Source organism: Tiliqua scincoides, chromosome 2 (genome assembly GCF_035046505.1).
Source record: "Tiliqua scincoides isolate rTilSci1 chromosome 2, rTilSci1.hap2, whole genome shotgun sequence".
Taxonomy (NCBI): Eukaryota; Metazoa; Chordata; class Lepidosauria; order Squamata; family Scincidae; genus Tiliqua; species Tiliqua scincoides.
Genome location: NC_089822.1, coordinates 89,475,348 through 89,763,705, shown reverse-complemented (window position 1 = coordinate 89,763,705; position 288,358 = coordinate 89,475,348). Strand labels below are relative to the sequence as shown.

At 44.6% G+C, this 288,358-nt stretch overlaps 6 protein-coding genes and 4 pseudogenes across 7 annotated transcripts; 7 read left to right on the top strand and 3 right to left on the bottom strand.

Annotated features, from left to right (window-relative positions):
• Positions 1-5,630: 5,630 nt before the first annotated feature.
• PGAP4 (post-GPI attachment to proteins GalNAc transferase 4) lies at positions 5,631-6,821 on the top strand. The gene has a single exon (XM_066612622.1). It carries the CDS (start codon positions 5,631-5,633, stop codon positions 6,819-6,821), a length of 1,191 nt encoding a protein of 396 aa, XP_066468719.1.
• Positions 6,822-21,245: 14,424 nt separating this feature from the next.
• Positions 21,246-22,694, top strand: LOC136638582 (adenylate kinase 8-like). The gene has a single exon (XM_066612621.1). The coding sequence runs from the start codon at positions 21,246-21,248 to the stop codon at positions 22,692-22,694; it is 1,449 nt and encodes a 482-aa protein (XP_066468718.1).
• A 1,821-nt stretch (positions 22,695-24,515) lies between these two features.
• LOC136643061 (5S ribosomal RNA) lies at positions 24,516-24,632 on the top strand (annotated as a pseudogene).
• Positions 24,633-43,571: 18,939 nt separating this feature from the next.
• ALDOB (aldolase, fructose-bisphosphate B) lies at positions 43,572-50,197 on the top strand. The gene is made up of 8 exons (XM_066614044.1): positions 43,572-43,683; positions 44,318-44,529; positions 46,000-46,054; positions 46,819-46,979; positions 47,162-47,245; positions 48,088-48,262; positions 48,782-48,981; positions 50,102-50,197. Exons 1-8 carry the CDS (start codon positions 43,572-43,574, stop codon positions 50,195-50,197), a joined length of 1,095 nt encoding a protein of 364 aa, XP_066470141.1.
• A 5,237-nt stretch (positions 50,198-55,434) lies between these two features.
• On the bottom strand, positions 55,435-55,552 carry LOC136642419 (5S ribosomal RNA; annotated as a pseudogene).
• Positions 55,553-57,001: 1,449 nt separating this feature from the next.
• Positions 57,002-60,083, top strand: MRPL50 (mitochondrial ribosomal protein L50). The gene is made up of 2 exons (XM_066614045.1): positions 57,002-57,129; positions 59,432-60,083. The coding sequence occupies exons 1-2, from the start codon at positions 57,041-57,043 to the stop codon at positions 59,820-59,822; spliced, it is 480 nt and encodes a 159-aa protein (XP_066470142.1). The 5' UTR covers positions 57,002-57,040; the 3' UTR covers positions 59,823-60,083.
• Positions 60,084-64,714: 4,631 nt separating this feature from the next.
• Positions 64,715-71,263, top strand: BAAT (bile acid-CoA:amino acid N-acyltransferase). The gene is made up of 4 exons (XM_066614040.1): positions 64,715-64,859; positions 66,122-66,603; positions 68,821-69,023; positions 70,265-71,263. The coding sequence occupies exons 2-4, from the start codon at positions 66,141-66,143 to the stop codon at positions 70,859-70,861; spliced, it is 1,263 nt and encodes a 420-aa protein (XP_066470137.1). The 5' UTR covers positions 64,715-64,859; positions 66,122-66,140; the 3' UTR covers positions 70,862-71,263.
• Positions 71,264-74,738: 3,475 nt separating this feature from the next.
• Positions 74,739-215,774, bottom strand: PLPPR1 (phospholipid phosphatase related 1). Of its 2 annotated transcripts, none has more exons than XM_066614042.1 (8): positions 215,212-215,774; positions 135,784-135,892; positions 98,065-98,253; positions 90,651-90,783; positions 82,582-82,832; positions 76,467-76,643; positions 75,672-75,803; positions 74,739-75,159 (listed from the first exon to the last, which is right to left on the bottom strand). In XM_066614042.1, the coding sequence occupies exons 2-8, from the start codon at positions 135,844-135,846 to the stop codon at positions 75,127-75,129; spliced, it is 978 nt and encodes a 325-aa protein (XP_066470139.1). In that variant the 5' UTR covers positions 135,847-135,892; positions 215,212-215,774; the 3' UTR covers positions 74,739-75,126. The 2 variants fall into 2 exon arrangements, with proteins under 2 accessions (XP_066470139.1, XP_066470140.1); XM_066614043.1 differs by lacking the exon at positions 215,212-215,774 and adding an exon at positions 214,061-214,115.
• Positions 168,016-168,135, bottom strand: LOC136642632 (5S ribosomal RNA; annotated as a pseudogene).
• A 59,579-nt stretch (positions 215,775-275,353) lies between the features above and the next one.
• LOC136642703 (5S ribosomal RNA) lies at positions 275,354-275,472 on the top strand (annotated as a pseudogene).
• The last annotated feature ends 12,886 nt before the right edge of the window (positions 275,473-288,358 follow it).

The window sequence follows — 288,358 nt, the reverse complement described above, 5'->3', positions numbered from 1 at the left end:
GATTCTACGGTGGAGTCGGACCCACCTTCAATCTCTACTTTGCTAGATTCTATCCCTTCCTTAACATAAAGGATTACTCATGAACTAAGGAACTTCTTCCCAGCACTTTTTTTTTGCTTTATTGACTTCAAATGTGCAAGTTTGTTATGCCTCGCCCTTGAGATTGTTTATCGTCAGTTTGAAGTTATCTGGCCGCCATTTCCTTGTGCAGAGCTCAACTGTTTGTATAACTACGGTTAACTAATCTTTCCAAATGAGGCGTAAAAGAGCTTTGTCTCAGTCAAGTCCTGACCTTGAGCCATCATTACCTTCTTTGAAACAAACTAAATTAGAGAAGTTTATGTCCTCCTACAACCCTGTTTCTAAAGAACTCTCCTTGAGCCAGCCGCCTCTGCAAGAGTTTTTCCAGCCTGTGTCTCCCCTTTCGAAATAACAACCTTTGCTGGAAACTTTGGAAACTCAGCAGCCAGCTCAGTCTGAGGGGAGTACACAAATGATTGATGGAAAGCCTTGTGAATTATTTAAGAAGCTTAAGGAATATTCCCAATTGACGGCCCAAACGGTATCTTCTATATTTTCTAAGACTTCCCATATATTGAGTCTCTTAAAGGAGCAACACCAAATGATTTCTCAGTTATCAAACTTTTTTGTTAATAATCTTCCTCAATCTGCATTGGAGACGAGATGCTCTGCTTTATCCTCAACATCTCATCCTAAGTTCGTCTCTGCAATTTCGATGGAACATTCAAGCCAACTTGTCTATCAAGCTTCTTCTGCTGTGCTACCTTTCAATCAACTGGCACCCAGGAGACACCCAGTCTGGTCAACAATTTATTTGGCCAGAAGACATCTAGCCACCCTGCTGAACATTCCTGTTTTTAAGGTTGATTTACGGAATCTAGTTCATTTACCTTCGTTTTGTCGTCCTCTTCGTCTCCTCCTGGAATTTCGTTCTTCATATATTCCGAGACTCTTATTTGCTTCCACTAGATCTCTCCAGGAAGTAGGCATATCTGCTCATCGTTATTTTCGTGACGCCACCATAACCAAACTGGTTCCATCTAAAACTTCTCTTCAGGGAGGAAATATGGACGTTCCTGCATCAGTACAGTCTCCCTGCTCGCCAAAGAACTGTTCCTTTTCTATTCCTCTTTTGGATTGTTCTCTGTCTGCTTCCAAAGTATTTCCCCTTCCTTGCCCTTTGGAGGCTGCTAAACCAGAAATTGTATGTTCTAGGAAAAAATTGTTGTCCAATTCTTCTGTAGGGTCGAATGATCCTTGCTCCAGTCAGCCTTCTCTAATGCCTATTATGTCGAATTTAGAAATCCCTACTGATGCTTTGATTTTATATGATGTTTTATCTCCTCCAGTTGCCTCCCCTAATCCTAATCTTTTACCCCTTTCACATACATCCCTTTTTCCTACTTGTATTATTAAGAAAAGTTCTTTAACTGACTCTTTTCGTTTAATTGATGTAACTTCCCAATATCCCCCACCTCTAAATTTTGATTTTATTGGTTCTAGTATGTTAAATAATACTGTAAGTAACAATTTTACATCTGGACTTCCTTTAGATACCCAGAACACCTCCCCTATTCCAACTATAACTCAGCTAGAGGTTTCTTATGATCCTCAAGTTTCTCCTAAAAGTTATACTGCTCCTTCCTCTCCTTTTTGACTAACTAATTGTTGTTGTTCTTCCTTGCATAATGTTATGACTATTACTTTAATCTCATGGAACATTTCGGGGTGGTCCAGAAAAGCTTCAGATAAAGATTTCATCTGTTATCTGAAAACTTTTGATGTAATTTTATTTCAAGAGACATGGTCTTTGTCTTCTCCGACCATCCCTGGTTATGTTCCCTATCATTTACCTGCTTTCAAAACCAATATCTTGGGACGTCCACGTGTTGGACTCTGTTGTTTTGTAAAGTTATCATTACCTTTCTCCTTTTCTCATATTCTAATTCAATCTGTGTACTTTCAAATCTTTCTTTTACAGATTAATTTTTTAAAGATTTTGTTGTTTAATGTGTATATCCCCCCTGCTGCTATTACTCTTTCCAATCTATGGGAATCTCTTGAAAGAGGATAATTTAAAAGCTTTTCCTTCTGCTCTGTTGATAATAATAGGGGACCTTAATACTAGAATAGGCCCCAGTAATACTGCGCTCGCTCAACATATGAATTGGTTCTCGGATGACCAAATCCCTCCTTGGTTTCATTTTCCAAGGGCTTCCAAAGATTTATCCTTTAATAGTTATGCTGCTTCCTTTATTGATCTATGTGCTTCTGCTAATGTAGTTATATTAGATGGCTCTAGAGGTAATGATTCCTCAGGAGAGTTTACCCATTTTTCAGTGAGAGACCCGAGCGTTATTGATTATGCCCTTGTTTCCCCTGATCTCTTACCTTTTCTCTCTGACTTCTCAGTGGGCCATTGTTCTGAGGGAGATCATCTTCCACTTTTATTAACATTTTCTTTTCCCCATGATGTCCCTCATTCTTCTTCACTTTCTGTTAACCCCAGTCGATCTTATAAATGGTCTTCTATTTCACAACAAGCTTTCTCTCAGTGGACTTGTCTCCCGGAGATTACTGTTCTTATTAGTAATCTTTTTTTCCTTTCTTCCCCATCCTCAGCTATAAGAGATTATAATGTTTTAATTGATTCTCTAGTTAATTTTCTTAGTTCCTCTAGTCCCTCTCAGCCATCCAGGGCTCGTTTTAACCATAATTCTTGGTTTGATGCTGATTGTTGGCAATTAAAGAAACAAATACGCTCCCTTTTTTTTCATTCGCTCTCATCCAATCCCATCATTTTTAAGAGATTACTTTTATTTACGCAGATCATGCTATGATTTATTTGATGAGAAAAGACATCAGTATGCCCTGCGTAAGTGGGATCAATTATATTCTGCAATTATTTCTCATAACCATAAGGCCTTTTGGTCTTTAGTCTCCAGATCAACCCGCTCAGTCTCAAATTTGTTTCCATCTATTTCTGCAGCTACTTGGGTTGACTTTTTAAAAAAAAAATTCTCATCTCTGACTCCAATTTATTCCTCCAATAATGTTTCATAGGATCTTTTGGAATGGCCTCCAATTTCCCCTGATGAAATACATGAGTTAATTCTTTCTTTAAAACCCGGTAAAGCTCCTGGGCCCGATAACATTTTGAATGAGACTTTGACTAATAATCCCAAATGGTGGGCTGAACCACTTGCATCTTTTTTTACTTTGGTTAATACCACCGGTCGTTTTCCCAATGCCTGGTTGTCATCCATTCTTATTCCAGTTTATAAAAAAGGTGACCCTTCATTACCTTCAAATTATCGCCCAATAAGTTTATTATCTAATATTGGGAAATTGTATTCAAAGTACCTTTTAACAAAACTTTCTCCCTGGGCAATTTCTAAAAACCTCCCTGGAAAGGAACAGATTGGTTTTCGGGCAGGAGCTTCTACCCTTGATCATATTTTTACATTGACTCATTTAGCCGAGAAGTATTTCATTTATAATAAAGTTAACCTTTTTGTTGCTTTTGTTGATCTCCAAGGTGCTTTTGATTCTGTGAACAGAGACCTTTTGTAGTCCAAACTACTCAAATGGGGAATAGATCTGCGCTTATTATTCTTGTTATGCCAATTACATTCCCAGAATTTTTGTCAGGTTCGGATTCCAAATTCTAATACTCTCACTGACAGATTCCCTATTCACAATGGTGTTCGTCAGGGTTGTATTCTTGCTCCTTTATTATTTAATTTATTTTTATCCAATTTACCTTCTTTTCTTTCTTCTTCTACTCATTCTATTCCGGTTTTAAATGGGGTCCCTGTCTTTACTCTTTTATATGCAGATGGTGCAGTATTATTATCCTTAACTAAATCGGGACTACGCTGCATCTTGGCTACATTTCGGGAGTACTGTACACTTAATGACCTAACAATTAATTCGAACAAAACTCAAATTATGGTGTTTTCCCGCTCTTGGTCCCCTATAACATGGACGATAGGTCCAAACATATATAAACAAGTCCAGTCTTATAAATATTTAGGTCTTACTTTTCATTATAAACTTTCTTGGTCTCTTCATAAGAAAGCTATCATTTCGTCTCTTTCCCCCCAACTTAAAGCAATATTAAAAATTTTTTACAATGAAGGTAATCAGTATGTTCCCGCTGCTATCCAGATTTTTCAGTCCAAAATTCTTTCTCATTTGTTCTATGGTGCCCCAATTTGGATTAAAGCAATTAATAAGGATATTGACCAGACTGCAGCATCTTTTTTTCGCAGAATTCTAGGGATCCCAAATTTAATTCATGTCTCCACAATTATCCTAGAATTAGGTATTCATTTACCAACAACTACAGCCTGGTTACTCACCTTTAAATATTGGCTTAAAAAGGAACCTGAATGAGTGTTTAAAAACAATTTATTTGATTTGTTAAGAGATTCTTATTCTTCTCCTTGGTTTCGGTTGATAGAAAATAAACTTGTTTCTCTTGATCTCTCATTAGAATCCTTGGCAGGTATGAGTCTTACAAGAGCATATTCGTTGATAAAAGACAAGCTCTTAGCATTTGAATTCAATTATCTAAGTATTAACTTAACCCTATTTGTTCCCCTCTTTCTTTTGGCTTGGCCCCATCTTTTAATCATGCATCAAATTATTTTTATACATTAACCAACCCGTTACATAGGCGAGCCTTTATGTTAGCTTGTTTTAACATTTTCCCCTCGGCAGTTCATTCTGGCCGTTTTTTTTAACATTCCACGGGAGAAAAGGCTCTGTCTCCTTTGTCATGAGTCGCTTGATTTTTTGTTTCATATACTCTTTCTTTGTCCAGTACACCTTGACATTCATAATCATTACCTAAATTCTTGGATTTCCTCTGACTTAACCCTTTCTGATATTACTCTCTCCAGGTTCATGAGTGATGTTTGTGACTCTTTAACTGCAGCTGTTGCTGGTTATTTATCCGAGATTCTTAAAATAACGTTGTCAGAATTTAAATAATTCTGGTATTTTGTTTTAAATTGTTGGGTTGTTATGCAAATTGTTATGACAATTGTAAAGTATAAGTGTTAATTGTGTTATGTTGATATGCCAATAAAGGTTTCAGAAAGAAAGAACTCCCCTTCTTCTAAACTGGCTAGAAATAACATCTAAAATTTATCCTGAACATCTGACCCCTTATCTCACCAGAAGGATAGCACATCTAACCAGGTAAAGGCCGAAAAGGATGGTATCCTTTGATGTCATCTTGGATGAGCTGTTGCCCATGACAAGTCCAATGTAAATCTAACCACCACCACCACCACCCCTGAAAAAAGGCTTTGCAGAACACCCAGTAGCAAGTGACTAGGCTTCTTTTTATTTATTTATTTATTTATTTATTTATTTATTTATTTATAAATTCATGCTGTTTTTCCACTATGAAGACTCTGAAAGCAGCCACTTGCTGCTTGTGGTGTGTGAGGCTTATCAATCTCTATTAACAGTTTTCTCTTTCTTTCTTGACAGGTTTGGAGCTAGTGATCAGCTCAGATTTACCAGAAGAAGCAATGGGCTGAGTGAATGGCTTGAGGCATGAACTCGGAACATCCAGTCCCTGAATGTGGCCAGCCATGTTCCCATGGAGACCACAGCCTTGGACAAGGCTTTGTCGTTGGTCTAGCCCGTTTGTTCAGTTCCTGGCTTTGACTGTTATAACGTTTGGTGTGCTGGCTCCATTGACTTGCCAACAGCTCCTCCACTCCTATTTCTTTGTGCGCCCCTGGTACCTGAATCCAATGAGTCAAGACTTCCTGAAACAAAACCAAGAGGAGGGCCTGAGTGCCCTCCATTACTTCGAGAGCCTGCAGCAGCCAAATTCATCTGAGAAGATGTCCAGCCAAGCCAATCAACCTTGGGTGCTGATTACCATCATCACAGTGCAGAGGCGTCCTGAATTCCACTATGTCCTTCAGGTAGCATCCCGCTTCCACCGCCTCCTCCAGGATTGTGGCCCTCCTTGCCAGCAGCATTATCAGATCTTGCTCTGTAATGTGGAAGCAGATCCCAGTAGCCACTGGGATGCCAGGCTGCTCGCCAAGTTCTTTGCTGTGGTGGACCACTATGGTGACCACCACCATTTGGACTTCTCACTAAACCAGTTTGAGAAAGAGAAGCGGGATTACGCCTACTGCCTTGAGAAGTCACTTGAGGCCTATAATCCACAGTATGTGCTGCTGGTGGAAGACGATGCCGTCCCGGAGGAGGAGATCTTTCCAGTACTGCATCACCTGTTGCAGATGAGGTTCTCAAAGCCCCACCTCCAAGATGCCCTTTATGTGAAGCTCTACCACCCTGAGAGACTACAGCATTATATCAACCCGGAGCCCATGAGGATCTTAGAGTGGATTGGGATCGGCATGTTTCTGGGGTCCCTGCTGGGCTCTGCATATGCCTGGGCATCCAGCCGCTCTGCCCTCAGTTGGTCTATTATTGGTTTTTTTGCCCTGTATAGCATGCTGCTGGTAGAACTGGTGGGGCGCCATTATCTCTTGGAGCTTCGCCGCTTGGCCCCTCCACTCTACAATGTCGTGCCCGTGACTGAGTGCTGCACTCCTGCCATGCTCTTCTCGGCCCCTTCTGCGCAACGTGTCTTGGGTTACCTGAAGGAACTGCGCTGTCGCCCAGGCTTTGCCAAAGATACGGCCCTTTACTCACTATTGCGTACAAAGGGCGAGAGGGCTTTTGTGGTGGAGCCCAACCTGGTCAGGCATGTGGGGATGTTCTCTAGTCTCAGGATGAATGGCCACCCAAAACTGCTTTGATTCTTCAAGGCTGATTAAGAGCTGAAACAGATGAGCAGAAGCCCCATGTAATGTCTCCAGTGCTGGTCCGTATCATTTTAAAAGATAGGTTGGGGGTTGGGTTTAAATGCTTCTTCACACACATTACACTCCAAGCACACAAAAGTGGCATATGGTTTTAGATTAGTCTCTTTTGGACATGCTAGCTTTCTATGGATTTGTAATGCATAGGGCATGCGTGGGATAAAAAAAAAATCAGTATCACGCTCTCTATATGAAATGGCATAGTCAAGCAAAGGGTGTGTCTTGTGGGGCTTTTATTCATCTGTTGTTGCTCTATCTTGTGGAGATAAGCAACAAGAATTCATGAAGCACTGTGGCTGGCCAGAGAGATCACAAGTGGTGCTTTACAGTTAGACCTGGCCCAAGTTGAACAGGCCGTCTAAGTGGCACCAAATTCTGCCACTCCGTCGTGTGTGTGTGTCCCCCCCCCCCACAACTGTGCAATACTGTAGCCCATCACTACTGTGTACCCTTTGGGCACCTAATGCCACCACTGCCTTCCTTGTCCTCTCTGATTTGGAAAACCCAGAAAGCGGGCTGAAAAAGAAGGGTATGGTGGGGAGAGCAGATGCTAGTTAAAAGCATCTTTCTGGAGATATTCTCAGCTATTGCCTCCCTTCCCCTGAATAACATCCTGCAGGAAGAGGAGGGAAAGAAAGTAGAGGGTGAACTTGGACGTTCTCTCTCTCTCTCTTTTAACTGATTGGGTCCTATTGAAGAGAGAGGGTGAGTGCCCAGCATGAAGGCAGTGATGACAGCACAATTCTGTTTCTATTGGAACAGGATCATAGAAGCCTCCTGCCTTCTCCTCCAGCTCTGTTCTCACAATTCCTTGGTCATGGTAGCGAGGTGGGAGTAAGTGTCACTGCTGAACCTATCCTCTTTCTTGCTTGCTCTTAGAAGAGGATTGGAGCATTTAGTGAAGAACTGGGTGAGCAGCAGGTTAATGGAGGTGACAGGCACAAATGGGAGAGTCTAGCCACATTTCTGCCTTCCTAACCTGCTGCTCAACCAACCATCTCCCCAGCTTCATGGCTGGGCTGGCCCTGTTTACAACCTTTTAAAAATAGTTGGTTTAAAAGGAGTATGTGTGGTGCATGAGTATTTTAAAGAGTGACTTTCCTGTCATTGAGAGGAGCTAGTTGTCTAGTAGACAAAACTAGTTGTCTAGACTAGTTGACTAGCAGAGGAACTAGTAGACAAAATATTTTACAAATGCCTTATATATCAAAGACAAATAGCCCTTTTCAGCAAAGAGGGACACTCTATCATTGTCCTTTCTGCATGAATCACACCCAATAGAAGACTCAGCATTGCTTTCGGTCAAAGCCAATTTGTAAATTTGCTCACATGTGCACTCCTTTCACAGGAATGCACCATTTGAAAGGGAGAGGCCACAATGTGAATGTAAAAATGTCTTGCACACTGGGAAGCAGGCCAGATTGCCACAGTGGCTCTAAGATCTGAATAGGTCTGTTTATCTTTGTATTCTTGTTCTATCCCCTCCCATCTTTCTCACACACTCTGCACTGTGATACACTTTTCTCGTGAGACGTGAAATCTTAGGTATATTTCTCTCCAAATGCCCACCACCCCCATCAATCACTTGGTTTTTGGAAGATGTCAACCACCAACCATTAATACTGACAGGAAGGTGAGTACCTTTGGAAATATAGCAAAAATAAGAATTCTTACTTTTTCTCACATACCTTCTTAATTTGCCATCCCCTGCACTAGGTGCTAGTCTACATGACCTCCATCTTACTTGTCCTCAGTCACTGTCTTCTGAACAAGCACAAGTGCCTTCTACATACACAGCTTTTGAGAAGAGCTTCAGGCTTCTTTTGCCCCCTGAGAATCTCTGTGAATAGCAAGCTTTTTTTCCCCTCTCTTGTACTGCTTTCTTGACGATGAGCTGTGGGAGCTCGTATGTCATTAAAGAATGTTTTTTGTTGTTGTTTAAATCCTCCTTCCCTGTATGGGACTGGGATTAGCCGATTTGCACTCATACTGTTTTTACTGCAGACTTCTTAATTTAGAAAAGGTAGAGCTTAACCTCCCAGCTACAGAGAGCTTTAGTTAGAAACGCATGTGGCATCATAGTATATCACTAAGAAATGTTAGGGACAATATTTGAAGGTGGAGGGGGGGGGGAAACAACACAATTTAGAGTGGGGTGGAGTGTTGTCCCCTCCTTAGTCTCATTCTGTGGTTGTTCCAAACTGGAAGTGTGAAGCAGATCAGAGCTGATAGCTGATCACAGTCCAATTATAGACAGCCACTCCTAAACTGCTCAGGAGTGGATGGGCAGCCACTCCTAAACTGCCTAGAGGAGTAGTGACTCCAAACTGGCTACCAATGCATCCTATGGGCTTTGGGTAGTGCCAGCATCTCCTCGTGGGAAGAGGACATTCGTCCCCTTCCCCTGGGGAAAGGCTCAAGTCCCGCAATGGGGCTACTCAAGTCTGCACCAGCTAGTTTGCCAGTGCAGAGTTGAGAGGCTCCCTGTTGGGCTGGGAGGCCCAACGAGGATGCTGGATCCGATGGAGCAGAGCTCCATCAGTCCTGCCTCCCCCCACCCTGACCAACCTCTCCACTGCCTACAGCTCGTCCCTTGCTCTGGACAGTGAACGGTCGGCTGATGCTGGCTCAGCGCAGACTGGTGCTGAGTTAACGCTGAATGTCACGGGTGTGCCTTATGGCACGTTTGTGACACTCAGCAGCAGCTGGTGCTGAGAGTTCAGGATCGGGCCCTGATTTGCCAGTGGACAACTGGTAGTACAAAATGAGAAGAGTTTCATGGTGCTACCAGCACTGCCTCTATGATGTTTCTCAGGTCACCATATGTTCTCTGGCAGAGGATGAAAGGGATTAGCTCATCCTTCTCTTCCTCCCTTTGGGCCTAAGGGAGGACGTGAAAGACGAGAGAATCTGCTAGTTAGCCTGTGGAGAAAATTTTGCTGAAGGACGATGGGTTTCTAGGCTGGGGGAAAAAATGTAGGCTGCACCTGCCTGCCTGATCCTGGGAATGAAATGGGGGGGGGGGAGAGAAGTGGGAACCCAGAAGCAAGGAAGGGTTAGCAGGAAACCCCTGTGACAATTCCAAAGGGAGGGGTTTAAGGGGGACCGGCTGTTGTGCCTATTGTGGAGAGCCTCCCTGAAAGGAAGATGAACCAGAGTCAGAGATTAAAACACCAGCCTTATCCTCCTGTGATTATGTAAAGGGTTCAGGGAGCTATCTTTTTTGTTCGCACTTCCCTGGAAAGCAGCCTACACGTGGATGGTGGTTTGTAATCATAATGAAAAAGTGATGGTGCGCTCTCTCTCTCTCTCTCTCTCTCTCTCTCTCTCTCTCTCTCTCTCTCTCTCTCTCCTTGTTTCTCACCCAGCAGCTTCCAACATAATCTGTGGATCCATTTGAATGGGTGTGAAATGCTGCAAAAACAATATGTTACTTTCTGGCAGAGCTGTTCGGCACCCTAGCCGAGAGTGTCTGCGGAAAACATGTCACCACACATTAGCGCCCAGCATGTGGCAAAATGTTCTGTACCAGTTGGCAGGAAGATACAGGCACCCAATTTATCAGTGCCTGAGAGAGCATAGCCCCATGGTAGTGTAGGCAACTACATGGACTCCCCAAGAATCCTAAATGCACAGAAGTAAGAGAATCAAAGGGCCAAGTAACATAGCTGGCTAGAATGGCAGGGGGCTGATTTAAGCATTGCAGCCTCCTGCAGAGGCTGTCAGATGTCAGCTCTATGTGGCAGCCATACTTGTTTTTCTGACTGCTCAGTCTTTTTCCTTGTCATGCTGAAGCATGGAGGCACGTGTTGCGGGAGTACAGCGGGACTCCATCCGGAGGCCAGCTTGAGGTAGTAGGCCCTCTGATGGCCTGTGGGTCTCCTTAGCCCTGTGGCAGCTATTTAGCTGGCATAGGTCCAAGGAGACCCAGGGGCAAACCAGGCTGGTCAGGAATATGGGGATAAGATCCATATTCCACTGAGACCCGCTCCCTCCTGCCCATTCCCTGCCCCTGCCCTCCTCTATCTATGCAGAAACTCCCCCTGCCCACAGAATGCCCCTCACCAAGTTACCTGCCCTTGTGAGGACTGCACCAATACAGTTCTGATGCTGCTACCGCTTTCTGGTGGCGGCTCGGACTGACCCAGCAGTAGCGCACTCCGTAAACGGTCGCAGACCCTTTTACAACAGCAGGATGTGTGTCCTGCTGTCACAACTCACAGATAAGATTCAGTCATAAACCATCCCACCTCATGTGCCAGCCCATTGCCATAGAGAACCTCCACAGCAGCAGCCACCAGACACATGCAGCAATTGAGTGGAAGTGTTCCATGCTCTCTCGTGCTCTTGCAATATGCTGGCAGAGTACAAGCCTGGAAGTCCTTGCTTCAGATTTTCCTTCCGTCACCAATGAGCAAGTGTGCAGTAGGCAAAGTGCTCTTCTTCAACCCTTTGAGGCAAGTTGCTTTTTCTCCTCTGAGCTTCAGCCCCTTCCTTCTGACCTATCTTGCAGGGCTATTGTAAGAATGATGAAGATAATGTATGTGGAGTACGTTATACACTTGAAATGTGCTAAGTAAATGCTAAGGGTAATAATTGTTGTTCTGACACCTGTATTAAGAGGGTTACAGGCAGTTTACCCTCCACAACAAACACAGCACTGCCATGTGAATGTGGTTTTCAGCAGCATGAAAACCACCCCCATGGGATTCATCCCCATGGGATGCAACTATGGTTGCAAAATAAAAGTTCATCTGATCAAGGAGATCTGATGCAATTGGCAGTTCCTGCCCCGATCCTTTTGCCCACATCCCCTACCTGCAGTAGCAAGTTTTTGCCATAGGGAGAGGAAGGGCGGGAGCGACTGCAGCTACTTCCTCAATGGAGTGATCAGTGCAGCTGAGACAAACCTTTAGTCTGGGGGGTTGTCATTTAGTTTTCATGTATGGCTGAAAACATACAGTTTTCAGCCATATGAACTGACTGAATGAATGTGAAATGGAATGGACTTCGTTAGCCTTTGAACTAAGCCCTTAGTGAGCCTTGCCTGCTTTCAGCTGATAGAGAATGAGTTCTTGCTTTGTACATAAATTGTTTCCCATGTTTTATATTTTCAGGACTTTAGGCCCAGCAGCAGGAAAAAAAAATTAAAAATATTATTTTACTTATCTGAACCCATATCAAAACAGGCTTATTGAATGCTGTTGACTTGCAACCAAAGATATTATTTTACAGACCCTGCTGTTTGTCCCCTGGAATCTGTTTGTTGCCACATGAGAAATGCATCACTGACCACAAGGGGTTGCTGTAATATAGAAGCATGTCAGCTCAAAGGCTGCAGCAATTTAAATTCTAAATAAAATGAGATTATTTTGCATAATGATTATTGTCTGAAGGAGGTAGATGTACCTGGCCAGTTCAAAGTCCCTCATTTGCAAGTTCAGAGAGAATGCAACCTCAAAGATGATATTTGAGACAGGCCCCCCCTTCATAATACTTTGACAGTGATCTCACATATTCCATGTAGCATCTTTTACAAGACAAATGCATCCCATTTTGAAGTCTACCAGCATTGGTGGTTGGCTACTCCTAGGGTGATCTGATGCAATGTAGTCTGAACTTTTGTGGGTTTTTAAAGAGTTGGTGTTTTGTAATGTAATGATTTCAGATTTTTATTATAAAGTGGTTTGATAGCAAATTGTGTCAGTGTTCTTCTTCATAGGATTATTTAAAATATTTATACCCCACCCTTTAGTGCCAATTCTCCCAGGGTGGCTAACAGAAATTGGATGAAAACAAGGCCGGTTCAGACACTATGTCCAGCTGCAGCAGACTGCCCAAACTAGCCCTAGAAGTGGTTCCAACGCTACTTCATATGGGATGGTTTGGATGTTCCCAGCCCCCATAAATATGCTGTGTTCAGTTGTGCCTGTTGGGAGGTTTCCTGATCGGTCATGTTATTATTGGAAATGAAAGTGAAGTTGTCTAAAAGTTGAAATGAGTGTGCTGGATTGAAATGCATCCAGCACTTCAATGGATTGGAAGTGCATCTTGACTTGCCATGTGAAACAGTTGTATAAATACATTGAAAGGTGGAGTGGTGGGACTGGCAGAGGCCTCCTTCACCAGATCCTACCCTCTGTGTCTGGCTGAAAAGCCCAACACAGAGTTTCTCAAGTGCCAGCAAAATAACCTGGGATGGGGCCTTAGCAATGCAAAATAGCATTGTGGGGCCTGGGGCTTTCCTCAGGGGGAGGAGATAAAAGTTCCCTTCCTCCAAGGAGACCTCCAGTGGTTTCCCAGCACCCATGGGATACAGTGGTCCCCATTTTGGAGCCGCTGTTCCTCTGGGCTCCAGGAAGAATAGGATTGGGCTGTTAAGTCCTGGGCCCTTCATGCTCAGCCCCAGATATTACAGCTGCAAAATTTTGTATCCAAAGGCTGGTGCACCAGGAGATCTTGTGCTTCTCAGCATAGAGCCCCATCCTCTCACACCTGGTGTCTACTCTGGACTACTTCTGAAGCAGAACTCTCAGTCAACAAAACCTTTATTAGGCATAAACATTTGATGGGTGAAGACTGTACAGAAACCGTAGAGAGAATAGAAAAAGAACTCTCATAAGTGGCACCAAGCTTTGAGAAGTAGACCCATTCTAATAAGAAGTATTAAAGGACTAAGAATTAAATGCCCAGTCAGGTGGATTTTCAAGCTGGGATCGAGACTGTAGAGAAGAGAAGAGAAGAGAAGAGAAGAGAAGAGTTTTTATAAAACCCTTTTGGAGTTTATTATTTTGGAGTTTTTTTTTTCTTATAAAACTCTACTGTGTGTGGGACAGAAGAAAGACAGTCTCGTTTTTTGTTGTGTTGAAAAAGCTTTTTTCTCCTTTCCCTGAGCATATCAGTTGTGTTTACCATCTCTTTTGGGAAGTGAGAAGTTTGTTATGGTTACAATACTTTGTTTAAGTTACCAACATTAATAATAGAATTAAACTAAAAGGTTGCTTGTTGAGCTTTTTGCATAAAGGAGTATACAGATATCTGGTGGCAAATTAAGATAACTACTTGTGAAGTGTTACAGATTGGAACACCTGTGGAAATTTAAGATCATTACCTGAGGATTGTGAAAGATTGAGATTTTTAAAGGGAAAATGTCCACCAGGAGACGTAATACGTTGGAACAGATACATAAAGAGAAATCCCCACCAAGATCATCAGGGAAAGAGTTGAATCTGGAAACTATTCAAGACTTACTAATGAAGATGGAAAATCGTTTGCAGAAAAAAATAGAAGGGATGGATGGGAGATTCGAAACATTACATCAAAAAATGCAGGAGATTAATTTACAGATGCAAACAAACATGTCACGTTGGGATAAAATGTGGGAAGAAACAGAGATAAAGATAAAAGGGATAAATGATACAATGAAAGTTCATGAGACAAAATTTGAGGATTTAGATGATAGGAATCAGGATATGTTGGCATTGATGGAACAGGCGCAAAAAGAAAATATTTTAAGATTCAGAGCTATACCAGAACAGGAAGGAGAGGAGATAAGAGCCAGAATGAGAGAAATCTTGGCAATTTGCTTGAAAAGTGATCCTAATGAGATGGAGTTGGAGATAGAGTCTACAGAGTAAATACAAGGATTGTAAGGTTGAGAAAGCTTCCAAGAGATATATTAGTGCATTTCATAAGAAAAAGGACAAGAGATAGGGTTTTACAGCAACATGCAAAGATGAAGCTTACAGTAGAAGGAGTACAGATTATTGTGATGAAGGAGGTTCCACTTAGAATTCTAAAGAAAAGGAAAGAATATGGCTTTCTGGTAGATGTTTTGAAACAAGAAAATTATCTTTAGATGGCGTGAATTGGAAGGAGTTATCTTTAGATTTCAGAGTAGAATGTATAGAATAGATACAGTTCAGAAAGCTAAAGATTTTATGAAGGAATTCGAAGGAGGAGGAGAAAGAAGAGAACAGGAAAATCTAAAGGATATGCAACAAACCCAAATAGACTTTCAAATAATTAGTTCAGAAGATTAGCTATGGAGTATAAGTTTTTATCTTGGAACATTAATGGAGCTAATGCTCCAAATAAGAGGAAAAAAATATTTTATTATTTGAAGAAACTTAAAAAAGACGTGATTTGCCTTTTAGAGATGCATATTAAAAAAGGTCATACAAACTACTTAATACAGAGAAAGTTAGGACAAGAATTTTTTTCAACAAATTCAAAGAAGAAAAATGGAGTGGTTATGTATGTTAAAGATTATTTAAAACCAAAATTTGTGTTTGCAGATGAAAAAGGCAGGTGGTTGGCTGTGGAAGTTATAATTTCGGGAGTAAGAACTTTACTTTTGGGTTTGTATGCTCCAAATCAAGAAAGAGAAGTTTTTTTAAGGCAATTATTGGATGTACTCTTAAATTACTCATATTCAAGTTATTGTTTGATGGGAGATTGGAATGCAGTTGTGTCACCACAAAGGGATAAAAAATCTGAGAAGGAGATTAAGATTTCTCAAGGGAAATTACCAAAAACTTTTTTTGATTTGGTAGAAGCTTTAGGGGTTGTAGATATTTGGCGACAAATGAATGGAAATATAAAAGAGTTTACCTATTATTCAGAAAGACACAGATCATTTTCAAGAACAGATATGTTCTGGGTGACGAAGGATATTGCAATAAAAACTTCTAAAACAGAAATTCTATCAAAGACTCTTTCAGATCATAATCCAATAACTATGACTATTAAGAAGAAACCTACAACATAAAGATGGAGATTTAATGAATTGTTACAAAACAATTGGAGATTGTTACAAAAAGAGGTTATAATAAAGGATGCTAAGCAGAAATTAAGGGAATGTTTTAATTTGAATTTAAATAAGGGAACAGAAATGAGGATAGTTTGGGACGCTAGTAAAGCCTTTATGAGAGGATACTTTATTCAGAAAAGTATAGAATGGAAAAAAGAGAGACAAATTAAGTTTCAGAAAATTGAGAAGGAAATTAAAAAGAAGGAATATGAGTTAATAGAAGTCCCAGGAGAATAAAAAATAGTACAACAAATAAAAGATTTACAGCATCATAAGAACATAAGAACAGCCCCACTGGATCAGGCCATAGGCCCATCTAGTCCAGCTTCCTGTATCTCACAGCGGCCCACCAAATGCCCCAGGGAGCACACCAGATAACAAGAGAACTCATCCTGGTGCCCTCCCCTAAATTATCTTTCTTTGATCATTATCATCATCATTATCTTTGATGATGGTGAATCAAATGGAAATTAAATTAAAGTTTGTGAAGCAAAGATATTTTGAGCATGCCAATAAACCAGGGAAATGGTTGGCCTACAAATTGAGGAAGCAGAGAGAGAAGAGAGTAATTTTAAAATTGCAGGAGGCGGGAAAAATGTATACTGATCAGGAGGATATAAAAAAAATAATTACAAATTATTATGCTAATTTATACAAAAGTCAAAATATAGATCAAGTAGAAGTAAAGAACTACTTGGATAAACAAAATTTACCAAAAGTGTCTGAAGAACAAAGGGAAATTTTAAATAATAGAATAACTCTGTGTGAAGTTGTAGAGGCAATAAAGAAGATTAATATAGATAAAAGCTCCGGGTCCAGATGGTTTAACAGGTAGATTCTATAAATGTTTAGAAGAAGAAGTAAGTTTACCATTGCTTAACACGATGAATGATATTTTGCAGACTGGGAAAATGCCAGATTCATGGAAGGCAGCAAATATAACTTTGATTCCTAAAGAAGGACAGGATTTGATGGATATAAAAAATTACAGACCTATTTCCTTGTTGAATAATAATACTGTAAAATATTTACAGCAATTTTAGCAAACAGAATGAAGAAGATATTACAAAATCTTATACATGAAGATCAATGTGGTTTTTTACCGAAAAGACACATGAGTGATAATATTAGAATAGTATTGGATTTGCTGGAATATTATGATAAAAGGATATATATATATTTTGTATTGGCAACCTTCAGTCTCGAAAGACTATGGTATCGCGCTCTGAAAGGTGGTTCTGGCACAGCGTCTAGTGTGGCTGAAAAGGCCAATCCGGGAGTGACAATCCCTTCCACACCGGGAGCAAGTGCAGTCTGTCCCTGGTCTGTCTCCCTGGCTATGGGCCTTCCTTCTTTGCCTCTTAGCCTCAGACTGTTGGCAAAGTGTCTCTTCAAACTGGGAAAGGCCATGCTGCACAGCCTGCCTCCAAGCGGGCCGCTCAGAGGCCAGGGTTTCCCACTTGTTGAGGTCCATCCCTAAGGCCTTCAGATCCCTCTTGCAGATGTCCTTGTATCGCAGCTGTGGTCTACCTGTAGGGCGCTTTCCTTGCACGAGTTCTCCATAGAGGAGATCCTTTGGGATCCGGCCATCATCCATTCTCACGACATGACCAAGCCAACGCAGGCGTCTCTGTTTCAGCAGTGAATACATGCTAGGGATTCCAGCACGTTCCAGGACTGTGTTGTTTGGAACTTTGTCCTGCCAGGTGATGCCGAGGATGCGTCGGAGGCAGCGCATGTGGAAAGCGCTCAGTTTCCTCTCCTGTTGTGAGCGAAGAGTCCATGACTCGCTGCAGTACAGAAGTGTACTCAGGACGCAAGCTCTGTAGACCTGGATCTTGGTATGTTCCGTCAGCTTCTTGTTGGACCAGACTCTCTTTGTGAGTCTGGAAAACGTGGTAGCTGCTTTACCGATGCGCTTGTTTAGCTCGGTATCGAGAGAATGTGTGTCGGAGATCGTTGAGCCAAGGTACACAAAGTCATGGACAACCTCCAGTTCATGCTCAGAGATTGTAATGCAGGGAGGTGAGTCCACATCCTGAACCATGACCTGTGTTTTCTTCAGGCTGATTGTCAGACCAAAATCTTGGCAGGCCTTGCTAAAACGATCCATGAGCTGCTGGAGATCTTTGGCAGAGTGGGTAGTGACAGCTGCATCGTCGGCAAAGAGGAAGTCACGCAGACATTTCAGCTGGACTTTGGATTTTGCTCTCAGTCTGGAGAGGTTGAAGAGCTTTCCGTCTGATCTGGTCCGGAGATAGATGCCTTCTGTTGCAGTTCCAAAGGCCTGCTTCAGCAGGACAGCGAAGAAAATCCCAAACAAAGTTGGTGCAAGAACACAGCCCTGCTTCACTCCGCTTCGGATGTCAAAGGGGTCTGATGTGGAGCCATCGAAGACAACAGTGCCCTTCATGTCCTTGTGGAAAGATCTGATGATGCTGAGGAGCCTGGGTGGACATCCAATCTTGGGGAGAATCTTGAAGAGGCCGTCTCTGCTGACCAGGTCGAAAGCCTTTGTGAGATCTATGAAGGCTATAAAGAGTGGCTGTCGTTGTTCCCTGCATTTCTCCTGCAGTTGTCTAAGGGAGAATACCATATCAGTGGTGGACCTGTTGGCTCGGAATCCACACTGCGATTCTGGATAGACGCTCTCTGCAAGTACCTGGAGCCTCTTTAGTACAACTCGGGCAAACAGCTTTCCTACAACGCTAAGGAGAGAGATGCCGCGGTAGTTGTTGCAGTCACCCCTGTCACCTTTGTTCTTGTACAGCGTGATGATGTTTGCATCCCTCATGTCTTGAGGTACTCCACCTTCTCTCCAGCAGAGACAGAGGATTTCATGCAGCTCAGTGACTATGATCTCTTTGCAGCATTTTAGGACTTCAGCAGGGATGCTGTCTTTTCTAGGTGCCTTGCCAAAGGCAAGGGAGTCCAGGGCCACGTGAAGTTCTTCTAGGGTTGGTTCCACAAGGACATGAAGGGCACTGTTGTCTTCGATGGCTCCACATCAGACCCTTTTGCCATCCGAAGCGGTAGTACAGGTCCACTGCTGATATGGTATTCTCCCTTAGACAACTGCAGGAGAAATGCAGGGAACAACGACAGCCACTCTTTATAGCCTTCATAGATCTCACAAAGGCTTTCGACCTGGTCAGCAGGGACGGCCTCTTCAAGATTCTCCCCAAGATTGGATGTCCACCCAGGCTCCTCAGCATCATCAGATAAAAGGATAGAGAAACAATTAGCATTGATTTTTTTAGACTTTGAGAAGGCGTTTGACAATTTGAGTTGTTCTTGATTGCTGTCTTAGAGAAGATGAACTTTGGAGAGAACTTTATTCAATGGATAAAGTCAATTTATACATCACAAACTGCAGGTAGTGGTAAATGGAGAATTATCAACAATGTTTGAGATTCAAAAGGGAACACGACAAGGATGTCCATTGTCGCCACTTTTATTTATACTTGCCTTAGAAGTGTTATGTAGAGATATTAGACAAGATGAAAGACTACATGGTGCAAAGATTAAAAATGAATGTTTTAAATTAAGAGCATTTGCAGATGATATGGTTTTGATCTTAGAAAAACCTTTAAAAGACATAGAGTTGATGGTTAAGTTGAAGAAGTTTGAATCATTAGCAGGATTTAAGATAAACAGAAAACTAAAATTTTATCTAAAAATATGAACGAACAAGACCAATCGAAGTTGATGAATAAGACTGGGTTCAAAGTGGAGAAGAAGATTAAGTATTTAGGTATTATTTTGACAAACATGAATTGTATGTTATTTCAAAATAATTATGTTAAAGTTTGGGGTGAAATCAAAAAAGAATTTTGCAAGATGGGAAAGGTTGAAATTATCTTTTTTAGGAAGAATATCTGTAATTAAAATGAATGTACTACCAAAAATGCTTTTTCTTTTCCAGAATATACCAATATTACTTTCTGATAAACCTTTTAAAGAGTGGCAGAAAGATGTGACAGGTTTTATATGGCAAGGGAAAAAACCAAGAGTGAAATTTAAGATTTTGCAAGATGCAAAAGAAAGAGGAGGTTTAGGACTGCCTGATCTGAAGACTTATTATGCATCATGTTGTTTTCTGTGGCTTAAAGAATGGATATTGTTGCAAAACAAAAAATTGTTGAAGTTAGAAGGATATGATTTAAGATTTGGTTGGCATGGATATCTTTGGTATGATAAGTTGAAAGTGAATATGGAATTCAAGAATCATTATGTTAGACATGCATTGTGGAAGATATGGAATCATTATAAGAAAAGGTTTTACAACAAAATTCCACTCTTAGCTTCACCACAAGAAGCACATTTTGGTTTGGGAACTGTACCAGGAGATAAATGGTTATTGTATAAGAACTTATTGAAATGTAATCAAGGTCAATGTATTTTGAAGTCTAGAGAGGAATTGATTGTAGAGAGTTTTGACTGCCAATGGTTTATGTATTTACAATTATTAGAAAGATTTAAAATTGATAAAAAATTATATGGTTTTGGAGGGAGAGACAATATTGGAGAAACAATTAAGATCAGATGAGCAGGTAATATCTAAAATATATAAATTGCTTTTGAAGTTTGAAACAGAAGATGAACAGGTTAAGGAATGCATGATCCAGTGGGCAAAAAATGTGGGCTATGAACTTTCAATGGACAGATGGGAGAAATTATGGATAAAACAGACAAAATTTACTTTGAATGTTAACATTAAGGAAAATATATATAAGATGATTTATCGTTGGTATGTGACACCAAGTAAATTAGCCAAAATGTATGAAACTATGTCCAATAGTTGTTGGAAATGTAAGAAACAAGAGGGAACATTTTACCACATGTGGTGGACGTGTTCAAAAGTTAAAAAATATTGGTCACAAATTCATGCACAGATACAGTTGATCTTAAAAACAAATATACAATTGAAGCCAGAAGTATTTTTATTAGGTATGACAGATGAGTATGTGGAAAGAAAAAATGAAGTTTTATTTTTGTATATGATAAGCGCTGCCAGAATACTTTATGCTCAAAATTGGAAGACTATGAATATACCTTCGGTGGAGGAATGGTGGATAAGACTTATGGATTATGCGGAGATGGATAAATTAACAATTTTGCTTAGGGAGAATTCAACAGAAAACTTTTTGAAGAATTGGAGTCCAGTTATTGATTTTTTGAATCAGAGAGAGGATGGGGATTTGAGGTATTTGGATTTGAAGATTGATTTTGAAGTATTAGTGGTATAGATTAATATTTGTTAATGTTTGGACTGTATGTATTTGGATTATAAGTATGGGAATGTTTTGGCTTCGCTCGTGCTGCTTTATTAGAATTTTGTTTATGTATGTATTTGTTTTTCTATTTTATGTTTATTATAGTTAAATAAATAAATAAACACACACACACAAAAAGTGAAGTAGACCCATTCTACTTAGTACATTCCGTGTGCTGCTTTATGCATGATGACATCACTATACGTTGCTAGGAAACCTTGGAATGCAAGTTCTGTTTCAGAATTAGACCTGAGTAGACATCAGGTGTGAGAGATGGATGCTACAAGCAAGCCCCACAATATCCCTCCAGCGATGGGGCTCTATGCCGAGAAGAACAAGATCTTCCAACTCATGCAGAATCTAATGGAAGCTCTCCTGGTGCACCAGCCTTCAGATCCCATTGACTTCATGATCAGCCACCTGAAGAAAGATAACAATGAGGTTCCCAGTATTTTAATAGTGGGGCCACCTGCCTCAGGTAAGACAACCATCTCCCACTGGCTCTGCAAGCACCTTGGTGCCAGTTACCTTTGCCTCCGGGATCTCCTGTATAACAACTCACTCAAGAAGTCCAAGGAAGCCCTGGCTTACATAGCACAGAAGGAAAAGGTCCCTGATGAGCTTTGGGTTGCCCTTTTGGAAGAACGGCTGAACAGTGAAGACTGTGTCAATTTTGGTTGGGTGTTGGATGGATTTCCTAAGACCAGGAAGCAGGTCCTACTGCTCCAGTCCATAGGCATCAGTCCCCAGCATGTTGTGGTGCTCTATGCTCCTGACACAGTGCTGATGGAGAGGAACCTTGGCAAGTTGCTAGACCCATTGACCCAGGAAGTGTACCATAGTACTTTTGACTGGCCAATAGACGTCACTGTGCAGAAGCGCTTGGTGGTGCCAGAAGGCATCTCAGAGCAATCCACAACCAGGAAACTTCTGAAAAGCCAACGCAACATCCCTGGCATACTTCAAGCTTACCAGGAGAACCACAAGCGCATCAATGCTGATCAGCCCTGCGCAGATGTCTTTGCACAAGCCTTAAATTATGTGCAGAGCCGCCCGCGCACAAATGCCCCCTTTGTCCCCAGAATCATACTCCTGGGCCTGCCTGGCAGTGGTAAAAGCTTGCAGGCTGCTCTCTTAGCCCAGAAATACGACATGGTCAATATCTGCTTTGGGGATCTGCTGCGGGAAAAGGTGGCTGCCTACACAGCAGTGGGTGAGCTCATCAGGCCCTACCTTGAGAGTGGTTACCCAGTGATCGACAGCGTTGTCTTGCGGGTCCTCAAGGAGCGTCTCTCCCAGCATGACTGCCAGACCTTTGGCTGGGTGCTCCATGGCTTCCCTCGTGATGTGGACCAAGCTGATCTCATCAGTCACTGTCACCATGAACCCAACCGGACCTTTTTCCTCAACTTACCCGCCGAGGTGGCAATGCAACGCATCTGCCAACGTACCACAGACCCTGTCACAGGGGAGAGGTACCACAGTATCTTCAAGCCCCCCACTGAAGAAGAGGTGCACCAGCGTCTATGTCGCAACCCCAAGGATTCTCCTGAACACGTGGAATTGAAAATCGATTTCTACAACCGGCAAGTCGCAGATCTCGAAGATTATTACGAAGATGCCATTTTCATTAATGCTGACCAGGACCCCTACACCGTCTTTGAGTACATTGAGAGCTGCCTGGTGAACCCACTCCCCGTCAAGAACACATACCCTATATAGGGATGGAAAGTGGGCAGTGTAGCTAGCCCTTCTAAATAAATAGTGCTAAAAAGAATTCAGAGTAGGAGTGGATGCAGAAGAGTGGGGTATATAAAGAATAAAAATATTTTGGTTTAAGTATGACATCTGTTCCTGCTTTCTTTAAATGCGCTGCAATGTTTTTCTGCAGCTCTGGGGTTTCTTGTGTAGTAAGTAACTTCTTAACAGAAAGACATTTCTTTCCAGCTGTCTGGAAACTACATCCCCTGATTGGAAGATCTCGAGCGGTACATCTGAGTAGATGCAGACTGGCTGGGATTACTGGGTAGTGAGTCCATGCTTAGAGATGCCCTCTCTGTGAAGGATGATTTCCTTTTCTGTCTTGCAGAGGCCCCACCATACAAGCAGTGCTGCTGCTGCTGCTGGGTACACTTCACTCACCAGAGCTGAGTGACACCCCTGAATAGCCAGGTCAGCACCAGGTCAGCACCTTCCACCTAACACTTGGGCTTTCCCCATCCCAGACAGCTGCCTGACTGGTCATCCCAGGACCTTCCCTCTGTAGCCCAAAATGCATAGTAGTGGTATTGCCGGACCTTTCCCCCAAGGGCAGGTGCCTCACCCACCACTTCACAACACCCCCCCCTTACTGTGCTGAACAGGCCCACAGGTTCTTGGTGTGCAGGCACAATGCGCAACACCCGGAAGTGGTTTGGCAGTGACACAATGATGTCATTGCACCACTGCCACTTCCTTCCAGAGGACCATGATTTGCAGCCATTCAGAAGCAAGGGCAGGTGGGAGGGCTCATCTGCTGCCGTGGCACAGGGCTCCTCTTCAGGGGGATAGGGCAGTGCATCCATCACCCCCATGGCCTGGGGTGTGGCACCTGGGGTGGTCTGCCCCAGCTGTTCCCCCCCTTTGAAATGCTACTGATGCTTAAAATCATCATAGAGACTACCAATCAGAGAGGGAGTGGATCTCAGCAGCAACAATATGTGCTAGATCTTATTCCCTCTTTCCCAGGCTGCACTTTCTGTCCTCAGATTTATGCCTCCAAAATGGTGGCATTTGTCCAAAGAGACCAATAGTTAGAGGTGTGATTTTTCAGTGATAACAACATAAAAACATGCTTTCTGCATTTCTTGTTTTTGCAAAAATAAAACCCCCAAATCTGCAAAAATAAATAAATAAAGCCATTTTCTAATACTTCTACATATTGGTCACTATAGGTTGGTTGGACTGAACTGGCGGGTGTGCAGGGATAATGACTGCATCTGCCACACTATACCGCCTGTATCACCTACCTAGTACACTTTTCAAGCAATTGTAATTTATAATTATTATTTATTCAATATGTGCCCTTGGCGTAAAAACACATAACACCACTTTCTGCACTTCTCATTTTTGTAAAAATAAAATAAAAATAAATTTAAAAAACCAAAATCTGTGAAAAAATAAAACTGAAAAATCACACCTCTACCCACAGGCAACTAGGCAGCTTACCAGGGTGGGGAGTAAAAAAATATTTTTACTTACCTCCTGCTGGCTGTCTGATCACCCACCCCCACTCCACACACACACACACACACACACACACACCCCATTGGATGCAGTGCGTGCTCCTCCAGTGCAGCTGCATCATTGCCAATGGTGGGGGATAGGATTGGGCAGCAGGTCTATTAATTGCAGAATTGTGCATTTGCAGAATGCATTCAAGGCAGAAACTGAGGCAGTTGCCTTGGGCAGCAGATCAGCATGGATCAGCAGGGGATCATCTCCACCACCTCCTGCTCCTACCACTCCCTTCGAGAAGGAAGAAGAGAGCTAAGGAAGGGAGAAGCCCTCAACTGCTACCCTGCACATGCCTGATCTCATCTGATCTCAGAAGCTAAGCAGGATCAGGCCTGGTTAGTACTTGGATGGGAGTCCACCTGGGAATACCGGGTGCTGTAGGCTTCTACCAGAGTCTTTCGAGGCTGAAGGTTGCCAATCATGGAATCTACTCTCATCTCATCTCCCACACATATCCTCATCTGCTCTGCCTGCTCTTTCTGAATCCAGGGAGTGGAAAGAGGATAGGGAGGAGTCTGGTGCACCAGGGGCTCTGAGAGGAATTTTATCAGGGGGTACAAAGTTCCTTTTGAGCACTGTTTGTGATACAAAGTTTCTTTTGGGCCTCTTCCCTTCTCAATTGGTTTATAATTTCTATGAATTACGATATATAAAACTATGTAGGCTTACACAAAATGTGAGTGCAACAGATGCAAACATTTTCTGAGAACCCAGGAAATTTCCAGCCCCCCTCCTTCGGCTCCTGGGCCCCCTTTTTGACCCCAGGCCCAAGTACTTTCTACCCTCTCCACCCCCCTCTCATGGTTCCCTGGTGAGATCGGAAAATGTAAGATCTCAGGAAATGCTTGGCCACCCTTCTTTGGCTCCTGGGCTCCCTTTTTGACCCTGGGCCTGGGCACAATTTACCCCCTGTACCCCCCCTCTCATGGGCACTGTGGAGCACCATTGAGAAAGGGTAGGAGAGATGCATTGGGTGCAGTGCCTCAAGTGCCAGGAGATCTCAGGCCAGCCCTGAATACAGTAGGTGGGACTAATGAATGAAACCGTTTTCCAACAGTTTGCTGTTACTGGAATTGGCCACATTCCGGCTGCACTTCTAATCCTCTGTCAAAGGCTTTCAAAACGGAATTGCAGTTTGGAATGAGGCAGGAAGCCTGCCCTGCTTTAACAAAGAATGATCCTCCTAATTAATTACTGATTAATAACGCGGGCAAATAGCTTTGAAATAGCTAGTGGACTTTGAAATAGCTCTGCAAGAGGCAACAGGTGATTGGGAAGAGCCAACACATGAGAAGGCAGAGGACAAGCAGAGACGTTTAGATTAATAGTAAACTGGATCAGAGTAGATGTCAACGCTTGCACACTAGACACATGCCATCTGTACCCAGCGAACATTCTGTTTTCACGTGCACGCACATACACACAGACATGCACAATCCCTTTCTTTCTTTCTGTTACAATGGTCCTTTCAGTGAACCACAGGCTATTGCTAGGGGAAATATAAGCCCTTCTAGATTCAGCCATTGCACATATTACATCCCAATCCTACCTAACTCCCCATGCACTGATGCACCCATGCCAATGGGACAATGCTGCATCCTGTGGGGGATGTTCAAGCCGCAAAGGCCTCATCAAGGAAAGGGAACAATTGTTCCCTTGCCCCTGGGTAAGCCCTTGCAGCCTCATTGAATCTGCTCAGACCTGTGCCAGTTATATAGCCACCTCAAGCCACCTTTTGTTCCTCCACAGGGTTTGGGCTGCTCTGATTCTGTTTCTCTACTATCTGTCAGGGAGAGAAAGGAGAACTGCATGAGGTTTTTAACCTTCTATACCTGCTTCATGGACATGTTTGAATTCCTTTCCACTGTTTGAGGAGATCGCTGCAGAGACTGGCAGATTTAGGGAGGAGCGTCATGGTTGTTAATCCTGATGGCTGGAAGCTAACTATCTTTGAATGCAGAGGCAGCCTTGGCTGGGAGCAGGGTTGGGAGAGGAGCTGTGCCTCTCTACACTGAAACTAATGGCAGCGCAGTGAATGTTCATCTGGATACTGGTGCCCAGGACACAATGTGATAATGTGATACCTGAAAGTGTGGTTACTGAGTTACAGAGAAAACCCAGCTATTGGTCATAAGAGAAATGAAAGTAAGGGCATATGGGAAAAAAGTAAGAGTAGCAACAGTTACCCATGAATGAGAAGGCAATGTTCAAAATGCTTTGTTTTTCATTGTACATGATGACAGCAAGCCACTTATATAAGGGCTTAAAACTTGTGAAGCACTGGGACTAATCTAAACAAATGCAGGCTCTTGAGGTGTTATAAAGGAGTAATGTAGGACAGCGTTTCTTAAACTGTGGGTTGTGCACTAGGTGGGTCATGAGCCACTTTCAGGTGGGTCCCCATTCATTTCAATATTTTATTTTTAATATATTCGACTTGATGTATATGCTTAACAATGATTATCAGTGGGACTTACTCCTGGGTAAGGGTGGGTAGGATTGCAGCCTAGGATTGTTAAAAATCTCCCTGCTTAATGATGTCACTTCTGGTTATGACATCACTTCAGTGGGTTCTGACACTCATTCTAAAAAATGGGTCCCGGTGCTAAAAGTGTGAGAACCACTGATGTAGAGAACCACTGATGTTCTTAAAGGAATAGGTAAACTAAATATGGAATATAATACAGAGCAGATTACACCAAATTGCTCAATTATTCATGCTTCCAGAAATGTTCCTGTAGTATAATGAAAAAAAGAAAAGGAAAAGGAAAAAAAATAGAACACTGAACTGGATAAATGGATTGACTTACAAATTATAGAAAAGGTTTACTAATTACAATTGTTAGTGACTGTAGTAAGAAAAGGCTGGCTTGCTCCACCTTGGTCTAAACCAGGGGTGCCCAAACTCCGGCCCAGGGGCCACTTGCGGCCCTCAGGGACTCACAATCCAGCCCGCAGGGAGCCCCCAGTCTCCAATGAGCATCTGGCCCTCCAGGGACTTGCTGGAGCCCATGCTGGCCTGACGCAACTACTCTCAGTGTGAAGATGACTGTTTGACCTCTCGCATGAGCTGTGGGACAAGGGTTCCCTCCACTGCTTGCTGTTTCACGTCTGTGATGCAGCAGTGGCAGTGAAGGAAAGGCTAGTCTTGCCTTGTGCAAGGACTTTTATAGGCCTTGAGCTATTGCAAGACCTTCATTCATTCATACAAGTTCCATCTCTAATATATTCATTTATGTAAATTTATTCAAATTTGAAATGTAAATGAATTTGGCCCGCGACACGGTGGCAGAGAGATGATGTGGCCCTCCTGCTAAAAAGTTTGGACACTCCTGGTCTAAACCCTAAACCAGCAATTTTCAACCATTGTTCCATGGCACATTGGTGCGCCATGAATGGTCTTAAGATGTGCCATGGGAGTTTGGGGGAGGATCATTTACTAGTAAGGGCCATTGGGGGATGTGAGCCCCACCCCCCATGTTAGCCTTGTCAGTTGTTCAAAAGCCAGTGTCAATTGTTCAAAAACTGACAATTTTAGTGCCTTGTCATTGTGCCATGAGATGAAAAAGATTGAAAATCACTGCCCTAAACAATTAAATGTATATGGATAAACATATGTATATATTATATGTACATTAAATGTATACGTAAAGGAGGAATATTTTCCACTTCCCTTGAGGAAAAAAATGGCAGGGGCAAAATGTTTCACTATTCTGGCAATGTGAATTTTGGCAGGTGATTCTCACAAAACGCAGTGCATGATTATGCATGTTTAACACACCACTTGGAACTGACTGTTTTTAAGACTTCCATTTGGCTTCAAATTGTCTTCTGGGGTATTTCATAGAAAAAGGCATCAAATGTTTGAGTGTACAAGAATGTAAAGTGGATGGTATTATCAAACAGTCCCACAATCTTGCAGCGCAGTCCTATGCATGTCTACTCAGATGTAAGTCCCTTTGAGTTTAATAGAACATACTCCCCAATAAGTGTGAGTAGGATTGCAGATGAGCAGCTCAATTTTAGCCAGGGCTTACATTGACAGATCTTGCAATCTGTCATTGTAGGTTCTAGAACAATGGCACAAATGTTGCTCTGTTGTTCTGTAGGCTGAGGCTGCCGGGGCAAAAGGCTGGAAAATGCATGCAGGTAACTGTGACCTGCTGAACTTCCTCCATCCAGTGCTGCCACCTGTAAGTCAGTAGGGGGATGGAACAAGGGAGAATTGTGGGCAGTTCAGGGTAGGGAGCAGGCCCAATTGGCAGCATGAGGAAGAGGAGCTCTGTGGCAGCAGCACAGGACAAGATCCTATCCCTTTTTCCCCAACCTGAAATGCCCTGACACTCCTTGGACTTGAACCAGCTAAATAACTGGTGTAGGCCTGAGGAGACCCATTGGAGCCCAGGCAGTAAGATTTTTACTTATCTCTCTTGGGTTATCTGGTCATGTCGTCCCCCCCCTCAGCATGCAGAGCACACTCATAGCAGCGCTGCATGCTTTGAACTTGTGGGGGTTAGGATTGGGCCCTTGGTTGCATAATAAGCAACTGCACAGAGCACTAAAAAGTGCTCAGACACAAGACTTTACAATGAACAAGCAGAAATACAACTTCCAATTGTGGGACATATTGCGGGAAAGGATGACAGTTCAAGTAGACGTTTCACGTAAATAGCAATTACAAACATGCCTACACCCACAAAGTTGGAGTCAAAAGTTTCCAGGAATGATCAGTTTTGTGGGGCAATTTCCCCCCAAAGCTAAATGATTATACCATGTATTTAAAATGATGTTTGCTGCAAAATGCACAATGGTCATGGGGGTGCCATCATCAGGTCTGAAAAGCTAAAAGCATTGGTAGAAAAGGCCCCAGTGCTTTGTTACTATCATAGCCCACATCAGACCAGTCCACAGATGTATCTAAAGAGGGCATTGAGGCAGCTCTAATGCAAAAAAATATGGTGAGCATTGGAGACCAATAGCACATTCATCTCTGACCTAGGCAAAATGTAATTATGCATAGACAGAAAAAGAGTCTTGTGTTTTGATTGCAAAGAACAGTGTGTCTGACACTCCTCACACGTTGCAGAAGTTGTTCTTTCAGTTACAGTTGTATGATCTCAGCTTTCTGTACAAACCAAGAAAATACCTTGTTGTGGCTGATATTCTTGCATAGAACAGTGTTTCTCAAACAGTGGTTTGGGACCCGTTAGGTGGGTCACGAGCCAATTTCAGGTGGGTCCCCATTCGTTTCAATATTTTATTTTTAATATATTAGACTTGATGCTCCCTTGGTATGTGACTGCATCTGGGGAAAGTCACAGTTCTGTACTTTTAACAGGCTACTATGCATATGCTTTTAACAATGATAATAGGACTTATTCCTGGGTAAGTGTGGGTAGGATTGCAGCCTAAGATTGTTAAAAATTTTCCTGCTTGATGATGCCACTTCTGGTCATGACATCACTTCTGGCAAGTCCTGACAGATTCTCATTCTAAAAAGTGGGTCCCAGTGCTAAAAGGTTGAAAACAACTGGCCTAGGACATATGACAGAATAGTTAACAGGCAAGATATAAAAATGGAGATGATTCATGTAAATTTGATAAGGAAACTGTTTCAGGTCTAATTTGGATTCAGTGACAGAAGCCATAGCACCTGATAGGATAATGCAGAAAGCTATCAGTCCTAGGTCAGCTGATTGGCCTGGTCATCATATACCAGTATCATTTAACTGCTTCAAAGAGGACAGGAAAACAGTTCCCCAGAGCAAGCAAAGGGATATTCCAGAAAGATTGCACAAAGGGCACATAGGCATTGAAAAGCACAAAGGGCCAGCAATGTTTTGTTCTGGCCTCAAATTAACCATGATGTAGAAACACTTGTATGAGACTGCTCTGTTTGTCAGAAACACGGGTCCTGTTATTCCCCAATAAACTAGGATGGTGATTAGGGGGCTTGTTTATCTGCATGGACAAAAGCAAGGATAGATCTGTTTGCATGTGCTGGGAGGCAGTTGTCATTGATGGTCAAGAATCTAGGCCCAGTCAGAGAGAGTCAAGTTTGATGGTAAAATTACTTACCTGAAAAGGTCAGGCTATTAACTCCCTTGCTTCTGTTTTGCTTGCAGCTAGACTTCAAAACAATTTATTGTGTCTCACAGGTGGCTCTGCTTGTCTGGACTGACACCCACACCAACTCTGAGCCTTGGATGTCACAGACACACAATTATGACCCCTGTGTGACTCTTCAGCATCCAAGCCAAAGGTGGTCATCCTTGCTGATGCCCTTATGCTGGGGAGAAGTGGAAAGTCCCTAAATTCCCATTCTCTATATCAGTGGTTCCCAAATTTTTTGGCACCAGGACCCACTTTTTAAAACAACACTCTATTGGGACCCACCTAGGTTGATCAGACTTTAAAAAAGGAAACCAAGGGCATTGTTCAGCAAGGGTTGTGGCCAAGCCTTCCAGAACCAGCTAAGAAAACATAGTGGAAGTTTCTAAGTAATGAAATCCTCAAGTTAAGACATTACAATCAAGAATTTGTCATTGATGTGAAACAGATTTGCATTATTAAATAACACAGAAAACAACACAGTCCTTGGCTTTATGTTTACATGTGTGCTATTTTGGTCAGAGGTTTAAATGAAATACAAGCAATATAAACAATGGGAATTTTTAAAAAATGATTTAGTATAGCATTGTTGCCAAAGACTGTTAAATAGTTGCAATACTAATAATGTAAGATGACAGCTTTGTGGCAAGGATTCAGTTTAATTAAAATCCATGAAGAGCCTCCCTGACAAACAACCCTGGCTCTTTCAGCATCAAAGCATGTAGCTGAAAATCCAGTGGTTGATCACATGATTACCTAAAAAGCCTGCACCTTCTCTTGAATGGGGATAGGAGAGAACAACTGTGGCCTAACAAACATTGCGTCTCGCACTGACGGCAAGGTCTAATGTCCGAGGCCACTCAGTGTTTGTGCTGGGTCTGCAAACATGCTGGCTTTACAAAATCCCAGTTCACCAGCTGGCTAGTTACCTACAAGACATTAGTGAAAGATTTTCCTCTGAGCACAGGAAAGTGCTGGAGAAAACAAAAGACTTTTCTTTGTTCAATTAATGCCTGGTTGTTATGTGGCTGCAATGAGAGAATCCAAATGTCTTTCCTCCTCAGTGCATCTCCTGTGGGGGAATCGGAATTTTCCAGTATATGCATGTATTTTAATGTGTGCAAACGCACTGAAACATTCTAATTAAATAAGCCGTGCAATACACACATGTGTGATCATCACAATAGGATTGAGAATGCCTGTTTTTAAAACCATTTCACATGCTTTCACATGTACACTTTCACATGTACAAAGTGCAATTTTCCAGTGAATGGAACTAACTTTAAAAAAATAGAAAAAAGGATAGAGTGTTCCTGACAATGCCCAGATTGCCTGTTATATCTGTGAATGCACATGGCATTGAGAAACAACGTTTGAAACATCACAATCACTGATGGAGGTTTGAATAACATAAGCCCTCCAAACTTGCTCAATGTGTTCCAGACCTTGCAAATGGCAAACAGCAAGACATCCCTTATGAAACACTGTCCACTTCTCATATCGACTTCCTTTAACCTCTTTGTTTTATGCAGAAGGACAGATGACAGACACGTTCTAACTAATGGGAAACTTGTCCTGTACAATACAGGTTAAAGGGGCTGGGCTGTCTCATGACACTTTAATGCAGCCATTTTTAACCACTGTGCCATGGCACATTGGTGTGCGGCGAGTGGTCCACAGGTGGGTCACAGGAATTTGGGGGAAGGTCATTTATTAATAGGGCCAATGGGAGATGTGAGCCCCCCACTGGCAGCATGGTGTGCCTTGTCAATCATCAAAAACCTGGTGGTGTGCCTTGACTATTTTAGTGCCTTGTCAGTGTGCTGTGACATGAAAAAAGTTGAAAATTACTGCTTTAATGCATGATGACACCACACACATCTGTTCATTGTAGCCAAAAAACAAAAACCAACCAACAAACAAAAACAGCTTTAATGGAAATGGTTCTGCCTGTGCATTTTCTAATTCTGGCAATCAGCCCCACAGTAAAATATATGTGGAGACTGGAAAAATTGGCAACAGTTCCTGACAATCTGCACATAGGCTGTACTCTAATTTCTACAGCAGATCTTTGTATAATATGTGAAAAGATCCATTCATAAGTCTGTGGGTTGAATGGGATTTAGAAACCTTTGCATTTGTTGCTTATGCCTGAACATTACACCATATTGCACATATCAATATATAGGAGAGGCTCTGCTTGCATATGAGAGAGAGAGAGAGAGAGAGAGAGAGGCACATCTGATTGGCTAAGCAGGGTAACTCAGAAGTAACCAATCAGGGTTGCTGAGTACACACACCCCTCCAACCAGCTTAAAGAGGAGGAAGAGTAGAAGGGAAAAAAAAGTAAGGGAAAAGTTAACTAGTAACATGAAAAGGTATAAAGTGTTGCTAAGTTGCTGTATTTGACCTGTTTGCCTGAAGTCAGATCACCAGCAGGAACATCTACCAGAGACAATCTACCCAAACGGTGGGTGCCATTGAATGTATGCAGGCTCTGCATAGATTAGAGGAGGGGTGTGTGTGTGAGCTTCTGTGTATTAGTACTGAATGCTTACATGTTTATGTTTCTCTTCCACCCCACTGCCAGCAAGCCCTTTAGATTGGATTTTGGTACTTGAAGTCATGGTGAAGAAAATCTATAGGTTTTGGTGCCTGTCTCTTGCATTTGAACAAAGGAGGCATTTTTTGCAGAGAAACTCTCAGAAATATTGATATAGTCTCTCTCCGTCATTAAATAAGTGTCCAGACCAATTCTTTCCATTATTAGCATGAAGGACATCCAGACTAGAATCAATAAAACGCTCTTATGATCTGGTCTAGATATTGTAGTGATCAGAATTCCTCCCCCCCCCCCATTAGCTGGATTAGTCATGTGTCCCTATGTAGACATCCTCTGTGCTTAAAAGAGGAGGTGGGGAAGAGTAGGGCTGGTTTCAGGTGTGAACCAGGTGGCCCACCTGACCCACATGATCCCTGAATCCTCAGTCCTGATGGCAGTGCTCACTGTGAAATAAAGGAGTAGCTGGGGGAAGTTGGGAGTCCAGTGCAGGGCTTTGCCCCAGGGCTCCCAGCAACGTGGCACTGCTGCTAGGGAGGAGTCCTAAGAAAGAGGCCCCTTAACTGCAGAAAAACAGAGGGAGGATTTCACGGGAGGGAGAACTGGGCCGCTGGGGCAAACAGCAGGCATGACTGAGAATGATCAGAACCACAGGGGCACAAACTGCCTCTCTCCCTTGCTGTGATCTCAGTATGCTATTGAGATTAGCCTATGGCTTTCATTTATGAAAAAAGATGTGCACACAAGCAGCAATAATGTTCTTTGGTTAACCTCCAGCTTGATCCTAAGGCCATGCTTCCTCCTTGCAACCATCCCCCCTATCTTGGTATGCTTAAACTGCAGGAAACTGGGGCCCCCTTTAGAGGAACCAGTTTCTGAAGTGCTCATGCAAGTTATTATCTTTCATTCCAGAAATGCAAAAGACGTGGATAGTACTACTGTCTTAAGAAATCAGGTTTGTTGGCTGTTAGCAGCAGCCCATTATCTGAACACACCCATCCCTCTGTTCTTTTGGCTACCAAATGACTTAACTAACACACTACCTTTATTAACGATTTCATCTTCCTGAAAAGGAACTTTACTGTCACCAAAGCTAGCTCAAAAGTTGTTTTTTAAGCTGCAGAGAGAAAGGGGTGTGTGCGTGTCCCACTCACACTGAGGGTGCAACCCCTCTGTGCAAACAATTACGGGAAGCACCATCAAGGCCAAGCACTGTAGTGCTATTCAGGCCCTAATACACTCGATTTTTAAATATCTCCTTCTGCTACATCTCCCTTATATGTAGCGCAGCAATACCACACAGGGGATACTTTACTGGAAGGTCAAGTGCTATGTGAAACAGCACCAAAGGAGGCATAATTAGAGATAAGGCAGGAAACTGGCACTGATTGGCCCCATGCTTCCCAGAATGTACTGCTCCCCTTGTCTGTAAATCATGCCAGGAGAAAGAGTGATGTAAGAAATCAGCACTAAAGGAAGCAGCATTATGGGAGGTATTAGTGCAGTGGTTCCCAACCTGGGGTACGTGTACCCTTAGGAGTACTTGCCAAGACCTTTAGGGATGTAATTGAAAAAGAATTGAATAATGGTGGGAAAAGGCAGGACTATTAAAATGCCTTGCCTGGCTTGCATTAGAATGCCTTGCGGGTCTAATATGAGGGGTACAATTTATGGAAATGGGCTGCCAAGGGGTACACAAGTGAGAAAATGTTGGGAACCACTGTATTAGTGCAATATTCTAGCAGGCTGCTTTTCTTATCTGTGGTGCTTTGGAGGACAACTGACACACGTATTATTTAGGAAGGGCAGGGGGATGTATATGGAGCAATTATTGTTGTAAGCACTTAGACAGGTATACATGACTTGCTAGTACATAAATCAGAGGCACACATGTTTCTTCTTCAAAATGAATTGCGGTGTTAAAGCTTTGATCTGTGTTGGTAACATTGCTAGAGCTATATGATACTAAAAAAAAGTTTGCAACAAATGCTCCTATATTACACTACTTTTTAAACAATTTAATCTGGATTATATTCAGGAGTGAGGCCTTGTAAACATAGCAAGAATCTTTCCTGCATGTATATGCACTGAAATGTTGAATGCCCCTGCTATTTGAGTTTGTACACAATTTTAGGGTTTTCTGAAGAAAGAAGATGTAAAGGAATTGGAGCAGAGGGAGATGGAGAAGGAAGGAAATATAACAATGTGCTCTTGGCCCATTTATCACACAGTGGCCAAGCCTTTCCATTCTAAGCTGTCAAGCTACAAGAAAAAAAAAGCCATCAAATGAAAATAATAGGATGTTTGGAACAAGTTTAAGCCTACCCCCTTTCCCCTGACATGATAGCTTTCTATAGGCAGGGAGTTTTGTCTGCAGGACAGCAACCTGCACCCATTTATAGCACTGCCGCCCAGGAACAAACTTTACTCTGCGAACTGTATATTCTGGCCCTTAATGATTATGTTAGAGAATCCAATGACGGGATATGGTGATCCATTTTAAATAATAGTCTTTATCTTCCTTGTCACTAATTACTACCAACTTTGCAATTTCACCTGTGAAATGAAAAACACTTGGCTGCAAGCTGCATAATAGAGTGGCCAACCACTGTGCTTTACACCAGCGGTTCTCAACCTGTGGCACTTATACCACTGGTGGTACTTGAGGTGGTGTCTGGTGGCAGGGCCTCTGAGAGGAATTTTATCAGAGGGTACAAAGTTTCTTTGGGGCTCCTTTGCAAAGGGGGAGGGGTGAAACAGAGTGAGGAAGGGTGATGACGGATGAGCAGAATGGGGGCAGAGAGGGGCAAAACAGGGTGGGGGGAGGTGGAGACAGCTGGAAAAGTCTTTGGAGCCGAGGTCTATCCACCCATGTGGCATTGGCAGCTAGATACAAAAAACCAAACACACTCCTAAATCCCTCTAAAATCTTTTAAATATAGAAAATCATGCAGAAAATTAGCATCATCATATTTAGGCTTACACTAGAATGGAAAGTATCCTGTGCATACCAAAACTTGCTTCTGCAGCAGCTGTAGTCCCACAGCTGTGTCCCTGAGCTCCTAGATACTCCTTCATGGCAAGTGGATCCACAAGCCAAAGAGCTACTGTAGCAGCCAGTTTCCTTCCAGATTTGACACTGTGTTCAGGAGTGTCATGTATGCATTCCTCGGCCAAGTGTATATGGCTTGCCTGTAGCTGCAGCCACATGCTCCTGGTAGTGTCCCCAACATCCCATTCAGGCAATAAATCTGAGTAGATAGGAAAATGTAAGATCCTAGGAAATTTCTGGGCCCCCTTTCTGACCCTGGGCCCATGTACAAATTACCCCCTTTACCCCCCTCTCCTAGGCCCTGTCTGGTGGTACATGCAAGACCCCGCCACCTGGCAGTGAGACCAGCAATACAACACAACAAGCAGCAGTAAGAGGCTGCTTGGCAGGCAGAGCTCCAGTGTGCATTTTTTGCATGCTCAAAAAAGCCTTCCTGTCCACCCCGAGCTCCTTACAGGTGTTTGTTGCATTGCATCTGCTCTCCCAATCTGGATGTAACTGGTGTTGACATTATTGCCAGTTACTTCTAGTGGTCCTTCCAATAGGTGGGCCATGCAAAGTAGTACAGCGCAACACAAATGTAGAGAAATGCTGCTTTAAACAGAACACAACCCACATGTGGAGATCATGCTGAATGTAGGCAGCTGACAAAGCTCAGGAAGAGGCTTCTAGTTTGCCAGTACTATTGCTGTTCACTGCAGAGGCAGCTGTTTGAGCATCGCTCCCTGTTCATATTGTAAATTGGCCAAGAATCCACCTGATTGAGAGAGCCCATGGTCAGCTTCATGATGTAGCTCGTGCAATCACAGCACAACTGGGCAGTCATCACAGGGCTAGACTCATTCCAGAAATATCAGAAAATAATAAAAGCATCAGCATGTGATCTGATCGCCCTTTTGCGCCTTGTTTAGTGGTTTTGTGTCCCTCGGGCATGCATATGCTATGAATGAAATATGTTCTTTGTTCATTTTTGCCTTTGTCTCATGCTCTTTCTCACTCACACATGCTCACTACCCCTGGCCACTCAGCTGTGGGGGGGTTGGAGCCGGAAGTAAGGTAACGTCTTTGGCAAGTCATGCAGCTGAGCCATAGAGCTCTCCCCATCCTGCCCTTGAAACATAAGAACATAAGATCAGCCCCACTGGATCAGGCCATAGGCCCATCTAGTCCAGCTTCCTGTATCTCACAGTGGCCCACCAAATGCCCCAGGTGTCAAAAAATGTCAAAAATCTCTTTGACACTACACCATGAGACAATCTCTTTCCTCACTACACAGTTTCTCAGCCACAAAGGTGAACCAACACTAGAGGGGTGGAGCAGCTGCAACCGTCTACATAGGCTCCTAAACAAAGTTGAATTATCAGTACAGTATTAAGAACATTTATATAATCTGCTTTTTGATGATGATGCTGATGATGATGATGATGATGATGATGATGATAAAGTTCACAAAGCAGCTTACATCGCTAAATAAATATCTCCTGGCCCCCACAAAATCTCACAATCTAAATTAAAGGGGGAATGCAAAAGAAATACTATCAAAGAGCCACTGGGAAAGATGCTCTGCTGTGGTGAAGAGGGACACCTGTGTCTGAAATATCAGAGAAGCAACAGCAGGATGCATACAGTACACACACACACAAATATAGATAAGAAAAGGCATTTTTTTTGAGAAGTGCATTATTTCCTTTAGTTTTCCCCTCAGTATTATGGATTTTGGGGTCTCCCTGAAGGAAGGAGTTGTCAAAAATGTTTAAATATTTCTGTGCTATGTTTGTTTCAAAGACAGTCCAGTTAGTTATTGCTTGGCCTTTCCTTCACTGTGGTACCACAGAGAATCCATGCTTGCCCAGTGACAGATGGAAGGGGCCCCTCTGCTGCCGGTATTGCACAGTTTCTGTAAGCATGAAAGATTAATTCCTATTGCTAACCATGGAAACAAGCAACACTTGGCCTCCTTTTCCTCAAAGCTGTTTTTGCCTGTCAGCTACCTTCCTTCTGTTTGATTTGTATGTCTATTCCTCCTCACTAATGTACCATTTGCAGACAGGCATTCATTCTAAATAATTTACTTTTAGAGCTACTTAAATCTTGCATTTTACATTTTGAGGTGCAGACCTAAAAGTGTGGATGTAACAAAGAGATGTTTGAAAATGTGTACATTGTATAGGTACAGCTGTAAGGCAGCTGTGAGTGGCTCTCGCTCCCTTTTGAGCATATGTACACTTGTGGTAAATCTGGGTGTGCCTTTACATACTGGTAATGAAAGCGTCCCCATTTTCCTTGGAAGAAAGTTTCGTCCACTCTTGCTTAGTAGGTAAAGAGGATTCCCCCCCCCCAGTTAGTAGATTAAAGCCATGAGGTCCATCAGTCAGTCATTTGTGACATTCTGAGTGACACCCTTGAATCAGTTACCATATAACAATCTAAAATATATGTGTGTCATGTAGGAACTTGCATGACCTGAAGTGGAAAAAATGGGAAGGTGTTTTTTTTTTACATAGAAATCAAATGTGAGGAATTCCTATATCAAGAAATAAAGCAAATTCTGCTTCACTGCATCTTCTGGGGCTCTCTAAGCTTGAATAACTAGTTGTGACTGCCAAAATCTCCCCTCCACAGTGCACAAACTCAAGATAATTTAATACAGGTTACTTAACAGTTAGGGCAAAATTAGATGATATGCAGATTGTATATTTGGGGCTTTCATGTTTGGTTTTTGTAAATTAAATAGCAGCAGCACAGGGCCTGAATCCAAATCAGGACTGGGGGGGGGGGGGGCTTTAGCCCTTTGTCCCAGTCATGGTCCCAGTCTGGATTGTCCCACATGGTTGCTGTTTGGCCCTGGAGGAAAGCTCCCTCAGACTCATTCAGAAAGGTGGTAGCCATGCCTTCAGCACATCCCTCAGGAGGAAAGGTTGAAGATTTTATTTCACAATAGTATTGTTGCTGGTATGCGGTAACAGTTTGCCCAGCTCTGTATCTCTTAATCTAGAATAGCCGATTTTTTTAGATCCGTCTCACAGCATGATGAATGGCTTTAGAGTGAAGGTTTAGTTGACTGTTTTCTAGGAAACATGGAAGCCCTGTCAGTTGTGACCTAGAAAATCCAGGGAAAAGTTACAGAACTGTAGTATGCTCTTGCCCCAGCTGGTACCCTAGTCACACACATCATCACTGCATACTATGGCTAATGTGATTAAGGCCCAAATCCCAACCAACTTTCCAGCACCAGCATAGCTTTGCCAATGGCACGTGTGCTGCACCCTACAGTTGGGGGCATTCATGGAGGCCTCCTCAAAGTAAGGAAATGTTTGTTTCCTTACCCAGGAGCTGCATTTCCTTTATGTCGGTGCAGGAAAGTGGGTTCGGATTGTGCCCTAAGAAGATGACCATATATGACCAGTGTGCCAATGATGTTGAAATCTCTCCTCTCCCTTAGCCTCAGACCCCTGCACTTTGGTCCACAGTCTGTTGTAAAATTAACCAAAGGCAACCTTTGCGCTGATGTCAGTGGAGATTTCTTCCTGCTTCTCTTGCTCCCTCCAGCACAGGGACAAAAGGTGGTTAAATTCCAGCACTGTTGACAATTCATGTCCTATTGAACCCCTGCCAGGGACAGAATTTGGCAAACAGTCTTGTTTGCTTAGAATGCTATTGACATCTCTTTGGAAAACTCTGCAAAAACTATGGTAATAATAGTGCCCTTTCTAGCTTTGAACGTTTTGTTTTATGTTTGGAGAGTATTGTTCATTTTGAAAGTGGACATAATCAGCAGTTATTAAGGGGAAAAAAGTATTGGGAAGACAAATCTTTTTCACTGCAACAAAAGGTTGATCTTGTATTTTGTACAGTACTGTTAGAAATGTGGGAAGACGATGGGTCAAACTGTCTGTTGTGTTAACATACATGTAATTGGGGCTGATGCCTGTGATTTTTATGAGAGGAGGGCTTTAACCTTTGCCCCTCAGTCCTGATTCAGATCGGAGGCTCTGTTTAAACGGTAAAGTTGAAGCACGTCAGCTTAACGTAATCTGTAGTTTGGCCTGCGTCACTGGGTGCCCTCACAGTGTTCTGCAAACCTGGAGGTCCTCCATGCTTACGGAATATCTGAAAAGGGCTTGAATCAATTATATCCAGCTCAAAGGCTGCCTTAGCCAATCTCAGGAGGCTCTTGGTTCTCACTTGATCAGATCCACATTACAGTCCTATGCATATCTACTCATAACTGGCCCACCTCACCCCAGCAGTGTCTTTTCTAGTGGCTGTCTGCTGGGGTTCTTTTGCATCTTTTTAGATTTTGAGCCCTTTTGGAACAGGGAGCCATTAGTTATTTGATTTTTCTCTGTAAACCGCTTTGTGAACTTTTTGTTGAAAAGCGGTATATAAATACTGTTAATAATAATAATACTCAGAAGTAAATCCCACTGAATTTACATCCAAGTGATTAACTGACCTGATACCTTGAAGGGAATGTTTAATCAAAGATGAGAAATGGAAGAGGAAAACGGGCCTTACAACACCTGATATAGACTCTTGTCTTTTACATTGAGATCTAAGGATAGCTTTCATTGTTGTACACACTGGATTGTCATTCCCACATTAATATAATTTCAGAACTACAATACACTATCTCAGACCCCACTCTAGTTCCTTTTGCCTTTTTAAAAAATTTCCTCTCTCAGAAACAGTTCTACCTATTTTGCCCCACATACTACATTTTTATGGATTATGATCCACATAGAGTGTACTTGTATCTTTAATAACATGAGATGGAGCCCTGACTTACGTCAGGGGACTGAAGAGAAAAGGAGGATGCATATTTGGCTAGGGAACATAAAAATACCAAGCACGTGAATGTACAGAAATTGTTTTTTGCTTTAAACGTTTTAAACCAGCCTAGAGTAGTGTAACTAGAGCGCGTGCAAAGCACTAAGTTTTACATGGCGCTTCACCATAGTGTGCGAGTGGCCCCTCCCCTTTGGAGCCATTCCAGGCTGCTAGAGCAGAAGAGAGGTATCTCTCAAGGAACCCTAAGTGGCATAGCATTAAAACAAATCAATTCGTAAAATCAGCTTAACTAATTAAAAAGTGGTAATCAAACCATAATCCATAACCAACAAAGCAACCAACACCCCCTTCCCAATAGTATTGCTCAGCTGCCACCAACTACAGCCAGATTTCATCTCCCTCCAAATGCAAAATGAAAATGCCAGACTTTTACACATCTGATGGAGTACAAGGTAGGGGAGAGTTAAAAGGATACACAGAGACGCATTGCCAAACATTGCAAAAGCAGGCCAGGCGAAAGTGGTGGAGTTGTTGGCACAGAGGCAGAGAGTATGGATTAGATTGTTCTTGTTCAGATGCAGCCATTCTGATAGATGGCCATGGAGAACTTTGCTGAACCTGCAATTCAGAATGTTTGGTACTTTGACCCAGTTACTAATGACCAACCTGCCCACCCTTTGAACACCAAATAACACATTATCTGAAGCCATGTGTATATCTTCTTAAAACATTTAGTTAATGCTATACAAAGCAGCCTCTGAGGGTAGTGCTCATAGTGGGGAGTGGACTCCTTAATCCTTTCCCTTGGAGCCTTTTTCTCAATCCATATCAATCCCCAAACTTTTCATTCTATGGGGTGGGGGGAGATATTGGTACCCATATCTTTTCCACTGTGAGAGGGAAAAGGAGGTGGGGTGCAAGCTGATCACCCAGCATTCCTCAACTGAAACCAAACTCTCAACCTCTGATTTTTTTTCATTGCAAAAGAGAGCAACATCAGGGAAAAAAATCAGGGAACAACATCAGGGAAAAGACACATACAATGGCACATAAGCTCCAAGAAAATATCAAAAGCTTTCTGCGCTTTGGTCTTTTGCCTCCAAGAGACCCAACATGTGCATGATTATTCTACAAACACAATAACATACTTTATGGCTTAAATCAAAACCTAACTGGAACTTCAGCTGAATTTTTGGAATCCTTTCTCTTTGCTTTCAAAACCAAAATTTGTTTTAACCATTATTGTTGTAAGGCATTAAAAACATTAGCCACACTTGTTGCTCATGCTTTGTACCAAGAATAGGAAAGGCTGACAACACTGGCTGCCAGTTTCTGGACAACTGTTGGAAGGATCCAACACAAGTAAAGAACAGAAGCATTTCTTCTGCTACTCAGATATCGACCAGTTCAGGAAGTAACTTTTAGTGTCACTGAAGCTGACGAAGTGCTGCACAAAAGTGGAATGATACACAGAAATTATATCAATTATTTAAATTACATCTACAAATTTGGTAATACATATTATGGATGTGTGAAGGGTATGATGTGGTATGATGAGCCAATGCCCAGTTTTCATGGGGCCCTCTAGTTCCTGTTGGTTTCTGCAATCCTTGCAAAGAATGCTGGAGAAGGTAGATCTTGGTGCCGTCCCACAAGGCACATTGCATTCTTAAGCAAGAACACATACCCAGACCCATTCCAAAGAGTAATTCCCTTGCAGCGGCCTGGAGGTGTTGCAAAAGTGCCGTCGGCCACTTCTTTGCCACCGCAGGAGTTGGCAGGATGGTGCATGGAGGTGCGATGGCTTCTGGAGGCTGAATCTGGCCTCCTGGGGATCTGGGGAGGGCAGCTGGAGGTTGTTTCAGGGGCATTCCAGGGCAGGGGAGGGTGGGCAACAGGTGAGTCGGTGGGAGGACTGGGCCTGGGAAGCAGGTAGGACCAAGATCTGGCTCTTAGGCAGTATCCTACCCCTCTCCCAGGAGGCCTGGCACAGAACTGCCAGGCTGTTCAGTTCTGTGTCACCTCTTAAGGTTGCGCAGATCTGAGTAGCCTCATTTGGCCCGCTGCCGTGTTGTTTGGGGTAAGGGGAATTAATTCCCCTTACCCCAAGTTGCACTGCATCCTGTCCCAACCCTGCTCTGGATGCTACATGAAAGGTTAGCATTGGGCTGTCAGGATCCCTTAACACTTTAGTTAGGCCTTAAGTAAGGGACTCTGAGTATTAGTTAATATATCTTGAATATGCACTCTTGCTGTCCCAAGTACATGGAACAGGACCTTCAAACATTCCAAGATTTTGGAATGACCTCCTTGGGGAAGAGGTGTTGCTCCTGACCTTTCAAGATTGACTGAAGACACACCTGTTCCACTGTACTTTTAGGTCTGGATTAGGAACGCTCTTCTTTCTAGCAGTTTTATGCTGTCTGTAAAACAACTGGGGTGGTAATGGTGTTGTTTTGAATGTGTGTTGTTTTAGTGCTAGTAAAAAATAAGATGGCCATGTGAGACTGAAGTCAATCCACCCTAGACACATATGGTTCCTGCACTGCATCATATTCTGACTCCTCTGTTTTTTTGATAGGCTATTTCTGTATGGGGAAGCTGTATGAATTTTTTATAAGCTATTTCTGTAGGGGGAAACTGCACCCTTGGAGATAATATGCCCTTTTTATCATTGTTTTATTTTAGGTACATTAGTGCTTTATTCTGTTGCTGCTGGAATGCAAACAAAACAAAACCCAAACCCATCCAACAGTTTAATTGGATTTAATTTACTCACATTTGAAACTGTGATTTGTTTTCAGCCATCATGACCCATCAGTTTCCAGCCCTGTCTCCAGAGCAGAAGAAGGCTCTCTCTGATATTGCTCAGAGGATAGTAACTTCAGGCAAAGGAATCCTGGCTGCAGATGAATCTGTGGGTAAGTCTCATTGACTCATCCTCCGTGTTTTTTATTCTTTCCTAAATTTTTCCCCTTCCCCTTTGAGCTGATTAAGGGCCTGATCCTATCCAACCTTCCAGCACTGATGCAGCTTGCAAACAAAGTGTGTGCCACATCCTGTGGTGTGGGGGCAGTCACAGAGGCCTTCTCAAGGTAAGAAAGTTGGATAAGATTGGGCGCTAAGTAAGTTAAGCTAAATGAAACATACATTTCAATATTCTAAATTATTCAAGAAAGTGTTCTACTCAGTGGAGGGTTGATGTCTACATTCTGGATTGTCATATGCAGGCCAAAGAAGGAAAAGCTGAATTATGTATTTAGGGCTGATGACCATATGGTACAGCCCTTCTTGGGCTGTGCAGCTTCAGGCTCCTGGGATACTAGATTTGAATATTCACATTAAAAAAAAACACAACTTTTCTGACACATAGAAAACTAGCAAGTTGGAAGAAGGCTAACCTGATGAGTAAGCGAGCATTATACCTAAGTGAATGTTGCAAATCATACATTTTGCGGACTTAACCACATATACGTTAGGAAGAGCTCAGGTGAAGTTACTAGAAACTGGGTATAAGCTGACGTGTAACCAACCTGCCTTCTTTGTTCTTCATAGGCACTATGGGCAATAGGCTGCAACGGATCAAAGTGGAAAACACAGAAGAGAATCGCCGGGCTTTCCGAGAGATCTTGTTCTCTTCAGACCCCTCTATTAATCAGCAAATTGGGGGAGTTATCTTTTTCCATGAGACCCTCTATCAGAAAGACAGCACTGGAAAGCTTTTCCCAGAAGTCATCAAGGACAAGGGTATTGTGGTTGGAATCAAGGTGAGTACCTTTAAGGTCTTTTTCCAGAATCGCATGTGCAGAAAAGCTGAAGTTTTCAGTTAGGTTTGCATGAGTGTCCTAGTATGCCTCCTGGAATGGGTTAGGTTTTTGCATGCATTCCAGTAAGGTATTCACAAAAAACGCCTTTGGAAAGCATCAATTTCACTGCTCACAAATGCTCAAATACATTTGTAAAGCACCTTCTCCCAAGCTGTGTCCCCTTTCCCCATATTCAAGTATGGGGGGGGGGCCTGTATCCGTGGATCCCATAGCCATGATTTCACATAACCATGGATTAGATCTGTGGGTCCCCCCATCATGCCCCCTCCAGAGGCGAGGAGAACTGAGCTCCCCTTGCCTCTGGAGGGTCTTCTGAGGCCGTCAGTGGTCATGTGCAACCTCCTGTGGCCAAATGGCCTAAAAGGCAAAAAAAAAAACAACAAAAAAAAAACCCCACTAATTCTGGTTTTATGATAAAACCGGCCTTTTAAATGCCTTATAAGGCACTGGGAGACCCAGGAAGCCCCGGAGGTCTTTAGTGCCTTATAAGGCATGAAAAACTTCACTTATGGTTTTATCGTAAAACTGGAAGTAGTGGATTTTTTTTTGCCTTTTAGACCATTCTGAGGCCTGCAACAGCCGTGTGCGGCCTCTGCAGGTCTCCGAAAGCCTCCAGAGGTGAGGAGAGCCCAGCTTCCCTTGCCTCTGGAGAATGGGGAGCACCCCCAATTATCTGCAGTTTCAATTAAGTGCGGGGGGGGGGGTTCTGGAACTGAACCTCCAGGGATACTGGGGCATGCGTGTACTTTGGGGCTCAGGAATGTGGCAGTGGAGATCATGGTGGGGAGGAGTCAGCATTATAGTAGTTTCCATGATTTTGTTTGTGCAAGAGGAAGAACAGCTCTGGATTTCATTTTAGTTTCTTAACATAGTATTCTAGCATGAGGTCAGCAGGCCCCGGAGGAGTATTCTTGGAATCCCCAGTAGGACACTGATGCTACCTGCATTATTTCTGCTGGAAAGGAAGCCTTTGAAAGACCCTTTTCCCTGAAGAAATTATGCAAATAGCATCATTTGCCTGCTAGGACTAGTAGTCCTGATCCCTGGTTGGAAAAAGTCCCCTCTGATCATGGGGGATGCTAGCATGAGGTCTAAAGCAGCCCTTCCGTTATCAGAAGACATCTTCCACAAGTGGAAGGGCACCTTTGGATCCGACCCTATATCTCAGAAACCAGGAGTGTTGTGGCACAGGAATACTTGAATCTATCACCACTATGGATCTTGAGCAGGCCCTAGTGGCCATTCTGCTCAGTTGCTCAGTAAAATGTAGCTATTGTACAGCTGACTTGTGGCAGGATTCCAATCACAAAGATCAAGCATGCACTTCTGCAGTCAATGTTTATGCAATAAGCTGGAGCTGCAATCCTTCTGGCAGTGTTTTGTTAACACTTTAAAAAAAAATATTCACAGCTGGATAAAGGCACAGCCCCGCTGGCAGGAACCAATGGAGAAACCACCATCCAAGGTGAGTGCTTTCCTCCAAACCCTGACACCTGAGCGACTGCGGAGTTGTGGAATCTTCTTTTTCTGCCCCACGTGACACGAAAGGTGCAATCAGAGAATGGTGACAATCAGCATAGTTGTAAGGAAAATTCAGTCTTTTATGTGGGGGAATAGAGAACACGGGCAATAGGGAAATAAGTACTTGTATCAGAAGAGTGGAGGACTGGGGCTGGGGGGCAGAGTGAGTCTAGCCCAGAAGCTCAGGTTGTTGAGGAAATCCAAACAAGTAGAAACATGATCAGGGAAAACCTAATGCATCCAAGGCTGCAATCCTAACCAACTTTCTAGCACTGACATAAGGGCAATGCAACTCCAAGGCAAGGGAACAAACACTGCCTTACCTTGAGGAGGCCTCTGTGACTGCCCCCCAACTGCAGGATACAGCACATGCCCCAGTGGCACAGCTATGCCAGTGTTAGAAAGTTGGTTAGGATTGTGCCCCAAGGAGATGACACATCCACCAGTAGAATGCCTAGCACTCAATATCCCCAGATGCAGGGCAGGCAAAGTATTGTGAGGCAATTGTGTTAAGTGGCGACATGTCTAATGGTGCAATTGTACATGTGCCTGATTGGATATCAGTCTCATTGTGTTCATTGGAACTTTCTGCATTGAAAGTGTCATAGATTTGCAGATCAAAGCTTGCGCAGAATCATTTCCAAATCCAGCCCTTTAGCCCAGCACTGCAAAATACTAAAAGGCTCCTTTTCCATGGTTTGCCTGAAGGTCTGGATGGCCTTTCCGAACGTTGTGCTCAGTACAAAAAAGACGGAGCTGACTTTGGCAAGTGGCGTGCCGTTCTGAAAATATCCGATACAACTCCCTCTACTCTTGCCATCCAGGAGAATGCTAACACATTGGCACGATATGCCAGTATCTGCCAACAGGTATAAGGTCTCCACATTTATCAGTGTGTTTCTGAGAGCTTGATTTATGGGCTTGGTGGTGGGATCTATTGGACCTATTGGCCATGATCCAAACTGCTTGTAAGCTCATGAATCATAAAGAAAGGCTACCCAGGCTAGGTGGACTTCCATTATATTCTTTAACTTTTCTTACTATTCTTCAGAATGGACTAGTCCCTATTGTGGAACCTGAGATCCTACCTGATGGAGACCATGACCTTCAGCGGTGCCAATTTGTGACAGAAAAAGTAAGGCGCTTACCACATTCCTGAACCATAATGATGTTAATGATAAACTCTTAAACATTTCTAAACCTTAAGACTCTTTTGACAAAGATATAGTCTAAATTGTCCTCAAGCACAGAAAGATTCTGCTAAAGCTGGTAGTTTAATTTCCTAAAATATTTTTCCCTGCCTCTCGAGAGACTCATGGCGGTTTTCAGCTTTTTGCCATGTAGAGTTGAGGACTTACTTATTGCAGTTGCAGTTGATGAGGATCTGTTTTTGATTGCTGTGTGTTGGGCTTTGTTTTCCAGCTTCTACTTTTGTTGTTTTTATTATGATTTATTGTATGTTTTTAAAATGTGGTAAGACACCCTGATGGTCCCCGTGGGGTTGGAAGGGTGGCATACAAGTATTTTAATAAAAAGCAACAGAGACTTTCAGTATAATCCAGCCCATCCTCTTTGATCATCTGAGGGCTTCTCAATATGCTGCCACTGACAGAGATTAGGGAGATGGTGATGGTGGAGATGGTGACAGAGATTAGGGAGATGGTGGAGATGGAGGGCCTTCTTGGCAGTGGCACCTGTTCTATGGAATTCCCTCCCCTTTGGGTTAAGAACTGCTCCCTCTCTAGAAGCCTTCAGCTAAAAGGGCTTCCAGCAAGGTCTAAAAACATTCATCTTTTTAAAAGCCTTCTGACCTGAAAGGTGTTTTCGTGCTATGTCTGCTGGTTTTACTGGTGACTTTTTAAATGATTGATTGATGCTGTCCTGGTGATTGATTGTTGCTGGCTGGTTTTAACATTGTATAATATTGTATATTTATTTTGGCTGAGTGCCTTCCCACAACTTCTTATTGTGTCCCAGGTGCTGGCTGCTGTTTACAAGGCCTTGAACGATCACCATGTCTATCTGGAGGGAACACTGCTAAAGCCCAACATGGTGACTGCTGGGCATTCTTGTCCCAAGAAGTACACCCCTGAAGAAGTGGCCATGGCAACTGTCACCGCTCTCCATCGCACTGTCCCTGCTGCAGTTCCTGGTAATTACCTGGTCTTTGTTGTTATCCAATCCCTGAGGCTTTCCTGGCATTTACACTTCTCCATTCAAACATCTGTGGCTCACTTGAATCTAGTTCAGGCAGTTTTATTTGAGGATGTTTTTTGGGGCCCTGAACAACCCTATAGTTCAACTTTATTTCCTAATGCATATTCATTACACTTGTTCTGTAATAAATGCTGTGTCATTCTAGTCAGCCAGATGTATGAAATGTCTCCATTGAAAAGTATTATGCTTTGTGTGATGTGAAAGTTCTATCTGTGGTGAATGACTGGTGATAATTCTATTCCACATATGCAAGAAATCACGTGATATACCAGTCAATACATGCATACCAGTCAATATGTGCATGCAAACTGGCCATGATAGACTTCAGTTTGCCTGTGCTGTAGCATATAGAGCTGAATGGTCAATCCAGCTCTACCTTCCCTCACTGTCTCTCTTTATTTTGGCACCTTGGTCTTTTAAGTGTCTGTTTTCTGTGTACTGCTTCTTCCTGCAGGAATATGCTTCCTTTCTGGGGGCCAAAGTGAAGAGGAGGCATCTGTCAACCTCAATGCCATCAATCTGTGCCCTCTGCCTAAACCTTGGAAGCTGACTTTCTCCTATGGGAGGGCTCTGCAAGCATCAGCACTAGCTGCCTGGTCTGGCAAACCTGAGAACAAGAAGGCTGCCCAGGAGGCCTTCTGCAAACGGGCAAAGGTAATTCAGCATCTATCAAAGATGCTAAATCCACATGCTGAGAGTAACTGAAGGGGGAAAGATCAGCACACAATTGAATTTTAGTCATCCTTTTTTCCTGGTCTCAGGGCCTCTTAAACATAAAATGTGTTACATTTAAAAATGTAAAGTTGGAATGGGACACACTCCCGATCCTCTGCCATAAGTCCTCTTATGGCGTTGTAAATTTCTTGCCATCATCATGCATGTTGGGATGGACCCAACACTGCAAACAGCTAGAGGCTCTAGACGCCCACCAGAGATGGACCCAGCACTCATCACAGCAGGTAAAGTGCTGGCAGAGGCAGGTTATGGGCAGTTTAGAGAAGGATCAGTGTGTGGAGTGGGGAAAGCAGGGGTCAGAAGGGGATAGATCTTGGCAGCGGTAGCAACGTATGCCGGATCCTTCCCCTTTCCTGGCCCAAGACTTCTCAGATTTAAGCCAGCAAAATAGCTGGAATAGGTCCACCAATTGACAGCCAGGTGGCTACAGAGAGGTAAGAAAAAATACTTGTACTTCTCTCAGGTCTGGTCACCATGACATGAATACTGTATGTGCTTTGTTAGTGCGGCTGCATAGCATAAAATGAAGGATAGACTTGAGTGGGGGTTAGAATTGGGCTGTTAAGCCATTTCTGCCCAATATTCCGTATACATAACAGGGATCAAATGTGTACACCGGTGGAGTGGGCAGAAATGGCTTTTAACCTCAGTAAATGTGAATACACCTGTCCCATAGTACAACACTGTACTGCCAACAATGCTATACTGTACTGCCAACAGAGGGCCCAATTCTATCCAATTTCCCAGTGCCGGTGCAGCTGTGCCAATGGGGCATGCACTGCATCTTGCGGTGGGGCAGCAGTCACAGAGGCCACCTTAAGGTATGGGAACATTTGTTCCTTTTCCTTGGGGCTGCATTGCGACTGCACCGGTGCTGGAAAATTGGATAGGATTGGGCCCAGAGTTGGCAGTGAGGGACAATGCACAAGTTAAGTACTTCAAGCACTGTTTGAGGGTATGCACACTGTATTGGTTTTTTGCTTTTTCTCAATTCTGTATTCCCTCAAAACTGACAAGCTCTCTTTCTCTCTCTTATCAGATCAATGGTCTAGCTTGCAAAGGCCAATACATCACCTCTGGAAAGAGCAGTGGAGCAGCTACCCAGTCACTTTTTACTGCCAGCTACACGTACTAATTCACAGAACATCCAGCTTGTCCCTTTGCAACCGGCAGGAAAAATCCCAAAAGGAAAATGATCACTCAGTACACCCTTGCAGGAAGCTGCAAATAAATAAGACTGGAATATAAGCATCATTACATGTTTCTAATCCTTCAGTACACAGATTTAAAAAAAACTCACCACATCCACACATTCCAAAAATACTGGTCAGGCTTTATGAATTTCTCGCAGACTTCAATTCTGTCTTTGGACGGGTGTTTCAGATGGTTTCCATAGCAAATTTTTTGAAACCTTCAGTCTTCAATTGTTGCTGTCAGAAAAAAAGTAAAATTGCCAGCCACAAGGAAGAAATGAAATGTCTTCACTATACCATTAAAAAAAAAAAAGTCCCTAAGATGTGAATAAACTTCCATAGTGGAAAGATTAAGTGCTTCTGCCATTTCAGTCATGTGTGAAATTTCCATTTATTTGTGTCCATTTATTTGTGTATATGCAAGCCAGATGCATATCTTTGATCCTCAACTGCTCCTTAGAAGGATATTCTTTTGTCGGTTTCCAGTCCTCACAAAAGTGCTGTGGGCAGAGGCCATATTAATCCCTGTCCAAATGTGGATGAAAGTGTATCTAGCATCGCTTCTTTTGTGCACAACCCAAATGCATTTAATTGCTTAGGAATTATCTCCTCCCCCTCACCTATTGTCTTCTCTGATTTCTCCTACGTAATGTTTGGGTATTAAAGGACCAAGCTTCCAAAGCAGAAGCGTTCCATATATATCCTGCCAACAACATTGTTATAACTAGTTAGAAGTCGTCATCATCTTTCTCCAGCAAATCACAATGGAGATATATATGTGGTATTCTGTTTTATTCTTATAAACACCTGTCTCTCAGAAAGATAGCAAGAGAAAGTCTGGCTGAACACCACCTAATGTGTTTTATGGCTAAAGGGAAATTTGAACTCAGGTGTCTGTGGCCCAAGTTCAACACTCTCGAGTGAGATCACTTCCTGCTATTTTCTAGTTGAAAAACAAATGCAGCCTACATATCACAGTTGTTATTGGATATTTTCTATTCACTACTTATGAACTGTGTACTTCTGTATCAGGTCAGTTATGAAGACTCAGAAGTAGAGCTGTCCCTATAAGGGTGCAAGGCCCAGGACAATAGGAACGGGCCAACTCACAAGCTTCCGGTGCAACGACATTGTCCTTCAAAGCTGAAGTTATATTGTTACACAAATTTATGGTGGATTGGTGACCTGGTGTTGGGCTTTGAGCGCAATCCTAAGATTGTGCTGGGCCGGCGTAAGTCCCTTATGCCACCCTCAGCATGTCACAAATGTGCTGTAAGGCACATCTGCATCTCCTTTTGAGTCGGGGAGGCTGGTGCAAGGATGTGTGGAGGCGTCTCCTCTGCTTCACTCTCACTGCTCCAAGTGGCCCTGCAGGTGAGGGGAAAGGGCTGCTTTACACTGGCATTCATGCACCTGAAAAACTTAGCATTTTGCCCTGCCCCAGGAATACCATTGGTTGAGAGATGGTGTAACCTGGTTGGTTCCTATGGTGGCCTGTCAGTACTTTGGGACTTGATAAGCTGAACTGGGACTGCAAAAATAAGGAGCTCATCAGGCATATAGCTGACCACAATACAAACATATGATAGTGATACTTGCAGGACCCCTGCTGCCCAGTAGCAAGATCAGGAACGCAACATGACAAGCAACAGTAGGAGTACTGGCTTAGTGAGCATGTTGCAAGGTTGAAAGGCAACTCAAGAATTACTCGGTACTCAGGAGTGAAGGTTCACAAGCTTTATTTGAATTGCATGCAATTGGTCCACGAGACTCATGTCCAAAGCATGGACCTGAGTTTGATAGTGTCCAGAACTCTTATAGATTTCTTACCTCTTTGTCAGAAAATCTAGATTTTCCATTGGCTGAAATTTGACATCATAGATGGGGCTAATTCCTATTAAGATATAGATACCATTTACATAAAAGATAGAAAATAGGTAGACAATAAGTGGGCAAAACCATTGATTGGCTCCGATTTACATACAGGTGGGGTTTCACCTTTAAACTTAACCAAAATGACACAATTCCCAAAAGTTTTCAAAAACCAGCAGGGTATGCTATATTACCATTTACTCAGTTTAGAACCTTATTCACATTCATCATTTCAATTAAGAGTATTTTTGACATGTCCTCTTACCAACCTCATTAAAAGAGGGTACAAAAATACTTAAACCCAGGTGTGAAGACCTCATCTTTGGCAGAACTTCAGACCCATTTCTTGACATGCCCATGTCGTTAGTGTGCCCTGATAAGTCCTCTTATCTTTTACACCTGTTGCTTAACATTGAGGTACGGTGACCCCAGATTGTAACCCACATGTAAAGGCCACTGGAACAACACACACGATGATAACAGAAAAGCTGCTTGAAAGAATGATATTGGTAGCTGATTGTTAGTTTCACAGAAGCTGGGACTTTGGGGTCTCAAAGATTGTGTTATACACTTTGGAATTTAGTTTAGATAACACTATCAGGCAATGGCTGGAGATGTAAGCCTTGGCAGAAGTTAAACACACCTGTGTCCCCCCAAAAAACTCTGTAACTATACTTTCATGCTGTAACAGCAAAACCATACATATGGAAACCAAGTGATCCCTTGATGCCAAACTATACCCAAGGTAAAAGGGTCACAATAGTTATATAGACTTAACCATAGAAGTAGTTCTTAAGGAACCAAAATGCTTGATTTTAGAAAAGCCTTAAGTACAGACAAAAAGCCTTAACATAGCAGGAAGGCTTCACAGGTGTTTCTGTGTTGACATTAGCATAGGAGAAAGGAATGCAGAGGAAAAGATAACTGTACCAGTCAGAATACATTGTGTCATCTCTTTAATGAGGATGGTACAGAGACCTGTCAAGGAAGTCCCTAATTGGATTGATGGATGTGAGTAAGGGTCAGCACTGGATAAAATGATATTATAGCACCCCCTGCTGTTTCTTGAAAACTTTGTAATTTAATATGTTTAATTTCACCTTTTTGGAAACCTGTAACTTGCAACTCACCTATGAGGTCTCTCCAAGGTTATCTTTAGCCTATTAAGAGTTAGCCCCATTTATGATGTCAAATTTTCAGCGAATGGGAAGTCTAGATTTTCAGACAAAGGGCCAAGAGTCGTATAAGAGTTCTGGACACAGTCCATGCTTTGGACATGAGTCCCGTGGACCAATGGTATATAATTCAATAAAAGCCTGTGAACCTTCACCCTTGAGTACCAAGTCATTCTGAGTTGCTTATCAGCCTTGCAGCAACATAACACAGCAAAGTAGCTTTTGGTCCCTTTTATTAAAAGGGGTTTTCAAAAGCTTTACTAAAACTTCTATAATTCTATAAAACTACTAAAACTTCTATTATTCTATATAACTATTGTGACCCTTTTTCCTTGAGTACAGTTTGACATCAAGGGATCATTTGGTTTCCATATGTATGCTTTTGCTCTTACAGCATGAAAGTATGAAATATAAAAGTTACAGTCTCTCTAGGGCATTCTGGCATTAAGTGTATTTTCTGCCAAGGTCGTGCCATGAGGCCCATCTCTCCTGCTAGTACTTGCTTATCTAAGTTACATTCCAGACTCTGAGGCCTATGCAGCTTCTGTAAAACTTCTGTGAAACTAACAATTTTGCTTCAAACAGCTTTTTACTGTTCTCTGTGTTTCCATGCTTTAGCAATGTGGCTTTTAAGCTTTTTGTACAAATGGTATGTTACCCAGGTTGCTGTCACCTTCCGTCATATAACACAGCCTTTGAGGCCCCAAAGTCCCAGCTTCGGTTAGACTTTTGCAAAATGATTCTTTCTTAACATCAAGCAGCTTTTTCTGTTACCATTGATGTGTCGCTATGCTATCCAGTGTTTTTACAGTCTAGGGTCAAAGGTCACCGTGCCTCAAGCAGAGCTCCAAAGCATGCTTTTCTGTGCTTGAAAATGTCCTCCTGTCCACCCTGCGCCTCTTAGTGTTTGTTGCATCGCCAGTGGTGTAGCTAGCAAGGGGCAGGGGAGCGGTCCACCCTAGGTACCAGCCTTGGGGGGGGGGGTGACATCACTAATGACCAAAATCACTAAAGTCGGGGTGGTTTGGAATAATCCCATCATGCTATATACCAGGGGTGTCCAAAGTTTCTGGCAGGAGGGCCACATCGTCTCTCTGACACTGTGTCGGGGGCAGGGAAGAAAAAAAGAATTAATTTACATTTAAAATTTGAATAAATTTACATAAGTTTACATAAATGAATATATTAAAGATGAACTTATATGAATGAATGAAGGTCTTGCAATAGCTCAAGGCCTGTAAAAGGGCTTGCACAAAGCAAGGCTGGCCTTTCCTTTGCTGCTGCTGCTGCATTACAGGCACGAAACAACAAGCAGTGGAGGGAGCCCTCATCCCACAGCTCACATGAGAGGTCAAACAGTCGCCCTCACGCTGAGAGCAGTTGCGTCAGGCCAGTGTGGGCTGCAACAAATCTCTGGAGGGCCAGAGGCTCATTGGAGACTGGAGGCTCCCTGAGGGCCGCCTTGAGAGGCCTGGAGGGCCGCAAGGTTTGGGCACCCCTGCTATATACTGTTGGATACATAATTTCCAGCAGAATGCAATGGAAAACACTGGAGTGAAATATCTCCTTTTCATCAAAAGTTATAGCCAAAATACCAGAAAAACAAAAATTCATGGAGTCCTATGTAAACTGGGCCATATCATGCATTTACTCATGAGTAGGTGGACTTGCTGTAGTACTTCAGAAAGAGCAGCCTGAGAGGAATCTAATGACATCAGAATGAACCTGATCCAATAAACGCAGCCACCTAAAAACACCTGAAAAAGGAAGTCTTTCCCTCCAAGCTGCAAATGTATTGAGCACTATAGAAAGCAACACTAAGTCATATGGTTGTGTTTACTTGTGAGGAAGCAAACATGACTTGGCTCATGGTCAAGTTGGGCAAAGGGGAATGTAAGGCTAGCAGCATGGTCCCAATCTGATGAAAGTGGAGCTTAAAAAATGCTCCAGAATGCCCCTCCCCATGAAAAGAATAAAACAGAGACTTGAGATGGTAAGGTCAATTTTTTTTTTTTCTCTTTTAGATTTGTAAAGCCAGGTGGGTCCTGATAGTGATTTGGTTTAAACACAAGAACTTACATTGAACAGGGCACTTGGTTGGCAACCTTCAGTCTCGAAAGACTATGGTATAAGCCTACAGCACCCAGTATTCCCAGGCGGTCTCCCATCCAAGTACTAACCAGGCCTGACCCTGCTTAGCTTCCAAGATCAGACGAGATCGGGCATGTGCAGGGTAACAGTTGCTGCACAGGGCACTTGGGGGGCCCTGTTCTCACTGATTGTTTTGTGGGGAGGGGGTGTTATTGCAGGCAGGATACAGTGAAAATTCACTTGGTGGAAAAGGGCTGGCTCCCCCTTATTTAATTTTCTGGTCATTATTATAATTTAATGTCATGACTGTTACTATCTCTCAATCTCACCTACCTCACAGGGCCATATTGTTGTGAGGACAAAATAAGGGGAGGAACCATGTACACCACCCTGAGCTCCTTAGAGGAAGGGTGGCATAAAAATGTGAATGAATGAATGAATAAATGAATTCCAAGATGGCTGCTCTCAGAGGGCTCCCAAGGATCTGGAGGCAGCTGCTGAGTTTGGGGGTCCCTGCACGCAGGGTGTTGTTGGAAGGGAAGAGGTATGGTCATTGTGGTAGGAACTAAAGGAGTTCCAACACTGGGGAGAGGGAGGAGAATAAGAAGAGTAGAGGGGGGATGGAGGGCTAGTTGACCCTGGGAGTTGTGGTAGCTGCTTGGCAGGGTGCCTTTTGAATTGCACTCCCGTTGGTTTGTGTGAGGGTTTCATTCATTTTAACTCAGCCTTGGTGCAAGCCAGGTGCATGCCAGGGAGCATTTTCACATCTCTTGTCTTTGCTTTCTGTCACCCCATATGGCTTAATTAATTAATTATGTCGTATGGGGGTGACAAAAATTTATGGGTCCCAAGTGTCAAATGACTGAGCTATGCCACTGCCCATGGTGTCTGGTCTCCCAACCTAGAAGTAACTGGCAATGATGTCATCGCCAGTTACTTCCAGTAGTACTTTGAATAGGTGGACCACGTAAAATGGTACACAGAGGACAAACATTCTAGTGCTAGAAGTGGAAAAAGAAATGCTAAAAAAAAGGTCATAAACTTCCAGTTAAAGCGTGACGTTGCCAGTGTCGAGTTTAGAGCCTTAGACTGAGACTCTAAGTTTGTTCTTAGGTCAGGCAGTCGCTATATCTCAGCCTGGCCTACCTCACAGGGTTGTTGTTGTCTGGATTAAAGGAGGGAGGGAAGCCACCATAGGCTCCTTGGAGGAAGCAAACAATGAATGACAACTGCCATTGACACTGACTCTGCATGATACCCAGTGGCATCACTCTGTCCTACAGCATCTCTCCAAGATGCTTTGCACTGGAAAGTAGAATGGAATGTCTGTTCAATTGTAAACAGGGAAGAGTTGTCACTATGGCGACTGTGCTTGACTCTAGACTTTTAAAAAACTATGCCATTCCTCCCGGTGGCTTTTGGAGGGGGAAAAAAACTCGTCTCGGTAGCTATGGCAACTAAAGCCTGTCTAACCAATCAGAGAGCTTGGCCTCTTCCCCACACTTTCTCCGTACAAACTACAAATCCCACAGACCTCAGCAATGCCGTTCTAATCCCAGAATGCAGCGCTTCGTTGGCTCTCCTCCAATCCCGTTGGCGTAGCCTCATTGCCCGTAGAGAGGGGGAGTCTTGCGTGCACGTTCTAAGATGGCCGCTCTCAGAGGGCTCCCGAGGGTCTGGAGGCAGCACCTGAGTTTGGGGGTGCCTGCGCGCAGGGCATTGTGGGAAGGGAAGAGGTACGGTCAGTGCTGTAGGAACTGAAGGAGTTTCAGGGGAGGGGAGGGGGCACCCTGGGGGTTGTGCTGGCTGCATGGCAGGGTGCACTTTGAATGGCACTTCCACTGGTTTGTGCAAGGGCTTCACTCATGTTAGCTCAGCCAGGTGCATGCCAGGGAGCATCTTCACACCTCTTGCCTCTGTGGTTGGAGGGACATGGAGGTCTTGGGCAGGGTGTGCTGCAAGAGAGCTACCAGCCTTCCTTGCATGCTGGTCTTCCTTAGCACAGGGGTGGCCAATCCACAGCACACCATGTGCCGCTTTTTAGGTAGAGAATCTTGAACGCACCACTCCCACCTTTAGCATTTACAGTAGTTAAATAGAGCCTCCAAGTTCAAGAGCAGTATACCTCAGAAGGTACTTCCTTAAGACTTAGACCTCCCATGCCGTTCGGCACGTTGGGCGGTAAGCACTCTCCATCGTACCCAGTCAATTGCAGCAGCCTTGGCTTCATCCCATGGCTGTTCATCCCATGGCCATTAGGTCTTCAGTGAAGGTCTTTTTCCATGTAATCTGTGGATGTCTTGGTTTTTGCTTCCTCCTCTATGGAATCCAGTTCATGGCTGTCCTTGGGAGTCGGGTTAGTGGTTGGCGTAAGATATGACCTGTGATGTGTCCTTCAGCCACAGTTTCCACAGTTTGTTTGTTGATGGACTTCTTGGTTTGTGATATATAAGAACATAAGAACCCTGCTGGTTCAGACCAGAAGTCCATCTAGTCCAGCTTCCTGTATCTTACTGTGGACCACCAGATGCCTCAGGGAGCACAAAAGACAACAAGGTACCTGTGTCCTGGTGCCCTCCCTCGCATCTGGCATTCTGAGGTAGCCTGCCTCTAAAATCAGGAGTTTGCACATACCCATCATGACTTGTAACCTGTGATGGACTTTTTTCTCCAGAAATGTGTCAAATTCCCTTTTAAAGGCATCTAAGCCAGATGCCATCACCACTTCCTGTGGTAAGGAGTTCCACAGAGTACTTATATGCTGGGTAAAGAAATGTTTTCTTTTGTCTCTCCTAACTCTCCCAACACTCAATTTTAGAGAAGGTGTTTGCTAAACTTCTGAGCAAAAAAAAAAAAAAAAAGTGGGAATAAGAACATAGGAAGATCCCTGTTGAATCAGACCAAAGGCCCATCTAGTCCAGCTTCCTGTACCTCACAGTGGCCCACCAAATGCCTCAGGAAACACACAAGACAACAACACTTGCATCCTGGTGCTACTCCCTTGTGTCTGGCATTCTGAGGAAATGCCTCAACAGAGTAGCATCTGGTACAGAAGGTACCGAGCAGGAAAGGAACAGAGCCAGAAGGTACATAGCAGGAATCATGAGAGTGCTGTTACCTATTTGGGGCTTTCCAAGGACAGCAGGGCTTTCCCTGCTCCCAGGCTGTCTGCTGACGAGACCAGAAAGGGGCCTGCATGGGCCTTTATTCCAGCCCAGTAGGACTTGTTTCAAGGTTCATATAAGGTGTGTTCGTGGCCCTTCTGCACAGCCCAGCCCCTCTCTACCTGCCCACCTTTTTGCTAAGATTTCAAAAATGATCTTAGCCAGGATCTCTTTGTGGATGATTTTCCTGAAGATGGTATTTCTGCCTGGCTGGGCTACCTGAGCTTTGCTGATCTCTTTATGCTGCCCCGTTTGGCCCTTTCAGCCCCCCCCCACCTTCTGCTGTCAGCCCCTCGCTGTTTCAGCTCTCCACCAATCTGACCTTCTTGAGTGAGTGACCCTCCAGATAGTGCAATGCAGCTCAATAGCATCCACCCTATTGGTTTTCTGACTTTTTCCATCGTTTTTATCCTGCCTTTCTCCCTGTTATCCAACCAGAGCAAATCATATGGCACCTTGAGTGTGCCTATTGCAGCGCTAAAAACTTGGGAGCATGTTGTGTAAGGAGTAGCAAAGAAACTGTAAACTGCTGTGGTGCTTTCCTTGTTCTTATTTAAATGTTTTTCAAAAAATATGTGGGGACTTTGCACGTGCCACTTAGAAAGTGTCGGTGCACCACGGGTTGACCAACCCTGCATTAGTATAAGAAGCTGGCTCTTATTGGAGTTAGATGTGGAAGCTCAGTTCAAATTTCTGCCTAAATCACATAGTTAATTGGGTGTTTTTAAATTGAGAGAGTAACTTTCACAGTGGCCTTATAAGGCTGATGTGCGGGTCCAGTGGAAGTAAGGATATATTATAAGTCTTTTATTGTTTTCAGAATAGACTATAAATATTTTACATTGTAGTGAAAGCTTTTAATTGATTTCAACAGGACGCAAGAAGGAGTGATAGAGGCTGTAGAACCAGCTGCTCCAGTGAAACAGGAACCAGTTCTGGTTTGCCCTCTGCCAAGAAGCAAAAAATACCATCCCCCTGAGGATCTCCAAAGTCGTTTAGAGTCTCACATCAGAGATGTTTTTGGATCCTTAGTTTCCAAGAACTGGCAAGATGTATCTCTAGAAGATGGTAGGATGAAGTATCGCCTGCTGACACAGCTTGCAGTGGATCTGGGCCATGTTGTCCCTAATTCCCAGCTGCATCAAATGAAGAATGTCAATGACATCTTGGTTTTCTACAGCACACCCGTGAAAGACATTTCAAAGTTTGATGAATTAAGTACACAGGAGCTGCCATCAAACCTGAAGATCAGCTGGCAGTACTGAGCCACTTTGGAGAATGAGAATGTGTAGGGGGGATACCTTTAAACCACCAATGAGAACTATGTAGCAACTCTGACAGAGGCTCGGACGGGATATTATCTTTTCCAGGTTTTAAGAGCGCTGCTACTACCTCCTTACAATCACTCTGTAGTAATAGTGACTCTGTGATTCAGTGAAGGAAATAATTCATCTTTTTTCCTACAATTTAGCAGGTTATTGGTGAAAGGCAATTGTGTCTATTGAAATAAAGCACTGGAGAATGTATGCTGTTGGATCTTTTTCCCCTTATTTTTCTCTCCTTGTCCAGTTTTGCTACCTCTGCCTATATTATCTGAAGGAGTCTCTTGCAGTTATATCCCAGTTGGATAGAAAGTGGTTTTAAGGCAGCATTTGGTTTAATCAAAATGGCATGAGTATCAAGCCTTTCAAACATTGGATTTGTGTTTCTCTCATAGATGGCAATTGGTCTGAAAGGGAAGACCCTATCCAACATTCCCTTTTGGAAAGGGAAGGATACACATTATATTTTCAACAACTTAGTTTCAAACACTGCTTGACCAAGGAACATTCAAAATTATCTTAATGTAGATTTTGTTAGCTACATTAGTGTGTTCACTACAACTAGTATTCTGATTAAAATATCAATAAAAGAAGGCAGTGCCTTTTTTCTGGTACAGAACAATGGTTACTAGGAGAAGAATGGTAGTCTTTCAAAAGAAAATAAAACAACAAAAGTCTTGAGGTACAAAATTATTTTCAGTTAGTGAGACTGTTCAACAGAAGATATGTCCAGTGTAGCATTGGGAGATCACCTGTGGCTGTATGTGTTCAGAAGACAACTTGCTTGAGATTAGAGAGAGAAACTCTTGATTAGATCTATTTAACATGGAAAGCATTTGTGATGGTGTAGGGCCATGTTGCAAAGGGTCTGTCTGTACCAGTCATTTTGTGGGAACTAGTATGCTTTGGGGATGCCTCATTGTACAGTTGCTCTGCGCAGAACACTCTTTATTCATATTCAGCATTGGAAACATGATCCTGTTGATTTTTGGTTAGCTGGCAATGACAGTGGTTATCTTAGAGATACATATTGCAAGCGAGAAGTACTCGAACTGGTGAAGACATACTGTGATCCTATGCATATCTACCAAGAACCAGTACCAGCAGCAGCAGCAGCAGGTTGTTGGGGACCCTGAGAAAAGTCCTGCATTGGTCCCCTGATGTTGCATGGAATGCTGTTACTGATATTGGGGGTTCAAGGTTGGCCTGAGCAGGTGGGCGTTCTGACAAACCTGGATCTTGGGTCTGTGTCCGACCTAATCAACTTCTGATGCAATCTTTGCTCAGCATTCAGTGAGACTTACTGTTAGGTAAGTGAGCAAGTGAGTTTGAGAACCTTTATTGGCATTAAAGTTAGGTAAGTGTTTTTAGAATGGCAACCTCAGGCTCTAATCCTCTACAATACATACTTAGCCAAAATTAAGCCCCATTGACCATAATATAACTTGCTTCAGAGAAGTATTATGTGCGTGATTAGGATTGTATGGGATTGTGTCTCATGGAACTAAAACTATGCCATTGAGGCTGATTCAAGCATAGCTGTTTACTGTGTAGCAGAGATGAGAAACTTGCAGCACTTCAGAAGCAGATTACTTCATTGTAGACTGAGCCTTTGTATGCTAGCACTACCACATAAAAATCATCTCAACAGCAAACCTCATACTGCAGTAAGTTAGTTCATCCTTAAAGTGCACCATGTCTTAGCATTATTGAGGATAGCAAAAATATTGGTAGGAAGACCTAGTATAAGTTTCTTTTTGGATTTTTTTTGCAACTTAAGCTTAGTTCTCAGTGGGATCGTCATCCTGAGTCTGGGTTTTAGACCACAGATGGGGGCTCACACAATGGCATGTTCCATTCAACAATGCTGCCTGCACATATAAAAATTAAACATTTTTATATGATGGTGCATTCAGCTGTGTTGGCTCTTAAAGCGGTGCCCAGAGAAACTATTACCACCTTACTAGGGAGGACTATAGTGTAGCTATTTAAAGAAACCAGTACAGTATATATCCCACCTTTCACCAAATGAGCTCATGGTGATGTCCATTATATGTTATTGTGGTTTGTAATGACAACCTTCCCTCAGAGCCAACCTGGCAACCACTACTGACCTTCCCCCCCCCCCCCCCCGCAATGGACAGCCTTAGGACACTGGGCATGCACATGGCATGATAGTCAAACTCCAAAGATCTGGTCAAATAAACCAACTATTCGCTTTAGAACAATGTTCCTCAGCCTATCGGTTGTGACCCCAGTGGGGGTCACAAAGCCTCATTTGAGGGGTCACTGCAACCTTTCAAAGCCTGTGCAAGAGAGAGCTTGGGTCCAGTCCAACAATGGTACTGCCTCATCAAAATTAAATTCTTGATATAATCCTGCACAGCCTCTTCTCACTGTCTTGCCTTGCAGCCCCTTAGGCCCATTGTTGGGAAAACACAAGAGGTAGGGGGAAATGGGACGGAGAGGGTTGGTGGATTGGGTCCTGGCATTGGTGATGGGTTCCCAGTCTCACACTTTATTTATTGGGGCTGTGGCACTTACAAAGTTGAAGACTACTACTTTAGAACATGCTGAAAGTGTTCCATGATTCAGAATGTTCTGCATCATATATGAATATGTGTCTATGTGAATATACATGTACAGTATTACATTTATATCTCACCCTCTAAGGAGCTTAGGGAGGCATTTATGATACCTTCGATTATGGCTACAACTGCCTTTGATTTTTTACATCTTGTTAGAGTAAATATAAATACGTTTGGGATTGGGGAAAAATAATAATGAGGTCTCTTGATATTTCAAGGAAAAATGTTGCAAATATAGGCTTTTGTGTTGCATTTTCCATTGCAAAGCTGTCATTTTTTGAAATTCAGAGTGAATGCTTGATTTTGGTGGGCAATTTTCAGATTAAACTGGGGAACGTGCCACATAGTCTGCTGTGCTAAATACTTGTTTGCCCTGTGTATACGTGCCAATGGGGAGCTGTGGCCAATCCCAGCCAGCTGGTGCATGTGCTTGAGTAATACACGTGTTTGGGAAGTGCAATATGGAGGTATGTGTATGCTGGGTTCTGGTTGTACAAGTACATCTTAAAATGGAGTGATAAAAATGCATCACTTAAAATGCAGTGATGAAATCTGAACTCCCACGTCACATCAACCAAAGACCAGTTAGATACGGATGATATGTTGTAATTTCCAAGCTGGTTTTGTAACTGCAAAGGTAAATTTGTTTTCTGTACTAGTCTGTCAAGTAGGAAAATGTACAAATCCTGCTTTCCCGAGGTGTGTTTAACTTTAAGATGTAGTTAAATTTTCCTTCTTTCTATTCTATTGGCAAGTAGCTTAAAACATTCACACTGTGGCAAATGGGCTTCTGTACCAGGACTATTGCTGTAGACCTTAAACATCTGGCAATCTTTGAACAGAGATAAGATGACCCCCCTCCCAAAAGCCCCAGAATTTTTAACAACACCATATCAAGGAGAGTTTTTTTAAAAAAATTGCTCTAAAAAGGTAATTATTAGCACAGCCCTAGGCATGCCTACTCAGAAGCAATTCCCATTGTGTTCAGTGGGTTTACTTCAGGCAAATATGTACCAGATTTCAGCTTTAGCTTTTCTATCCTGGGATCACAGTCCTTACTGTGCTTCTTTTGTATGCTTTATACTTGTTAAAAGATCGACCTTGTTTCATTTCTTCTTGCAATTGACTTTGCTGCTGTGTTTTTCATTTAGTCCTGACTTCTACTGAATAATTTATCATAACAGAGGTTTGCACCCATCAGCCTGCTGGAGGTTTAACTTCTTGCATCTCATCATGTAATTAGTCTGTGGAACTCCTTGCCACAGGATGTGGTGATGGTGCCTGGCCTGGATGCCTTTAAAAGGCAACTGGACAGATTTGTAGAAGAAAAGTTCATCACAGGTTACAGGCCACGATGTGCAGCCTTCTTGCTTTAGAAGTAGGCTGTCTGAATGCCAGGTGCAAAAGAGTGACACCAGGATGCAGGTCTCCACAGGTCTTGTGTGCTCACTGAGGCATCTGGTGGGCCACAGTGAGATCAGAAAACTGGACTAGAAGGGCCTTTGGCCTGATCCAGTGGGTCTCATGTTTGTCTGATGAACTGGGTTGTCATCCACGAAAGCTTAGGTGGGAAGTGCTTCCTTGAGCATCCAATCCAGCCAGCAATTTCTCAACTCACCACATAGCTTTACATTAAGAACCAAAACCTGGTGAGTGCTGTGGGAGCAGCAACTGGAATAGATAAAATATTTCGGCTATACATGTTGAGAGAGCCAAAAATCCTCTCCCAGGAACGTGAGGTGGGAGGGAAGGCAGGTGAGGCAGAGCCTCCCCACCGGAGCCCTTCGAAAAGTGCCGCCACCGTATGAGGTGTGCAAGCGCACACAACCCAGGCACAGCAACCTATGTGCAACCCATGCGCAAGAGCGCATGGATTGTGAGTGCTTGCACACCTCACACGGCGGTGGCTTTTCTGGAAGCGAAATGGGCTAGAAGAAAGGGGGGGCAGGAGCTTGCACACTCCCCACACGTCCCTGTCCTCCTCAGTGGTGCTGGGACAGAATTGGCTGCTCAGAGCCACGAGTAGACCTGGCCTCCGTCTTGAGATCCCCAGTGGAGCCCAGGTCTACCAAGCATGCACATGGACTGGCAACTCCTTACAGCAGGCACTGGGGGGGGGCACACATCATCCCGCCCCCTTAGGTACTGATCCGCCCTTTGGTTAGTTTTACTGCTCCGCCCCTCCCGTAACGGAGTTACATAAGAGGAGACTAAAAGTGAAGCGGGCGAGAAGGAAAGGGAGGCAGGAGCTTGTCGCGGCCGCTGCCTCCGCAAGAGCTCTTGGGCTTCGCTTGCAGTCCTCGGTGCAGTCGCCTTCAGGTGCTTGTAGGCTCGTCTCTGCGGGAAGCTGGGGAGCGAGCCAGTCTGGTCTTGGCAAACCACAAAGCCCAAGGTGATTGGAAAGTGTGGGGCAGAGACCTCAGGAGAGAGTGAGGTGCAGTCTTCTCTGCAAAGGCTGACCCAATGAGACCAGGAGGAAGGGGGAGGGCACCCAATGGGCACCAGTCCCAGGGGTGTGTGTGTGCCACTGAATTTGAAGCTGACTGCTTGTGAGTGGCGGTCTGGGAGTGGGGCTCCTAAAGGGCACCGATCCCAGGGTTGTGTGTGTATTTGTGCCACTGAGTTTGAAGGTACGTATTTGTGAATGGTGGTATGGAAGGGAGGATATCTCCACCTCCTTTTTTGCATGTGGCTTCACGTATGTCTCCTCTTTATTTCTGTGAAATGCTACAGATGGAAATCGAGATCTCACTTTGCGCTTTCCAGATGGGACTTCTGGAGTTGTTTGCTCAGTTTTTTTTTTTTCTAGTAAATGCAGAAACCAAGAATGAGTGTGCTGGTTCTGCTAATTCGCTCCGACCTTATCCTCTCCTTCTTGGCCCTACGAATGTGGGTTGGAAACAAAAGAAAACCACAACCCTGGTGCCACACATTTGTCCTTACCTGGGAATGTGAACTCTCTTCAAATCCAGGTTCAAATCCTTACCCCCTCATTGGTTTTCTGCAGGGGTCTCCAACATTTTCAGAATGAGGGCTACATAGTATGCTTTACAGATTTTTGTGGGGGCCCCCAAAAATCTGTTTTATGAATTAAATGTAAACAAATGAATAGTTTTACTTGAATCTTTTTTGTTATCAGCATGATATGATTCAAAACAAAAGAGAAATGCTACAAAATGAGGGTTAGTTTGGCTGACACGACTGACCACATGGAAAGGAGTGTTGCAGATGATACTGCATGTGTTAACTGACCAATTCCAAGTTGCTGAGGGCTGAATAAAATCATGTGGCAGGCCGCAGGTGGTCCCCGGGCTGTAGTTTGGAGATCCCTGGTTTACTGGGATGCTGCATCCTTAAACAGGTAATGTGATGAAGTCCCCCCTTTGAATTTATTTTCTTGGAGGTGGGGGTTAAGCTAACCTACAGTCAGATTGCTCTGATATTATGTATTCAAGCATTCACACATGTGATTGTCATTGCCAGCAATGGCTTCACCATTTCAGGGTGTTCCAGAGTTTTTGATATTATTGATTTATAGCCAGGTATGATACCTACACTGGGTCATTTACTTCCATACATGTTTGGTGCATTGGGATAGACTCTTAACAGCCATTTTTTCTCTCTTTTGTTCTTGCCCTGTTCCTATCTCTGAAGAAGCCTTCCTGTGATAATAATGGTGTTGCTCACTGCCACTCCAAGGTCCTCCCTTGCGGATGAACCTGTGAAGATCCACATCACTGGATTGGAGCCCTCCCAGATAGTGACCATCTGGGCCTCTTTAACGGATGAAAAAGGCATGTTGTTCAAGGCCAGAGCTTTTTACAAGGCAGACAAGAATGGTGAAGTGGACCTAGAACGCGATGCTGCCACAGGAGGGGATTATTTTGGTGTGCAACCTATGGGTCTCTTCTGGTTTATGAAGCCTGAGAAACCATTTATAAGGCTGATGAAGAGAGACGTGATGAACACACCTTATGAGGTCCACCTGGATGTGTTTGAATCCCTTCAGCTGTTTTTCTCATCTCAGGATCAGCCTGCAGCCAGTCAAATAGTAGAAAGGTGGTATTCTACACCTGGCATGCAAAGAATCTCTGTCAGGCATGGCAGGATTCGTGGGGCTCTCTTTATTCCTGCAGGTAAATGGACCCACAATGTCATTCAAGAGCTTTCGTCTAATGGTTGGTGTGGAGAGAATAGCTACAGATACATGTTCTACTTCTCTGTAATACTAGAATGGGGGGCAGTGCAACAGAATAGATTTGACCAAAGCAAGTATACAGTATATCATTAACTGATTTTATTTGCCCCTGGTGACAATCAGTAGTGTAGTTAGAGGGGGTCACAACACTAAGTTTTGCAGGGTGCCTCAACATGCCATGTAAACAGCCCCTCCCCCTTGCAATCAGAGCACAGAGGTGTCTCTCCTGAACGTTGTTATTACTGCCTGGAATGCCTCTGGTGGCAAGGGGGAGGGGCTGCTTACATGGTGCACTGAGGCGCTCTACAAAACGTACCATATGCCCCCCTCTAGCTATGCTACTGGTGACATTAATAGTGTGGTGACAGCATCAGCGCAGGTAAATTTATAAAAGGATTAGATATGTTCTTGAAGGCAAGTTTATCAATGATTTTTAGCCATAACAACTAAATAGGACCTGCGAAACCAGTGACATGTAGCATAAGGCAGCATCCTGGATGCTGGAATCAAACAAAGGAGGGTTGATGAGTTCATGTTCTACCCTGAAGGCAAGCTGGCTGGACTGCCATTGGAAACGGAAAGAATGCTGGGCAGGATGGGCTGGTCACTTCTCAAGTGTTGCGGGCATCTAAAAGTTTAACATATCAGTACAGAACTACATGTAGTGATTCACTGATTGCGGTGTGTGCAGCAAATCCCCTGCAGTTTCCCCTGGGGGCTGGGGATAAGAATAGGCCCTCAGTTTGGCTATACTTGTCCTAAGAGGCGACTAAACAGCCACCTGGTAGATGGGACTCCTTAGCCTGGGAAGGCAGCTTATCTGAGAGAAGGAAAACTCTGATCCCAAACCTCCACTGCCTTGTGGCTACATCCAGTTATGGAAAAGGCTTCAGGAGTCAACCTCGAGGCAAAATCCAGAGCCGGAGTCCCTGAGGCAGTTCATGGCTGAACACAGTCACGTTCTGGCAACTCCTGCGACGCCGCTGGAACCAACCGTATTGGCTTCTGCCTTTCCATTGGACCATTTCAGCGACGTGGAGAGGGGGGATTTGCTGCATGGGTAATAGCCTGTCCTCCATACCTACTTTACCCAGGCTTCGTGCACTGGAGAGGACACTCTGTTCCAGAACCACCATTCAGAGCCATACCATAGTCTTCCAAGACTGAAGGATGCCAACATGGTGGTGTGTGTGCAGAGTTTTTTGAGCACACATCATGCTTGTGTGCTAGCACTGCTACGTGTTGGGATTGGTAACCCACTCTAAATATGATGGTGACGATGTGTAATGGGCATGTCTCCTTTCCATATTCACTCACTTACAGACAAGAACAAGATGAATCTTTGATCAGGGATTTTTTTAGTGTATCCCAGGGTTGATTCTAAGTATATTTACTCTGAAGTAAGTCCTACTGTGTCCAGTGGGGCTTACTTTTAGGTAAGTGTGCATTCAATTGTAGCCTCAGACATGTATTCAGTATTCCTTCTGCAGTGTTCTTTGCCCTCTTTGCATGTAATCTACCTGCTGGGGGGAAAAATGTAAGTTTCAATAACATCACTTTGTCAAAAATTGTGAGATTCATCCTGATATCTGTTCAATCAGGAAAAGATCGGTGTGGCTGTGACTAAGGTTATTGTTTGAAGGTGCAATACTAACCCCTCCCCCCTTACTGATTCAGGATACCTCTTATAAATACCCAGGGGAGAGCAACTGCCCCTATTCAGCTCCTCATAGTGTCTTCCATTAGCCATTTGCTAGTGTCACCGTGGGTCTGTTTTCAAGACTCTGAGCCCCCTTGGAAAGGACAGGAGGGAATGTCCGGCTTTACTGTTCTAATGTAGAGAAGAGCTCTTCTTTTGAAATCAAATTATCCTTTTAAAACAAGAGTCACAGTATTTCTTATTTTATCACTTTTATAGCCCATCCTTCACCCAAGGAGCTCAGGATAATGTACATTATTTTTTATAATGTGAAAAAAATAATTAATGCACTCAGCCTCAAAATATGGAGAATTTATTTTAAAAATGTGTGTGTGTGCAGGATACACACATCTTGTCTTATATATTTTGTCTTAAATCACATGTTTTGTCTTGGCACTTTATCTCCCTTTGTGTTTGACTTCTTAAAATTTTTGTCTTGTTTGTTGCGTCCCACAGGTCAGGGTCCTTTCCCAGGTGTCATTGACATTTTTGGTGGTATCGGTGGACTGATTGAATTCCGGGCCAGTCTCCTTGCCAGCAGTGGGTTTGCTGTATTGGCTCTAGCCTATTTTGCTTATGATAGTCTGCCTAACTTTTTGTATGAGATCGATCTGAACTATTTTGAGGAAGCTGCTGAGTTTCTTTTGAAACATCCAAAGGTACCCTTCTACCCTCCAATAAATCTCATATGAAGCACTGTAAGCAGTTTCAATGATTTGGGGTTAAAGTGTTGGATCAAATTCAGATATCTGCAGGCGACCAGATTTAGTGACATTTACATTTCTGAAAAATGTGCTGCCCAGTGGTCATGTGTAGGAAATGGCCCGCTTCAAATACTCAGAAACAGCGTATTGGTAAAATTCTTTCCAAGCTTGTACCATTTCATACTGCAGGTGGCAGAATACTGTTTTCTGCAACAATCATAAAGTTTCTCCCTGAACATAAAAGTTATATTGATCCCAAAGAATAAGGGGTTGCAGTGACAAGTATCTTACTTCTACAGTCCCCTCAATAATATTTAGTAATGTCGTCATGTAATTTGGGTTGGGGGAGGGATTTTTAGCCTAGCTGTTTCTATATCATATTTTCCACAACTAGAGAAGTATTTATGGGAATAATTCAAATATGCAATTCCCCCCCCCAACTGCGTTCTGAAATGGTGCAATACAGGAAGGAGTGTAGTGTATCAAGTGTGATTTCTACTTGTTTGAGCCATCCAGATTATGAGTTTAGGTAAATGAATTTTTTTTAAGTACAACCACCTCAATATTTCCTGTCACAAATACAGGGTGTCTTAAAAAAAAAGTACACTCATTTGAAAGAGCTCTAAGTCATACATACTTCAGTATAGAAAACTGGCAACACATGAATATCTAAGGGTGATTTGCTGGATGGTGATTTACCAATGAGGCTAGTGATTTTCCCCTGTGAGTTACCAGGTGGATATGAGGCTGAGGGGAAAACGAAGGTGGGGTAGAGTGTGAAGTGACAGTACACTCCAGATCCCTTTACAATACAGTTCATCCCAAAGTCTTCCAGTCCAGAGCTAACTCCAGGGCCCTCTTCCCTTATTCACCTGGTCTTCACCTCCGCCCCACCAAGTATTAGGAAGGAGCAATAGATTTATAGTAGACCACACTTGTTTTGTGAGGTGGGGCTTGATGCTTTGCCCTCCCACACCCATTCAGAGTGATCCTCCAAGCGAAATAGTTACCCTGCCATGGAACCACTCCATGATTCCATAAACCATAGACAGGCTGCCACTGTCACAATGTGTACAATGGGATATGTTAGAATCTATGATTCATCTTCTGCATCAACCCCACCTCATTAGACACCAAAGAAGGCAGTTTCTTGATTCAATAATTTAATTACTGTGATTTTTTTTTTTCCTTTTCAGGTTTGTGGGCCAGGAGTTGGTGTACTGGGCATATGCAAAGGGGCAGAGATTGCGCTGGCGATGGCAACATTCCTGCCCCAAATTCGAGCAACCATCTGCATTAATGGGACCAATGCAATCAATGGAGGTCCCCTCCGCTACCGGGACCTCCATATTGAGTCTATCCCTTACAAATTGGAGTGTATTCAGGTAACAGAAGGGGGTGTCCTGGAATTATTTCGTTCTGTTGAGGAGACTCACACGGAGGAGCACCAGGGCAGCATTCTACCTCTGGAAAAAGCCCAAGGAAAGATCCTCTTTATTGTAGGAGAAAGTGATATGAACTACAACAGTAAGGCATATGCCATGCAAGCCCTGAAGAGAATGAGGGAGCATGGGAAGACGCACTGTGCCCTTCTCTCCTATCCAGGCACTGGGCACCTGATAGAACCACCAGCCTCCCCGTTCTGTCCTTGCTCCATATCACCTTTTCTCCCCCTACCTGTGTTGTGGGGAGGGGAAGCCCAGGCCCACACTACGGCACAAGTGAATTCTTGGCGAGAGATCAAAACGTTTTTCCGTCTTCACCTCAGCCCAGTCCAAAGCAGCAGACTCTGAAAATGACATAGTGTGAATTTGCCTATCCCTTACCCAGCCTGGAAAAATAAATCAATGGAGCACAACTAAATATGTGATTGTGAACATCCAAAAAGCGTAGCAGAGACTGTTGTCAATTTAAAAAAGAATTGAGAATTGCTACTAAATTGAACCTTCACGTGCAGAGAGGAATATGTCTGAATATAGGATGCCGAGGATAAGCAGGAAAGGATGGCTGTTGTCTTTTATGTCCCATGTGAAGGCTCAAATCAGAGATGACATGTTAATGCATGGAATGTTGCCCCAATAGCAAAAAAAAGCAAGCAAAAAAAACAAGGTGAGGAGGCTTGCTTTGGAGTAAAAAAAAAAAAAGTTGGTGAGGAAAGGGTTAAATGCCCACTGTTCCTCCACCCTTGATCTGTTTTTGGATAATATTGCATGAGCCTGAATGTGACTGTTTAGTCTGGCTCTGTTTTCAGAGGAATCTATCTGACTGCTGTTGGGAATGGAATTCAGGACTAGGATTGAGACTAACATCCGAACTGGACTGAGAGACCAGTCCTGAGCTCTGTGTGCCGGTTTACTGCTGGCATGCACTGTTGCAAACATGCCGTAAGGCATGTTGGCGAGCCCTAACACTGGCTAAGCCCAGCGGTAGGGCTAGTGCCGAGCAGGCGCCCAGCCTCAGCTGCTTGGCGGTTACCCAGGCTGCCAAACAGTGGAGATAGAAGTGGGGGAGGTGGGCGAGGAGAGGACGGGGATGAGGCATGATGGGTAGGCAGGGGGAGGCATGCTGCGGGAGGGAGGCGGGACGGGAGGCGTGCTGCGGGGGGGAGGCGTGCTGCGGGAGGGAGGCGGGATCCTCCGCTGTATCCTGAGCCTCCGTGTTGGGCTCGCTGCCCAACATGAAAGCTTTTACCTCACCGCCGAACTCTTGTCAGCCGTGAATTGAGTAGCCCTATTGCGGGGCTACTCCCTTTACCTGGGGAAGGGGACAAAAGTCTCCTTCTCCCGAGGTGCTACCCACAGCTTCCTTGGGTGTGTAGGAATCAGCGGCAGCCGTTTTAGGTGCCGCCGCAACTGCACGCCCTGGGCAGCTTAGGATTGGGCTCTGATTCCACTAGGGATCTGCATGTTGGGACAATGTATATGTTCCAGAATGGATTTTTCTTGGTCCCAGGAAGAAGTTCATTGTGAAGAGTGCTGCTATGACTCGGTTTCCTGGAAGAAGGTGGATGACAAACATTATAAATACAAGTGCAGTGTTTCTGATTCACTGAAGTTCTGAGTTTTTCAACATTAAAAAAAACAAACTGTAGTTAATTAGGACAAATTAGAATGTGAAACATGAGGCATGCATACCTCTGCAAGGGAACCAAACCCACTGCCTTTGTTTCAGTATTGAAAATCTACCCTTAAATTGGTTGTGTGTCAACAGCCAGCCAGTATTTAGAATATATGTAGAATCTGAGCTCTCAGTGGGGGTGGTCGTGGTGGTCCAGGAGAGCGGGACATAGCTCAGTGGGAAGATGTGTGCTCAAGTCTTTGCTAGCTGCTGCTATTCAGGGTTGCAAATACCAGGCTTCATACTTTTATGTAGGAACCTATGAGGCAGGAGACATGCAATGTCATCAACATCTTTTACCAGTGAGACAGAGCAAGAAGAGAGTGACCACTTATACTGATGTATTGTTCCACTGATGCCAACACAGTCACATTGTGTGGAGCATCAGGCCTACTGATGATTTTGCTTCACACTTGAGACCAGGGTCAAAGCACTTGCTGATCCTACACCAAGCTAGAATTGGAATTGTTTGTGTCTTGAAAAGCCAAGTGCCATAGTTGTAAGACATGATAGCTGTCAGCCATTTCCCTCCCAATCCATCCTAGAACAAATGACAAAGCCCTGATGCAATTTTTTTTTATGATAAGCTTTTTTTTCTTTCATCTTATTGGAAAAAAATTGTACAAAAACCCAAGAACCAACATGGTAGACATTCCAGCAAAAATACAAAGAGAGGCTCCATTCCTCAAAGGAAACACGCTATTGGTTATCACCATGCTAAAAAAATGAGATGCAGCAGGAAAGCCCTAGGACAAAAAAGATGACCAGCAAACTAGTTCTTCCTTGTTTTTTTGATTTGTTAACAATAATACTGTGCAAAGTGAAAATCGATTTTGGACACAAATGCATTACGGTAAGACACACAAAAGGCAGACATTGCCTGTTCTTGTGATTGACTAGGCAGGCACTTCTATAAGAAAGGCATGCCCAAATCTATGAGGGTTTAAGAGGTGGGCTACACATTACATTTCTCATATAAAAAGCACCCATGCTTTACCTATTCAACACGCTTCAGATAGCTACTAGAGATAACCAAGCATAACAAAGGGAAAAAGCTTGGACTTCAGCTCTTTTTATGAACACCGCTTAAAATCCCTCTAGCTTTCTTTGTAGGAAGGAAACTTTCAGAGATCTATGCAGGCAGTCACACTGCTTTTCATGTGGTTAAGTGTAACACAGTGCCCAGATCTATTTTCCCACTCATGTCAATATGAATGGTGTTATTTTTATATTAGCACCAGTGGAACTGAATAACAAATTCATTAGCCTAAGGCTCCTTTCTAGGTGGTTGTATGATGCTATAATGTAGTGATGAAACATTTACACGTCTCCTATTACAAAACACTAGGTGGAACCACAGTGATGGTTTCAAACCTTCAAGACCAATTTGGGCCCTTCACAATGCACCTTGGAGTGGAAAGAGCTTCATATGTAACCTTAAGGGTCAGATATATTTGGTCCAAGGGTAAGTACCACTTCCACAGTTACCCATGTCTTAAAAATACATGCATATGCCACAAAGGAAGGATTACATACATGTCTATTTCACAGCGAAGATGTGCAATTGGTAGCACTCTGGTTAAGTGCCTTGGTGAACATGGCAGTGAAGTTTCCTACATGAAGTTTTTACGCCTCTTAGGAGACAGGGCTTAAGAAGCTTGTCTTGTAAAAGTAGGCTGTGAGGCAGACCTAAGCTTATTGTAGACCATCGTTCTTTGGACTGTGACTGCAATAATACTTTAGTATTCTTTCAAGTTCCCAATTTGTGGCTCTATAAAAAAATCTGTATAAAAATGCTAACAAGATTGCACTAGTTATTTGAGAATAACAACTAGAACAATGGCCCTCTTCAAGCAATCCCCTAGGCTCTTATGTTGCACAACTCTTGCTAACCAAAGCTTAATATTAACCTTGGATCATAAGCTGTAGTTATTTATTCTTGCAGTCAATGGCAGTGATCTTAAAGATAATGCACAAGATATGTGCGAGCGCACCTAGCAGATCTGTAATTTCCTTAGTAATAATTGCAAGGATGTATGTGAAAAAGGTTGCTATTGGCTCACACAAGCAAACCTTTCTGGGAGCAGCTGCTGGGAAGACTACAGAGGTAGCCACAAGGGTGGGTGGATCTTTTGCACACACAGTTTGGTGACCTTGGGCCCAAATTGATTCTGGAGTAATCAACCTGAAGATTGCATACTCTGGGCACAGTTCATTGGGACAATATCCAGGTCACGTTCCACAGAAATGGATGGGATACCTGCAAGGCAGTTTTAAGGGTTTCCATCTCAATTCCAACTCACTTCCATGGGGCTTGAACAAGACTAGTAGGCTTCAATTAAGTTCTTACCACACTGAATCAGGACTCAAGTATGTAATTCTTGTTATTAATAAACTAAAGGACTAGATCCAAGTCATGCTGTAGCAACTCTAGAGTAACTTCTTAAGAGATAATGAAAATTACTGCAGATTTACACCAGCATTACTGAATCTGGTCCCTTCATCTATTGGAAGCATTTTTCCTGGTAACAAAAAGGTAAAAGTGAATTAGTATTATAATTATAATTTAATTTATTGTATATAAAACAAAACCAAAAAAAGGTCTGTGTACAAATATCACAAAACATCAACAATTCCCAAAGATGTAGTGCCTCAAAAAACATTTTAAACAAATGTCTCTCTCTCTTTTTTTTCCTGTTTCTTTTTGTTTTCTTTTGTCTTAAATTCTGGCATAAATATATTAAAGCTGACCAAAGAGGGGGAAAAAATTCCAGGGCAAGCTACATCACTTCCTCATACAAAAATGTACAAAACATTAGCTTCTAACTAGACATAACATAATACTGGTCATCACAGTTTGACAATTAGTATAACTGTGTGTTGTCTTGGGAGTACTGTACTGGAGGGCGATAAAAAATAGCTTCTCTTGCCATCTTTCAGATCAGGTGACTTCAGTCATAGAGGCAGAATGATTCTATGGAGAGAGAGAGAGAGAGAGAGGACACAAAGCACAGAATCCTTTTTAGGTCAAGACTTAGTATAGGGAACAAAACCAATTCAAGAGATAATCCAAGATTTATAGACTGTGATTCTGCACCCACTAATGTAAGCCCACTGATCCCAATCCAGAAACAATCACATTCAGTGAGGGTTGCCAGATTTTTAATAACTGTACTCCTGTGCCTAAGTAAGATGACGCCATGGTATTGCCAAAACCATTGCTCCTATTTGAAACATATGAAAAGCTTATATCACAAAAGGTCTTTTAAAAACTGGGCAAGAAGTGCCTTCCTTCTTTTATGTGGAATAAAAAGAAGCCAAGGATAAAGATGCAAATTCTGCAAAGGAAAAGTCAAAAGGGAATTGGCTTCATGTCATATCAAACTGTCAAGCGTCTTTTTCTAGCAACAGTGGGGGTCTGGTGTGGGTTGGGACACAGCATTCCCCAGAATGAATAAAAATTTAAGAGTGAAGGCTAGACGGCACCTGTGCACTCAATGTCTCCAAAGGACTTTCCACTCTTGGAAACGCCATCAGGGGCATCCCTCGCTGTTCATCAGGCTTCGATTTAGAAGGAGCTTCATGTGTTCCTTTGAAGTTATGAACCACGCACATTCCCTGTTGAATGGGGAGGAAAAAGAGCAATAACGGAAGCCCTTCAACTCTCAGAAGGTAGCTAAACTTCTTGATTGGAGCTACAGCCAGAAGGGGCATTGCAAACACATTGAATTCATGGGAGAGGACTTTGCTTCTGTCTGAAAATATCCTAAGAGATTGTTAATATGTTCGTAATCCTATCAATCTCTTATTCACTGATGCACTGAATATTAGTGCTCCCAACACCTGCACTGACATTCACCACAAGGTTCCATGTTAACTAAAGATTTTAGCTTTTGTTGAGATTCAGTTGTAGACCTTACATCTCTCCAAAATATTTAGTGCAGAGTCAGTTCTGGGTGTCTAGGGCCCAGCATAATTTTGTCCTGCTCAGGAGTTTTCCTATTCAGATACCATTACTAAGGGCTGGTTTACATGCAGTAGCCACCTCATGGATGAGTCCATGTGGTGGCTGTCATCAGGCAGTATGCCGCTTTAACTGAACTCCATAATAGGACAGATGGTTGTAGCAGCGAGATAGTCTTTAAAAAAATCAACAAACTTTATTTGCTGCCTCTAAAACTTTATGAGGAACTGTATTCCTGGGTGAGTAAAAGCAACCGAAATGGGTACTATGCAAGGTGATTTTCAATGTGGCAGGGACGATAAAAGCAATTCACCTACCAGAAAGAGGGCTACTGCACTTCCCAAGATGAATCCTGCAATGACATCCGAACAGTGGTTTCGATACTCGGAAACTCGGTTGAGCCCAGTAAGGAATGCGGCACAAAGAGTCCCTAGGCACAACACTGGCTTGGCAAGCCTACTGCTCTTTGTCTTGATTGTGCTAGTGATGTACATCTGAAATACAGACCAAGCAAATTAGTCTTAGAGCAGCAATTTCCAAATTTCCAATTTTTTCTTCTTATGGCACACTGACCTTTATATCCTTTCTATGATTTTTGTCTCTTGTGACATCACTTCTGGTTTCCGGGGGACTCTTCCAGGTTCTGCAGCTCTGTTTCTCAGGCAACTGCCTGTAGTAACAAATTGTCCCTTTGCCAGCAGAAGAAGTTACTACAGACAGTTAGTACTGTTGTTACTACAGACAGTTGCCCTAGAAACAGAGTCACATAACCCGGAAGAGTTCTTCAGCAATTTTCAACTGCTGTGCTCCAAACTTGTGTAGCACAGCTGTGGATCTTTCACAGCACACCAAAGTGCTGTAGCACGCTGGTTGAAAATTGCTATGTTAGAGACTTAAGAGGTCATCGTCTACTATGAACTGCCTTATATCATTCTCTTGTTTATTTAATCTGTGCACAAAGGTTAAACTGCATGAGCAGTTACAATCCAAGCCTAAGGAAGCAGACAACAAAGTGAATGTGGTCTTAACTCTTTCAGTAACCTTCCAAGATATGCTGGAGACCTTTTCAGTCTTTTTCTCTTATATAATCAAAAAAAAAAAATGCTGCAATTGCTAAGTAAGCCAAACTGCACGGACAGATCTGATGACAACCTTTTAAAGGAAAGGCTTCAGAGTCTGAGGCACAGGATAAAAAAAAATAAAACACTGTCACATAAAGCAGCCAGCCATTTGCAGGGCCACCACTTGGGTGAAGAATGGAAGGTATGAATTGGCTCATCTGCAGATACAGCCACAGAAATTAGATGGTGATCTTGATACCTAAAAAAAGCATAACACAGAAATTGCTCCTGGGTTGCTGTGGTTATAACTGGGATGATGCCAAGCACATGTGTGACCCAGCGATTATAGTCAATAAAATGTGGTTACATCAACTACAGAAGAAGTGCTGAACAACATTGAGTGCCTGCCTGTGCTGGAGGAGCTTGACAGTGAACCAACCCTAGAAGAACTTCACGTGGCCCTGGACTCCCTTGCCTTTGGCAAGGCACCTGGAAAAGACAGCATCCCTGCTGAAGTCCTAAAGTGCTGCAAAGAGATCATCGTCACTGAGCTGCATGAAATCCTTTGTCTCTGCTGGAGAGAAGGTGGAGTACCTCAAGACATGAGGGATGCAAACATCATCACGCTGTACAAGAACAAAGGCGACAGGGGTGACTGCAACAACTACCGTGGCATCTCTCTCCTTAGCGTTGTAGGAAAGTTGTTTGCCCGAGTTGCACTAAAGAGGCTCCAGGTACTTGCAGAGAGCGTTTATCCAGAAACACAGTGCGGATTCCGAGCCAACAGGTCCACCACTGATATGGTATTCTCCCTTAGAAAACTGCAGGAGAAATGCAGGGAACAACGACAGCCACTCTTTATAGCCTTCATAGATCTCATGAAGGCTTTCGACCTGGTCAGCAGGGATGGCCTCTTCAAGATTCTCCCCAAGATTGGATGTCCACCCAGGCTCCTCAGCATCATCAGATCCTTCCACAAGGACATGAAGGGCACTGTTGTCTTTGATGGCTCCACATCAGACCCCTTTGACATCCGAAGCGGCGTGAAGCAGGGCTGTGTTCTTGCACCAACCTTGTTTGGGATCTTCTTCGCTGTCCTGCTGAAGCAGGCCTTTGGAACTACAACAGAAGGCATCTATCTCCGGACCAGATCAGATGGAAAGCTCTTCAACCTCTCCGGACTGAGAGCAAAGTCCAAAGTCCAGCTGAAATGTCTGCGTTATTTCCTCTTTGCCGACGATGCAGCTATCACTACCCACTCTGCCAAAGATCTCCAGCAGCTCATGGATTGTTTTAGCAAGGCCTGCCAAGATTTTGGACTGACAATCAGCCTGAAGAAAACACAGGTCATGGTTCAGGATGTGGACTCACCTCCCTGCATTACAATCTCTGCACATGAACTGGAGGTTGTCCATGACTTTGTGTACCTTGGCTCAACGATCTCCGACACTCTTTCTCTCGATACCGAGCTAAACAAACGCATCGGTAAAGCAGCTACCATGTTTTCCAGACTCACAAAGAGAGTCTGGTCCGACAAGAAGCTGACGGAACATACCAAGATCCAGGTCTACAGAGCTTGCGTCCTGAGTACACTTCTGTACTGCAGCGAGTCATGGACTCTTCACTCACAACAGGAGAGGAAACTGAATGCTTTCCACATGCGCTGCCTCCGACGTATTCTCGGCATCACCTGGCAGGACAAAGTTCCAAACAACACAGTCCTGGAACGTGCTGGAATCCCTAGCATGTATGCACTACTGAAACAGAGACGCCTGCGTTGGCTCGGTCATGTCGTGAGAATGGATGATGGCTGGATCCCAAAGGATCTCCTCTATGGAGAACTTGTGCAAGGAAAGCGCCCTACAGGTAGACCACAGCTGCGATACAAGGACATCTGCAAGAGGGATCTGAAGGCCTTAGGAGTGGACCTCAACAAGTGGGAAACCCTGGCCTCTGAGTGGTCCACTTGGAGGCAGGCTGTGCAGCATGGCCTTTCCCAGTTTGAAGAGACACTTGGCCAACAGTCTGAGGCTAAGAGGCAAAGAAGGAAGGCCCATAGCCAGGGAGACAGACCAGGGACAGACTGCACTTGCTCCCAGTGTGGAAGGGATTGTCTCTCCCGAATCGGGCTTTTCAGCCACACTAGACGCTGTTCCAGAACCACCTTTCAGAGCGCAATACCATAGTCTTTCGAGACTGAAGGTTGCCAACTGCCAACTACATCAACTACAAAGGGCACTGTAACTAGTCGTGATCTTTTCTGTGGTTGGAAGCAAATCCATTTCACACCCATCTTGCAAGAGTCACCATTTTAATTTTCAGTGCAATTTACTATATGACAGAAAATGAGAGTGTGTTTTGTAGTTCATTGTCATTGTTTGTTTTAAGAATCTGAGACAATGGAAGTGTAATTACAGGGTGAGAGATTGCTTTGTGCTCAGAAACACTCCTGCAAATCACAATAAATAATTTTTAAAAACACAGATGTCAAAGAAAATAAAGGAGAAAAAAACAATTAGCACACACATACTAATTTTTGGACTGGTAATTATATGGGTGATGTGCATAGAAAGATACAGTAGCATTAAAATAAAAGTGATGGGCTAAATCAGCAAAGACAATGGAAAGCTCTCCAGTGATTTATGCTTTTTGAAATATGGCTTGGCTTTATTGCAACCCCTCTTCCTCAAACAGCGTTGCATCATGAGCAACAATTGCCTCCCAAGTGTCATACAGACAAGGCACAGTGAGATACATACTGAAGTTAGGCTCAAGGTAAAATTCACTCACTGGTATGGAATGACAGAAAATGGGGAGGTGACGTAATAGCGTTAACCAGACTATCTTCTGTTGGTATGAGAGAGCGCAATCTTTTGAGTGACTCTGAACAATGCATCACCACAGAACCTTAACACAGAACCTGACCTTAACACGTCAGGGAAAACAACTGTGGGGGAAGGGATTTTCTGAAGGAAAATGTCATGAGGGAAAAGAGGGGAAACCTCCCACACCCTGAGAACCATAGCCCCTATCAGGAATGGACCCGGTTTGTTTTTAGTTAAAAAGGTGTTTCTGATGCTAATGCTGGCTGTTATGCAGGATCCCAACCTCATTCCCCAAGCAGTGTGGAGCAACTGCAAGCCACTCCACTCTCCTGCCACTTCCTGAGGTGGTGCAAGTCCAAGGAGACTCATTGTCCCTCTTCACCCCAACACAGTGTCTCTAACACATACAGGGCACACTTTTTATTTATTTAAAATTTGATTTCATTGTGGAGGGGAGCTACAAAATCTTCTTTGACCCCAGGTAACAGACGCCTGACAACCCAATCCTTTGCATGCCTTCTCAGAAGTAAGTCCCATTGAGTTCAGTGAAGCTTACGCCCAGGTAAGTGTATATAGGATTGCAGCCTTAGCTATGTCACTGGCTGGAGGGAAGTGGTAGAGCAAGTGGGTGGCAAGCTGCTGGGGGGAAGAGGTGGATTTTCTCCTATTTTCACTTTTTTAAGAGCCCTGGGCAAGATGCCACTTCCAGGGAATCATTTTGAGCTTGGCACCAGGCTACATGATCATGAGCTACACCACTGGATTTGGGTCTCAGTGGGAGAGTCAAAACTGTAAGACGAGAAGGGAACATTTTTGCTCCGAAACTCTGCTGGTGTAGTTTTATTTTCTAATGGTCCAACAGAAGTGATCAATTTTCACAAGCAACAATGCTGCTGCTTGTGTGATAACTGCCATTTTAACATCATGGGGCATATTCAATCTTGCAAGGAAGAAGGTGTACCAGGGATAGGTAGCAGTTGTGTAAAGGCAGTGCAGAAGCTCATCTTGATGTTGTCAACGACATCTGTTGTCGTGTTACATTATACAACGGGAAAAGAAAATCAAGTTTACATTTCTTCATTAGAGATTTTTTATTTCCCCCCTCCTGCCACTTATTTTTATGTTGAAATTGATTATATGTCATTTAAAGATCAAGCTCATGTCATCCCACTCTCCTGGAGCAGGTCACAATAGTTTATAAAAACTGAGAAATTGAAGTTTTACAAGTTCAGCTCGTATGTGACTAGTCATGCTTCCAAATTTCCTTCCTAATGTAACTGTCTAATCATTCGTGCTTAATTTTGTAATGTTGGATGGCACTGAATACTTTTCAGGACCAAGATATGACTGCAAACATTAATTTATTAGTTTTTTCATTATCAAGGACAGAAGTTCATTTTCAAGAGTTGCTAATATAACTAAGGGCCCAATCCTATCCAATTTCCAGGACTGGTGTAGCCATGCCAGTGGGGCATGCACTGCATCCTGTGGTGGGGAGGCAGTCACAGAGGCCTCCTCAAGGTATGGGAACATTTGTTCCTTTACCTCAAGACTGTATTTTGGTTGCATTGGAGCTGGAAAGTTGGATAGAACTGGGCCTTAAGGCTGCAATCCTAACCACACTTTTTTGAGCATAAGCCCCATTGAACAAAATAGGACTTACTTCTGAATAGACCTGGTTAGGATTATGCCCTATGTTTGAATGAAATCTCCTTTGCCTTGTGACTGATCTCATCTTGCACTTCTTTTTTAAACTGATAGCTTTTTGGGAGTTGCAGTCTTCACACCATTAAATATCAGACAGTAGTCCTGCATTTAAAGCAGTAGCATAACTATCGAGGCCCATTGGTAGTGGAGCATTAATAACAGTCAAGCTGCACAATTGTTGGAACTCAACGCCACAGGAAATGCAATAGTGGATACTTCAGATGGCTTGTAAAAAGGATTAGCCAGACTTGTGGAGCACAGAGATATCAATGAAGATTTATTTTCTGAGACAGTATGCCACTGAATACCAGGTGCTGAGGAAAAACAAAAGGAGAGAGGTGTTATCTTGATGCTTTGTTTGTGAGCTTCCTTCCTGAGGGCATCTGGCTGGCTCTGATGGAAACAGAAGGATGAACTAGTCAGATCTTTAGGCTAACACAGTAGGGTTCTTCATATGTTTTTATCATCAGAAGAATCCTGCAGTGCAGCCGTTTCTTGCTATACCAGACTGTGCCACTGTGTGCCAATGAACTGCTTCAGATTTCAGATGAAGTACTGAGTGTTTGAATATTCCCCACGGGAAACACTCCCTGCACATTGAAAACTAGCATATCGGGACAGAGGCTATGCCCATCCTTCTAGAGGCTATGTTCACTGAAGTGGTACAGTCCAGCAAGAGCCTCATGTCATGATTGTGTGATTGTACAGTTCAGTCTTTAGGGAAGTACAAAATCTTCCCTTTAGGCATTCATAAATGACATAATAAAATAATGTGACTGATAAATGTTATAGAAATAACATACAGACAAATGAAAGAGACAAACTCTTTAAGGACTTACCGTAGCATATAAGGCTGAATAAATACTTAAAGCAGCATGTTTGGATGGAAAGGATCTCCTTGCCTTCTCAATCACATCCTGATCACCGGTGCAGATATTCCCATTGTTTACGAACTGGTGGTGAGCCCGGCAGTCGCTCCCAGTGTAGTTGGGTTTACACACAGTCAGAAAGTAGGGCGCCAAGTTTCCTGTCACTACCTGGCCAGCATTTACAAATATGTCAGTGGCGAAAAGGCCAAACGCAAACACTCCTGTGAGAAGAAAAGGTTAACAACAAATAAGTGGGATTACTATTAGGATGCCTGGAATAGAACAGGAATGGCCAGTCACCCAAATGGCTTTTGGGACAAAGAAAATAACTTGCCCTAGGATTGGAAAGGAAAGAGGGAAGCTTGGGCCAAACCACTCATGACACAGGAGATGCACGATCAATCATTATTTGATCTTAAATGGCTACTTAATTTTTTTATTATGCTGTTCATCATACTGCTGCCCTTTAGGTTAAAGGTGGTATAAAAATGTCTTAAAGCTCAATCCTGCTGTCATATCACTGCCAGACTAGCATTTCAGAGGCAGTACATGTTTTATGGTGTCGTAAACTATGATCTGGAAGTACAGGTAGCAGCGGCATAGAGCCCTGGAGGGGGAAGACAGGGGCTACCTGTCTGAGAATTTTACTCTTGATCTCTATGATCTGTGGGGAGTGTTCCTCCCTGGTTTCCTTCCTGAGGAAGGTGCATGGAGTCCACCATGCTATGTGGTCTCTCTCTCTCTCTCTCTCTCTCTTTCACACACACACACACACACACACATACACACACACAGAGGGAATAGCTCAAGGATTCCATGTTCCAAAGTCTAGAACCTGTGTTACCAAAAGTCTAGGACCTATGTTACCAAAACTCTGTAAGGAAAGAGTTTTCTCTCTGAAACCTCTGAACTGCCTCTCTTTCTGTTTTACTCTTAGCAGCAAACTGGCAGATGTTGGAGCAGTCAGAAAAGGGATCTTCCACCAGAAAAGCAATTTTCTTCCATAACCAACACCATCTGGTTTTTTCTTTAAACTGTTTTGTGAACTTTTTTTTTCTCAAAAGTTGTATATGAATATTCTTTACAACAATAACAGGACTTCATTGAATTTGTACCCATAATCCTTTCCCCAATAGGAATTCTACTTCCTCCCCATTCTAGCCTCTGGTGCATGCATGGTTCTTCCATTTGGTTGCCATATTCCTATATTACCAGAGTGGCATGGGAAGGGGCCAGCAGGAAACAGTGGCCACATTTCTCTAACAACATAAAAATCAGCGCTTTGAAACAATTCCAGATTCAGAGGGACTCTGCCTCAGGCTGCAAACCTTGAAGACCCATGGACACAGTAGAGCATATTTTTCAGTACACAAACATACAATTGTCCTTTGGAGCAGGTGGCACAAAGAAGGTGTATACAAAGAAAACCGTTTCATTCATATCAACATACAGAATCATTTCAAAAACTGGCGCATAAATGTAAATTATTGCAGCAAAGCAGTGGCGTAGCCAATGATCTTGTAGCCCAGTGCCAAGCTCAAAATGTTTCCCCGGAACCGATGTCATAACCGGAAGTGATGTAACGCCTGGGCTTTTTAAAAAGTGAAAATTGGGAGCTCCCCCCAGCAGCTCACCACCCACTTGCTCTGCTGCCTCCCCCCAGTAAGTGGCATTGCTAAAGCATCTTTCTGCTACCTGGGGTCAAAGTAAATTTTGTAGCCCCCCCCTCCATAACAAAATCAAATTTAATAAATTTAGTAAATAAAAAGTTATTGGTTCCATGCTGTACCATAATAAATCTCATTGGCACTCAGAACCATCAGTCTCATAGGTCGGTTTTGAGTTAAACAAATCCACTTTTTGTTCCATAATGGCAGTTGTGTTTTCATTTTCTGGTTAATTGGCCATAACATTTGATAGAATGATACTCTAATGTGGTTTGTTTCATTGCATTTGGCATGAAATTACCTTTCCAATGATATATAACATGATGGTAATTATTCATACATACCAAGATTTTCACAATTTTGGTCACTAGTGTCAAGTTCAGCTTGTGGCCCCCTGAAAGTTTGATGCCTGATGCAACTGCTACCCCCTGCACCCCCTTAGCTATGCCACTGCAGCAAAGTGGCCCTAGGACTCCTCATAACCAGCCAACCCAAAGTTCCAGCCATGAAACAAGAGAGGGAGTGCTTAGGAACAAACACAAAGGAGAAGGGTCTCTATATGATAATGAAGGATAAACCTTTCATGGCAAACACAAGCACTTTTGGTACTGGCTCACGAGGCAAAACTATCCTGTAAAAAAACTGTTAGTTTTTTTACAGCAGGCAGAATATGCTGGAGCGGCACAATGGTGCTGAGTGCCTTAAAGCAGACTCATCTGCTCATGTTTAATGGCAATTTAGCATTCATCAGTACTCCCTGTCTAAAGTTCAATATTTTGTTATAAATTAAAAGTCCTGTTTAAAGTGCAAGGGTATCTTTTTATAAGTTAAGAGTCCTCAGGCTTTGGTTTTTTCCCCCAAGCAAGTTCATGGATCCTGCTTTAATAAGCAATTAAGGAATGAAGAACTGGTGTAATGTAATGGCTTGGCATGTGAGCTGGGAGTCAGGAAGCCTCCAGTTCAAATGTCATTTCAGCCATGAACTCACTAGAGAAGAGTGTGTAAGCCAGAACGCGCACACACACACTATGGGAATGATAGTGCTGATAGAGCTGGAATAAGATTAATACTACCAAGTACATGTGAACACTGCTGTGAGTTGCTGTAGTGGGAACTGAAAGGCTGGGGGAAGTTACTGCAAGGAGGGTTGGGATGGTGGGGGGCTAGGATGGGGGTCCATTAATGGCTCACTTTGCACATCAGAAAGAGGGGGCAGAAATAAATTGCAACAGATGCATCTGCTTAGGGCACACCAGAGAGACAGAGCTGCTTTGAACTCTGTTTTTAATGAACCTGTGACTGCAGTATAAGCCGGGAATGTGACATTGCTACTGCCTACGTGTTAACTGCTCTGTTACTGCCATGCCCTGCTCTTCTTCCCTCTGTTGGGGAACAAAGTGCCTGCACTCCCTGAGACAAGAGGGGATTGTAGCTGAAGGGCCCCTTTTTTCCCAGATGTAGGAGGAAGAGCCTCAACACCAGTAGTGGCAAGGGGGGAGGCAAACTTTTCCCTCACCCTCCTCCTCTTACACAGAGAACATGCTTGCTTACCTCCTTGCTACCATTGCCATCTCCTATTTCTGCTCCTGGTAAAGACAACATCTTGTAGCCAAGCAGTTCAATTGTTTCCCATTTCAGGAAACTGGCTATGGGGGATCATTCCCCAAGACAAGGAGGCAGTGGCAGCAACTGAGAAGTCAGCCAATGTTTGTAGCACACCAGTGGTGGATTTGCTGGCATACTATAGACCAGTGCCAGGAAGCCCTGAGGCAGAGCCCTACAACTGGGGCCTCCATGGCACCTCCAACCCCTGATGTTGCAATAGTCACTTAGGACCCACTCTTCTACTATCACTGGCACTGAGGATTCAGGGCCTGGTCTTGCCTGGTGAGCCTTATGTTGATGGTAGGGCCTTTGTTGTGTATGAAGGGTTAATTATCTGGGGTGCATCTACAGAACAAATGAATGTAGTTGGAATGTGCTTGATCTTGTGCTGGAGTCCAGGACAGGTGTATAGGATTGGGGTAATGGGGGAGGGGTGGAACATTGGGGGTATTTAAGAGAGGCTTGCCTATGTGTTTTATCTTTCTGTAAGGGATGTAATAAATGGATTTCCTAGTCACTCTGGAGTTGGTGTTATTTGTGATGTGAACCTGCAATCCAACAGCCTTTGTCAGTGCCCTACATGGCCAATCCTTGGGCACCATCCCTGCTATCCCCTGCAGGGATAAATATAAATAGAGGTCAAAGTACAATCACAACTGTCCTTTTTGTTTAGCCATTAGATAACTCTAAGGCATGCTAGAACAACACAAGGTCTATTGGTTGATTACAGCTCCCACCCCATCTAAACTTCTAGCAGGGATTCCAAAGTACTGTTTGTTGTTCTTTCCCCTTTTGGGGGAGGGATGTCTATGGCCTTTGGGGCATGTCTCACCCAATGACTGTAGAGTGAGAATAGGAGAATGCCTGCATCAGTTCATTTTGTCTCCCCTAGATTCAAAGGTGTTTGGTATTTTCAGCCAAATTGTACTGTAGCCCTGAAGTGACCCCCCATTTTTTCCTCTTTTACAAAATCATAGGATCTTTAGTCACAACTGCTTTTATGTGAATCTTTGAATTACTTGAATGTTGCAATCCAAAAATAGTCCACAGAGAATAGAAGCTGGAATTTTTATTTGCATCAGCTTATTAGCTATTAACTTTATACAGTCTCTGGTGAAGAGACAAATATTCAGATTAGAATCATCTCCCTTACTTAGATTCAGAGCAAAATATTGAGAAGTTGTAAAACTGATAAAAAAATTATACTAGGAAAGAAAAATACCAATAATGCCAAAGACATTGAAATGAAATACCAAGAGTAGCATTTGGGGAAAAATTTGATGGATGTAAGTAAGCATTATATGCTATGCCAAGGGTGTCCAAACTTTTTGGCAGGAAGGCCATTTCATCTCTCTGACACTGTGTCGGGGGCGGGGGGGGGGGAAGAATTAATTTATGTTTCAAATTTGAATAAATTTACATAAATGAATCTATTAGAGATGGAACTTATATGAATGAATGACAGTCTGGCAATAGCTCAAGGCCTATAAAATACCTTGCACAAAGCAAGGCCAGTCTTTCCTTTGCTGCTGCTGCTGCATCATAGATGTGAAACAGCAAGCAGTGGAGGGAGATCTCATCCCACAGCGCACGTGAGAGGTTGAACAGTTGGCCATCACGCTGAGAGCAGTTGCATCAGGCCAGCACAGGCTCCAGCAAGTCTCTGGAGGGCCAGAGGCTCATTGGAGACTGGGGGCTTCCTGGGGGCCGGATTGGGAGTCCTCAAGGGCCACAAGTGGCCTCAGGGCCGGGGTTTGGGCACCCCTGTGCTATGCAGTCAGACAAAGATAGCTGCACATTAACATCTCCTATACTTATTTTGTTTTTTGTGCTCTATTTTTGTCCTTATTGGCCATATGCCTTTAATTCAATTCGTTTTTATCTAGCAACCTTTTTGGCAATTGGAAGGTTGTGTTTTTGTTTTTAAAAGGTTGTACAGTTTAAAGAGGATTGCCTTGGATTGCAGATAAACAATGGCAAGAAAGAAGAAAGGCCAGAGACCTCCATTGAGACTGGCAGGTAAGAGCCCACCAGCAAAAAGCAAAACCAGGCAGCTTTGTTTGGCTGAGCTCCTGGATTGGACAAACAGTGAGTCAACTACTGAGGAAATCTCTGGGCTTACTTTTAATCATAATAGTGTTAATAAGAACCAAGATAGTAATTCCTTAGTTCCTTGTTGTATTATGGCGTCAGCTTCAGATTCAGCTGAAATTGGCTCTAAGAACTTGGCACTGCTGGCTAGTAGTGCTTCCTGCATAGCTTTAAAAGGAGCGACATTGAAAGGAGCAACATTAAAGAGTACAGCTTCACAAACTGCACAGGTTCCTGTGGATCTTGCTGGGGGCTCAGAAGATATGACAGAGAACGCACCAAATTCTGCCAAGCATTTGATGAGGGTTCTAGCTGAACACTGCATTCTGACTGGAAGGTCTTTACTGGTATTGGTTTGACACATGAGAGCTGTTTTAGGTATGGTTTAAGTATATTGACCTATGTTTTTTATGTTTTATTTTATGCCAATAAAAGGTTCCTGAACCTGAATCTATATGCTATGCAGAATGCAATATTAGCAACAGAAGTCAACTGCCTTAAGAATTTCAGTTTTTGTTTTGGGGGAAGGAAAGTTTCATACTTGGAAAGTGCGTGAACAAAACTTGGTAAAATCTCAGAATCTAGAGAAGTTGATAAGTAAGATTTCTAGTAGTTAGTGGGTAGGTTTCTTAATTAATACCCTTTATAGCTCTTTGCCTCTCTCAGTTGCTAGTAGCAATAGAATATATTATGCAAAATAATAAATAAAGAGGAATAAAGAGAAAGAGCATCTTTTTCCTACAGCGTTTGGGGCTCCTCAGTGTAAAAAACGTGCGCCTGAGGGGGGACATGACTGAGGCATACAAAATTATGCAGGGGGTGGACAGAGTGGATAGAGAGATGCTCTTTTCCTCTCACGTAACACCAGAACCAGGGGACATCCTCTAAAATTGACTGTTGGGAGAGTTAGGACAGAGGAAAGAAAATATTTCTTTACTCAGCATGTAGTTAGTCTGTAGAACTCCTTGTCACAGGATGTGGTGATGGCATCTTGCCTAGATGCCTTTAAAAGGGAATTGGACAAATTTCCAGACGCAAAGTCCATCACAGGCTAAAATTCATGATGTGTATGTGCAACCTCCTGATTTTAAAAGAGGGTTACATCAAAATGCCAGATGTGAGAGAGGGCTCCGGGATGCAGGTCTCTTGTTGTCTTGTGTGCTCCCTGAGGCATTTGTTGGGCCACAGTGAGATACAGGAAGCTGGACTTGATGGACCTTTGGCCAGATCCAGCGGGTCTGTTCTTATGTTCTAGTACAGGGGTGTCCAAAGTTTTTGGCAGGAGGGCCACATCATCTCTCTGACACTGTGTCGGGGGCCCAGGGAAAAAAAGAATTAATTTACATTTAAAATTTGAATAAATTTACACAAGTTTACATAAATGAATATATTAAAGATGAACTTATATGAATGAATGAAGGTCTTGCAATAGCTCAAGGTCTATAAAAGGCCTTGCACAAAGCAAGGCTGGCCTTTCCTTTGCTGCCGCTACTGCATTACAGACGTGAAACAGCAAGAAGTGGAGGAAGCCCTCATCCCACAGCTCATGTGAAAGGTCAAACAGTCACCCTCATGCTACGAGCAGTTACGTTGGGCCAGTGTGGGCTCCAACAAATCTCTGGAGGGCCAGAGGCTCATTGGAGACTGGGGGCTTCCTGAGGGCCGCATTGAGAGGCCTCGGGGGCTGCATGTGGCCCCAGGGCTGGGGTTTGGGCACCCCTGTTCTAGTATAGAAGAGAAATTATGCAAATAAACAGCCCAATCCTATCTAAATTCCCATGTGATGATGCAGTGGCAGTGGTGTGGGCTATGCTATATCTTGAAGGGGAATTTTGGTTGCTAGAGCTCTCCTTGAGGTAAGGGGACATTTGTCCCTGTGCTGAATTTACCTAGTCTGGTGGGCGCCCCAATGACCTCAAGCATGCATGGGAGGGCTTTGGCCTTCCTGCCCGCACGCCAGCTCTCTGTGCTGTTCCAAGCACTTTATGGCACTTTTACAGCAGCAGAATATGCATTCCATCAGTGCAGCATTTGAATAGAATTGGGCCATAAGTAATTTTCATAGTTTATACGGATTACAAGTTTCAGCTTTCCTTGTTGCAAGATTTGGGTTACAGAGCCCTGTCTTTTTATCATACACTACACAAAGTGCTATACATAAGCTAGTTTTCTGCAGTGTGATTTGGTATGTTGCTCTAATTTCTCTTTAGAGTGAGAACCTTGAGAAGAATTCACAGCTAAAGCACTCCCCTCTTGCTATATGCCATAGGGCAGTGTTTCTCAAATTGTGGGTTGGGACCGACTAGGTGGGTCGTGAGCTGATTTCAGGTGGGTCCCCATTCATTTCAATATTTTATTTTTAATATATTATACTTGATGCTACAATTGCATGTGACTGCATTGGGGGAAATGTTATAGATTGGTACTTTTAACAGACTACTTTGTATATGTTTTTAACAACAACATTAAATGGATCTTACTCTTGGGTAAGTATGGGTAGGATTGCTGCCTAGGATTGTTAAAAAATGTCACTTCCAGTCATGACATCACTTCCGGTAGGTTCCAATAGATTCTCATTCTAAAAAGTAGGTCCCAGTGCTAAAAGTTTGAGAACCACTGCCTTAGGCGGTTTGTACTTTTTTTTTTAAACTGTGTATTCAGTGTCTCATGGTTTACCTATAAATCGAATAATTCTTCGAAGTAATGGATTCAGGTAACAGCATTCTCCTGTTAAAATTGTTTTTTCCTGTACAATCAGGCTCTCTCTGGTTGATTTGATGAAATACATGGATATCTCTCCAATAAAAATCTGCAAAAGGGAAGAGATAAAAGACATTGGGATTCACAAAGGCAAATATGGTAGTCGTATCAGAAATCAAATTTCTTTTTGGTTTTTCCAACCCGCCTTCTACTGGAGTTCACTGTGTGCATCTAAGAGTGGCACTTACCCAACTCTATTCCAAAACTTTGTGTTTTTTGAGGTAATGTGAGGTGGGGGCAGAGTGGGGCATTGGGGGCAGAGTGGGGCATTGGGGGCAGAGTGGGGCATTTGCAGGGGAGAATTAGCAGAAGACAGGTGAGGTGTTATTTAAGATTTTCAACAAACACTGACATTCACAGTGACATCCAGTGAAATTCATTACCATCATACACACATTTAACACCTGTTAACATGAGCAGAATGAACTAAATTGATCAGGATTACAGTTTGGTAGCAAAAGGAAGCAGCTACATAGGATGGCAGAGCTTAGAAAGCAAACTGCAACCACTTCCAGAAGAGACTCTGAAAGGAAGGATAAAGACTTTTGAAAGTGCTGGGTTTTCTTCACCTCAGGAGGCCAATCTGAAAAACCTCTTTGTCACAATCCTACAGTCCAGGAAAGTGGGCTTTAGGCTGGAATAAAGTCTCTTCTGCTGAGAGTGACCAAACAAACAGAAACAGACATCACAGTGTACCTACTAGGCACAGAATTTGTAGGAGGGAGGATTAAAAGCCAGACAGCGCTTTGTCAGTATTCATTTCACCTCAGGTCTGGCATAGCATATTGTAGTAGAGATAACGTAAAAAAAGAAAAAGGTCGAGAGATTAAAATTGTCAGGCCTTTGGCATCCCAGGCCTTGAATTGTTGTAAGCCAGGATGTGGCAGGAGGGGCCTTGATGTCCAGGCCCCGTGTGAAATGCAGCAAAGGAACAACTGCACTGTATGTGAGTATGATTAGCCATCAACTGCACCTGTGTTAGGTGGGAGCCATGTGACCTGGGAGATGCGTGCAGAGTCACGTAGGCAACAGAGGAGTGGTGTAATGCACCGCTGGACAGCCAATCAGAGTGGGCCACAAGACTGTCTTGTGACTATGAGGTTGCCCTGCTCTGATTGGCTGGCTCCGGGATATATGGGGGCAAGAGCAGACTCCAAATGTGGGTTGTTGTGGTGGAATTTTTGTGTGTTGTGCTGCTGGTTTGTGGGCTGTGACTTGGACTGCCTGCTCATAACTGTGACCTGCTGAATCCATGACTTCTGGACCGTTTGACTGACTACTCTTCTGCCTGCTCCTTTTCCAATACATGCTTCTGCAACAAACAGACCTGTGTCTGCTTCTTTGGCTCTGTTTGGGATCGCCTGCTTCTTGTGCTGTCTCCCTACGCTGCCATGCCACTCTGCTATCGGGAAGGCATGGGCTATCCTCTCTGCTGACCTAACAAAAATCATCCTAGTAATAATAGATGAACTGTTACATTAACATGGTATCTAAATTCTGTGAAGATTCCTTCCTGTTAGAGTACTGGGCAATGCCCCTTTTTATTTACTGCTAATATCAATAACATTAGGGAAAATATAAACGGCCGTGGCTATATTTCACTTGTAGTGCTTGGGTAAGACATGATTTTGCCATACATTCTCAGTTGAGTCTGAGGTGTTTGCATACATATGTTGGATTATTCAGTGGTAGGGAGATTCTAAAATTAATTGCAGTTAGACAAAGGTGGTGTGTAGGGAACCTCCTGACCACAAACAGAAACTAGGTAGCAATGCTATAGAGCAGGTTGGAGTTTTAAAATATGTAGGGTTGGTTGATGACCTGCAAAGCAGGCAGATTAACTGGTTTCCAGGTGATAAAAATGTCTCAGGCTATTCTTCATTTCTTTATGAAAAAATGGCACTGCTTGCCTTAAAAGTTTTCCTCCAAGCTACCCAATGTCCCCCTCCTCAGACCTGCGCCAGCTCGACAGAAGAGGAGAAAGAGGATGAGGAGTCTGATGACAGAGCAGATAGAATCTGGCATTTAAATTCTTAAATATTCCCAGGTGGGTCTGAGACATTTGTTTGCAGATGCTGGATTATTCTGTGGTGGGAATTTCTTCCAACAAAAGAGGGAAAAGCTCAGGCCTTCTTCACACTCTCTCTTGCTTACTAAGAGCCCAATCCTAAGAATGTCTACTTGCAGTCAATGGGACTTACTCCCAGGAAAGTGTGGATAGGATTGGGCTGTAATTCTCTCCTTCTCCAGTTCCAACAGTCAGTTCTTAACTGCCAGAGAGCTGATAGTCATTTTTTAAAATAGTGATTGGCAGCTCTTCATACCCCCTAACCTGAATTTGAAATTGTTTTCAAGTAAGGTGTCTATGATACAGTGAACCCTAGGAAATAACGGACTTTGTCTACTTCCCCAAAAACTAGTCATATAAGTTTTGTGCCCTTAGATGTGCATGATGAGAAATGCATTTGGATTTAACGGATTTTCAGTGTTAATGGACACTCTGGCACCCCGATTAGTCCATTAAGACATTTCTTCCCAATGTTGCATATACACAACAGGGACCAAATGTGTACACCTGTGGGATGGGCAAAAATGGGTTAAAATCAGTGTTCATTCTATTGCATCTCCATATGGCATACAAGGAAATGTGGGTCCATGTCTGCTGCTCCAGTGCTTCTTGGAGGAAGAGTGAGATATCAACACACAGCCCTCCAACTGCTGCCCCCTCAGTTATCTTGAGGTGGGCAAGAATCACCACTGTAGTGCTGGTACAGTGCTGGAATAAGGGCAGATTGAATTCACAATAACAAATCCTCTTAGGGTAAGAGAGCCATTAGTCTTTGACTAGGATACACAAATACAGCCAAGCCTGCTGAGAAAAGCCAGCAGAAGTGTGTGGATCTTGGTTTGTAGGTTAATCTGAAGGAAGCGATGGTCTGCTGACCTCCTTCCCGCTAGTGTGAGCAAGCTGTCTCAGAATTATGGGAGAGGGAAAGAAGAAGGGGCCAGTCTCCCTCAGACAGCAATAATACTCTTACCAGTCTGAGCACTGGTGCTTCTGAACAGGGCTGGTTTTATTGCTTGTCCATACGCTGGCTGAATTAACGACACATTCTGATACCGAAAGTGCAGCAAGCAAAGCCCCTCATAGTTCTGCAGTACAGGCAGAGTTTCCAAGCATACCCTGGTAACATAGGGGGCGATAGATTCTGGAGCTATGGCATCCAAGTAAACAGACCCCCCTCTAGGATAGAAGTAGACATCTGGTAGTCAAATCTAACTGAGTGGTGCCAGTTCGTGGTGCCAGTATTGGTTCCTCAATACTGCTGTTGAGAGCAGGAAATGAAGTCTGATGCAAATATGGGCCCATAGCTAAGAGGGCTTTGATTAAGTCCTTTAGAAGGTGTACTCTGAACAATTCAACTGCCATTGAATTATTCAGTGCGATGTAAACAGGTTTCCCCTAGTATCCACAGATCTGGTATCCATGGATCCAGTTATGCACTCCCCCCCCCATGGCCTTCTACATCCCATTACCTTTGTTTGTGTTGATTACATTCACCTGCAGTGATAAGGTGTCTTGCTTGGACAAACGCTACGGTCAAAGAGCTTATAGCCAGATGAGCAGCCTGCAGCCAAAAAGGGAGACCAAAAGTGAATAGGAATCAGGAAGTGAATATTTCACTTTTAGTCTCCTTTCTAGGTTGCAGAATGTTTGCCTTCTCGTCTGGCTATAAGCTTATTGCTTATAACATAATAAACAAACCTAAACAAAAGTATTGGTGTGCAGGGGGTCGTGAGGGGCGTGGAGATAGGTTCCCCCTTTCTGGTATCCACAGCGGCCCCCAAGCACATATCCCCCATGGATACCGGGGGGTACCTGTATAGACAGACACACAGTCCTATCAGAGGGTAAACTGAAACAGTTAAAGTTCTGGAGAGACTGAGCATGTTATTTCCTGCACCACATTGCACTTCAACAAATTGTAATTATCACCAGAAGTGATTATGTAATTAACAGCCCGATTCTACCCATGCGAGACACTGGCAACCCGCATGAGTTGCCATTGCTGCAATCGCTCCGACTGTCTGCAGCTTACTGCCAATAGCAGCGCCAGTGGCGAACCTGGGGGTCCTGGCACCCAGGGCAACCCACCCATTTTTGCCCCCCCACACCTCCTTTTCTACTCCCCACCCCTGACCTGAAAGTAATTGCGGTGACATCATCATCACCACAATTACTTCCGCATGGCTACCTCCTCTGTTCCCCCTTTGAAAAGGGGGAACGGAGCAGGTGGCTGAGGCCCGCATGGAGCCTTCCGTGCTGCTAGTAAGCGGTGAAGAGGGCTCCATTGGAGCGGTTTGGGGCAACTGGAAGCGGCACCCAAGATAGGCGAGTGCCACTTCCAGGAGGCGGGCGGTGCTCCCCTGCTGGGTGCCACTTTCAGCTGCCCCAGACCACTCCTGTGGAGACTTCTGCACTGCTTACAAGCCGCATTGAATGCTCTGTTGGGGCCTGGGAAGCGTCACATGTCTTCCCCGAAATCGGAGGAGGCGCATGCTGCTTCCCCTCCGCCTCTGAGGGACACCCTCAGACACAGCCAGCCAGAGGAGAGCCCACCAGCCCACTGACCGTGACTGCATGGGGAAAGTGTTGATGGTTCCATCATCCAGGTAAGATCAAATAAGGAACTTTATTAATCATAAAATCGTTAGCATTCATGTTGTTTTGGAGCTTGTCTTTTCTCTCCACATTATCATTCAAAAACTCCCAATTAACAGCCCAATCCTAAGCATGTCTACTCAGAAGTAAGTCCCATTATGGTCAATGGGGCTTACTCCCAGGTAAGTGTGGATACGATTGCAGACTAAATGTCTTTCAAAAGTGGCAATTGCTCTGAGCTAAAATACATGTGTGAGCTTTCATAGCACCATCTGCTGGTCAAATTCTGACTTGCCTTACTCTCCTTTCTTGTTCATTTGGTTTTGTTATCCTTTTTTTCTTAAATTTTTCTTTATTAGCCTTTTCATAAACCTTCTGCATCTTACTCTGAGCCTGTCTGGTTTACGGAATGGGAAATATGATGGATTGTCACATCTCCTTGCTCTGCAGGCTCTAAGGTGAGAGTGCTTTTGATAGAGACCCCTGAGGTTCAGTATCTTTGCCATCAGTCTTGCTTCCTGCTGTCCTGCAGGCTGATAACCTTTTTTCTTCTGTCAGTGGAGCAGGAATTCATTTAAACATCTGGTTTTTAAAAAGAAGATTTGTTTTAAAATTGTGCTGGGGTTTGATGGGGAAATGTGGGTTTGTAACAACACAAGTTTCAGCCAAACTCTGTGTAGAGATGGCTTATGTTGCAAACCAGCGAAACCAATTTCTCTGGGCTAAAACCTGTACAAGAAATTGAATTTATGCCTAAAACAAGGGGCTGGCCAAACTGTGGCTCATGAACCACATGCGGCCCTTTGACATATAATGTGTGGCTCTCACAAATATGTTGGGTGAGCTACTTTTTGCATCACAATTAATATAAAAGGTAAATAAGAGATTTTCAAGCTTTTTAAGTATTTACCAGGTTTAAACTGAGAGTCCACTGGATCAAAACCTAAGTTTAATGTTCATGATGAGCTATGCTGGGCTAGCGCCAGCATCTACCACACTGCCCCAGAAACCACCATTGTGAAAGTGCTGTAAGGCACTTTCCACACTCTACCAGCACTGAGACAGCACCAATCTCAGCACCAGGAGGACAACAATGGAGTGTGGCTGTTGAGAGTATCACAGCTGCTCAGCTGCTCAGCGGTGAGGTTTTTTGAGACAGGGAGGGTGAGGGAGCAGTCGGGGGAGGGCAGAACAGGGCAGAGAGAGGGTCCATATGCTTCTTAAATATTGTGGTGCTCAAACATCTTTCTTGCAGCTCTCACACATCTTCAAACATCAGAAGTTTATCATATATGCCTCTTACATCAAGCAAGTTTGGTCACCTCAAATCTATTATGTGATTAAGGGCGCAATCCAAAGCACTCATTTGGTTGGCCCTGGCCAAAGAGTGTCGCGAAGTGCTGTAAAACACTTTTGTGCCACTCTCCGGGTAAATAGGCCTGCATGCGGATGTGCCGTGGCCTCCCCAAGCCGACGCAAGGAGGAAATAAAGTGTTGTGGGGTGGGAAGGGTAGACGGCGGGCATCTTGGGGGTGGGCTGATGGGGAGCTGGAGACGGAGCCAGAATTTGGCACTTGTGCTGGATCCTAACCCCGTTCCCGGGTAGCCTGGGGCAGTCCCAGGTGCTCGGATTTGCGTCACTGATTTAGGGGGCAGATTCGAGTAGCCCCATTGGGGCTGTTGTGACTCTCCCCAGAGTAAGTGGAAAAGTTTCCCCTTGCTTTGGGCCGAGCCTCACACAGCCCGAAACTTGTGCTGGGCCTGCCTGTTCCATAAATGCTTCCTCTATAGGACCATACACAAAAATGTAACTGGGAGGATAAAATGCTGAGTAACTGAAATGCACAGGGAAGTATTTAAATGAGAAGAACACTGTACATAAAAATAAAGCATGCCCTGATGGGAAGGGGAAAAAAAGTCTGTCCCAAAAAAGGAAAATCAGACGATCTGCCTGTGGCAGCTCATTTTAATCAGCTTTTTAATTAAGCCGTTGGCCAATTCTGTTTGTTTTGGAGCACAAAAGAAGCCATGCTGATAGGGAAAAGAGTGTAATAAGAGCAGTTGCTATGTTTTTCTTCCTGAGAATGGCTTTCCTGATCTTGTTGAGTTTTGAAAATGTTTTCTGGGAATTGTACCAAGAAGAACAGGTAAGACTGAAATCTGGTATGTGAAAAAGAAGCACTTATAATCTCCTAAACACTGCTCCCTTGTGGGAAACACTTCCTAAAACAGCCTGTTTGGCATCTAGCAATTCATGTAGAATCTTGTCCCTCCTGCATATTTACTATTCACTCTGCTTCAAATCTGAGATTATGTGTGTGATTTCAGGGTCAAAAATTTGTACTCTGAGGTGGTGCATGAGCCATAGATTTGCAACCTTCTGATGAATTAGAGGTACACAGCGACTGTGCCTTGTTTGGACAATAAAAAACACTGAGCTTTGTCTTACTGTGTAATTGTGTGCAGATAATTAATGGGGTAATTAATGGCCAGTATAGATTTTATTAATCTGCCAACATTTATGTGCAACCAGATCAAATTCCCATTAATTAGGACTAGGGAAGAAGGGCAGGGATGGGGTGGAGGGGGAGTGATCTCACACCCCTTTCTTCTCTCCCTGGAACGAATCTGAACTGAAAAGTCAGGGTTTGTATTTTCTCTACTTACAATTGCTGTGGGAGTTGCAGCCAGCACACAGTAGAGGACAAGAGGGGAAATGAAGCTTTCATCCTCTGTTCCTGGATAAGGTTTCATCAGCTCTCCATCCTGGCAAAAGAAGCCTTGGATATGCACCTGGAAAGTGTCCGTGCACTCGAAGTAGTAGGCGAGTAGGACGGTCCCGGCCATAATGACAAGCTGGAAATACAGCATGGTGACATGGGGTGTGAGAAGCTCGTTCAGCAGTTGTGCCTCCCAGCCACTTTCTGACATTCACCCTCCATCATCCCCACCATCACCCTGGCAGCACAGTGCCAACATTAGTGAGTGCTGAGAGTGTGTGTCTGCTCTATAACATCTGTTACATAAAGCATTGGGTGACCCCCTCCTCATCGCATAAAATCGGGTCTGCAGTGTGTCTCGCAAAGGGATGAGAGCTTCAATGTGGACTTTGTTGAAAGGCATGCCGTTGTCACTGGCAGCGTGGATCAATGCAAATGGAATGGGTAGCCAGCAGCAACAGGCTAGGCTCAATCAGTTAAAAAAAAGACAATGAACTTTTTTTTCTTCCCAAGTGAGAACAATCGATGGATGGATGGGCAAGCCCATGATGTAAACCTAAAAAAAAAAATCCAGGAGAGATTAACTCTGGTTGATAGACACAATCACAGCCAAGATGGGAGTTTCACAAAAAGGGGAGGCGACTTGTGGCACTCAAGCATCCTCTGCTATTTTCTCCCCATTTTTTCTATCTCTGTCTCTCTAATGTCTGCCCTTCCTCCATACGTTTGCAATGCTTGTTGGTGATGTGTCCCATCATTAGGTGTGATATGTCAAGTCCTTGTACAAAATGTTTCCTTCCCCAGCATATCATTAATCTGTGGAACTCCTTGCCAAAGAATGTGGTGATGGCACCTGGTCTTCATGCCTTTTAAAGGGAGGTTGGACAGATTTCTGGAGGAAAAATCCTTCACAGATTACAAGCTATGATGCCACCTCCAGGTTTTAGGCTACCTCAGAATGCCAGATGCAAGGGAGTGGATGCAGGTATCTTCTTGTCTTGTGTGTTCCCTGAGGCATCTGATGGGCCACTGTAAGATATAGGAAGCTGACCAGATATCCTGCAGGGATTTTCTTATGCTTTGATGTTTTTAAATGCTTGTGACAGGACCAGAGCAGGGTCAGTATGGGCTGTACTATCTGCATGGCTCAGGATACATAGCTAGTGTGGGATTCTTCCCCCCCAACATCAACTTTGCCATGCTGGGTGCAGATGTACACTCAAGAGTGCTCTGATGCTGTTCTTCTAGAAACATTCTGGGAGTGCATTTCAGGTGATAAGAAAGCTTGGCATCCAGAAGGCGCCAAAGCCATCCACAGAGGCAACTGTTTATTTTATTGCAATATCAGGGTTAGTTTTTAGAAGAACTGAATTATAACCAAACTTCTAAATGTTTCTTCAAAGGAGGGGTGGTGTTAAGAGTCAGTAAGCTTGGAACCACCAGAGATCCCTTCTGGCCAGGCTGCATTCCAGTTGGAACATGACTGAAAATTACTCAGGTCAGGGTGAGCAACTCACCTGATGTTTGATAAGAGGTATACCTGGAATACCTCTCCCCACCAGACAATTCCTTTCTCCAGCAATGATCTATGAAATATCCTTGATGTATATGAGATAGGAGTAGATAAAACTACCCCTAGCTTATGGATGTTTAATTGCAGGCCCTCATTTTAGTCTATTGTAGGCTTTGATATTGAGAGCCAGGATGGTTTAGGTTCGGGAATTAGACTTAGAGCTGGAAGATTCAGGTTCAAAGCTTTGCTCAGCCATGAAGCTTCTTAGGTAACCTTGAGCCAATCACTATCTTTCAGCCCCACCTTCCTCACAGGGTTGTAGTGAGAACAAAAGGAGGAGAGGAACTATGAGCTCATTGGAGAAGCTCCTGTCTTGTTTAGCACTTCTTAATAGTCCTCTCAGGCAATTGTTTATTTCATGGATTACCAATTAATGTTTAAAACTGGTCATGCCCCACATAGTTACTTTATCATTAAACATAAAAGATTTACAACTTTAGACAAAGGTCCCACAGTTCCCTGGCATTTTAGCCATCGCATTTTCAAACTTATCCCTGCATGAGAGCTGGAAACATATATGATGCATGGTTGTTTCTTCAGGTGGGATGCTGTTTCACCAAAACAGTTCCCCACATTAGATGAAAGTGGTATAGCCTCCAAGAGGTCTATGAGGACTATGCCATGTTAAAAACGGTTGCAAAAGTTTCTGTACAGTACTGTAATTCAGTACAGTACTGTAAAATAGAAATGAAAGGAAGAACGACACTGCCCTCTACTGGAATAAAATGAGAACAAGCTTATTTAAATTAAAACCACATAATCCATCATAAAACAAACTGTTATGATTATGAAGAGTGAGTTCCACTGAAATATTACATTCATCTTTTGTTAAGGCTACCTATTATTATCAGTTCTTTATCCTATTGACAAAGTGTTAAAAGTCAAGAGTGGAAATTGAGAAAGTGCTTCCAGTTTGAACCCTAGCAGACTAAGAATAAGAAACAAGAGCCATATACTTAGATAGACATCTAAACCTTTCATTTCTATTGCAGCAGTCTTGGGACAACTAACCCCTTTTCAAGAGAGGGGTGTAGGGAAGAAAAGGAAGCATTATTCACTTAATGCTTGTAAAAGGGTAAAAGTATTGTAAAATGCTTGTAAAAGGGTAAAAGGGTATCTCAGTCAAAATAACTTCTGCCCAATGTCAGTCTTAAGTTTCAGGGGGGAAAATGTGGAATGCTGCAGGGTGGAATATTAAGTAATTTCATTCATATGTACAAGGACCCTGGTACAAACACACAAAATGAAGGTAAGCATCATGTCCCCTACATGCTAAAGTGGGACTTTAAGGGTTAAACATCAGCTTCAGAGATTTTCAGGGAGGAGACAGAGGATCAAATACCTTTTGTGCTACATCTCTGATATGACCTTACCTGCCATTATGCATGGCTGCTACACAAAAGAGAGACTTGAACTACAACCTCACAAGGTACAGGTAACCTGTCACCTGGGCCTCAGTTCTTAAAGATGGAACTATATATGATCATATTTACCTTTAGCATTCACTTACAGCACAAGCCTATACATGTTTATTCACAAGCAAGTTCCACTGAGTTCAATGGGACTTACTCCCAGGTAACTGAATATAGGATTGCAACCTTACTTTTCGCCCTTGATTATATTTAAAGCTAGTGGATCCAGTTATGTTAGTACATGCTAAGTGGGGGGCTTTTTCTCCACTGAGGCTAGTAGACCAGGTGTTGTCCACTCCTGAACAGATCTCAGTTAGCCACAGGCTTTTACAGGAGGATCCGGGGAAGAGGATCGATTCCTGAGCCATTTTCCTGATGGCCTGCTCTCACCAATACTGCATTTGTCCTGTTAGGAGAAACATGTGTTCATAGCTTTTACATGTACGTTTTCCTTCACAGAACATTAAACTTTCAGGACTTATTTTCTCCTGTTATTAATACACTGTATTAATAGTAGGCACTGTATTGGCTTTGAGGACTGTTTTCCCTGTACGTTTCCTACAGCACAATCCTACACATGTTTACCAAAAAATAAATTCCAGTATACAGTGGTGCCTCGCATAACGAAATTAATCCGTTCCGCGAGTCCTTTCGTTATGCGAGTTTTTCGTTTTGCGAAGCGCGTTTTCCCATAGGAATGCATTGAAATTTAATTAATGTGTTCCTATGGGCAAGAAAAGTCAGAACAAAGTCAAATTTGAAGACGGACATGAAGGCGGACATGAAGATCTGCCCCTTACTAGGGTGAACGGGATCATAAAGTGACATGAAGATCCGCCCCTTACTAGGGTGAACGGGATCATAAAGGGACATGAAGATCCCCCCCCTTAAGACAAACCAGGACAATAAAAAAAAATTTGTTATGCGAAGCATAAGTCATAAAAATTCGTTATGCGAGTTACCAAACTTCGCACACCGCTTTCGTTCTGCGGGTTTTTCGCTGCGCGGGGCATTCGTTATGCGAGGTACCACTGTATTTAGTGGGGCTTACTCCCAGGTAAGTGTGCATAGGATTGCAACCACTTCATGAGCCACATAGAGTTTCTAAAAATAGGATAAAGAATACAAAGCAATATAATTACATGAAGTAAAACAGAGCCAGGATGGTTTAGTGGTTCTGGAGTTGGACTTAGACCTGGAAGATCCAGATTCAAATTTCCTCTCAGCCATGAAGCTTTCTGAGTAACCTTGGGCCAGTCACTATCTCTCAGCTTTGCCTACCTCACAGGGTTGTTGTGAGCATAAAAGGAGGGGAGGAATATGTACCAGCCTGAGCTCCTTGGAGAAAAAGGGGTATAACATTTTTTTTACTTGGCTCCCAGAGATTGCTAGAGGCTTTGGGGGACCATACTTTGTAAAGTAAAGCCACCATACTTTTTGGCTACTTAATTTTCAAGAGTGACTTGACCAGTTTCACTTTGTGCCAGCTTTTCAAAGCCCATCAGACATCCTCTTGCAGTTAAGTGCTCCACTTTTTTGCTCCGTGGGATCAAATTCTAACATGACATTGCTAATAATAGACTTTCCTTGCCCCCAAGGCCAGTAGCTTTCCCTCAAATTTCCCCTCAGAGCCACCACATTGCAGAGTTCGTAAGCTTTCCCTCCCCTTTTTTTTTCATGTGCAAGCAGTGTTTCAGTTCAGAGTTTTAGCTGGCCCTTGAGCTCCGCACGCCCCTGTTTCTGCTTGAACCTAAAGTAGCTCTGCGGAGGCTTAAGTGGCAGGGGGTATCACCACTTTGTCAGACTTCCTGAGGCAGACAATGCCATTTGAAGAATGTCAATATTATGGGCTGTATGCATTTTTTCCCCCCCTCAAGACCATTTAATTTCCCAAAGAAGGGCTGGAATTTCATTTAATCTTCACACAGCGGTTGGCTTTATTCTTTCACGTATTGACCAAACACTCCCTGGAATCTGCTCTCATGTTTTGAAAAGGGAAAGTTCACTGTGACATTTGAAACTATGGGCCAGTTGTATGCAGAAGTATTGCCCTTCAAGGATGCAAGGAAAAGAAATGCAAGTTAACAGGAGCACAGTCGCCTTCTGGAAGAAAAGAGAATAAATATGAAGCTCAGTAGCCAAGAGTCCAATAGAAGATCTCCTGGTGCCCAAGGTGTTGTGCCAAAAACTCGCACACAAGGACCATGAAAGGGGTTACAGGGGGTACATCGTACCTGGGACCAAGGTCTGAAAGGGGGGCTGGGATCCAAAGGAAGGGAGCTGGAAATTTTGTGGGATCTCAGAAAATGTTTGCATCTATTGTGTGAAGACTAGCAGTCACATTTTGTTTAAGCCTACATGGTTTTATATATTGTAATTCACAGAACTTATGATCCATTGATTGTATGAAATTACAGTGCAATGGAGAAGGGAAGCCGCCCCCCAAAACACTTTGTACCCCCTGATAAAATTCATCTCACTGGCCCTGCACTTCCCCATCCCCAAGCAGGGCCGCCTTTTACAGGATATGTGGGAAAAGAGACCTGGAGGCAACTGGGAGGAAAGCAACCAGCTCTGGGTATACTGGCAAAAAAACACAATATCATCCTTGCTTTTTCTTCACATGCCTACTGGGCTCTGCACCAGAGAGCAGGCTGGCAGACAGCGAGTCACCCACTCCCAGGAGGGAAGCCCAGTCAGACACCCAGAGGGGAAGTAATAGCTGCTACTATCCCAGCACTCCAGGGGCCAGTATATGGGATGGGTGGAGACGTGCTCCCAGTGCTGATCTCCTTCCCCAGTCCTAGAAGCCTCTAACAAGATTTCTTAGGGGAGAGGGCTGGATGGGACCACAACAGATCGATAGATTTCTTGAACAAGAACTCTCCATCTCATCATGATAAATTCATTGTCAATAGAAACTAAGGTGTGTGGAGGAGGCCAGCCAGGGAGGAGGGAGGGAGTGGCAGGCTCTGGGTGCAGAGGGATGAGGGAGACTGAGCTGGGCTGGAGGCTGCACTGGGAAGCCCAGGAAGGAAGGGCTCCTGGACTCTCCTCCCTGTGGAGGGAGCCTGGTGGGACTGGCAGCCTCAAGCCTGGTTGAGGGCCTCATGCAGCCCCCTTGGGGATCCTGTTCCTGTGTCTCCCCCAGTGATGGCCAGCCTCTCTCCCCAGGCCTTCCCTATGAAACCATCAGTTCTCCTGAGGCAGTTATCGGGGTGATTGCTGGAACCTCCCAATGTTAAGGCAAAGCTCCTGTCCCAAAACTCCTCTCCATTCAAAGATAGTTAATATTTAGCCATCAGGACTAAGAGCCACGACATTCCTCCGTGACTCTGCCCTATCTCCTCTGCAGCCATCACCTCTATTAGTGGAAAGAAATTCAAGTATGTATGTGAATGAGGTGTGCAAGGTTAAAAACCTCATGCAGTTCTCTTTTCTCTCTCAGGCAGTTAGTAGAGAAACTGAATCAAAGCAAACCAAACTTTCTGGAGGAACAGAAATGGCTGTGGCTCAACCAGGCCAGGTAAGGGACATTTTCTCCCTGTCTCTGCGCTTTTCCCTCAGAGCAGTTTCTCTTCACCTCTCCTTTTCACCTCCTAGCAGCTTTCATTGTGTGTGCTTGTTGGTAGTTGGAGTCCCCTGTGTAGTTTCAGAGTAAGTATGTCAAAATAGTGAGTCTGAGTTGATACCCAATTTTGGTTTTTAAGCACTTTCAGAAAACTTTACTGCACCATAATTCTTCCAAAGTATTTTCAACATGGGATCCCTGCACATCATTGCTTTCCTCCTTGTGTGCACATGTTACATGTGTTTTTAAAAAGCATTGCCAGTAACATAGTACGAGGACTTGAGTGGGTGAACACCCACCTAGACAAGTCTCCATCATAGCCAGGGCAGCAGAAAGTGACATAACATTTTAAAAGTGGGAACAGTGCTGGGGATTATAATGCATGAAAGCAGCTACACAATGCCCACAGTTCTCAGTCCTGGGTATACTTTCCTAAGAATTTGCCCCATTGGAAGCAGTGGGGTTCACTTTTGGGCTTCCATTCATATGCTTGTGGTATCAATTTGGGGACTGGAATGGAAGGAAAGGATCTTCTGAGCCCCCTTTCAGAAAACCTGGAGAACTTCATTGGAGCTGGAAGCCCAAAAGGTGGAAATGGAAATGTGAAGGAGGTGCGGGGAGTTGTAGGGGTGAAAGGCATTAGAGGGGATGATGTAGTTGGGGGAAGGACAAAACAGAGAAGGAAGCATGGGAAAGGAAGTTAGAACCTTTGAAGTTAGATCTGCAGGATTAGGCAAAGTGAAGGAGATGGGGTGGCCCCAATCCCTTCACAGGAAATACAAAATTGAGAGGGAATGTGTGTGAGAATGTGATTTCGAATTTAGGAATGTTTAATCCTTTCAGGGAGACTGGAACGCACTTCTCCTTTTGGATGGCAGTTGTGGCATAGGCTGAGTTGCTAATAGGACATTTCTGCCTTTTCTTTCAGAGCCCAATTTCATTCGCAGACATAGCGCTGTATTTCAGCCGTGAAGAATGGGCTCTGCTGAGTCCATGCCAAAGGCACCTGTATGACTCTATCATGATGGAGAATTATGAAAACATGATTTTTATAGGTAAGGAGGATCCTTTGGCCGTTAATTGATAGATGCCCCAGGTAGGGACCTCTGCTCCATTGGATGTTGCCAAGGGGAGTCGGTGGCCAGGCTACATGACCTGGACATGGCTGCTGTGATGCCTGCTGTGACGCCCACATCCTCCCCTTCTGGCTAGCTCAGTTCTGATTCTCTTAATGAGGAGGGTAGCCCCAACCTGGGGATATGGTGCCATAAATTATCTGGAGGTTCCTTGGCTGCCCTTTAGAGGAGGTGGACTTATTTCGGAGGGCACTTCCCCTTGTGGTTGGGCTCTTCTGTTTACAGGACCCACCCAAGACAGAAACAGGATAAATATTCCTGCATAAATAGTGAAATGGCATTGAGAGCTCAGATGGGAGAGGAGTGGGGAACAGATATCTCTGGGTAATTTGGAACTTCTCATGTAGAACCTATAGGGATTAAAAACGTCTTTCCTTGAGGGAAAAGGTGGAGTACCGAGCAGAGGAGGAGGAATTTCAGATTTATATTAGGGAACTGCTGTGCTGAGTCTCCTTATAGGATCTTGGGAATTGTAGTTTCTGGAAGGCTCTGAGAAGTAAATGCCAGAGATGATGACTGATTCTTCAGGTCCAATGTTGTCTGATGATACCTAGGCCATGTCTTTGAAAGTTGACTGATGGTAGGAAGCCTTAAATCCCAGAGGCTTAGAGGAAGGGCACACTTTAATTGTCAGAGGAATCACTCACACACACCCCAGTCAATTAGACCAGATATTTTCATGTGTGTTCTTTCCATACACAGCACATCTGACCCAGTGAACAAAAGCCACATTCTGGGAGCTTCCTAACTTTGAATAGAGAGACAAAGAACACTTGAAAACCATTGGTGGTCTCTCCCAACTTCATGGCCAAATTCAGTCAAGGAATCCGCATTGATAAAACAACTGGCCTCTAGAATTAGCTACTGCATGCTTGGTAAGATGCAAAACAATACCAGTAACCAAAATGTGCACACCCAAAGTGAGAACATGCTTACTATGGTGAATGCGCCTTATCCACAGATTTTGCTATCCGCGGATGCGGCGGTCCTCTTTGAAAAACATTTTAAGAAGTAAGCATGAGCCCCGCCATTTGACTTCAGAGCCGTCTTCTGAGCTTCTGTAAGCCACTTTTCGGTCGCTTGTTGCATTCTGGGGCAAGCCAAGACCTGGAAGAGGCTTACAGGAGCTCTGAAGTCTGCTCTGCAGTCCTGCAAATGCCACAATTTTGTGTCTCAATGGTGGGGAAGTCTATTATCCATTTTTACTTTTAAAAATGGTTTTCAAAGAGACTTCTGTGTTCACAGAACCAAACACCTAAAGATACGTTGGGACTACTGCACCTCTATTTCTTCTTCCTTGTGTGGAGAAAAGGAATATTATTTTCATTTTATTTAAAAAATAAACTGTTTTAGGGGCTGCATATAGAGTGCCCTTATGTTTCTGGCTGCTCTTCTCTATTTTGAGAAGTGTGGTTTGAATTACTGTAAGACTTAAAGTGAGCTCTGTGACGTAACAGAGACCTGGCCATCCGGTAGAATGCAAAACTACTGATGAGATTAAACTACCTTCAAGCATCTGCAGCCTGGTCTGGATTCTTATCCTGGCAAGTAGGGGAACCTCGAGAAGGTGCGACCTCATTTCACAGATCCCAACCCGCCGGGGCACTGGGAATGATGGATATCACACTTCCTTAACTAGCTGCAGTTTCTTACTTTGGTCTCATACTGCATTCCTTTTTTTATTTCAACAGTATCCGTTTGGGACCAGACTGGAAGAAAGAGGAAGGAGACTCAATCGTTACAGCAAAGAACCCACACAGGGGAGAAGCCCTATAAGTGCCAGGAGTATGGAATGACCTGCAGACAAAGTGGTAACCTTAAGATCCATCACAGAACCCACGCAGGGGAGAAACCCTATCAGTGCCAGGAATGCAGAAAGAGCTTCAGTTTCAGGAGCAGCCTTATAGTCCATCACAGAACCCACACAGGGGAGAAACCCAATAAGTGCCTGGTGTGTGGAATGACCTTCAGACAGAGTTGTGCCCTTAAGATCCATCACAGAACCCATGCAGGGGAGAAACCCTATCAGTGCCAGGAGTGCAGAAAGAGCTTCAGTGTCAGGAGCAACCTTATAGTCCATCACAGAACCCACACAGGGGAGAAACCCTATAAGTGCCAGGAGTGTGGACTGACCTTCAGTCAGCGTGGTTATCTCATAATCCACCAGAGAAACCACACAGGGGAGAAACCCTATAAGTGCCAGGAGTGTGGACTGACCTTCAATCAGCGTGGTCATCTTGTAATCCATCAGAGAAAACACACAGGGGAGAAACCCTTTAAGTGCCAGGAGTGTGGAATGACATTTATTGTCAGTGGGAAACTTAAGCACCATCAGAGAACCCACTCGGGACAGAAACCATATACAGCTTAGGACGCAATCCTAACCGGCAGTTATGCTGGCATAGGAGGCTGTGGAGGGTCACAAACGTGCTGTAAAGCACATTTACGCCTCTGTGGGAGGAAGCTGCGTTGGCGCATCCAGATGCGCTGACGCATGGAGGCCGACGGAGGCCTCCGCAGTGGCTTCCTCCCCACAGCTTGTGCCAGCGCACCTGCGCCAACACAAGCGGCAAAGGTAGGCATGGGGGGCGGGGAGGAGGCAGGAGGGGGCGTTTCTGGGTGGGGGGAGGGCGGGTGATGGGCAGCCCTGGGGGCGGGCGCACAGGGAGCCGGGAGCGGGGCTGGGACCAGGCAGTTATGCCGGATCCCAACCCCCGTCCCCGGGGTGAAGGGAGTGGCTTCGAGCCGCTCCGCTCTCCTCGGACTTGCGCCACCTCCAGAAGTGGCGCAGGCCTGAGGAAACCCATTGGGGTGCGCAGCCCTTACCCAGGGGTAAGGGGAAGAGCTTCCCCTTGCCCCTGGCTGAGCCGCTGCACCCAACGAACCTGTGTTGGATGCAGCGCAAGCCTCCTGGCTTGCCTGCTCCAGCGCAGGTTTGGATTGCACCCTTAGGAGTGTTAAAATTGGTTTTGTGCTCAGTCAGGCAACAAAAGTCCTTATTTGCATCAAATGTTTGAAAAATGCCTGCTGTTTCTGCAGTGTTCATTTGAAATGTAGATGAAGTACCTTGCTTGTTCTTGTTTTTCAAAAAATAAAATTTGTCAAAATTGCCCTGTCTTTATTTCCTGGACTCCATGGACTGGGCCTTGCTCTTACTTTCCCCTGATTAGAAGGTGTCCTGCTGGCCAAAGGGATTCGACTTGGGGGCCTAACAGGACACTTTGCTCCTCACTGAGATCTTTGATGAGGAGGGGTTCAGCTTATTTGTTCAGTTTTCCAAATGAATGAGAAAGACTCTGCATATTCCTCTGAGATTATAGTCTGAAGATTCTGGACATTTGTATTTCGGTTGTTATCCCAAGTTAGTTTCTAGCACCAATCACTATGATACAGTGAACCCTGGCTTCTGGTACTAATCCAGCTTTGAAAATAAGTTTGCAAAAAGTTAGTGGCCCACAAAAAAATGTCTACTAGCTGCTAATCATTGGTAGTATTACTGTGGTTCATCAATAGCCTGAAGAAATGAACTGTCTTCTATAGCAGGGGTGTCCAAAGTTTTTGGCAGGAGGGCCACATCGTCTCTCTGACACTGTGTAGGGGGCCGGGGGGGGGAAGAATTAATTTACATTTAAAATTTGAATAAATTTACATATGTTTACATAAATGAATATATTAAAGATGAACTTATATGAATGAATGAAGGTCTTGCAATAGCTCAAGGCCTATAAAAGGCCTTGCACAAAGCAAGGCTGGCCTTTCCTTTGCTGCTACTACTGCATCACAGATGTGAAACAACAAGCAGTGGAGGGAGCCCTCATCCCACAGCTCATGTGAGAGGTCAAACAGTCGCCCTCACGCTGAGAGCAGTTGCATCAGGCCAGTGTGGGCTCCAACAAATCTCCAGAGGGCCAGAGGCTCATTGGAGACTAGGGGCTCCCTGAGGGCCGCATTGAGAGGCCTTGAGGGCCACAAGTGGCCCCAGGGCTGGGGTTTGGGCACCCCTGTTCTATAGTGTAACCAGGTTGCAATCCGTTGATTTGTTCTGTGAATTCATGGATGGATGCAAAAAAGCCAGTTTTTTCCCCATCTGTTGCTGGCCCAGGCCTTTTGTTTGTCTCCCTGGCTGTTGTAGGGAGTAGAAATCCATAGCACTCACATGCCAGGCCTCCCAGCCCAATCTGGAGCCACCTTGAATCCACTTGTATCTTGAAGTCCACCACTGACCAGATGGTCTGATATTGAAGCAAACCATCTAGATCAGTACTGTTTACACTGACTGGCAGCAGAAATTCTGCAGAATTTCAAACAGGCGTCTTTCCTCATGTCACCTGAAGATGCTGTGGACTGAACCAGAGACTTCAGGAGTTGGATTTAGACCTGGAAGTTCCAAGGTTTGAATCCCCAATCAGCCATGCAGCTTCCTGGGTGACCATGGGCCAGTCACTATCTCTCAGCCTCACCTACCTCACTTGTCCTGTTGTGAGGACAAAAGGCGGGAAGGAACCATGTAACCACCCTGAGCTTGGAGGAAGGGCGTGATAAAAATATGAAAAATAAATAAAAATAAAATAAATCTGATGCAGGTGCTCTACCACTGAGTTATTACCGTTCTGCACCTGAATCTAGAGACTAGGCAGTGGTGTGAATTGTGGCTGGGGGAGCTGCTTGCTGTAGCTGGTGAAGACAGAAGATGACAAAAGGTGAGAGATGCTGCAGACTGTTCAGTGGCAACTTAAAAGTAAAGGGGAGAATGTACAGATTGCAAACTGGCGATGTTAAGAAAGGAAAATTGAGTTCTGCCTGCAGAAAATGGGTGTTATGGATAAACCCTGATGACCACATCAGGAATGAGTGAAGTGTTGTTTTTGCTGCACCGTATGATATAAATGAGTCCTATCTCTCTATTTTTTTATTTTAATTTTTAAATAAATGAGTCCTATCTCTCTACCCCTGGGGGCTGGGGGATAAGAATAGGCCCTCAGTTTGACTGTACTTGTCGTAAGAGGCGACTAAACAGCCACCGGATAGATGGGACTCGTCAGCCTGGGAAGGCAGATCATCTGAGAGAAGGAAAACTCTGATCCCAAACCTCCACTGCCTTGTGGCTACATCCAGTTATGGAAAAGGCTTCAGGAGTCAACCTCGAGGCAAAATCCGGAGCCGGAGTCCCTGAGGCAGTTCATGGCTGAACACAGTCACGTTCTGGCAACTCCTGCGACGCCACTGGAACCAACTGTATTGGCCTCTGCCTTTCCATTGGACCATTTCAGCGACATGGAGGGGGCGGATTTGCTGCATGGGAAACAGCCTATCCTCCATACCTACTTTACCCAGGCTTTACCCAGTCTGGAGAGAACCACCATTCAGAGCACGATACCATAGTCTTCTGAGACTGAAGGATGCCAACCTATCTCTCTTGTTTCTGATCCTGCTTCTACCAAGCAGATTGCAGGAAGCTTATCAGCAGGGGGCAATCCAAAACCAGCATTGACACAGAAATAGTTTGCAATGATCAACAAGCAGTAAGACTGACTATTTTTCCTCCTCACAACTCCAATATGTCACTCAATACTCAAACTGCTTTAAAAATGAAAATCAGAGTCAAGGAAATGTCTCAATTGCTGCAAGTCAAAGCTATACCAGCATAGGGTTAAAAAAAAATCTCCAGAATATTAGTTTGCTCCTGAACAAACATGCTCGATTTATTATTATTGTTGTTGTTGTTGGTTGTTATCAACAGTATTTATATACCGCTTTTCAACTAAAGTTCACAAAGAAGTTTACAGAGAAAAATCAAATAACTAATGGCTCCCTGTCCCAAAAGGGCTCGCAATCTAAAAAGATGCAAAAGAACACCAGCAGACAGCCACTAGAACAGACACTGCTGGGGTGAGGTGGGCCAGTTACTCTCCCCCTGCTAAAAAGAGGAGCACCCACTTGAAAAAGTGCCTCTTAACTGTAGGTTTTCAGAAATCCTGAGAACTGTTATTTGATGAGAGTGCCGAGAGTGTTAGAATGCCCACAACCCCTCCAACAGAACTACTGTTGAAATCAGTGGCATGGCTCATGCATTTGGTAGCTCTGAGCAGACAGGACCTGGAATGTTTTGTGCATGGGACAGAGTTGGGAGCAGCTGCTGCAATCCCTCTCTCCCCAGTTGCATACAGGGGATGAATTCTGACCAGCTGCACAGGGTGCTTCCCATCTTCCTATCTGCTCATTTTCTGCAGTATGGAGTAATTTCTCAGGACCCTTTTCTCAAACAATGAATGCTGCAGTCTCTGCTGCCTGCTCAAATTTTATGGTTTCATTTTCACTTGCACTCATTCTCTCATTAATAGCTTACCACACTTTGGCACTTGCTTCAGAGTTTGGAGCTTCCTCGCAAGACAGCTCTGCAGCCTCATCTGATACGGTCTTGCTAAGAAGCCCTGCACTATTAACTCCTTTTGGCTGTATTAGACTGTCTTAGACTGTATTTGGCTGTATTAGACTGTATGTATTTGTACCTGTGTCAGGGAAGAAACGGTTGGAGGCCACAGGCGGAGGGGAGTAGTGCCTAATGGTTAGTGTTCACACAGCCCTTCCTACTCCCCCTTTTTACTGTATCAGCAGGCAGGGAACTTGAGTCAGATGACTTAAGTCCGAGTCACAAAAACATGTTTTATGCTGACTCGTGCAGATTTGAGTCACTTTCGTCGATGACTCAGGGGCACTGACTCAACTCTAAGGCCACGGACTCTGCACTCAGTCTCCATGTATGCAGACTTGAATCCGTCTGTGTCCAGTTGCTTACTTTTTTAGTGGCGTGAAATACCTCTTGGGGCCATCATTCAGACCGGGTGAGCAGCAAGGAAGTTCTAGCCAAAAAGGAAGGGAAGGGGTAATGTTTTGCTTTTGCATCAAGTAGGAGGGGGAGAGATGGGAGCAGGCTCTCTTGTCCATCTCTGAAGGAATCAATGGTCATTGGACAAAGGATGGACAGTCTTGTTTCTTTGGATGAGGCAAGGCAGAAGGAGAAGCCCAAGGGGGTTCTTGCCAGACTTGGCTGGACAACCAGGGAAAAGGGAAAAAGGAGGTGGAAGAACCAGAGGGAGATGGTTCATAGCAATCATGCTTTCAAATCACATGGCTCCTTTGGGCTCTGTTGTTACCTGGGAGGAGGAAGCCTCATTGAACTACTGGTGTAAATGGAACTACTTCTGAGTACAGCTGCAAAGAATTGGGTCATACTGATATACCTCCCAGCTGCTGCATGTGACTCTCCTCCTTTTTGTTGCTTCTGCCCCATGCACTCCATCCCATCCCCTCCTGCCTTGTTTACAGATGGGATAGGGACATCAGGGGAGTAATTAAAGAGAATTCCGACACACACAGCCTTGCAGCAGCTCCATTGTTTTCCATAGAGCCGCAGCTGGCTTTTTAAAGGGAAAGATTCGTGACTCGAATCTTTTCAAGTCGCCAAAATGCTCTGGGTGATTCAGAAAGTCCATCTATTATGACTCATTTTTGACTTGAGTGGGGGGGGCGCGGAAACTCTGGACTTGCCCATCCCTGTCAGCAGTTAATGGGGTGACTGGTAGATATTTGCACTGCCACCATCTCAAACTGAGGAGACCAGGCAGAATGGAACCATTTGGGGGGGGGGACACCCCTCCGAGGAGAGTACATAACTCCAGAGGTGCTTATTTAAAATTAAAACACAGTTACTCCTTGAGCAATTGGACAGGACAACCCATTGAATTATACATGAACATGGACTAAGCAGGCAATGAGTCAAGATTTCAACTTATGAAAAACTCAGAAGAAAGAGGAATAAAATGGAATTGGGAAAGGGAGAAAAATAGAAAGGTACAAGCTGACTGATGGAAAATGCTTGCATTTGAATGAATGGACATAAAAGACAGCTTGACCAAATTGGACAATAGCTAGTAATGTCCAGCAGAGGGGGCCAGGAAGCTACTCAAAAGAAAAGCACAGAAAGCCCAAACCTGGCTAGTTTGCTGGTGAGCTTGGAATGAAACAACAAAACAAAACAAAATTAATTCCTTTATTTAAAATTAATTAATTTTAAATTAATTAACAGAAATACAGTTCCTATTTCTAGTTATATATATATTGTTCCAGGGATCCTGGTCCCTGCACTTACTTGAGACTAAAGACCAATCCTATCCAATTTTCCAGTGCCAGTACAGCTGTGCCATTGGGTCAAACCTTGTATCCTGTGCTGGGAGGCAGTCACAAAGGCTTCCTCAAGGTAAGGGAACATTTGTTCCCTTACCTCAGGGCTGCATTGCAGCTGCACAGGTTCTGGAAAGTTGGATAGGATTGGGAGCAAAGGCTGCAATCCTATCCAAGTGGTTCCCAAACTTTTTAACATCGGGACCCACCTACAAAAAATTTACCTTTACCAGCCATTCAAATCTCTGTGGCTATAATGGTGGAACAGAGTGTATTCCATCAACAAGAGACTATTAGGGGAAAGAGAAAAACCTGTTTCTGCACCATGAAGTCTCAGGCTCTTGTAGATTACAGCCCACTACTTGTATTCCACTGAAATGAATGGAATGGCACAGATGAAACAGATGGCATGTTTCACTGAAATGAATGGGAGCCTATGAGAATTGAACCTGTTTGTATTTGTACAACCCCAGCCACTCATTTGCACAGCTCAGTCTCCAAATCTGTTCCTGGGTCATAATGTGTGATCAGGAGGACAAACAGAAACATCTCTTTCAACAAACATCTCTGTCTCAGGGGGCTTTGTTACAAGTTGGGGGGACGGAACATATTTGACAACCAGAATCTTCTAGAAAATACTCAGCCTGTTTCCTCATTTAATTCACAGTCCAATCATTTCACAGTGTAACAGTTTTGTGCTGTCACTGGCAACCCACAATGAGTTTCCATTTAATTAGCCTGCACTTTTGTGTTTTGTTTTGCATAGCAGGATCCTTGTTGGCAGGCTTGACACCACAGCATAAAAATTAAAGTTACAGCACTGCCCTTTTCCCAAACAATTTTTTTTATTTCCTGACTGTGTCCCTGAGAGCCTTGGTGTGCTGACTGATGACATTTCCCTGTATAAATGGCCCATAAAAAACTATTAAATCTGTCTTGTGCTCTAAAGGCATTTTAGTTTAATGACCATTTTCACTTTGCTTGAAATTGTTTTTTAAAAAAAATTCATTCCTCACACGAAGCTAACTGTCTGCAGCATCTGGTTTCGGAAGGTAATATATCTTCTCAGGATTTCTCTGTAGCATTTCAAGAAGGCTGAAGCAAGACCAGTTGGCAGGTTTGGAAGTGGCTTTTGGCCTTTCCGAGAAAGCTCTCTTTCACAGCATATTCACAGGAAGCTTCAAATATAGATGGAGTTGTTCACTGCATGCTGTTAGGGTCAAACTAGAAAAAGATTATGGAAATTCACGATTGGATCTCCCATCTCTTTCAATTTTTGCAAAAATCAACTGTGAAGGTGGGGCTGAAGGGGGAGAGCAGTAAAAAATACGACAGTGGTTCCCAATCTGTGGATCGGTCCCCACCAGTGGGTTGCAACTCAATTTTTGGAGGGTCGCAAAACGGACAAGCTAATAGCTGATGAGGAAACTGTACTGAGTCCTATGGAAAGCAAAACTGAGCCACATGTTCATGTTTACTCATGAGTGGGCGAACGTAGCTCAGTCCACTGCAAAGAGGAACACAAGGCCACCAGAATGGTCCTGATCCGATGAACGTGGAGCTCGAAAAGCACTCCAGAAGGCAGCCTCCCCATAACAGACTATAACAGACTAAGCCTTGCCAGAGGCTTGATCAGCTGGTAGAGTGAAACTGTTTTTTTAGTTTTGTAATGCTAGGTGGATCTCAATAGAGTGTCATTTCAAAAAGTGGGTCCCGGTGTTAAAAAGTTTTGGAATACTGGAATACAATGTTGTAACATTTTGGTACACCCTCAATCTTTTTAGGCCCAAGCTAGGCAAATCTCCCTCCAGGAGTAAGTGCAGTTTGTACATAGGTTATATCTCAGTGGTTCTCAGACTTTTTAGTACCGGGACCCACTTTCTAAAATGACACTGTTGGGACCCACCTAGCTTTCTAAGCCTTAAAAAAGAGTGTTACGCTTTACCAGTTGCTAACACTTCTGTTTTTATCCTGTTTACTAAGGGGGGGACAGGGGTGGATGACTGCCCCCATAAGGGCAGGCCACTGCAACCCAAAGGGCAGACAGCCTGATTTATGAATGCCAAGTGGTGTGGCTATAATGGTGATTGGGCAGTAGTACTCTCCCCCCCCATAACAGCTGGTTTAACCCTTAATGCACATCACCTCATCTACCTTGTCAGTTTTTGTGAACCACCAAAAATGGGATCACAATCCAGTGGTGGGTCCTAACCCAGGGGTCGGCAACCTGCGGCTCTTGTGACCCACTCTGATTGGCTGTCCAGTGGTGCAGTGGTGCATTGCACCATTCCTCCATAGCCTAAGTGACCCAGCACACATCTTTCCCCAAGTCACATGACTCCCACCTGCAACAGGTGCAGCTGATTGCATCAGCATACATATACAGTGCTACTGCTGTTCCTTTAATTGGCATTTCATACCGGGCCTGGACATCAAGGCCCCTCCTGCCACAACCTGGCTTACAATAATTTCAGGGCCTGGGATGCCAAAGGCCTGACACCACTTATGGCCCCTATCCTGCACTGGATACAGGAGGCTTGCACTGTATCCAGCGTAGGATAGGATTGTGCCCTAAGTTTATAAAAAAAGAAAAAAGGGCATTTCCCGTTTTGTTGTGAAAACCAGCCCATTTTTTCCTATTTTTCAGACTTACAAAGGCTTGGGGAGCCCTACGGAGGGCTCCCCAGACCCCCTGGACCTCCCAGTATTCCAGTGCTGGCTGGAGGTAAGTGAAAACCCCCTTCCCTGACAGCAGCACAATCCTGGGGATAGCTCTGCTGCAATATCTCCACCCCACCAAATATTTAAATGGTTCCCTCCTCCTAAGGAGGAGTTTGGGAAACACTGCGTTAGGACAAAACTGATTCCATTTTTGAAATTAGCTCCCCAAATTCATATAAAAGCACCATAAATTTTTGGAAAAAAAAGGTTTTCTGACCCTCAGTTTTGCAGGACTGTGTAGTTAGTTATTTACGTTCTTTGCCGATCAAAATACATTTACAAGCTAAATAAGGCTATGCTTTGACATTCATCCATTTCTGGCTTTCTTCCATGCTCTGGTCCCTAACCAGACTAAAGTGCAAAGTATTACTGCACTAACAGCATAATTGATCAGACCAAAGATTCATCCCAGGGCAGAGTTCCATTTCCAGCATCAGCCAGCCAGCCAGCTAATCAGATGCCAGCAGGAGGTTAACAAAACAGGGCAGGAGGGCAGCATCTGCTACCTTGGAGCGATGCTGCTTCTGCCCATGCTAAGAGCTGTTGCTAGACCTCTTCTCCATGGACTAGATCCAGAAAACTGCACAACTTCTTCCCCACACCAAAGGGGGCTTTAGCTCTGTTTTTTCTCTCTCTCTCAAGTACTAGTTCCACAAGGCAGGCCTCTTTGAAGAACAGCCTGCAGTATCACCAGGGAACCTCCATTCAAAAGGGAAAAAAGTCAAAATTCCACTGGGTATTCTTAAGGAACTGGTCATTCCTAAAGTAGCTTTTTTTTTTTTATTCTGGCACATACATTTGACTAATATTAAGTCCTCTCTGTACCATAGTGAATGCTGTCAGTTAATCATGCAATGCTCCGTTTGAGTACTAGAAATGGAAATTTCCCTGCATCAGTAGAACAACAGCTAGGAAAGATGTGTATTTAGATTGCCTGCAATGGATGTGTTTTAGCCGCAACTTTACTGGAAAATGGAAGGATTATTTGGAAAAGCCACTAATTCCCTGGGTCACAAAAACTGGCTAAAGAGAGCTTTAACAGTATACTATACACTGGTCAAGACTCAAAACTGCAGAGGTAACGGACGTTTCCTAAACTTTTTACGCAGATTTCCATCCTTGGTTATTGTCACCTAGGCCCAGCCCAGGAGGCCAGTGATCGACCTGGAGCAGGGGTCTCCTCAGGGGTAAGGGCTTCCTCAGGAGTAGAACCTGAGCCCTATCAGGACTGGGATCCCAGGCACGTCTCTTCCCTGGGAGTAGGCCCTAGTGCCTCCTGGGAGCAGTCAGCAGCCACGTGGGCTGAAGGGGTGGGGATGGACCAGAAGAAGGCTAGCCTCATAAGGAGGCTGGACAGCCTAGGGAGAGGTCGCTCCTCTCCAGTCGGGAGAGGGATCGCAGAGGAGGCCAAAGGGGGTAGCCACCCCGGCCTTATTCAGCCGACAGAGGCTTCAAGGGGAACTTAGCTCGCCTCAGCCCTTAAGAAAAGGGCCGGAGGCTGGGAACCACCCAGTGCTGGACCCGCCTGGGGCCCGGGAGTGAAAACCAGAGAGGCAAGGCCGCTGACCCAAGGACCCCATCTCAACTACCCCCATTGGAGGCCAGCTCATCAAGGGGCAAGACCAGAGGTACAGGGGGTCCTCCAGAGGACAGCTAAGCTGACCCCCGACAACGCTACGGCAGCCACCGGGAACCCCTATCCCTTTCCGATGGGCACCTGCAAGGGGTCGGGAAGGAGTGGGGAACGCGCATATTGTTCGCCGACGCTGCGTGTCTCTGTAAAGCAAAGGGGCCTGTGACGTAACAGGCCCCATGAATGTCAAGAGTTTAACCAGAGTAAATTGTCTGTACAAATCTGCTGTATCTGCCTCCCGTCCTTCTTTCCGCCGACGACCTGCGCGCATCGTCCGGGTAAGCCCCCCGTGCTTGGGCACACCCAAAGTGGCGGGGTCTCTGCCCGCCATGGACATCACAGTTATGTACAGCTCATGAAGAAGAACCTTCCTTGATCTCTAATGTTTGCTGGCACAAAGTCAAAATGAGTCATATCACTATTAAAAGCAGCCATTTTCAACCACTGTGCCGTGGCACACCAGTGTGCCACAAATTGTCCCCAGATGTACCGTGGGAATTTGGGAGAGTGTCATTTATCAATAGGACCATTGTGGGATGTGAGCCCCCACTGACAGCACAGTGTGCCTTGTCAATTGTCAAAAAGCTGATGGTGTGCCTTGACCATTTTAATGCCTTGCCAGTGTTTGAGATGAGATGAAAAAGGTTGAAAATCACTGATTAAAAGCATAATCCTTTATCCAATCTATTTGAAAGATTATTCCACTTCATTGTAATTGGATTCATAAATTAGCCAGGCCAAGCAACTTCTACATTCTATTTCCAGGATACAATTACATCTGTCTCTAATATGATTCTATTAAAAAGGCAGCATCGACCACGACTAAAGTAAATCAAAAACAAATAAAAGAACATTAGCGAGCACTTTTGTGACGGATGAGTCAGATGCAAGAAGGCTGTCGTCCTGTTATTTGTCTGTTGTGTTTTCAGTTTTCAACCAGCAGGAAAATTTCACATTTCAATTGCAAGCACTTGTGCATTTTTTTAGAAGATGAGTTAACTGATTCCCTTAAGAAGTAGAGATAATAATAATAATAATAATAATAATAATAATAATAATAATAATAATAATAATAATAATAATAAACTTTATTTTTATCCCGCCCTTCTCCCCAAAGGGACCCAGGGCGGCTAACAACATGTAAAAAACAGATTTAAAAACATAGCTAGCTAGTTGGCAACCTTCAGTCTCGAAAGACTATGGTATCGCGCTCTGAATTAGCACAAATAGCAGATAAAAAACATATTAAAAACACATTAACAGAGACCATAAAAACAGTAGTCAGATTAAAAGACAGAATAAAAAGAGCACAAAAGAGCAAGTCAGAGAGGAATCAGGCCTGTAAAAAACTACAAGATGTGTAAAAAAGGTTAAGAAGGTCAAAAAATCAGAAGGCTTGTATAAACAGCAGCGTCTTCAGGCCTCGCCGGAAACTCGATTTAAAGCAGGGGTGGTTGATCTAATGTAGGTAGGGCTGGTCCTTCCCTTAGAACTAGGAAAAGGGCAATAGAACACTGAAGTACTTGAACAGCCTGGACAGAGAACATCAGACTGGCAGCATGGCAAAAAGCAATGGTTCTTCATGGGTATGTCCTGAACTAACTGCAGTTTCTGGACAGCCTAATAAAGAAAAGGCTGCAGTTCCATGGCAAATCACCAGCTTTGCGTGTGGCAGAGCATGTGTGACAGGTCCTTGGTTCAATCACCAGCCTCTCCTGGCAGGGTTGGGAAAGACCCTTGCCTGAAACCTTGGAGTGCTGCTGCCAGCCTTTGAATACAGTATGAGCTAGATCATCCACCAGGCATCAATCTAGGTAGTAGCATAGTTCAGACTGTTCTGGGTCACGCTAGGAGCTGCCAGCCATGGATTGTGCCATTGCATACGACGTCTGCGTTGTCACTGGGATGTTTTAAGACTGTAGACTGCATGATCTGCTGCCATAAATGGCCATAGGATTGGGCCACAATAGGCTGAAATGGACAAAGAGTGAGAGGAAGCATAGTGTCCCTGCCCCATTATCTTGAGCACTAGGACCACTCTTTCCTCCGTACCATCCTGAGAATCATGATGGTATCCATTTGTCCTGTTTATTTCAAACAAGATGGCATAGAGAAAGGAGGTGGTGCCAGAGGCCAAGGTAAGAAGGTGGGGAGCAGGTTCCTGTGTGCAAAACTCCACTTTTTTTTGCTCACCCTGACTGCTTAGTGAGTGAGGAGGGGGAGGTGGTACCCAAGGCAGTATTTTTTTTTCCATCATCAAAACTGGAGGAAGAAGTGGACAGCTGCTGTCCCAGTCCTCTTCCTGCTTGCTCTCAGTAAGCACTTCAAGTGTAGCTTGAGGCGGTGGCCCACTACCCAATGATCACTTCTCAAAATGTTCCTTTTGAGGAACATTTTGGGGGACTTGTTGACCAAGGATGGCTAGACATGTGCCTGGACAAAAGTGACTTAAATGTAGCACAGCAATGGTAACAGTAAGAGCAGTTGGACAATGGAATCGATTGCTGAGAGATGTGGTGGGTTCTCCCTTGCTAGGTATCTTCAAGCAGGGGCTCAAAAGGCACCTTTGGGAGATGTTCTAGAGATGATTTTCCTGCTTCACGCAGGTGGTGGAACTAGATGACCTAGGAGGCCCCTTCCAACATTTCAGCTCTGTGAAAGTCATCATGTGGGAAGAGGCCCTCCATTACAAGACACTGATGATTTCAGAGGCAAGTTTCACTTCTACAAGTTTTGTAATCAGTGCCTCCTTGAATGATCATCTTCCAAATGAAGGAATTTCTTTTTTTGTCAGGTAACATTAAAACCGCCTAGCGGCTCAATAACACCCCCTCAAAACCCAGCACACAATTTGCTGCTTATTTGCCAACCATATAATTCAGTCTGATGATTTGGACTTTATCTGGTCAACCGGAACGAACGGAAGAATGAGCCACAGAACCCAGAAACAAAAACAAACTGGCATGATTAACATGCGCTGCGAAAAAGACTCGGGAGAGTTACGACAATGCAAAGTGCTGCAAAGAGATAGGAATGAAAAGGCAAATGAATGAGTACAGCTGATAAATGGAAGTGAGACACAATGGAGCCAAAGTGGCACAGAATACTGGGGTGAATGGGGGCAAAATGGAACAGCGCTTTCACATGATTTGATGCACAGGTTCCCACTTTGCCTGTGATGTTGAAAGCATGAAAAGTGAAAGACTCGTGCCAATTGGGTTGGGTGGGTGAGGGTCCTGGGAGCAAGGCAAGGCAGAGGCAAAGGTAGGCCAAACCAAAGAAAATGACAAGCAAGGCAAATCTGAGACAGGCAACAGCAGCCACTTGATTCAGAATAGTGAACAGGTCTAACCAGGGAGCTTTTACACATGTCACACCTGACCACATAACCCAGTGGTCCCAAATGGCTATGGAGGAGTTGGGAAAAGGGGAAGTAGTTGCAGGAGAGGGGCTAAGGCAGTGATGTGATTGTCAGGATTACGCTGCTGCTGGGGGTGGAAGGGGGTGTTTGACACTTAACTCAGCCAGCACCAGCCTCTGGAAACAGGAAGTCATTTCTGATCATTATTTTTACCTTTTTGAAACTTTGGGGAGCCCTATGGAGGCTTCCATCCCAGGCAGCGGTGTGATCCTGGGAGTCACATTTCTGCCTTCCCCCTCCCAACCCCTTAAAGAAGCAGACACAGTTGCTTCTCAGGATGGTGGGCCGCAACCCACCAGTTTGGGAATCACTGCCTGTTCTGACCTACTGCTCTTCTTTCCTAGTCTGGTTAACCCATTTCTGGTCAGTCCACAGGTGTATACATTTGATTACTGTTGCATATATGCAGCATTGGGCAAAAATGGTTTAATTAAGCCTTTATTCCATCTTTTGGACAGAGCTTGGTCTGAATCTGGTTGAATTCCTAGATGTTGGTTAGCTCCACTTGTTGATTGCCTTTTCTAGGAGGGAAAGGCAGGATAGAAATGGTTTTAAAATGAATCAATGAATATTTCAAATGGCTTGAAGCACAGGCCTTGTAATTTTTTATGTGTGTCTGTTTTGCTTGTACTGCTGCAGAGATATTGACAAGGCTCACCCATTGATTTCATAGTCTTACTACCACAGAAAGACTTCATTAATCTTGCACAGGGGTATTTCAAAAGAATATATGGTGGGCATTCAATGGGACTGTTACTCTGGCACTAAAAATGAGAGAACATTCCTGAAATGAATATGCAGCAGCAGATCAAAAGAACTGATGTAAACAAAATCTCAACTTTTAACCCAAATTTTCTGCTACAATGGAACTCAGTGGCAACTTTAATGAAGTCCTTGTGGTCATGTTCAGACACAGCAATGCAAAGGTATGTATGGCAACAAAAAATGCCTTTATTCCTTTCTAAATAATAAAGTATGGAAGAAGCTCAACTGCAACGTTGCTCTACACTTCTTTCTCCAAAATGAGAAACTATTTGTCATAGCTTCATGGAAGCCACATTCAGGGAAAGAGAAATATTCCTCTCCCTAGCTCTCAAAATTAAAGCTATATATTTTTGCAATGAGTTTGCAGTGCTGTCAAGAGTCCAACAAGGAAACAAATGTCACTTTTGCATTGACCATGAATAATTGTGCTTCCAGATTGCTTAAATATGAAAAAATCCAGTACATAGGAATACTTTTTAAAAAAAGAAAAGAATTAAAAGGGGAATATGCTGTATCACCAAAGGAATAAAAGCAGTTGCACTAGTGACTGCATTTCTGGTCATCTCATCTGGTCAGGATAGGTAGAAAAGGTATTGAAAAGGTATAAAAGGAGCTTTTAATTAGAAAAGTGCGTGGAGCTGTTTGGGCTTTTATTTGGTAAGTAAATGTATGCATGTGCATTAATAAAATCATAGCCCAGAAAAGGAACATGGATGAGATCACGCAAACACATCAAAGTACGTTTTTGGTTTGTGATCTAATCATAAAGAAAATGCAGTGCTATGCCTTGACAATCTGTAAAGTGGAGGAAGATGAAAACTAAAAACTGCAGTGAACTGCAACAGTGTAACAAGAGTCCGGAAATAAAAAATGGAAAAAAGACGTATCACTAATACATCAGTGTTGCTCTGGAAACATGATCAGGTAACAAAAACCAGGGAGAAATTTGGATGGAGAGAGGGTGTCATAAGCATTGCTATCATTCTTTTTAAAGCAACATTCAGTCCTTCCAATAACTGAATTTATCCTGCCTGTGTTGCAGAGCATGTTAACTTTATGGGCCACATTTAGGACATAAGAGGAACCTCTTGGATAACATCTTGGACTTCCAGAATGACCAGAAAGCACTGCAGAACAAAGACCATGGAAAACATTGCTGAGTTGCTGCTCATTGTTGCAGTTCATTCATCTGTTGGAGAGGAAGGGGAATCAACACCAAAATACTTTGTCGTTGACCTTTTAAAAAATTCTTCTCTTCTCCTGTGAAATCCCAGTGTCTGTCATGACTCATCAGAAGATATGAGAGCACTTCTATGGCTCTTGCTAATGCCATAAGTTCCAATAGCGTTGGTTGATTCAAAATAAAATTCCAGTACTATACAGTATTGCATAGTTTGGAGACCTTGTAGGATGGATTTTTGCAAGGGAGGTGGCAACACCTCCTTTTCGCCATCCAGGGTGTTGTGCATTTTGATTCCAGAAATGTTGCAATCTAGTCCAGGGGTGTTAAACATAAGGTCCAGGGGCTGGCTGTGGCCCATGGAAGCTCTTTATCTGGCCTGCTAGGGCTCTCCCAGCACCATTAGCTGCTTTCAGCTGCTGAGTTTTGCTGAGGTGTCGCTGCTGAAAGGGCAGCCTATGTGATGTGTGCTCTCCCATATGATCAAGATACGCATATTTTCTCTTCTGTCATTCGCAACTAAAAGGCTACAGCGTTTGGGTCTCTTCAGCCTAGAAAAGAGATGCCTGAGGGGGGACATGATTGAGACATACAAAATTATGCAGGGGATGGACAGAGTGGATAGAGAGATGCTCTTTACACTCTCACATAACACCAGAACCAGGGGACATCCACTAAAATTGAGTGTTGGGAGAGTTAGAACAACAAAAGAAAATATTTCTTTATTCAGCGTGTGGTTGGTCTGTGGAACTCCTTGCCACAGGATGTGGTGACGGCATCTGGCCTGGATGCCTTTAAAAGGGGATTGGACAAGTTTCTGGAGGAAAAATCCATTATGGGTTACAAGCCATGATGTGTATGTGCAACCTCCTGATTTTAGAAATGGGCTATGTCAGAATGCCAGATGCAAGGGAGGGCACCAGGATGCAGGTCTCTTGTTATCTGGTGTGCTCCCTGGAGCATTTGGTGGGCCGCTGTGAGATACAGGAAGCTGGACTGGATGGGCCTGTGGCCTGATCCAGTGGAGCTGTTCTTATGTTCTTAAGAAAAAAGTGCTTCTTTTTGGTCATTAATTAGATCGTGAAATTAATGACAACACTTCCTGCTTAATGACATCACTTCCAGCCCTCAGTATGCGTCATGAATGCTATTCAGCCTGCTGTATGAAATGAGTTGGATGCCCCTGATCTAGTCCTTCTTTACATTTGCAGGTCAGTGGCCTTTGAGTTTGCCCCTTCCATTTGGCTCTGGAACCAGGTCTCCCTGAATTCTATTACTGCACATGACAATTGGAGCCCTGTGGCCAATATATTTTCTTCTCTAACAGCCACCTCCTTGAAACCCTGTAGTTAAACAAACGGGGCTTGCATTGGCTTCACAACTGCATCTCTATACAGCAGTCCTCAGACAGCTTATACTGGAACAGTGCCGTGAAAGATCAATGGAATGACTCAGGGCCCAATCCTATGCAGTGCATGCCAGCTCACCGCCAGGGAGCACTATCACAAACGTGCCATAAGGATGGCGGGGAGATGGTGGGGAGGAGGCATGGAGGCTCTTCATTCTACGTCAATTGTCAAAAAACTGATGGTGTGCCTTGACAATTTTAGTGCTTTGTCAGCGTGCCATGAGATGAAAAATGTTGAAAATGGCTGTAGCAGTTACTGGAATCCACCATTTTAGCTTGCAGGTTGGGGGACTGTTAGTTTGAATGATTTACCTAAGGGGGAAAAAAGTTTCTAACCACTGTCAGGGAGAAGACCAGACTGGTACCCTTCTCCCAGGGATCTAGCAAAGAGAACTTTTTTTCTTTTTTTGTAGACAATCCCCCAACCTACAGTTTTAGTGTACAGTCTACATTCCCTTAGAGCAGTGTTTCTCAAACTGTGGGTCAGGACCCACTAGGTGGATCGTGAACCAATTTCAGGTGGGTCCCCATTCATTTCAATATTTTCTTTTCAATATATTAGACTTGATGCTGCCATGGTTTGTGACTGCATCTGGGGAAATGTTGCTTCTCTGTACTTTTAACAAACTACTATGTACAGGTTGAGCCTCATTATTCGGTGGGTTCCATTCCAAGCACTCACATGGATGGCAAAAAATGCACTATAGCAAATCAATTTAAAAAACAAAGTTTCTTTGCTCCGGTGATTTGAAAACAGTCTTGCTGACCTTTGCGATGTAAGATAAGAGTCATTAAGAAGACAATCCATCTATCAGTCATCCTCCAAGAGCTTAGAAAGGCACTTCACTCAGTCCCTCTCTTCACCAATGCAATGCATTGTGCCAATGCAAACCAGTGTTCAGGGGGAAGGGAGGGGTCCGTTGGAGAGAGAAGGATTGATGGATTGTCAGCCAGCTCCCTCCCCCCTCATTAAGGAGGCTATTGTTAAAGGACTGTTCAGTTTTTTAAATTGATTTTAAAGGGATGCATTTTTCCCTTTCTCCAGGGATCAGCACATTCCTTCCCATTTGCAGTGGCCATTCATGCTGAGTCAAATCTGTGTATAAAAAATCTGTGTATAAATAGTCTAGACCTGTATATGCTTTTAACAATGGCAGTAAATGGGACTTTCTCCTGGGTAAATGTGGGTAGGATTGTTAAAAATTTTATTGCTTGATGATGTCACTTCTGGTCATGACATCACTTCCAGTGGGTCCTGACAAATTTTCATTCTAAAAAGTGGGTCCCAGTGCTAAACATCTGAGAACCACTGCCTTAGAGAATCCCCCAACCTACAGTCTGAATCTTGGGAATAGCTATATCAACTGTGTCTTCGTGACATAACCCCAGAGGGGTTCTGTTGATTGAGCAGACAGGTGAAGGACACCATCCAATTTGTCTGAAAAAACAAACCAAAGCCATTTAAGACAGGTTTCCTCAGATTAAACAGCGTGATGACGATCCCAGAAGGACCCATCCAAATGCAATGACTCCTGAGCGACTGCTTACTTCAGACACCCGGCTTGACAACATCATAATACTTTGATGTATTTTCCAGTATGTCACTCCATTTTTAATTATGCTTCCAAATCTCTGAGTTTCCCTCGAGTTTGCTATAAATTGAGCTGTCAAGAACCATTTCCTCTGTGTTTGCAAAACTCTTCTGCAGGCAATATATATAAAAGGAGCCAGCACAATGAAATAAGGGATTTTGAACTGCAGACTTGCAACATGGCTGAGCTTTTAAGCCCCAGCAATCTTTTTTCCTCCTCCTTCCCATTTCTTCAACCATCATTGATAGAATATATATATCAGAGGAAAGAATGACAGGGCTCATCCTGTTATTACCATCACAAATCACACACTGTGGTGATTTGTCTGGTCATAAAGATCCTGTTGTGGTAAACATATACTGAAAAAATTCCATAACTAATATTCAACCTCTTCTAATAATAATAATAATAATAATAATAATACAGGTATTTATATACCACCTTTCTTGGTCTTTATTCAAGACTTTATTCAAGGCGGTTTACATAGGCAGGCTAATTTAAATCCCCGGAGGGATTTTAACAATTGAAAGAAGGCTCTATCTTTCAAGAGCCACAACAATTCAGATGTTTCATTCTGATCTGGCCTCCATCCTGGCCTCCATCCTCCCACGCTCAGAGCAGATGGAAATAGCTCGGCTCAGCTTGTCAGCTGCTTCAAGGTCACACAGTGCCGGTGGCCTCGAACTGGCGACCTTGTGGATGTTCTTCAGGCAAATGGAGGCTCTACCCTCTAGACCAGACCTCCTGCTCATCTATTGAAAGCCAAAAACCAAGACGTTTCAAGTCTGCTTCCATTTATACATATGCTACTCCACTGGTGTTCAGATAGGTTTATGGAATTGCACAGGACTCCCCCAGAAACAAATGTGGGCTAACATATGCTTTGCATGAGTCTTCAGAGCAAGATGTTGGGAATTGGCACATGAACCATAATCCCATTATGAAAATTAGTATTTTTAATGGTTGAACAGAGGTCCTGCTCCCAACTTCCCATTTGCAGCTGGCAAAAATGAAGGGACATTTTGGAAGCGACTGTTGTATAAACTCATTGGCAGTGGCAGCAACACTTTACCCTGTCCATTTTCTTTCACAGTTATCACTTAGTGTCACTCACAGAGGAGATTCTGGGGGAAAAATGGCAGCTGCCAATGGGTACTGCCGTTCCAGCCCCCCGAATCATCCACTGAACAAATCTACCACACTACAGAGGGAGAATTGCCGGGGGGGGGAGTCACCAGAGACTGGGGGGGCAGCCACCAGAGACTGCCCTTGGGCAGGACTACCACTCTGCCACTTCAAAATAAGCAGGGGCAATGTAATAAAGTAATCAAGAGCAACTCTCTTTCACCCCCAAACACACTTGATTCCCCCCAAATGTATACAGTTGGTGGAAATAGAGAAAAGGGAAAATACAATTATCAGGGGGCTGTATCTTACACATAAAAAAAGGTTTAAGAAGTTAATTTTATTTTAGAAAAGGAATTTATAAGCAGGGTGGGGGTCATTATAAGAGGTTTTTACAGTTTTGAATGATGTAGAAAAAGTGGCTGGAAAGAATTATTCGATCCCTCTTGACACAGAAAAAGCTTAGGATCATCCAACACATCTAATTTTCATGGTTCTTAAGAAGCAAAAGGGTACTTCTTCAGGCAGTGCATCAGAGCCTGATCACAGCCACAAGCTTAAATGGCTCTTTAACATTCATGAAGAGTCTATCTAGGGCTGTTAACTGCGACTATTAGCCATGATAGCATTTAGGTCTGTCAATGACTATTAGCCATGAGAGTTAATAACTGGAATGTCCATTTTGGGGGGAGTATACCTCTGCTTGGCAGATGCCGGGAACAAGTAGGGGACATCTGTCAGCATCACGCCCTACTTGTGCACTTTCCAAAGGTATCTAGCAGGCCGCTGTCAGAAACAGAACACATGGCAAAAATGGACCATTGGCCTGATTCCTTTTGGCAACCAAATACTCTAACAGACTTTGATCATGGTTTCCTCAAATAGCTACTTTTCTGAACTCTTTAGATCCTGGTTTGATCAATGAATGAGAATTATTTTAATGGGCCCCCGCATTGCCTTTTTGTCCAGTATTAATAGGAAACAACTTTTCCAATTAAAGATTGAAATGCTGATTTAACCTTTCTGCACTTATAGATTAGATATCTCGTACTACTTCTCTGTTACTGAAAGGTTCACATTCTGGGTGTAAAATGGAATATCTTACAGCACATCCTATAAATGTCTCCTCAGAAGTCAGCCCTAGTGTCCAATGGGGCTGACTCCCAGGAAATTGGGTACAAGACTGTAGCCGAAAAGCTAATTGTACACTGTAGGCCAGGAGTGGGCAAACATTTTGGCAAGAGGGCCACATAATTTCTCTGACACTGTCAGGGGCAGGGAAAAAAGTATTAATTTGCATTTAAAATTTGCATAAATTTACATAAATGAATACATTAAAGATGGAATTTAAATGAATCAATGAATTTTACTGAGCTTATTTATAATACACATGAGAAGCAAAATACAGGCATGTAGGATCACATGAGAACTATGAACTGTTTGCCGCATACCTCTAGCACAGTGAAAACATACAGACCAAGCCAGGCACACATGGAGACTTACGTTGTTCAGGGGCAAGGGGGGGAATTAAAAATAATGCCCGGGGAAAAGCAGAAAACACATGGAGACTATAAAACTCCTTGCTCTAACTTGGCCTGCAGCTCATGTCTGGCAGTCGCGACCAGCATTCTCAGGCCAGGATGGGCTCCAACAGTCTCTGACAGGCCAGAGGCTCGTTGGAGACTGGGGGTTCCCTGTCCCGGATTGGGAGTCCCCAAGGACTGCAAATGGCCTGCTGATCGGGTTTTGCCCACCCCTGGTCTTCACAGTGAACAATGCAGCTCCAAATCAGAATATGTAATAATCTGGAAATAGAGACTCAGGCTGAGATGTGAACGATCATGCAAGGTGCAGCTGTCAGGTTACTACACGCTGAAGAGAGAGGACATTTTTCTGAGCCTGAAACATGCTGTCATATTCTATAATCGTCGTTTTGTATTTTAATCAGTTGCATAGCTGCATATCTTACTTGAACAAGACTACCTTCATTTTCAAACTGGATTACATTTTATGTAATAATGTCCCAGTTGTCTGAGAGTGTGTCTGTAACTGTCTCCACCTCCTCCACCTGAACTGCTCACCAGCAGTAGCAGGAGAGGCACTGTCAGAAAGCATATATAGAAGGGAAGATTCAAGGTTGTGTTTGGGAAAACTCTGGCTTTCCCCTGGGAGAACTGCTCCTGCAAATAAGAAAGTAAAAGGTTCACACAATGCAGAGTTAAGGGCCATTGTAACAGCATCAACCAGCAGAGCAGTGGTTCCCAAACATTTTCAATGGGTGTCTTCCTTGACCCGCTGGGCCACTAGCTGTGGCTCCCCCTTAGGGCTACATTCCTATAAATTGTATAGGTTGGCAGGTTTTTCACGAGGATTCTGTGGTTCCTCTGGTTGGTTTCCTGGTTCCCTGGGGAGCCATGGCTCACAGTTTGGGAACCACTTCAGTAGACCAATCCACACACTTTCCTTTCTTCCCTATTTGCATGATTTAAAATTCCAAGCTCCAAACGGCAAGTGTGATATATAAGAAGGTGCCAAAAGAACTAAATGAAGGACGATGCTGACTGGGAACAAGAAAGGGAGGCTGGGACTGGTACCCAACCAACATCACTCAGCTATCGCCCATCTTTATGTCCACATTTATTTTACACATCCCCACTGTTTTGTCAGCAAATTACTAGTACTGCATATTTTTTGAAATCAAATTCCTGCTGCTTCTAATCATCCCTCCGAAATTTACAATGGAGCGCAGAAGACAAATACTGACTATCAGTTTGCAGCTGCAATGAAATTTGTACTGACAATGACCAGCAAAGGGACATTTGCACTGAATTGATCAGCACAGATGTTGCCTGTAACCCGCTTTCAATCGCAGCAAAGATGTCACTTATATTAAGGCAATGCTGAAATTAGCAGCACTTGTGAAACACAATGGAATGTGCTAGCACCACGCTGGGGGAAAATTGCCATTAGAAGCTGACATTTCTGCAGCAAGTTTTGTAAGTAACACTGTGAGCCCCTCTGAGACAGGGAACAATCTTCTTTTTCCTTTGCTATACAAGTTGCCGTATTACCTTTTCTGGTTGAAAAGGCATTAAATGAAATATTAAATATTGTCGCTTACATGGGTGTTTTGTTTGAATGACAGCATCAAACCAGATGTGATATTAAATGTGTTATCACTGCCACTGGGGTTTACTTTCACTTTCAAAATGTGGCTGTGCAGGGGCCTGATTCAGACTGGGATTGTGGTGCGGAGGAAGTGAGTCCTTAACCTTTTCGTTTCATCTCGTGTTCTTGCCACAAATTGACCCCCAAAGTAGCTAAGGGCTCCAAAGGTTGCTAAGGGCCCCCAAAGGGCCCCCAACGGTGCCACTTCCTGCAAAGGTAGAGAGAGGCAGTGCACAGGGGGCACAACATCTTGAAAAAGGGAAGCTCTGAGGAGGTCTTGAGTAACATTTCATTTCCCTGAATGCTCCCTTTTCATATAACAAGTGTTCAGTTCAGGGTGCAGCCAATGTTCCCTCTAATTCCCCCCTCCCCAGAGTGCGTGGAGCCCTAGGGTGGCTGAGTGGTTGCCATGGAGCGCTTGGCGATAACATCATCCAGAGTGCTGAGAAATAGTTTCCTGAAAGTTTAAAATTTGAAAGGCACTATAAAAGGAGTCAGGAAGAAGGAGCAAGATTTGGGACAGGGAGTTCCATCTGTTCACAAAAGTATTTAAAATATGTCAAGCAGTGTTTCACGTGTGTGTGGAGGGTAGGGCTGGCCCAAGACCTCCTGTTGGCTGAGGTACTATGCCAAATGCGCCCCCCTTGCCTGATTATGTGCCAGTCTTTGCTCCTCCCTCTCAATGTTCTTGCTCAGCACTCTCTTCCCCTCTGTCCCCTTCTTCCTTTTCTAATCCAGGGAGTGGAAAGAGAAGGAGGAGCGGCAAAGGCAAGTAGCTGAACAGAGACGAGTGCCCCACATCAATCTGCTGCCTGAGGTGATCACCTCAGCTGACCAGCTGGATATGCCAACCTGGTGGAGGGGCAGTTTGGATGAACTTTTACTCTCACACAATCAAGTGGTGGTGGAAAGGTATGCCATGTTGTGTGTGCCCACGGTTATCCCCCACTGAGAGGAATAGGGAAAGTATTGCCCAAACCGGCCTCTTCTTATGTTAAAGACCTTTCTGGAAAGCTCTTGCTTCCACTTTAAGGGGCAGTTCAGTGGAATCGCCTCCTGTCAATTAGGTGACAGCTGGACAGTGTGGCAGGCGTGGGAAGTTAGGGCCCACACTCCTCTGCCACAAAATTACGATGGGCCAGTGGCTATATCATCTAAAGTAGCTCAAGGTGTAATAGTTATGTATGTAGTCAAGAAATTGTATATTGTATTAGTTATTGGGTGCAACTTTTATAAACATAAAGTTGATAAGAGAAGAAAGAACTTCTAGCCATCAGTGATTAAAAGAAAAGAAAAGTTATCTGCTATTCAGTTCTGCTCCCTAAATCAATTCTGACTGCCGGTATTATTTGTAGTGTGCAGAAGGATACAGAAGTATTTTTGGGACAGTGAGTAACACTCATATCTCCCTCCACACTGTCACTGGATTATTTTTATGTTCATATTAGCCTTGACTACTGAAAGATCAATTTATAGGTCTTTCACCTGCACTTCCAGACAGACTCATCGTTCACACATTAGAAGGTTTAAAAAAAATCTTCAGAAATGCTTGTGTCTGGCCATAAATTAAAACGTCTTCCTTTTGAGGCCTGGTGTCTCTCTTTCTCTCCTTAAAAAAAATATTGATCAGGAGCAGGAATGCTAGATTGATTTCTCACTTCTCTTATTCCCTAGATTTGCAAAAAAAGAAAAGAAAAGAAAGAAATCCTCCTGTTTCCTTGGAGACTGAGGTACACTTCAAACAGCCAGCAAATGTGCAGGTACATCTGTTTCTAGTCTTTACCCCTTGAGATTGCAAGTGTGGAATGGCATGGGTAAATACTTCTGCATGAAGAGAAGTTGCCTGCATACAGAAAACTAACAGGTCAAGTAGAAGGCTAAGCTAGGGCCTTACTCTCAGGCATCTACCTTTCTATGTGCGATGGAATTTTATTTGTACAGAGAAAAACTGAATCATATTAGTCCCTCCCCACTGCAGTCTGAAGCATTTGACTCCAGAAACAGAAGTACCGTCTTATCTGTGTGAGTGGGGTTGGATAGACTGATCTTGAAAATAGCTACGCCTGAAGCTCTCACTTTATTGCTAGCACATCTCTTCTCCTCCAGCTGAGCAGATGTACACAGAGGCATAGTGTGCAAGGAAAGATAGATGCAAGACCTCTGAAAACTTCCTATATAAGAAGAGAGAATCTGGTAGGGCACAGGCCCAGTTCAACTATTCGTTCCCTTTCCAACCAGGATGCAGAAAAAACACATGCAGATGTGTTCACACAGAAAGATGCATGGTGGGGTGGAGGCCTTGTTCCCCCAATACACAATGCACGACACCTGAACCAGGCCAAGGAACTTGAAGAATGTACCTCCATCTGGAACATACATCTGCAGCATTTATGTGCTTATTTTATTTTACTTAACATGTTATTTCAAAACTCCCAGTTTTTCATACACAAGGAGTCTTTAACGCAAAGGAGCATTAAACAAAAATTAGTCCCCAAACCACAATCTGAAATGGTGCAACGGATGAATTGCATGACAATGTTCTGATGATTTGTTCCTGCTTTTCGAAAAGGGGCAACCAACGGACACTGGCACTTCATAGCACAATGAACAAAATCTCAGCATTCTCTGCAGAACTGAAAATGAGACAACAGCAGGAGTGAGGGAGAGTCCAAAATTTGATGGCAAACCCACCCACCCAAATGTCAAAACAAACAAACAGAAAACCCATAGAACTCCTGCTGGAAAAGAGAATGCCTTGCTCGTAATTGGCGAACTGAAAGACCAGTATGTTGATTTCATCTAACACCCAAAGAGCTGTGTTGCTCACTGGCAGCATCATAGAAAACTCCCATGATACTGAAATTAATTATGCCCACTGAGAGTGGTTTTGGATGCGAGTTGGACTTCTCTTTCCCATGCTTTATTACATCAAAGATAGACAGAACATTTATAGAATGGTGGAGCCAATTTGAAAGTGGGCTCCCTGCCTTCCATTCAAATGTACTTTTCCCTCTCAAGCCCGAAGTTTCACTCTACAACTTTACAGAGTGATAGTAGCTAGCTCCTACATCTCACTGGGGCACACCATCTCCAGAGCTGTTTTGCAACTTTTTAACTTTGCGTGTGTGTGTAAAAATAAGGAAACAAATTAATGAATAAACATACATGTATTAAAACAAAGGAATGTACAGTTAATTACCTGAAACTTGAAGAGAAGGGCATGACTATTGGCTGAACCAATGCTTGGTGCGCTAGCATGAACATTAGTTACATGCACTGCAAAAATGGAGGGGTGCTGGATTTACACTGAGGGATAAAAATCCCATTGCAACTTCTGTTTTAATGTTAGGTCTGTCTTTGCTCCGCTGGCAGCCCGATCCTTTCCCCTACCAGTCTATGCGATCCAGCAGGCCCAACATACTGTATTCTCTGGTTGAGGAGGGGGAAATCAGATGACCTGGGAGAGGTAATTACAATAATAATATTTTTTTACTCACCTCCCTAAAAGCCACCTGGCTGCCAATGGGTTTCCTCACACCTACCCCAGCTATTTAGCTGGTGTAAGTCTGCCAAGTCTCAGGGGATGTGTTGGGCCAGGAAAAGAGGGATAGGATCCCAGCGTGCGTGTCTACTGCCAAGATTCATCCCTCCCACCCTTGAACTAACCCCTGCCCGCCCTGCTCTCTACCCCAATCCTCCCCAAACTGACAACAAACCACTTCCACCACAATCTATCTGTCCAGTGTAGCCTGGGTAAGCCATTGGTGTGAACATGGGGCCTCCAGTTGTTTCCACTGATGGTCCCATAGTGCATGACAGTGGCGTGCCTTTGGTGGCACTGGAACAGGGCTTAGGGCAGCCGATTATGAGGTCTGCTTCCATAAGTTCCCATTAGGATTGGGACAATAGCATCTAAAATGGAGCCAACCATCCTTCCCTACAGAGGGAAATGTGTGTGTTGCACATGCCCACATGGAGATGGAGTTGCTAGGTTTCAAGGTTCAGGCTCAGCGTTGGTTGTTCTATATAAATGTGTTCAAAACAAGAACTTCTGCTTTAACAGGACGTCTGCTTTCACCCACAAAGTATTCAAAGCTCCGCCTACAGATTTTCTCCCACGGGGAAATCTGTGTGTTGCATAGGCCCCACAGGGAAGGGAGGAGCTCAGCTAAAACAAACATGGGAAACTAAACCTGAATTAACTTCTTCAAGCACGGCAGATATTACATTCGTCTGTTCTTAAGAACAGCCATAAAATTGGAACACACATCCTCTGGTGGGCAAAGAACTTCTCCTAAGGCTTCAGAGAGAGAAGTGAGGGGTAAAGTCCTTCTACACTATGTAGTTGTTTTGTAATTTCAGAGCCAAGAGGTGTTTTAAAAAAAAAAAAATCGTACGCAAACAAGGGCTTAGAGCTAGAGGTGGGAGAAAAGTTTTATTTTTTCACAGATTTTGGTATTTTCAAAGTTAGAAGTGCAGAAAGTGGTGTTAACCTGTTTTTATTTCATTATCACCTTTTTTGTGACCTCTTTACTTATAGCTCAACAATAACATCTGCGTATCACTGAACAGAAATGGATTACACTTTTACAAGAGAAACATATCAAAATAAATGCATGCAACTCTGGCATGTTCAATACAGATGGCCAAACTAACTCTCAGCATAAATACTGACAAATAAATAGACTCGGAACTTTTCTCTACCATGTTCTCACTTCAGGTCTCATACAGCATGATGGAAATTACGATTCTCCAACCAGAGTTCAAAAGCTGCACTCACCTCGACAAAGATGAAGCACGGGAGGATGGAGTAACTTCTCTGCGTGTTGTTCCCCAAAGCCATGTCTCATCACACCTCTTGAGGTTAGAATGTCAGAAGTTGTTCAAAGCTGAGCAAAAGAAAAACCGTAATTATTTAAGGTGTTAAGAAGCTGAAATCGCCCACTTAATATTGCCAGAAGATGTACACCAACAGTATGGTATGGTTTTTATCAGGTGAGAAAACAGATGTAAAAATTTAAGAATCTCCAACATGTAGGATATTAGCCTGTCTTACAGCCCAATTCCATACTTGGCATACCAGCTTACAACCAGTGCGCACCATTACAAACGTGTCATAAAGCACATTTGCAAGGGTTAGTGCCAACTGAGCACCGGAGCTGGCCCAGCACGAGCCTGCACTGGACCAGCACTGATCCTGGGAGGCTGGCGTTCCACTGCATGGCAGTTGCCCAGACCACCAGGCAGTGGAGAGTTGAGTGGGGTGTGGGGGGAGGTGTTCCAGGGTGGGGTTTGGTGGGGGAGGGCAGGGAGGAGGCATGGTGGGGGAGGAAGAGGGGCAGGGCTCCACCAGAATCTGAGCCCTGTATTGGGCCACATGGCCTGACACAGGACTCTTTGATTCTGTACCAGCTCCAGAGCTGCCACAGAATTGAGTAACACTATTGTGGGGCTACTTCCCTTACTTGGGGGAAGGGTACAAAAGTCCCTTTCTCCCGAGCAGCCAGAGGTGGTGGCGGCTGCCCGGGGTGCAATGGATACCGCAGCAGCCATTTTTGGCGCTGCTGCAGCCCCTCGCTCCAGACAGCTCAAGAGCTCCACCTGTCCCGCCCCCCCACCCGGCTTCCTGCCTTTCCATGCCTCCTTCCCATCCTTCCCCACCTCCCCCACCCTGGAACGCCTCCTCCCCACCTCCCCCCACTCAACTCTCCACTGCCTGGTGGTCTGGGCAACTGCCATGCATTGGATTGGGCTGTTAGTAAGCACTGAGCCAGACCACTGGCCCACCTCTCCCAGTGCTATCTAATGTGGACTTTTCCTAGCCCTGCTATCAGAGATCCTTCTAAGTGGAGATGCAAGTAATTAAACTTGGAACACTTACAAAGCATGCCTTCTGCTGAGCTATGGCCAATCCTTTCATGCCCCTGTGCAGAGTCCTTGTCCATGCACAGGAAACTGAACACCCTGATAAGCACTCATTCAAAGGCATTCTGATTGGCCATTTATGACCCACTCTGAACTTCCCAGACCACCAACTGCAGTTTCTCAAAGCACAAAACTCCCAGTAAGCTAACATTGCCAACATTTTTATTCAGTGGTGTTCCTGTACTTTTAATTACTGCCTGATATATACGTATTAAGCAGATGGAGTATTTTGAGGAGTGGAGATGAAGTGATAGGAAAATATTTGCCTGCTAAAATTCTGCACAGCAGGCAGGCAGTGGTAAAAGGCACAGGAACATGCCAAGAAAAAGGTTGGCAACCTTATTTGTATGTCATGTGAGATCCAGCCGCCAAGTTCTTCGTGTCTATATGGAAAGCTAAGATTTATTTTGTGAAGAAGTTCAAACTCTGCCAGTCAGTTTGGCACAGTGCTGACCCTGTGCTGACAATTCAACCCTTAAAATGAATTGTTACAGTAATGACCTTGCATCTGGCTACCACAAGGCAATAACTAACACTGTGTAGATGAAAACAAAATTGCCAGGATTCATCAGGGAACCATTTCCCAAAAAGACATCAGAGGCAATAATGGAAGGTGGCTGACTTCCAAAAAGCCAAAAAAAAAAAAAAAAAAAAAGGATTTTGAATTCTTTGCCATTGTAAATACTTGTACATGTTCGGGTACAGAGGAAACACTTTTATCCTTCCACCTGAATATCACCTTTAATGAGCAATGCCAAAAGCAGTGCCAGGCCAAGACCTTTCAGCACCTGAGGCAGCATCCCAAATGCTGCCTTTCCTTACCAGATGATATGTTAAACACTGATAGGATCCAGCACTGTAGCCCATGGCCCTCCCTTCTTCCACATTTCCATTTTGTCCTCCTTTTCCTTTTCTAATCCAGGGAGTGGGAGGATCAGTGTTGATGAGCAAGTAAACAGAAGTGGCTGCCCCCTGCCAGTCCATGGCCTGAGGCAACAGCTTCAGTTGGTCTCATGGATGGGCCGGCCCTGCCTACAGTTTTCCTTGAAATAAAGAGGAGAATGGGATTACAGGTTGAGTATTCCTTATCCAGACTGCTTGGTGTTCGATGGACAGGAAGGTGCCTGGATTTCAGAATAATTGTATAAATGAGAAATGCATCCTCTTGCTCTTTTCACGGTTACCTGCTGGCCTCTTTGTGTCTGCTGGCCTCTTTGACATTTTTCAACAGTGTCTGTACAGCAGCAGTTCTCAAACTCTCAGGGAGAGTTTGAGCTGCAGTAAATGCACATGGGGGGGGAAGGCAACAACACAATCCACTGGATCGCGCCCCTTCAGAAGGGCGCAGGGGCTTGCTGCCGCTTACCAGAGCCTGCAACAGCCACCCAGGAGTGCAGAGAGCCCCCAGTGCCAGCCTCAGCAGGGCTTCCCAAACTGTGGAGACCCTCAAAATCGTGATCATGACCACTTTCAGTTTTGCATTCGCAAAACCGGAAGTGGTTGCGATCGCGGTTTTTACTGACTCTGAAGTATGGGGAGCCCTGTGGAGGCTGACGCGGGGGCTCCCCACACCCCCAGAAGGCTACTGCAGGCTCTGGTAAGTGGCAGCAAGCCCCTGAACCCCTCCAAAGCGCTGCAATCCAGTGGATAACATCGTTGCCTTCCCCCCTCCCTGCCCCTTAAGGGGGCAGAGGTCAGGGCTCTCTGGCTGGGGTGTGATGACACCCCAGTTTGAGACCCATTGCTGTAAATGGACACACTACAGAGCAGAGAGGAGAACTTAAAGCCTGTACCTGCACTGTACATGGGAATGAGCACAAGACTTTCTAGTGTTCATGCTACAGAAAGTTGTTTTTTTTTTAAGTCTTGGACAAAAAAGACTTCTTTTCAGAATAGTTTGTATTTCAGATGTCTGGATAAGGGGTAATCTACCTGTACTAAATTCTCTACTTCTAGTTAGCTGAAGAGATGTTTGCATCAAACTTTTGTTAGGTTTCCTTAATCATCGAATATTATAGCACCTCAAATGTGGCATACTATAGCCCAATCATTCTCAAAACTCTTGCACTAGGACTATCAATGAATTAAGGAACTCAAGTTGCTGAATCAATAGCCATTTCATTAATTAATGAATTATAAATTAAAAACATATTTGCCTCCACTTCTCCTGTTCCTCCTTCCTAATGGCATCACTATGGGCTGTAGGGACTGTGGACTGCACCAGGTGACACCCTTGGGGGGGGGGAGGTGACATCATTACTGGCCAAAATGTGAAAAATGTTGGTATTTTTAAATAATACCATTATATATCATTTGAAGGGTAATTTAATGCAAAATGCAATGAAACAAACCAAGATGAAATATCTGTATTCTATCAAATGTTATAGCCCAATAACCAGAAAAGGAAAACACAACTGCCTTGTATAACAAAAAGTGGCCTCTTCATGTTTGGGCCTCTTCAGCCTAGAAAAGAGGCACCTGAGGGGGGACATGATTGAGACATACAAAATTATGCAGGGGCTGGATAGAGTGGATAGAGAGACCTCTTTACACTCTCACATAACACCAGAACCAGGGGACATCCACTAAAATGGAGTGTTGGGAGAGTTAGAACAGACAAAAGAAAATATTTCTGTACTCAGTGTGTCATTATTCTGTGGAACTCCTTATCACAGGAAGCAATGATGGCATCTTGCCTAGATGCCTTTAGGAGGGGATTGGACAAATGTCTGGAGGAAAAGTTCATCATGGGTTACAATTCATGGTAGTTTTGTGCAAGGTAGAGGTAGGCTGCCTCTGATTGCCAGATACAGGGGAGGGCACCAGGACACAGGTTGTTTCTGTTGTCTAGTGTGTTCCCTGAAGCATTTGGTGGGCCACTGTGAGATACACGATCGACATGATACACGCGTTCGACACGGTCCCTCACCAAAGGCTACTGAAAAAACTCTACAATCAGGGAATTAGAGGGCAGGTCCTCTCCTGGATTGAGAACTGGTTGTAGACCAGGAAACAAAGAGTGGGTGCCAATGGGCAATTTTCACAATGGAGAGAAGTGAAAAGCGGTGTGCCCCAAGGATCTGTCCTGGGACCGGTGCTTTTCAACCTGTTCATAAATGACCTGGAGACAGGGGTGAGCAGTGAGGTGGCAAAGTTTGCAGACAACACCAAACTTTTCCAAGTGGTGAAGACCAGAAGTGATTGTGAGGAGCTCCAGAAGGATCTCTCCAAACTGGCAGCAGGCAGCAAAATGGCAGATGCGTTTCAATGTAAGTAAGTGTAAAGTCATGCACATTGGGGCAACAAATCAAGACTTCACATATAGGCTGATGGGTTCTGAGCTGTCTGTGACAGATCAGGAGAGAGATCTTGGGGTGGTGGTGGACAGGTCGATGAAAGTGTCGCCCCAATGTGCAGCGGCAGTAAAGAAGGCCAATTCTATGCTTGGGATCATTAGAAAAGGTATTGAGAACAAAATGGCTAATATTATAATGCTGTTGTACAAATCAATGGTAAGGCCACACCTGGAGTATTGTGTCCAGTTCTGGTCGCCACATCTCAAAAAGGACATAGTGGAAATGGAAAAGGTGCAAAAGAGAGTGACTAAGACGATTACTGGGCTGGGGCACCTTCCTTATGAGGAAAGGCTACGGCGTTTGGGCCTCTTCAGCCTGGAAAAGAGATGCCTGAGGGGGACATGATTGAGACGTACAAAATTATGCATGGGAAGGATAAAGTGGATAGAGAGATGCTCTTTACACTCTCACATAACACCAGAACCAGGGGACATCCACTAAAATGGAGTGTTGGGAGAGTTAGAACAGACAAATGAAAATATTTCTTTACTCAGCGTGTGGTCAGTCTGTGGAACTCTTTGCCACAGGATGTGGTGACGGCATCTGGCCTGGATGCCTTTAAAAGGGGATTGGACAAGTTTCTGGAGGAAAAATCCATTATGGGTTACAAGCCATGATGTGTATGTGCAACCTCCTGATTTTAGAAATAGGCTATGTCAGAATGCCAGATGCAAGGGAGGGCACCAGGATGCAGGTCTCTTGTTATCTGGTGTGTTCCCTTCGGCATTTGGTGGGCCGCTGTGAGATACAGGAAGCTGGACTAGATGGGCCTATGGCCTGATCCAGTGGGGCTGTTCTTATGTTCTTATGTACAGGAAGCTGGACTAGATGGGCCTTTGGCCTGATCCAACGGGGTTCTTCTTATGTTCTTATGTGGATTTCCTTAACTCAGAACTGACCAATGAGACTGATTGTTCTGAGAGCCACTAAAGTGTTATGAAGACACAACAGGGAACCAATAAGGTGTTAGCATCATCACCAACCATCACTGTCTATTTTCCAGCTTATGGCTTTTGGGGGGTGGGATGAGAGCTTTTGGAGAAGTTGCGGTTCAGTTGATGGTTGGTGGTGATGCTGAAGGGCTTTCGGCTGCTGTATTGAATTTTGGGCTGGGTGGTTATATTTTTAATTGCATTTGTGTGCTTTCCCCCCTTTCATTGTTATTTTATTACAAATGTTGTCAGCCATCATGAATATTTAGTGTGAGAGACAGGTGGGATGTAAATGAATAAAATAATAAAAGCCCATCAGTTATAAGCTACAGCAGAACAAAAGCAAGAAGCCTTCTGCTTGTCTTATTCCTTTCCAAGGCAGAATAAGAAGCACCTTCTTTTGCCTCAAGCCCTACCAAATGTGCCTCACTGACGCACTGTCTCTGGGGAAGATTCTCTCAGCAGTACCTGGCAGGTCTCTGCTCTCCAAGCTACACTGATGAGCCAGGCTATGTGATTGAGATAACACTGCACAATACAAAACCCACAATCCCTCACCCCCCCCCCCACTCCACAAGACAACCACAAAGAGACATCTGCAGTTTCATTATCTAAGCCAAATATTTGGCAATCCTTTTCCTGAAACAGAAGGGCTGCCTTAGGGAAGGAGAAGCTTCTCCAGTCTGTTCCGAATAATCTCCCTAACAGGTCACTGGCACCGAGCACCAGTTAAACTGTTTCATTACTCTCCTAATTGTAAGGGAAGAGACTCAAGGAAAAATGGAAACCTGGCCTTGACAGTCTTCATGTCGTGAGTGACAGCGGATGGGAAGGTGGTGGCAATGACTTTCTGCAAAGCTTGCTAGTACTAACTTGTGTTGCAGTCAGCAGTGACTTGCACAGCCAGATTTCATTCAGGCTTTTTTGGCAGGAACCATGTGTCAATGTGTCAAATGCACTTAGCAAGGCCTCACTGCAGATCATTATTTTGATATATGCTACTAGTACCATAAGCGCCCTTGACAAACAATATGGTTGCTTGTATTTGTTTCTTTCCGTACTGTTGCCTGACAGGAGGCTTTTTCTAGTCATAAGAACATAAGAACAGCCCCACTAGATCAGGCCATAGGCCCATCTAGTCCAGCTCCCTGTATCTCACAGTAGACCACCAAATGCCCCAGGGAGCACACAAGATAAGAGACCCACCTCCTGGTGCCCTCCCTTGCATCTGGCATTCTGAAGTAACCCTCTTCTAAAATCAGGAGGTTGCACATACACATCATGGCTTGTAACCTGTGATGGACTTTTCCTCCAGAAATTTGTCCAATTCCCTTTTGAAGGCATCCAGACCAGATGCCATCACCACATCCTGTGGCAAGGAGTTCCAGAGACTAACTACACTGAGTAAAGAAATATTTTCTTTTGTCTGTTCTAACTCTCCCAACACTCCATTTTAATGGATGTCCCCTGGTTCTGGTGTTATGTGAGAGGGAAAAGAGCATCTCTCTATCCACTCTATCCATCCCCCTGCATAATTTTGTATGTCTCAATCATTTCCTTATCATTCAGGAGATCTAACGGAATAATACTCCAGGAGGGCCTGCAAAAAGGTCTCAAAAGTGGACTGTCAGTTCTCATTCTGGAGAGTCCTCCCTCCCCTCTCTTCAGCCTCTAGTACCGCAGTTTTCAACCTTTATCATATCACAGCACTCTGACAAGGCACTACAATTGTTAAGGCACACCATCCATTTCTTTCATATATTTATCATTTTAAAAAATGAGTATTAAGAGTCTGTTCAAAGTTCAATAACTAAAAATTTTAATTGTTATGTTGTTCAGTTCAGTCCTCTGTTATTTCTGATGCCTGTCAGTTCATCTTCTTCTGCAGCAGTTAATTCTGCTGACCCCACACACTCAGTGCAGGCACCCGCCTACAAGTTGACCCCACAGATAAGCCGAGGGCAGGTTTTGAGTCAACAATCATGGAATTTTCTATGACCCTCGGATAAGTCGGGGGTTAAACTTAGGGGGGTGTCTGACTATAGTTTTGTCTGATTTTATTCGAGGCCAGATCCTGAAAAATAACCCACCACTAATTGTTACCTAAGAACTGTAGTCTCTAATTTATTAAAAACATAGTAAAAGATCATAAGATACATTTTTATTCTTTTTAAATTCTGGTCTTCATTACCTTTTTGTAAACACTCTCAGAGTAAGTGCACTGTAAACAACATACCAGTAAAACAGTGGTTCCCAACCTGGTATTCATATACTCCCAGAGATACTCAACAGGACCTTTAGGGGTAATTGAAAAAGAATGAAATAATGGCAGAAAAGGCAGGTCGTGCTCCAGAACGCCTTGCAAGGCAGCAATGTCTTGCAAGGACCAGCAAGGCAGGAAGGGAGGTAGCTAGTTGGCTGTGAAAGCCCCACCAATAGCTAGTTTTTGGTCATCAATTCATGTATGAACCAGTGATTGAAAACCAGCACAGTTAAAAAGCTGAAACATAATATGGAAAGTGATCAATCAGCCAGAATTTCTCTGCACACTTCTGGTGCCAAACAGTGCAAAGACAGAGTCTTCTGTTCTTCAAACAGATGAAAAGAGAAAACACTGTGATGAATACATGAAGTCTGGGCTTTCATATGGAGGAGATGAGGGCTTGTCTTACTAATTACAAACATTTTGCTAATAGGAAGGGTACAATTTATGGAAATGGGCTGCCAAGGGATATGCATGTGAAAAAGGTTGGGAACCACTGCAGGAGATCCATGAATCAAATCCACCTTTAAGGTGTCTGGTGTGTTAAGCCAGAAGCTCTACGTATAACATACAACCCATAACACATAACTGGGAGTGTGCAATTCAATTCACAGCAGAGAGATGCAGCTGCATATATTTGCAGCCCTTTTTATTCAGAAGTAGACCCACTGCTTTCCATGGGTGTTATTCTTAAGTAAGGGTGCACTGAACTGTGTAGCCTGGGAAGGAGGGTCCCATCCTGGTGTTTCAAAAAACAGATCTGCTTTGCAAGCATTTGCCAAGCAGAACCAGGTTGCAGCAGAAGGAAAGAGAATAAAAGGAGCTGTGCCTGCCTGCCTGCTGATTGAGAAACTGTCTGCATTTGAGAAACTAAACATCAGAGTGGAAAGGCTCTGCCCTCTGATTGACCCAGAGATAAGGCAAAGTGAGAATTGGAGCTTGATTACTTGGCAAAAATTTCACATACTATAGGCGAGTATCTACGGTAATACAAATGAATCTCTCGACCAGTCCAAGGAAGATACATCAAGTGATAGGAAATACTTGACAATGTTCAAAATACTTTTCAGCAGGGCTTTTTTTGTAATGAAACGCACCGGCACCTTTTTCCCCCCTCCTCCTGGCCCCCACCTTTTTTCCCCTCCCTGCGCTGCCCAGCACTGCTGGCTAGGGAGGGATTCGAACCTCCAACCTTGTGCTCCAAAACCCAGCACTCTCTCCATTAGGCTATAGGAAAGCCTGTTGTCAAAGTGTTCAGAACAAATATATAAGCTCTTGAGCCCAGCTGGTGGCTATCAGTGCCCCAAGTATTAGTTCCAAACACTTTGAGCCTGAGACTTTCTATAGCTCAATTGTTAAAGTACTGGTCTGTGGAGCTAAAGGTTGGGGGTTCAAATCTCCATAAGGAATAAATTTTTTTTCTTTTTTTTTTAGGTGGGGAGGTAAATAAATAAGTAAATAAAAGATTACACTTGTTAATCTTAAACTTGTTCTTGTAAGTGAGTTTCTGCACCTTTTTTAATTTTTTTTTACAAAAAAGCACTGCCCCTGCCTCACCGCGCTCTCAGCCTGAGCCCAGCCCGCTGAGGAGGAGGAGGAGGAGGAGGAGGGGGACGACTACTACTACTACTACTACTACTACTACTACTACGAGGGACAGCCAGCCAGCCAGCCAGGGAGACGGGTTGCAGCACCCAGGTACTGGCTTGGCAGAGGAGGGGGGGGGGAAGGAAGCTGGCTGGTGCAGCCCCTGCACCTGAGACAGCCTAGGCATGTCTACTGAGAAGTAAGTCCCCTTGTGTTCAGTGGGGCTTACTCCCAGGAAAATGCGGATGGGATTGCAGCCCAACCCCATGCAGGTCTACTCAGAAGCAAGTAATTCATTCATTTTTATAGTTATTAATATAAGGCTTGGCTGATCTAAATTAATTAAGCAAAAATTATTACTAATAATTTAGTAGCTTTGTAATGTCATCAACAGGAGATTTAGGTTTTTAACTATAAATGGGGAAGCTTAAGTGTCCTTGCTGCATTATAATAACACTTAGGAAATATGTATTCCTCTGTGCAGTTGGTCAGATCACTGTTGTCTATTAATTTTTGATTTTTTTATACTATATTTAAGCACTATTATTATAATGGGGACATAGTACACAGGGGAAAGGGGAGAACCACAAAAGATGGGTTAATGAATTGATTAAGTTATGAAGTTATGAATCAAAAATCATGTGGTCACACACCCTCTATTGGTTCAAGATGAGTTGTAAAATAGATTATATTCTGGTATTATATAATTTATCTATTTTACAATTCATCTTTTGTGTTTATTCTTCTGCTCCCCCCTTGTGTGCTTATATTGCGCATTCATTGTTATCTGATCACATATTTCTCTTTTTTTTTTTGCACCAATCATGTTTCAATGTCTTGAGCCAATAGAGGGTATGTGACCACATGATTTTTGATCCGTAACTTGTTTATTAATCAATTAATTAACCCATCTTTTGTGCCCCCTCTGCCCTGTGTGCTAATTGATTTGTGTTCAAACAAATCTGTAGAGTGATGTAATGTAATCATTTTTTTATATTTTGCCTTCATCAATTGTTTTAACCAATATTTATTAAATGTTTTAAAAGTTTTAATTAATTTTTTTGGTTGTTACATATTTGCAAATACATGCAACAAGCCGTGATATAATCCTTGGTGTGCGCTCCCGAGGTGGTCCGTCTCTTTTTGTTCTTCTCTCTTGAAGATCTCCCCTCATTTTCTAGTTCTTAAGTATTATTATTAACAGTATTTATATACCGCTTTTCAACTAAAAGTTCACAAAGCGGTTTACAAAGAAAAATCAAATAACTAAATGGCTCCCTGTCCCAAAAGGGCTCACAATCTAAAAAGATGCAAATAAATACCAGCAGACAGCCACTAGAACAGACAGTGCTGGGATGAGGTGGGCCAGTTACTCTCCCCCTGCTAAAAAAAGGAGCACCCACTTGAAAAAGTGCCCCTTACCCAATTAGCAGGTAATTGGGTAAGGGAATGGGGAGTAGTTGGGGAATGGGGAAAGTAGTTGGGGAATGGGGACTTAAAGAGAGAGAAATGAGATGAATGAATGAATGAATGAATGAATGAATAAATAAATAAATAAATAAAAGATTTATTTTATTTTAAATAAAAAAATATTTTATATATTTATATATACATATTTTATATATATATATATATATATATATATATATATATATATATATATATATATATAATATTTTATTTTAAATAAATTTAAAAATAAATAAATAAATAAATAAAAGATTAACAAGTCGTGAGTTCCTTTTTTTTTTTTTTACAAAAAAAGCACTGCTTTTCAGTGTTTTTACTCAGCAGTAAACAAACTGTAGAATTAATAGATTTTGGTCCAGTCTCCCAATGGAACAGCTTCCAAAAAGCCACAACTATGCCTCCTTCGGGTTTCTGATTGGTGTCCTTGGCTGCCACTCATGCATTTCCTGACTTCGGTATTAAATATGTATTAAATAACCCCGCCTCTCCTTGTTTGGATGGGAAGGTTGGTGCTGCTGAGCCACCCAGAGTTTCACTTTGGCTTATAAATAAGATGGTGAGGCAAAGAAGCTACATGGGTTAAAATTATTATTAAATATTATTAACTTTATTTCTACCCCGCCTTTCTCCCCAGAGGGACTCAAGGTGGCTTACAGCAAGGTTAAAACAAATTAAAAAAACATAATTTAAAAACGAATAAAAGCATATTAACAGCATAACATAAAAACAGTTGTCAGATAAAAAGTAGTCAGGTAAAAAGAGCATAGAGCAGCAAATCATAAAAGAATCAGGCCTGTAACTAGGTATCTAAAAAGATGTTGAAAAGATGTTTCATGTAAAACTTGCACTTTTTTTTTTTCTAGGAAAGGCTACAGAATGTCCTACATAGAAGAGAAACATTTAAGCTCTTGGCAAAAGGTAGTAGCTCAAACTAGTAATCTATGTATAATAGGGGGTCTGAAGGCTGGCAATGATGGGTGGATTTCAGCTAGGTGGACGCCAAACTCCGGAGGCATAACTGTAGACCATTTGCAGCACACCAGTGAGCCATGGCACATTTGTTGAAAATCACTACTCTCATCATTTTATTCCTATCCATGCTCCTCTGTTGCCTGTCACTCTCTGCTTGCCGCTGCACCGATCTTTGCAAAAGTTTGGCCCCTGCTAACTAGGCAAAGAAGTCTTTTTTTTAAAAAAAGAAAAAGTAGTGGCTCTCTTATACAGGGTGAACCAAAAGTAGGTGGACAGTAGGTGGAATAAATGTTATCATTTACTGTCCACCTACTTTTGGTTCACCCTGTATATATGGGACAGAGCAACTACCTTTTTTTTTTTTTTTTTTTTTAAGGATTGTGAGCCCTTTTGAGACAGGGAACCATCTTGTCATGGTAGCTCCTTTGACGTACTGGGCCGTTGGCCGTGGCTCCCCATTAGGGCTACAATTCTATACAATGTATAGGCTGGTGGTTTTTTTTGTGAGGATTCCATAGCTCCCCAGGGAGACACAGCTCACAGTTTGGGAATGCTATAAAAGTAATGCTGAATTCCACCAATGAGCCAATATATATATTTTACATTATCACTGTGAGAGGCTGCTTCTGACTGGTAGTTCTTTGGATCCAACTGTAATGTCAAACATGGCTTGCCACAGATCTTTCCAATTTCATGGAGAGTTTCCAATTCACTAAGAGATACCTAAGGTTGCCAACTGACCCCCCCAAACCACACCCTGCAAAGAAATAAAACCCCATACTTTTAATAGCACCTTCATCTGCAGCATTAGGTGATAACGTGTTTTTCCCAAGAAAAATTGTACCTGCTAATTCCTGCAGATCAAGCCACTATTATAGGCACAATTACAGGGGATGGTTCCAAAGCTGGCAACCCTGTGGACACCTCCATGATTATCTGGAGCTGACACAAGAGTGCACTGTGAGATCTGGATTTGTGCAGCAAACCACTGCTGAGGTGCAGAGAATCATTACTCTTACTCTTTGCTACAGGAAGGAAAGAAGGAACATATCTACTCTTTCAACATATGCTGATTTTATGTCAGTTTGACTGTCATAGTTTCTCCAAAAGAATACCGGAAATTGTAGCTTGTTGAGGGTGCTAAGAATTCTGGGTAGGAGATTTCTAGTTCCCCTCCAGCCACAGAAGTACATTGTATTGGAATTGCGGAAGATATTACCGAGGAGATAGGGTGTGGTGTCCACAGTGCCCCTTGCTCTGAGTAAATGCAGGATTAAAGCCCAGGTGGTAGCTGGAGGTGTGCTGCACAGCTGCAGCCACTAGAGCATATGGAGATCCCTCAGGTATATAGGGACACCTAAGGCAGAAAGGTTTTGATGGGTTTTGAAGGAGTGCAGGTTGGAGGTAGGAGAGGAGACTGACTGACTGGGTTTATGGAATTGGGAATTGGATTGTGACTGGACTTTGGCTTTGGACTTTGATTTGGATACCCTGATTGATTGGACTGACCTACCTGGAACCTGACTTTGGACTGGAACTTGGCTTATTGGCAACTCTGATTGATTGGACTGGCTTGCAAGGCCCAGTGGATTGGGATTTGGCAAAACATACATTTCCTGGGTTTCCTAGAGACACAATAGTTAAACAGGTTTAACTCTGTCCTGGAGATATGCCCACAATGCCATTAAGAAGGCTGGCTAACCATCCTTTTGTTGACTGGTGGCTTGCTAATAGCCCCCAGGATGATCAGCTGAGGTTTTGAAGTAGGAGCTCAGGACAGGTGGTGTCCTCCTGATAGCTTGGAAACTCTCTTCAGTTGGAGGGGATGGAGAAGCAGGTGTTGTCACTTTGCTGTTTGGAGAGAATCAAAGAAGAGAAAGGGAATTGTGATTGATGCAGAAGTATCTCCTGGCTTCAGCTGCTCCCCCTGATGGCCTGGTGTAGGATTTGTAGATGCTGAAGGCATCGACTTGCCTTCACTATGCTCAGCTTGACTTTTTTTCCAGCAAATCTGCTTTGTCTTTCTTAAAACAAATATGAGATGCCACAAGTCTCCAGTGCTCCCAAGACAGCCCAGGCATGGAGGCTGATCCTGTGCTTCTCACTGCTCAGGGAAGCAGGAAAACAAGAACATTCCTTCCCAAACATACAGTGGGCAAACTCTTTTTCTCAACTATGTCTGAGTTGGAAAATGGAAAACATGGTTTAGAAGCTATTAGTCATCACTTGGTGTAGTACATTCCATGGCTAGTTATTTAATATTAAGCTTATAAAAAGGAGAATTGTTCACAGTATAAAGCAGAGTGGTATTAGCAAATATTTTTCAAAGACTGGCCTATGAATATTTTTGCAGGGGTGATCTGATTGGTGCTGTAACTCCAAGTGGTACTGCATATGTTTACACTTGCCGAGATAGCAGCTATACTTACACACTGTAGGTCATCTCTACTCCTCTGACTTCCTGCAAATGACTATAAAGGTGATTGTTTTTGTCATGTATGTCCAATTAGGAGTATATTTTCATTAAATATATTTAAGTTTCAACCACCTTTGACCTCAACAAATTAGCACCTCACCCAGATCATTTTAATAAGCACAGGAAATTCTTGCCTTGCATTTATTGACGATTCTATGCATGTGCCCCAGTGAACTTGATTGCTTCATCACTTTACACAGATGGGAATGTGAATCCCAACACTGTCCATTAGCTTTACTCAACAAACATCAGCAAGAGCCATTCTTGTACAACTCTTGTATTGGTTGCTGTGTTGTGGTCATCTCTCCTACTTTTGTTTATCATACTTGCATCTCACTTTCTTAGCCAGACAGGCGCAAAGCAGATTACAGTCTATAAACCCAGACAGGAAAAACAGGAGAGAGGCACCACCATCACAAATAAATCCCAGCCACAATCTCAGTTCATCAGCCGGCAACATATGGCTATGCCATTAAAATCAACTTTAAAAAGCTCTCCTAAGCAACATACCCTTCCTAAAAACAAAGCAGGGATGAGCTCTAGAGGACTTCCCTGGTGAGGAAGTGCTATCACTCTGGTACCACTGTTGAAAACACCCTGCTCTGTATCCTCAGGGACTTAATCCACCCACCATGAGATTTATTGCCTTCTCCTGGAGACCCTAAGAAGAAGGCTAAAAAGGCAGGTTAGTTTAAGTTGTTCCCATCTCCCTAGGCACAGAAGGAAGGAAAAGGCTCTCCCAGTGCAGAGCTAAGAGCAGTTATAACATCAGCCAATCTGTGCGCTTGAAAAACTCGAAATGGCAATCTGGGCATCTCGCTAGTCAGACAGTAAGAAAGAACGAAAGCAAGGAAATAAGCCAAATCCTGTCTCCAGGGAATAATCAGCCACAGAATTTCTCAAGAGAGTAAGATTTATTTATTTTTTTCATATCTGACTGAACCTCTTTGGGAGGCTATTTTAATCTGGTTTACTGGCACAACCCCAGCAACAAACAAGAGAGCAAAAGGAATGGACCCCCAAGGAGCCAGACGGGCTTGTTGATGTGCATTTTTCACTCAGGAAAACTCCAGTTCTGCTTGGTTGGTGTACTGTACTGACATTTAAAGATCAGACATCTTGATGCAATGGAGAAGAACAAAAATGTTGGCAAAGTTCTGGTAGGCTAGCAAAACTGCTGGATTGTCAAACCAGTTGCAATTTGTGGGGTTGCACCTGCTCTGTGCTTTCCCTTTATGGGGTCAGAGAAATATTTTTTTTTTCAGATACAGTATTTTCGATCCACAGGGTGATGCCCCGACAAGACTCACCAGCTTCCATCTAGATCAGAGCAGCTGCCGCCATCCTGAGAAGACCCGCCAGGTTGGTGGGCTGGAAGGCAGATGCAGTGGCAGAGGAGAGGAGAGTTCCGCTCCAATAGCTGCTGCTGCTCTCCACTTGCTCTTTGCTTTCCCTTTAGGGAGGACAGTGGCTGCAGGAATGGAGGTGCAGCCCCCACCCCCTCTGCTGTCAGGCAGCTTTGCGGCACTAACAGTTGCAGCAACTCAGCCCAGATGGCCGTAGAGCTGCCTGCCAGTGGAGGGGGTGGTAAGGGGGTAAATAATTTTACTCAGAAGTAAGTCCCATTGTATTCATTGGGGCTTACTGTCAGGTAAGTGTGTATAGGATTGCAGCCTAGGGGGCCAATCCTATCCAATTTTCTAGCATCAGTGCAGCCGCAATCAGTGCAGCCCCAAGGCGAAGGAACAAATGTGCCCATACCTTGAGGAGGCCTCTGTGACTGCCTCCCCACCACAGGATGCAGTGCATGCTCCACTAGCACAGCTGCACTGGCACTGAAAAACTGGATAGGATTGGGCCCTAAGACTGCAATCCTATACAATTGCACTATAAGTCTGCAGTCATACACTTGTTCATCTACGAGTAGGTCCCATTCAACACAATGGGACTTACTTTCAAGTAATCAGGCATAGGATTACCCTATAAGGCAATGATTCAAAGGGGGCTGTAAATTCAGTGGGGGCTACTTCTGAGAAGGCATGTGTAGTATTGTGCTGTAACTCAGCAATCCCCCTGGAAATCAAAATTAAAATGCAATACAAAAAATGCAATGATACAATAGAAAAAACAAACAGAGCTAAATAAACCCTAGAAGTGCTTAGACTTCTTCTCAGCTGGATTCCCTGAAACCTATCTTGAGTGTTTAAAGACAGAAAATATGGAGGTTTTTTTCTAGACAATTTTAAATTTCATGGCAAGAAAATCCTAGAGTCAGAATACACATGCATCCATTTTAATGGGTTATTTCTGGTGTGCGACATTTTGTCTCCAGTTATGAAGAAGACCCACACACGTTTGCTAAAAACAAGGACAGAAACTCTCAGGCTTTCAAACAAATCTTTAGATCTGTGGCATGCAGGATTGATTGCCAATGTTTGTGTCAGGGCAGAACAGGGCGGCCCAGGAGTGAAGCCTGAAAGAATCCAGGTGGTTGGCAGAGCCTACACGGACTCTGGTTGGCCACTGACAGCACCTGGCATAAGCTAGTGTTCACTAACTTTTCCAGCCCCAGTAGGGGCAATCTGTTACTCACTGACTGGTTTGCAGCTCTACTGGCATGCAGTGTGTGTGCAGCCACTGAATCTCAGACCTGTATGAAGGGGCAAATGAATGGATTTTTCTACCTGTCAGTCACAGCCAGTCATGCATGAGCATCCCATGATTCCACATTGCCTTCAAGGGCTGCTGCTGGTAGCCTAGTGACCCAGGCACAAGGAACTCATGACCACCTGCTCCATCAGTTGGAAAATTATGGATTTTCCTAGCTCTGAGCTATCACTTAATTGCTATTGCAGACTGGCTTCCACTCAAGACCCTGGCTGCTCATATAAACACAGCCGTAATCCCATAACTACTCAAAATACGGTCCCTTTTTTAAACTCTCACAAAACCCTAGGAAACATAAGCCTTGCTCCTCATTTGGCTAAGATTACTTGTCACTTTATTATTATGCCTTTTCTTTCTAGTGCTCTTTATACCTGCTTACCACTCCTGTATTTTCTCACTTATTCCACTAGAAATGAGCATTCTGGAAAAAAGCAGAGTTACTTTGAATTTACACCAGGATTAATGAAGAATGGATACTTTGGCTACAATCCTATATGTACTTCCCTGAGTTAGCCCCACTGAACACAATGGGCCTTACTTCTGAGTAGTCATGCCTAGAATTGTGCAATTATTCCTTGTGATTCACTCATTAAACCTGTAAATGCAAGGCAGCTTCTGAAGGATTATCCAGGATAAAGCAGGACTTCATTTATCCTACAGCATATTAATGGAGGAGTTGAAAGACAAAGAAACTCAACTTGTGAACTATTCTTTGATCACAGAGCTGACATTACAGAGGCATAACAGAAGGGGACCACGTTGTTAGGAAAAGTGGTAATGTTAAGCAGAGCCACTAAGTAGTGCCATTATCCTAGGAAAGTCTCCTCCTCAGAGCCACAATGCAGATTTCTGAAAGGCGTATTAAAATTGCATGCCTCTAGACTGGATTATATGAGAATCCCTTCGCTTGAGTAACCTTTACGACAACCAGGGCCATGGGTACCCATCAGGATTGTCAATTCTGCCAGGATTGGCCTGGAGTCTCCAGGAATCAGCATAAATCTCCAGTTGACGACTGAAAGCAGTTCTTGAGATTTTAACAGGACTCCCAGGGATTTTGTTTACCTCATGTTGGGGGGGGGGGGTGGAAAAGTCCAGGAATAGCTTTAAACAGATATGGTAACCCCAGTGGTCAGTCAAGTCCCTGATTAGGGTCCCTGAGCTCATCTGGAGTTAGATCCACCAGAGCAGTGATTCTCACACTTTTAGAACTGGGACCCACTTTTTAGAACGACAGTCTGTCAGGACCCACCGGAAGTGATGTCATGACTGGAAGTGACATCATCAAGTAGGAAAAGTTATCACAATTCTAGGCTGTAATCCTACCTACACTTACCCAGGAGTAAGTCCCATTTACTATCATTGTTAAAAGAATATATATAGTATGCGGTACAAAGTACAGATCTGTAACATTTCCCCAAATGCAGTCACATATCATGGCGGCGTCAAGTCTAATCTATTAAAAATAAAATATTGAAATGAATGGGGACCCACCTGAAATTGGCTCGCGACCCTCTGGGTCCTGACCCACAGTTTGAGAAACACTGCACCAGAGGATGTTGACCAGAAAAGGACACTGGACCACTCAGAGTCTCTGATCAGATGCTCTGCTGGCCCACCCAGGCATAGGACTTCCAAGTCTTGGGCTTTCACCCATTTCACAGGTTTAACCTCCTTCTCCAGGGGAAGATGTCAGAAATAATGTGATATAAGCTCATCCCCAGCCCCCTCCCCATTCTACAGCATCTCACCTTTCCTGCAGGTTCTTCTAGTTTGAGTAGCTGTCTCTCCACTTCCTGGCATTCTCAACATAAATTTATTACTGTGTATCTATACCCTATTCCAAAAGGTTCTGCCAGCTTCCAAGAGGTTTACAGGATCCACCTCACAAGTCCATCTCACATGTCACAAGCTTCATCCTAAACTAACTGAGAACACACCCTTAGCTGGTAGATGTGATCCACAACTGGGTTATTTATTTATTTAATTGGATTTCTATACCAGATTACACCATTATTGTTTAAGTTTCCTTTCAAAGAAACTAAGGGCACAATCCTAACCTCTTATGTCAGTGTTTTCTAGCACTAGCATAGCGGTGCCAATGGGCTGTGTGCTGCAGCCTGCAGTTGGGTACCACTCATGAAGTCCTCCTCAAAGTAAGGGAATGTTTGTACCCTTACCTCAGAGCTGCATTGCCCTTATGTCAGTGCTGGAAAGCACTGACATAAGGGGTTAGGATTGCGCCCTTAATGAAAGAACTGAAGACAGAAGAAAACAAGGCGAAGAAAGGAAAACACTTGAAAGTGAGTTCCATATTGTAAGTTGGGATTAAAGATGGATCTTGGCTCTGAATTGAGTTCAAGACTATTAAATTAAAATACACTGCTTTCTGTGATGTAGTAACAAGGAACCAATAAGTTGAATACTACATTCAACTGTCTTTAAGGACCGATCCTATGCTGGGGCTGCACAGATGGCTGGTGTGCTGCTCCAGCAACCGCAGTTGTGCGAGTGCTGTAAGGCATATCAGTGCTGGCAGTAAGCCCACTGTGCTGGCAGAGAGACCAGCGCCAGTCAGCACTGGACCGCAGCACTGGGATGATGTGCTGTGGGAGTGCCAGTTGGTAAGTGTCCCCACCAGGCAACAGGGAGATTTGGGGCAAAGGGAGGGCAGGGGGAGGGTGGATGTGGATGGAGGGAGGGTGAACGGAAGGGACGATCAAGCCTGGGAGGCAGGCAAGAACAGCAGCAGAGTCTACCGCCAAATCCTATGCCCCTTCCTGCACCTGGAAGCCCAACACGGGCCTGCACCCACTAAATAGCAGGCACAGATCGGAGGAGACCCATTGCTGATCGCCGAGCCCAAGGAGACTCTGGCGGTGGCCCTGGCCCCACAGGATACAGAAGCAGCCATTTTGGCATCACTGTACCACTGTACCACTGGGAGCCACTGGAGCACACGACTAGTTGTAAGTTTTCCAACTCAGTTGATCAGAGAGCGCTGGAAGGCATGGTCCCATCTAATGTTACACCAGATATGACTTGAACTCAGAAATCCTTCCAATCATATCAACTATCTTGCTAATGACTCTACAAAACACTACAACTACACATGATAGATCTTGCATTTTTTTTAAAAAATGATGTCTTTTCTTCCTAGGTTCTATAGGAGAGGACCTCCTGCAAAGAACAGATACAAGTTTACATTTCAAAGATTTTGAATTTGCTTAAGGAATGAGAGAATGGCTTCATTAACAACCCTGTTTTCTAAAAGTCTAAAATAACCGAAGGAGTAATGTACTTCTCCAGCTGTGTCCGAATGCAAAACAGCTCAAGCTAAATGTGAAGTGGAAGTTAATGAAGATCATTGGAATGCCTTTCGTTTTAGAATTCAAAGCAAGTGAAACTAACAACAGCAAAACTTAAAAATAAAAATCCCTTCTGTGCTGAAACACTCTTGGGAAATTCAGCATGGCACAAGACCAAGCAGAACCATTAAATCAGAATTGTGTTCACCAGTTGCAATTTTACAGATTGATTAAACATTGGTAGAATGTTAAACTCGAGATCTAGCAGCAGCCTGGGTGTTGCTTCTCACATGGCATAGTGGCAAAATGTAGTGTGCTATAGAGTGCAAACTCAATGGCAATGAGTGTACAATGGTAGCAGCCACCACAACTTCCTCTAATCCTACTTGAACCTAGGTTGGTAATTGAATGGTCAAGCGTCTTCCTGATAGGGGCCATTTGTGGCCCTGGAGCTGATAGTTGCTGATTCTGAGTTCACACACACACACAGAGAGAGAGAGAGAGAAAACAAGAAGCTGTGAGTAGCTTCTTCTCTCTCTCTCTCTCTCTCTCTCTCTCTGTGTGTAAACAAATGAGCTGGTAACAGCACTAATGCAAAATGAAGACATTAAACATTCAACAACCAGACACCAATAATCTCTGTCTACATGCTGAGAAACAAAATTGCTTTCTCAGCAAACTAGCTTCCCTGGGAAAGTGCTCTCTATTGACACCATCACAGGTAGATACTGATCGCTCCTTGTAACCTAGCAACAACAAGAGCAGGATCTACAATGGACTTAACCTAAAAGAGATATGATGATTTACAAATAAGTGTGCATTGGGCAATCTCGGTAATAAGTTAACATGACAATTGCAGCGCTTCTTCTGTATTTTTGTGTTGAAGGGCTTTGGATACAGAAAGCTTTGGGAAATTAAAAATTAAATTGAAAACTCAAGAGCTGGAAAGATTAATTGCTTTTACTTAGCCTATGTTAATATTTTAAAACAATGGTAGATGCAAGAGAAAGAAAAAATGGGGCAAAATTGGATTTTAAAAAATGTTTTAAAATTCACTGTGGCATCTGGAAAGCTCTGATCATGATAGGAACATGATTCTATTTACCCTCCTCATCCCTGAAAAAAGCCAGTTCTATATTTTCTATGTGATGTTGCAAGTCTAATTTTCTAGGCCTGTGAGTCAATACAGTTTAATAAAGTACTGGAAAGTCTTTGGTTTGAATTGGTTTGAATTTTGGAGAAGCCTGAAAGGGGATGTGATAGCACTCTTCAAACACCTGAAGGGCTGTCATGTGAAAGAAAGATGTTCTTAAATGCCTCTGAGAGCAGAACTAGATCAAATGGATACAAACTAGAAGAGACATTCTGGTTGGACATATGGAAGAAATTCTTGATAGTAAGGGTGGTTTGGCAGTGGATCAGACTGTTGAGGGAGATGTGGATTCCCTCTCAGTGGAGATCTTCAAGTAGAAGCTTGACAGGTACCTACTGGAGATGCTTTAGGAGGATTTCCTGCCCCAGGTAGAGGTTGGACTAGATGACCTTGTGGGTCCCTTCCAACACTGTGATTCTGTATTCAACACATGGACTCTGGCAGCATTGCTCATGCAACTTATTCCTCCTGCATCACCAGAGCAGCCTGTTACTGCTCTACATTCTGCAGCAATCACTGCAGCAGACTGAAGGTAAACTGCAGCTTTTAGTCCAGCAAGGATCAGATCACCCTGCAGAGCCAATATGATCCCATCTGACCTCAGAACTGTTGACTCTCTGACCTGGCTCACCGTATCTCTGTGCAAACGGAACATATCACAGACTATCTGAAGACACACTTGACCTGAAACACCTGTCCTTTCATGGATACTACCCTTCAGCCCTGACAAATATGTCTTCTTCCTGATATATTTGTTTTCTATATACAGGAATTTATTTTTATATAGGGACAATTAAGTAACAGGATGTTAAAGGTTTATTCATGCTTCTTGTTACAGATTTGTGCAATAATAATAACTAGGAGAATAATGGTAATAAAGCAATTGAATACACCCATGCATTTTTCTTTTGTTGTGGCTGAAATCTTGAACCATGTACACTCTGATTACACTTTGAATATACATTCCTGAAAAGCATAGTTGGATACATTTTTCTGAGTGTCAGTACCAACTATTGATTTAATGCTGGTTTACTCAGGAACAATTTCTACATAATATTTATTATGTATTAAGCAACAAATGGCCCAATCCTATGGGCATGTTATGCCAGCAAAACATGTTCTGTTGGCATAATGTGCTTTCCGGCTGTCACTAACATGACACCGCCAGAGTGCATGGCCTGGCTGCTGCTGCTGCAAGTGATGAGTGGCTGGGTCCATGCAAAGACAGATTGAGGATGCCCACCGGTGCAGGTAAGGTTGCACAGGGAGGCAGGGAGGGCGTGGAATAGAAAGGAAATGGGGTGGGATGAAAGGTGAATCAGGCCCTAGAAGGGGGTGAGTTCAACGGCAGAGGTGCTTGCTGAATTCAAACCCCCTTCTTGGGCTTGATCCACCTTTATGTGTCAACACAGATCTATGCCAGCAATTTCACTGGCACAGGTCCAAATTGACAGATGGCGGAAGCTGGGGCTTGCCCCAGGGCAAGGGAACATAGATTCCCTTACCTTGAGGAGGCCTTTTTGAATTTCCTCCTTACAAGTGCCAGGCTTGCTCATAAATGGAGCAGCACACCACCTGCCCCACCTAAGCTATACTAAAATTGCTCCTCATAATTCTTGAGAGCTGGTGCAGCATAGTAGCTCAATGACTGGGCTATGACCCAGGAAGACTCTTGTTTGAATTTCACTGCTACTATTCTCACTAGTTGATTTTAGGCAGACTACTCCTCACCCACAACAGGGGGAAAATATTCACCTTTCAGGTTTGTTGCAAGGATAGTAACAGGTATTTATATACCGCCTTTCTTGGTCTTTTATTCAAGACTTTATTCAAGGCGGTTTACATAGGCAGGCTTAATTTAAATCCCTTATTAAATAGGGATTTTTACAATTTGAAAGAAGGTTCTTTCTTTCAAGAACCACTACATTCAGGTGTTTCATTCCGATCTGGCTTCACATTCTGGCCTCCATCCTCCCACGCTCAGAGCAGATGGAATAGCTCGGCTTCAGCTTGTTAGCTGCTTCAAGGTCGCATGGTGCCGGTGGTCTCGAACTGGCGACCTTGTGGATGTTATCTTCAGGCAGACGGAGGCTCTACCCTCTAGACCAGACCTCCTGCCCTTACACTAATACACATGGATTACAGCAATACACATGGAGCATTCTGAATGCTATAGAAATGGCAAGTATTATTGTTATTCTCTGGACTATGTCATCCATTATGTCATCCACAAGACACAGATCATCCTAATATATTTAGAAAGAGGAATCTAGACTTAATCCAGGCCATCCACTTAAAAGTGTTTATCACGCCAGAAATTAGTATTCAGATTAACCCTGTTTGATCATTATTGCAACCATGGTCAATGCCCTTGGTTATAACTGACTGAAAGCATGCTAACAAGCCCCACAGTCCGTACTGGCATGCTCTGTAGCTCTGACCTCAGTTTCCCCATGGACTGCATTTGTGTAGAGAAACACACTTTTTCTGGAGCGAATGTCTCCCCATACCTGAAAATGGTGGTAAAGGAGTGTTTGCAATTCCTCTGGGAAAAACTCTCCCCTGAGACAGCATTACACACAAACAAATGCTGCCCATGGGGAGACCAGGGTGTGGGGAAAAGCACATTGACAATGGCAGTGGAACTTGCGAGCCCACGCCAGGATCTTGTATTACTGTGGAAAATCTCCACAGGTAGATAACATTTGAAGAGGACTCATGTCACAAGTGACCCCTTTGCGCCCATGGTATACTTTTCTTGTGAATACGCACCACTGCCCTTATAACAGAATCTGGTATTTACTACATCCAGGAAAATGCATGGAAACAGATTTTCCATAAGTCACGGTAAAATGCCGGGTCTTATCACATGAAGCATATTTAGGAGTTAACTATACCAGGGGGGAGGGGAGGAAGCATAACACCTTATGGTGGTTTTAGCACATCAGAAGTAAACATGAGATTAAGGGATGGGAGAAAAGACAGTACACAGAAGTGTATGTTGTTGACACGTACATACTGCCTCATGGAAATAAAACACCCACTTGGAAGAAATAAGGCATCCGTTTGCCAGGGGTGTTTTGCACAAGATAACCCACACAGGGGAGAAACCTGATACAGCTTAGGAATGTTAAAATTGGTTTTGTAGTCAGTCAGGTAACAAAAGCTGAGTTCCTTGTTTGCATCGAATTATTGATGCTTGAAAAATTCCAGCTATTTCTGCAATGTTTGTTTGAAGTGGAGATAGTACCTTGCTTGTTTTTCCAAAAATAAAGTTTGTCAAAATTGCCCTATTATTTCCTAGAGTCTATGGATTGGGCTTTGCTCAGTCATTGTCCAAGTTGGGTTCTAGCACCAATCACTGATACAGAGAACCCTCAATTTAACAGAGCTTAATTACACAGACTTCAGAAATGGACATTCTGCTCCATTGAAAATTAGTAGTGTACGTTTTGCAGATGTGTATTTCCACTGAGTTCAGTGCATTTGGATTTAATGGACTTTCAGCATTAATAGAACCCTTCCTTCTATTCCATTAAACTGAGTGTTCACTATACTACCAACTTTGTTTTCCATCCTTATTAGGAAAACTTATAACATCCTACTGCTGAAGTATTCAGTCTGTGCGTCCTGCCTCCCTGGTGAGGCATGGCTAGCCTCCAGGGGCGTCGCCAGGCATCTCCTGGAGAGAGGTGAGGCTGCTCTGCTCAGCTGCACGTGCTGCCTGCTGACTTGCTGCTTTTCTGCAGCTGTGAACGAGGTGGGTGGGGCAGCATGAGGCTGGAGGGCGTGTGAAACATGGTGGGGGGAGGTGGGAGAGAAGGCTGGCTGGGCAGGCAGAGGCACCCCCATCTCATCATGGAGCTCTCTCCATGTGCAACCTCGCCCCAAGGACTACATTTCCCAGTGTGCCCCTCGCCCTGGGCATCCCGGGATTGGTCAAGGCTGCTTGGGAAGGAAGGAGCCATCCTGCTCCTAGTGGGGGTGTGTGTGTGTCTCCAAATGCCCTAGCCTGTATCCCTCCGTCTTGCCTGGGGGGAACAGAGGTGGCATCTGCATGTGTGTGAGCAGCCCCCATCTATTTTTGGGTGAGTTGTAATCTTGCTGGGTGTGGCTGCAATCCTTTCCACACTTTCCTGGGAGTAAGCCCCATTGACTCAAATTGGGCCTACTTCTGAGTAGACCTACATAGGCTTGGGGGTCTGTGTCAGCTTAACCAAGAATCCTCACCTTTCTTTTTTCTCCCCCTTCAAAAAAGGAAAAAAGCCACCCTTGATGGCTTTGTCTCCAAAAATTGATTAAAAATAAAAATCCCCATTCCTTTTTAGCCATTCCCCTTTTTCCTCCTGCTTCCTTTTGGGGAGGGGGGTACTGTGTTGGCTGCTATTGTAAGTCAAAAGGCACAATCCTAGCTAGGTCTACTCAGAAGTAGGTCCTATTGTATTCAATGGGACTTACTCCCAGGAAAGTGGGGTTAGGATTCCAGTCAAACAGTCTCTAGGTCTCAGTTTGCATCAGTTTGCAATTAGCAGATACACACAAAACAAAGTCTTCCCCTCCTGCAAATTCATCACTTCTCCCCTCCCTTTCCAAAACCCTCCCGGTGTTCTGCTAACAAACTCAGGACACAAGCCTAACCAGGTCTACTCAGAAGTAAGTCCTATTTTGTTCAGTGGGGCTTACTCTCAGGTAAGTGTGGTTAGGATTGCAGCCTCAGAGTGCTGGCAGCCTTGTTGCTAGTGTATAATTATAACACCTTCATCCCCATTTTGGGGGTAACTGAGGTGAGGTGTTGTAATGGGGAGCCGTGGCCAATGGCTACAATGATCAGGGGAAGTGCAAACCAGAAAAGTTCAAGAACCACTGTCCTGGTGTGTCCCTAATAATTGCTTGCCTGCAGTTTTGATTGGTTTTAACAATCAAAATAATGCTAAAAGTTGTATATCCATCCAGAGGAAGAAGACAAGGCTGTAAAACACCAGCTTATGGGTGCAAGTTGGAGGTGCCCTACAGTCTGCCAGATCACTCTTTTCAGAGACATTGATTAAGGGTTTGGGAAAATGAACACACAACACCTTTTATGTGTTCCCAAATAATCACTCCCAATCCCAAAAACATCTGGTTAGGATCTCCCAGCCTGCCATGTCCTGATCAATACCTAAGCATTTCCCCAGTATCCAATAATGGGGAGGCAACCTAAGTGTCTCACTCCTGGAGTGAGCTGGAGACCCCCCTTGCTTCATTCTCAGCTCTCCAAAGCACTACAAGGAACTGCACACTGAGGCTTGGCAGGCTGACTTCAGGATGGTACCTACCATCCTGCTGTGACCTTTTCTCTTGCAACTTCCCTCTGTCAATCCCTCCTCCCTTCTCAGTAGCCATGGGGAAGGGACTAAAGAGTAGAACACTCCTAACCCTCCTTCCCCCAAATTATTCCCTTTTCCTTTCTTAGTGGTGCACCAAATACAAGCACATACATGCTCTCAGCAAGATATATGAACACACACAACCTCACCAATTAAGATAATGTTTCCGGCATTTTTCTTGAGCCAGCAGTGAAGCACCTTAGTTTTGATGTTTGTTCTTTTACAATAAATATTATGGCCCAATCTTCTTGAACAGTTGTACTGCCAGAACATGTGTTCCAATGACATAACACACTTCATGGTGGTTGTGAACACAACTCACTGGAGAGTGAGGGCTGGCTCTGCCAGAAGTGTCAAGTGGCTGGCTCTGCACAGCAACAGACATCACATGCTGGCTGCCTCAGGTAGGATCACGCAGGGGGCTGGAGGGAGGTGGAAGGGGGAAGTCGACGGAGGCAGGGAGGAGAGTGGGTCAGGAAGCAGCAGATTTGACAGTGCTACCTGCCATATCCTGACCTCCTTTACAGAACCAATCCTCCTCGTGGGTCCACATAGACTTTCCCCAGTGATATCGCTGGGGAAGGTTCAAGGTGACCCATCAGTAAAGGTGTTTTTCAAACATCTCTATCCATAGGTAAAGAGGAAGCGGCAGTGGAATTGTTTATTAAGTTGTAATTAAAAACAGAAAAAAACCCACATTTTGCATTTTAATTCAACACATTTTCAAAACACACACACAATTTTCAAATGATTGGGCTGGCAGAGACCCCTCAGGGGAAGGGAACAAATGTTTCCTTTCCCCAAGGAAACCTTCAGAGACCAAAACTCCCCTGCAGGATGCAGATGCCACATAGTTGTACTAGAAATCTGTTTGATTGGAAGCTTCTCCTGGTTTATTCTTTAAAAGGGATTGCTCTCTCGCTCTCGCTCTCTCTCTCCCCCCATCTGCACGGACTCTAACCAGTTAAAGATTCTTATCAAGAATCTGTTTCATTTTGCCTCCATCACTCCCCTTTGGAAGGGCAGGACTAGCCATCCTGTATTCTTCTCCAGGGCACATTTATTAAATAGATGCAGCTCCTCCATGCAGCTCCCCTGGTCACGTTTTAGGGCACAGCTTCTCAACATGTGGGTTGCAACCCACCAGTGAGTTGCAAGCCCATGCCAGGTGGGTCATGACCTGGACCATCCTGCCCACCCTTGGCTCCAAAGCGGAACCATTCCGGAAACATTTGGAGGCACTGGAAGGATCAGAGTGGCCCACAGAAGCATCCAGAAGTCACTTCTGGTAAATTGGAAATGACTTCTGAAAACCAGAAATGACTCCTGGGTGCTTCTGTGGACCATTCTGATGCCCAAGGAGACTGATAGAGAATGTCACTGTCCCAGAAGAGGCCTCTAGAGCCTTGCAAGAAGGAGCAGCATGTTGCAACCCACCAGGGAGGACAAGGTGGGTCGCAGCTCTGGAAGGTTTGGGAATTGCTGGTTTAGGGCATTCACCCCTGACTCAGAGCCAAGGATTGCTGAAATGACAAGTCCCAGCTTTTCACTATCTATTTCCCATGATGGAGTGGGGGAGGAGGTCAAAGAAGATATGAACTGCAGGCACAGCCGTAAGCCACAAAGTTTTTGGGGTTCAGTCTGCAATCCTAGCCCAAAGAGAACCCAACCAGCATTCCAAGTTGGAAAGATTTATGTACAAACCTCACTGCAGACCCCTCAGAAACATATCAGTACTCAAAACTGAACACCATTGTCCCTAAAAACAAGGGGCTGAGTCTGTACTATCTCAGGGTGAGAAATGAAAACACCAGCCAGGTGGACACAATCCCCCCCCCCCAAAAAAAACAAAAACTGTGGTTTAACTTATGTCTTACCCTCTTCCCAGTGCTCTAATATCCCTCCAAACCCTACTCTGGATAAATTCAGACTAAAGAATAACCAACTCAAGACCCAAGCCTGACTGAGGACAAAATCCCTCCTGGCATTGATATTCAAAGATATTGTGTTCCTCTGCCTGAGGTGAATCTTGCTAAGATGTGGCTAAAGAACATGTGGTGAATGGTGCCTGTGCAGGTGTTCCCAAAACACTGGAGGGAACTGACCCACTGCATACCAGGGTTCCCAACTCAGCTGACATCAGTGAATTCTGCGAGCCCAAGTCAACTGCTGATCTCACTGCTGGGAACTCTTTGCCAGGTTTGGGGGAGGTTCCTGAGATGCAGAGGCATTCCTGCAGAGGGGCAAGTTTTTTCTGGAGCAGCGATGCCTGTATAAAGCACTCCTCCCTTTGCTTTCAAAGCCACGACTGGCTCTGAAAGCAAAGGGAAGGAGTGCTTTACACAGGTGTCGCTGCTCCTGGAAAAACTTAGTATTTTGCCCTTCTCCAGAAATGTCACTGCTGAGATGCCCTGTTCCTGGTGATCTCTGGCTGTTCCTTGATAGCCCTCTTTGTCCAATGACTCTTTAGTAAGCAATTGTGGGGTTTCTAAAAACACAGAATTGTGGCAAAATGGCCACCCCATGAGAAGAAATCTACCTGTATGATTGAAATTCCCAGTGCACAAGGGAGGACTGAACTTGCTGCATGACTGCGCCTTCCTAAGGGCCACAACTAGGTGCACAAGCAATCAGAAGCCAACCCCCTTGAAGAGCTGGAGATAGCATCATTATTTGGAGCCACAGCTCACTCTGCCCTTATGCCATTCAAGTAAAGGGTATAAAGCAGCCTTTAATGAAAAGTTCTTAATGTGGGACATCCATGTGTTAACAGCATAAGTCGTACATGTGTGGTGGATGACCAGATGCTCAGTTAAGTGAGGGGTCCTGGCACAGCAGATCCCACGGGGGGGGGGGGAGGTAAAGGGTATAAATTGTACCGGAACCAAGGAGTAAAGAGTATACCTAGAAATTTACTGCACTATTACATTTTCCTGTTTCACCCACACTCGCTACCCATATGGGATCCCTGCTGTTCTTGCTGCACGGTCTCTGCCACTGCCACATCATCTTCAACCTGGCTTCCCACAAGTCATGCCTGGGGGCACTACTATGGGCAGCACCTCAGAGACTGCTGCCTCACGCCATATGTGCCAGGCTGAGGAATGCATACATGACACTCCTTAACACAGTGACAGATCTGGGAGGAAACTGGCCTGCTACAGTAGCTCTTTGGCTTGCGGATCTGCTTACCATGAAGGAGTGTATAGGAGCTCAGGGACACAGCTGTGGGGCTACAGCTGCTGCAGAAGTTTTGATAACTGGAAATTTCTTGGGAGCTCAGCTGGTCTCGTGGAATGCAAAAAATGGAGGCTGGGCTGACTGGAAGGCCAGTTCTACTGAGGTCAGGTCTACTCAAACCTGGACTCCAGAGATTTTTTGCCTTCCATGTGCCCTGTTTTGCCCTCTCCCCACCCCATCCCACCTCTCCAATTGCCTCTTCCCTCTGTCCTGTTTTGACCCCTCCCTCTTTGGGAAGAGATCAAAAAGAAATTTGTACCCCCTGATAAAATTCCTCTTGGAGGCCCTGGTGGTGGAATAACCAACCAACTATAGAATCAGCACTGGAGTCGTGCATGCTTGTGGAGGTAATAAAGGAGGGTGGATGAAGAGACCTGGGGTGGGGAGATGGCATCTTTCCTCAGCACTCCCACAGATGCATGAAGCACTCCAAATTATGACCCAATTATGGCATATACCCTTGCAGTGACATAGCTGGCCCCTCTAGTACTTGGGGCTGTGACTTTTGAAGTTACCCTCTCCCCAAGAATTGCCTGACCCAGAACTAACTGGAGCAACAGAATGACTACACAGGTGGAGCCTGTTTATCCATGGAATTTTCATCCGCGGATCTGGCTCAATGAGAGTTCCCTGGACCTGCGTGGAGGGTTTTCTTAAGCCTACAGAGGCAGCGTGTGACAGTCCACTGCCTCTGCAGGCTTCAGAATGACCTTTTCAGCAAAACAAAACAAAACAAAACAAAACCAACAAAAAACACTACTTCCAGTTTTCCAAGGGAAACTGGAAGTGACTTTTTTTACCATATAAGGCATTGAAGTGCTCCAGGGGCTTCAGAATGGCCTTTTCAGCCAAAAAAAAAGTAGCAGAAGTAGTGGGCTTTTTTGGCTGAAAAGGCCATTCTGAAGCCTGCAGAGGCAGCAGGCAGCTGCCTCTGAGGGCTTCAGAAAGGAGGGCTTTGGAGGGCTCAGGCAAGGCCGAGTGCAGATTTGTTTATCCATGAAAATCAGCATTCACAGCAGTCCGAGAACGGATGTCCCGTGGAAACCAATACCCCACCTATACTTTTTATTCATGTTCTTAAAGACAGTGCTGAAGCAGAAATCCCCTCAAAATCATACCTTCAGCTCTGGGAGTCTCACTCCTTTATCCCTACGGCTGATTCACACATGCATGTAAGGGGGTGAACATAAAAGCCAAGGAGGGCTATGCCATATAAAAAATGGCAAAGTGAACAACAAATTCAGTGGGCATTGCTCTCAAGTAAATGCACACAAGTTTGCAGCATTAGACAAACCTTTCTCTTCTTTTGTCTCTGTCTCTCCATCCCTGTCTGTTTCTTCAAACACTATGCACCACAACAAATCAAGTGGATGGTTCGACAAAAAACAAAACAGTGAAGCACACGGGGTGGGCTTCCATCTTATTAAATAAAAAGCATTGCAGCTCGACGCACCACAAGTCAGGGCGTTCCATCCTCAGTCTAATGGCTATTCCACAATCAGCTAAAATACCTTCGCTCCACATCATCAACCGGCTGCTGTATTTACTCAACACAGCTTTGGTTAAAGCAGACTACATCTGGATTACAAACTGCTTTTCGCTTAACTTAATGAGAATAAATGCATTGCATTTAAATAATCTAATAACAAAGTGATTCCATCAGAAGGACTTAATTAAGGATGTGTTTAAGGACACCACAGGATCACAGCTAATGTGCCCATTGGCTTTGCACTATCAAGCTCTCTGTAATTCAATTCTCAGTCTATCAAATGGTGGAAAAGCAACCACTTTGTGCCTCTGAGAAAACAGCTTCTTATCAGCTTACATTAATCAACAAATTGCTAAAAAAAAATCTCTTTTCTATCTATACAGTGGAAGCATGAAGTAGTATGGAATCTTGTACTGTACATATGGAATTAAGAACATGAGTTGCCAGGTTGCAACCAAGAGATCCACACTGATTTTTTAAATGCTCCAGTGAAGCTAGAAGTGAGGCAGCCAGGGCTTTTCACTTCTATTCCCTTCCATCTCATCTGCCCGCTTTCACCAAGGTTTCCATCTTTTCAGCCACCACTACCCCTGCAGCAGGATCTTAAACAGTGTCTTGATCTGAAAGAATTAGCATGCGATAATGCTTACGTTCATGCTGCAAAAAGTTTTGCCTGCTGATTTCAGCACATCAAACCACTACTACTAAACACACAAAAGTAGGCTAAGTATTTTTTTCTGATCAGTTGGCAACCCTATTTCCTGCCTCTTGTGGTTGGCAACCTTCAGTCTCGAAAGACTATGGTATAAGCCTACAGCACCTGGCGTTCCCAGGTGGTCTCCCATCCAAATACTAACCTGGCCTGACCCTGCTTAGCTTCTGAGATCAGACAAGAACAGGCGTCTGCAGGGTAACAGTTGCTGTTAGAGGAGACCAGACAAAGAGGAGAAGCTGTGGCTGCCCCTTTGTTTGCAGCTGCACCTGGGGATGTAAACATGCAGTGTAGGTCTCTGGGTTGCAGTGTGGCAACCCTGCACAAAAGGTGTTGTATTCTGTGCTAATCATACTTCCAGTTCTACAGACCACATGATCGACCAAATGCAAAGGAGGGCAGGGCTCCCATATATTGGATAGTTGCACAGAATAAATGAGCTACATCTGCTGAAACCACCTCTTCTACACAAAGAGGTTGAGGAGCCACACTTCCTTTGCATCTGGTCACCCTCTGGATCATTTTCTAGAAGGCAAAATGGTCCCCAAGAACACAGAAGTGAGCCATCCCTGTGAGAGAAAAGGAGATCCTGTGCCTTGAAGGGGCTGCCTAAGAGAGCAGAAAGCTTTCTCTGGAGCTCAGAACCACAGTGGTAAGAGGAGTGGATGTCGAGGGAAGGAGAGGAAAGGTAGGGTTGAAATAAATTAAATAAAAATGAATCAATAAGACAACCTGCTGCTTTTCTCTGTCCTAACCGTTAAAGGCAGAGAAGCATTGTTCTTTTTAAAATATAACAGCATACACAGAGAAGCACAAAAAAAACCTAGAATAATGAAAAAAGGTATTTACAAACAGTTCCTACAAGATGGGCATGCTACACACCATACATCTGCACTGGCAATTAATGATTCCCCCATGAGACTTTGTTACTACCTACTGTTGACAGTGAGCTAAAAGATGAGCAAAAAGGGGGAAACCTCCTGAACAGAGAGCAAGTTTCTCAGCTTAAAAGCCAACCCTAATGTTAAAGAAGTATAAATGAGAATACAGTTCTATTTTTAATGGCGTAATGGATTGTCATCTAAACCAACAGTTGCAAAGACGATGCTGAGGGAGCTCTTCATGTGTGTTTTCCTCTTCTTCTCTACCTGCTCCTCCCATCCCACTTCGCTTTTGTCTATCATCTAGCTCAGTGGTTCCCAAACTGGTAGAACGCAACCCACCAGCCAGGGAAAGCACTTGTCCCTGTCCCTTAAGGGGCGGGGAGGGGGGAAGGCAGCAGTGCGATCCCCAGGATCATGCTGCTGCTGGGGACGGGGATTTTTTAACTTACCAGCAGTCAGTGCCAGAGTCCTGGAGGGTGCAGGGGGTCTGGGGAGCCCTCCACAGGGCTCCCAATGCCTCCAAATATGTAAAGGAAAAAAAGTGGCACTTCTGGTTTTTGTCATGAAACTGGAAGTGCCAATTTTTTTTCTTTTTCTTTACATGTTTGGAGGCGCGGGGGGGGGGGCCCTGCAGAGGACTTCCCAGACCTCCCAGGACTTTGGCGTTGGCTGCTGGTAAGATAAAAAAAAAAAAACTCTTCCCCTCCCCAGCAGCAGCATGGTCCTGGGGATTGTGTTGCTGCCATAGCCCCTCCCCAACACACACTTATAGTGCTCCTATTTCCATTGTAGGAGTTTGGGAAGCACTGGTCTAGCTTCATATCTGCAGTGAGCATTTGTTTTGTTTTGCTGAACCGAAGGCAAAACTTGCAGGCACAGTTATCTGTGCATTTGGCTCTATGCATGAAAGAATAGACTTGGGGTGGAGATGATATTAATCAGGAAAATGGCAGAAGAAGTGATGTGATTCACAGGTCTTCTGTGCCAGGTTTAGTCTGGCCCCAAGACCTCGATTAGCCACTGCCAGCCAGAGCAGAAAATGCTGGTCAAGTTGGACCAATGATTCTGATTCAATATTAAGCAGTTTCACAGGATGTGACACAATATAACTACATTAAAGCAGGGTGACTAGATACAATGGTGCCTATGCTTTGATCATTGTATGGAAGAGGGACTTTTGGTAGGTGTGGCTTTTTAAGCCCTTCCATGTTGAGTGGCACCTGCCAAAATTCTCTCTTTTCTACAGTGGTTAAAGGTATAAGCACTCTGTCCTCCATTGCATCTGGTCCCCCTGATTAAAGGCACCCCCCCTCTCATATAGAGGATCTGGCAAATGCAGGCTGTAGTGTGGGCTTGTCTGACACTTGCTGAGTGCAAGATGCGTGAAGGTGCTCTTTAAGCATCTTTACTTCACCGGCTGAGAATTTGGGCTGCCAAGATGTGACAGTAAGGAGGCCGAGCTTTGCTTTGCAAGGAAAATGAGGGCAATGTGGCAAAGATGCATAAAAAGGCCACACCTTCTGCTTGAGACATCAATCCATTATTCATTCTCCAGCGCTTCTTCCCCAATCCATTTTTGCATCTTTTGTCCTCTGCAGTGTCAATAGTTTATAGCAACTGTCCCTGTGCTCCAGAGCAAAACAAATGCACCTGGCTATTGTGCCTTACAAACATTTGTGCGAGAGGCCACACAGGAAGATTAACCGCCCGACGGCCCCTTGGTTGATAAGAATAAAATGTGGTATTTCAAATCACTCAAAAACGTTCTGCAGTGATCATGGAAAAAGCAATCACATATTCATAAAAGGATGTTCAGCTCTTCTGGGGTGGAGGGCTGCCAGGCTGCAACCCAGGGAACTTGGAAATGCATCAATAAAGCAGGAGACAAGGGAGCTGCGGTTGCTGTCACCACTTCCTCCCTCCCGAGTCCTTTTATCTGCCCACTTAGGATTACTATTGCCTGAGTTCGAATTCACATGGCGTTATGGTGGACGTTGGGCAGCCCAAACCTAACTCCCTTGTGGCAATGCAGAAGTACCAACATGATGCATGCTGTACCCTGTAAGGGGGAATTTTAGCCTCCAGATGCCTCCTTTGGGTAAGGGAGCATTTTTTCCCTTGCCTTGGGCTAGGGTCCTGTTGGGCCACCAGGTGTACCTGGATTTGCAACAGCTCCATAGCTGGTGCAAGTCCACTTGGACCTGTGAAGGCAGATCAAGGTTGGGAAGGAAGTTTGAATTCGGCAGACACTGCTGCCACCAAACCCAACCCTACCTGGTCCTGTTCTGCTCTCCACTCCACTCCTGTTACCTTCCCGTTCTGCCTGTCCCCTCCCTCCCTCTACACACACCTACTGGAGCTATCAGGTATCTGAAGTCTGCTGGCAGGCAGAGTTGGGCACTTGCTGCTTGTGCTGCATGCTCCAATGTATTGCCTTTTGCGACAGAGGGAAAGTGTCATATGCCAATCGCTCAGGTGGCATATGGTGCCAATAACATTGGGCTGTAAGTTGTTTGTAACAACTTGTAGTTCTGGAAAGAAATGAGGATTTGCATCCCCATCAAAAAATGCATCCAGTCAGTACAGTGGAATCTGGGTGAGCATTGCACATCCAGAGGGGCACCTGCTTTATCTAGACATTTGGAAAGCTGCTTCTGCATGCATGTCTCCCTTGCTGAAGGGAGGAGATAAATCAAAATGCATCATTGCTGCCTATTAATAACATGTTTGCTCTTTTTTGCTTTCAAAAAGACAGAGGCAAACAACGAAAAAAAAAACAACACACCCCAAAACATGAAAGGAAAATTATTAAAATATTCTATGTAAGGTTCTGCATATACACTTGAAGTCCTTTTTCAATGCAGCGGAAGCTATTATTTCACAGTATAACATTAGCATCTCGATAGGCAGGAATACATTTTCATCCAAAACCGAAATAGTACCTATATGTGGCTTTCAGAAACACAATGCTGGTTTACAAGCTTTTGTCTCCACAGGTTGTGTTACAGCTGAAAATGTAACCCAGAAGTACTCAGCATTGAAAAGTTTTCCTAAACTGCAAACCGAAATATACAAATAGGTATGTGCAACTTTCTTCTTTCAGTCTGGATCTCAAACCCCCATGCTGGGCTGGACATGCATAGAGCAGGCTCCTCACTGTTACACCAGGAACACAGCTGGCATAGTTCTCAGGAGTCCCATCAGGGACCATGTGGAGGCTGACATGAAGGTAAGTGTTCCCCTTCCCACCCCCTCTCAGCTGGCCTCTCTACCAGGGATGGTGTTCAGGATGCACTGGACACTGCACCAACTATCCTGAATCCTCACCCACCACCCAATAGAATTGGGTTGTAAGGAAGCAACCAGCAGCCCAATCCTAGGCATGTCTACTCAGAAGTAAGTCCCATTAGAATCAACAGCCAATGAGCCATCACCCAATAGAATTGGGTTGTAAGGAAGCAACCAGCAGCCCAATCCTAGGCATGTCTACTCAGAAGTAAGTCCCATTAGAATCAACAGCCAATGAGCCATCACCCAATAGAATTGGGTTGTAAGGAAGCAACCAGCAGCCCAATCCTAGGCATGTCTACTCAGAAGTAAGTCCCATTAGAATCAACAGGGCTTACTCTCAGGAAAGTGTGGATAGGACTGGGCTGCAAGTTACCCAAAAATATTCTAGTGGGGAGGCAGTTTGAACTAGTCTTTGACTGGGGCTGAATTGCTTCGTCCATTCATCAGTATGATTAATAAGTTAGTTCAGTGGCAGCAGATTTAAAATCTAGATTTCATCAGGGAGCAGCCCTGATGGGAAAAAAAAGTTCCATTCTGATGCCCCCATTAATTCTTCCTCCAGATGCTAACAACATTTCTTGTTTAAAAGAAAGAGAAAGGTACTTAATTCTCCCTTTGCGTGTCAGGTGGTTTAAATCAGAGGCTTCCCACTGACTGATAATCCTGATTGATACTCTGTCAAAAGCGGAACTATCCAAATGCTGCAACATAATGTGTTCTAGGTTAATTGAAATTTTTCAGTGTCTTTTCAATCAGCTGTATTCGTACCCTTATGCCTTTGTATTGTTTAATTTATTAGCTTGTTGGTGGAAAGCATGTAACCTTCTTGGCTGATTCACAGAATATATACTGGACAAGATCCACAGTTCTTCTTTGGGTCTTGGCGGTGCCAGTACCAGGCTGCTGGAAGCCCTGGGGCAAAGCCCAGCAATCTGCCCCCCACTCACCAAATGATGACACATTGGGCACTGCCACCAGTATGGTGGCATGCCTAGCCAAAAAGGCCACTTGTTGAGTGTGGAATAGATTCAGTAACCAACCAACTCAACCAGTAACCAACCTGGTTGATCCCTGATACCACACTGGGTGTCAGGGTTATGTATGCCCAATGCCCTGGGTATCGGGTATGTTTGATTTCTCCTCATTGAACAGCTGACTCCATATCACAGTCTGCTTTCCTAACCTACCTCAGGTTTAAAAAGATTTCCCATGTGACATGGTGAACTCTTTTATTTGAAGAACACAAGTCCAAAGGTAATTTGGGCATGGGGAATGAGTTCTTTGGAACCTGCCACTCTGATGATTATATGCAAAGAGAACATATCTTTATTAGCTTGATGGAGTTTGTAGTGGGCTTGCCTGAAAAATCTGAGTGGATCAGGTGAGTTATTCTTGTTCCTCATGTTACTCCACCTTGAGTAAGGGCAAGTAACCCTTTAACAAAGTTTACAGTGATGAGTAGATTAGGCTTTTAACACTTTGGGTAGCACCTCAATAGATGTGGTGACATTGGAAGTAGCCTGGGTACTCCATATTCTTCTTATCAAATACACATTATGACAACACTCCTGTATCATTCTGTGCAATGCATAAAGTGGTCCTCACTCTATATTGTCCAAGACAAGGGCAAGGAGATAGTAGAAGAGGCATACAGGATTGTCAGGATTCAGGGAACGTTCATTTATGAGGCTGAATGCGTTTTCTTGAGTGGTTGGGAGACTTTTAAATTTCACATGTTTTGCAGTTCTATATAACGAGTATGATCAACTTGTTCATACCAGCAGCCTCTACTGTAGAATCCTTGAGAACAAGTAAAGGAACACACGTACCTATGATTTAAATAAAGGATAGAATCTATGCATGTCGTTAGACCAACCAATGCTGGTGTCCCCATGATGTCCACTCTCTGATGGCACTACTGAATGCTTCTACTGTCACCAGTATAGAAGGTACACTGTAGAGCCTGACCATGGCGGCCCTCTGATGGGTGTGGACCCTCAGCCAGTGCCCCACTGACTGCCTGAACCCTGATTCCACCTGAGATCAGCTTTCACTAAAAGGTGAAAGCAAATGTTTCTGTTAAAATATCCTTGAGTGCTTTACCTGGGAAATCTCATTTTATGGTGTACTATATGATCTGAACGTTTCAGGTTTGTTTGATGTCTGAGGCCCAAAGGCTGAAGGCTTGGATGCAGACGCTTGTACTTTCAGGCTCGTACTTTCAGGCTTGGATGCAGAGAAGCAGATTTAGTTTTGGCATCTTCTTTTTTCTGCCTTTTCAGCTCTTTTGGATGGTTAAAAACCTGCAGACATGCTGGAATGGAATTAAAACACTGGCAATAAAATCTCTTAACATGTGAGCTACTCCAGTCATGCCAGATCTCTCCATCCAGCCTGTGCTAGTAGCAGCCGTCTGGTTAGCTTTCTTTAAAGAATGAACAGAGAATCCGAGTTTGATTTTCTTGCCTGTGCTCAAGGTATCGTCTCCAATGCTCCAAAGCTTCTTGATGATCCTCTTGATAATACAATTTAACATTGGCATGAGATGGAGGTATTAACTTGTCTCCCAGTCAATGGAGAACTCGCTTCTTTATCAACAAGAATAAGAAGGAGCCAGACAAACTGCAATAAGTAATGACACAGGCCTAAGACAGATTATTCCTCTTATCAGCATCTCCATGTTGAGGATAGTGTCGAACACGAACGAGGGACCAGCAGCAAGAGGGAATGCCATAATTATCCAGCTTGGTAAATCCAGTGACACATCATGAGTGATCAATGTCCCATTGTAAACTGGCAAGATTTTGTACTGTGGGGTCTTCATGAAATTCATGTGGCCCTGCACTGCCACTTTGTTCTGACACAATCACTTTTAAAATGTGCACAACCAACCAAATAAACCAAGCTATCTAAAACAACTGCTGCCTTTATTCTAGCCACCCATTTAAAGCACAAGTAGGGCCTTTTTATTTTATTTATTGATATATTTTTCACAATTTATATCACCCTTCCTCTAAGGATGTCAGGACAGTGTACATAGTTCCTCCCCTCCCTTTGCCCTCACAACAACCCTGTGAGGTAGGTAAGGCTGAGAGATAGTGACTGGCCCAAGGTCACCCAGGAACCTTCATGGCTTAGTGGGGACTTGATCTTGGGCCTGCCAGTTCTAAGTCCAACTCCTGAACCACTACACCATCCTGGCTCTTTTTAGAGTTGTTTTGGAGTCTTCAGGGGGAGGGGGAGAGATCTCACTGCCTGCTACCAATTGGAAAAACACATGGAGCATTAAAAAAAGGACAATAAAATTAGATTCTAAGGTTATTTCTCCTCCTGCAAGTCCAGATGTTCCTCAAGGTGTTTTAAAGTGTTAATTATGTTCTTTCTGGAAGATGGATGATATAGCATGGGATCCACTTTTGGAGGTATCTGTGATCACAGATACCAGCCCTTGATATTCTCAGCAGGGCAAAAGCTTCAGACAAGTGTCACATTTATCCATGGTGTGGAGTGTACACATTCAAACTGACATTTAATCAACAAATCATTGAGCTCACACTTGGACTGGGGCTTCTACAAAAGTAATATGCCTGCATCATTCGGTATCATCTGTATGCAACAAGTGGTATATGATTTGTTTCAAGGTAGAATTTGAGAATTGTTTTCCAAAGGGATTATATTGAAACCAGGCAAAGAGATTCGAAAAGCAAACAGCAAGCTGAGGGAAAGCTGAAGTCTACATAGCATTACCCGGGTTTTTGTATTTTTAAATCATTTCATTAATGGCAAATCTTGAAGCTTTGCTATAACTTTTCTTATCTGAAAGCACAAAAATATAGCAAAAGGGAACCAATGCCAAGAGCCCACAAAGATGCAGGTCGAGTTACCATATCAAAATAAAACACAAATTGTGTGGGTTATAGTGCTGGGGGTTATATGGGGCTCCATACAGCAGATGCTTCCATTTTAAAATATGGGATCCCATCATATCCAGGAATCTATACTGCAGAAAAAAAACCACCCTGTCCCTTTCCATCCTGCTGCATACATACAGTCTTTCATGAGAACAGGAGCTCTTGATACACAAGTGCTCATGAAATTCAGCCCTATTTGCGCAATCAACCTACTGCAAAAAAGAAATGGTTGAACCACATGCCTAGGCCCACTCATTCATGTTCTAGATGACACTAAAGTCCTACATGTTGTAAATTTTGAATGGATACATGGTGAACCTGTAGTGCCATTTCCTTTTTCAAGGCGCATGTATGGGTGGGTGAATTGGGAAGAGCCACAGCAACTGTCAATGATCACTTCTTGGAATAGTCAACATTTGAACCGCAAGAAAGCAGTGCATTGGCATTTGTTGCCGTTTCATCTTTGTACCTCCTAATAAGCAAAAATATGGATGCTCCTGAAGAATCATCACATTCACAGTCTGAAACACATGTGGTGGGAGGGGCACTGCCCCTCCTCTAGCCCATCTGAAAGGAAGTCCCTGGCACAACTGCAGTGTTCACTCCCACACCTCACTTCATAATGTGTACAACTTGCAACCCAGGGTCCTTTGTGAACCAGATTTAAAAAAAATAAAAGTATTTGGAAAAAGAACAGGAGAAATGGACAAGAGGGGAAAAAAACACCACAGGGGCAAGAACTGATTGGCAGGCCAGAGCCATCTTTTCACAGAACATGATTGGCCACAAAAGGAGCATAATTTTTCTGTGAGAAAGACAGCCCCAAGTGCAGTGGTGTGTATTTGACTCGTTTAATATGGCATTTGTGGTGTGTAGGTGCTAGCCAGTAAGAGCAAAAAAAATGCAGATCACTCTTCTCTGAGAATCCAATTCCCCTTGTGGAAGGTTGAACCTGGCAGTCAGCGCAAAATAGCATTCGTAAGGCTTATTCTCATGAGGCTTCTGAGAGAAGACAGGTCAAAGAGCAGGCATTCAGAGATAAAGGAAAATATGACACAAGGGGAGATGAACAGGAAAGAAATGCACAGGTATCGCTCCAACCTTTATCTGAAGTGCAGGGACATCGGAAGGAAGAAGCAATTCAGCTGCCATTGCTTAATATGTTCACTTGTACTATTTGTCCAGGTGAGGTAGCACACGACAGCTATCAAATGTGGACAGCTATACTCAGCGCTAACAAAGGGGTTGTTCTTGTCTCTTTTACCTACAGAGAATGTTGCACAAAGTGAGGGCTGCTTTCTGCAAGAAAAAAGAAATGGCTGAAAGAGACTATCAGCAAACAGCACCTGAGGGAGTTGGGACCAGTATAATGAAATGGTAAAGCTTTTCCTGGATACCTGCCGCTTTAGGGTTCCGTGAGGATGGAAGAAGAGCAGAATGGCATATATAAGTGCTCAGCTATGGGCGGGGGGGGGGGGGGCGGAATCTGTGCATGTGGAAAACTGGTGTGCCTGAGAGAACAGTTCAGCATAGCATTGTCTCTGACACAGTTTTTCACATGCAGGGAGTCATTTTTACCAGAGGAACAAACAAACAGGATTCATCTGTGGCTTGAACTTAAAGAGTCCTGGAAAAAGCTTCCTCACCTGATTTTGTGGCTTGTATGAACTGCTCCCTAGCTGAGGCAATGAAAGATAAACAATGAGATATGAACATAACTCTTGCAAACTCTGCCAAAAAAAAAAAATCTTGCTTAATTTGTGACCCATAAATTATGCAAATGAAGCATATTTAATATTTGCAATAATTTATTCTGGTTTAGCACATCTTCAGGAAGGGCAAACAGCTGAAGTGGCACTGAAACCCTACGTTGTCTAGAAGAAGTCTTATTCACCTACTTCTCAGGCAGGCAATGCCTTTCAAGTATATCTTCACAACAATATGGGCGAAAACAGCGGTTCTCAAAGTCCTACTCAGACTCGGAGACCATGGTAAATATTTGTGGGGTGGGGCAGGAGCAGCAAAGCAAAACCGGAAGTGATTTGCAATTGCCGAAGGAGGCAGTTTGGAGTAGCAGGGGAAGCCTACAGAGGGGGCTGCGAGTATCCTGCACCCCAAGAGGCCAGTGCTACCCCCCAGATGTTTCAAGCCTCTTGATCGCTGCAACAATTTCTGGGCCACTCCCCTTAACCCATTTCTGCCCTGCCCACAGGTGTACACACTTGATTCCTGTTGTGTATATGCAACACTGGGCAGAAATGGCTTAAGGGGGAAATGGCCCGCTTCTGGTTCTCCCACCAATTTGAGAACCACTGGGCTAGAAATTTACTCAATAGTGAGAAGAATTCTATGGAAAGACTTTCCTTCAGAAATTATTATTACTTCATGAGAACATAAATAAATTATGACTCAAAGAACAGTCATCTTCAACCCTTCTAGTCCTGGGAGCTACTTTCACGCAACCTGTAACACAGAACTCACTTTTAAGTATATAACCATCTCTCTCTCTTTCTCTCCCCCCACCCCCTTATCCCTTAAATATGAAAAAATAAGACGAGTGATGCTGTCATACCAAACCAGTTTAACCGGGGATGCAATCCTATTGAAGGTCAAGAAATATCATTTGCACCATGTAATGCAACACAGCTGGGTCTGGGATCCTAAAATTACACAAACATTAAAAAAAGGGATATCTGGATACCATCTACCTGGGGAAAAAAAGGATGCCAACGGCTGGCGTGGGTTCTAAAGAAAGATGACTCATTCTCTCTCCTTGCTGTCAAACTAATTATTTCAGAAGTATGGCAATTTACTCAAACACATCTGAGTCCTTGCCTGCTCTAAAATAAAACTTTTTAAAAAAATCACATTTTCTACAGAAGTTTCTGAGGAAAAAAAACACCCTCTTGGGCTTTCTCTCTGAGTCGCTGGCTGCCAATGTATGGCAGCACATTTGGAAAAGCATTTATGATGCCTTTTCTTTGTCATGGAGAATCTTCAGTGGCTTCATCAGTGTCCAGTTTTTCAGAGAAAAGACCAGGTAGGATGTGAGTCAACTGCCAGCAAACAGATTATATGGTTTGGAATGAAAAGGCCACAAGGCTCAAAAAGCTCCTTGGGGTAAAAAGGCTTTTCTTCCCTCTTAAAAAGAGGCATTCATGAAAAGCACTCCACTGAAAAAGGTTTTTGTAAAGTCTACAAGGGAATGGCAAGGCTGTTTTGCAACAGGGCCCTACATACATTTGTGTACGTGGAGGAAATTCGATTACAGTATTTCAAATTCCCAAAGAGCAGTTAACTTGTTTGTTTCTGACAGCACAGTCCTTATACATGTCCACTCAGAAGAAAGTTCAGTTGTGTTCAATGTAACCTATGACCCAAACCTATCAAGGGCCTGCACCAGCGGAACACATTGGCTGGTGCCTGCTGCCATAAAGCATGCATCCATAAAGCACTTTGCAGCAAATGCAAGGCCGATGCATGTTATTGGAAAGGCTGGAGTCTTCCCACCAGCACCAGCAAAGAGACAGAGCCCCATCAGAGCAGATAAGTCCAGCACAGGGGCAGGGAGGGTACTGAATGAGGCGGAGGAAGGGTGGAAATAGGAGGAGGCAGGATGGGCAAATGGGTTTGTGGGTGGGATTGGTGCACACCATATTCAGTTCCACCTTCCTGTGTCTGGTACCCTAACATGGGTCTATGCAGACTTGGGCTAGCAGTATCACTGGTGTAGGTTAACCTGTTGCAGCTGAAAGGGCTTTCCCTGGGGCAAGGGGTCAACTATCCCCTTACCCTAATGAGATTTCCAGCCTGCTCAGTTCCTATGCAAGATACAGCACACATTAGCGGACTCCAGTGCATCGGCGCTGGCTAACACTGGGCTGCCCGTCGTCTCCAGTATCATTTTGTTTTAATTGGTTTTACGTAATGTTGTTTTAACTGGTTGTATTCAATGTTTTTATTAATTGTTATGGGTTTTTTGTTGTTGTTGTACACTCCTTTAATGCTGGAAAAGCGGTATATAATCATTTAAATAAAATAAATAAAATCTACTTGCAACTTCCCAGGCACTGGAAAGTGATCTTGCCAACACCAAGGTTCATCATCTGAGAGCCACAATGCTAGTTCCCTAGTGGCGAGATTCACACTTTCCCAACACTTATGTTTGCTGCATGTACACTAGTCTTTTTGTGATCATACATTGTGAAGGGAAGACATGTGCCCATAAACACCCAGTGGACACCATTCCCAGGAGCAACAGCTAATCAAGTCTTCCTTCTATCATTGCCTGCAAGAGTTTGGAGACAGGCCTCCCTTCAATCTATATTTCTTCATGACAGCATACATCAGTATAACTACAGCAAGCTAACATGTTCTTCACTGAAGTACACATGCGTACAAGTGTCACCTGTGTTAGTCAACATGAGAGTCTCATACTTTTTTCTACTTTTAGTGTTTTGTATGTGGGAAGCAAAATGTGCAATAATGACACTGGGACCTTTTCCACCTCTGAAATAGATGAATTGATCCCTTGTGGCATAAGATCTCACAGGCTACAATCATGCACTATCAGGTGCAGGAAGTGGACTGAAAAGAGGGGAGGTTTTTGAGGTTAAAGAGATGACATGGCTCAGAGAGTGCCTCATGGACTATCAAGTATGCACCAATATTTTTGGTAAAAATACCATATTAATCTACCCCAGTGAAAACGACAAGTCTTGTGACTCCTTAGTGCCAAACACATTTATTGGGAGTTCATTTCATCACATGCATTTGACTCAGGCCCACTGAAACTGTCACAATACATTCATTATTCTACAAGGTACCACAAGCTTCTCTGTCAAGGCTGGCCCAAGACCTGCTGGTGCCTGAGGTGGTGTGCCAAACACCTCTTTACCTGGTGATGTACCAGCTACTGTTCTTCACACTCCCAAGACTGGAAAAGGAAGAAGGAATAGAGTGAAACAGAAAGGGCACTCTCCTCCACACTGCCTCTTCAACTCTGCCCCCCTTTCCTTTTCCAATCCAGAGAGTGGGAGGAAGAACAATGGAAGAAAGTGGGCAGAGCCGAGCCACTCCCTGCCAGGCTGTTCCCTGACACAACTAGGTATTTAATAACTAGGTATTTATATACCACCTTTCTGGTCATCGGATTACTCCTCTGACTTTATTCAAGGCGGTTTACATAGGCAGGCATTTCTAAATCCCTCAAGGGGATTTTTACAAACATAGAGGTTCTCTCTTTCAAGAACCAACAACATTTCAGAATGGATCTTCCTGGTTTGGTCTCACTTCTGGCCTCCAGTTCTCCCAGGCAGGCTGACAGGCAGTTCCATCTCTCACATGAAGGGCAGCCAAGATGCTTCTTGCTCACACCAAGAGCAGGTGGAATCACTCAGCTGGGCTTGTCAGCTGCTTCAAGGTCTCGCCATTCTCAGCTGTTCAGGGAGCTGCCGGTGTCCTCGAACTGGCGACCTTCTGATATCTTCATCAGAGGCTAATGGAGGCTCTACCCTCTAGACCAGACCTTCTGCCCAACCACATCTGTTGGCCTCATGACTAGGCCAGCCCTGTTCTTTGTTGAGGTTTGAAACATTTCCCTGTCATCATCTGGATCAAGATCTCCAAATTGCCTTACAGACAATTTTTTCTTTAAAAAAAAAAAAAATCTGATGGATTGGAAAGGCCAGTGCTGAAACTGCAGCACTCCCTGTTGTACAATGGTCTTTTCCCCCTGACTTTTTCATTAAGCACCCAGGGATATGCCTCCGTGATACAATACTGTGCTGTACCTGCTTTGCTTGCAAAAGGCTCCTGTTTTTGCCAAGGAGCACTGTATGAATCCCTGAATTACAGTCAGTGTAGAAACTGAGCTAGATGGATCAATTCTCTCACTCATTTTGAGGCACCTTCAGCTGTTCGTATATGCTCAGGTCTAAAAATGGGGATTTGGAAAATTTCTTCACTTTGGAGAAATCAGGGGCTTTGCAGCATCAGCAAAAAAAAAAAAAAAAAAAACTCTCCAAAAATTGTGTACCTGCCTATCTGGACCACAGGCAATGGGAAGACTATGCATCCTGGATAGGAATGGCAGAGTACAAATTCAACATATATCCAAACATTTGCTGGCTCGGTAAACATGAACGCTGTGACCCAGATATACAACTAATGTAGCAGCATGGCTAAAAATCTGAGCTGTGAAGCAAAAAGTCCCTGAATCTGCCATAAACTCACAGGGTGGCCTTAGGCAAGCTCTTTCTCCTGGCTTCTATTGCCCATCTGCAATATGGGGATAATAATACTGAGCTATCTTACAAGACCCCCAAGGCTCACTGCGATAATGTACGTGAAGTACTCCGAACATGAAAAAAAAAAATGGCTATAGAAACGTTATCACTTATACACATAGTCGGGTACAACAGCATGTGCTCAGCCCAAAACAGTGGCTGAACATTTGTACTCTCATCTGCATTACCAGGCCTGACTCTAGCCTCCCTCACCCAGTTGCCCGAGGCTGCAATCCTAACCACACTTTCCTGAGAGTAAGCCCCACTGAACAAAATAGGACTTACTTCTGAGTAGACCTGGTTAGGATTGTGCCCTGACACTCTTCCACGCTTCCTGTGCTCTTTTTCTTGCCCGCTGCCTTTTAAAAAGGCAGGGAGTGGTAGAAAGAGGAACAGCAGAAGCCACATTGGTCGTGGGTGAGGGAAGGAACTAGCACGTGGCACTGTCACGCAGACACAGAGGTGAAAGGCAGATGCAGGGGTTCTCCCTGTTCCATGTCTCTGCGAAGTCACCACCTGTGGTGGCTGCCTAAATGTGTCTCATTAGCAAAACAGCACTGTGCACTACAATGCAGGTGAAAAAGGATGCCTTCTATGCCTTAAGAGTTCACATGGAAGGCACCGGATGCTTCTCAATCAAATGAACATTACAAAGTGAGTGCATGACTGGCTGTGAATCCACATACATCCAGAGCCAGCAGTTCTGACACAGAGAGAATCCACACATGGAGAAGCAGCTTCTGTGGAAGTCTCTCCTTTGCTGGATTGGGGCTGAAAAACCAACTACAGTACTCGCTGGTCACCTAAAACTGAAACCTACACATTATTCGTCATTTGCAGGTTGGTTCACCTCTGTCTAACTCTTATTCACTTTCAATTGTGCTGGTACTACTTCCTATGCCTGGAGGAAATATACTGCCTCTATATATTCTACAGGAGGTGAGCAAAAATAATGAGATCTGACTACTGGGGGGGGGGGGTGTGTGTGTGTGTGCTTGCACTAAAAGTGTTATCAGAAGCATGCTGTGGGTCAAACCTTCTCCTTGTTGAAGTGAATAAAAATTTCTGACATTACTGTACTTCTGAGGGGCTCTGGGCTTCAAGTGCAGTGGTAAAATAGACATCTTATCCTAAAGGAAAACCTTATCTTGAACGATAGTTGCATTCAGAGCATGAAAGGACCACATCAAAAGGAGGAAAAAACACGCAGCCTTTGATATTCAGACACTCATCGCAGTGGCCGCATTTCTTGCATTGTTATTTACTTGCTGAATTTCTTTTTCATCTTTAGGACTGCGGCTAAGCCAAGGGCCTCTCTCTCTCAACATGGCGTGTTCTCCACTGGGGTGAGGGGAGGCGGGAAGGTGGCTCTAGTGAAAACCACCTTTTAACCAGAATAACCTTTAGTAGAGTTCAAAGCAGGGCTGTACCCACAATAAGGCACCTGAGAAAACATTCACTTCCCTGAACATTGTTTTGGTGCAGGTCACTCATGCTAAAATAGAATATGTTGCTACCCCATTTGCAAATCCACTGAGGTGAAGAGCCACTGAAGTTGTCCTACTCCTTCGTCCCCCATCCCCTTATTCCCACCATCCTCTTGGCAAGTTTGTTCCCCATTATGGAATCTCTAGAAGCCTTCTGGGTGATCAAAGGCGAGTTACATTGGAAAGCAAATTCTAAGCATGTGATAATGATGTGAACACAATGTCACTTGAGCTCTCAATGTTCCACTTAAGAAATGGGGCAATCTAATCGCTTCCTTCTATCCAGGATGTATTTTTCACCCCTTTCTCCTTAAAGATATCTTGTGCACTTTAAATAACAGTTTGCAGGGCTGGACCACAGAGTATAAATTATAAGCAGCCCCTTGATAAAGGAGGGAAACATTTTGGGGGTAAAAGGTGGAACTTAATAAAGAAATTGTTATTCATGCTATCAGCATACTCCTCAAATTTAAAACACAGTACAGTACCAGGCTATAGGTCTGCCTGCACTTACTGACGTAAGTGGTTATTAATATTTTACAGCCAAGTACAGTATTCCAGCTTAATTGGATCATGGGTAGAGCTCCTAGACCTTTCTTTGCAACTTCTTGATTTCTGTGTTAAAAGGCAGTTCAGCAATGTTTGGTATACATGAGAATAAAGATCTACAATAATTTTTAATTTTCCAGAAGGCACACATGCTGCATAATGAAGGCAGCCAGAAAATAAGACCTTTCTCTCTCTTTTTTTTAAACCATGGATGTAACAAGATGAAACTGCTAGAACACCTTTTGATTTTCTTGGTTTCTCTGGGCATTCCATCCTAGTGGTCTGTGACACCCACTGTTGGTAGATGTCCTTTTCTTAGTTATTATTTCTCAGTTCACCTCTCTTCCCACAAGCCACTGGAAGATGTTAGCCATTTCCCCACGACTCCTCCTCCAACATTCCATCCATGCCTTCTTTGTGTGCTCTACAGAGGCCATAGGGTGCTCATAATTTTATTACTTCTGCCATTTTCTGACCTGTTAAGGCAACAGGATGAGCTGCAAGGCTACAAAAATACATTTGTTTTTTAGATGCAGCCAGTTACCCGAGTCTCATTTCAGAACAAAAAGTCAAGATATAAGAGCTGCAGAGAAGCAGCCCAGGGTAGGTGAGTGGCAGGTCCAGCAGCAACAGAGCATGCCCAGCAAATATTAAGGTTGTAAAATTATTGTGAGTAGGGACCAACCTATTTCTGTGATTCATTTAAGGAAAAAAAAAATCGCAACCTTGGAAAACCAAACTTTTGATCAAGAGTAGATCAGCAGATTTAGCAAACAGAAGATGTTGCTCAGCAAGCAACCAAACTATTAGCTCAATGGGAGCAGGGATCTATAAAAAATAACACAGAAAAGATGAAGCTGTACAGGTACCCACAAATTTTGGCTTGGTTTATTACTCAGTTTCTATTTGTACTACTCACCATCCCCATCCCTTTTCTCAAGTCCTCTGTCATGTGCAGAGCCCTTGATCGGGGGGGGGGGGAGACAAACCTCTCCTTTGTGCTGGAGGACAGAGAAAACAAGAAATAGTGGGAGAGACTTTTGCTTTTTTTTGTCACAGTGCCAGTTTGGGGAAGGCAGTTGTACTGATGAGCATCCTTCCCACCAGATGACCAGGGTCATTCAGTCCTGAGAAGATTAATATAAAGAATAATCCAGATGTTTAAAATTATGCATTTATCACATTTATTTCTGCTGTCTTCTGAAGGAACTCAAGGTGAAACAAACAGTCTTTCCCATTTTTCTCCTAGCCTCACAACAACCCTGAGAGGTGGAACCCTGAGCGAGAATGACTTGGCCTAAGGTTGGCCAATGTGCTTTATGACTGTATAGGGATTCTGACTTAGATCGTCCTTGTCCAAGGCCAAAAACGCTATCTGCTACAGTGGTTAACTTATGTCTAACACTCTACTGGCCAAAGTGGGCAATTAGTTATTTTACTAGGATATTAAAATAACCATAGATTAATGTCCCATTGCTTTAAAATGCAAAAGGTTTTTAATAGGCAAGGGGAGAAATTGGGAGGCCACTTTATCCAAATCTGTTTGCTGCAAAGTTAATACAATTATCATATTAGCCAATGGCATCTTTTCTGTCCACAAGCTTGTTAAATGAAACTGAAATGGGACAGAGGCCTATATAAACAAGAATTAAGTCACAATTTAAAAGTGGCCTCAGGTTGTCCCTCTGCCGGAGGGGACTGCACTCATGAGGTTAAAATGGGATTTCAGAGGCAGATAGGGCAGGGAGAGGAGGGAATTTACTGTGAAATTGTATGAGATGCAATCTTAGTGTGTAGAGATTCATTGTTCAGCTTCCTGGCCATTCGTGACAAAATGAGGTTGTATTTCTTAGTAAGAGATAGCTATATCAGTATAGGTATTTTAGAAACAAGTAGAGATTAATTTATCTCCTAAACGATTTCTTCTGTTATTTTTATCCAACATGCCTAAGTCCTTCTTAACCCAACAGGGCTTAGGGGAACAAGCTTTCCTGATACCTGAGAAATGGCTAAATCGATTTCTGTTATATGCTTCTTGGGTGATGTTATAGAAAGTAAGGGAAAGGCAGGGGGAAGAGGACTGAGATCAGGTATATAAAGTGCTTTAAACCAGCTATTCTCATCAGGGACCATATGGCTCCCTGGGGAGCCCTGACACATTTGAAAACTGTGAGAAGGGAGCCCCAAGGGTGTATGGGGGGGGGGGGCTGGTAACTGAATTGATGAAATATACCCAAGCAGCATTTGATGATCATGCCACATTGAGTATGATCTGCAATGGTATGGAACACTCCATTCCATATCAGTGTCGGGGTTCCCCTCCTCCCACAGGTCCCCAACTTACCCAGGGAGAGGACTTCTGGGTCAGAGGATCAGGGAGGAAGCAGGTGGAGCATGGGGCCACCTCCCCATATGCTGCCTGGGCACTCCTCTGGGTGGCAAAGCGCAGCACAGGAACCCTGCGTGCCGAACCCCCCACTTCTCCCTCTGCCTTGGAGGAGGAAGGGGGGAACAGGACGCAGGCCATTCAGCTGCTGGGCAGCCGCCCCTCCCCTGCCTTGGGGAAGAAGGGGAGCACTCCCTCGCCCAGCCAGCCGGGACCTGCCTTGCTGGGCAGGGCACCTGGCTGTGACATCAGGAGCCCACAGCTGGACCTCCCAACATCGTCCGCAAAGCTACAGGACCCAGGTGGGCAGGGCCAGCCCACCCCCCAAAGGCAGAGACCAGAGCAGAGGCAGCAGCCTTCCCAGACATCTCAGGAACAGCTCTGGCAGCTCCAGGTGAGAGGAGGTGGGAGGGAAACAGAGAGAGGAAGGGGAGGAGTTGTGGTAATCCCAGGAGAGGACAGTCCCAGAGACACACCCTTTTTGTACCATCCCTGTGAGGGAAGGGGAGGGGTCTGCCCTACATAAACCTGGAGACCAGGGATGACAAGGTAGTTGGGAGTGAGAAGAGCAGGCAGGAGGATCTGCTGACAGCAGCCCCTGCTCCTGACTCTGGTGAATGCTGCCAACCCAAAGAGGGGGAGCCAGGTGATACAACCCCCCTTTCTTCTGGGAAACTAGTCTAAGGCCTCCACAAGGGGGTCCCCCTCGGAAAGGCCGGGCGGGCCCTCCCCTTCACCCACAGGGAGGCCTCACAATCAGGTTCCTCTTCCTTCAACCTACCCAGGCTGTTCTTGCTGCAAACACTCTATAAGTCTTTACTGCTGTATCCACCCCTCCTTGGGCTGACTTCCACCCACCCAGTTACACCCCCCCCCCCGTTGCTCAGCGATTCACTTACCCCAGTTGGCGGGCACAGCTCCAGCGCCAGCGAAGGCCTCTGGCCTCCGCATGGCTGCGACATTTATGGCATGTGTGTGTGTGTCCGTTCTACCAAAAGGAATTGGTTTAGGATTGGGTCTTAATTTGTAAAACAAGATCTTGCAGGGTAAAAACAGTAACCTTGTAGACAGTAAGGAAATTACTGTTTGCCATTGTTTCCTAACATTGTTTCCTAGGGCAGGAACAGGGAGGCCACCAGGCCTGCCCTGTATCCAGCATGAGTTTGGGCAGAAAGCAGCTCAGCCCAGGGCAAGGGGAAATTGCTTCCCCTTACCCTGGGGAAAGCCACTGCAGTCCCAATGGATCTACTCAGATCTGCACTACCTAAAGAGGTTACGCAGATCTGAGCAGCACAGAGCTGTTCCAGGCTGCCCAGGAATAGGGTCAGGATCCAGCATAACTGTCCGGTCCTGGCCCCATCCCCCACTGGCCCTCCCCCCAGAATGCCTCCTCCCCATACCCCCACGCAGACCCCCGTGCTGGCTAAGCTCAGCCAGCACAGACCTACCTTCTCCCATCGGCGCAGAGGTTGGAAGTTGAATGCTTTACAGCTCGTTCGTGACCCTCCCATGCCAGTGCAAGGGACTTGCACTGGCCCAGCGCAATTTTAGGATTGTGCTCTGAGAAACTCAAAGTCTATTGGCACAATATAGGATGTCGGTATTTTGCTGGTACAAGTCTGAGAAGAGTAAAGCAAAGGCAAGGAGAAAGAGAAGGGGATTAGGACCCTGGTGTATGCTGATGATATCAGGATCCACCCTTCCTTCCTATGTCCCACCTCCTCTCCCCTGTTCCTCCTCCACCCCACCTTGTTCTGCCCACCACTGGCTTATCTTTGCTGCCATATGTAGTTGGGTGTGGCAGCTGGCACCACCACCACTGACCCAAAAATGACTGCAAAATAGTTGTTTGCAGCACATGCAGCACATGACCATAAAATCGTTTCTGACAATGGAACTGCATTCCGCTGTCATAAAGGCCACGTAGCCCTACTTTGGATTGGGCTGTTTGTCTAATCTTCAGGAAGGAGCCAATAGCAATGCAGAGTGGTTAAGAGACCGAACTACAGATCAGAATTCCCCTGGTGTGAATCTTACCTCTGCCACAAACTGGGGCAGATCCTGTGTTTGGGGGCCATAAGAGCATGCACTTAACTTCAGAGCCCAGGTCAACCAGGTAGGTAGACCCAAGCACAAGCCTAGACTTGGAGCCCAGATCTACCTGCTGGGTAGACCTGGCCTCCTGGTTGAGCTTATGGCCTCTGTAGCCATTTGCTGGGCAGGTAGACCTGGGCTCCCACCTAGAAAGGAGCCCAGAGCTACCTGCCGGGTAGACTTGGCCTTCCATTGCAACTAAGCTCCATTGGCCACTAATGCCCCAGCACAATGGGTGTTCCCCTGGCTTCCAACTTTGCTCCCTGCTGGTGCGACAGCTGGGGGGGGCACACATCCATGCCCCCCCCCGATCTGTCCATGCCACAGAAACCACTAGGTGGCCTTGGACAAGCCACTCCCTCTCAGCCTTGGCAAACTTGCTGCAGCATGAGGACAAACTTTCTAACTTTGCAGGGTTGTTGTAAGGATTTTATCAAGATACTCAGTGTAAAGTACAGAAAGCACTATAGAAATGCTGTTGTACTATTATCAAATCCAAAGCTAAAGAAACAGGAACAAGGAGGCAAGAGGCAAGAAAACAAAGCAACTGCAACAGCTGACCTATGAGCCAGCAGCTTCACTTCACATCCTTCGGGAGGCCTGCAGAGAGGCTGCCACTAAGCCAGCCAAGGCATAGCTGGACCTGGGGTTGCCATGAGGACCCCTCCCAGCACAGGTGTATCAGAGCAGGGCTAGGAGCAGTCCTACCAGCTGCTTACATGGCTCAGAGGTGGAAGGAGAGGAAGATGACAAGGGACTGGTGGGAGTGAGGTCAGGGATGATCAACAGACACCTGAAGGGCCATTCAGCCACCGGATAGCTAGCTACAAGAGAACTGTTCTGTGCTGACACTTTTTATAATGGAGTGGGAACTGAAAAGCAGCACAGCCAGGGGGACTTGTGTACTTTGCTACACGAGATGCCACTGCCAGGTTGGGGTCAATCTATTCTGTGTTTGGTTATCGCTGCTCTTCAGTTTCATACCTATGGGATTTTCCAGCAGCTTAATCCAAATTCCATTGTTTTGATCAACAGTGGACAACTGTCCTGCATGTTATTTGTGGCAGCCTGTTCTCTGACCTACTCGAACCTCATCTTCTCCAGGACAAATGTCTCTAAATTCTTCATCACTACCTCAAAAATCTTACATTCATTGCCAGCTGGTTTGTCAATCTCTCTTGTTCGTCTATGAAACTTCTCTGCAGGCCAGGCTCCTGAACACATAAAAGCATAACCAAGGCAGAGGAAGTGCAGTCCCTCTTTGGAGAATGGCTCTGCTAACGAAAAGCAAGGCAGCCTAAAAAGGAAGCCACCAATTGCAGCAGGTTGTCGAAGAACGTAGGATTGTGATTCACAACCTGAGAGTCAAAAACCTTTCCCCTGCCCCAACCAGTGATATGGGTGAGGTCAATGGCTGGGGAGACACTTGCTGTGGCACCGCAAGGCATTCTGGGGCACTACCCAGAAGCTGTAAGGCATTCTGGGGTGCTACCCAGCTTCAATCAGAGGGAAGACTGAGCTCATCAATGCCGCCCAGCTCATCTCTCTCTGTGTACAGGGAAAATGAGAAGTGCGGCAGCAATTAGCTCAGCCTCCCCTCTGCTTGCAGCAAAGTAGGAACTCAGAATGCCTTGCAGTTTCCGGAATAGTGCCCCAGAATTCCTTGGGCAATAAGCACATGCCTGAGGCTATTTTCACTGAAGAATGACATGGGAGGCTCTGCCTCCCCTGCCTTCTACATGTCCCTGGTCCCAGCCACAAAGCAGCCCACATCATTTGCAATGGCTGGTGGCAGAGATTTAAGGAGAGTCTGGTGGGCCTACAACAGACTACATGGCAGCATTAGCTGCAATTCCACCCTGCATTTGCTAACACATTGGCTTCTCATGGCATAAGCAGGGCTTACTAGCCTACACTACAGTGAGCCCAGGAATTCTGCCAGGTGTGGACGGGGTCTGCAGTCATAACATGAGGGATGGTGAGCTGGGCTGCAGACTCAGTGTTGTGACGCAACCACTGCAGTGGATTTGTCAAATTACCTCTTTACCCCAGAAACCCTTCAGCCAATGTTCAACAATCTCTGACCACTCATAAGTCCCTTGCTTGACTTCTCTGCAAGGTATATTTTTCAGCAATGTGCAGTCCATAAAAATGCAGGTAACACCATGAGATGCTGAGATGAAAGATAACAACTTGCAGGTCACATGATGGCACCATGTTGAGGTTCCTTAATGATGTTAAAGGAGTAATTAAAGACACATAGGAATGCTTCCTAGTGCCTGGTTTATAATCGCTGGAATGTAGATATATGCTGAACCACCTCCAGATCGCTAACACATCTTTATCCAGGTCATGGACAAACACAGATTGAAATCTGCATGACCTGTGATCCAGCAAGCTGGTGGCCCATCAGTCCCTGCCTCGGACTACAGAAATGAGGACTGGGGGTGAGAAACACTAAACAGGTCACCACAGGGGGTTACATTCAGCTTGGAGGGTCAGATATTACACATAATCTTGGTATAATCCTTCCCATGCTGTAATTTTCATGGCAGTCGTGCGTTCTTGTCAACAAAACATTATAATAGGGGACAGTAATCCTTAGATGAGATTAAGTCATCTCTGAAGACCTCAGCGGCAGTGACTACTTGACAGAAGAAGTCTCAATTATATAAAGCAGGGAAGGGTGAAGTATGAAGACAAATGAAGTTTCACCACTGAGTGGCAGAGATCATTAATAATGCAAGCAGACATCACGAAAGCATCCATTATCGAATATGGGGTTCTATAGGTGTCTGTTCAAAAATGTCACTTCTAAACAAGGAATGGCTGCTTATACAACAAGCGCCAACCTACAAAAATCAACATTTATCAACTGAGATGTCAGACATCCTAGATGATGTACTTTTTTAAATATTTGTAACTCTGACACAATTGGTGCTTAAAATATTTAACAAATTTAATATCCAACAAAACAGAGCTTGGCTGTTCAACAACTTATCAGGCTGAAAATATGTATCTTTTTTGGGGGAGAATTGTCTGCACTACTGTTGCTTTTCCTCTGGGTTTTTTTATGGTGGGGGTGGAGAGCATGTATATGTCTACCATGCATAAGGTTTGGGCTTATTGTACAGAGAAATCTCTCTCTCTCTCAAGTATTGACTGTATGAGTATTAACATTCAAACTGTGCTGAGATATCAGAGAGTCATCCTACCAGGAAACACGAACAGTAACTAATAAAAACGTACAGCTTGTCAGTTCATGTCCTCCACTTTCCCTAACTAGAGGGAATTCTCTTTGATACATCCCTTGGTGAGGTCTTGGATGCAGATCAATAATCTAAAACCCAAAGTCTTGTGCAAGGTCAGAAAATGTGCCCCAAAAGCAATTAAATCGACATGCGCCTTTGTCAAGAAATGCACACGCCTGGTGCTTCCGTTGTCTGTACAGTCACTTGAAATAAGCTGAAGTGGGAAACAAAAGAGCTGGTCATTTGATAAATAACAAAGCAGGCAGTTTAATTAATTTTCCTGAAAGTTGTTTAAGTGCCTTCAGGACTTCTGGACAGAAAGCAATTACTGAAAGGCATCTTGCAAGAAATGGATTAGCAGGCCTCATAACGGCTTTCTTCTGCCCGTCTAAGGATGCTGTCTATATGGTTTTTGAAAAGATATGCTGTAGATTTAGATTAGAGCCAGAGTTCATTGCAAAATGGGGGAGGGCATTTTAACACTTGGTATGTGGTGGACTAGGGCGGTGCTGGGCTCTTCCCCTGCCCATAGCTTCCCTCCAGAACCAGCATTATTCTAGTAAAATCTAGTCAGGTTCCAAGACCTGAAATAACCAACCCCTAGCAGTAAAAAAAAAAAAAGAGAGAGAGAGAGAGAGAAGAGGTCAGAGCTGAGGAAAATGTGTGTGTGTGGGGGGGGGGAGTAGCTCCCACACAGCTACTGATAAGTGTGAATTAGTGAGTCCTTGTGACTTTGTAAATATGGATGTTTAAAAGAAGCAGTGCCACAGACTTTGCTGCACCACTCACAGATGGCCAATGGAATTTAGTGCAAAATTCCTACCTGAAAGCAAAAATTCACAAATACCCTCAACCAGCTCACCATTATTCTAGCAAAATCTATCACTTTTCCCCAAAAGCAGAGAAGGGTCAAGAATCTCCTAGGCCGACCTTGTATTGTCCTTGGAAGGCATGAGAAGTAGCAAGATGGAGTCTTCTCAGTGATGTCATGCAGAGCCTTGGAGGCACTTTAAGGTGAGCATAGGGACCCTAACTCTCTTCCCCATATCATGCTCGGGACAGGGACATCCCTGTTGTACTGACCCTCAGACAGCAAGACATCTTACTTGCTCTGAGGCAAATTAGAAGAGATTTTCACACACTTTTCTAGGCTTAAGCAGAGAATCACTTGACATCATGCTGAGGCTTTCTGGGGTTCAGGGCCAGTCTAGATGATACACCCATAGAGCAGCATTTCTCAAACTGGGATGGGACCCACTAGCTGGGTCGCAAGTCAATTTCAGGTAGGTCACGTAGCTCCTAGTTTAACCACCACTGGAAATATAGGCAGACAGGACGCTGAAAAGGAGGAGGACTGTGGGGTTATTTTGCTTGTTGTAAGAAGGCCTTTTGTCTTTCTGATTCACTTGCTGTTGGAAAATGGTTGAGAAATAACCCAACTTATTGCTGCACTCCCAGGAAAGCAGCAGGCTATGGTGTCACAATGTCAGCACCTTGTTTGATGTGCATGTCCAGCCATGACAATATTTCTGGTGAGTCCCAGATAGATTGACATTCTAAATTGTCGATTGTCATGGTGCTAAAAAGTTTGAGAACCACTGCATAGAGTAATAATAATAATAACAACAGGTATTTATATACCGCCTTTCTTGGTCTTTATTCAAGACTTTATTCAAGGCAGTTTACGTAGGCAGGTTGTATTTAAATCCCTTATTAAATAGGGATTTTTACAATTGAAAGAAGGTTCTTTCTTTCAAGAACCACTACATTCAGGTGTTTCATTCCGATCTGGCTTCACATTCTGGCCTCCATCCTCCCACGCTCAGAGCAGATGGAATAGCTCGGCTTCAGCTTGTCAGCTGCTTCAAGGTCGCACAGTGCCGGTGGCCTCGAACTGGCGACCTCGTGGATGTTATCTTCAGGCAGACGGAGGCTCTACCCTCTAGACCAGACCTCCTGCCCACATGAGGATAGCCTCATGTTTATAGCCTACATGTTTTTAATGGCTGTAAATAGCAGCCACACGGGCCCCAATCTGGATTAGGATAGGGAGGGTAAAGCCTTCCTCCCCCCCCCCACTCTCGTGCCAATCGAAATTCCCTTCCCCACAAACAATAGTGCTATTTATATTGAAGAAAGCAAACGTAGCCTGTATGGTCTGGTATGGCCTGCAATACAACAGGGACAAGCTCCCATCTTCAGTTCAGAACCTGGGCCTCATAAGCATTCAGTATGCACTTCTGAAGGGTCAAGACCCAACCTCTCCTTCCTGGGGGACAGGCAGGATTGATAGCAAGCACAAATTCTGGTTGGCTGTCAAGACCAGTCATAGTTTGTGGTCTCCTTCCTAGGGAAAAAAAATGAGGGGGACCCTCAAACATGGTATTTATTGGGCCCAACCATCTTTAAATCCATGACTCTTTATTATTTATTTATTTTTCACACTTTTATACCACACTTCCTCAAAGAGCTCAGGGCGGTGTACACAGCTTCTCCCCTCCTTTTGTCCTCACAACAACCCTGTGCGGTAGGAGAGGCTGCGAGAAAGGCTGGGTCCAAGGTCACCCAGAAAGTTTCATGGCTGACAGGGATTTTGAACCTGTATCTTCCAGGTCTAAGTCCACCTCCCAAACTGCTACACCACCCTGGCTCTTTATCAATGGCACTGCTTAAATAAACTATATGAGAATCATTTACACTGAAATACAGATTTCATTGTTGAATCCGATCTTTGAGGCATCGCTGAAGTTCTGTCTCTTGGTTACTACTTGGTTACTACTGCATCCGGGTGCTTCCTCTTTTCCTTCCCCATCCCTATTTATGAGTAGAAATACTCATATCTACCTACACAGCTGTTCAGAAAAAGAGAACATGATTTTATAGATGAGAGAAATAACACATCCAACACAGTATTTTCTTCTTTCCCTTCGGCAGATCCAGACACACCCCTGGGGTAATAGATTTCCTGTACTGTCTTGTTCAGCAAACCCTTGCAAAAAGATCCACTCAGGAAGGATACATCTCATCAGGCACCTTCAAACAAAATCAAATGCACAGTCTTCAGATGGTCGAGCTTGTATTTCACAGTGTGATGCAAGCTTGTGAAATTTCAACAGCTTCGCAAACAGCATCGCAAATGTTCCCAGAGAGTAACTTGTATTTCTCCAGGGGAGATGTATGCCAGAATCCTTCCACTATTACAGTCACCTGGCACGATATATAAAGGAACGATACACATTTTGATGAGTGTAATTTCAAACAGAGGGAATTGTGATGCCTACGATTCACCCCTTGGCACACCATAGCAGTTGACAAAGAGAGGGTTGTGGTGAGATGCCCAAAGCGATCAGAATACGTGTCTGGGAATCAACACAGGGAGGCTTTCCTATGAGTACCACTACATGCTCCAGTTGTAATCTGAGTAGGTCTTTGGGCAAGACTGAATATATGCTGCAACTCTAGGAAAGCGTGCAAAAGGTACATCCTGGAAAGATGTATTAAGTGCAGAATTCTGAGAATATCAATTTGCATTTGTTTTTTGCTTTTTTCTTAAATTACAAATCACTAGCCCTTTACAAAAATATGCTTAAAATTAGGTGGGTAACAATGCCTAGTGCAGCGATTTTTCAGCTGGTGTGCCACGGCACATTAGTGCGCCCTGAAAGGATCACAGGTGTGCTGTGGGAGTTTGGAGCACAGGAATTGAAAATTGCTGAGTCGGCAGAGGAAGAGGGACAGACAATTCATTACTACAGACAGTTGCCCTAGTAACACAGCTGTAGAATCCAGTAGTGTCTCCCAGAAGTCAGAAATAACATCAGAAGAGGCAAAGACCATAGAGAAAACCATAAAGGTCAGTGTGCTGTGAGAAGAAAGACACTGAAAATTGCTGGCCTAATGAAATCTCAAGAGCCAGAAGTGTTAAAACACACAAAAAGCCTCATGCACATTTTTGTGGGGTGGGGAGAGGTTGTAGAAGCCTTGCTTGCCTTTGTGCAACACAAAGTCTCCATGGCATTCAATGATCTCTACTGCAAATAAACCATGATAAACACTGGGAAGTCATGAACATGGCTTTCATAGGTCTCACTGTCAGGCAATTTTTGACTGATTAGTAATCTATAGGCAGAAAAGGACATATTGAGAGACAGCTCACTCTGCATTTACCAAGCTTTTCTTCCTGAGCAGGTTGGTATTTGCCACATAAATTCTGTTGAGTGTCTTTTAAAAGTCAGATAACCTTTCTTAATTCAGCTACAATAGTGAGAGCTACAATTCCTGAGGTCCCTGTTACTCATACGGGAGAGAACAAAGAAGGCAACACAGATGTGCGCACTCTCAAAAAGTACATATTTAACATATGCAGTACTTATATTCTCTTGACCCAACTCTTTTTGCTAGTGTGCATGTATCAAACATATGCCTGATCCTCAAAGAACTCAAAGTAGGAGGCTGGTTCTGTTGCCATTCCGATGGTGTCATTTACTTTCTTCCATAGAAGTGAATGACTTTTGCCATGGGAGGTAATACGGTACTTGTATTTGAGACACGATGGGAGGGAACTGGAACCTGGTTATCCCACTGCCAAGAAAGGAAGCACACATTTTACCCTAACCTCAACAGTTCAGCAGTCTTAAAACTTTCTCCATCACCCCCCCCCCATCTACTAATGGAAGAAGTAGATGCATGAGAAGTATGTGGACCCATTAAGTTCATATGAACTTACTCCCAAGTAATTGTGTATAGGATCGCAGCCTAACTGTACCTCTTTAAGGAGTACAGTACATATTGTCTAACAACCTGTGTTAACAGGCTTGTGTGAACCTATTGTGTATCAAATACAACAAAATTTCCTCAGAATATACTCATTTGGCAGCAAGAATATCAACCTTCTTGCCTCGAAACTTGATCTAACCATTTTGCTTGCATTTGCCAAGTGCTAAGATTCTAAAAATTATAGTATTTTGGAGCCACACTCAATAACACATTGGGGAAAGTACATTTCCAGAACCGTTGAAATGCAAAAATGTGTTTCCTAGGTGGAAAGGAAATGTGCATTTTGAAATTAAGGCTTCCAAGTTTCTTTAATTGAAGGTGCCAGTTACTGAACTCCGCTGAAGCAGCTTGTTCATGCCACTGGCTTGCCAGCTAATTGCAATGAGTGGTTCCATTGCATCAAGTAAAATAAGCGCAATGATGCTAGCCTGGGTGATGGAGAGGATGGAGTAGAACCCTCAGAAAGTTTATTTTTTAAAATGCATAAAAATGCTTTCTAAAGTGAAAAAAGAAAAAAATCAATTGCAATTTATAATACACGAGGAAATAAAATCTTTTTCATCTGCAAATATTTTACAAGCATGCTCGACTGAATGTGCTGTGGCATCTAAATGTTCTGTCAGCTTTGTATACACATTGACACAACAGCCCTTGCTTTCCTCTGTTTTTGTTTATCAGCACATATGGCTCAAATCCAGACCTGGGGAGTGCATCCAGACCTTCTTCAGGCCGGTGTCGACAAGGTCAGGGGTCTGAACTGTGGATGCTCAAGCAAATAGGATGCAGCCCTTGTCTAACTAGGCAGGGAAGAAGGTCAGGCTCCTACTATTGATACTAGTCCTAGCCAATCCAGAGGCTTCATTTGTCCACCAATCACAAAGGCTGATACTGCACACTGTGCCCCCACCTGTGCCTTAACAGCATTCTGATACCTGAGCACAAGCAGCTCCCAACCATTTGGAACAGGGAAAAGGGTCAGCATCTTATCCTCCACAACCACCAACTCTCCAGTTCCCATCACTCCTCTGCACTAACTTTTCCTGGCTAAAAAGGGAGACAATGGTAACATGACACCAGTGGCGTCGCTAAGAGGGTGCAGGGGGTGTGGGCCGCACTGGACGGTGACACCACTACTGGGCAAAAGTTTTAAAATCTTGGGATTGTCGAATAATACCATCACATTATATATCACTTGATGCATAATTTCAGGCAGAATGCAATGAAACAAACCACATTTAAATACCTGTATTCTATCAAATGTTACAGCAAAAAAAAAAAAAAAACCCAAAAACTGTGGGTTAAGGTGATGGTGATTCACTACGCCTAGCACCCAGGGCATTGCCCTGCCCAGTGCATGGGAGAAGGTCCATCATGGAGGTGATGCACTGGCCTCCCACACCGGGCGATGCACACCCTAGTGACGCCAATGCATTACACTCATTTGCATGTACCATCTCTCTTGTTGGCCCTAAAACTTTCAAAAACTGAAGGGCTTCTTTGCTTAAAGAATATATGAAAAACAAGGCTCTAATCTATTTTTTCTGTAACGGTAATCTAAAAGTCTTTTGTTTCAGCCCAGAGAAATGACGGTTAACTTTTATCAGACATTCAAAGAATCAAAAGTAAGCATTCATCTACCCGAGTACATTTGTTATCATGTGGAAGGCTCTGATTTGCATTTTTGTATCCAGCCCGCCTTAGGCTGGGTACTTCAGATTGATTACTACATCATTTACGCAAATGGGCCTGCTTGGAAGCGGCTTCTTGTGTTGGTTAGGTGCTGAGAATAATGATGGAATTCTATACTTATAAAGGGAACTGATCAGAACTTCAGCAATCTACACTCCCCCCCCCCAGTAATTATATATTCAGTATTTACGACGCATTGTTTTTAACATAACATGCAAAATCTCAGCTGCACAGGACAAATCAGAAAGCGTAATAAGATAGCGCTCCAGACTGTTCAATATAAACGCACCAGCCCTTGCCATAAGCACCATTGGAATGAAGGAAATTACTTTGCCTCTCCAGGGAGAACCCCAGAATAAATCTACGGCATGCATTTGTGAAAATTCAAATGCACATTTAAAAAAAAAAACAAACCACATGGACCTGAATACCTTTCTTCCCCAGAGGAAGCACATCTGCAAGCCTCATTGTTATTGTTGACAGGAGACATCATGGGCAAGCCAGTTGCCAGTCCGACACTCATTATGAAGGTACTGAAAGAGCAAAATTTGGTATATTTGTAGCCTTTTTGTTTGCACTTGGCATCAAAGAACACATAGGAAGCAGAAATTTAGAAGGAAAACTAGTGAAAGTATGATGCATTCTGCAGTTGATTAAAAAAAATGCTTTACATCAGTCCAGAGTGACAGGCCAATCCTATGCATGTCTGGTCTGGGCAGGAGGTCTGGTCTAGAGGGTAGAGCCTCCATTTGCCTGAAGATAACATCCACAAGGTCGCCAGTTCGAGGCCACCGGCACCGTGCAACCTTGAAGCAGCTGACAAGCTGAGCCGAGCTATTTCCATCTGCTCTGAGCGTGGGAGGATGGAGGCCAGGTCAGAATGAAACATCTGAATTGTTGTGGCTCTTGGAAGACAGAGCCCTCTTTCAATTGTAAAAATCCCTCCGGGGATTTAAATTAGCCTGCCTATATAAACCGCCTTGAATAAAGTCTTGAATAAAGACCAAGAAAGGCGGTATATAAATACCTGTATTATTATTATTATTATTATTATTATGCATGTCTACTCAGAAGTATGTCCCATTATAGTCAATGGGGCTTACTCCCAGGAAAGTGTGCATAGGAATGGGCTGTGAGACATTTAGGACACAAACTTTGCTACTGCCAAATATGACAACTGTGTCTTCTGCCCCCTGCCACTCTGTAATGTCTAGCACAACTTACCTCTATCTTGACATCACAATGTTGTGGCTATTCCCTGCTCCTGGCTCCATGTTATTCTTTCCCTCATTCTAATGGGAAATGCACAACATTGTTCAAATTTGCACTTTTTGAATTACAGATAGGGAGAGAGATATAGGCCCATAACCACCATTTGGGGTAGCAGCCACTGGTGTTGTTTGCCATGTCCAGTTCCAGGCTAAGAGCAAATGACCATTTAGAAAGAGATAAGGTACCATTTTTCTTCAATGGTTATCTGAATCCATACTTGGCCAATTTGTATATCTTGGTAAGCTGAACAACATCATTAAAATCTGCCATTTAATGCAGTGACTTGTTACTTTAAAAACACATTTTTTAAAAAATTTGTCCGTGCCTGTAGAGCTTTTTTATTTGCTTTTTTTCTTAAGTGAACAGTAAACTTCTTTTATCTGCCAAGAACTTTTGCATAGATTGTTTTGTTATCCCATCTGGTGTTTTACCATTTTTGATGGCTGATGCATTTATTTTTCATCTGACCTGCTGTTACGCAACTCAATTTTTTATAACTGTCATAGTTTTACATTGTAATTTTGCATTCACTATTGTTCATTGTCAGCCACTTCGGACAACTGAAAAGTGGGATACAATTTTAGATAAATCAGTCAATTAAATGGTCACTTATATTTGCCCCGTGTTGACCTTAAAAACAAAATTTGGTTAACTTCTTTCAGCATGAGAGCATTTTAACCAAAAATGCCTTCAAAGAAGTGGAAACTCTCTCTCTCTCTCTCTCTCTCTCTCTCTCTCACTCACTCACTCACTCACTCACACAAACCTCAAAATGGATCTATTCTAAGATTTTTTTCCCCTGTTTGTAGAAGAACCTCCATTGCCACAAGGGGGAGAGTCTTTTTGCCAAACTCCCCTTTCCTCTGCAGCCCTGCCAGCCAATGGTGGAGGTGGGGGCTGCAAGGGGAAGGTGAGATGGGCAAAAACCAGCCCATCTCCTGAAACTCAGAAGACGATCCAAGGGTGCTCCCAGCAGCATTGTGAGTTCTTTACAGAAAATCCAGAGTGCACCCTTTCCTTTCTTATCTTGACCATATTCTAGGGAGCCAGTACTGTGAGCCAGGTCAGAACGGTCTTCTCTTTGGATATGAAATAATTTGTTATTGAGATTCTTCATTTTCCAAGTGAGCACTGAGATTCGGTTCTGTGAGTCTGGCTATGAACCTACAGGGAGTAAGCCCCATTGATCCCAGTGGGACTTACTTCTGAGTGGACATGCCTAGAATTGGGTGCTCTCTCTCTCTTTTCGGACTGCAGTTCTTTATCCTAATGTTCCATTTGGGGACTGTACTCTGCCAAAAAGCCAGCTCTACCCTCCTCCCACAAGAAAAACTGAAAAGAATAAGTTGACAAAGGTATGCTTATCAAAAAGTCAAGAGGACGAGGAGAACCCAAAATAGCCATACCAAGCATTTATTTTAAATTCAGTCAGTTCTTTTACAGAGTAAATAGATCACTGTGGGTCTAATTTTTTTTCCAACCCCCTTTTCAGCAGGAAGAATCAATGGGAACACGGGTCACTTAGCATCAAACCCTTTAGCTGCTTGCTGAATTATCTTCTTAGAATGAAAAGCTTCACAAGGATTACAGTGAGAAGGCAAACAATGCTTTCAAAAGCAACATCTGGAAAGGAGATACCAGGGCTGCTAAGGAGAAAAAAATGCCATTGTGCCTCCCTTGGCCAAGCTTACCAGTCCATGACAGCTAACCTCAATATGCAAGAAATAAATACAGCTGAATGCAACAGAGCCAGAGAATGCTTTTTGCACCTGCCCTGCCTGCAATACCATCAAGCATTCCCATATTCCATTCCACTTAAAATCATAAACCAATACCAAAACTGTGTGTCCACTTCCTCACTCTCTGTCATCCCTGGTTTAGACTGCTGATCACTCCAAAGCACAAGGCACGCTTAATTTTCAGCACTCCGCATAAACCTTCTCACTAGCCAACATTTCCACAGCTATCCGTAGGCAAATCAGAAAAGCAAAGCCCGCTATCATTTGAACCCCCTGTAGGGCAAATGTGTTTTCATTATTGCGACTTGTGCATTCGTTTTTCAGGACCAACCTACACAATCATTTTACAAGATGGATCCTACATATCACCACATGATAAAACAGCAAGTATCAACTGATTGCTTCATTTTGTAAAGCCATTATCCAAGACACATTATCACGGATTGCTATTCCGTATCGCATCCTAGCCTGCCTCCTCTTATTTGGTAGCAAGCTGACATGATAAAAAAAAGCATGATCTATGATAGCAGATCCACCACGATAACAATTTGACACAATCAAGCAATAAAACGATAGCTGCAGTTCATCATGCAGATAAGGGAAAAATGCCACTGCATAAACTACTTGGGCAAATGAGTTCTCCATTCCCTACTAATGAAGAAATTCCTTTCTATTCCCAGTTGCACCTTCCCAAGATGCTGCTATCCTGTTTTACTATCCTATAGCTAGGGCAATCCACAGGAGTGGAGTGATCTGGAACACCGTCCAGTGCGGTCTTGGGTCCACCACCTCTGCGCTACAAAAGAAAAAACCCTTACCATGCTTCTTATGTGCTGTCATCAAACCTGGGACAAACCTGTTCATTTATAGCACTTGAATCCTGGTCTGGGGGCTCAATCCACAGTTCAGGTGGATCAGTCAGCCCAGTGAGTTGCCCTTATCATTCCACCCAGGCACCATGCGATGTCCTTCATGTTCAGGGGACAGGGATACTCTGGGCAGTTGTGTCTGCCCGGATATCCTGTCACACGGCCTTCTGGGACACTAGGCTGCAGTTGCAACTGCCCAGAGCATCCCTGCCCTCCGATCATGGAGGACTTCACACGGTGCAGGGGCGGGATGGTAAGATGCGGTCCAAATGGGGGACTACATTTTTGTAATGCAGCGGCCGCGCGTTTGAGTGCTGCTGGAACAGCAGAGAACAGTGACGCTGTCCCTGTAAAGAAAACCAGAAGTTTTGTGTTTCCAGGGTTGATGACAGCACATGAGGAGCACAGCAAGTAGGGGAACAATCTGTTTCTCCAATGAGCAAGTGACAAGAAGGTAATTGCAGCTTGCACTGGTAGTGGACTGGAGGAAGGGGGCAGTGGTGGTGGTAGTGGCAGACTCTGGTTGAAAGGCAACCCTAACCCCCTGCACCCTTGGACTCCCCTCAAGCTGCTCTTGATGCAGCCCATGTCAGCTGGCTTCATGGATGGCCAGCCCCGCCAATCCATATACCTCTTATTCATTTTCAGAAAAGAAAAGGTCCTTCAGTAACGTAACCTTGACAGGTGGTGTGTGAGATGAGCGTAATATTATATATTGATAGTGTGTTGAATCACATCGTGTTTTCTGGTATAGTTTTCAAAATGGCAGATGGAATGCCAGACACCCACTTGTTGGGAGAGTTAGTGAGGGCAACAGCTTGCAGTCTAAGGTGGTAAAGGACATCCAGCCATTATTACTGATGGGGCAAAGAGGAGGAAGTCGGGGACATGCTGCAGTAGCTAGCAGTCGTTTTCCCAGCAGTTTCCAAGTAGGAGCAGTCAGACTGAGTGGTGAGAACTTGGAAATTCACAAGAGTACCCTGAAAGGTCCATCATTGTTTGTTAAAAAATTGGCAGCAGCCCTCTCCTAGGCATGTCTACTCAGAAGTAAGCCTCATGGATTTAAGTGGCACTTGCTCCCGGGTAGGTAGGTATAGGATTGCAGCCTGAGTTTTATTGAATTGTTTTAAGATACACTCTAAAATGAATTCAAATGAAGGCAAGGAGTTCAAAGAAAAAAGAGAAAAAGACTGTTGAATATATAAATAATCACTGAGTTTCAGTTTTTTGAAAAGGAGAAATTACCTCCTGTCTTGCAGGATTAAAAGGGAAAGGAGTCAGAAAAGGAGAGGTGAAGGAATTAAAATATGAGATATATTTAGCTCAGATTAGATATACCTTGCTCTATTTGGCAGAAATGTTATGTGGTCATTCCCTGGTTTGGACTCCACTTGACTTATGTGATAAAAGCAAACCAATTGTGTTCTTTCTTAGGACAGGGATTCTGGACATGTGAATTGGCTGGGTAAGTTTGTCGCATCTCAAATTATCACCTCTCAAATCGGATGCAGCCATTGCTGTTTGTAAGGCTCAAGGGGTTTTTTCTGGTTCCTGGTGAAAAAGGTAGCTTTTATGAGAAGGCATTCAGTCATATGCCTGTCTCTTTGGTATTTTCATATCAAAACATTTAGCGGACAGTACTTGCAATGTAAAGCAATCTACATCCATTGGTGCTTTTCCCATCGAGTGAGATCAGGGTTGAGCAGATGTGTAACAAAAGTCGAGAGGGTGCAACTTAGCTTCTCTTGACAAGTGGTCTATAAAGGACAATGCACTTGAGTCATGGTTAATGATCAGGAGGTTAATTAATGCTTATTAGCTCAGAGTTATAGTACGGCTCAAGGTGTTGGTAACATTTTCAGGAAAGGTAATTTGGGGGAGGTTTAAGGCACAATTTGAAAGGCATAGTGTCATGTCATTGGCAAATATGCCTACTTTACATTCTGTTTGATCAATATAGTCCCTCCACAAAGTGACAGCTTAGACCTCCTTTCACTGCCAAGATATACAGCACTGCAGGGACGTGCAGAGGGGGGACGGCAAGTGAGGCAGAACTGCCTCACCAGGGTCCTTTGAAAAGCACCACCACTGGTACCACCATGTGAAGTGTGCAAGCACTCACAACCCATGCACTCTGAAAAGTGGCTAGAGCACGTGGATCGCAAATGCTTGTGCACTCACAGTCATGGCGATGGCACTTTTGGAAGGTTTCCAGTGAGTCCACCCTGCCACCCTCACATGACAGATCCTTGCAGCACTGGAAACAGTAGCCAGCTTTGTCTAGGACACATTGGTATTAATGAAGTCAAAATCAAAGTTATTTACAGGCATGGCAAAGTTATTCTCTGGTGGCAATGGGGTATACCAGATTCTATTCCCAATTTTGCAAGCCCCCCCCCCACCCCCTTTCTTTCCTTGTGCCAGCTACAGAGCTGGTGCAGGTCCAAGGAGACCCATTATGGAGCAGGACGTTTATGGAGGGGTTAGGCAAAAATAATTCCCCTTTCCCCTTCAAAGTCTCCCAATTCTTTCCCCTCCAAAGTCAATTTTTTTGCCACAGCTGCACCAGTGGGGGGGGGGGGGGGAATGGAAAGGATTGGGCTCACAGTCACTCAAACTGGCAAAATTTGAAACTGTTTTTTTCATTGTTCAAAACCAAGATGGCCAGTAGGTGCTTGTCTATCTGCCGTGTGAACGATATTTGAGGCACATGTCAACCCGGTGGTATCCTGAGATAAGTCAATTTGGACAGGATTGCTCTAGTGGGCCTGGAGATTATTCACAGTCCAATGCTGTGCATGTCTACTCAGAAGTAAGTTCCCTTGCATTCAGTGGGGTTTATCCCTATCGACTGAGGATTACAGCCTCAGGGCCCAATCCTATCCAATTTTCCAATGTTGATGCAGCTGTGCCAATGGGGCATGCACTGCATCCTGTGGTGGGGAGGCAGTCACAGAGGCCTCCTCAAGATAAAGGGAATGTTTGCTCCCTTACCTTGAGGCTGCATTGTTGCTGCACCAGTGCTAGAAAGTTGGACGGGATTGGGACCTCAGTCCATTTGTACAAATGGCTATGAAGACTCTTGATTGATCTGTGATATTAGCCTAAAGGAGTAGCCAACCCTGTCACTTCTTTTGGAATAAACATAACCTTGGCATCACTCCACAGCTATGAGGCCTCCATTTGGAGCAAAATTTTATGGAAAAGATGAGTCTGTGAGGAGCACATGCTTGGATTCCTTATGAGATTCCACTGGGAATCCACTGAGGCCAGGGGTCTCATTAGTTTTCCACATCCATCTTTCCATAGTGCTGGTCTAGGGGTGAGCAGAATTGTAACCCTGCTCAAGGCATAGAAATAACTAGATCTAGCAGTGAGCCACCTTAATCTATAAAAGCTATAAACATTGTTATGTTTTGCTTCAAGGTGCACTGAGCAGGAGTCTACTTGATCTTTTAAAAAATGATTATATGGACAGGGTGAGCTCTAATTTATTGAATTTCCCTTCCCCAGTGTCTTTGTGCTGCATGTAGATTGCCAGCAGTTTTGCCATCTGGTCTCTGCTCCCTCTGCCCACCACTTCTCTAAGCAGAGAACTAGGTAGGAGGCAGATTGTCTCGTCTACCCTCAGAAATCCAGGAGCCTTACTCAGTACATCATAAAACAAACAGAATTTTATTTTAAAGAACAGGACACGCCATCCATCTTATCACAGCTGGACTCCGGGGAAACACTAAAGAACCTATTAGAAAGGAAGAAACCCAAGGCCCTATAATTTTTTCCGAAGCCTTATCAAATTTTGTCTCCTATGGATTCTCAGGTCAGCTCTCCTTTCCTGAGAAAGGAGAACTTCCACAGGAAGTCTCCTATGATTCTCAGGTCAGCTGGGGCAAGGCAGTTGGGAGTCTAGGAAGTCAGACTTCCAAGACAGCAAGTCCTTTTGGTCCAAATTAAAGGGGGAAAGTTAAGTCCTCAGAGATAGTCAAGAAGGCATGCTCCACATTTTACCGCAGAATCAGCTAATTAGTTAAGCACTTACAAAGTGAAAAGCCTCCCCAAGATAGTATAGACAGAACATTGAAGTACTGACACTGCATTTCAAAATGCTGCTGCAGGCCTCCTAACCAGTTCTGGGAGATGGTCACATATTTAACCTGCCATGTACCAGCTGTACCAGTTGCCAGCTTGCTTTTGGGTCCATTCAAGGTGCTTTGTCCTCAGAATCCTCTCTCAACTGAGCTGTGAACACCAAATTTAGACTTAGAATCAACACTTGGTGGTCCAACCAGTGGGGCCAATTCCAAAGTGATACATTTATCTGTGATACTTAGCTAATCTACTTTTACAACAGGATAACTACTGTGACCTGTACAACAATGTCCAGCCTATTATTCTGGCCAAAGGTGGGGGAGAAAAGACCAAAGAATTCCTCTCTAGAAGATATAAACAGCAACAAAACAAAACTGCATTGATGCAGTTTAGTGGATAACAGATTCACTGTTGGAATCTGGAAAGTGGAAATCAGAAAGTCCCTAGTAATTTTGTCTCTGTGATGAACTGCCAAGATGGCCTTAGTCAAGCCACTCTCTGTGAGCTCCCCAGCTGCAATATTGAGGCTGCAATGTTTAGTTTACAGGGTTGTTGTATGGACAACATCAACATGATGCAGAAAGTGCTATAGAAATGTTAGGTATTATTATGTTACATTACAAAACTATACAGTAAGCAAACTCTTCAATATCTCCTGAGCCACATGGGTGAAATCTTGCTCCATGAGACTGAGGGCCCAATCTTAAGGGTGTGTTTATGTGTAACACACTTTGCAGCTATTGCAAGTGCGATTCCACTGAAGAGCACATCCTGGCTGCCACCAGAAGCAGCAAGTAGCAAGGTTCTCTTTGTGATGGACACCAGACGCCTGCCATCTCAGGTAAGGCGGCACAGGGGCTGAGAGGAAGACAGGGAAGGGGGGATCGGAATGGGGAGTGGGCAAATCAGAGTGGTGACAGAAGGGAAGGAGGGCAGTTTGGGCCCAGGAAGGAGGCAGGTTCAGTGGCAGCAGCCTCCTCTGAATTCTGTCCCCTTTCCTGGGCATGATCTGCCTTTATGTGTGCCAGAGATATTGCTGGTGCAGGTCTGACTTGACTCACTGGGCCTGCATGGGCTTACCCTGGGGCAAAGGAACAAATATTCCCATATCCCAAAGAGGCCTCCTATGGCCAAAACTCCCCCATGAGATGCAGCAGACTCTGCATTGGTGCCACTGCATTGTCATGTGGGGAACTGCAGCGGATTGGGCTGTAAGGCTTCAATCACGTACATACTCACTCGAAAGCAAGTCCTATTCAATTTACTGAGACTTACTTCTCAGTAAACATGCATAAGATTGTACTGCAATCAAGTTCTTAAAAGAAATTTAGCATAGGTAAAATCAGGGAGTGCCATTCTTTCTGAACTCATTCAGTCAGCTTGGGGAGGGGGGGTTCCTATTGAATTTCCCCCATACACACACAAGTTACTCATTTTTCCACCAATTTAAAAAAAAAACAACACCACATGTCAGGAAGAAAGGTCCTTGGCTAGACTTTTCCCTGATGTGCTCTTGTGCTAACAAGACAAGAACACAAAAGCCACCTTTGCTGGATCTAGTTCAGCCAGGACTGGCCCAGGAACCCCTGACATCTGGGGAGACATGCCAAATGCTTCCCCTTTACCTGATAATGTGTCAGCCTCTGCTCCCCCCACTCTCCAGTGTTCTAGCTCAGTTCTCTCTCCCCCCCCCCACATTTCTTCTTTGTCTCTGTTCACCTTTTTCCAATCCAAGGAGTGGAAGGAGAAGAGAGCCACAGAGGCAAGAAAGTGGACAGAGATGGGCACTACCCATCAATCTGCTGCCAGAGGTGACCGCTTCAGTTGGTCTCATGGATGGGCTGGGCCTGACTCCCACTGCATTCAGTTGAAGAAGGAACAGCGCAATCCTATCTTATACTGATACAGGCAGGCCAGGAGGCCTGCATTGTATCCAGCGCAAGATTGGGGCCAGAACTGGCTCAGCCAGAGGTAAGGGGAAACCCCTGGGTAAGCCACCACAGCCCCAATGGATCTCCTCTGACCTGCGCCATCTCAGGAGGTGACACACAAGTCCGAGGAGAATGGAGCGGCTTGAAGCCGCTCTGCGCTGCTCAGGGAATGGGGTTGGGATCAGGCATAACTGCCAATCTACAGAAAACATGGAGGCGTTGGTGGGTTATGTGTGTGTCACAGTTCTCATTTAACACTCCCCAGATGTTCCCATCCTATCTGCTGGCCATTAGCAATGTGCTGAAGTCCTTCACTTCAACTACCCATCCTCCCATGTCCTGGCTGCCCTCACCTTCCTCTGGTTCCTCCCCCCAGTCTCATGCAGTCTTCCTCCCTCCTTCCCTCCCCCAACACCCTCTCCTCTGGTGTCCCCTCATTACGCCCCCACTTTGAATGAGGTTTCCACATTGCCCATGAGGTCTGGTCACTGCAGAAGCAGTGGAAAAAAAGGTAAAAAAGCACATAGAGATACACAGTGGACTGGCAGGCTGAAAGACTGAAGGGAAGAAACTTGAGTCCATGAGTCAAAACTCATTTTGATAAAAGACAAGAGTCATGAGTTAGTTCCGGGCTGAAGAGACACATGTGCCTCAAGTCCGTACAAGTTGCAAAAAATTCTAGTTTTTGTTACTTGAGTCCAAGTCATCTCAGTCTTGGCCCATCCCTGATTGAGTGATATACTGCCCTTGTACATGGAGGCTTTGCTTTGATATCATGGTTAATCTACAGCCCTTAGTAGATCGCCACTTGTTGAACCCTTTTTAAAAGTCATCTAAACCAGTGTACATAACCACCTCTTACATAATTAACCTCTGGTATTCACTACCACATGGTGCAAAGTACCTGCTTTTCTCTGATCTGATTGTCTCTCAGCCAACATACCGCACAGGGTTGTGAGAATAACATAGGAAAGCAACTCATAGACATTGCCTCAAGCAATGTGGAGGAAGGGTAGGATATAAATAAAATAAATATGTCCAATTCTGACAGCCAAATGGTCCATGATGCATGTCTCCCTCTTTGACCAGGGGGCAAATGGGGATGAGGAAACAAGTGGCATATTTCACTCATGACTTGGACAAGAGCAAAATGTTAATTGCTGACATATTGAATTTCCACAGAACCCAGAAGGCTTCAGGACAGTTAATCCTAAATGGCAGATCAGGACCCATCAGAGATTTGTCAGAAGAAGAACTATATGAAAATATAGAGCCTGGCACAATTTGGGGTTCTCTCCAGCCATGTCCCCCCCCCCCCAAATTGGCAACAGTCATATACAAAGATAGGAGAACACAAAGTCATCTACATACATAGTTTTCCATAACTGCTATCCTTCCAAACACATCCCAGCAGCCCCTTGTGTGTACTCTGCGCCGAAATTTTTTTGCAATGACAGCTTCCCCATTGTATATAAATTACTCAAATTATGTGCACATCATGTGCACAGTATTTGTTTATTCTGCATAAACTATTTGCGGCCATTGGGCATGAAGGACAGGAAGTGATAAAAGGCACTAAGACTCCATCTCCTGACTATCAGAAGTTCTAACTAGCCCCACTATGGCTCCTAACCAAATGCTGCACATATACTTTCAAGCTCTTCTTGATAGCCACAGTTACAAGATAATCTGCTAGATTTGCATAACTGGGTAAGACATAGAGTTCTGCCACTAGTCCTCCATAGTTAGAGGTTATCCTGCCCTATATGATGAACAACTGTACATTTTTCTCTTGCTGGAAGCACAGCCATGGCACACAGTCTTGTGATAAATTACTATCATCACCATGGTCTAGCCAGCAGGAATTTTTTTTTAAAAGGCCCAATGACTGAAGCAGGATAGGGAAAGGTAAATGCGGAGATAAACTTTGGACTCAGGATTCTAGTTTTAGTTGATCACCATCTCTGAGGCTGGGAAGAGAGTTTTCAAATCAGACTGGCTAATTTCTCCCCTCTGGATTTAGACTAAAGCAGTGGTTCCCAACCTTTAGGAGACTGTGGACCACTGAGACAAAAATTGGAATCATTGTGGACCACATATGGCTGTGAGTGGTTTGGCCTCTGCCTCTCCAGTGGTCTGTTTCCCAAGCACTCCTCTACAGAGTATCAGGGAGGACAGAGAATGAACTGCCCACAGGCACAGTTGACAAGTGGTTGTAACTGCGGGCAGTCTCCACCCTCTTTGGTGGTCTTTGCTGGAGATTACTTGCTCAGCAAGACACTGGAAGTGATCAAAGGTGATTTTTTTCCCCTGAGACCTTGCAGACCACTTTTCAAGGTCTCACAGACCACAGGTTGGGAAACAGTGGACTAAAGGAATTTCAGGCATGTCTCAGTGCCAGCACCAGACTGCTGGGGCAAAGTCCTATACAGGTACCCATTCTGATGCCTCAAACCCACCCCAATAGGGCACTGGGTGCCACCATTGCTATTGGTTCCCTTTTATGCATGCCACACGGCAGTGCCAGCTCTTGATGAGAGCAGTTTGGCCCCCAACAGCCCAATCCTATCAGTGCAATGTGTTGGATACTGCATTGCTACATCTGTTCTAACATATGTTCTTTTCTGACATGGTTATGTCAGAATGCCAGATACAAGGGAGGGCACCAGAATAAGGTCTCTTGTTATCTGGTGTGCTCCCTGGGGCATTTGGTGGGCCGCTGTGAGATACAGGAAGCTGGACTAGATGGGCCTATGGCCTGATCCAGTGGGGCTGTTCTTATGTTCTAACAGTGTGTGGTCCCAGATGATGACATAGTAGCCAGTAAGCCCCACACTAGTAGTGGCAGGCGGCAGACTAGCCATCAGAGCAGGTAATGTGGTGGTGGTGGAAAATTAGGACAGCTTACGACGGAGATCGGCCCAGGCTGGGGGCCGATCAGGAGAAGGATAGGGGTGGCTCTCGGTGGTGGCAGCAGTGTCCATGAGATCCAGAGCTCCCATCCTGGAACCGACATACTCCCTTTACCCTACCAAATATACAACTTGCATAGATCTGAGTAGGCCCACAGAGAACCAGGGAATGGTAGAGGAAGCAAATAAAAAATTTCTTTACTTACCTCTCCCATCCAAACTGGTTCCTGGACGGCCTGCAGTGTGCAATCGATGCTGCATTACTGTTCTTGCATTACGCAGGCCAGCCCCAAATAGGATTGGGCCCTAAGACTCTATTTGTTGTGGGAAAAATAGGTCAGATTTATTCTTTTGAACTGAAACACCATGATATCAAATTATTTTACACCAGCTGAGCTCCCTTGAAGTACAAAACACATCTCTTTAAGAAAACATGAACTCTTTCAAACTTCTAGTCAACCTATCCTTGAATCTTAAATCCAATGAGAAATTTGCAAGGACGGTAGGAACATGCATATATCTCTGTAGAATATTCTTTAGTTAAAGATGTGTTTCAGATTTGGGGAGGTGAACATGTGTTATTGACTACTGGAGTACAAACTACTCTGAACATCAAGGGATGCCTGGAGACACAAAAGAGGAAGGAAAAAACGTTTATAGTAAAATTATCCACCTTTCTTCCAGGAAGAGCTAAGGACTTTGTTTCTTTTGTTCTGGTCATTCAGGACATTCTCCTACTATATGGTTGCCTTTTTGAAGGACGCTGAAGACTCACCTATATGTATCCAGTAAGGCTCTGATAGTAGATATTTAAAAAGTTTGCTATTTATAGAGAACCACGATGGCAGAAAACCGTAGAATAATGTGGAAGAATCGTCTCTTTTGCTGGAGTTCTAAGGGAGTACAGTGCATCCGAAGGTTGCTGTCATGTGTGCTTTTTTCTCTACTCTCCTCTTCTGGTGGGAACTTCAGTGTTAACTATTGCATTACAACTGAATTACTCCTGTTTCACCCTCATTGGCCTCAAATGTATGTATATGCTGGAAAAAAAATACTAATCCAATCCTTTGCAACTAGCAGAGCAGAGCTAGCCCAAGGTCTTCCGGCACCTGAGGCAACACACCAAATGATGCCCCCCTTTACTGTGCAGCATACCAGCTGATGCTCCTCCTCCTTCTCCCACCATACTGTAGCGCAGCAATTTTCAGCCTTTTTCATCTCATGGCACACTAACAAGGCACTAAAATTGTTGTTTTTCACAATTGACAAGGCTCACCATACTGCCAGTGGAGGGCTCACATTCCTCATCGGCCCTACTAATAAATGATCTTTTCCCAAATCCCTGTGGCACACCTGTGGTCCACTCGTGGCACACCAATGTGCCATGGCACAGTGGTAAAAATGGCTGCTTTACCATTCTTCTCTTTTCCACACTTTCCTTCTCAGTTCCCTTCTTTCTTTTTGAATCCAGAGAGTGTGAAGAAGAGAAGAGGCAAAGGTGGTCGGAGACAGGCAATAAGTACCCCTGCAAACCTGCTGCTTGAGGCAACTGTCTTAAGTTGGCCTCATGGATGGGCCAGCCTTACAGCGCAGGAGTACAGCCACGGTTCTACTGACTCCACTGTTTCTGCCTGAAAGGTCAGAGTAATTAGTTCTGATCTGAGAACTATCCGCAGTTTTACATGATCACCACTCCACTCTTTCTTGAATCATCTTGTGGTATTTAGATCTGAAGACTAATTCACACATGGCATTTTTCAGATATTTACGTAAGATTCTTAAATATACATAGGAGCAGGTAAAATGTGAATGAGTAGACAAATTTGAGTTTGGAAACACTTATGCAGATCATGCACAGCCATGAGGGAGTCACAACTGGTTCCATGTCAAACATACTTTCAGTGGCAAACAAAATGTTGTGTTTCAATGTTGTATAAGTGAAAAGGTCATTTTTAAGCACATCTGGAGAAGTGAAAACCAGAGACTTCCGGAGATAGTAAACCGATAACATATTTGCCAGGACTTAACCCGAGCCAAGGCTTAGCCTCCAAAGCTGTTTCCAGAGACCATGAAGAAATAAGAGTGCAGCTTCCTTTCACAGAAGAGCAACCACAATCAGCTCCCATTCAACTGGGCTCCAGTTCCAACTTCCAGGCTTGTTGGAACTGTGACACCTTTCAGTATAGGAATGACGCCTTAGTGCTTGTGCAAACGCACCTTATTTTCTTAAAGGATGCTGTTTTCCATAGGAACATCAAAGATAATAGAGGCAAGATTCAGCAACACTGTTCTCCTATTTAGAAGGATGGAGGAAAAGGAAAGACTAAACAAACACCCTTTAGAAAGCCAGATGGAAGTGTCTCCGCAAATAAACCAAGAGATCATATATTTCCACTGGTATGTAGGTATCTGTCACCTGACTGACAAATCACACATCTTAAACTCACCTGGCAACTTAAGCTTAACAACTGTGAAGGGCATGATCCAGATCAGGACTATGGTGCACAGGAAATTTAACCCTTCCTCCTTCCCTGCTTTCCTGCCACAAATCACCCTCAGCTAATGTTTGCCCCCAAAGCAGATATCAGACTTGCCCTCCACATCTCAGCAGCTCCTTTTCAATATCCATCAGCGTCGCGAACATCACCTTGAATGATCATAGCACCCACTACAAGAGACCTCCAAAAGAGTAACCACAAACCCACAATTTTTCTCGGTACCTACCCTTCTTGCACAGAGTGCCACACTGGTCACTCTTGATCTGCTGATCACAGAGAAGAGAGTCTCTTGGGTGACACCAAATCAACCAGCACCTGAATCTCTTACTATTGCCACATTCACGCTTCCCAACAGAAAACAGCTGGAACCAGAGAGGGCAACACACCCATTCACAAGGGCAGTGCTGCTCAACTGCTCTGGTGACATGCAGTTTGGGGCACTTCCAGGGCCAGAAATAGATACGCAGCAAAACTTTACTGATATGGACTTCTCCAGTCCATGCGCTTCCATGCTGGATTTGGCATGTTTCTCATTCTCTGGTGCTTCCCGTCCCATTCTGTTTTCAGCAGGTCTTTGGCGGCAGATGAATCACATCACTCAAGGCATTATGAGACATGGAGAGCCAAGTGTACACACAAAGGAATCACAGGGGTATGCCCGGCATCCAGATATGCGCCCACCTGCACTGGAAGGCAGCCCATGCAACGGTCCCAGGCATCAGTCGATTTATTTCACCCTGTTCTTCCATCGTGGGAGCTCAAGGCAGCGGACATGGCATTCCTTGGTATTCACCCACCCAGCACCAACCAAACCACTGTGTATCAATACAGTGGCTGATGTATCATGCGCTCTCATGCCCTGGAACCCAGGGATCCTTGACCCTCAGATGAAGAAAAGCCCCCCCCCCACACACACACACTTTCAGCTGCTTTGCACATGGCAGGTTGGCAAGCCCACCCCTGGACATCCAGGCAGACCCACAGCCACAGACGGCGCATGGCAGACATGCTCAGGCGTCCCAAGTGCCCTCTCTCTCTCTCTCCACACCCACACAAGTCCACACGCTGCTCTCTCGCCATCGCCTTTCGGAAGCCTGCAGTGGCTCCGCAGTCCGTCCCCCCTCAAGCGGGTGGCTCTTTGTGTCGCTCCCTACAGAGGCGAGAGAGCCCCCCCAATACAGAGAAAGTTTCCTCGCGGGACCACAAGGCAGATCAGCGCCGGCTGCCGCAGGAGAAGCCAAGGGCGCATCTCCCCTCCTCCCCAGCAGCAGCCTGCCTCCATCAGCCGCCTCCGCCTCTCTCTCCCAGCGCCGAGCCCCGGTTCCCAGCAGCCGCGTGCAGCCACCACCGCCACCCCCGGACTGTCCTTCGCCTCACCTCCTGGGCTCTTCCTCCAGCGCCTCCTAGTCCTCCTTCCAGCCTTCCACCGGCCACGGCTATCCAAGCTAGGAGTAGTAGCAATATCCAGGCAGGCAGCTCCATCCAAGCTCCATCCAGTGCATAGTGAGGATGATGAGGATGTTGATCTCTGTGTGTGTGTGTGTGTGTGTGTGTGTTTGAGTGAGAGAGAGAGTCTAATTTTAGAGTTGGAGGAGAAGCATGGATGGAGTTCCTGGGGGTTTATCCCCCCCCACCCTTCCTCTTCCTCCTCCTCCTCCTCCTCTCTCTTTCCCCCCTGATTCTGAATCTGATCCTCCACCTTCTCGTCGCCCACAAACTCTCCGATCTCCTATTTGCTTAGTAGGAAAAAAGGGAGGAATGAGGGGAGAGGGGGAAAGGTTTGATGATGATGATGATGGGAGGTGGGGGAAGGAGGAGGATCGCGCAGGCGCAGGGCTGGAGACACCAGGCACTCGCTCAGGCGTGCAGCGAGGCTCCCTTTGCGCTTCTCCCCCCTCCTATGTCCTGCAGGCAGGAGCGGAGCTGCCCTGTGGCTGGGAAGGGGGAGGCGTGGCGTCGTGAGCCCAGGCTGGAGGGTCTGGTCAGTATCCCTCCACCGCCGTCTCTCTCTCTCGTTTGCTCAGCATCTCCTCGTGCCTTGCTAGGCGCTGCTCTCTTCCTCCCTCACCTGCCTCCTCCTGGACTTGTTTCCTTCCCGCTTGGGCTTGATGATGAGGTACGACTGCTTGTAGCCAACGTGGGGCTAGAGTGCTAGTAGATTGCATTCCGCCTCTCCTCGACCAGAGAGATTTGGTGCGCCTGTTCCTCTCTTCTCTCTCTCTCCTGCAGTTCCCAGCAGCAGAGAGCCCAAGCCTATGCATGTCTACTCAGAAGTAAGTCCCATTATAGTCAATATGGCTTACTCCCAGGAAAGTGTGGATAGGCTTGCAGCCAGAGGGCCCGATCCTATGCAACTTTCCAGCACCTGTGCAACCACAATGCAGCCACAAAGTAAGGTATGATCCCATATCTTAAAGGAGTGTGACTGCCTCCCCACCACAGGATGCAGTGCATAACCCATTGGCACAGCTGCACCAGCACAGGAAAATTGGATAGGATTGGGTCCAGAGTCCTCTGCTTAACCCAGGGTGACCAGATCCAATGGAGGAGAGTGCCTGTATCTTTAATCACTGTCTAGAAGAAAGGATTTGGGCAGGTGCAACTGTTTACAATGGATAAAGGTATAGGCACTCTGTCCTCCATTGCATCTGGTCACCCTGTGGTCACCCCTCCACCACATCTCATGCGCACTTTCTTGGGAGTGAGCCCTAATCAAACACAGTGGGACTTATTTCTGAGTAGACATGACTAGGATTGTGCCCTCATTTTGCGATCAGGGCTAGAGATTGCCTTCCCCTGATTCAGGGGTTTCCAAACTACAGCCAGGGGGCCACATCCAACCTGCCACAAGATTTTATCCAGCACACAGCAACTTGATTTTTTTGACTGGGCATTTGCTAATGTTTGACATTTTTACTCTTTATATATCATTTCTCTGTTTAAGCACAGCATTGTTTCTTTGTCATTTTTCTCTCTTATTCTGACTCATATCATTCTTGTTACAAAAAAGATCAAAGTAAAACTTATTCATTCCTATAAATTTCATTCATTGATTTATAAAACTGATTTTTTTTAGCTTGCAAAAATGTGCAAAATATATGATGTGGCCCTCATACTGAAAAGTTTGGAGACCCCTGCTCTTAGTCATCTGCTCTTGCGGGAGTCCTTCCATGGACTGAGCCCACATTGCTGGGCTTTCAACTCTTCCTCAATTCAAATTCAATTCAAAGTCTGCCACTGATTAAAAAGAAATTGCCATTGAAGGGGAATCCCATTCATTAAGGAACAACTAACTGTAGGTTACAAGATGTCCCTTATTTAATGGGATTCCCTTTTCAAAAACATCATGGTTGAAAGGAGCTGGTTCATATACTGAATGGACATCACTGGATTTCTCATAAGCACTTACTTACTCAACACTGGACGACTCACGGTGTGAAGATGTGAGACAACATGCACAACGTGCATTGTGAGACAACATGCACAACTTCTCTCTGGTGTACAATAAGAGATGGTTTGAGCGCTCATGTAAGTCACCACAATATTGCAGTCAACTGATGCGCAGGAGAACAGGCCCTAAAAATCCAATGTGTGTATGATCCTTGTTTCAATGTATGAAGTCTCCTTATTGTAGCCTCAAACTGCTCGGAATGGAGTCCCACTTTTCATATTGTCCAGCTGAGTTTTAAGAACTAGATGTAGGAATGCTGCAGAGAAAATCTGTGCTTATCATGCTTATCTTCTTTGATGCTGTTGTTCTTCAGTTTTTGTCTTTCATTTCTGTATGTGCTAATGAGGTGTTTGATATAATATTTTCATTCTTTCTTTAGTCTTTATAGGATTTTTACTAAAAGTCACCTTGAAGTCCTGATTGGGCCAGAATGGCATGGTGTATATTTGAAAAACAAAAGTCAAATCTTCCGCCAGGAACACACCTACCTTTACATTCTTGATTTGATATTCACATTTAGTATTGCACATTTTCAAAAAATGTCAACCATTTCTGAAAACCTGAATTACTGCATAAGCCTATACTTGTTGACTCAGAGAAGTAAGTTCCATTGAATTCAATGACTCACCCCCAGGAAAGTGTGCATAGGATTGCAGTCTTATGATCTATCATTCTTCCCTGCAGGCATAACTAGTGTTGTACTGGTGGAGGCTGTTCTTTAGGGCTGTCTTAAAGCAGCCTCCACAGATGATTGCAGTGGGCCTGCCACTGGAGAGGCCACAGCAGCTTCCTGCATGCTGGTGGACTGACAGACACCTGACAGAGCAGGTAAGTCTATGCAGGAATTGGTGGGAGGTAGGGAGAGGGTTGAACATGGTAGGGAACGGGCAGAATGGAGGAGAATTGGGTAAAACAGGATAGTAACAGGGTGGGGAGTAGGCAGATCAGACTTGGGAGGGGGCAGGATTGGCAGCAGTGGTGCACGTCAACTCTTAAGCCTCTTCCCAGGCCTGATCTGCCTGCACTGAGCAACACAGACGTGCACCAGCAATTTCAGCTGGTGCAGGTCCAGGTTGCCCCATGGGAGTTTCTGGGGCTTACCCCAGGGCAAGGGGAGAAATGGAGAAGAGATCCAGAGGAGACCTCCAGCAGCCAAAAATCCCTTGTGGGATGCAGCAGAAGCCTTGCCAGCACTGCTGCATCACTGAGCAGGTATTTAGGTAGGATTCTGTTAACTCTCTTTAAGTTTACCTGAATCCCTGTTGGCCACTAAGTCTAATTTGCTGCAACTTGAAACTCTTCCCGAAAGTGAAAAAGCAAAGGATTGCAACTCAGTCTCCTTGAACTGTCAGAACAAACTGTTTGTGCTGTTGTAACAGCTAGTGACAGGACCACTGCATCCTGGACCACTGTGTCCCAGTCAAATGTACCTCGGTATGGGATATTTGTGTTCAGTGGCATCACTAGAGGGGTACAGGCTGCACCAGGTGATGCACACGGGGAGGGGGGGTGGGTGACACCACTACTGGCCAAAATTTTTAAAATCTTGGTATTTTTGAATAATCCCATCATGTTACATATCAATTGATGTGTAATTTCATGCGGAATGCAATGAAACAAACTGCATTGAAATATCTCTATTTTCTGTTATAGCCAAATACCCAGCAGGGTGGGGCAATGGCACATCACCACACCCACCGCGTTGCCCTGCCCACTGCAAGGGAGGAGGTCCATCACAGGGCTGACGCGCTGACCTCCCATACCAGGTGGAACAAATCCTAGTGAGTCCACTGTTTGTGTCCATTCTTTTTGTACCCTGGACTTTTGTGTCCTAATCTATGTATAATTACATTAGAAGTACTTTTTAATTTTTAAAACGCAAAGGTAGGGTTAGGGTTAGGGTTAGTGCTGGAATAAAAGACTTAGGGCGCAATCCTGACCTGGGTTTGGGCCGGTGCAGGAGGGTTGCAAATGTGCCGTAAGGAAGCTGAATCCAGAGGAGGATTCAGAGGAGGCTGAACGCAGCCTCCATGGTGGCTTCCCTGCCGAGTTTGGCTGGGCCAACACAAAAGGAAAAGGTAGGTGGGGAGGAGGCGGGAGGGAGGCGTTCCTGGGTGGGGGGAGGGCGGGCAGTGGGCGGGCCCGGGGCGGGCAGGCGGGGAGTGGGAGGCAGGGCTGGGATCCAGCAGTTATGCAGGATCCCAACCCCTGTTCCCAGGGAGACCAGAGCGGCTTCAAGCCACTCCGGTCTTCTCCGACTTGTGCCACCTCAAGAGGTGGTACAAGTTGAGGAGACCCATAGGGGCCAGCAGCCCTTACCCGTAGGTAAGGGGAAATGTTTCCCCTTATCCCTGGCCAAGCTGCTTATGGCCACTATCCTGCACTGGATATAGCGCAAGCCTCCTAGCTTGTGTGTCCCAGCACAGGATAGGATTTCGCCCTTGGAATATATAACATGGGGTTTGTTGCCCAGTTATAGTTTGTTATCCAGTCATAGTGGGATGCAAATATTGGGACACAAAAAATAAAATAAAACCAGACACAAATGTCCAGGGATGTCCAATGACCGGGATGCATTTGACCAGGACACAATAATCCAGGATGCAAATACCCTAGTATTGTAACAGATGTCTGATGAAGCAATGATGCTGTACAGCTCCAGTATACTGTTGCACAGAAAGGATGCTACACTAGTGTCACTTCTATCCTGATGCAACACCAACACCACAAGCAACAAAAATGGGGGGGGGGAGGAGTAGAGGTTTGTCCGAAGCCTGCGCTTGCTCGGAGGTCATTCTGCCTGGATGATGGAATAATTATACCTGCAAAATAGGAAGTGTAAGTAAAAACCATTTCATTGGAGTCAATGGAGCATCCCAAATGACTGGTTCACCCCTTCCAGCCACACTGGAGAATAAGATCCTTTAATTCAGCAGCCAATCATGTCACAGCACAAGGAGTATATAAGCCCCAATGAAGCAACACAGTTTGCATAATAAAACATGTGGCATGGAAGTGTAAGACTCCCCATATCTAGAGAACACGCAGAAAATACAAGCAGGAATCATGCAGTGGCAATAATAATAGCAAAGCTCAGCCATTTTTTTGTCGATGAACAGGGTTGTGACCTCTGTTGCCATTTCTCCCAGTCACCCTGATTGCTGGTGTGTTCCTGTTCCTATTGTTATAATATTCCTGTTCCTTTCCAGTTCCTGTTATTGCAAGAGACCCTATGGCACGTAAAGAGATGATTCTGTAATGGAATAAAGGAAATACTTCTTCCCGCAGTGCACTAATTGTCTGTGGAATCAGTTGCCCCAAGATAATCACTTTAAAAGTCTACCAGGTAGATGATATAGGTGGTATAGTGTCTGCAGATGCAGCCACAGTCATTACCCATGCACCTCCCCTCATTAATAAATAAAAATAAAAACGAAAGGTTTTTTCAAACTTTGGGGTTTTTTTGTTTTGTTGTTTTTACAAAAATGAGTGCAGAAAGCAGTGTTCTGTGCTTTGATTTCGTTATCACTGTTTTCACCCACCTGTAGCTATCTCTGAATACCATTTGCAGGGGGACAATGCTCCTGCTTATAGACTTCCCAGAGACTCTTGGTGAACTCCTGTGGGAAGCAAGATGCTGGCTGGCTCCAGAAGGGTTTGTCTTATAATGTATGCAAAGATAGTGTGAGCCATCCTTCCATCCTCTGCTTGCTGTTTGTGGCCTCCAAGCCCTACTGCCATCTATGGCAGGCATAACCAAAACCAGAGTGGAGGCAGCAAGAACAGACATTTCTCAAGCCCTTCATACACCACCAGTGGCTTGTGTTCAGCTTGATTGATCACAGTTTGTGTGGGCCTAATAGATGCAATGAAGTACTTTGAGCTCTTGAAACATTCTATGTCAGTGTTTCTCAAACTGTAGGTGGGGCCCACTAGGTGGGTCACGAGCCAATTTCAGGTGGGTCCCCATTCATTTCAATATTTTATCTTCATTATATTAGACTTGATGCTACCATGGTATGTGACTGCATTTGGGGAAATGTGACAGATCTGTACTTTTAACAAGCTACTATGTATATTCTTTTAACAATGATAGTAAATGGGACTTACTCCTGGGTAAATGTGGGCAGAATTGCAGCCTAGGATTGTGAAAAGGTTTCCTGCTTGATGATGTCACTTCTGGTCAAGACATCACTTCTGGTGAGTCCTGATAGATTATCATTCTAAAAAGAGGGTCCCAGTGCTAAATGTGAGCCAACGCTGGGCTCGGTGCACCAGCTTCCCACCAGCGTACACTGTCGCCTGCGCCGCTCAGTGGTCTCATAGAAAGAGGAAAGCGGGGGCAGGGGGAGAGGTGAGGAGGAGGCATGATGGGGAGGTGGTTGGAGGGCAGAGAGAGGGCGGGGAGGAGGTGTGATGGGGAGGCAGGGGCGAAGAGAGGGAGGGCAGGAAGCATGCCGGTGGGAGGGAGCTGGGAGGCAGGGAGGTGGGTCGGATGATCCTTACCCAGATCCTGAGTGTTCGTGTGGGCTTGCGCCCTGCACGAACACTCTTCCCTGAATAGGTGAATAGGGTAGCCCCATTGCGGGGCTGCTTCCCTTACCTGGGAAAAGGGGACAAAAGTCTCTCCTTCTCCCGAGGTGCCACGCAGGGCAGTCCAAGGTGTGCGGGATGTGGCAGCAGCTCTTTTGGTGCCGCCGAAGCTGCGCACCCCATGCGGCTCAGGTTTGGGCTCTGTGTGAGAACCACTGTGCTCTGTAAATACAGATGCAACTGTACAAATGTTGCTACAACAAACTTCAAGCCTGGTCTCCTGTGCAACATTATTGGTATAATTTCTATGTTATGGTACCTTTTTGCAAACCCTGCCCCCCTCCCAGTTCTACCAACATTTTTTTCCCCTGATTTGTTATTAATATTGATGAAGTTTGAACAGATCAATTAAGGTGGAATCTGGCTCTGCATTTAGCATTTCTCTCACAAATATTTTACATGCCTAGAGAATATGGAAGATAATTACCAGTCAAGCATTATCTACATGTCAGCCTCAAAGCTGCCTGCATCGCAAGTACAATCTTGTTCTGCTGCTGCGAGTGAATTACTTCAAGAGGCAGTGTGTCTTCAAAATCAGTCAGTGAATGATTTTATATAGGCCCAGCTCTGGAAGCACATTGGTATGGAAGACATATGAATGACTAAGCTGAAGAAACAGCACCTGTTCCCAGGGTACAGTGTAAGGCCAAATGATTCAGCAACCTTGTGGCAGCTAAGCAGATCTGGGTATGGTGAGTACCCGGGTAGATGATCAACTGGGAATCCAATGTATCCCACCCTAAATTTCATGATGGAATTTTGTTATCTGTTTTCTAGTCACTCAGAATCCTGCATCCTTCCCTCATTATCAGAGTATCCCTGAAAGGAAAAGGTCTTCAAACGCACAATCCAGTAGTTGCCAACCATGCTGTATTTTTACTGCTCTAAGGGCCCAATCCTAAGGGCATGCTCTGCTGGTGGAACACACATTTCACTGACATAGTGCACTTTCTGGCTGTACAACACAACTCTGCTGGAGAGCATGGCCTGCTCAATGAATGAGCATCAACAAAATAAAATATAACAGTAGACATAAAGACATCAAAATATAAAATCATCAAATCAACAGGCAGCAGGGAACATCAACATGAATAATCAATAACTAACAATAAACAAAAAAAAACTTACTCCCTTAAATTAAAGAAAATAAATGGGTTTACAGCTGCTGCTAAAATTAGGCAGAGCCAGCCTGATCTCTAATGGTGAAAAGCTCCACATGTAGGGTACCACCACAGAGAAGGCCGTCTTCTGGGTCACTGTCAACCAAGTTGGCAGAACCTGCTGGAGGGCTTCTCCATCTGACTTCAGGGAGTGGATTGTTTCCTAAGGGGGGTATGGTATCCACTCCCCTCTATATGCTGCTGAAGTAGAACAGGAAGAGTGAATGGCCAGTTGACATAGGACCAACAGAGTGGTAGTTAGCAAAACTGGTCTAATACTAGAGTGATGTGGTCAAACTGCCTGGCACCAAAACTCACAGATTTGGTGAGTTTCTGCATTCTGCATTACCTGAAGTTTCACTGGTCTTCAAGGACAGTTCTAAAGAAAGCATACAGTATAATCTAGTCTAGATGTAACCAGTACGTCAATTGTGAACCTCACCTCAGTGCCACCTGCAGCCAGGACCGCGAAATGTTGCCCCCCCAACCCCCTGTTTTTTGCAAAAAACCAGAAGTACTGTTCTTTGATATTTTGAAGGCATCAGAAGGCTTTCTGGGGGACAGGGAGACTGTGGGCAGCTTTTCCAGCCCTTAAAAGTCCTTCTAAATCCTCAAAAATGGGCCTCCCAAAATGAAAGAAATGGCGGTGGGGGGGAGGGGGGAAGCCTCAGTCCCAGAAGCCTTGGAGATGTTCACTTGACTGCCATTTCAAGGAAATGAGGCGAAGAAACAGGCTCTTTCTGAGTGTGGGTGGGTTCCATGTCACTTGTGTGAAGGCAGCAGTACCAGCTATTTTGAGCCTAAAATACTGTAGGTCAGGAGGTAAGAAAGAAAACCAATATATAGCTGTCTTGGTGCACAGCAACCATAAGGCAAGTAGTGTTGCAGCCCCATCCTTTTCTGCCAACAGGACCCCGTTCAGGAGCCTACATTTGTGCTTGCCACAACCTCCTGTGTAGGGCTGCAAGCGAAATGGGCAGCCAAATGGGCAGCCAAATGAACACCGCATCTTTGGTTCTGTCCTTTGACGCGATCCTGACACTGCCAGGACAGCCCTGGGGTGATGGACAGAGGATCTGGAGCTAGGTTGGAGGTTGAGTGGGATGGACTTTGGTCATCCAATCCTGCAGCTTTGTGAGAGGAGGGCTCCTTCTGGAAGGGTGGCCTCAGGCAGTCTTTCACCTGATACTGACTCCTCTGGGCTCCAGTCTCCTCCCGAGGTCAGCAGAGGGGTCTTGACCATTCTCTTTTGAGGGCCATCTGTTTCCAAATCTGAGTCTCACCAGGTTCTGATATGTGCTCAAGATTTGGGAGGGGATGGGGGAAAGGAAGGCAGGCAATATTTTTGAACTCTACTCACTAACCCTAGTCCCTCTCCCTTCCAGGTCTACAGCCCTGCACTTGTTTTATTGGTATCTCCTGCTTCCCTTTACACATCTTTCCACAGAAGGTTCAACACCTTCTGTCAATTCCAATTGCATTAAAGGAAAAACAAAAGACGCCAACAACAACCACCACCCAAGATGTCTCAGTCCCAGCGGCCTCGGAGACTGCTCACTTGATTGCCATTTCAAGGAAAGGCAGCAAAGGAACAGGCTCTGAGTGTGGGTGGTCTTTATGTCACTTGCGTGGAGAAACGGCAGCGGCAATAGCTATTTTTAGCCTAAAGTAGGCCAGGCAGTCCCAGAAGAAGTTTTAATAGGAAGAATGGATTTTTTTTTTTTTAAGGAGACAAATCCTCATTCCCCAAAATCAAGGGAAGGGATACAGGAAATATAACTGAAAGGTGTTCCAGGATGGTAATAAATAATACACACAGAACAGAAAACAAGGCCTCCTGACAAGCAAGGCTCTGTTTCCAATGGAATCTGATTTCTCTCCCTTAAGTCAACATAAAATGTTCCATCCGTGATCAGTTCTCAAAACCCTTATCCTGCATGGGAATACTAATACCTTGAGGTAAGGCTTTACAAAAGGGCTACTGTCATCGGTGCCAGTCCTGGTGGTTTCTTCATCATCTCTGCAATTACTTCTGCACCTCTGCATTCTCTCTCCCCCATTAAAAGGGGGGGGGGAGGCCACCCAGGCTCCAGTGGAGACTTCCTTCTGTGCCACTGCTAGAATAACAGTTAATTATCTAATTATAGCAAAGTTTGTTCATCTTGTTAATACTCTCGAAAGAACCCAAGATCTTTTTAGGTACATATCGTATAAATTTTAATTGCAAATTGATTTTATATGCATGATTTTTTTTGTGTGTGCCACATCTAGTATTTCATAAAGGAAATGTACACATGCCAGATGCAATCCTACAGGTTCAGAATCCAACCCTACTGTTCCCCCAACCAAAGTAGCAGCACCAAAATGGCTACCACTCCATCTTGCAGTGGTGGGGAGGGGCAGACCAGGAGGTCTCTTCTCGGTAAAGGAACAATTGTTCCTCCACCTGGGGGTAAGCTTCTGTGGTGCAGAGGGTCTACTTGGACCTGTGCTAGCTAAATAGCTGGCACATGCCTGCGTGGACCTGCACCATGGGATTTGTTCTGGTAAGGGGGTTACCACCACGACTGAACCTGACCACTTCCTGGACCCGATCCACCCATCCTCTGCCCCCATCACCATCTCATTTAGCCCCCTGTCCCCATTCCACCTTCCTACCTCCCCTGCCATCTCACCTGGATCATCTCACCTGGATCAGAAGATCAGCTACAGATCTGCTGGTGCCAGTGGGAAGACTCTGGCTTTCCCACCAATGCCCCCAGCAGGGCGCTTTACAACAGTCAGCACCAGTGTAAGAGGAGTGCCGCCAGTGAACTGTAAGTATAGGAGTGGGTCATCAGTGTAGGTGTACCCAGTATTTGATTAATGAAATGAGTCAAAAAGTACCTTGTCTGTCAGTAACATGCCCGCCAGAGGTAAGCGTTGCACAAGCACTACAGGTTTCCTCTCGAGAGGCATCTTTTCCGCTCTATTTTATTGCTTCTCTGCAGTCTTGAAGAGACATTACCCATAATTCATCACTAGTAATGCCAATGTGAGAACAACCTCTGGATATAGGATTTTCTCCTAAAACCATTCTTTATGTTGACAAGCATGTCAATCTTTCTGCCTTCTCAGTAGCAAGATAAAATGCTGTGGCAGCATTGCCAACAACTGGAAGCCCTAGGTAATTTCCACGTTGTAAGGACTGATTCTTCAAATGTATCAGGCTTTGCAGTACTCAGAAGTGTTTCCTAGGACATGTGACGACTCCCAGATGACCAGAGGATGAAAAGCCAGTTCAATGAACTTACCACACCAGTGTCAGTGCGTACCTTGTGTCAGTTAAATCCACACATAGTTCTTATTAGGGACAAAAGGATGGGTGGAACCATGAACATCACACTGAGCTCCTTGGAGGAAAGGCAGTATAAAAATGTGAAAAATAATATAAGTGGTGACAAGCCACGCTTTTAGAACCCACATAACTCCTCCATATGTTATCATATCAGCCCAATCCCTGCTGATAGAAGGGGGCAGGTTCAGATCTTGAAATTGAGCTTCCACTAGGCCTTAATTGTTTGACATTATTTACAGTAGAAAATCATTACTGATCATCCCAGTGGGCTGCGAATCAGGCTGACAAGATGCTAGGGACCATAGGGACCAAAGATGAAGAAAAGTTGATAGATGGACTTCTTGAGGGAAGTCCACAGGCAGGCAGAGATCAGTTCCTTCTTCTAATTGCACGTACATGGAGACTTAAAGCCCTTTCATGCATCTTACTCCAAAATGAAGTCCTGCGCAAACAACCATATCTGATCAACCTTGATCATATTTGAATCAACCTTGAATTACTCATGCGCTACACCTGGTAGATTTTTATCAGGCTTCTGTGAATGGGATCTTGATTATAACACACTGTGGGGAAATTAATATGGAAGGAGACACTTGAAATATCCACTTTTAGTGCTGGATGTATTTTTGGAAGAGTCAAACGAACAGCTCCCTGCATCTTGCCTGGTGTACTGTGATGACAATTCAGACTGAATTATGGTAGGATGCATAAAATATTGCGTATTGAGATATCATGGAGTGGCATCACCAATCTCACGAGAAGGAGAGTGAAGCAATGCAAAACATCAAGTCAAAGAGATGGTAGGGATTGAATGACAATAAGATCAAAAGTATTGTGTTGGGAAAATAGTAGGACTTTCTCCAGACCTCAGTGAGATGGAAGTCCAGTTGCTAAAAGCCATGTGTGAATAGGTGCATACAAATTTACCTGGGAGCTAAATTCACCTGCTTGTGAGCATAAGGGCATGAACTGCATGAAGGATAAGAGTTATGGTTGGGGGGAGGGAGAGAGGGAGGGAGAGAGATAGAGAGATCCGGCAAACATTCCCTTTGTTGGTGGGAAAGAACACAAAGACATGTCAGACCATGACACAAAACACACACACACACACACACACACACACACACACACACACACACACACACACACACACGGCTGGTGCCAGGGTCCAATGCTGGAGGAGGGGTCATTTGATCAACATTTCTGAAAAGCGATGAAAAGGGCAGCTGACCACGGCTGAAACACAAATGCTTTTCGGAATTGACACTCAGTGAGCTGTGACAGTCATATAATGGAGTTATGGGTTTGCCTGCTTGTGTGCACACGTCATTCTGTTGATGTATGTTTGTGCTCACCATGTATCTCACAGATTCTGTTATTGTGCTGGGTTGCCGGGATATGCTGTGGCTTTGGAAAACATGTAAATTCTAGGGCTGGGTGCCAGCTCTAATATTTGGCTTTTCATTTTTTCCCTACTATTGTTGTCTTATTTGCATTTGGGTCCCTGAACTCTACGCTTAAGGGCCTCTTCATGGCTCGATTTATGACTAGATTCCTATGTGGATGACAACTGACCAGGTTGGAATGAATGTACCTGCCAGATTGCCACATGTGATGAGTATAGAGCAGGGGTCGGCAACCTTAAACATTCAAAGAGCCATTTGGACCCGTTTTCCAGAGAAAAGAAAACCTCGGGAGCCACAAAAGCCTCTTGACATCTAAAATGAAGATAACACTGCATATATAGTTTTTTTTAATCTTTATGCTATGTATAAAAAAACTATAGTGTGTTAAAATCAATGGGATTTCATTTGACTCCAAAGTGGAGTCAGGGGAGGGAAAAAAACCCAACAGATGCTGCTTTGTGCTGAATCAAAGCAATGGGAAGACTTATGCAGGCTTACTCAGAAGTAAGTGCCTCTCTGATTTCCATGGGGCTTCCTCCTTAGTCAGTGTGTGTAGTATTTGGATTGCATCCTCCATCCTCAGACTTCTTTTGGGAAGTCTGCCCTGTTGGTTTCAGAGGGACTGACTTCCATGCTCAGGCACACTGACCAGGAGAGAAATCGCACGAAGGCCAGAGCGGCTGATTCCGGAGTTGGCTCCCAATCCTAAGCATGCCTACTCAGAAGTAAGTCCCATTCAGTTCAATGGGGTTTACTCCCAGGAAAGTGTGCACTCCCTGCAGGTGCACTCCAGGGAGCTCCAGGGTCGGTCACCCCACCTCTTCTGCAGTGGGGGGGGGCAACATTAAGGCAAAGGGCGTAATGAAGCCTGCCAGACTCAGAGGGATGGAGCCAAAGGATCCCCCTGCCTGCTCTGTGCCGGGGGGGGGGGGGGAGAACGGCGCCAGGGTGAGAAGAGCCCAGCCTGGGCGCAGGGGAGGTGCACACGCACCTCAGGCTGAGCACTCCAAGTTGTGTGGAGGGGTTGGAGGAGGCTTCGGAGCACAGTTTATCTGCCTCAGAAATGCCTTTGTATTTTTACATAGTAATTAGTTTAGCAAAGGGGGTGACAGAGAGGCGCTTTCACCCGCCCTTCCCTGCTGAGCCCATGTGCCGCCAGCTCTCCCTGCCCGGCCACAGGGGTCCCTGCAAAGCGCCCCCCCACGCCCGCCACCAGCAGCCCTGTCCTGCAGCGCCTTCTCACAGTGCGGCGCGGAGAGCAGGTGCAGGAGAGCGCCGCTGCCCCTGCCTGCCAAAGGAGCTGCTGTGGGCGAGTGCGGTGTCCTGACCCCGCACTCACCAGCAGCCAGCGCCCGCAGCACATCGCGCCGGAGAGAGGCGCCCTCGGGACTGGGCTGGCTGGGCGGTGGCCGCGGGGAAGGCGCCCCGCTTCCAGCCCCCACTTGGGAGCCACAGTAGACCGCTGAAAGAGCCGCATGCGGCTCTAAAAACACAGGTTGCAGACCCCAGACCTAGCCGCTAATGTCGCATGGTCAGGTAGACCTGGACTCGGCATCAAGAAGCCTAGTAGACCAGAGCTCCAAAGTCTATTGTGGCTGTCAGCACCCTTCCCTGCCCTATTTCCTCCCCCCCCCATTCTGCCTGCCCCAATTGCTCCCCTTCCTCTTTGGGAAGGGGCCCAGAAGAAACTTTGTACCCCCTGCTAAAAATTCCTCTCATAGGCCCTGCCCCCCTGCACCCAGTGTCCCTTGAGTAGCAGTGGCCTGATGCCACAATGTGGAGGTCTTAAGACCCTTGTCTAAACCATCCTGTAAAAAAATCGAGAATAACAGACACTGGAGGAGAAGGGGGATTATCACTCTTTTCTCCACACCACACTCTAAATGTCTTCCAAATAGTTCTATGCATTCTCCAAGTGGAGGGTCATCTGGAAGACAAAAAGGTAGAGATTACTTTTTTAGAGAAGCCCAAACGTTGGAGTTCAATCCTTTCAACTTCCACACAGTCACACGGCATTTGTATGGTTGAGGGTGAACAAGAGGGCCTTGGGACAGCAGGTCCTCCCCGAGAGGGAGTGGCGAAGGTGAATGAAGAGATAACTGAACGAGATCTGGATATCAAGGCCTTCTTGGCCAATTTGGGGCAACCAAGATGACCAGAGCTTTGTACCATCTGACTAGTCTGAGAACTTTGGGTAGAAGTGAAACAGGTGGGGGAAGCATAAAGCAGTCCCTTCAGCCAGGGACTCAACAAGGCATCCACTGCCTCTGCCGTTCTGTCCTTCATTCTGGAGAAAACCTGTCTACTCGGGTGTTCTCGACTGTGGCAAACAGGTCCACTACCAGAACCTGAACCTGATCAAGGTGTGTTCCTCCAGGATCCTTGGAGTGATGACAGGGAGGCAGGCAGCAGTCGCTTTGGGTGAGTAAGGCTGCCTGCCAGCTCCAAGGAGCCCAATCATCCACAGCAGAGCAGAGGGAGGGGGGATGAGGGTAGAAGAAATAGGAACAAAGGTGGGAGCTCTTGAGTGACCTGACTGCACACAAGGCAGGAATGAAACTGGGTCCTGTCCCCGTGTGCTAGGAGCTCCACCCCCACTATTTTGAGCTGGATCTGCCTACTGGGAGCGACAAGGGAAAATCCCAACAGTGAGAAATGTTGGGAGGAGGAGAGTCCACCAGGGGAGAGTGACAGGCTGTGTATTCAACGGAAAACCTTCTCACCTTCCTGAGACAACAGCAGAGAACAAAGGAAAATGAATGGAGAGAGAAAACTAGGGAGATGCATTTGTGTGGAATGGGAAGCAGATAAGCAGGAGGTTGGGGGGAACACAGAGGTACTTAAGAATGTCTACTTAAAGTCCATCATATTTCAACTTCTACAGCAAATGACAAAAACTTATTTTATTCAATATTGCATGAGCCATTTTTTCCCTTGGTCCTTATTTTCCTTTTGCCATCATCATCAGCCTCTCCAACTTATTTTATTTGCTTTCTGGATTTTTCTCCCCCACTTATCTAGATAAAGAATCATGGCAGGTAATACTGTAGAATAAAAAAGTAGTTGAGGGAGGTGTGTATATTGTTGCTGTTATTAAATTAGCAGTGCAATTCTAACTTGCACTGGAATGGGGAGGGCGACAGGTCTGCGCTGTATCCAGCACCAGTTACCCTGAGTCTCCACTTACCCCAGGGAGAGCTGATACAGCCCCAATGGGGCTACTCAGATCTGCGCCACCTAAAGAGTTGGCACAGATATGAGCAGCCCAGAGGCTGCCTGGGAACAGGGTCAGGATCCAGCATAAGCATTGAATCCTGTCCCCACCCCCTGCTCTCCTGCCACCCACCCACAGGCCCACCCAACATCTGCCCTCCCTGGAACACCTCCTACCCGCCCTCCCCACACCCCCCCAGACCCTCGTGCTGGCCAAACCCAGCCAATGTGAACTTACCTTCCTCCGTTGCAGTGGAGACTGACTCTGAAACAAATGTGCTTTCTGGCGATTGCGACCCTCCCAGGTCGGCGCAAGGGATTGTGACAGTCCAGCGCAGTTTTAGGATGGCGCTCAAGAATATTTATATACTGCTTTTCAACAGGAGTAGTTTACAAAGCAGTTTACGTCATAAAATAAATCAATAAATAGTTCTAGATGGATGACTAGCATAAGTTTAACATACTTATAAAGCTCACACACACACAGAAAGTCAAAGCCATTTATATAATAAAAAAATAATAAGATAGTTTACAAAGAGGCTTACAGTCTTTTTAATTTTATTTGTTTAAACACATGAGCAAACAGCAGGGATGGAAACTCAAGTCAGGTGACTTGAGTCTGAGTCACAAAAATGCGCATTTTTGCTGACATGGAGACTTCAGTAGCACACATGGAAGACACTCAATCTGGAAGACACTCAGAAAACACTCAAGTCAAGGGCCCCTTGGCTTGGAACTTGTCCCCATGCATGCAGACTCAAATCTGTATGTGTCTGGGTGTGCCTGCTTACTTTTTTCTATTGTTTACTTTTGCTTACTTACGTGAAAACCTCATGGAGCCATCGTTTGGACCAGGCAAGCAGTAGGGAAGTTCCAGCCAGGAGGCAGGGAAGGGTTAATGTTTTGTTTTTGCATCGAGAAGGAGGTGGGAGGCAGGAGCTCTTGCCCATCTTTGAAAGAACCAATTATCATTGGACAAAGGATGGGAGGTCTGATATTTTCTTTGACTGAGGTAGGGCAGAAGGAGGATCCAAAGGGGGTTCATGCTTTATGATTGGCTGGAGAAGCCCAGGGAGGGGGAGGAAGCAGGGAAGCAGGGAAGCAGGGAGGGGGAGGCAGTTTGTAGCAATCATGCTTGCCAACCACATGGCTCTTGTGAGCTCTGTTTTTACTTGGGAGGAGGGAGCCTCACTGAATGACTGGGTACAATGGGACTACTTCTGAATAGAGCTGCAAAGGACTGGGTTGTCCTGGAAAGCCTTGCAGCTGCTGTGCACGACCCTCCTTCCTCTTGCCACTTCTGTCCCCACTCTAATGCAGTCCCTCCCACACCTCCCATCTTGATTGATGGGATGGGGACATCGGGGAGTGTTTAAAGAGAACTCCGACACACATACACCCCAACAGCAGCTCCTTCCTTTTCCACAGCTGGTTTTTTAAAGGGAACAACTTGAGTTTTGAGTCTTGAGTATTTTCAAATCACAGAATGCTCCAGGCAACTTGGAAAATGCCTCCATTATGACTTGTTGTGGAGTCGAGTCGTGGGAGTGGAGAGTCGTGATTAGACTCGAGTCAAGTTGCACTGGATTTGCCCATCTCTGGCAAACAGATTTGGAAAAGACACTTTGCTAGGACAACTGCTCTCTCCTGCTTAATATAAGAAAACTACCATTTTAAAAGGTGACTCTTTGCACAGTATGGAGGGTCCGGTTAGATAGGTAGATCTAGAGCAGGGGTGTCCAAACTTTTTGGCAGGAGGGCCACATCATCTCTCTGACATTGTGTTGGGGGCCAGGAATAAAAAAGAATTAATTTACATTTCGAATTTGAATAAATTTACATATATTTACATAAATGAATATATTAGAGATGCAACCTGTATGAATGAATGAATGTCTTGCAATAGCTCACGGCCTATAAAAGTCATTAAACAAAGCAAGAGCGGCCTCTCTTTGCTGCTGCTGCTGTATCACAGACGTGAAACAGCAAGCAGTGGAGGGAGCCCTCGTCTCACAGCTCATGCAAGAGGACAAACAGTCGCCCTCACACTGATAGTAGTTGGGCCAGCATGGGCTCCAGCAAGTCTCCAGAGGGCCAGAGGCTCATTGGAGCCTGGGGGCTACCCGCGGGCCAGATTGTGAGCCCTCAAGGGCCACAAGTGGCCCCTGGGCCGGGGTTTAGGCACCCCTGATCTAGAGTCAGAGAGCTGAGTAGGGAGCTCAATATATATAGCAGGACACCTGAGCTCTCCCACTGACAACTGCAGAACCCCCACCCCACACACACCAGCTGACAAGCTGCTCACCAAATTCTGATGCAGCACTTCCTAGGGCTGGTTCCTTCAAGGCTTTTTGTCCTTGGGTGTTAGTACCCAAGCACAAAGTATATTAGTAACATATCAATAGACTGGTGAAAATGAAGAATAACTCAGAGTACATGTGTATCTTTTCATGCAAACACATAAATGACTTCCTTGTATTGTAGCACTTAGGATCAAAAGCCAGGAAGGGGCTTTTAAATGAGCCCTATTTCCAAGAGTCAGGATTAATACATAGCCTGCTGGTCACCCATTGACTTATTTTTCTGCATTAATGCATGAAGTTGGGTTTTAGCGGGTATGCCTTAAAGACAGACCCATACTGTGTGAATTATTCAATAAATAGTTTAAAAGTTATTTTCTATTATCCTTACAGCCATCTTTATGAGTCCAAAGTATGCTGTATAATTATTTGAGGGACCTGGACCATAATTTTTTATTTCCTTTTATTAAATTGAAAAACCAATTATTTTTCTTCTTTATTCTGAGTAAAATATTCACTCTGTTGGCTTCACAAGCTGCACACTGTCTTTGCATCGGGCAAGATGCCTGCCCACTGCACACAGTCCATTACTTCCTCTTCCCAATAAAATTCATTGCAAATGGAAAAAAGAAGATGGTTGGATGCTTTCCAAATACTTTTCATAATCCATGAACAAGATGATGAATTGTATTTTTTCACAGACGGCCAAGGGACTCTGTACATGCTGGATCACCTCATCTTTAAATTTCTATTTCTGTAAATGTGTAATTTCTAATCATTTATCAAAAAGGTAAGGAGGATGATACAAGAGCACAATTTGCTTTATGTTGGATTTTGTTCGCACTCTGACTGCTAATAATGTATCTTTGTGCCCTAACACAATTCAAATGTTCATGCATAAAAATAGTTTTGGATTCAGGTTTTGAGCATATAGAAACACATTCTGAATTCATTGTAAAATCTGGCATTCTTTCTTTTCTTCCTCTTTAATGGAGTAGCTTTCCAGGTCTCATCTGACCTGTCTCCACCTTCCCTTCTGTCATCAGATTTCCAGTGTCAGCTAAGTATTGCAACGGACCCTCCCCCTCACCACAGGAGCCATACTGGGTAGCAAAAGCAACATGGAAGTGTCTCCTTTGTGCTGCCCTTGCCACCCTGAAAGGCTTGGAAGGCAAGGAGGAGGGGCCATTTACACGGCCCATTGCAGAGCTGCCAACAGCATTTTGACCCCCTCTCTAGCTATGTCACTGATACACACTTACCTGGGAGTTTTAATTGCATTGAATTCAATGGGTCTTAATTCAGAATAGATAAGTCTAGCTGGTGCTGTAAGTTCACCATAAGTTGCAAAGGGATGTAAGTTGTAGGGGATGGGTAAAGTGGATAGGGAGATGTTCTTTTCCCTCTCACACAACACCAGAACCGAAGACATCCATTGAAATTGAGTGTTGGGAGAGTTAGGACAGTCAAAAGAAAATATGTCTTTACCCAGTGTGTAATTAGTCTGTGGAACTCCCTGCCACAGGATGTGGTGATGGCATCTGGCCTAGATGCCACTGAAAGGGGACGGGACAAATTTCTGGAGGAATCGTCCATCATAGGTTACAAGCAATGATGTGTATGTGCAACCTCCTGATTTTAGAGGTAGGCTGCCTCAGAATGCCAGGTTCTAGAGAGGGCACAAGGATGCAGGTCTCCTGTTGTCCTGTGTGTTCCCTGAGGCATCTGGTGGGCCACTGTGAGATACAGGAAGCTGGACTAGATGGGCCTATGGCCTGATCCAGCTGGGCTGTTCTTATGTTAAAGTGAAAATGAGTTTGTGGGTTGATACGGAGGCTGCACCAAGGTTCCCAAGTCTGTTTTTTCTGTTGCAGGAGTTCTGAGGCTAGACCGCTGAGCAGTGGCATGGCTAAAGCATCTGGTACACTGGATCAAAGAAGATCTTGGAGTCCTTTCCACAATGAAATCAAATTAATTAATTAAGGGCGCAGTCCTAAGTTGCCTTGGGCTGGTGCAAGTCCCTTGTGCCAACCCAGCAGGGTCACAAATGTGCCGTAAAGCATGTTTGCGCCTCATCGGGAGTTGCCTGGGTCGGCACAGGGACGCATGCTGGCCCACAGAGACTGAATCCCAGCCTCCACGCCAACTTTGCCAGGGAGCCTTGCGTCAGTTGAGCTTGGCCAACACAAGACTCTGGAGTTGGTGGGGAGGAGGCAGGGAGGAGGTGTTCCGGGGTGGGGGAAGGGCAGGCAGAGGGCAGGCAGATGGTGGTTCCAGGGGCGGGAGGACGGGGAGTGGGAGGTGGGACTGGAACCTGGCAGATATGCTGGATCCGAGCCCCCGTTCCTGAGCAGCACAGAGCGGCTGCAAGCCCCTCTGCTCTTCTCGGACTTATGCCACCTCCAGAGGTAGTGCAAGTTTGAGGAGACTCATTGGGGCTGCAGTGGCTTACCCGGGGGTAAGGGGAAGAGTTTCCCCTTGTTTCTGGTTGAGCCACTTTGGGGCCCTATCTTGCGCTGCATACAGCGCAGGCCTCCTGGCCTGTCTGTTCCAGCACAAGATAGGATTGTGCTGTAAATAAGTAAATGCTCAGAATGCTTGCTGGAACCTTTAAACAGGGGCTTCCAATTTTTGGAAAGGGTTCCAGGAGCTCTTCTGAGTCTACCAAGGCAGCTCAAAACACTTCACTTAAACCAGTGCTTCTCAAACTTTGAGGGAGTTTACACCCTCAGTAAGTTCTTGCTGGGGAGGCACTAGGGCAGTGATGCATTCCCCAGGATCCCCTGCAAAATGGAAGTGCTTTGCTCCTGCTTCCATGGAAAGTTCAAAGCCTCGGGGAGGGCTTTGCAGGGCTCCCTGCACCTTCTGCAGCCTGCTGCAGCCCTGCCTTCACAAGCACAAGTAAGTCACAATCACCCCCCTCGCCCCCCCATATGGATGCGATCCTGGGGATCGCTTCCCTGCCTATCCCCTTCCCCTCCCCTTAAAGGGACGGGGAACCTTTACATGAACTGATGGGTCACAACCCACCAGTTTGAGAACCAAAGACTTAAACAATATTCAAAACCAGGTTCAAAACAACAACCAAAATACAGTAATCATAACAGAGCAGTGAGCAAAATACACAAGAGGCAAAGAGAGGAACAAGAAGGAAAACAATCATTAAGTATCTGGCCTAACAAGATATTCCACATTTACATATGCATTTTTGAGTGTTCAAACCCTTTCACATGCATTATCTCAGTGGGTCCTACATGAGCCTTTTAATGTGGGCCAGTATTATTATCCTCATGCCTTACAAGCAGGGTGGGCGAATATTTTGACATGAGGGCATCATCTCTCTGACACTGTGTCGGGGGCTGGGAAAAAAATTAATTTACATTTCAAATTTGAATAAATTTACATAAACAGAATTTATATGAATGAATGGATTTTTCTGAGCTTATTTATAATACAGATTAGAACTATAATACAGGCATGTAGAACCATATGAGAACCATGAACCTTTTGTGACATACCTCTTGCACAGTGAAAACATACAGATCAAGCCAGAAACTCATGAAGACATAACTTGTTCAGAGGCAGTGGGGGGGGGGGGGGAGTTTAAAATAATGCCCTTTCCATCCACCTGTGACAGATATTGCAGCCTTGGTCTGTTAGCCTTCCCCTGTTGCCATGGAAGGGCTTTGAGGGGGAGGAGATTATACAGCACCCCCTTCCTCCTCCTCTGCACAGGACAGCTTCTTTGGGTTAGTGCATCCTCCAGTGACTATGGAGACAGAGCCTTGCATCCTGACACTACCACCTCATTACTGACACTGACTCAGGGCCCAATCCTATCCAATTTTCCAGCACCGGTGCAGCCCCAAGATAAGGGAACAAATGTTCTCTTACCTAGAGGAGGCCTCTGTGACTGTGTCTCCACCACAAGATGCAGCACAAGCCCCATTGGCACAGCTGCACCAGCACTGGAAAACTGGATAGGATTGGGCCCTGAATTCCTTATATGGTTTCTCCAAGTTGTACTCCTGGTACTGCTTGCTGTGCCTCTGGCTCATCCCTCTCCATCCGTCTGTGACAGATGCTGCTACCTGGGCTGACAGCCTTTCCCTGTGACGTCAGATGGGCTTTGAGAGGGGAAAGGGTTATAAAGCACCCCCTTCCTTCTCATCCTCTGCATAGAACAGCATATAGTACCCCCCCCCCAAAAAAAAACAACTCTTAATAACAACAAACAATTGCCACTTATATGGGCCAATTATTCAGAACACATCTAGGTAAATAAAACTATTCTTACCTATATTGTATTGGCAACCTTCAGTCTCGAAAGACTATGGTATCGCGCTCTGAAAGGTGGTTCTGGCACAGCGTCTAGTGTGGCTGAAAAGGCCAATCCGGGAGTGACAATCCCTTCCACACCGGGAGCAAGTGCAGTCTGTCCCTGGTCTGTCTCCCTGACTATGGGCCTTCCTTCTTTGCCTCTTAGCCTCAGACTGTTGGCAAAGTGTCTCTTCAAACTGGGAAAGGCCATGCTGCACAGCCTGCCTCCAAGCGGGCCACTCAGAGGCCAGGGTTTCCCACTTGTTGAGGTCCATCCCTAAGGCCTTCAGATCCCTCTTGCAGATGTCCTTGTATCGCAGCTGTGGTCTATCTGTAGGGCGCTTTCCTTGCACGAGTTCTCCATAGAGGAGATCCTTTGGGATCCGGCCATCATCCATTCTCACGACATGACCAAGCCAACGCAGGCGTCTCTGTTTCAGCAGTGAATACATGCTAGGGATTCCAGCACGTTCCAGGACTGTGTTGTTTGGAACTTTGTCCTGCCAGGTGATGCAGAGGATGCGTCGGAGGCAGCGCATGTGGAAAGCGCTCAGTTTCCTCTCCTGTTGTGAGCGAAGAGTCCATGACTCGCTGCAGTACAGAAGTGTACTCAGGACGCAAGCTCTGTAGACCTGGATCTTGGTATGTTCCGTCAGCTTCTTGTTGGACCAGACTCTCTTTGTGAGTCTGGAAAACGTGGTAGCTGCTTTACCGATGCGCTTGTTTAGCTCGGTATCGAGAGAATGAGTGTCGGAGATCGTTGAGCCAAGGTACACAAAGTCATGGACAACCTCCAGTTCATGCTCAGAGATTGTAATGCAGGGAGGTGAGTCCACATCCTGAACCATGACCTGTGTTTTCTTCAGGCTGATTGTCAGTCCAAAATCTTGGCAGGCCTTGCTAAAACGATCCATGAGCTGCTGGAGATCTTTGGCAGAGTGGGTAGTGACAGCTGCATCGTCGGCAAAGAGGAAGTCACGAAGACATTTCAGCTGGACTTTGGATTTTGCTCTCAGTCTGGAGAGGTTGAAGAGCTTTCCGTCTGATCTAGTCCGGAGATAGATGCCTTCTGTTGCAGTTCCAAAGGCATGCTTCAGCAGGACAGCGAAGAAAATCCCAAACAAGGTTGGTGCAAGAACACAGCCCTGCTTCACTCCGCTTCGGATGTCAAAAGGGTCTGATATGGAGCCATCGAAGACAACAGTGCCCTTCATGTCCTTGTGGAAAGATCTGATGATGCTGAGGAGCCTGGGTGGACATCCAATCTTGGGGAGAATCTTGAAGAGGCCGTCTCTGCTGACCAGGTCGAAAGCCTTTGTGAGATCTATGAAGGCTATAAAGAGTGGCTGTCGTTGTTCCCTGCATTTCTCCTGCAGTTGTCTAAGGGAGAATACCATATCAGTGGTGGACCTGTTGGCTCGGAATCCACACTGCGATTCTGGATAGACGCTCTCTGCAAGTACCTGGAGCCTCTTTAGTACAACTCGGGCAAACAGCTTTCCTACAACGCTAAGGAGAGAGATGCCACGGTAGTTGTTGCAGTCACCCCTGTCACCTTTGTTCTTGTACAGCGTGATGATGTTTGCATCCCTCATGTCTTGAGGTACTCCACCTTCTCTCCAGCAGAGACGGAGGATTTCATGCAGCTCAGTGACGATGATCTCTTTGCAGCATTTAAGACTTCAGCAGGGATGCTGTCTTTTCCAGGTGCCTTGCCAAAGGCAAGGGAGTCCAGGGCCACGTGAAGTTCTTCTAGGGTTGGTTCACTGTCAAGCTCTTACCTATATAAAATGACATCATCATCATCTAATGCACACATGTGTGCACATACAAGCACATATGGAAAAACCTGAAAACAAAGGGTTAATCTAATTAAAGTGTCTGGATTTGCTATGGTGAAGAAAAAAGACTGACAGTCTGCTTGGGAATCCAAGACAAGACAGCAGACCAAACAAAAAGAGGAAAGGGAAGAAGCAGGGGAATCTGGACATTACTTGTGAAACAGCCCAGTCCAATTGGGCATATACAGAGGTGAATCTTCTGATCCGCTAACATAAATGCCACTGCGATGTTGTTGTTGTTGTTGTTGTTGTTGTGCACTGTGAAGCCACCTACACAAAGAGCCAGAGGCAATGTGCGCACGTCAGCGGCTCCTGAAGGCGCTGGTAAAGCCAGTAGTGGAGGGGGTTTAGGGCAGTTTGCAGGTGGATTGGTTGGGGAGCAGGGAAGGTACAGGGCAGTTTGGGAGAAGGAAGGAAGGGTCTTGACCGCAACAGTGCCTGCCAGGATCTATCCCCCTCCCCTGGCCCAGACCTGCCACCAAGGCTCCTTGGACTTGTGCCAGCAAAACAGCCAGCATATTGGCAGGCGGGCAGCCCACTGGGAAGTAAATACAAATATTGAAGAAAGATCAAGTGGTAGAAAGCAGAAGTTATAACCTGACCCCGCACTGTCCTCCCAACCTACCTTCATTGGTAGGCACTCTGTCCCACCACTGCACACAGGGTTGCTTCAGCCTCACCACTTGCTTCCCAGAAGTGCACAGCTCCGCATGCTATTGGAAGGGCCGTTGACAATGTCCCTAAAACGCACCCAGCCACTGGAATGCTAGTTCTGCTGGCAGGGAGGGGGGAAAGAATTGGGTCACTGGGGATGTTTTATGGAGCCTTCTTTTTTAGCTTGATGGGTCTTGATGGCTCATCCCCAGCCCTAAATGGTTGTTGGTATTACATAGCACCTTACCAAGATGCAGAAGCTATTTATGGAGGCCAGTTGCTTCATCAGTATGGAATCCTTGAATGAATTTGGCCATAGAGTTCTTGAGGCCACCTGTGGCTACAGAACATTTTTTAATGCTTAGTAATGTTGCTAACAACCTTGTTTACTTCACATTCAGAAACTTCCAGGGTGTGGCTTTTGTTCACATGGTTAAATGAACTGTGTAAGCATGGTGCAGACACTCATGAAATTTCTATCATCAGGCCTGATTTTTTTTTGTTGGGGAGGTAATTGATCTGACAAGCAAAAGAGTGGCCTTCCTCTAGGCTTGTGGGATGTGATGCCTCCTGCCATTTGTCTAATTTCAAAGTCATGCCACTGGCCTGGGTTTCACTGGACAATATTGGACTTGAAAAATCAGTCACCACCTTTTGCAGATACTTCTCAGAGCCTTCCACAAACTACAATTCCCAGGATCCTATAAGAAGTATGTTTATGTAAGTCTGCAGTGAAGCTATTTTCCTCTTTCTGTGGCCTGCATTCCAACCTCTTCCTCAAGGAAAGACATTTTTCATCCCTGTATGTTCTACACAAGGAAGATCCAAAGTACCCAGAGACATCTGTCCCCTAGTGCTCTCCCATCGGAGCTCTCAATGCCACTTTATTATTTAAGCGGAAATACTTATGCTGTTTCTCTTTCAGGGGGGTCCTGCACACAGATAGAGAGCCCAAACACAGAAGTAAGAGCCCTCCAAAACACATACACCTCCTTCAAGGGGCAACCAAGGGCCCTCCAGCTAATTTCTGGCACCATGCCTCCAGGCTAGGGTTACCCTCCTCATCAAGAGACCCAGATCTGGGCTGGCCAGAAAGGGAGGATGCAGGGCCAGCAGGCATCACAGCAGCAATGCCCAGGTCATGCAGCCTGGCCACCAACTGCTCTCAGCAATATCCACTGGAGCAGAGTTCCTACCTGGGGCATCCATCAATTAAGGATGAAAGAATCTTCCTTACCTACAAAGATCACATTTTCATAATTCTCCATCATTACAGACTCATACAGGCACATTTGGCATGGACTCAGCAAAGCCCACTCTTCATGGCTGAAATATAATGCTATCTCCATGAATGAAATTGGGCTCTGAAAGAAAAAAGAGAAATGTCTTATTAGCCAGCATGACAGGATGTCATAACCACAAAAGAGAACAAGGCACCCCAAAATGTAGGATATGACAAAATACAAGCTAAAAACACTCATTTACAATTTTATGCGGTTAATTTAAACACTGTATTACATATTATTACATTTAAAAGTATATTACATATAATTATTACATATTATTTATTAATAACAAGAAGGTTATGCGCTGCCTGCAGGGGCCCACTCACAGGGAATAGGAGGACATTTAAGTTCTTTTCCAGGGCGTGAGGCTAAAAAAGAGGACATGAACTGGAAAAAGAAGACGTCTAGTCACCTTGCTATTAGCAAGCCTAATAGCAAGTCATGACTGCAGTCCAAGGGGAGAAGTGAGTAAAATCTGTGTATTTCCTGCATATGAGAAAGAGATAGGCAATGTCACCCTAAACCTACATAGGGGGACTCCGACCACCAACATGCACACACAATGGAGCTCTAAGAAAAGCTGCTAGATGGAGGTGAAAAGGAGGGGGGAGGAGAGAGGAACTGAAGAAGAAGAGCAGAACAGAGGGGGGGGGGAAATGCAAGAGAAGGAATGGAGGTAAATTAGCTGGGCTTTCCAGAGGAACCCTGGAGAAGAAAGGAAAGATTTGGTGATACAGGGAAACGGAAAAGTCAGACAGTTAGTAGGAAGGAAACCAGTACAGACAGTCTAGTTCAGGGGTGTCAAACATAAGGCCCGCAGAAGCTTTTTATCCAGCCCTCAGCTGCTGAGAAGTGCTGAGGTGTTACTGCTGAAAAGGAAACCCACATGAAAATTGGGCCCTCCCATATCTTGAAATACGATCAAAATTTGCGTATTTTCTCTTGTCGTTTGCAGCTAATGAGTTCCTAAGTGACAAAAAGTGCTTATTTTTTGTTATGACCTGTTTAATGACATCACTTCCTGCCTTACGGCATCACTTCTGGCCCTCAGCAGGCATCATGAACGGTACTCGGTCTTCTGTATGAAACACGTTTGACACCCCTGGTCTAGATTGAGGTGAAAAGACTAAGGCTGGGAATGTTACCAGAGGAGAAGCCCAACTTATCCCTTCAAATCTCCCTTACCTGGCTTGGATGAGTGGAAGCCATTTCTTTCCTCCACAGGGTTTGGGGTTGCTCTGATTCGGCTTCTCTACTATCTGCCAGGGACAGAAAGGAGACCTGTAAGAGGTTTTTATCCTTGCACACCTGCTTCATGGACATGCTTGAATTCCTTTCCACTGGTTGGAGGTGATGGCTGTGGAGAAGATTGGGCAGATCCAGGGAGGAACCTAGCAATGGCTCTTAGTCCTGATGGCTACTAGCCAACTACCTTTGAATGCAGAGGCTGCCTTGGCTAGGAGGAGGGTCAGGAGAGGAGCTTTGCCTCTGCACTGACACTGGGGGGCTCCAGCAACCACCCTGATCTCTGTCTCAGGAGAACTGAGGGAAGGCCTGGAAGGGGGGGGGAGGCTGGCAGTCACTTGGGGGGGGGTAGAGGAACCGGATCCCCAAAGGGGCTGCACAAGGCCCTCAACCAGGCCTGAGGCTGCCAGTCCCACCAGGCTCCCTCCACAGGAGAAGGAGAGTCCAGCAGCCCTTCCTTCCTGGGCTTCCCAGTGGAGCCCCCAGCCCAGCTCCATCTCCCTCCCTCTGCAGCCAGAGCCTGGCACTCCCTCCCTGGCTGGCCCCCTCCACACACCTGCTCCAGGCCTCCCTCTCTCCCTGGGCTCAGGCCTCCCACTCCCTCCTTCTCCCAGCCTCTGGCAAGGCCTCTCCCCTTCAGGGTTAGAGTCCCTGTCACTGCAGGGCCTTTTGGGAAATGGAGTCCCCAGGCCCAGCAGACCATTTACACACCATTAACACATCAATATCTGCCACTGGTCTTCCCTCCCCCTGTTCTCTGCCTCTCCTGCACAGACTGGCCTCCTCCTCTGCTCCGTCCTGGTCCCATCCAGCCCTGTCTTTCCCCTAAGAAATCTTGTCAGAGGTATCTAAGACCAAGAAAGGGCCCTGGTTAAATTGGAAAATATAAGATCCCAGGAAATTTTGGGGTCCCCTTTTTGTCCCTGGCTCTGGGTACAATTATCCCCTGCACCATTTTTCTCACCAGTGGCTTTAATCACATGCATCTAGAGAAGGTAAATTGTGGGATGACAACTGCAAGATAGAGATTTGTCTCCTTCACTGGTTTGGGATCAGCCGAATTGCTCTTTTGTGGGGGTGTCAGCTCAGATCTCAATGATGCCTGTCAAGGGAGGTTTCTTCCTTCACTTTGAAGGGTATATTCGGACACTTGGCAAGTACAGTACTAAAAACGCTGAATAGCCGAAAACTTAGGCTGATCTGTTGAAAAGCAGCTAGGGGGACAGCAATGCAGATCCCATTGGTGTCTCTTGCTCTCCTGTGTCCCCTTTCCAGCCTCCTCCAAACAGCTCTTCACTTTCAGGACCTGTGATTGACTCAGCTTGCAGATGAATTCTCCTTTACTGCTATATTCATCCAGCACTGCTTTCTATATTCTGCCTTAGAATCTGCCCCAGTGCTCCAACCCATTCCTAAAACGAGCCCTTCTGGGACTCCTGCTCTCAGGCCTCTGTGTGAATAGCTGCCTGTGGACAGCATGAACCAGATCAAGTGTGCTAATTAGGTAAAGGTTAGATGAATATCATACAATAGCCCTTCTGCAAATTCCCTTCTGGTATCCTACAAATACCAATCTGGGGGGAAAAACACAACAACCTGCTATCTTAATTCATATTGTTTAATGCAGTGGTTCTCACACATTTAGCTTTTTAAAATGAGAATCTGTTAGGACCTACCAGAAATGATGTAATGACCAGAAGTGACATCATCAAGCAAGAACATTTTTAACAATCCTAGGCTGCAATCCTACCCACACTTACCCAGGAATAAGTTTCATTTACTATCATTAAGAGAATATATATAGTAACTGGTTAAAATACAGGTCTGTAACATTTCCCCAAATGCAGTCACATACCATGGTAGCATCATCTAATATATTAAAAATAAAATACTAAAATGAATGGGGACCCACCTGAAATTAGCTCACAACCCACCTAGTGGGTCCCGACCCACAGTTTGAGAAACACTGGTTTAATGTTATATTTTGAAATGCAAGTGTTGAGCTAATTTGCTTTGAACTGTTTATTCTAATGTGTGTAGAGATATGTATTAACGTGCCACTGGATCCTGAAGGAGAAGCGATAAATCTACCTGTCTCTTATTTGTGTCAGTGTGGGACATTCGTGTGCCTCTCATCTCCTGCTTGCTTCAATTTATGGCTGTCGACACACAGCTAATACTGGACAGTATGAGAACATGTGATAGATGGAGGTGTGTATCTCCTGGTTTTTTGATGTGGAATGGATGGAATTGTGTGTTTCCATTCAGGCCACGAAGTGTAGTTTGTGAGTAGTTTGAGCACAACCAGAGCTGGATCCCTCTCCCCCTTGCAAATTCCCCCTCCCCCTTGCAAAGAAATCATCCGCTATTTGACTTAGAGACTGTTTGGTAGTCAAAATTAGAAAAAGCAAGCAAGCAATAGTTAGCGACTTCCTTTTTTTCTTTGCTTCAGCCACAGAATATGCATCCTGTTTAATTCCTCCTTCAATGGTTCCTATAAGGGAGCCAAGCAAAGCAGAAAATAAAGGCTTCTTCAGAAGAGCTGCATCCTATCAAGAAGGAGAAGAGAGAAAGTAGCAATATGTTTATTACCTTTGTATTTTATTAGGGAAAACAAACACAGCACCCATCTAATTCAGTGCTATTAGGAGAGGGTAAACATAGTTAATACTGTATATTTTATCTTCAAGACTACCCAAATGATTTTTGTTGGAAGTAGGAAAAAAAAAAAAAAGACATGTCACCCTCCCTGATCTTAATTACTATTGGTGTGTGCTGAGAATCTGAATAGTATGCATATCCTATTAGATCAGTTTAAGTTTTCCCTGCTGAAAGTGTCATTGTGAGGGGCTGAACAATCAGAACTGTCAATCCCGCCTTGCTTTGTCATGTCAAAGGACTGTTATTATGAGTCACAGCGTTGTCTTTTGTAGCCTTTTCTTATCTCCCATAAAGTAATTATTTTAGCATACCTAGTTCTTTTATTCTATTTTCTCCTACTTTGGCACCAGCAATGTATCTTCACATTCAGTTAGCAAGCATGCAGACATGTTCCAACTGTTTCAGAAATCTTTGATTTGGATTTGATAAGCTGAACAATATTCAGCTTTGGATCTCAGTTTTCATTGAATAAAATGCAACTCTTTGAATTGAATTGTGGAAAGATTTCGAAGCCGGCCCACACATTGGGTCACCTTTATTACTCACAAGAATGGCCTGTTCACATGAGTAACCCAACATGTGAAATGGTAGACTGCCTATTTTGGCATCAACATCTTTCAGGTCTTTGAGGTCAGCATGCATCTGCTAGACTTCCTGGGCAGCCCAATCTAATACTTTGGAAATGCAGTTCTGAGTAGTACTGGATATGTCATATGTCCTCAGATGTCATTGCAACTACAGCTACACAAGTGGCAAATAAGCCCTGCCACAGTTCTACAAGTGGATATGCCACAGATGCCAGCGCAACACTATGCCGATGTATCTTAACCACCAGCACAACTGCAGCTTGTGTAAAACCTCAAATGAGGAAGAGTCATGAGCAGGACATTGGAGTGTTATGGTGAAGCCAGTGTAAACCCCTTCCAGGTGATAATGGACACAGCCCAAATTACAAAACATTACACTAACTCCAGAGCTGGCATAGGAAACAAAAAAATCCACAGAAAATAATGGGGTGGGGCGAGACACCAGAAAATTCCCATTCCTCCCACCATCTCCCCTGCCAATTTTCTATGGCAGAGGGTAGGGTTCAGACTACACTGTACAGCCAATCACAGCCCACCAGCTCCAATACTAAAGCCCATGCCAGGAGACCAGGACTCAGATGACAAGGTGCGCAACATGGGGCTATACCTCTCTAGCTTTATGCACTTAGTGCACACACGCACATAGGAACTAGTGATGAGAACTATGGAGAAGGGTGACTTTGCATCAACAGACTGCTGCCCTCCAAACATACATGACAAGATATTTTTGTGCCTTAGATTGCTTCTTGCGAGTATTCTTCTCTAGGATGATTCCACACACAACCACCACCCAACTGTGACCTACGCTTCACCACCAGTGTAGCCCCTAAGTTGCATGGCCACACAGCTCAAGGCCAAGCCGCACACAGCTCAGAGCTCAGCTACCCAGAAGTTGGCAATGATGCGTGACATCATTGCCAAACATCCAGAAGCCCTGCCCCATTGCTGTGCAGCCATGGAAGGGCCCCGCACAGTGGCAGGAATTACAGGGAACACTGTTCACCATGCCGGCAGGGAAGCAAAGACAATGCACTCCACATGGGTTAGCAACAGGAGGAGGGAATCCCATGCTGCAGTGTACTGAGTCTGCATGTCTGTCTCATGTCGCTCCCTACTCTGGTACTGCCAAATACCCCTGCACCACAATCAGGATTGCCTAACTGCCCCTTCCTTTCCCAACAATTAATAGCAGTGAGTTTCTGCTCCCTCTTGGGGAATGTTCCAACTCCAAATTGGTGCCCTTTTATTTTTAGGATTGCACCACTGTCCCTGCTCATAGTTCCAGTGCAGTCCTCATTGGGGAAGGAAAGGTCCTGCTCTCGGGCACTGTGCTGTCAAGGCACTGCATGTGCACCCAGATAGCACACTCTCCCTCATAAATAAGCACTATGCATTACAGTCCAGAGGCCATGTGTGGCTGATGGTGTTGTTGATGTCTGGCTATGCTTCCTGTCTTTCTCTTTGCTCTCTGATAGCAACTTTCAAACAGAGGAAGAGGGCGCAGGACACTCTGCATGTCCATCATACAAAACAGGAGGGAAGCCCACAACATGCCTGGATACAGTGACCTCTGTGATCCCAGCTGTTCCTCTGTTCCTCTGCAGGGTTGCTAACAGACAGGTGCACGCGCACCTCGGGCTGAGCACTCCAAGTTGTGTGGAGGGGTCGGAGGAGGCTTCGGAGCACAGTTTATCTGCCTCAGAAATGCCTTTGTATTTTTACATAGTAATTAGTTTAGCAAAGGGGTGACAGAGAGGCGCTCTGTCACCCCCTTTGCCACTTTCACCCGCCCTTCCCCGCCGAGCCCATGTGCCACCAGCTCTCCCTGCCCGGCCACAGGGGTCCCTGCAAAGCGCCCCCCCACGCCCGCCACCAGCAGCCCTGTCCTGCAGCGCCTTCTCACAGTGCGGCGCAGAGAGCAGGTGCAGGAGAGCGCCGCTGCCCCTGCCTGCCAAAGGAGCTGCTGTGGGCGAGAGCGGTGCCCCGACCCCGCACTCACCAGCAGCCAGCGCCCGCAGCACATCGCGCCTGAGAGAGGCGCCCTCGGGACTGGGCTGGCTGGGCGGTGGCCGCGGGGAAGGTGCCCCGCTTCCAGCCCCCACTTGGGAGCCACAGCAGACCGCTGAAAGAGCTGCATGCGGCTCTAAAAACACAGGTTGCAGACCCCAGGTGTAGAGTATTGTTGATGAGTGTTTTTTTGTTTTTGTTTTTAATTGCATGAGCATGCACTGGGAGGCAGCAGTGTGGCTGGGACAACCGGCACCCAGAATGGGGGTGATGTGATGATGCCTTCACACCACCCTCTGCATCATCACATCACCCCCCCCCCCCGTCCTGCATTGGCACGTCACCACCTGCATCTGGGATGGCTCTGATTTGGAGCCAGACAGACATAGGGGTGGGCAGGAGAGCCCATCTGCACTCCGCTTACTGCTTCAAGCACTTGGGCAGCAAGCACTGTGTGCTTCTCCATATGGAGAATGCATGGAGAACCTATGGGTGTCACCCTGCTCTGGGTGCCACAGGAAGCAACCTCCCCCCGCACTTGGTCAAACTATGATACTTCTGGAAGGCACACTTGGCAGCAGCTTTTTAAAACACTCACTTGCCGGTCGTCTTTTTCTAGGAGGATGACCAACTCACAAATAACATTAGCTGCATGTAGGATTTTCGTAACTTGTGAAGTATGTATAGATTTCAGGTGATATCATGTTCTTCAGCCTACTTCAGCCTATAAATGGAAACCTACCTCACTGAGCTGGATGTGATGCTGGCCATAACACTGCTTTGCATACTACAATCCACAGAAAAAAGGCTTTAGGGATTCCGACACCTGTTCCCCCCCCCCTTATTCTTTCCTTTTGCAATGTCCCCAGTGCGGCTTATAAGAAACAAACCAAAAAAATCATGTGCTTTTTGCAGCTTGTCAGAAACTGCTCTAGTAATGGTCTGCAACAAACTCATTCAGGCTACATCCCTCATCCTTTGGCTCCATCCCTCTGAGTCTGGCAGGCTTCATTACGCCCTTTGCCTTAATGTTGCCCCCCCACTGCAGAAGAGGTGGGGTGACAACCCTGGAGCTCCCTGGAGTGCACCTGCAGGGAGTGCACACTTTCCTGGGAGTAAACCCCATTGAACTGAATGGGACTTACTTCTGAGTAGGCATGCTTAGGATTGGGAGCCAACTCCGGAATCAGCCCCTCTGGCCTTCGTGCGATTTCTCTCCTGGTCAGTGTGCCTGAGCATGGAAGTCAGTCCCTCTGAAACCAACAGGGCAGACTTCCCAAAAGAAGTCTGAGGATGGAGGATGCAATCCTAATACTACACACACTGACTAAGGAGGAAGCCCCATGGAAGTCAGAGAGGCACTTACTTCTGAGTAAGCCTGCATAAGTCTTCCCATTGCTTCGATTCAGCACAAAGCAGCATCTGTTGGGTTTTTTTCCCTCCCCTGACTCCACTTTGGAGTCAAATCCCATTGATTTTAACACACTATAGTTTTTTTATACATAGCATAAAGATTAAAAAAAACTATATATGCAGTGTTATCTTCATTTTAGATGTCAAGAGGCTTTTGTGGCTCCCGAGGTTTTCTTTTCTCTGGAAAACGGGTCCAAATGGCTCTTTGAATGTTTAAGGTTGCCGACCCCTGGGCTAGGTAAAGTAATATGGAAAACCAAACACACTCCTAAGTCTATAAAATTTTTGAAATGCCAAAGAGCTCCTGTAGCAGGCCAATTTCCTCCCAGATTTGACACTGTATTAAGGAGGGTCATGGATGCATTCCTGGGCCTGGTGTGTATGGCTTACATACACATGGTTATGCATGTACATGGTTGCACTGCATTAACACTGCATGCACATGGTTGTGCCCCAGCATTATGCGCTAGCAGTTAGTTCAGGTAAGATAGGGAAATGTCAGGTCCCAGGAACCTGACAGGAACCTGTCAGGAACCCATTGCCTGTGGTCCCACCCAATACTGGGGATATTGCTCAGGGAGATCCCAACAGTGAGGAATGCCCCGATCTCCACCAGGGAAATCAGAAGTTTAGCTTACCTTGGCAAGTCCTGTTCCTGGTGGAGATGGGACATTCCGCCCTCCCTTGTGGCTTTCATTGGATTTCGCATTCCTCATCTCTTTAACATTTGGGAGCTTAGGATGTATTGATGAAGGCAGGGTTTTTCCTCTTTCACTTCTATCCCTTCCTTTTTCCCCATTACTCTTGTTCTGAGTGCCTTTGTTAGCAAGTTTTTAAGGCTGTTTATTGCTGGCACAGCTGGGTTATTAGTCTATTAGTTCCTTTGTGCTGGGAGCTTCACCCCCACTATTTTGGGCTGGACCTGCCTACCAGGAGTGACCAGGGAAGGGACAATCCCAACACTGAGGAATACCCCCTGTCTCCACTAGGAACAGGACTTACCAAAGTAAGCTAAACTCCTGATTTTATTTCTAATCCTAAATTAGATCCTGGCAAGAGCAATTTGTACTCCAGCATGTGGGAAAACTTTCAGACCTTTTTCACTGCCAAACTACTAACATGTGTGTTATGTTTTTTCTTTTTTTTTTTGGGGGGGGGGGGGAGGGAAACAAACCAATCCTTTCATGTCACATTGTTTTTCCCCAGAGGATTATAGAGATGCATAATTAAGGGGCAACATCTGACAAAATGCGCAATTCTCAGCTTGTTGTGTGTGCACCCACATGACACAGGGGAAGACCATTAGCACTTCATTAGGTGTTCTTATACTGAAGGACTGAAGTGTCAAATGCACAAGCAGGCCTGGAGGCTGAATCAGGAATCCAGTGAATAGTGAGCTCCAATGCTGAGCTATAGCCACTCTTTATGTAAAAGGATTAAAGTGTTTATTATCACATGGTTCTAAATGGTCTGGCCAACGTAATAGCATCCTTTGCATGTCTACTTAGAAATAAGCTCCATTAAGTTTAATGGGACATATTCCTAGGTAAGTATGTATGGAGGTGGTTCCCGAACTGTGTGCTATGGTGAACACACAGGGTGCCGTGGGATGTTCCTGGTGACCTTTTCTTCTGGCTCTGCTGGGTGCTGCCATCTTGCCTGACTTGAGATTGTGCAAAATCTCACATGATTTCAGGGGAGTGCTGGCCACCAGTGTTTCTGCGACATGGTGCCATGGGTAACTTAGGGTGTATGGGATTGCAGCCTTAGACATGTACACATGTACTTCCTGTTTGCACAGGCATATTTACAAGGACCTGTGAACATGTGTGACCCCCAAGGACAATTGAATGTAGGGAACTGAGCACCTCTCAAGCATGTGTGAATCAGCGCAAATTACCTGTTCCTCACTATTCCCTCCACCCCCCCCATGTCTTCCCAGTTTCAGCTACTGGCTGTGGAGTCATCAAAGGCTGTCTTATACTGAATTAGGCCATTTGTCCAGTTAGGTCAGTATTGTCAGCACAGATGAGTAGTGGCTCTGCAGGGTTTCAGAAAGGAATTGCTTTCTCTGCTTTACCTGGAGATGTCAGGGATTGAAACTGGAACCTTTTGCATACAAAGCAGGTATTCTACTACTGGGCCACACCTGTTTCCCATTTGCCCATCTGTGTGCAGGGCCTCCTTAAGAACTAGAACATAAGAACAGCCCCACTGGATCAGGTGTGGCCCAGTAGCAGAATACCTGCTTTGTATGCAAAAGGTTCCAGTTTCAGTCCCTGCCATCTTATCTCAACTTATCTCAATTCTTGTCAGAACATCCTTCTGAACATCCCTCAGATGTTCTGCTCAAACAGGAACCTGCCTCTAGTGCTCCTTTAGGCAAAAGTCAGTTCTTATTTAGGGATAGGTGAAATCTGCCTGAGAAAATCTACACAGCTATCAAAAACTCTTTGCACTTCCCTTGGAATTCATCTGATGTTCATTTCAGCTCTAGGATGCAAAAACCCCGTTTTGAAAGACTGGATGTCTCAATCTTTTTCTTTTTCTTTTTTTCCTTGAAAAGAAAAACAGCATGCAGGAAGGGCAAAATGGGACAAAAAACATGGTGGGAGTAGAGGGGCTTGAGCACTTTGCCCTCCAGTGCCAGTTGTGAAGCTGGCATGCAGGGCCAACCCAAGACCTCCTGACATTGGAGGTGACATGCCAACTACTACTCCCCCTTACCCAATGATGTGCCAGCTTCTGCTCCTCACACTCTCCTTCCCTCCACCCCCTCTGTCCCCCTTTTCCTTTTCCAACCCAGGGAGAAAGAGGAGCCATGGAGGCAAGAAGGTGGACAGAGATGGGCACACCTTCATCAATCTGCTACCTGAAGCAACTGCTTCAGTTGGTCTCATGCAGGGGTGCCCAAATTCCAGCGCAGGGGTCATTTGAGTCTAATAAGACTCAAATACACTGCTTTTCAACAAAAAACATTTACAAAGCAAAATAGATTTTTTTTAAAAAGGTTTGCCTGACCCAATCTTGAAAAGATACAGTAGCTCTCCACTTGCCAGATAAAAAGTGAGGCAACACTTTAAAAAGTGCGTGTTAGCCCAGTTAGCAGGACTATTTATAATTAAAACAGAAGAGAACCAAGGAACAGATTCAGTTTTGCAATAGAAATCTGTTTGCAGGTGTAGATTTCCTCAGGGGCCTGAACAGTCACAAACCTAGAAGAATTACAGCCCAATCCTATGCATGTCTACTCAGAAGTAAGTCTCATTAGAATCAGTGGGGCTTACTCCCAGGAAAGGGTGGATAGGATTTGGCTGTTAGAAACTAGAGAGAAAATGCTCAAATAAATAATGGTTTTAAAATATTTTTTTAAAATCAGCTATTTAAAATTTTTAGGTGTTGCTGGGTTTATTTCTTCCAGTGAGCTGTCAGCAGTAAATAACAGTTGTTAGGTCTGCTGCGTACTGCTGTTCTCGTTGTCACACATTCGCTAGAAGAAATGTAAATCAGCACAGCTCATTGACTTCACCCCTGAAATACCACATAGTGTGGAAACAGCATTTCTAGAACTCTTGTATCTTTTTGGCAGCTGACCCTGGCCTCAGAGCTGGTGCACTTTTGTGACTGCAAATAGAAGCTACGGGAGGCCCACTGTTCCATTCTCACCTTTGCTAATAAGTTGTTGGATGCAAACCACCGTCCTCTCAGACTTGCAGCCAGTGGCGTAGCTAATTATCGTGTAGCCCGGTGCCAAACTCAAAATGTTGCCCCAGAAGTGACATCACACCCAGGCTGTTTAAAAAGTGAAAATTGGGAGGAACCCACCTCCTCCCCCCAGCAGCTCACCACCCTCTTGCTCTGCTGCCTCGCCCCAGTCAGTGGCATAGCTAAGGCATCTAGTTAGAACCTGGTGTCAAAGAACATTTTGTAGCCCCCCCCCCCGCATGACAAAATTAAATTTAATTAAGTAAATAAATAAAAAGTTATTGATTCCATGCTGTATCATAATAACATACAGAACAAAGAGTCACATAGATCAGTTTGGAGTAAAGCAAATCCACTTTTTGTTCCACAAGGCAGTTGTTTACATTTTCTGGTTAATTGGCCATAACATTTGATGGAATGTAGATATTCCAGTGTAGTTTGCTTCATTGCATTCTGCATTAAATTACCTTTCCAATGATATATAACATGATAGTATTATTCATACATACTAAGATTTTCACAATTTTGGTCACTAGTGTCAAGCTCAGCTTGTTATTAATAATTATTATTATTAACTTTATTTTTACCCCGCCTTTCTCCCCGGAAGGACTCAAGGTGGCTTACAAACAAGGTTAAAACAAATTAAAAAACAATTTAAAAACAGATAAAAACATAACGACATATCATAAAAACAGTAGTCAGATAAAAAAGTAGTCAGGTAAAAGAGAATAGAGCAGCAAATTTTAAAAGGATCAGGCCTGTAACCAGATGTTAAAAAAGATGTTAAAAGATGTTAAAAAGATGTCAAAAAGGCCAGGAACTCAGAAGGCTTGTCTAAACAGAAGGGTCTTCAGGCCTCGCCGAAAAGTTTCAAGAGAGGGAGCAGTTCTTAAGTCAAGGGAAGGGAATTCCATAGTGTTGGTGCCACTACTGAGAAGGCCCTATTTCTTGCTGCCGCCCCATGTACCTCCCTAGGCGGCAGTACTTGTAAAAAGGTCTTCTCTGATGACCTAAGAGGATGAGCCGGATTGTACGGAAGTAGGCGATCTCTAAGATATCCTGGCCCAGAGCAGTATAGGACTTTAAAGGTCAAAACCAGCACCTTGAATTGGGCCTGGAAACGAATGGGCAGCCAGTGCAGCCGCTGGAGAAGCGGACTGACAGAGTCAAACCGCCTACCTCCAGTAACTACATGGGCCGCTGCATTCTGCACTAGTTGCAGTTTCCAAACCGTCTTCAAGGGCAGCCCCACATAGAGCGTGTTACAATAATGTAGCCTCGATGTCACTGTGGCATGGATCACCGTGGCAGGTCTGCACGATCCAAGTACGGCCGCAGCTGGCCCACCAGCCAAAGCTGAGCAAAGGCCCCCCTAGCCACAGCCGCCACCTGGGAATCCAGGAGCAGCTGCGAGTCCAGGTGGACCCCCAAGCTGCGGACCTGCTCCTTCAGGGGAGTGCAACCCCATTCAGTGCAAGCCGCTACTCCAGCACCTGCATCGAGGATTTCCGAACCAGGAAAGCCTCTGTCTTATCTGGATTTAATTTCAGCTTGTTAGCCCCTATCCAGATCCTCACTGCCTCCAGACAGCGCTCCAGGACCTCAACCACCACCCTGGAGTCTCGAGGAAAGGAGAGATAGCATATTGGAGTCATCAGCATATTGATGGCACCCCACTCCAAACCCCTGGATGACCTCTCCCAGTTGTTTCATGTAGATGTTAAATAGCATGGGGGACAGAATTGAACCTTGTGGCACCACACACCTCAAGGGCCAGGGTGTCAAACGCATTCCCCAGTACCACCATCTGGGACCGATCCTCCAAGTAGGAGCGGAACCACCGCAAAACAGTGTCTCCAACTCCCAACTCGGTCATTCAGCCCAGAAGGATACCATGGTTGATGGTATCGAAAGCCGCTGAGAGGTCCAGCAGGACCAACAGGGACGCACTCCCCCTGTCCAGTCCCCGGCATAGGTCATCCACCAAGGCGACCAAGGCAGTTTCTGTCCCAAACCCCGGCCTGAAACCAGATTGAAAAGGATCCAGATAATCCGCTTCATCCAAGACCCTCGAGTTGAGACGCCACTACCCGCTCAATTACCTTGCTCAGAAATGGGATGTTGGAGACTGGCCGGTAGTTGTCTAATACAGTGGAATCCAGGGAGGGCCTCTTCAGGAGGGGGCGAACCACTGCCCGTTTCAAAGCACGTGGTAATTTCTCCTCCATCAAGGAAGAGTTGACCACCCTCTCTGTCCACTTAGCCAGTCCACCCCGGGCAGCTCTTATCAGCCAAGCTGGGCAAGGGTCAAGCAGACAGGCAGATGGTCTCACACTCCAAAGGAGTCTGTCCACATCCTCAGGCTGTACAAACGGAAAAGAATCCCACAACACAGGACAAGCAGTTGCCAAGAGGACATTGTCAATGTGGCATCCAAGTTGTGACGAATATGATCAATTTTATCTGTGAAATGTTGTGCAAACACGTCACAACGACTGACCATGTGTTCCTCCTGGTCTACTGGAGGGGCCTGATGGAAGAGGCCCCATACCATATGGAACAGCTCTGCCGGATGGTTCTCAGCAGACGCAATGGTAGCAGAGAAGAAAGATCTCTTCGCTGCTACCACCGCCACGGAATAGGCTCTTTAATAAGCTCTACTTCGGGTCCGATCGGATTCATCACAAGTTTTCTGCCACCGTCGCTCTAGACACCTGCCCAGTCGCTTCATCATTCGCAGCTCCTCAGTGAACCAAGGAGCCGCTCCAAGTCTGTGACGTGGCAAAGGTTGCTCCGGAGCAATCTCATCCACTGTCCTGGTCATTTCCCCATTCCAGAGGTCAACCAGGGCCTCAGATGAGATGCCAGTCTTGGCAGTGGGAAAATCCCCCAGAGCCCTCAGGAAACCTTCAGGATCCACTAGCCTCCGAGGGCGGACCATAGAATGTGGTCCCCGCCTCTGCAAAAGAAAGTATCCGCAACCAGCCTAAACCTTACCAGGAAGTGATCTGTCCATGACAACGGAGTGATCTTAACCTCCTCTACATCCAGATCACTACCCCCGTGCCTAGTTGTAAAAGCCAGGTCCAGCACGTGTCCTGCAGTATGTCTTGGGGCCAAGATCTTCTGGGACAGGCCCATGGTAATCATGGCGGCCATGAAATCCTGAGCTGCACCTGCTGCAGGGGCCTTGACATGAACACTGAAGTCCCCCAGCACTAACAGGTGAGGGGACTCTAATGCTACCCCTGAGATCACCCCAGTCAGCTCAGGCAGGGAGACTGTTGGGCAGCAGGGCGGGCGGTACACCAACAGAATCCCAATCCTGTCCGGCCCTCTCAACACAACATGCAGGCACCCGAACCCAGCAAACTGCTGAACAGGGCACCTGGTAAGGGAGATGGACTCACGATAGACCATTGCAACTCCCCTTCCCCGTCTCTGCAATCTTGGCTGCTGCAAGACCTGGAAACCTGTTGGACAAAGTTCGGAGAGACTAACTCCTCAAACCAGGTCTCTGTAATACATACCAGGTTGGCTTTCTCATCCAGGATGAGATGAGATTGTTGCCCCCCCTAAAGCTTGATGCCCAGTCCAACTGCTACCCCCTGCACCCCCTTAGGTACGCCACTGCTTGCAGCCCAATCCTGTAAGCCAAGGAGGCTTCTGCTGCATCCTGCACAGGGAGGGGGACATATTAGAAAGCTTGGGAGTGGTAGGAAAAATATTTTCCCTTGCCTCCCTGTAAGCATCCTGCTTGCCAATGGATCTCCTTGGACCCATGCCAGCTCTTTATCTGGCACAAATCCAAAGAGAAAAAGGGAGTGTGTTGGGAGGTGAGGAAGGGGATAGCATCCAGTGCAAATCACCTGCACTCAATATCTTGCCTCCTGCCGTGACACGACTCTCACCCTCCCCCATTCTCCTCCTGCCCCATTCCACCCTCCCTGCTGACCTACCTTTATCAGAGGGCAATGGCATTCTCAAATCGCATGGCTCTGCACAGAAAAAGAGACTTCTTTTTTCTTAGATTTGTAAAGATAGGTGGGTCAAACAAAGTGTCAATTTTAAAACTGGATCCTGGTGTTAAAAAGTTTGGGAACCACTGATATTGTGTAATAGTCACATGACTCAATTTTTTGTTGTATGTATTTCAAGGCTGATCATGATGGCCATAAAGCACACCCCACCGCTGGAATGCTAGTTCCAGTGTCCGGGAGAGGGGGATAAGACTGGGTCATCAATTCCCTATTTGCTTTGTATGATGATGATGATGACAACTTAGAAGGATTATGGTAAAACTCAAATGTGATTTGTCAAGGGGGTTGAGAAATTTATTGGCCTTTGCTGCTTACTTGGAACTGAAAAAGCAGAGGGGTTTGTCTAGTGCCTGACAGGAAACCATGCATGGCTGCTGGGTTGCATTCAGGTTGGCATCAGGGTTACTGAGGACGATGGTGTAGCAAAGAGCTCACTGCCAATCCCTGGAGCCCCCTGTAGCTTTTTGATCACCTGCCCTGTATGAGTGGGTCAGCAGTGACAGGACTAAAGAAAAGAAGTAGCAACCTGTGCTTGCTTCTCTCTCTCAGCAGCCTTACAGACCAGGTTCAGTGGAAGATGGCAGATGAATGGGCAGACAGCAGGAGAGATGCCTACTCAGGCAGACATGGGGCAGATCTACTATGAAACTAATTAAGCTTAAACTTCAGTGCCTCTAATCCCAGTAGGCCCCAGAGGCAACTTTAGTCTACATTGCTTTAAAATTTTGGTTTTACTGTATGAGGAGGGGTTTCTTCAAAAATAATAATATAGTGCAGTGGTTCCCAAACTGTGGGTTGCAGTGTAGTGGTTCCCAAACCCACCAATGGTTGTGATCCAATTTTTGGTGGGCCTTGAAACTGACAAGGCAGATTAGGCTATGTGCATCAAGGGTTAAACAGACTGCTATGGGGGGAGGGAAGCACTGCTACCCAGTCACCATCAGCATTATAGCCACACCACTTAGCATTTATAAATCAGGCAGCAGCCTTAAAGTGCCCTCCCCCAGGCTGCAGCAGCCTTTAGGGCTAAACTGAACCACATGTGCACGTTTACTTGCAAGTAGGCTAACATGCCTTGGCTCTTATCAAAGGCCAGGCAGGGGGTATACAAGGCCACCCTAATGCTCCTAATCAATCAAATATGGATCAACAAATGCTCCAAAAGGCCCCCCCCCCCAATACTAAAAAAGATAAAAAAAGAAGCTTGAATGGCTGGGGAGAAAGGTCCACTGAAAGCATCTTGCCAAAGGTCCCCCAAAAACTGGAGACAGCAGGTCACACAGATGTGCAAGCCCTTTGTAGAGATAACTTAGATAAGCTGCGAACACTTTGAACACATTAGGATGTCTGCAAAGGCAAGTGGTGTACTGTAGTTTATTTTAAGTTTCATTAACACCGGCACTTGATTTCCCAAAAGGGGGAGATATTTCAAGCATGATGCTGGGCTCTTGTCAGGAAACCCACATTCTGAGAAATTAATGTTTCTAGGTGTGAAGGAATAATCCAGCACTTTCTTATAAATTTAATCATTTACAGGTGGGAAAAATGAAGGCAGCTGCGACAGCAAAAGTAGCAACAGTAGGGGAAGCAGGAGTGTAAAAATGGGTGTGAAGCATTATGGGCTTATAATTTCAGCATATAAAAGAAAGTATGTGGACTTTTTTTGTAAATGTGCATTCTGACTGTCTCTGCCAAGTGTGCAGACAAAACGCAACTCTTTGAACCCCTCCAGGGGCAATAAAGAAGCTAATTCCAGCAGCCACCATTATTCCAGACCACGGTCAGCTGAATCTCTTTTGCAAATAAGAGCTTTCCTTGCACCATGGCTGGTACTGAGGAACAGCGCTGTATAGCAAATGCACTTTGTGGGCAAATTATGCTCTGCAAGTATTACCAGAGTGATGGGGAAAGCTGGGTGGGATTTGAAACACGTTTTCAAAATGTGCGATGATTTGCTTCCGATTTTGCGGCCTCCCTTGAAAACTTTCTTTCTCTGAGGTGGTTTTGGATTGCTCAATCAAAGCCACACGTTTTATAACTTTTAAAAGTGAGCAGGCCCAGCCATAAATTTATGAAGCACTGAAGATTGCACAAGGGTGTGAAAATATTTCTCTAAACAGGCGAGAAGAAATAGCACTGATCAGGTGATATCCATCCCCATAGGTAGAGAATCTACCCCTGCTAATTGGGTAAGAGGCACTTTTTCAAGTGGGTGCACCTTTTTTTAGCAGGGGGAGAGTAACTGGCCCACCTCACCCCAGCACTGTCTGTTCTAGTGGCAGTCTGCTGGTATTCATTTGCATCTTTTTAGATTGTGAGCCCTTTTGGGACAGGGAGCCATTTAGTTATTTGATTTTTCTCTGCAAAGCGCTTTGTGAACTTTTAGTTGAAAAGCGGTATATAAATACTGTTAATAATAATAATCTATAAATCCAGACATGCCTGCTCCATATAAGACAGGACACCTATGGAAGAGAGATAGAAGTGGTGTGATAGAAGTGCTGCATTTGGTTAAAGATCTGGTGGACTAGTGTGACTGGGTTAATTGCTTTTAACTCAACATCACCCAACTCAACATGATGTTTCAGCAACATCACAACTTATATCCAACTTTATGCAGCCCTGATTGATGAAGTATTGGCATAATGGTATGTGCCTAGGGATGCCCTGCTATTTATGTGCCTAGGGATGCCCTGCTATTTATTTTTGCAGTATATTTCTGGCAGTGGTATCAGATTCCTAATGGCATTGTCAATACTGCAGTCTGATAATGCAAGAACTGGGATTCCAATGTATAAATTTGCTTACAACTCCAAGGCCAAACATCCTTGCTATTTCATTATGCTTGCTCATTTTCTCATTCTTATCTGAAATACCAGTCTGACAAGGTTCAAATACTCAACACTTTTATCTTTTCTTCATTTCCCATTGATCTCATCATCTCTGTTGGAGGTGGTGGCTGGGTGAATTCTAATACTGGTTCACAGGAGTAAAGGGCTTCTCAGCAGCATATTGTTCATCCATTGCAGTGTTTTTGTATACCTCTGTGTACCTTTCAACTGCATTGCCTTGGAAATGCTCTTGTAGCACATGAGTTATGGCAAACTCAGCATGATGGCTTGAGCTTGTGTTCTATCATCACTCCTGGAAGCTTTTCTTAGCTCACTTTCTGTGCCAGGAAACCATGATCGGTCTGGTTTGTCATGTTGGTGTCTTGCTGAGTACATGAATTCCTCACTAGTCTGGAGCTGAAATCCAGCCTACGTAGGCAGAGGAAATATTAGATTTCCTGGGCTTCAGCACAGAGAACAATACTAGTGCCAAGTTCATGGAAACCCTCAGCCATTTACTTTACAGGTAGGGGCAGGGCAGCCATCAGCCACAGTTGTGGTTGCCATCTTTTTCACCAATAGTAACGCGGCAGAAGACGAAAGCGTGCTGTAGTACAGTTATGTATCACAAAACAGTGATACATTCTTCAAAACCTGTTGTTAGGTGTTTTCATTGTTGCCTCAAAAATGCCAGGTAGAGCTCCAGAATACTTTGCGGCAGCCAGTAGTACACCAGAAAGCCTTTTGGTACCTGCTGCAATGCATCAAAAATTGGGTCACGACCCACAGTTTGGAAACCACAGCTCCACCATCGTATATGCAGTCAGTCGTGGATCGACATACCGTTTTACAGGGCATACCTGTATAGATAAAGAAAGGTCATGGTAATTAAGAGAACCCTGGGTTCTAACCTAGCCCTAAGGTTAACTCCCCGCAAAGGGTTTGGAGGAGGCTTATCTTAATAGTAGTAGTAGTGGCAGTGGCTTGGAACACTTCTTGGTGGCCACACTTTTTTTGGTACCAGAGAGTTGGGATGGCCATGATGGTGGGTCTTTGATGGCCCTAGGCCCTTGGCCGGTGCCCTTGTTGGTCAACCCTTGACACCAACCCAGCCAGAGAATCTTGTCCTTTTAATATAGCACCACAGTGGCAATGAAAGAGCAGTGTGGAAAAAGGCAGAAAATATGGAGGAGCTGGTGTTGAAAGCATGGAAGGGAACACTGGTTTGTTCTTTTTTGCCTTTCAAAATGTATAGGCGGAGAATCCTGCAGCCCTACACACACACACACACACACACACACACACACACACACACCCAGAGCAAATTGTAATCAAGGCAGACAATATAGAATGCCACTCTGTCCGCCTCTCAATTTCCTCTCAGCACACTCGACTAAAACAACAGTTTAGTGAAGGCGGGAGAGAGCTACAGCCATTAGCACTCCATTAAATTATCCCATTATGCTAAAGTGTAAAAACATGACCTCTTACACTTTCCTTTTTATTATGCCCCTCTACTTCTAGTAGAATATTATGTGAACAGAATGGTGGCTCAGTCCCAGATGTTGTAGAGTAATGTACCAAATAAAGGTCTGTCTGATGAGAAGGACCAGGAAATTGCCATGCAGCATGTCTTCCCTAATTGGGTAGCAGCAGACCTACTGAACTCCCACAAGAAATAGTCTGAGAAATGTTGGCTGCACGCAAGAAATGTTGGCTGCACGCAGAAATATACATTTAGATGGTGGCTTTGTTTTTATGACATGGCGACAGCATCAGAGGTTAGAATACTGAACTGGAGGAGGGGAGTCGCTAAAGCTTCATATTTTAAATCTAATAAAAATCGGGGGGGGGTGATTTGTATTTATCACTCTTCTTTACTTAGTAAATATTAGATCAGCTATGCCTAATTTTTAATAATGTCTGTTTCTTCTTTTTATATTCAACTGGATCATATTTCTCTAGTAAATGTGACACTGCTTGTAGCATTGGCGAAAGGAAAAAAGAGGCAGTGCGGAACTGTCCATGGGAATGCTCTTGAAAAGAAAGTTGCAAGCACATACACACACAGAGAGAGGATTGGAATAGATTGGGTAGTAAATATCACTACAAACTGCTGCACTCTAGAGTTGCTCCCTTCCTCACATCCTTGTCATAAACAGTTATGTCAGGATTTTGTCTTACTTTGACAAACAGGATTGACTGCTGCAGAAATCAAGAGGATGCATTTTAATCGGCTTACGCATTCTTTCTGAAGGTGCCACATACTTTGACAACCACACCCCACAATTTTTACAATTTAGAAATGCAGTTACAATTTACAAGTACATTTTACAATGTACAATTACAGCAGCTGCAGAGGATAGGGTCAGGAACAAGGTTGACTGCGCATGACTGTATTCAATATTATAAATTCTACGCTTCAGTAACAGACTAAGGGCACAATCCTATTCAATTTTGCAGGGCCGACGCAGCCATGCCAATGGGATGTGTGCTGCATCCTTTGGTGGGGAGGCAGTCACAGAGGCCTCCTCAATGTTAGGGAACATTTGTTCCCTTACCTCCAGGCTGCATTGCCACTGCACTGGTGCTGGAAAATTGGATAGGATTGGGCTCTAAAGGCTCAATCCTATCAAATTTTCCATCTCTGGTGCAGTTGCACTGCAGCCCCAAGGTAAGGGAACAAATGTTCCCATACTTTAAGGAGGTCTCTGTGACTTCCTCCCCAGCACAGGATGCAGTGCATGCCCCATTGGCATGGCTGCACCAGCACTGGAAAATGGATAAGATTGGGCCCTAACAAGGGAGGGATTGCTCCCTCCTCACGGGGTGCCATAAACGTGCCTTATGGCATGTTTACGACACCCAGTGCTAGTGCTGGAACTCAGCACCAGGGCTGGAGGTCCACTTAAGACTGCAATCCTATACATGCTTTCCTGGGAGTAAGCTCAACTGAACCCAATGGGACTTACTTCTGAGTAGACATACATAGCCTTGTCCTGCAAGAGTCTAATCCAATTTGCCCTTTATGTGCAGTATTGGACATATGCCCCATTTGCAGCTCTCCGGTCACAAGAAGTCTGCTGATTAGGAGAGGGAGTGCTTGGCAAGACATTCCCATGCGGCATGTGGATTGTTGCTGCTTAACACAAAACTTTACAATATAATAAGAAGTGCATGCAGATGATTTGGTGCCTACGGTTTCACTTTCAAATATTTGCAAGACTGAAGGTGCAAAATGATTACAGTGTACAGCTAAAGGACCAAACTCAGGTTTGATGCCAAAGTCTTCTAGGCCCTGGGGCACAGTTTTGGACCTTTTGGCGCAGCTGTTCTGCCTCCCCCCACTTGTCTCACTTTACGTTGCTGCTAAGGTTGCCAACCCCTGCCTCACCCAAGATTCTTTAGGAATCTGCATCAAATTCCAGGCAACGACTGAAAGCAATTTTGGTTATTTTAACGGGGCCTTTGGAATTGGAATGCAGCCATCCCGTTCACCTACTTACCTCACTCCTTCCCCTTGTGTTCCCTTTAAACAAAATAGGAAGTGTGGGCCATATGGGAATGCTACCAGCACCTTCTGCACTTCCTCATTTGTTTAAAGCCGGGGTTTCTAACCGTTAGAAGCCCATTGGAATCGCGCACCACATGTAACCCCCCACCTCCCCTGTACACCAAAAATATAGTTAAATTTGGTAGTCTTGGTGGGGAGCGCTGGGTGAGATGCTGGAAGTGATGGCTGTGGCTGCAAGCTGTGATCCATCCTTTCTGGTGGTCTGTAGGGGGTGCTCGCTTGGAAAGGCAATGGAAATGATCTGAGGCCATTCCCCCCCCCCCCCGAGAAATTATAGACCATTTCTCAGGGTCCTACGGATTACCTGTGGTCTGCAGAACATGGGTTGGGAACCACTGGTTTAAAGGGCCTGTGCAAAGAAGGAGGAAGGTGAGAGAGTAGGGGCCTAGTTACTGCCTTCTGTGTGATTTTTTTCCAGCGGTCGCAGCAGTGGACCTGCTTGGAGGTAAGAGGGGAAAAGAAAGGACCACACTGTGCTATGCTGTGCTGCACTGTAACATCAGATCACCCCCTCCTAGCTGGATGGACTAGGAACAGGAAATGGCAGTGGTGGCAGCAGCATAAACAGTGGCAGTGGCAAATGTTGTGCACCTCAGGCATGACTTGCCTTCAGACTGGGCCTGTAATTACACTACTCATCGGCATGATTCATAGTGCATTTTGCACACATGCCAGCAACATATTAGTACATGTGCCTGTTTCTCATAGGCTCATAACATTCAGATACATATTCCAATAGTTATCAACATTTGGTAGTGCTGCCTGTCTATGTTCAGCCCCATCGGTTCCCATCAGGTCACGTGCTGACAGTTTTTTAAACTTCTGAACGCTTGGAATATTGATGAAAATTCCATAGCAAACCTTAGCAACTAAGGCTGAGCCAATGACAAGGGAAGGCTTATTTCGGTCCACCAGAGCTAGAGCTCTTACAGCCAATAACTACAGAAATGTCCTAGAGACAGCAGCCGTGAATGTTTCAAAACGTTTTTAACCATTTGTGGGTTTGGCTGGTTGTCAGTCAAATGTATCTGATTTTTTTGTATATACATTGATGAAATTGCTGTTCTCAATAAATTTTATCTATCATCTGTCAAGCTATACATTCATGCATATGCACACACACACACAGAGCAGAAGACTGGCAAACAAAAGTTTCAGATTATACAGAACAAAAAACAATTCTGGGAACCAAGTGATTTCAACTGAAGCTGGCAATTAACCTATAATTGAGTTGAATTTTCTAATACCCCTCATTTTCCTTAATTATGTTGCTTGCATGGTGTCTTTCTTTTTAAATTAAATTGTTAGGTCTTTCCAGCCAGGGAGTGTGTGTTTCTTATGTGCCCTTTTTTAAAACAGCACATTGGATCAGCAGGTCTCTGATCCTAATCTTTGTATCATCTGGTTGCCTGCCTTTGAAATGTAATGATGACTAATGACATGATCCTCTGTCCCATGTGCAAAGCACAGTGTGGTGCAAAGGACTTTGCCATAGTGCACTTTTAGGAGCTGTGGTTCTACCAAAGAGGATCTGCATCTGTCGGAAAATATACAGGATACTGACCCCAAAAGTGAACGGGTGGAAAAGTTCCTTGTGGAAGATATCCAAATGGAGAATGATAATGTCAGTACTTCTGCTGTCAATAGGTTTTGCATGAAATGCATAGGACATGTGTATCTTTGGACAATGAAAGTACCCATTTTTTGACTTTTGTGTGTATGTATGACCTTTGAGAAAGTGTGGGCACAGCATCACAGCTGAGCAGTAGCTATTACACAAGGACTCAAGCTATTACACACAAGCTATTACACACAAGCAGTAGCCATTACACAATGGACTCAAACTGCATTTGGGCTGCTATAGCATTAGCATTGAAATCTCAAACAAAAGAATATTAACTTGAAAACTGATTACCGGGGTGCGGGGGGTGCGGAAGGCATGTAACACAACTCCAGACATGTGTTGTAGATAGCAACTCTCCTGCTCACCTAGTGTGGGAAAGAACAATATAGGACAGTGTTTCTCAACGTTTGTCCTCTGCTGTACCATTTTGCATGGTCCACCTATTGGAAGTACCACTGGAAGTAACTGGTGATGATGTCATCACCAGTTACTTCCAGGTTGGGAAGCCTGATACAACACAACAAACACAAGAGGGCTTTTTCGGGTATGCAAAAAGTGTACGCTAGAGTTCTGCCCACTGAGCAGAGCCTCTTAGCCAGTTTGACACAATGTGTTGCTGGTCCCACCGCGAGGCGGCAGGGTTCTGGGGATCCCATGAGTACCACCAGATATCACATCAAGTACCACCGGTGGTACAAGTACTACTGGTTGAGAAACACTGATCTAGGATGATGACTAGCAGCACAATCCTAGGCAAGTCTACTCAGATGGAAGTCACAATGTGTTCAGTGGGGCTTACTCCCAGGAAAGTGTGCACAGGATTGCAACCTAGTAGGGTAGCTTTTATTTCCAAATGAAATAATCAACACAATCCTATGCACATTTACTTCCTATGAGTTCATTGGGGATTGCTCCCTGGAACGTTTGCATAGGACTGTAGCCTATGCCCCACTTTTATTGTTTGATGCGTACTGTAGACAGGTTTCAGCCTTTTAAAATTCCATAAAATTGCAACAAAACAACACTGCACTCAGCAGAAAGAATTGAGACCAGCACACTCTAAAACACCCTCAACATTTTTCACAAAGTGTCTGGGGCTGGTGGGCAGGAGATCAGTGAAACTTTGAGAGAGGAAGCACATGGAGCAGGGCCTCCCCAGACAAGTTCAGAAAGTCAAGAGGTTTTGTGGCCTCTAACCCTCAACAAAAGTTGGTACTTTTTCTGTAGAAGCCACAGATACTATTCAGACAAGCTTGGGGAAAAAGGTTAGGCTAGTAACAATATTTGAGGACTAGTAATTTTTGTAGGTTTATTTGAAAGGCTGGATCAGGATGCACCAGTATACATTCTGACACAGCTCAGCTGCCTTTCACAGTCACCGAGTCGATTGAGCTTCCAGGAAGTCCTAAGCGGCTGTTACAGAATGACAGCTTTGGTATAGATACTAAGTTCTTGTTGCAGGAAAATGCAAAGGTGTACATTTTTTTCCTGCACTTTTCTCATGGCCATAATTCTCAAAAATGCAGCATAAGCATCCTCCTCAGTTCTCTTGATAATTGGTATAATGGACATTAAGAGTCAGACAAGCAACATGGTACAGTAGATTTATTGCCATAATTAATTACACAGGGAGACTCTATAGAGATAGCATGTTCTGAGGAATTAAATATATGTGGTCATGTGCACATAAGATCATATATTAATGCCACCTATTGGTCCGTATGATAATTTTAAAGATGATTTTTGATTAAAGAAACCAGCAAAGCCATCATCTCGCATATAATTAGCATAGTTGCAGAAAAGTCTTTTATGGTCTATTTAAAATGTAGCTGGTTAATATTTGACCATTTATTGAGTTAATATAGGGAAAGCCAAATTACTCTTTTAGAATAGAACTTTTTCTAAAAGGAAGTAATGGGCTGGCATAAATCCAGGCAGGGAAGAGGCATGGAGGGAGATGGATCGGGTGGGAGGGTGCAGGACCGGAGGAGTTCACTGAATCCTGAGTCTTGTGTCAGACCTCACAGCCCAACACAGTAGTCCTTGATTCTGCACCAGTTCACTAGTCGCTGCAGAATCGAGTAGCTCCATTGTGGGGTTTCTTCCCTTACCCAGGGGAAGGGGATGAAAGTTGTCTTCCTCTGAGGAGTCACTGAGGCTTACCCGGGGCATGTTGGATGCTGCAGTAGCCATTTTGGTGCTGTGGCAGCCTCACACACTGGGCAGCTCTGGATTGGGTTGCCCGTTGTCTGGAAAGTGATGGAAAGTCCAAAAAATGGGTTTACCTCTGAAGCAGGTTGTGTTAGAACCTGAATAAGATCACTTTATTGCTTTTAATAGCATGTTTCAAAGCCTCATGAAAATGTATACAATGAGAAAAGTGTGACCACAGCCTTGATCTCTTTGATCAAAATGTTTTAAGGGAATATTTGATGACATTGGTATCTAAACAACAGGGCATCTATCAGGAATGGGCACTCATCTTGTGAGGCACATCCTCCAAAGACTCTGATTTAACTTGCAACACTTTCACCATCTCCTCCTCTTCCTTCCTGCCAAACCACTAAGCTGTGCCGTTGGCCACTACATAAGATCCTGTGCATAAATTAGTTTACCCTGTGTGCACATGTTACATGTGTTTAAATGTGCACCTGGTAACAATGGTTTTTGATGGCCTGTTGCTACTTGGTACATGAACTCTACTGCTTGGATGGATCTGGAAAACCATAGTTTACTAGTTTGAATGTAGAGAAGGAGCCAGAAGTCTGATTGCAGCAAGATTGCAAGAAGCAACTTTCAGGGACCCCAAGGGTATGCTGAGGTTTGAAGAAACTGGTTCCACTTTTCAAGTTAGCCCTATCTGTTTGGATGCCTGCTTGCTTTCCTCTGTTCAACTAGTGCAATCATAAATATAACGGATATTACCAATAAATGCTTTCAGGCTCCAGTACTCTCTTCTCACAAGGGAGATGACCCTGGAGCTTCCTACCAGTTGTGGAACTGTATTGGCCAAGGGGGCTGTCACAACTAATCACAGAATGATGAGATCAGTGCAGATGTGCCCAATAATACAGTTGTGCCTTGGCATCTGAAACCCATAGATAATCAGATACTGACACCCACAGATAATCACCTCCAGTCACATCTGGAGGGCCTTCTGAGGCCTACGGAAGGTCAAAACTAGTCACTTCCAATTTTTGGTGAGAAACCAGAAGTAACGATTTTTGACCTTCTGAAGGCCTTAGAAGGCCTTTAGAGAATCGAGGAGGCCATGCATCCCCAACTCTCAGAAGGTCCTCCAGACATAACTGGAACACAGCTCTGGTCACATTTGGAGGGTAACAGGTCCAGCCAATCCATGGGTTTGGAACCTGTGGTTAGATAAAACCTCAGGTCCCAAATCTGTGGATAAACAGTCTGGACCTGTATTTCCTTCAGATAACTCAGTGAGTGGTTTGTGTTGGAGCGCCCAGATAATTTATCTCCAGATCAGCTTAGATAGAGGCTTTAAAGCATTTTGTGTTGCCTGCCCTGACTGGCTTCTTTTGCTTGACTAACCTGAAGCAATTCAATTCCGCTCTAGCTTTCAGTAATTTCCAGAGAGAACATGGCAAATCATACGCAAACTTGAACCTATGCAAATCTGTGCACCAGGCTGGTTGTAATGGTTACAAATGAAAGAGTGAGAGGGAAATGTCACTTAGAGTTGAGAGTCAGTGCTTTCCTTGCAAAACAACACATTTTGCCTGCCATCTGCCTGCCCTCCTTCCTGAATATTCATCTCTGTGCATGCCCTTCTTCCTTTATTTCTCCCCTCGTTCTTTCTTTCCATCTGCCTTGCTAAATCAAAGCCATTTTATTGTGGACATAATTGCCATAATAGATAAGAAGCTTTCTGGTGTATATTAATCCTCCAGAAGATTGGAAGTAGAGAATAATGATGGAAGAGAGGGTAAAGCAATTACAGATGAACACACCAAAGGCAGGGACTAATGCACCATGAAACTGGTTCCTGGAGGGCATGTTCTGGCCTGGAATATGAGTGCTCTGATCCTATGAAGGTGAATGGAAATTGCGCACGTAAAACTCAAGGGTAGTATTGGCATGAAGAGCCTGCTTTGTCAAAGCTGTCCATATCTTCCGTTTATGGTTCTATGAGTCCTTCCTTTAGATTTTTACCCTTTCAGTGCTGCTTGTAGGTGAAAGACATTGATAGTTGAGAAATGGCATTGCATTGTGTTGAATCTCCTAACATTTTCTGTAGAGCAGTGATTCCTAAACCCTTTGGCTCTCTTCCCTACCTCATCCTCCCTGGCAGGTTGCAATGCACTGCTCTGTCTTCTGAGGCCCCGGAGGCCTCTTCCAGGCTGGTGACCCACTCTCTTGGGCTCTGTAGACCTCAGAATGGCCCACAGAAGCCTCAGAAAGTCACTTCTGGTTTTACTCCACCCTCCCCATACCTGCCCCCCCCCACTCACCATACAGCCACAGCAACTGCAATTGCGGCAAGAGAAACACTGGTAGTGTCACATGTAAAGTGTGCCACCCAGAAATAGTTGGTGGAGTAGTTCTTCTCTGCTGCAGTTAATTTGTTATTGTCAATTTAATGAAGTGGCCCTATCTACCCAAGCTTCTGTTTTGTGTGTTTCTTTGGGCAGGTGCACAGGTAATTTAATCAAGAAGTTCATGCTAACGGAGTTACTAGCCTCCAGAGCTAGCTGGTAGGGTGCAAAACATTAGAAGAACCCATTTAGGGCCAGAGCAGTCAAGGGTCATGAAGTTACAAAAGAAGGTTCTTTGATGAGCTCACCCCACAAAAAATTCCAGAAGGTTCTATGGATACAAATATTATACAAAGCCGAGTCACAAAAACTGATGTGCTTTCGTTCCTTATTCCACACTCAGCCTATTCATGGCGCTGCTTTGGTCTGGTTGTCTTCGGGAAGGGGCTGGGATGGGGGTACATCACACAGTACTGGAAGGTAAATGAACTCGAGCGCCCGAGTTATTTATATAAATTGCATATTATTTAATGCATTTCTACCCTACCTTTCTCTCACACTGTGGGTAGCTTATACCATCTTCCTTGGTTTCCACTGTGTGCCTAGGCAAAGTGTTGCTTATAGCCTTTAAAGCCCCTAGCCCGGGATCAGGAAATTCAAAGGACAGTCTCTTCCCTATGTGAATCTGCCCACCTACCTTGTTCAACCTCAGGAACTCTGCTTCATAGCCACCTTTTTTCTCAGGTCCAGCTTGGCGGGGGGGGGGGGAGGACACGAATGGGGGACAACGACTTGTGACAAGGTTTTTTCATTCAAAGCCCCCAAGCTCAGGAGGACTTTCCTTGGAGGCCCATTTGACCCGCTCACTGCTTGTTTTCATCTCCTAGTAAAAACTTTTTTGTTTAGGCAGGTGTTGTTCATTTCACCCCACTTGTACTTTGTATTTTTCCCTGTTGTTAATATTGGTTTCTTTTATTCAATTTGGTTGGTTGGGATTTGTTTTTAATTTGTATATTTTTATGTTTTAACTGTTGCATTGTTATCTTAAAAAGAAATTGTAAACTGCCTTGGGAGCTTGTTCAGAGGTGCAAAGGTGTGATATAAATTCCTGGACGGGTAAATAAATAAGGGTCCAATCCTATCCAATTTTCCAGCACCTTGAGGAGGCCTCTGTGACTATCTCCCCAACACAGGATGCAGCACATGCCCCATAAGCACAGTTGCACCGGCACTGGAAAATTGGATAGGATTTGACCCTAAGTTAACAAAGAAACAAACCATTGTTTTTTTTAATTCATCAGGAATCTTTTATTTGTTTGTTTACTTTCAGATTATGAGTTGCTTTATGAGGCAAGGGGAAAAACATGCTCTTCTTATAAATATAGGTCTTGATACCGTTTCATATTTATGCAAATGAACAGCTTTCTTCACATCATTAGCCTTCTCCGAGTTGATGAGATTACTGATGTGCATATACGTGCTCTCCCGAATGTTGCGGGTGAGACCGGCTTCAAAACAGATTTGCTCTTTTTATTGATCGGGGCCGTGGCCGCCACCTCACCCTACGCTTGAGTACCAGAGAGCGTTGCAGCCATTTTAACACACCAGTGCTTTCGCACGGAGGGAACCAAAGAAAATCCATGGCTATTGTTATGGGTCACCACACCGACATAACAGGCTTCTTACTTTGTGTCGTGAACTGCGATCTGGTGGGAATACTCATGCTGGCCTGAGAGGGCTGAATGCCAATAGAGAGAACAGGCATGTGCTGAGGAAGATAAAGAGCTATTGAAAACAGCAACTTTTTTTTACTCCTGCCCAGGTCGAGGCGGAAGGTTAAACAATTCTGCAGCCTCTTCTAAAGAGGAACTATCATTGAAACTAGCCTGAGGAGAGCAATGCAATTCTGACAACATATTTAATAAAAGCATTCCTGACTAATCTGGCAAAGCCCTTCAGAATGTACTAATGAGACACGTAGAGAAATACCAATATCTTCATTATGAGTAGAACGAAGCCTCAGCGGGGGGGTGGGGGACGTCTCATGGAATGAGAATGTTAACCTTCTCTGCTTTATTAATAAATGATAACAAAAAGGTTATTTCTTGTATTAGGTAAATGATGCCTGAGAGGACCCTCAAGAGTATTAGCATTTATAGACTATGATTAGAATTTTCTTTCCACCTCTCTTTTTAAATTCATTTGTATTGATTTTTCCCCGCTCAGAAAGGACTGCTATCTTTGTATGAAATATAATGCATGGTAATAAAATGGCAAAAGGCTCCCATCCTCCAGTAATTCAATAAACGAAATTACTGGATTGAGAAAATAAAAAAGCTGGGTTGTTGAGCTGAGCGAGTTTCGGTGCTCCTGGCAAGCTTCTGAGGAGAAGTTTGGAAATGCCTCTGAGCCCAGCTGGAAAAAGAACGCCGCGTATTCTCCTTCAGATACTACTCACACATCTGATATTTTATGAGGTAACAGAGGCGAGGCAAAAATAGAAAGGCTCTAGCATGCACTTTTGGAACAAAGAATAAGTGTGTCAGGGGAGAAATACGGATCGTGGAGTGATGTAATTTTTAAAGGGGCATCGCATGCCGTTGTAAACTCGAGGGCAGCCGCCTCGTACGCATCAGTTTTTGTAGCGCACTGGTTACCATGGTTACTACTACTTGGCTAGACTTATTTATAGCGACACACTATATACAGTGTCCTCCTGGAGGAAAGAGGGAGAGAACCGACCAAAAAGGGAGCTGGAGAAGGTTTATTGGGAAGTATAAGAGAAAAACCTAGTTGGTGACATGGATTCCTAGAGCAAAGATATGAAGTCACTGGTGTTCCTGGAAGGGTGGCAAAACAGTAAATTTCTTCAGGTACCTGTCCGCCGGTGTACAGCGGCTCCTACCCCTTGCCTTCGGAGCCAGTTGCGGCTGCAAAAGCTTTTGCTGGCTCTGAAGGCGAGGAGGAAGGCGATACAAACAGAGGAAGGCCATACAAACAGAGCTGATCTGACCCCAAAGCAGGATGAGGGGAGGTGCTTCAGGCAGCAAAATGGGGGGAAGTGGTAGATTTGGAGATGTCTGTGTGTCCCCCCCCCCCCCACTGACTTGCTCTAGCTGGAAGTGTAACTCTAGCACAATCCCAGGGCACCGTGGGACCTTCTCTCCTTGATTCCTGTTTCTTTTTGAAGTAAAGAAAAGGAAGCACAGGTCAATCAGTGCTGTTTGTTGTCAGACTGCTCCAAAGAGACGCAGCAGCAGCAGCTGTTCAGCCCAGTGGGGAAGAGAGTACACTTAGAGCATGTAGGTGGGGAATGAGGGGAGTCACATTTGATGCTGAAGTTTTTGTGGCTGTGGTCACAAGGCAAAATTTGCAGTTTCAACAGGGCGTAGTTCCTTCATTTGAATTTTGAAGCAGGCAGAACTCCAATTGATCCAGCCCAGTAGAAAGGGAGGTGATTACTCAGCGCCAAGCACATTTTGTGTACACTTATGCATACACTTATGCACTTTATTCTTTATTCAGAATAAAGGAAATAAAATGACCAACTGGGCGACACTGTGTATAGCTGGTGAGTCAGCAGCCCGTTCGCTAATCGCGGTTCTTCTTTTTCAGCTAGGCCTTGCTCTGGTGTCTTGAACAGCAGCTTGGCTCCCAGGAACGAAGCAGGTAAATCTTTCCCTGGTATGGAAAAGATGGTGGGGAAAGCACTAGTGAAATGCCTGTGTGCCAAGCAGCCATTAAAGGTATTAGAGCAGGAACTGTAAAATAATGGCAACCATATTGCCAGATCATCACATGTGTAACTCAGCCCACACTCTCTTTTCCATGTGGTTGTATATTATTTTTCCCACTTTTCCCAAAGGGCTTTACAATATACCACTTAGAGGTATATTTGGAGTACAATGTGGTGATGGCAGTCTCTTCTAGACCCTAGCAGTTGACAACATGTGCCAGTCTGCAGACTCTTTCCTCCAGAGACAGGAGGCTGAAGTTCATTTACTTATTATTCTGGGCATTTGTATGCTGCCTTTTCACATCCCAAGAGGGCCTCAGGCCAGTTCACATTGGATTAAAGACAGAGTTCGCATCATTCAACTTTAAACAGCACCTCCGGTGAAGTTGCTGATGGCAATTTCTGCCTTACTGGCCTTCCATCTCCTCTTTCTTTTCTCCTCCTAGGTAGTTGAGGTTTTCCCTGAGTGGGGGAGAGTAGAGAGTTTGCTGAGGATTGATTCAGAGTAAGTAATGTTTGCCGACACCCAGAAGCAGCTCCCCTTTTTCAAGCACACAAAGCGAAAGGAGAAGGGCAAGTACGAAAAGCAAGAAAAACAAAGGCAAGATATGCAGGCTGATGTGAGTGGAATGTGTGCTTAGGCCAATGGTTCCCAAACTTTTTAACATCAGGACGCACTTTTTAAAACAACCATCTATCGGGACGCACCTAGGTTTACCAGACTTTAAAAAAGGAGTTCTAGAAAGAAATAATATTTATTTATTTATTTATAAGTAATAATAGCTAGAAAAAAGACCCTCAAACTTTGAATATTTATACATGCTTGCAAACTGCAGGAGCCCAGCTCCTTGCAGGACAGTTAGGGCCCAATCCTATCCAACTTTCCAGCACCAGTGTAGCTGCAATGCAATCCTGATGAAAGGGAACACATATTCCCAAACCTTGAGGAGGCCTCTATGACTGTCTCCCCACCACAGGATCCAATGCACGCCTCATGGGCACAGCTGCACCAGCACTGGAAATTGGATAGGATTTGGCCCTTAATCGCTATCTTGCAAACTGCAGGAGCTGAACTCTTTTCAGGGTAATTAGCAGCTACAGAGCCTGATTTTTCAATAGCTTTAGGGCTTGAGGCAATTAGTTATCTGATCTTTCCATCACTCTTTGGCAACCCACCAAAAATCAGGTCGAAGTCCTCCAGTAGGACCCGATCCACTCGAGTAGGTCCTGGCCCCCATTTTGCTTTCTTGAATACCTTTTCCATACCTCTGATACTATGATTGGTTCCAAGTAATTGTCTGCTGTAATAGAAGCAGCAGCAGGTTTTTTTGCTGATATCTTAGATGAAATGCAGATGGTGCTGTTTTACCAAGGAGCTTCATTCATGCTTTCCGCACTGAAGGCCACCTTGGAAATTGTCATGGATTTGAGGCCTTGCCACATTGGCATATTGGTCACATGTTCGAAAACTTCCATTTGAATGACAAGCCATTAGTTTTCTTATTCATAGATTCATGATTTAGCCTCAGGCAAGTCATTATTTTTTAGATTTGGAATGGGAGGGGGCTCACAAAGTGTTCCTCACCCATGAAGTGACCCTGAAATCATAGCTGTACTTAGTCATCCGTTTTCAGTCATCAGTATTTCTCCCCACTCCCCTACCATGCTTCAGGTGGGCTGTTTACCTTTAAAATAATGGAATTCAATTTATTTAAATATTTAATATAATATGTCTCCATTTATCTTTTCATTCATTGCCTTATTAATTTTTTAAAAAGTGGGATGCTGCTTTGGGAATTTCTTACAACTCAGCCCTAACTAAATCCCCTCTGCTGATGCAGCTACATACCAATGGAACACTGAGTCCTGTGGGAGGGGCGGTCTGGAGGCCTCCTTGAGGTAAGAGAAGGTAAGCATCCCTGTCTCAATGAATCTCTTCAGAACTGAACCAGCTGTTTTGCTGGCGCAAGTCCCAGGAGAATAAGGGAGAGGGAGGGGGACAGGGAATGGGGTTGGGATCTGGTGCATGCCAGTGTCACTGAGATCTTACCCTGCAGTTGCCTGAGCTCATCTGATCTCAGAAGCTAAGCAGGGTCAGGCCTGGTTAGTACTTGGATGGGAGACCGCCTGGGAATACCGGGTGCTGTAGGCTTATACCAGAGTCTTTCGAGACTGAAGGATCCATTCCTTCCTTCCATTCCACCTCCACCCACCCCTCTTCCCACCCAGTACCCCCCATTTCTCCCCGTTCCTGCCCTGTTCTTCCTATCCCCTGCCACCCCACTGCTCACACCACCAGCTTGAGGTAGATGGATGATGCAGGGGACCTCTGGCATAACCACTGTTTGTGGTGGCAAACCTAAAATATCTGTTGCAAAGCACTGCAGGTACCACCATATGTCCATTTACGGCAGTGGAACGGTGTTCCACTATTGTAAAGGGCAACACGATCCTAGTTAGGATTGGCTGTTAGTGACACCATGGTTGGCTTCTATGCTCCATACCAGGTATATTTGTTTAAATGCATGTCTCCTGCATGCCTTGCATCAAAGAGAAATTTTATTTCTCACATATAAGCCATCCATGATATCACTCACATAAAAGTGACATATGAGCATATAAGCCACCCGTGTAATCCAATATCACCCCTTCAACTCTTTTATTATGTCATATTCTCCAAAACACTGTGTTTATCTTACAAAACAAAATGAACATTACTTTTTTTTCATACTGAAATTTAAGCAAACAAGCAGGCTGATGGTCTGCATTTTGAATGATGTTTCCAAAATTGAGGAATGCAGGTGAAATATAATTCAGAAATGGATTATATTATACAAGAAGACAAAAAAAGAAACAGGTGTAATTGCTTGCACACACAAATCTGGATTCTGTATTCTCCTTGTCCAAATACATCTCTGTGCTATAAAAGCCACTCACTGAGACACAACACCTCATGTGTAGTCAATACACTTCAATATAAGGGGGAATCCATAGCCTTTTCATATAAATAGCCTCATTTCTACAAATGGGATGTACTTTAAAGTAAAGCAGATAATGCGAGAACAATAGCTGAGCATGTCAAAGTTGCTGATGAGAGACAGACTCCAACTGCTTCTCACCTCATGTCGGCAGCGATAAAGTACATAATTAAATAGAAATCCTTGCAATTAGCAAGGGCAGCATAAAAGTGACTGCACTCATATAGTTGCTGCTAATTCAATGAATCAATTTAGGATGCTCCGTCACTTGGAGGCAGCTTTTTATTTCTTATTTAAAAACCAAAACCGTATTTCTGTGTCCATTTGGCAAGTCAAGGCAGCGAGTGAACACAGACCAAGCCAACTGAGTCCGCGGGGGAGAAGAAGGAGCAATAAAGAAAGCAAAAGCCCTTTACCTGGTTATTGGAAGCCCCTCACTGAACCTGCAAGTAGGACCTGCATATAACTGGTTATTTTGCACAATTAATAACCTGATCCTATACTCCAGAATGTACACCAGAGTATTTCTGTCTATGCCAGTGGAACAGCAGCCCTGCTGGTTTAGAAGTCCACCTGCAGATGGATGTGCTATGGACACTGGTGCAGTGAAGCATAGATGTAGCTCAGATCCTGCTTGTATGCTGGTACAACTCCACTGGCAGATATACCAAACAGGAATTGGGGTGTAAAATGGGAAGGATGTGGGAGAAAGGGATGAGGAAGAGTCAACATATGCCATATCCTAACCCCCCCCCCCCATCTGATGATGGACATGCCCCTGGTGCCAGAAAAACGCTATACCTGCAGTGACCATTGTGAACCCAGCTGCTGTTTGGTAATGTTGCAGACCTACTCCTTCCATCCATGCCCTTGTGCTTTGCAAACTCCATGGCAGACAGTGAACCAATTGGTGCCGGACCCCAACTGGTGCCTGTTATTTGGGTGTCTGTTGAATAGCTTGCAATGGTACAACAGCAACACTGGGAGGAGAGGATTTGCAACCCCGCTTGTGTGTTTCTCTTTTAGATTCTGCTCTATCACTGATACTGCTCAATAAAAAACTTGACTGGATCAGACTTGTTCTGACTTTGTCAGCAGATAGGGATCCTACTTTAGTTTCTTATTTCAGCTGACTTCAAAGTGGAGCTCTGCAGGGGGAGGGGGCCTCTCTGCTCCCAGGATCTGCAGATTCCTCACTCAGTTACTTCTTGGACTTCAAAGGGAATGATCTTCAGTGGTCATGAGCCCCCTGTTCTCTGCTGCCATGGTATACGGTGGGCAATGGCGGGGCACATGAGGGGAAGCATAATAACAGCCACACCTGCAGTGATGATGCAAAGGGACTAAATTATGTGTGGGTGTGGCTAGCTGGATAGGTAATTGCAGCAGGTGCCCTGCATCATGTGTAAGCCCCACAATTGATTCATGCAGTGCTCTCTCTGTCACAATGAAGACACACAGTTGTCACAATGATAACGCATCAATGTCATAGTGGTGACATGCTGATGACATTTATTTGTTTAAAAAGCATAACACTGCCAGAACACTACTCCATAGATTAAGGGCTGGGTCAGTGCTTTCATGGATGCTGGGGATGTTATTGGAAAGGACTGTACCAAGGTTGCTTTTCCTGGATAGGCTTGGTATACAGACCTTACGATGCAATCACTGATGCACCATTGGCATGGATTTGCCAGGATGGGCTTTGCTAGGATAGAGAGGACATCGCCGGCATCTGTGTGCCACTGATGCAGTATCTGAATAGGATTGGGCTGTAGTTCTGCATTTTCCATGCATGGAGAGGAAGGATTTATGTAAAAGTTTCATCTAGGGACATGGCCATGCTACACAGTCTCACTCTGCCCTATGAGAGTTCACCAGGCCCTGGTCATATATCTTCAAGCCTATGCTACCAGACAAGAGTGGAAGAGAACTGTAATTATTTAATAATTGACACAGTGCTACTGTACTAATGAAGCAATTAAAACAGAAGAAGCCACTTTCTCCTCCTTCCCTTTCCCCACTGCTGCTGGAGACAGCAGTCCAGTAAGTAGTGGGATTGGGTATGGGCAGGTGAGAGGATTGGAGTCTCATGGGGAAAAAAGAGAAGAAGGCATGTCAGGGGCTTAAAGCATTGCTCAGGACCAGCCCATCCATGCAGCTAACGGAAAAAGTAGCCCCAGGCAGCGGTAGCCTCAGTAGTCTCAGTGCCCACCTCTGTCCCCCTCTTCTGGGCAGGAGGTCTGGTCTAGAGGGTTGAGCCACCAACTGCCTGAAGATAACATCTGAAGGTCACCAGTTCGAGGCCACCAGCACCATGAACGGCGAGACTGTGAAGCAGCTGACAAGCTGAACCGAGTTATTCTGCCTACTCTTCGGAAGCAGCTGCTTGTCAGCCTGTGGGGGAGGAGGCCAGAAAGTGATAACAGACCGCAAAAGTTCCATCTGAAATGTTGGGTGGTTCTTAAAGATAGAACCTTACTTTAATTGTAAAAATCCCTACGGGGATTTAAACAGCCTGCCTACGTAAACCGCCTTGAATTAAAGTCTGAGGAGAAATCTGATGACCAAGAAAGGCGGTATATAAATACCTGTATTATTATTATTATTATTATTATTATTATTATTATTATTGCCTCCACTCAGAGAAGCAGAGGTTGGTGCATCACCTAGTAAGGGTGATGACAACATTTGGCACACTGCCTCAGGCACCAGGAGATCTTGGTCTGGTCCTGGGCTCATTTGATTACAGCAATATCTTGCTGGTGAGGAACCAGAGTATGAATGAAAGTCAAAAATGGATGATTGTCAAGGCAGACCCTTATTTAGCTTGCAAATTTATTTTGTTGAGTGAAAAAGGTAAATGACTATATTATGCAAATGCTTGTGAAACCTAAACAGAATGAAAATAAACATAAGAAGATTGACAAATGTCACGGGTTGGATGAAATCAAACGAAAGAGGAAAGTATGTGGTCAAAATTTGAGATGTGGTTATAATTGAAAGCAGTTGAAAGAGCAAAGCAGTGAAAGTCAAGTGGATGAAAGTAAAGATACACCTGTACTGGGGAATGCATCAGACCCTCCATCCATGAAACTATCAGGAACTCAATGAGGTCCGGAGATAATTTGATTTTTGAAAACAATTACAAATTTAACCTGAGGCCATTCAGTTATTGCAAAAATGAATGCTTACAGTCGTAAAAGGTATCAAATCCATTTCTTAAAGCTAGGATGCTTTCACTGACGTCGCTAGAGGGGTGTGGGGGGTGCAGGCCGCACCAGGTGATGCGCCGGGGGGTGACACGCTCTGGGGGGAGAATGCGCTAAAATATCAGCATTAGGAGCTACCCAATCATGCCATAAACCGTTGGATGCGGAATGTCCGGCGTAATGCAATGCAAAAAACAGAATTGAAACAGCTCCTTTCCTTCAAAAGTTATGGCCAAAAACCCAGAAAGAAAAATGCATGAAGCCCTATGGAAAGTGAAAGTGAGCCGTATCGTGCATTTACTCATGAGTAGGCATACTTGCCATAGTCCATTGGAAAGGGCAGATGGAGAGGAATCCAACAACACCAGAATGATCCCGATCCAATGAATGCAACTCCCAAAAACACAAAAGGGAGAAGGAGGTCCTTGCCTCCCTCCCAGCTGCGTCTATTGAACCAGAAACGAAGCCACGTGTCCGCGTTTACTCGCGAGTGGGCATACTTGCCATAGTCCGTCGGAAAGGTCAGGCTGAGAGGACTCCAAGGACATCAGAATGGTCCTGATCCAATGAATGCAGCCCCCGAAAAGGGAGAAGGAGGTCCCTACTTCCCTCCCAGCAGCAGTCTATTGAGCCCTATGGAAAGTGAAGCAGCCTCATGGTCGCGTTTACTTGTGAGTAGGCAGACGTGCCTTGGCTGCTAGTCAGGCCAGGCAAAGGGGAATGTGAGGACACCAGAATGGTCCCGATCCGATGGAACTGGAGTGCAAAAATGCTCCAGAAGGCAGCCTCCCCCTCCCCCACTAAAAAGGACAAAAAAGAGGCTTGAACTGGTAAGGGGAAGTTTTCTATTTTGCACTTGCAAAGCCAGGTGGGTCTTTATATGGATATGCCTGAAATAGAAGAACTTTAAACTGGGCACTGGGAGGGCTGAAGATCTCACTGATTCTTTTTGGGGGATTGTTATTGCAGGCAGACTACAAAGTAAGCCCCATTGACCACTATGGGACTTACTTCTGAGTAGATGTGCATAGGCTTGAGCGCACAGGCTGCAATCCTACCCACACTTTCCTGAGAGTAAGCCCCATTGACTACTATGGGACTTACTTCAGAGTAGATTCACTTGGTGGAATAGGACTGGCTCCCCCTTATTTAATTATTTCTTTTATTTTAATTTAATTATTTATAATTATTTATTTTAATTTGCTTGATGATGTCACTTCTGGCCATGACATCACTTCCAATGGGTCCTGGACAGATTGTCATTCTAAAAAGTGTGTCCCAGTGCTAAAAGTTTGAGAACTGCTGCAATAAGGTGTTAGTAAGTTGACAGGAGTGTGTGTGTGTGTGTGTGTGTGTGTGTGTGTGTGTGTGTGTGAGAGAGAGAGAGAGAGAGAGAGAGAGAGAGACTCTACAATTTTCAAAATCACTAAAATCAGAATTTGGAGGAATAATCCCATCATGTTATAAATCAATGTGTAATTTCATGCAGAATGCAATGAAACAAACCACATTGAAATATCTGTGTTCTAACAAAAGGTACAGCCAAAAAACCAGTGGGGGCGGGGTGATGGTATATCACCACACCCACCACCTGGGGCATTGCCCCGCCCACTGCATGGGGTGACACGCAGGCCTCCCACACCGGGTGATGCAAATTCTAGTGGCGCCACTGGATACTCTGGAGGATTTATTTTGAACCTCTCCACCCACATAAGTGCAGTTGAACTACATCCAGCCTAGTCCTATGGCAACTCAGTTGTAACCTCCATTTAGTTCAGTGGGATTTAGTTCCAAGTAAGTATGCTTAGCTGAAAATATGCATGTATACTGAGAAGTAAAGCAAAATGAGTTCGATGAAATTACTCCAAAGTAAGTGTGCACCTGATTGTAGCCTTAGTATCTCATAATGTTCAATGAAAGACATCCCCTCAGCTAAATCAAATCCACAACCAAGGTTATGGCTGAAGGTTGAGTGATAAACATTTTACAAGGAGGAGCTCTCCTTCTCCCAGCGACCTCACCTGACTGAAAGCAAACTTAATTAATTTAGACGAAAGTATGTTCTTCCATCAACCTTTATGTCAGTGGGACCTGTGCACGACCCAGAGAAAAGTCACATTTCTGAGATGAAAGAGACTGAGAGCACAATCCTCTGCTTGTCTATTCAGAAGTAAGCCCCACTGCCTTCAGTGGGGCTTACTCTCAAGAAAGTGTGCTAGGGTTGCAGCCTGAAACTGAGAAGCAAATGCAAATCCAGGAGACAATCTCTATTTACACACTAGATTTACCACTGCTTATAATTACTGGGAAAGGGACTATGGCACCCTTAGAGTGGAGTCTATTGTTTAAAAAACAAAACAAAAACACAGAGTGAACTATACCACTTTTAGCAGGTATACAAATATTACTAAAACTTTTTATTTCCATGGACTACTTTCCTCAGGCTGACCAGGCACAGTAGAGGGGCAGGACTGTCGGCAGTGGCATGCTGAATCCTGACCCCCTTTGTGGGCCTGATCAACCTTCCTGGGTCAACACGGACTTGCTCCAGTGATTGAGCTGGTGCATGTCCAAGTTGTCCGTAGTGGCTGCTGGGGCTTACCTTGGGGCAAGGGGACATTTGTCACCATACCCTGAGATCTCCAGCAGCTGTAAATCACCCATGCTGTGTGGAAATTTATACAGGTTTGTGCTTTTAGTTTTTCAGGGACCACAAGACTTGTTACCTATCTTATTTAAACAGTCTTCCTATTTTTGCAGAGAAAGGATGCAACCATAGGGGAAGGGAAAGAACCAGAGTTTTCTTTCATGCTTTATACTTGTGCCCATCTAGAACCTTTAAGAATAAAAGATGCAAAAGAAAACTGGGGCAAACAGCCACATGTGCCAGTTCTGACAATGAAAAAATAACCCTCCAAGTTAAATTGGAAGGTAGAGGCAGCAGAATGTGGAGAAAGCCAACCAATGGAATAAAAATAAAATGGCATGGAGACATTCATTCATCACTGTTTGAAGTCTGGACCCTTCTGAAACAGGACAAAATATAGCAAAATGTTGCATGCTTTATCCATCACTAAAAATATAGCTGTAAATAAGTAGCCCCAGTTATCACAAGATGGGCTGTTCTTTGGGGATGCATTTTAGAAGCCAGTTTTTGAATTAAGGAGAGACACAAAGATTTATAGAGTGGGGAGTTCTCTTTTTTTCCTCTGGGAGCAGTAACCAATGTGTTGGAATGCAGAATCTTTACATCAAGAGGAATCTTATCTCCTGGCTATTGTGAATGTGCTCTCAGATCCTATTGAGCTGAAGGAAGGGCAATTATAAGCACAATAGTTGTGATCTTCAAGTAGAAGAGAAATTGGGCTTTGATATAATTGATACTTATGGCTCAATCCTATGAGATGCCAAGGGAATAAGCGTTTTGGCAGCATGAGGCCCTTTATGGCTATCACAAAACACGACACTCTAGTCAGCACAGCCTGGCCACTACCACAAGCAGTGAGTGGCCATGCTTCTGTTGTGCACTTTGGAGCAATGGCGTTGCTGGGGCATGCAGGGGTGGAGGCTGCACCAGGTGTTGCACACAGAGGGGTGTGTGTGATGCTACTACTGGACAAAATGTAAAACCCTGATATTTTTGAATAATACCATCAGGTTATATATCAGGCATGTTCAACAGGTAGATCGCAATCTACCTGTAGATCGCGGAGGGGTCAGAGGTAGATTGCCAGCCCCACTTGGCTCCATCTCTCCAGCAGCTCGCCTCGTCGCTAGGAGAGAGTTCGTGCCGGCAGGTTGTCTGCCGAGGGCTTGCCGCCACTGCTGATCCTTTGCCTGTCTTTTTTCCCTGCCTGTGGGAATCTTGCCTGCGGGTGTATTGGGGGCGATTGTTCTTTTCGTGCCAATAGTTTGTGGGCACCCCAGGGGGCTGCCGCCCGTGCCTTGCGACGAGACACCACAGGCCCGGCGTCATACCTGGTCTCCTGCCTCTCAGAATCACCCATTCCTGCCCCCACCCCAACACCCCTTAGAAGTGTGTTATATACTGGGCGACATCCATTCGCCCGGGCTTTAACTGAATACACTTACCGTATTAGTTGTGTTGTGTGCTGGTTGTTGGTCACTTTATAGTTTACTTTCATTAAACATTTTCGAGCAGACACAACAAAGTGTCAGGAATTTGGTGATTTTGGCGGGCTTTTCCAATTTTGTTCTAACTTGCCTATGCCTTGGCCTTGAATTGGTTCAAACCACTGTGACTTTTGCTTGCCTCTGCAATTTATTTTGCCTAGCCTTTGCATTGATTCTACACTGTGTGCAGAATTTATTAAATCGCATGTGGTGGTATTTGAACTTGTTTGGCGGTATTTGATTTTATCTGGTTTGCAGGACAGGTGTTTGAGTTTTTTTGATGATTGTTTATTTGGTGCCAGTATGATGAATTCTTATTTTTTACTTTTAGAACTGCACGTGTGGTTTGGCATCTCCAGTCCTTGTATTGCCCATCATCCAGAGGTCTTCATTTTCTGTTGATCTTTAATGCTTTGGGACAGTGACAGTTTTGGACCAGATTCAGCCAGTGTTTATACTAACTTAGCAGATTTGGCCTTCTTACATCCAGCCACCGCAGTATAATGAAGATGAGTGTTCCAAAGAAGAGCAAAATCTACCACTTTCCTGATGAATGGGAAATAGACTACTTCTTCATCACGGTGAAAGACAAGTGTTGTTGTCTAATTTGTAACACTCAGTATCCTTGCCCAAAAAGGGTAATCTGGAACGTCATTATAAGGCCCTGCATAGCAATGTTTGATGCTGATTTTCCATCCAAAAGTGAAATTTGTAAACTGAAGCTCAAAGAACTTAAATCGAAATTGGCTACTCGGCAACAGTTGATGGCGAGGCCAAGTTCACATTTGGTCAATGCAACCATAGCATCCTTCAAGGTCAGCAACCTGATCATAAAGAAATGCAAACCTTTCACTGGAGGGGAATTTGAAAATGATTGTTTTCTTGAAGCAGCTGATAATCTTTTTGAAGGATTTAAAAATAAGAATGAGATCATAGCTGCTATTCAAGATGTACAATTGTCAAGAAACACCGTTGTGCGGCAAATAGAAAAGATGTGTGGAGACACAACTGAACAATTGTTGGAGGATGTTTCAAATTGTGTTGCTTTCTCACTCCAACTGGATGAATCTACAGACATAAGAGACATAGTCCAGTTACTAATCTTTATCCGGATGGTTTCTGAAGATTTCAGTAGAAGAACTACTTGGAATGATTTCTTTTTGAGGGAGAACTACCGGTCAAGAAATATTCAGTTCTTTCCATTCTTTTGTGACAAAGTGTAATCTTCCATTGCATAGACTTGTTTCCAGCACTACTGATGGCGCAAGAGCAATGACAGGTGAGGATAACAGTTTCATAGCCCTTTGTAGACAGCATGATGACTTCCTAGATTTCCTTTCTTACCACTGCATCATTCACCAGCAAGTTTTGGCAAGCAAGAGACTCAATACAAAGACTGCCATGGACATCACTTTCAAAATTGTAAATTCAGTTCATGGAAGATAACTTCAAAGACGGCTTTTCAATCTTACTCTTGATGATGGGGCAGCGGAAATCATTGTGCACACAGATGTAAGGTGGCTATGTAGGCACAAATTTCTGCAAAGATTTCGTGATGTGCTGAATGAAATAAGAAGTTTTTTGAAGGAGAGGGGAGATGACCAAGCAGAGTTGGAAGATGAGGAGTGGTTATGTGATCTGGCATTTCTTGCTGACTTTACAGGCGATCTAAGTGACATGAACCTTGAACTACAAGATAAAAACAAATGCATTGGTGAGATGATGAGTACAGTTTCATCCTACAAGAGCAAATTTGAGCTAATGATGACCTTGCAAACAACACTTTTGATCATTTTCCTAATACGCAGGACCATCTGGGACAATATCCAAATTTTGTTTTTCAGAATGAGAAGTATGTGACAGAAATCTGTTCTGTTATCCAGGAATTCAAAAAATAGATTCTGTGACTTCCAAAAAATTGGAACAGTTGTGGAGTACTTGTCATACCCATTCAAAGTAGATGTGGACATTAAAGAAACTGCAGCTGCTATCAGTAAAAATTACTCATTGAACAAGCCATCTCTTGAAAACGAAATATTAACCCTTAAAAATGACATTTTTGTCAAGACCTGTGCTGAGCAAGAATCGTTTTGGAAGCTAGTGCCTAGAGGCAAATTTCCCAACTTTAGAAGATGCAGTGAAGCTGTGCACTCCTGTTTTGGTTCAACTTATTTGTGTGAATCTGCATTTTCCCATCTGAAAATGACAAAGAGTACACAATGTTCCAACATGACAGATGAACATCTCCAGGATTCCCTGAGACTGGCCCTCACGCAATATTCACCCAACTTCAAAAAGCTGGTGGATGAAATGCAGGCTCAGACGTCTCACTAATGAGCAAGAGCGAAATATTAAAGATTGTGCAAGATCAGCCTGGATCAATACTCGACCTAAATTTAACACAAATTACTCAATAAAAGTTAAAGAAAGTTATTAAGACAGTTAAAGAAAGTTATCACTCAATAAAACTTTAAGAAAAAATGTACTTTCCATTTCCCCTCACAGTTCTTACTGGATCTTCGTCTCTTTGTTTTGTTTTTGCTTAATTAGCTTAACAGCTGATCACATCCAAGTAAATAACAGAAGATTCATTAAAAATGGGAGGGGCAATCCTCCAACTTTATTGGGTTAAAATTTAATTTGAAACTTAATTTTTATGGTGGTAGATCACCGGCATATTTGGCCGGAAAAAGTAGATCACAACCTGTTCGAAGTTGGACATGCCTGTTATATATCATTCAATGCATAAGATCATGGAGAATGCAATGAAATAAACTGCATTGAAATAGCTTTATTCTATCAAAAGTTATAGCCAAAAAACGAGTGAGGGTGGGGCAATGGTGCATCACCACATCCACTGCCTGGGGCACTGCCCCAGCCACTGCATGGGAGGAGGTCCATCATGGGGGTGATACACTGGCCTCCTGCTTTGGGTGATGCAAACCCAAGTGACGCCACTGCTTTGAAGCTGCTGGTACAAGTAGGCTGGGACCTCATATGTGCAACAGGGTTTCCCAGATACCCTGCCAGAGCAGGTAAATTGGTGGTGGGGGCAATCTGGCATTGGTTCAGCAGAGGATCAGGTTGGGGAGCAGGCTCAACCAGGGATGGCTTGGTGGCAGGAGGGGGATGATCGCAGCAACACATGCCAAGGTCCTATCCCCCTTTCCCCAGCCCAATACACACCCCAAGCTCCTCAGACATATTGAGGAGACGCATAGGAAGCCAGGTAGCCTATGGGGAGGTAAGTGAAAAAGGTTTTTACTTACCTCTCCTGGGCTGCTTGGTCACCCCCTGCAGCATAACATGAAGCATGTGCTCCACTGATGCTACTGCATGCTGTGGACTGATGGGGGATAGGATTGGACTGTTTGATTGGAAAATGATAAGGATTGAACCAGGGACAGTATGCATGGAAAGCATGTGCTCTGCCATGCAGCTGTAGCCCTTTCCCATTATCTTGTCGCATCATATGGAGAATGTGTGCTTAACTTTCATTACTTGCAGCATTCCATTGGAACTCATGGGTTCAAATCCTACTCTCAAGTTGCTCTTGACCTTGCACAGGAGGCTCCCAAGAAAGAAGGATGGTGTGGTGAATAAGACCAAGGCATTTCTCCATCAATGATAATGAACCTTCTATGCACTACCACAACATTATGAACACCCGTTCCTGGTTTTACAGTATGTTAGTTTGTGTCCCCAGTAACTAACTGTGGCGTTCTAGGGCCAGGTATGACATGGTAGAACCTGTAACCTGTGTCAAGGTGCACGGTAGACAAAGTTGGTGAGGCACAAACCCAGTAAGTTTCGGATTTGACTCCGGTCTTCTTTTAAAATAGTTCTCCTTCTCATGTATCTGGTTCTCGGTTTCACTTTAGGCTGCTTTTTCTCAGTGCATCTCAATACTGTGCCACCACGCAGGTGAAGGGGCACCTCGGAAGGGTCTATTTACTTGTTACAGTTCTCCCGGCTTAATTTTCTGATTTAGTTTCCCATTATTGATCGCACGCTGCGTCTCAGCCTACAGCTGGGTTTTCCCAATTTCACAGCCCTCGGTGTTGCCATGGCAACGGCTGTGAGCAAAAGGGGTGAAAAGAAATCAGTTGTATTTAGCATGATGCCGATGCGTCACCATCCTAAGCAGAACCACATCCTCGAGATCAGATTATAAAACATTCTTAGGACAGAGATACGCACTCGGATGTGGTGTTCTTGCCCCATATCTCTTAGATGATATCTTTAGCTCAGAAAGAATGCGCTACTTGAGTTTAGTGAGAGAGCTCATTACTACAATCACAAGGAATGTATACAGGGTGCTGCAGACTTTGAGGCATGGTGAATCACCATCTGACTCATCCAGAGCTAGGTTCTAATTAACTCCAGTATTACTTTTATTTCTGAATTCATAAACAGAATTAGAGCAGGGCCTGTCTGCCCAGAAATCAATCATACGTACTTTTGTCCTGGACTAAGGAGTTACATTCTGATTTGATCGTGGCATGTTCTGCTTCGACCCTGGCCTAACCAAAGTCTTGCCAGGTCAGGGAAGAAGATGGTGAATAACCACAAGTGATCCCTCAGCATTCTCCATATCAAAGACAGTCTTCTTATATACACCTTCCTCACAAGCTCTGAGCAATTTGGGATATCTTGGCAGGAAAGGAAAGGCTCAAAAGAAGGAAGTTGGGAACCACAGAAGCAGTGGCATAGG

Bases quoted from the DNA above. Each gene is read 5' to 3' on its own strand.
- PGAP4 (XM_066612622.1), top strand. From the start codon at position 5,631: ATGTTCCCATGGAGACCACAGCCTTGGACAAGGCTTTGTCGTTGGTCT.
- LOC136638582 (XM_066612621.1), top strand. From the start codon at position 21,246: ATGGATGCTACAAGCAAGCCCCACAATATCCCTCCAGCGATGGGGCTC.
- ALDOB (XM_066614044.1), top strand. From the start codon at position 43,572: ATGACCCATCAGTTTCCAGCCCTGTCTCCAGAGCAGAAGAAGGCTCTC. The intron at 44,530-45,999 runs GTGAGTACCTTT...AAATATTCACAG, and splicing joins GTATTGTGGTTGGAATCAAG to CTGGATAAAGGCACAGCCCC. The intron at 47,246-48,087 runs GTAAGGCGCTTA...ATTGTGTCCCAG, and splicing joins GCCAATTTGTGACAGAAAAA to GTGCTGGCTGCTGTTTACAA.
- MRPL50 (XM_066614045.1), top strand. From the start codon at position 57,041: ATGGCCGCTCTCAGAGGGCTCCCGAGGGTCTGGAGGCAGCACCTGAGT. The intron at 57,130-59,431 runs GTACGGTCAGTG...TGATTTCAACAG, and splicing joins GCATTGTGGGAAGGGAAGAG to GACGCAAGAAGGAGTGATAG.
- BAAT (XM_066614040.1), top strand. From the start codon at position 66,141: ATGGTGTTGCTCACTGCCACTCCAAGGTCCTCCCTTGCGGATGAACCT. The intron at 66,604-68,820 runs GTAAATGGACCC...TGCGTCCCACAG, and splicing joins GGCTCTCTTTATTCCTGCAG to GTCAGGGTCCTTTCCCAGGT. The intron at 69,024-70,264 runs GTACCCTTCTAC...TTTCCTTTTCAG, and splicing joins TTCTTTTGAAACATCCAAAG to GTTTGTGGGCCAGGAGTTGG.
- PLPPR1 (XM_066614042.1), bottom strand. From the start codon at position 135,846: ATGGCTTTGGGGAACAACACGCAGAGAAGTTACTCCATCCTCCCGTGC. The intron at 82,833-90,650 runs GTAAACCATGAG...TTCTTCTCACAG, and splicing joins AAGAATTATTCGATTTATAG to GAGTGTTTGCGTTTGGCCTT. The intron at 75,160-75,671 runs GTGCCGTCTAGC...CTCTCTCCATAG, and splicing joins TGGAGACATTGAGTGCACAG to AATCATTCTGCCTCTATGAC.